Genomic DNA, 288,358 nt, shown 5'->3' with positions numbered 1-288,358 from the left:
CTGTGAATTAATGACCAATTAAGAGATACAACAGTTGTGTTAGAATGATGTGATGCTGTTCATGTTTCTGGCATGTTGCTTGCTAATTGTTCTGATGCTTGCTTGTTCCCTAAAGAAGGGAGTTAATATTATGGGATGAAACATGCTCTATTGTCTAGATCAGTGACTATAATCACTTGAGGAATGGTCAGTGGACAGAGTCCTTGTCCCCAGGTTCAGACAGTCTATGAATAGAGTAGAAGTATGATATGTGTAGAAGCAGTAGTAGATTAAGGGTGTTTTAGTGGTCTGCACTGTGGATCTGGTCTCCACACTGTCCTATAGAAGGAATAAAGGGAGACTCATTCCAAGGGACATTTACAAGTAGTTATAGTCAATCTCCCTGTATTTCCCTGGAGAAAACAAGGTACCCTGGTTAGATACTTCCACAGAGACAGATATTAGAAAGGTATCACCATTGAGAGGAAGTGCGGGTTTCATTTATAATTAAGTTAAATCCAGATGAGAGAGAGATTGTAATTGAAATAAAAACATAATAAAATATCTCGGTGTTGTGGCTGTGAGTCTGTGTAAATATGACCTTTTTACTTGCTTTAAGTACAGCTTACAAGCAGAACACGTTTGAGAGGCTACAAACCGTAGGAGTCAGCTGATTTGGTTTAAATGTGCATCCCTCCTGCTGTGATAATTAGGAAAGATATGGCAGAGAATTGAGAATGAAAGGCTTGTTTCTTAAACATTACCTTTTGGATGAAGCATAAGTAATGAAGTAAAATCTGTCCATAATTAATATTTCATCATTCCTACAGTTCATTGAGGATTAGATCAAACTGCAGGAGCACCACAGTATTCAGTAGTTTGTTCTGTTCTTTAAGGAGATGGTATCAGAATTCTGATCACACTTCATGTGTATGAGAACAATTTAGAAATGTATAAGTAATGAAGATTTCAGCTGCATGTAGTATTGGGAGTTAATTAAAATTATCTGTCCTTCAGAATCAGCCAATTTTAGATTTATCTGGCAGAAATTCAGATTTGATACTTTCTTTCCAGAGTACTAGTGAGGAATATGTCTTCTCTCTTGGCATTTTGAAATACAACTATGGAAATCAAATTGTACATTAAATGGCAGATGGGTGGACTCATTCTCTAATGGTGGAAATTGATACAAATTGTTTTGGTTTGGGTTTTTTTGGAAAAAAAGGATCTGAACTAGCTTTATGAATTTGGAGAATGGTAAATAAAAGCTCTTTGAAGTGTTAACACTCATTGCATGGGAATGCTGTAGATACAGACTAGAAGTATACAAAGACTGAAAAGACTTGTTATGTAGTAGTAGTAGCTCAATTTTAACTCATTTAAGAGCAAATTTTGGAAATTGCCAAGCATTTCAATTTCTAAGTCAAGCATTTTCAATTTATAAGTGCATTTTTTTGCATAAATTCTGCCAGCTCCTGAGGTTCAGTCACTCTCAGTGGCTTTGTTTGGTCACATTCGTTACTTGGTGAAACCTGGATGTTACTTCCTGGTTCATATTGAGGTTATCCTTAGGATGCACAGATCTGTAGCCATATCTGTTCACTAAAAAATTTGGTAGAATATGGAAAAAAAAAAAATCTGATTCAAATTAGTGCAATCTGTCAACTGAGTCAGTGACAACTTTTGAAAGAAGTGCTTGTCAGAACTGTGTTTGAACTTTGTATTTGCCATTTTATCACTCTGTCTACTTATCATACTTGGGCAAGGGATTTAAATAAAATGCATATTCAGTTGTGAGTGGCAGCCCTCAAAAAGGCAGTTGTGAGAGTTTTGCCTGTCTTTAGAAACTGCATGAGGGGAAGGATGTGGGGAGACCTGATTTGAAAGAAGCAAGTTAGGAAGAGAGTGCACTGGAGGGCTGAGGGGGTTGGTTGTTTTTTCTAATCTAAAAGTAGAATTCTTCCCATAGGATTTAATTTCTAAATCCTAGATTTAGAAATCCTATAATCTAGGATCAAGCAAAGAGCCTTGCTGGAACACGAAACCTGTATGTTCTTATACTGGGGCTTCTGCTGCCTCAGCAGCCTCTATAGAGTGCACCTGCCATTTGCAGACAAGAATTAGCAGACTTGGATTTCATTAAACAGGATTAACACACAATTTTGAACATTTTTTTCTGAATTTAGTGCACAAAGAAGATAAAATTCTAATTAGGACAAATTATAACCTCCCACTTTATTCGAAGTCACAAATTAATTTAACTGTAAGGGTATCACATTGGTTCTTGCAAGCCCAGTACTCTACCTGATCAGCTGAAATCCAGATTAACTATACTTCTACACTTAATTTTAAGGATTTTCATTTCCTAGTGACTTTTTTTGGTTGATGAATAAACAGAGGCCATCAAGGGTGTTCTCAGAAATTGATGGTATGTAGATACTCTTCACAGGGGAGGAACTTCATTGTACATGGTTTAAATCAAATCAGAATCAAAGTGGTTTATTGTCTTATTAATAACTGTAAATTCAGAATAAAAATGGTTTATATCAAATCCCTAAACATGTATGCTTTGAAAAACTGCTTCTTAAAATGAGATCAAATCTCCTTGCATCTCATTAAACACCAGAAATATTTCCAATGTTTGAAGTAAAAATATTTAGTGTAAGAGAAGCTGTTCAGGCTAAAACAAAGTCCTCTCAGCCTTCCCCATCCTCAGAGGCAGTAGTGACCCTACAGTCAGAAGTCAGCCAACCCTGCCATTGCTGGTGTCTTCATTCTGTCCTTATAACCTTGTGAATCCTAGTCAAGAAAGAATCAGTCCTTTCTGTAGCCTAGTTACCTAAGGAGAGAGGATCCTCTTTCATCTCTAGCATGGAGAAAGGATGAAACGGAGACTTAGGAGGCTAACTTTTATTATCTAGCTGAAGAAAACAGTATTTGGGAACTGATCAATTCATTTGGGGGGGGAGGGGGGAGGGAGGGGAAGGTGGCACTACAGTGTTTCAGTGACAGCTTAACTGAAAAGTTGTTTTATATTAATGTAAGCAAGATTAAACTCCTTGATAATTACATGGGATCCAGTGCTGATGCAACTGGAATAATCTGGTGATTTATTATAGCAGCAGCCTGTGTTGCTTCATATAATGCTTAATATTTGGCCAGTTCAGGTGATTAAAAGGACATAATGATCTTGGATTCAGATCTTCAGATTCATTTGTAGTAAGCAGGATGCTTTCCTGTAGAGCTTTAGTACTAGGAATTTGTTGTAAGCCAAGAACTTTTAAAGTTGATTTCGTGTCGTGCAGCTTTGTAGATCATAGCTTGCAGTTCTGAAAACAAACTGCATCACACTGAACTGAATCCTTTCTAAGATGATGACAAATTCTATTTCATTTTTATCTTGCATAGTGTGAGGTGGTTGCTTTTTCAACAGTGAACAAAATGAAAGATCAGGAGCTCTCTGTGACTCAAATGATTGAGGTATGGATATGGCTCATTAACCTGCTTCTGAATACTTTGCCTAAGTAAATGCAAGAAATGAGCATTACAGAGAAGAAAGTGAAATTGTTTTATTTCCTAGTTTTCCTTAACTAACCTTTGCATTACTGCACCAGAAGCAGAATGGGTGAAGTGGCAGCTCACCCAGCTGGCTTAATTGGCATATTACAAACAGACATGACTTCAAAGCCTTGCAACCTTTTGTGTTGTATCCTTACAGATTGCATGTAATTAGTTACATGGTGGTAGCACATTCTTGTTCTGACTATGACTGGTTCCTATCAAAGGTGGTGTCAGGGGAAGCTATGTTAGAACACAGCTCTTGTGCAATGTATATGGTACAATCAGGGAAGACATAAGCTGGAGAAAGATGGATATTGCAGCGATGCATCCAAACCCACTTCGCACACCACTGGCTGAGTGGTGGTTGTGTATCATGACTGGTACTTGTTTTGAACTTTTGGAGTAGGGAGCAGTGAGACTGTTTCAAAGTCTTGCTACAGTCTATTACTGATAGGGGAAGGTGGAGAGTTTGCACTGTTAGAGCACTGCTGACTGCCATACACCTCACAGCCAGTCCATTGTATTCCTCAAGTAGTGTGGGCTGTGTCTGCTGCATGATAGCCAGTGTTACACTGCTAGCCATCCAGGCAGCTGATGGCCAGGACATTTTACAGACTCTGACACCTCAAATCAGAGTTAGATCTCTTGGGTATTATAACCTCTGTTAGTTTTATTAATTGTCAATATCATTACACTGACCACTATCTGAGAACAGCATTTCTGATTAAGGGCAGAAATCGTAATTCCAGCTTATGTAATTGTCATTTCTCCTTCAGCTTCAGCTGCTTATTTGGATAAAGCAATATTATAAACGTAGAACTGCACTAATTGTCATTCTGTGTTCTAGATAGTGATAGTATAAAGATAAGACAGGAAAATGCAAAAATTGTGGAGAGCTGAATCTTCAGCTAGATGTGAGAAGGTGGGGCTTGAAGTGAGAGGCCTGATTTTATGGTTACGTGAAAGTTGCAAGGCTTAATTCAGATTATTTGGAGTCCTCTGTGATAACACTGACTTGTGGCATCCTTTAAAGATGCCAGTCCTTTAAAGACTGCAATGGCCACCTGTTAATTGAAAACAAAGGAACTCTCTTCTATCAGTGCTCTCTTTTGTAACAGCATCCCACTGTAGGAGTTGTAGTCTTCTCTTTGGATATGTTGGGTTTATATTTTGTGAAATATAGCCATTCTGAGCAGATGACTGTGACATCAGACATAGAAACTATTCGTGTGCCTGCAGTGTATGGCTAAAGCTGCAGTATGCTAGTTCTGCTACAATGAAGCCAGCACTGTTCTGGATTTGTTCATTGTGATGCATAATTTATGCTCGAAGTTTATACCCTTCACTGTACTTTAAAAATGCAGCATGCATTTTTCTGGTGCTTTGTGTTATTTATTCTTTATCAGCTTTTTAAATTTAGTAGGGTAAGTAGGAAGGCCACCCCACGTACAGGAGGAGTGCCAGAGAGTTGGATTTTTTTGAGGAGGCTTAAAATAGAATGAAGCAGGGTTGAACTGCTGAATTGCTGACTGCAACACAGATCATTTTTCTCTTCCTGAGAACCATACCTTTTATCATCCCTTTGGCCTTCATGCTAGTTTTCTGTAAACCTGCTTCCAGCTGCAATAGAATTTTATTTTCTCTCTAAAGTTCTTTGGTACTCAGATTTGCCATCTGGCTCATTAGTCTTGTTAGAGTGGGATAAAGAGCTGCTGTCTATGCCCTGTGGTTTCCTGCTTTCACTGGATACTAAATATCCTTAAGACTTTTATTTTTTCCAGTGTCTTCACTTACTGCAGAGCTGTTCCTTGGGTTCCTATGTCCCAGCCACATCTTTTCTAGCCAAAAAGACTGTAAGAGAACCTTGTAGAATACTTGCTTCCTTTCCCCACCATTTCAAAGAGAGTTGTTAATTGTTTTGAATAAGGCCAGTTTCATCTTCCTAAGTGCCAACAAAAAAGTGATCATTTACCTTGCTTCTGCCCCCTTAGTAACTATGATGGGATGCACTTTGTGGAAGAAATAATTCACAGGCTGGCTGCCTTTAATTGTGTTGTGGTGATTTGGTGAAATTCCCAGAAGTGCAGTGATGAAGTTATGAGGTATGGGAACATTGTAGGGATGTTGTGTAAATGCATTTTTTGTGAGACATTTCATCCTGTGGTGCTGAAAATCATACTGGATCAAATTAAACATTGGTATTTATCATCACTTATTCTATTTATTCTGACATGTTTACACATAGTTTGTCATATATTAGAATGGTCATGGCCATTAATCAGCTGGGCAGATGTCTAGATTTTGGAGTATTTAAGAAGTGATCTTGAATTTCTGCATTTACTGAGCCTCCTGCATTTGAATTTTGTATTTCTTAAAGGCCTGTATTTCTTAAACCAATGTGAAGCTGAAGTGTGCTATATTTTATTTTTCCTGTTTCATTCTATGTTGTTTTTAGAAGGTCTTTTATTTGCACCATTGATTAGTGTAAACAATGGCAGATTTTTGCATAAGCTTTCCCTGAGATCCAGTTGTTTCACTCTGCAAACAGAAAGCTCCTTGCACTGGTACTGTCTGTTTAGTCTCAGTGAGAATTACGTAAGAGTTAAGTGTCCTCACAAGATGCAATGCCAGACCTTGCTCACAAGTCAGCTCTAACACAATTAAAGGAAGAAACTGTCTGATCCTGTTTTATGAAGAGTTTTGAATGCTCAGTGGAGAAAGCTTCAATCTTTTTCCTATTTATTTACATCATTGTTATATTAGACAAATATTGAAGTTCTTACGCTGAACATTTCAGTTATATACATTCTATTTTATGACTATCTAATGGTTACAAGGTTTTTTTATTCAAATATTCTTTTATATAGAGACATATGTATATACATCTTTATAAAGAGAGACAGAGAACTGCTTGAGAGAGTCCAGTGCAGACACACAGAGATGATTAAGGGAGTGGAACATCTCCCTTATGAGGAAAGGCTGAGGGAGCTGGGTCTCTTTAGCTTGGAGAAGACTGAGGGGTGACCTCATTAATATATTATATGCAAAGGGTCAGTGTCAAAAGGATGGAGTGAGGCTCTTCTTAGTGATGACCAGTGATAGGACAAAGAGTAACAGATGCAAGTTTGAGCATATTATAGAGATCATTAAAGTAAGTCTGAATTCTTCAGTGTTAGAATGGGAAGCTAATGGTAGTAACTTTAGCACTCAACAAGAAAGACTAAGATTTTTACACATACTTGATTTGTTTGGAAAATGGGGGAGAAATCTTAACTTGTTCCAGACATACCAAGAAAAGCATACTTGTCCCTTCTTTTCTTCAGCAGAGAGGAGTCTTAAAGGTCCTTATAATGACCACTTGGAAAGCTTTTTGTCACTTTTACATTAGTAAGAACTGTGTTCTATCCTTGCATCCCAGATTGTCCTCTATGTTGACAAAAAAAGGTCATTTAATTCAAGTGCAGATATTTGTGTGGTGGAACAATGATGTAGGAGAGGAAATTAAGAAAAGCAGTTTCCAATTAAGGCTGCAGAGAGAATTTAGGTAGACAGAATGTAATTACACAGATTGCAATTTGTCCATGTTCTATGTCTAACAGCTCTATAATGAAATAAAAATCTTCTGTTTACAAATATTTTATTCTCATGAGCATATCCTCACTCATTTCCAATTAATTTTAGTATTATCCAAAAGAAACAAAAAATGACAGCTTGATGCAGTGAGTAGAAGTTGAATGGTAAGGGCATTTTTTATTGATTAGTTCTGGGATTTTAACCTCACAGACCGTGAGATCTAATTTGTCAAATTTCATTTTTCTGGTTTTTTTTTTTTCATATTCATCTATAAAGTAGATGAAATTTTACTCCGCTGGTCAAAACCAGTTGGCTCATTAAAAGGCAGACAGACCTGATTTCCACCCTCCCTTACCCCCCATCTTTCATAAAGGGTATTAGAGAGGCAGACATACTAACAGCTTGGTCCTTGATTTCTGGTTTAATAATATAGCCTTCATTTAAATCCATTCCTTGCTGAGTTTCCCCAGAATGAATTCTGAAGGTCACTGTAGCTCTTTTAGCTGTTGAAATATTTCTGGTTTAGTATATGGGTATCTTTATCTTGAAAAGTAAGTGTAGTGTGGGGTTTTGGGCAGAAATAAAAAATTCACTAGGGTAGTCACCGTTATGTATTAATGAGCTTAATCTTTTCTTAAGGGAGATTCTTTCTTGTATATTGTGTGTACACAGCAGTGGGAATGGGAGGTGGAGTGTTTACTGTTGTGAGAGGGTGGTAAGAGTCCTATCACTGTTGATACCCACTGAGTAAATAACTTGATTATCCAGACAGCATTTGTGACTAATATTAACTTGCTCTTGGTGCTTCGGATTAACCCAGTCTGAAGAGTGCTGTGTCCAGATAGATTGTACTTCATGGACCCTTGCACTCAGACTTGAAGAAGGTTATTAGTGTAACCCACCCTTGGAATGATCCAAGCAAGAACACTGTGCCTGCATTATTTTGCACTGTAAACAGTGCATTCAGGCACCATTTTAAAAAAATGCTTTAAATAAGCCAGACACCAGAAATTCATTACCCTTCAGTAGCAAAGAAGCACCTAATTCTTTTAAGCAGACGTAAAAGTCAGTTTACAACAGGCTATTGCAAGAAGGAAATGCATTTCTAACATGAGCAGATAAAACCAAGGCATGAGCCTTAGAATATCAGTGAAAGCTCTAGAAAGCTCTAGATTTGTTTCTTATATCTCATGATTTCCCATATTTTCCTTCCTGCAGATAAGCTGTATGGCATTTTGCCCATATCCAAAGGCAAATATTAGCCAAATTCTACACCTGGTAAAAATTCACAATGACAGAAGTATACAGAGTAACAAATTTTCTTTGCACTTACTTTACTCATGTTGAAAGGTCTCAATTTTCTAGATATAGGTTACCCAAACATGAGTTGCTGTCTTCAGTGCAGATGTTCTTTGAAAAAACATTCATGTACTGTGACATACAGAAGGGAAGGCTCTGTGGTGGCCTCGGAGCCTATCAGTCTGTTACTACCATTATAATCCTGAGCTGTGTTTCTAGCATGATTGATAGGAATCAAGTAATATCCCAAAATAAAACACAAAACCACAATAAAACACAAATGCAGGTTTTTTGTTTTTTTTTTTGTATCTCTAAAAAGAAACTGCAAGCAAACTTGTTTATAATGCTAAAAAATCCATGAGTCTCAGGCATAGCTTTGTCTCCCCAGTTACAAAAAAATTTGCAGCTTACTGAACAACTGCTGCAGAGAGGATCTGAAGTCTATTAAATATTAAAGTACCCAAAAAGAATATTTTGCAGAAAATTATTCCCTGGCTATAAAATGCATCATAATTTTATTTTTCCATAGTAAGAAGCAGTTGTGCAACAAATTCCTCTCAATTTTTTATTGTGGGCACTTGAGATTTTAAGAAAGGTGGCATAGTAGATAAAAAAATATTGGTAACTGGGTTCTGTAGCAATGGTCTGTGGAAAAGAAAGTCCCCATATTTTCCTCAGGTGCAGAATATGCTGGTTTTGTGAGGTCCTGAGAGGCAGAATTCAATAACCAGTTAACTCTTGAAACACTGATGATGACTGGTTGCTTATCTGATGCTGATAGATTAATCTTTTAGAAAATACTTACAGTGGAAAAAAGGTTAATTGTGTCTGGGGGGGTTATTTTCTTTTACAAAATAATGGTGGCATAGCATATCTGCACTTAGGACATGGCCATATCACTGTGTCTGCCTTAATACAGCCTTCACCTTGCCCTCTGTGTCCTCAAAACAGACTTCACAGTAGGACCCCATCATCCATGTATGAGTAGGAATTTGGAAGGAAGCATTGGCTGCTTTGCTTCTGCTCAGGACAGGAACATTCAGGCTAGATCTGGAATTTGGGAGTTGTAACATGTTTTCCATGGCTAATAGGCATACAAAGGGAACAGACCCTGTTACCATGGTCTCACTTTGATAATCCCTCATTTTGCTTGGTTGATTCAGACAAAATTATGTAATTTAAAGCATATGGTTGTTAGCTTCTTGCTCAGTCTTTTGGATATTTCTACTAAATGCAATTAATCATGAGTCTCCTTACCATAATCTTGTATGTTTACTATCAAAAAAGGTGAGGTCTTCATTTATGTGGAGTCTGGGTCTTCACAAATTGTTCATATTGCTGGTACAGGGAGAAAGCAAGTGTGACCCAATAGCACACACTATAAATGCTAAGTCTCCAGTGGTAACTGTTTAGCATGCTTACTGGTTTGCCATGCTCAATTTATGCCTTCAGATTACTGTCAGTAAGACAGTAAATACAGCTACAGGGAAGCAGTGGGCACAGGCAGGCTTCTTATCTATTTCTGTTTGAGGAAATATCTTCCTATGAAGCCCTCTGAGGAAAAAAAAAATTCCCATACATGAATATGCACCTTCATGTCATTGTGCTGTAAATAATTTCCCCAAGCTTCCATGGAATAACTGTAAAATGAAGCTGGTGTTACAGCATCATTATTTTGTATTTCCCTAAACATAAAAATCTATCTGCAGATGGTGACTCAGTTGATTATATCTGGTAATTATTGTATGAGTTTTATATTAGTTAAGAACAGTGTATAATCATGTGGACTAGTAGATTGATGGTCTTGGTTATTTTTCTCATTATTAATTATAGCTGTGGTGGTAGTTTTGTCTGGGGTTTCAGCAGGACATCACTCCCTGTGTGTTCTTTTCTAGTCTCTCTTTTTGTTCATGTTTCCTTCTTTCAGTCCCTCAGTGTAGAAACCAAGTTTAAATGCAGTACTTCTTGATAAGGCCTCTTCTTGAGAGTCTTACCAGGATCACCAGCCCTGCTTTGAAGACTGACACAAAGAGAATTAGTAATGAAGACATCACTGACACGTGAGTGTAATAGGAAGATAGGAATGGAGAGCATTAAGCCTACCTTCAGCCATTCATGGGGTCTCCACAGTATGTGTGCAATTAAATTAATTTTTTTTTTGGCCTCCCAGACAGAAAAATCTGATCAAACTGCATACTTTCTTGTTTATGTCATCCATGGCAACTGCTGCATGAGCAGCCATTATGAGACAGCTTTTGCCCTTATTCAGATGGCTCCAGTGGTTTGAACCATTGCATGTATTCAGAATGAAGCTGCTATGTAAGAAATTACATAGAGCTGGAACTCCTTAGGCTCAGTGGGAGTCTTCAACAGTAATGGCTTTAGTGAATTTAATCTCAAGCTCATAATTAATTTTATAATCCTACTGCATTTTAAATTGTGCTCTGCCCTCTGATCTTTTCATCAGTCTTATTCCTCATCTTTGAAGTAATTTCCTTATTCAAAGTGGGTTTGTCAGCTGAGAATCACTATACAGTTTGTTTAAACTGCTTGAAAAATTTTTAATTAGAAAACTCTAGGACTGCAATCCCTCCAAACATTTTTACTTGGCTTGCTTTTTTCATCTGCTATTTAAGATTATGCAGTTTTCTAGGGAAATACCATTTTGAAAGACAGAATGAGGTTAGCAATACAAACTTTATCGTGGGTTTAGGGAACATTTCCTAAAAAATAGATTTCCAAAAGAGTTGCAAGATAATACTATTATATTCCTTGCAGTATCCATCATAGGTTTCAAATAAGGTAATTTTGACTAGAAAATTCCTGTGATAGTAGAGTGTTACTGAAAATATGATAAAATGTTGGCTTTTTAGTGGGAACATGCACGTATATATAGGTATAGTCAGTCAATATATAAGCTATGAAGTGAACTGAATACATTTTCGGAATTCAATATACAAGTTTGCAGAGCAGAGTGTAATACTGGTTCTTTTACATCTATTTTCCCATGCCCAAAATAGTGATTTTTAAAGAAACCAAAAGCCAGCATCATTACCTTACTTTTTCTGGATTCTACATGCAGACCCCTTCCAGCCTTAGGACTTTTCCTGTCAAAACAGTTTTAATCTGACATATTTGATATAGCTCTACCTCCCTTCTTTTCCAGCTGCCTGGAAAGCTCCAGAAGCAAAACTTCTCAGAAAACTGAAAGAATTTGGGGTCCATAGACAGATGCAGTGTTTTCAGTGAGTTTTGGAGTAAATTCTGAATTCTTTAATGGACCCTGAGGGGAACTTCTGATAAGTTGGAAGCATTTTATGTTTACAAGCTGATAAATTTGAACTGGAAAACAAAAAAATTTTGGAAGGGAATTTTATATCCAAGAAGTTATTGAATTACACTAGTTACAAAATCAAGCTGTTACTGTGCAGTAAATACTACAGGTATGGATACCAGAGGAATATGTTAGATGTTTGCAAAGCATACAAAGCTTGTTCAGAATCATGTAAACAACTTCTGTAAATTATAAAATTATGAATATATTTGTACCTCAGAAATGTTCACTTTATTTTTCTTGTATAAGTAAAATAATAACTATGGTAGGTTTTAAGTTGCCAGGTCACATAGGTAAAAATCTTAAATTGCCAGAACAGAAATCTGTCATTAAGACAGCAATGAAACAAATAGGACTGTAGACAGAATAATAGTGGCTTTTTCAAAGACCTGCTGACTTCACAAGCTGAAGTATTTATCACTGTCTTGTTGATTTAATTCCTGGAGTGGGAGAGAGAGTTGGTTAGGGGACAAGGAGTTCCATAGTAATCTTGACAACCTATGCAAGAAGATGGTCTCCCTTACCTGTTATCTCTGAATCTTAATGCTCAAGATCCTGTAGTTAGGTTTTAAAATCTGTACTGATGTCTTAATCCTGTCCCACAGTTCTTTTACAGTTGAAGTTTTGCCATTAAATTTAGTAGGGGACCCAGCTGTTTTCTCGGAAGGCACAAGGCTAAATATACTAATAGGACTCAGCTAAGTCATAAGAAAAAGTCATAAGAAAATTCCTGCATACAAAGGAGGAAAAGGAGAATTATGGGAGCAGACTGGGTCATACTGTTGTTTAGACTAATGTTTCATCTGAAACTCACCTACTTTCCCAGTCTTTCTTTTAAAATTGCTTTGCAACTTCAGCCCCTAAGCTGCAGGCATGTCTTGTTAGATACAGCCTGTTTGATTGTGCAGTTCTTTTCTGAGAGCTGAATCTGGCATTTCAGGTGCTTCAGTATTAAGAGTGCTTCAAAGATGTTATTACTCCAACAATGACTGTTGGAAGCTGTGAATCATAAAATAATGCACATAATGCAGCTGTAGGTGTGGGCAGAATTTTGAGCACAGTACTAAATTAATGGTTAACATCTAAATAAAATTTGTATGCACATTATAACCTTTGCTATAAATTTTTCATATGTTGACAAAAGACTACATGTTTTAAGTATTTGCTTGATGCTAGTATTTCACATAAGTAGTTCACAGACACTTTGAGGTTAATAACACTGTATTTTTGCCATACTGTTCCACCTTTGTGATGTTTCTGCTGTGTGCCATGTGTGATATTCCACATGGAAATGGTACAGTTGCATCCTTTTTTAATGCACAGTTTGTATTTTAACTCTAAAATATTTCAAAATACTCTCCCCAATCTGCATCCATTCCTGGTGAGTTCAGCTGGCTTCCCCATTTTTTTAGCTGCGTACATTTCTGTTCAGGCATATGTCATTCAGCTTCCAGTAATAAATTACTATCATAAAGATGACTATTTATAATGCAGTAGCATCTGGAAGCAGTCAGTAATGGGTCTCTGCTTAATGTGTTATACTGTATCTCTTCCCTACTTAGTTGCTTTTCCTGTAAACAATGTGCTGAGAGTTAGAGAGCCTTATATCAAGTCAAACTCAATCCCTTTCTTTCCCATGATGGTATAGACAGTCTGGTTTTATTGTGCACATGGCATATTGCATTTGGCTGTTCTTATAAGAGATTAAAAGTGTTTTCCCAGAGAGAAAGTGGGGGGTTTGATAGCCCAGCATCTGTCATTTTAAGTGTAGATGCCAGTTACTTGGGCAGGAAACACAATGAGCTTAAAAATACCACCAGGAACCATTTGAAGGTTACTTACAAGTCTGTGTGCACGTACCAATTGTATCAGGCCATATAAGGGTACAGTTCCTGTGAAGCCACAAGAGGAATAGGAAATACAACAGGTTAGAGGATGGATTGCTATCACACATGGAAAAGAGCTCAACTGTGCTCACTGCAGGACTGTAAGGAGGGACAGAGGGATGTGTATCTCCCCCCAAACCCACCAACACAAGCACTTACACTAATTCTTTACAAACTGATAACAAGTGTTGCTCTGGCCCTGTTGTCTAAGGTCTGGCTATCTTCTCCGTAGCTTGTTGTTCTCATCCTTCCGATTGCTGAGGACTTCTACATCATTCTTCATGTCCCCAGTGAAGTCACTTGTCTTTCCCAATGAGCAGTTCCCCTTTTTCCCATTTGTCAGAGAAAAATATGCTCATTTTCATCTTGATATGCTGGTTTTGTACATAAAGCTTTCCAAATACAGTATGATAGAATATTCTTCATCTGTGTTGACAGTCTTACTAGCTGGAAAGGGAAGAGGAACAACTCTTGGAAAAAGTGTATCTTCTGCCTACACTTTTACATGCAGATTCTTGGCTAGCCTCAAATGGCAATGTGACTCACTTTGCCTGCGTGCAGACTGCCATTTCCATAATCACAACATCTTCATCAGCTTTCTGACTCAGCAAGAGCTCATGCTCTGCTTAGTCACAGAATGGCAGACTGAATCCTCTGCAGTGTGGGGACTGAATATTTACTGCCTTACAGTTTCTTTTGAACTACTCTTGTGATGAAAAATACATCTTGCTTCACCAGCTTCTTTAAATACACCTGTTCTTCTGGCTTTGCAGTCATATATATTGAGTTCTAGATATTCTGTGATTTCATCATCTAAGCTGGAGTAGAGTTTAAAAAAAAAAAATAAATAAGAAACCCCCCAAGCCCTGTAATAATAGTTACACTTTGGACTATAATCCATTGCATTTGCTTATGCTACAAAAATTTTGCAAAGAAAACAGCCTTAGGGCATTGGGGGGGCATCAGGTAACATTAAGGAGGAGGAATTTTCTTAATGTTTCATTTTCTGTCAAGTGAATGGGAAAAGAAATGCTTCTGCTCTCTGTAGAAAAGTAACACAGAGTGTCTGCAGCCTCTTGATGCTCCCTAACACAGATAATTTTTCCAAATCAGTTATGCAGCTCAGGGCATTATAGAAAGAGTATTGAAGTTTCTGTGCTAACTCTTTTGAAGAGAAGGCATCTGCCACCCTCACTGGAGGTGGAGGCCCCTTCTGAAAATTGTCAGTAATGAAAGCTCTTTGACCAAAACCACTGCATACTAATGAGAAAATTAAGACTTGAAAAATGCTCTGTTATATCAAAGACCTGGAGAATAAATTAAGTTGTATTTGAGCCCAAATGATCTAAATTAGGTGTATGTGTCAGAGGTGATGAGTACTGCAATACAGAAAGAGTTCTGGTTTTATGTAAAAAGTCTTGACATTTTTTTTGCTCTTAGAAAACACCTCTTTGTGACTGTTAGTATTCCACCTACTGTGCAGTGACAAGATACCACTATTCTTGGGACTTTTGGAGCAAGGGGCAGAGAGTTTGAACTTGTGGAAGTTAGAAAATGAAGGTGCATTTTATATATAAGAATGGGCCAAATATTCACTCATTACCCCTCATGTAGGGTTTCTTTTTAAATATGGTAAAGCCAATGTCTGGAGATGCAGATCTCAGAATTTGCACTCTGCAGGTTTTATATTGCAGCAAGTAGATAGGAGATTTTTCAGTGCACTAGGGAAAATGCATGGGAAAATAAATGGGCTTTTATTGCTGTATTTAGTGGGCATGTATCCAGTCTTTCAGAACTGAGGCTGGATGCTTTAGATCTCTGCAGTGCTATTCATTATGGGTTGGCCTTGGTTGGGTGCACAGAACAATCCGTTAAATGATCGCAAATGAAAGGTGAGCTTTTTTGAAAGACAGGCTATGTTGTACTCAAAGCAGTGCTGGATGTAGGAGTTTTCACACCCCATTCAACCCACACAGATTGCTTCAAAATTTTACAAGAAGGTTGTTACCCCCATTCTAGTTATAAGCTGGCATACTAAAAGCCATGGCATATTTACTGCAGCTGAAAAACTGCTGGACAGGTATGAATTCCAGTCTACTTTTAGCAACAAAAACCTTACAGCTTTAGAGATACTGTAGACATTTTGTCTGCATATGACATATGCATATTTTTCAGAATATTTAGTGAGTGTTTATTTACATCTTGGTGTGTGTTTTAATTCTGTCTCCCTGAAGAAGCAGTCTTTATAGGTGCACGTATCCTGTTTGATTGCCAGGTTAGATTTGCTCTGATATGCGGATTATGTTGATAGCTTTTTATCATTTACTCATTTTAATATTATGAGATAAGAAAGAAATCTAAGAAATTGCTTAGAAATCGGTTTTGTTGAAGAGAAAATATGTTCCCATTGTTCTTACAGGATTAAAACTCAGTGGCTGATCCTGCCACCCTCTCTAGTCCCAAGTCCCAGTGCTCTGATGGATGTTGCCACCCACAGGGCAATGACACTGGATCTGCTTATGTATTGACTCCTAAGCCATAGGAGCTGTCAGCCTGCAGATTAACCACAGATGCCCGGGAGTGACAGCTGACAGCAGGCTGATTTTCATCCCCATTCACAAACACTTCATAGAGGGAGTATGTGTGACAGCAGGTTACACAGTGCCGATGTGTGCTGAGCCAAACCTGTCTGACCATGTTGCAGTAGTCTGAGTAGGATGTCCCACTCCTCAGCACTCTAGAGGGGAGGGCAGACACGTTGGCTTGGCAGAGGGAGTAGCCATCAACATGAGCCTCCCCTGAGCATCTGACATTGTGACCTCTGGCAGCTCTTATCCAAAGACAGGCTGGATTCTGTAACAGCTGCATGTTTGCATGACTTCATGTGCTGACCTTGACCAAACTGGTCATCTGCAGCTCTTACTTACAAGGGAATAGTCTTGGGTTCAGCAATCCCTTTTTTTTTAACTACTGGCACATGTTCAGCAGGATGTTGTAAAGACAGAGTTTTTCAGGAAGCTGTTTCAGCATAGGGACTGTACAACTCATCTGTTTCCAAAAGAACTATACTGACATGATTTTTCCTTATCTGGGGAATATTCTCTGGATTAGGTATTTTTTCTCCAGTAGCCAACAAACAAAACTTGCAGTTGGCAAATCTGTCAGTTTATTCAGCTGGTATGGATTTGGGTTTTTTCTTGTTTCTTTCTATGTTAAAGATCAAGAAGTAAATAAGTACTGGCATTGAAACCAGTCCAAAACTCATACAGCATTTCAGTCTACTTGGCTAACTTTGATCACTTATTATTGACTGAAGTTATATATGTTGGAGCAGGACTGGTTTGCTAGGACAGAATTGTATTTTTAACTATCAAAAATCTTTGCAATTCCAGATTGCTATATGCAAAGAAATTATTTTTTATGGCTGTTCATGTTTTCTACTACTGGAATTTGTTTTCATCTTGGCAAAATGAGAAAGAATCAAAAGTCTCTTGATCTAAATCTTTTATTTGCACTGGACTGTAAAGGTATTGAATTGCTTATATGACAATCAGTACCTGACAGATGTAACATCTCTTACTAATGCCCTTTATGCGATGTTTCTTTAATGTAAAAAATAGTATAACAAAAGGAAAGGAAATCTGTGACTTTGGTTTACCTTCTTTTCTAGTTAAAGAAGGCGAAAAGTTGAATTGTCACAGGTGAACTGAGATTACATCTTGCAACTAGAGAGAATGTAAAGAGAATTTAAATAAACCTTTAAAAAAAGTCTTACATAGTGTCATCAATTCTCATACAAAATAATTTAATATCTTCAATACTGTTTAAATAATTTATCTGTATTTAAAACTAACCTTTTAAGGTTTTCTATTTGGAACTTTTTTGGCATTAATTCTCAAATATTTTTTTTTTTAATATTAAAAAGTCTTTTAAATATTCAGTACAATTCAATATAAAACCAGAAAGATCTAATATACATTGTTCTCACATAGTATTGTACATGACAGCTGAGCTCTGGAGTGAGCTTTTGAATCTGTCAGACAAGTCATAGCTTAGTTGTGGTGAACCAGTTGCTTATCCTCTATCTGGACTCTTAAGCTTATAACAGATCCTAACTATCAATGTGGAGTTTTTAATGTCACATATACATACTGTATACAGAATTTATTTCCATTTCTATGCCCAGAACTGTAAATAAATATTTCTTTCCCAGCATTTAGATCAAAATATTGTTTAGCACATACACAAATATATTTAAGACACACAATATTACAAGAAACATAGCAATTTTGAACGTTTTTGCTCAACGTAGTTATAGGGCAATGCAACTCATAGATGCAAGATAAAATAATGAGAAGTTGTCACTGTTGTATTTAAAATTTATAATAATCTTATTACCAAATGTTTACAGGTTGTGTTAACATTAGGAAAATTAGGATTCCCTTGTCCTCTGGATGCATTTTCATTAATCCTGCCAATGATAAAGACAGTAGTGTAGGCATGGTGCTGGTGTCTTACAGCTACCTTGTCTACCATCTGATGTTGGCTGAGAGTACTGCAGACTTGGACATTGATAAATGCAGTGTTACAGACTTGGGCAGGACTCACTAAAGGCCAAATACAAGTCTCCAATTTTTAAGCTTAGGCATGTCTGTCATTGATAATGAAGACTACTGTTAAATTGTAAATTGCTTTGTCCTTCTGTATAGAACTCCTGTCTTTAGCAGGATGATTTCTACAGGTAACATATATACAGATGATTCTACAGTAAATGGATTCTAGTAGAAAAAGGGGTTTTCTCATGCTTCCTAGATTGCATGCCTCATTGCATGCCATAGTTGTGTCCCATTGTACAAGGTAGTCCCCCAAGGTCTTCATTTCTTGAAAAATCTTGGAGAGGACCTCAAAACTTTACAAAGACTAAATGGAACACTTCATGTAGCTAGCTAGGGGTACTTGCAGAAGGGAGAAAAAAATACCAATGCAAATAAACATTGGCATCAGGAAGCCTAGTCTAGAACCATCAGAAGAGCAGCACATGCCACATGATATCTGTAGTTATTCAGAAATGAACAAAACATACATTTTAGATTTTGAATTCAGTTTCCTATTCATATGCAATCTACAAGCTAGAAACTACTTGCAGAAGTAAATGCGTGGCTAATTCTTAATACAACACCTTCACAGATAACTCTGAGACACAATTTCAAGATGAGCTTTTCTGAAGAAAGATCTAAAGGCTTTGCTCATGTCTTTGCAGTACAAGATTCTGAATGAACTTTCAGGAAGACAGAATTCACAAACTGAAAAATATCCTGCCTTCCTATTACACCTCCTTCCACTTGGTTGGAAAGTTGCTTGAGCCAGGTGTTCACTCAGGTGATGGACTGTACCTGTGGTGATTCTGGGCTTGGTTTACATGAAATTTGATTCTTCTGCTTTCAGGGGAGCTGACTCTGAAAATGAAATTGTTAGCTAGGGAGAATAAGCATTTCAGTCACTTTATTTCAATCTGCCTCAAGGGGTAAACTGAAGGCTTGAGTTTATTTTACAGTAAAAATGGGGTAAAACAACACACCTCCATTTGCATTTCTGAAGATCTCAGCCAAAAAGTTGACATTCTGAAGGATAAATCAAGCAGTCTGCTAACGTAAACCTCTTCCACATCTTTTACCCCTTGTGTCACTGGTCATGAATACTGGTGTGCCATCAAGAGACTAATCCTCTGCTGGTTTGTACACATGACATTTCAGGTCCTGGTAGTCTCAGCTCAGCCCTTTTCATTAGGACATCAAAGTCACATGAAAATCAAGCATCTTTTGACATGAAAATTTTGTAATCAGAAATAACTCTTAGTTTTACCTTTGCAAATGTCTGTCTAGATTTAAGTGAATTTGTATTTAAGTCTTAACCTTTCCTTGGACATATGTGCAGTGTGTATAAATAAAAATATGTTTATACACTTCATAGTTTACATCAGACCCAGGAAAGCTTTATTATTCATTAGGGCTCTTCAGATGATAAAGTGAGCAGAAAAGGTGCAGTTTTATTGTGAAGACGTGTTAATTGTGACTTAACAGAAAGAGGTTTATAAAAGGCTAAGCATACAATAGATCATACATCTAATTTTTAAATTAAAACCTTGATCTGACTTAATGGCTTCTTTTTGCTTTAGATTCTTCATTTATGCTTAAGAGCCTGTACAGGACAGTGAGTTACTTTTACTCATTGGAATTTGTTTAAGAGTAAATAAACAAGTGTGCCTTGGTTTTTCAAGGGGGGGGATTGTATTGTGTTTGTTTTTTTAAATAAGAGAAGATATAGGCTTCATAAACCCTTAATTATATTTCTGAGAGTTAAAAAGGTTATTGGTTGAATGAAAGAATGTCTTTCTGGGAAGAACAAAGAAGTAGTAAACACTGCAAAATTTACTATTAAGGTTGTTTTAGTATTCAGGCCAAATTTCCAGGCCAAATCCAGAAAGGTACAGAACAATTGGTGTGTCATCTTAAACTGCACATTCCTGGAGTCTCAGACAAAGTCAGAATCCTGTGAAGTTACATATGATCTATGTAAAATGCATGGAGGGAGTTACGAGTCTGATGAGTTATGAGTGAGCTGGAGAGCTATGGTACCCTTACTCAGTAAGAAGCAGTAACTGAAAAGCAAGCTATTTCTCCCTTTTTTCCCTCTGCTGTTTGTGTCCATGTTTTTGGATTTGGTTCTCTCCTAAATGTGTTTATGATCACATTCAAATAGTTAAGATGGACCAGCTTCTATCCTTTATAACAAAGTTTGGAAGAAGTGACATTTCTGGCATTGCCTGTTATTTTGTGATAGCCAGTTTTAAAAGTGTGTAAGAGATGGTAGTGCAATACCTTGTCATTCTGAAGGGACTTACAGCCACTTTGTATCTCCCACAAGGGTGCTGAGAGGAGCTACACACAGGTAGCCCAAGGAGAAATCTTTGGCTTCCCTTCTGAAATGGGAATTCTCTTCTGAATGGGGCTCAGGACCAGAGAGGGGGTGAAAGGAAAGCAGACAATCTGAAGCAGTAGACTCATTAAGAACAAGCAATCAAACAAAAACCACACTCTTATTTGCTACATATCGTACTTCAGAGAATCAGATTGTAGTTAGGAATTAAGCAAAATCTTTAGACACAGCTTCTACAAAGTTTGGCGCAGACATTAAAATACCAATTGTACAAATGATTGTGAAGACTGAGAAAGCCATCAAGCAGAGGCGATCCACAACAGAGGCTGCAAACTTCCATTCATTGCAAATGGCTTCCTCTTCATCCTGGTCTCTGAATCGGTTTGCAATGTACCTGACCTCTTCCAAGATCTTAGCCAAATCTGGGTCACCTTCAGAGGGGTGGCCACTGTGCAGCAGATTTTCTTCATCTGCTGGTGAGCAGGTCATCCTCCCGCAGATCACCCCTGAATCAGTGGTGGGTGTGCAGTGAGCCCCTTCCAGCCCCCTAAACCCAATGTACAGCATATTCCCATTACTGGACTGCTGTCCACTCACAGTGTTCATCTCCACACTTGAAAGGCTGCATCGACGTTGTTTATGTTGACAGGCAGGACGCACTCTGTCTTCCCCAGGTCTTTTCATCCTCAGAAACCAAGCACACCAGTTGAGAAGGATGATTCTTGTCTGAAAGAAAATTATTAAGAACCAGCATCCCTTCCCACAGCCACTCTCTTTGACACTATTGATATTTTTGCAGCCTGAGGGACTGCCGATTGCCTCAGGCTGATTGTCACTATCAAGACACCCCTCTCCTCTGATGGGAGAGTTTTCCTTACACTGTAACAGCAATATGGCAGCCTTTTCCACCTTTAGTAGAAAGCATAAATTTTTAAAAGAACAAAGCATTACTGAAGAAGATTCACTTTTTAATAATCTTAATAGTGATGCTTTGCATTGTAGTCAATAAATTAAAATTCTTTTACTCGTATTTATGCTCTAATATTACATTCACATGACTATAGTTTGGAGGAGGCTGCTAAAAAAGATGCTAGCCACAGAGCTTTACAAAGTATTGGCTCTGCTCTCAAACTGCTTTCATAAAAATTGATTGCAGGTTTCAGAAAACAGATCGGGTTATAGCATGGAAAAAAGGCAAAAAAAATTACTTTGATTTAAAAATAAAATATTTTGCTATTTTCATCAGTATCTATCATTTTATTGTTTTCCACCTTGCCTTAATCCAGCATTACAGGAGGTGCAGGCAAGCCAGAGAGTGTCAGTTCAGATGTAAGCTTCTGCAATTTATGTCAGTCAGATTTTAAGAGATCGTTCCAGTGTTTCTTTTCCAGAACACTAAGAAAATACGGTTATCTCATAGTATGCAATTCTTATGCCATATTTAATATTGGATTTAATATTAGATTTGATCCTTTTATTCTGACTGTGGATTGCTACTCAGAGTAGATGATGTATCCTGGCAAACATCCCAACCAGAGACAGATTTTTGTCTTGTTACTGTGTTTACAGTACCTAGCTTCACCAAGGACAGTATTCCATTAACTGAGGGTGTGATCCAAAATCCACCAGCATGCAAATACTGGACTTCAGCTTCACAGTACTAAAGCTCACTCCTACACCCCAAGAACTGTGATTTTCTGAGGATGTTTGGCTCAGTACTAACCATTTGTCCCCTTTTGGTCATCCAACATGTGTATGAAGATAATGACCTTTTATTTTCTTCATTGACATTTATTTTAAAGTTACTACCCCAGAATAGGCCAGGCAATATCTCATTATCTCTTGTCTGCAGGGCACTACTGTGTGCACACTTGATTTGGTTAAAAATAATTCATTGTTCTAGAGGAAAAAAAAAAAAGAAAAAGAAAAAAAAGGCCTTTCTATATTTAGTAATGTCTGATGCTGCTGTGAGCTGGGTGAAGTCAGGAAGAGAGAACAGATAGCTGATAATACCCATCAATATTTAGCAATCCAATATCAGTGTAATGTTCTCTGTAAAAACAGCCACTCATAGAAGTACATTATGTGCCTAGAAAAATACTTCAGATTTTTTTTTTTGCAACTTTACAGGTGTTCTTGACCAGAGAAGTAAGGATGAGGACTTCCAGAGAAAGTTTCCCATACAGTTTAATAGCCATCTTTACCAAGTGCTTTTTAGGCTATTGATGTTTCTGTAAGCACAGCAGCTAAATATGTAGCAGCTGCACCTTGAGGGTAGTGTAATTCATGCATTTATAATCTCCATCAGCAACTTCTTCTTTCCTTTTACCTGATTCACTTTTGACATCTGCAGGTTTTTAAAAAATCACCTTCATTTATATATTTAGGTTTTAGCAACATCATGAGTTGCTTTTAGCTATTGTGAAGGAGATTGTGAGTATAGAAGCAAGCAATTCATTCTCTCTCACATATAGACACACTCTCTAAAAATCCAACACCAGAAAAGGTATCTGGATATTTACTTTCTGGTGAAACTGCTTTTAAAAACAAAGTATGTTTTGTAACAGTAAGAATGAAACATGAATCACTAGCTACTGTATCGCATCCCTGATCTGGGCATGTGTGCAATGGATAATGAATGAAAAGAAAATCTTACCCATTTAGGCATTTTCCCCCCATCTGGATCATGATGATGATATTGTAGAACAATAACAGTGACAACAACAGAAAGACCAACGATAATCATAGTGCTGGCAAAATACTGAGCTGTAAAATAAACAGATAATTACAGTGATATACTTGGGCTGATACTGCTTTGTAGCCATTATAAAGGGTGTTTGTATACATGCATACATAGAGTGAAGTTCTGTTCCCAATACAGTGATACACGTGCTGCTGTAGATACTTGGGAAAGATTTCTCAGAAACAGAGCAGCCATTGTCCTGTGAGGATAGGCAGCCTTTTGTAATGGTATTTGTGGAACTGAGCACCTCTTTTCTAAACAGCCCTGAAAAAAATGTCCTCTAATTTTCTTTCACCAGTATTTTAGAGACTGGCCAATACTTCTTGTGAAAAGTTTCTCTTTCTGTTAGATCTATTACAATGGGAAGATTTAATTCTGGTTAGCTCTGTGTTCCTAATGTTCAGCTAATTATGGTGAAACATCTTCCATGGAAAACTGACTCCCTTATGATTTCCCAAAACATAGAAAGGTTCTCTATTTTGTTTGAAGCAGAGAAGTTGTATAAGGGATAACACCCACCAGAGCCTCTCATCAGTTGGCAACATATTTCTAATTCAATTGCAGTAGGTCCCTGTACAAGTGGCAATTTGTCTTACTGTTGGCCTTCATACAAAGTCATGGCACCTCATTTGAGAGCAAATAAAAGTGAGTAAAAGCTGTTGCTAGCTTACCAATTAAGGGCACAGAATCAGATGTTGCTGGCATAATTTCAGCCACAAGTAACATGAAGACAGTGAGAGACAATAAAACTGTTATACCTGAAAGATAAACATGAAACGTGAAATTAGATCCGTAGCTTGTAATTAGAAGGTAAAAAAAAAAGTATAAAGCAGAAAAGTGATCTGAAGGAAAGGGCTTTGTGAGAGGCATTCCCACTGTTACCCTTGTGGCACCATGTTAGTGGTACTCATCCTTTCTTGTACAACCTCAAGTTCAGGGCAGCAGTGCTGCCAAACTAGTACCAGTGCTTTCACAGACATACATATTTTTCGATCCTTCTAACTATTCAACTTTTATCACCATTTGCTGATGTGTTGAGGTAAATCAAATTCCTGCTGCTCGTTTACTTTAGAAACACGGTGTGAGTTTGAGTATCTGAGCATATGAACCTGGATTAATTGGCATGGAAGCTACAGGTGGAGTAATGCATAAATTCCTAAAAACCCCCAGATTTGTTATCTTGGACAGACATTGATATCTCCTGATATTAGCTGTAGGGTTTGTATGTGTCTATGCCTCAGAATTTTTGGAGTTTGACTTCTGATTCTTAGTGAGGAGTTCCCATTTTTTCTGGAATAAGAAAGTGGCAAAAACTTTTATTACATATTTAAACTCCATCTTAAGAATCAAGTACTTAAATTCATTGGATTTGTTCCATGAACCAATAATTTAGTTAAAAGTCACTATGAAAATTAGAATATGAGCAGTTAGTATCTCTCTTTCTGATAAGGCACCTTAGGCTCTTAATGCAACTCACTATTAAAAGGAAATATTAACAAGAGTTACATGTGAAAGTGTTTAAATGTATATTTGTAAACTTAAGCTTTATTTATTGAATGTGGGATAGTTCTTCAGCAAATAAAAGTAACAAAATGAAGCTCTAAGGCAGGTAGTCAGGAATTGTCATGCTTCTGCTTGGTTGGTTGGAATTTCATGTCACGACTTCATTGTACCCTAAACTGAGAGCAAGGGTTAAAATAAATATCATCCAGCTTCAGCATCAGTGAAAACAGCTTATCAGCCAGAAAAGGGCACACAAGTTATTGCTTCTTTCCTACTAAAGCTTTTTAAAACTTAAAAAAAACAAAACAAATCTTTCAAAAGGATAACTTCTTTTGGTTTGGTCATGTTTCCAGTATCCTATTAAGGATTTACCTAGTGAGATCTTTTCTCCCGAGTCTGCTGGAAGCAAAAAAACTAACAAAGCAAGTGCTGATATCAGTACACAAGGAATAAGAAGATTGAGTCCATAATACAGAGTCCTACGTCTCATAGTTACAGTGAACGTTACATCTGGGTAGGGTTCTTTACAACATTCATAAAAACTTTCTGTTCTCTTTCCAGGAACTCCTGTGTAAGAGGGAAGAGGAAGAAAATCAGAAATTAATGTGAATAAACTGTGTAGTATGTAGTGATTATTTTTAAAAAGGATTACTGTAGCTACATTTTGCTATAGGTGAAACTACTTCTTTAAGCTTGATTCCCAGTTAAGTAATTCTTGTTGGATAATAAGGGAAAATCAAATAAGAGGTACTGAATTCAAGCAGCAATTTTTTTTTCCTCCTTTTTAATGTTTATTTTCATCTTGCATCTGTTCTCAGAGTTCCAAATGCCACTAGCTAGGTCATTTGCTAATTTAACTTCAGTCCTCATTTCCCAATCATTATTCCATTTATTTCGGCAGAGGAGACAAAAATGCAAGTTCACAGAGTAAATAAGAAATCAAGATCTTACCTACTAAATCCCATTCTCCATTTGAAATATAGCCAGATATATCTGCTTCTTGCATTTGTAAGTCCAAGGACCACCCTCCATAAGTCCAGGAGCCAAACTTCAGGTTACACTTCTGTACATCAAATGGAAACCACCGCACATCTATGTAGCACGAGCTTTTAAATATGCCTAGATTGGTTTTAAAGAAGAAGACCTAATTTAAATGCTTTTTCCACATAATTTCATGTAGCTTTTGCAACCAGACCTTGCTCTGTTTTGCACCCTCTTTTTTTTAATTGTAAGGCATATTTAATCTCTGTTTTGTCATGATGTGTAAATAGCAAAAGTCAGAGAAAAGGGAAAGAACTGCACCACTAATGTGTTGATGTTATAAACTGGTTTTGAACTACATTTCCATTTTGGCACATAGGGGAAGAATATTTAGAGAAGAGCTCAGATTTCTAGATACTATATTTGAGAAAGAAATGAAGCAGAATATGCAATCTTTTCTACTTCTTTTTCTGAATAACATAAAAAATCCTGAAAGATTATTTGCTGTCTTATTAGATTTACATGCTCTTGATTTATTCAGGACAGCTGGCTTCTTATATTTCCACTTACTGAGGCAGGCCCTGTCACTTAGCAGCTCTCAGAATGGAATTGAAAAACCTCCACCAAATGAAACATCCTAATCAAAAGAACATCAGGCATACCCCTGAAATCCTCTGGGGATCCTAGATGGAAAAGCTAATTTGTCTGGAAAGTACTTGGCTCAATTGCTGTAGTTCCTAAAATTCAGAATTTAGGAAGAGTTAATTCTTAGGATTATGCTAATTGAGTTTGAGAACAGAAACTGTACTCCACGGCTATACATCTAGACAGTGATATATTTCTAATATCAAATATGAGACACAGACTACTGTCAGACTAAAAGGTGTTTTGATGAAGCATCCAGTGAATCATTTCAGATAGAAATACTTCCAAGATGTCACTAAGCATCTTACTGTAAAGGTGAAGTATTAATAGAAGAAACAGCCAAATTAATTAAACTTTTATCAAGAGTCATTACCATGACTTTGTAAACAATAGATTTTTAATATAAAAAGCTTTTATTTTTTAATCTTCTTTTATACTTCCAAGATGCTAAAATAGAGCATTATGGCAGAAGAATTTACATAACTGTGATAAAAAAATACATCTTGTATGGTGGTTTTCATACAGAACTGTTACCCTTGTAATTCATGATGCATCTATCCTTAAATCTATCAGAGGATGCTAGCTAGATAAAGAAAATACCAGAGAATTTGTCAAAATGGAAACCACACCATACATAAGTAGTCTGAGTTGTCAAAATTCCAGTCATGAAAGCAGCCTACCTGGTGGCAGATACTGGCAATGTCCTGAAGAATTGACTAAAACATTAGTGTGAAATGTAGCATCAAATCTTTCATCAGCACTAGAATAGGGAAGAAAAAAAATAGGTTGTATGCTTCTTGACTGACTGAAGAATAACTGAGACAAATCCATTCGTCATAAAAGAATTATTTCTCTCCCCAGAATTGAGAGCTTTTCTCCTGTCACCAGTTTTCTCTTGTCTCAGAGTAACTGGCCTGATACTGTTGGATTTGTTCCTGATTAACTGTAAATGAAGGTGACCTACCTCATTCTTCCTGCTTACCTATCCCACTGCATTCATTACAGTGCTTTGGTTCTATTGATTTCCATTTGGAAAGCAAGCACTTTTAAAAAACTTCTCAAGCAGCTTTACAGGGATCTGTTCCTTTGCTTCCTACTCATCCTAACCCTTTGCATGGGTGGATCACAGAATGGTTTGGGTTGGAAGGCACCTTAAAGATCATCTAGTTCCAACCCCCCTGCATGGGCAGGGACAATTTATTTATGTTATTATACATCTTGCATAAGACTGTTTAATACAGCTCCAGCTTTCATTATCTGCTTCATCACTCACAAACTGGGTTCCACAAAACATAGAAACTGTATTAGAGGTGTCAGTGTAGTGGTGCTGGCCAGGACTGCCCTGGTTATGCCATTCTTACAAGTCTTTAGAAAAGAATCAGAATGTTACTTGGAGAGGGCCTCAAATCAAAAACTTAGCAGCTGCTGCCAAGGAGTATCTCAACTGCATCTGAAACCATGACCCAGGAACTTGCTAGGCATTATAATTTTAAGAACTTCTATATGGGAAAAAAAACTATTTTCAAGTATTTAGATAATGAAATAAAGATTCTTTAACTCCTGAAGTTCAGTAAGTTGACTGAATTAAATCACTCTATGAAAGATATTTGGACTACCTAGCACTGCAATGGATATATATGGATATAGTATTGTGTCCTATTTCATAGTTCCTAATTACTACAGTGGAGTTTTTTGGTATTACAGATTCTGATCTATACATCCCTAAAGTTCATGATGTAGGTACAAGAAGTTGTCATCGTTACTGAAATTGGTGCCTAGACTAAAATGCATGGAATGCCCTGAGAAGATACTAGCAGTGAATGATTTTTGCATCCCAAATTCTTTCAGAGATTGTTGTGTTGAGTTCACATAGGATGGCTGTTGGCCCTGCTTGAGAATGTGCACTCAGATACAATGACAGAAAAACATTTCTGCAACATTTCTTCTTCAGGGTATAGGCACTTGAAAGCAGATGGTGTGACTGCAGCACATTCAGATGACAAAGCTCTACCTAGCATGTATAATACCACTGGAATCTATCTGGAGAATCTGAGGTTTATGAAACTGGAGAAATGAAACTGTGAAAATGAGATATAACTACCAGAATTTTTGTTATTTCATGAAGCACTGAATACTAAGTGTCTACCTGGAATATAATACCACCAGAAATGAGAACTTTTCATAAATTAAAGTGGAAGAGAGCCATGCATGACACTAACACAGTCAATCCTAGAATTTGTACATAGGCAAAGGTTTTCTTCCCTCAGAAGATGGATGAACTGGCCCTGCTCTCTTCACAATAGACTGGTTGTAAAATTTAATACAGCTGCCACAACTTTCTCTATACTAGGCTGCAGCAAGATGCATAAGGACTCAAGACATAGTGAGACATGCGTTCATTAAAGTGAAAAATGAATTTATAGTTCATTAATTTCTTTTTAACTGCAGATGCATGTCCCTAGTGAAGTGGATAGAAATTGGAAACATCAATTTCAAAATACCATGTCACTATAAGAGAAGATAATAACATTCCCCATGCAATTTCATGCAGGAACGAGAATTTGGTTTTAAATAGCTTTGCTCTCTAACTAAACTCTAAATAAGATTTTGGGTTAAGTATGTGTTTGAAATAGGAATTCTGTAGAATAATTATTTCATGACCATGCATAGTTACAGTCCCAAGATTCAAAAACCCATAGGAGCATCAAAACAGTGATTTTCAGTTTTTAAGGTTGTTACCCTTCTCATTCTATGATGCACTTTAGCTACATTTAGGATGTATGTGTTAATTTCTTAAAAAGTTACCTTTTAATCTTGGATATACTGATTTAAATATTGAAGCATAAATCTTCAGATACATTGAAGGTCTCTCTCAGGTACACCATATATGTGGGGAAGAATATTTTCATTCTTTTGGAAACCTCTAAACTGCCATCATATAGTGGCAATTCTATGGCATACACTGAGTTAGTGGGTGTTTGGTTTGTTGTAGTCTCCCAAGAATGAGGTCATTTACAGAATCAAGGTTGCTCAGAATAAATGCTCAGGAGAACAAATTTGCATTGACAAATACATTAATCAAGATAAATTTGCAAAAATACCTATTCAGGTTGCAGGCTGCTCCGTTTTGAGTACAGGGCATTTGCAAGATTTTTGCAGCTGGTTTATGGACAACTGGAGTGTGTTAATTGCCATCCTTAAACCAGAAAGAAGTAATCTTGACAGGCAGTTACTCTAAGTATGGTGAACTCTAGTGCAGATCACCTCAAATCAGTATTAATTGTACCTTTGGGAGAAGCACTGCCGCCTGCTGTAAGCAGAGCAGTAATGCAGGCCCTAGGGATGTGCTAAGTGGCTGTCACTGGGGACTGTTACCCAAGAGTACCTCTGACTGTGACACTGGTCATAAAGGTGTTCATCACATAGCAAAAGGAGGGAGCATATCTGCAGCTGACATGTTTTGTTAGGTCTTGTTGTGACACAAAGCAGCTCCTGAAGTGCAGAGGGGAATCAGAGTGAGGAACACAATAGGGCTGTCATCTTAGTAGACATATGGCAGAGACACAGAAGGAAAAAGCATCAGGAAGACAGAAGGTTCATGTCATCTGTATGGGCAAAAAGGTAGCAATACCCCCTGGCTACCAGAAAAGAGACAGTACAACAGGTACAAAGCAGATACAAGGTCTTTCCAATACCTGGGGACACAGGCCCACAACAACTGCAGAAGGCAAGAGGAGAGCTCTCAGTACTTTATCTTTTTAAACTAAATAGATTCCACAGTGGGGAAACTGCCATAAAATGGTGCAGCCAAAGAATGTCTCAGTGTAAGCTGAGGATTCTGCAGTGGATTGATGGCAATCTATCAGACACCAAAATAAGCTCAACTTTGCACAGATAGTTTGAAGGAAAGCAGCAAATATTCTAACTATTTTTTGTAGCAGCAAGAATGACAACAGAAGTGGACATGGGAAAAGGCAAACGTATTTACTGGTATTTACCTCTCCTGCCTCTAGTGAAATCCAAACTAGAGCTAGACAAAGCAGTCAGAACTTAGATTTGAATTAAGCAATAAGCATTTAGTTTAATAATTTAAGAGGAAGTTATCACTAGCTGTGGCATTAAACACAGCCAGAAAAGTTTATTTTTCTAACCATCTCACAAAAGCTAACTAGAACTGGTGCTAGGGAGGATGTAGTTGGTTATGAAGTATTTGCAAAAATAACCTCCTGTTGTGTAAACAGGAGACTGATAATTTTCCGGTATTCCAAAAACCTAGAAAGTTTTGGAAAAATATTTCAAAACCTAAGCATTTTGATGAGAGGATTGTATAATTTGCCTTGCCTTAGCTTTGTGACTGGACAGGCTTCTAGATAATCTCACCTTGGCCCCTTTTCCCACAAAAGGTTGGACCAGTTGGTCTTTTGAGGTCCCTCCCAGCCTGGGCTGTTCTGTGACTCTAGAATTCTACGATCTCTCCTTCCCCATGCAAAAAAATGTGTGTCTACCTGTTATAGAGAAGAATGTCTGGCTTCCAGATCAGTCCATCAGGGAAACGAACATTCTTCACTCCTGGGTATTCAGATACATTCCACTGCAGGTAATGATCTGTCCAGTACTAAGACACACACACAGACAACAAGTAAGTTAGGTCATCTCAGCCACTGGTTCACTCTGTGGACTGGGCAGCCTGAAAAAATGGGTCTTCTCTTGTTAAAGAGATACTGTTCAGCTTCAGGCAGTGAAATATTTGGAACAGGTAGATTTGGCCACCTGGAACTTGATGGAAAGCATAAAAATTTCATTCTTATTTCACACTGCAGTGCATATAATAGCCTATAAAAGAAGATTTGGGGTGCTTTTATTTATTGTTCATGCTGTCTCAGGTGCTAGTTTGGGATGGAACAGGTTTTCTTCCACAATTTGTTCATTGCCTTCTATTATGTTTATCTTCATAGACATCTTTGTTTTCTGTTGTTGGGAATTCTCAGGTATAATAACTTAATTATAGACATGAGACAGAGCAGCCCACAATCACTGCTGACAGGGAAACCAGCTGAAATGGCAGAATGTTTAACACCAGCACAGAAGGTCTCAGCAGCTCCTGTGGCCTGCAGTTCGGCAGCCTGGAGGGCAGGCACTCAGCAGCACAGCCCTGTCCTGTCCCACAGGCTTCCTTCCTGCTGGCTCTTAGTGCGCCAGAGGCATCTGCCCCGGGGGGAGCTGAGCTCTTTTCAACCTGTCCTTCACTACCAGGATAGGCAGAGTCTGTCCCAGTCAAACCAGCAGCCTGTGGTCTGTGTGCAGTGTTCCTAAATGCCAAATGCTGTCAGTGGGTCATAGGGCTGTGCACAGAGGGAAACAAAAGCACTGCCCCAGAGTGCAGGCAGCTGAGTGCTGAGGCACCTCTAGCAAGCCTGGTACCTGCCTTTCTCCTGAGAAATGCTAACATGAACTACTGGGCTTTCCTGAAACTGAGGTTGGACTTGAGTGCCCTTGTTGGCTTAAGGCAATTTCTTTTCAGGAGCTAACAGAACAGGTCACTTCGTGAGTAGTGGTGGCAGGGCTGGGGTGGCAGGCTGCCCACCAACTTGGGTATGTGCTGCAGACTCTCCTGTTCCTTTCCATCTGAATTTCATTATGACAATTTATGCCAATATATCCAGTAATATCTTATTGTAACTTTTCTTAGGAGTTATCATGGTGTATGATGTAGACAGTATCATACACATCCTATGAGGGCAAAACAAACTGGGAAACCAGGAAAAAGTGTACTGTTCCCAGGTGAATATCAGGAAACTGAACTGATGTTCCAGTACCCACTTTAGTCATGTAACAAATACAGAATTTGGAGATAAAAGCCCTCTCGTGTTCACAGTTTACTTATTATGATGATGTATGTTTAAACAACAGCATTTTGAACAACATAGGAATAGCATGGCCATATTAATTAAATTCCTCTTGCAGTTTCTTAGGGAGATAGACATCAAAGCAAGTAAGGTGACAGAAGACATTCAATTAGGACAGTGGCAGCAGCTCTCAGGAGATAATGAATCTCTTCGGAACAATTTTTCCTCTGAAGAATCATGTGGCATTTTTCAGAGTGCTGATCAGAACAGTTAATACAGATTAAATGCATTTCTTCCATGTGTAGTTCTCTTTCACAATCAAATTATTTACCACAGCAAAATGGCTTTGTTGAAATGGGTGATAAGGCACTTGCACCTATATTTACTCTGCTTGGGACTTCTAGGACAAGGGATCTTAGGATGTTCAAGAGTTTAGCATGACTAAATCAACTACAATGGGTTAGTAACTTAAATATATGTAGTGAGTCATTCTTAAAAGTTTTCAGAAATACTTGAAACAATGTCAAGACCTAAAACTCAGTCTTACAGTTTTCCATTTAGCTCATCTTTTTTAGCTATGTAGTGGGATATAGAAGAGAAGCCTGACATTTTCCTAAAATTCAACCCCCCCGCCAGAATAAACTGAAAAATCAAAGGGGAAAAACATACACTTAGTTTCAAAACTCACCATTTGTAGCCAAATGTTTGTTGTTAATACTTGATTTTTTTCATCCTGAGAGGAAAAAAGAAAAAACAATCCACAGCTTAGTACCATATAGTTAAAACAACAACCAACACTACCAAATATATTCTATAGTGGCTATTATAAAATAGCCACTTTTGCTAAGGTACCTTTTAAAGCAAAAGGACTTTTTAGTGTATCTCAGATTAATGCAGTCAATCAAACTGTTTCCTGAGGGTGCTCTCCTGCCAGACTCTTCCCTGGGGTTCTTCCTTTAATGAAGAATCTCAAAAGCCAAAGCAGATGACATGGAGTTGCTTCTTTCACCTTTGTTGGGAGCAGCCCTCTCACTAGGTAACCCTACAGACATAGGCAGGTACTAAGGTGACTAAGCTCAGATGAGGTTTGTTGAGGCCATATTAAGTAGGTTCTTAGCAGGCAAGTAGCACTACTGATACCAGTGGAACTATACAAAAAGTGTGTCAGCTTTACCAAAGAATTTTCAGGGCAGAGTATTATTATTCTGTCTTGAACAGTTCCAATATGAAGACATTCCTCCTTGCCTCCTGTGACTGTATGATGAAAGTTCAGGTCACACAATGGGCATGTTACTGCTGCTGTTAATTAAAGAGCTTAATTCTTCAGTCCTCAGACACAAGAAAATATTAGTGACCTCATTTCTGTGGGGTATGCTATCAGTACCCACCTGAGCTGAGAAAACTGAAGAGCATCTACTATATATATATATATATATACACTGTCAGTATTACACAGGCCCTGAACTGAGTGCACAATCCCTGTCATAACAGCAGTCAAAGCTTCATTTACAGTCTAAGGATGTGTCATAGCAAATTTCAGTCATGTGTACAGCAACAACTGTCAAAGTTGCTCATACATCTGGAATTCTAAGCCTAAATCTGTTGCTTTTGGACTTAAATGCTGTTCCTAAATGCCCCAAAACAGTAAATAACAAACAAACAAACAAAAAGGTTTAATGACATTTCATACAAGAAAAACTTTCTTCTTTTTTCTTTTTTTTTTGATACTCTTTACTAAAGCCAAATACTCTTTACTCTTTTGCTGTTGCTTGGTGGACACCTAACTGAACCAGAGTTCTGAGACACCTTTAACTGGAGCTATTTTAGAACAGCACAACAGTTAGAATTTGCACAGCATGTAAAACCAAATGCAGTGCAAGGGACAAAAGTATTTGTAAATTGAGTGAAGCCTTAGGAGAAGCAGCATCAGTAAATGTATGCCAGTGTTACTAGGTCGTGTATAATCATAACTAGGTATGCAACATACAAAGAAAAAGATTTTAGGTAGGGATTGGTGTTGTGCATTAAAAAAGTCTGTCCTCAAATGCACATTTCTACTTTTCTGTAAAATGAAAAGTTAAATAGAATGTCATAAGGGAGCACAGATCATACAGCTTGTGATTCAGCACTTTTTCTCTCAATTTTCTGCTTCATCACTTCCATGAACCTTACATTTTCAGAACTATCTCAAGTGAAAAAGTCATTTAAATGGCATTGTGGGGAAACAAACAGGTCTCTTTAACCCTTTTTTTCAGGAATACATTATTAAGTAGCATGGAGCAAGCATGCTGAAGGCATTGCTGAAGATGTCAGCCAGGCAAAGCATTAATTTCCAATAGCAGCTGTTATTCTCTAGTCACACAAACATTAACTTGAGGCCTCTTTTAAAACCTACTTACAAAGCACAACAAAGCTGCTTTACCTGGGATCTTGAATTCATAAATTATGAAACAATCCTTAAGAGGTCATTCATATTACCATGGACTAAAGTCTATAGAGAAATGTTGCAAATTAAGGACATGAAAAACCTGTATGTTTTTATTCATCAGATCATTTTTAGGTCAGGTGTAAATCCCACCAATGATGACCTATCATTAAGTTTCATAGCATTTTCTGAAAGCTCTGTGTGCCACATGAGCACACGTTCTTACAGTGCAATGTTCCATCTGTTGCACTTGAGCAAAGCTGAGAGCACCACTGCTGTGTGGTTTCTCTGCAGGGCAGACAGTAGTTGTGTTGCTTTTCACAGGCGTAAGTGGCTACTCAAAGGTGCAGAGCAATTCAGAGCTATTATGTTGTGGGAAACGAATGGCACGTACGCCTGCATGGTTAAATTCTGAGTTTAACTCACATTTTATTCCCAGTGCGATCTCTTTCCACACATAAATGGCCCCAGCCTTAGATAATGCTGTTTCCAAAATTCCCTCTTCAGTAACAGGGAAAGACTGTACGAAAGCTGGAGTGCTGCTGATGCTTAAGCTAATGATACGCCACGGGGATTTGTTTTGAAGCCCCGAGCCCACAAATGAACTATTTCAGGAGTAGCAGAAGGAGCTCTGCTATCAACACATCACGGAACCCCGCTAGAGAGCCATCAATGAGCAGTCACACTAGCAGACCTGAGGGGGTCAGTAAGTGTTTTAATCCAGCTGTGCTGCTGGCAAAATGATTCAGCTGCCTATCACACTGCCAGGCAGCTGGTGCAGGCAGAGCCATTGCAGGTTGCCTGCAGGAGACTCTGCAGGCATATTCTGAAAGCAGGAGTTATTCAGAAGTGTGATCTTTCACTCAAACCTAATTCAAAGAGGATATCTTGGGAGTATTAAATCCTAAGTAGCTTGTACAGTGTTAGTCCAAGTGAAGATGGACCATGTTGTTTTCCTGGTATTTCTTTCTCTTATTTTAAACATTTAGAGCCTGAAAGAATATATTTGAACAAAATAACTCCCACTTGGATTACTATATTCCAGTTTCCATCAGTGTTTGAATTGTAAATCCCATCATTGCTCCTTAGCTATAAAAACTTTGCTGGAAGCTGTGACTTGGTTTATAGTGGTGGTTTATAGCATTCATTGGAGAAAATGGCTTCCAACATTTTGCTCATTATTGAATTGACTCACAAGAGGAAAGGTTCTGGTTTTAGAGGGTTCTGATTTTCCCCCAGGTGAAACTGAGGGAAGGTGGGGCAGGAGACATCCTGCAGTGATTCTCCCAGCTCTCCACTATTTTCAAAGCTCAACTGCAAACTGCATTAACATTGTTTTTCATCAGAACTGTGCAGTACTTCCCCATAAAATGATGTGTGGGCTTAAAATGTGCTGTAGAACTTCACCAGTTTTTGCCACTTTGCAGTATTTTCTAATTACTTACAGGAAAAGTGCTGAACACAGAAGAAAGGCAGGTCATACTGCAGACCCTTTCTACTATTAATACTACAACCCTTTGTCTGTCTTTTCAATTTAAACAGCCTGTTAGCCTGATCATCTCTGGAAATGCAGTATCATATTCCCACCTTATCATTCCCTTACCCTGTGTTCAACAGAATATATAAAAAAGAGATGAGAATTTGACAATACTTTGTGAAGCCTATTAGCCTGGACATTACAGACTTTGTAAGGGATATTATCTGCTCATTATCCAAGGGATGTCAGCACATCCAGTACCCACACTAGAAAAGCCATGCAGCAAAAACCAAGAGGAAAAACAGTAAAATAAGTGTGCATGCCTGTAAGTGTGCAGCATCTATCAAGAATCATGTACTTCCCAGAAGATATATATAAAGTGATGTCCTGACTAAAATCTGTCAGCTGTCATCCTTGTACTTCAAATCCAAGTTCTTTTTTTTTCATTCTTGAATCTCACCTAAATTACACAAAAAAATGTCTCTTTGAGCTGGGCTTCAATTACTATGAACCTGAGAAAGAGAGTTTGTAGAAACATTTTAAGACACTCCTTGTTACAGCAATAATGTAACTTCCTGATTAGTACTTGTAGGAGGACTGAAGTTAGTAATTGAAGTCTGAACTTAAAAATGGGCTGGCAGCCACTGAGAGACATGTAAGGCACTCCCTATGTAGATTTTTACTGCTGTTTGCTTTAATGTCATCCTACTGAAACCAGCATGTTAATCAGTTCATTAGCTCTTACCTCATTGTCTCAGCACTTACTTGCTCATTAAACACTCTCAGCAGCTTCTGATTCACAATGTCAAATTAGTAGCACTGAGTGACATTTTCCCTCCATCATTTAAAACCCTGTTATGTTTAATTTTAGCCTCACACAACTTGGGGCTTTCTTCCTCTTCCTTTTCAGGCACCGAGCTCACTCATCTGTATAAAGTGACAAAGCCTAAATGTTCATAGCATTAGTAGTGAGAGAATGGGCTGGAGGGTGAGTTAAGCACTGACGTAGTGGCCAGTTGACAAAAGATGGGTGCTATGGCCATAGTAAAGTATCAGTCATAGTGACAAAATACATCTGAGCTCCTTGAAATTTATGGAGACCAGGAGAAACCTGGACTTCTTCATTCCTGCCCATCTGCTGCTGCACACCAGCACCCTGTGTGCCCAGCCCCCAGCAGAGGCCAGAGCAGCAAGTGGTGCAGCTTCAGCAACCTGGAGCCCATCTGAAAACACCACACTGACATCGTTTCTTTTTAACTCCAAGTCCACATGGGGCAGCACTGCAATTATTCTCTCCTCACATGGCAAGATTAATGCTGAGCTTTGGTACTAAGGCTGACTTGAGGCTTCTCAGCAGTGCAAGCAAAGTAGCACGAGTCTTGATCTTGAGGAGTGTGGTAGAGGAGGCAGTGTCTTGTAATGGGTGCACATTCATGATTCCTGAAGCCTAAGGCACCACCTACATTGCACCTGCCAAAAGGCGGATTTGTCTGGAATTAAGGAATATTATGGGGTTTTGCACAGGAATAAAATGCTACACATATAGTCAGCGATGTGAAATCAGTTTTTTTGACAAAGTTAGAGTACAGGATATGTGAGATGAAAGAGATCTCAGCTCCTGTTACCTCTTCCTCACCTAACTTCCTTTTTACCACAAAAGGAATAGGCTAGTGTAATTACCCTTCACTTCTGCAGTAGTCAGCAATATACCTTTTTATCATAGTAAAATGTTTTTGACTTGGCTAACAGCATGTATTTGCAATTTTTCAGAGGATTCTGTGCAACCAGGCAGTATCAATTCATAAATAATATTAATAAAATTCCATGATCCCCAGCTCAAGACCAGGGACAGGCCACAGAATTTTTCTGATTTCTTGAAAATAGATGCATGAAGTACAAAATGATTCCATAAAAAGTCATAAGTGGAAAATAGAAATTTTCACTGTTTCACTGTATTTTTGAGACCACTTCAAAATTCAACACATATTTTTATTTGATGTTCTGACTTTTGCCATATCAGTAAAATTTTTATACAAAAATAGAGCTCTGAGATCTGACTTAAATCTTGTAGTGGCACAGCCTACTGCTGGGAAATAAGACTTGTTTAAAATGACAGCAACTGTAGCAGACTGTTTGGACAGAGTTTAAGATGTGTATTTACTACAGAGCCCAGTCAGCATGGTGTGCCAGTTCTGCATGACTTACATCAGCTGCTAACTTGCCCGTATTCTGTTGCTGTTAAAAGCCTCCTGAAAGTTGCCTCTTGAAATCTGCTCTTCATGACTGTCTACTCAGCCACTCCGTGCTGCTAGTGACTTAGGGAAAGCTGAAGATATTTAGGTACATCATGCTTTCTTCTCTTCCATATTCTACTTCACAGCCAAACTCAGCCCCGAGGCACCTTCATTGCTAGGATATCTGATTCTGTGTCTTTTCCCCTTCCAGCTCAAAATCTCTTCTCTGGGTCTTTCAGACATTTAGGCATAGGGTGTTCCACCTGATTGGGATTTAGCTAAGTATCTCCTGGAGCATTAAGATGATTTTTGCAGTCAAATCTCTGAAATCCAGCCTGAAAATTTCTTCTTTACTATGTTTGCTTCTAGCATTTTTTAAATCAAGGAATTAAAATCTTAAGGCAAACCGTAATGTGAGTGGTTGTTAAAGTGAAATTTGAAAGGATAACTTCCTTTCTTATTGAGCTCTTGGGTCTATCAGCTACATGATGGATGGCATATGAATTGCTCTTCATACTCCGTACATGCATCACCGTGTCTATGTGGAATAGAGAACTGCTCTGTAGAATTGCTCCTGACTGGAAAGTTCCTGAGGAAAGCAGAGTTCTGATGCTGAAAATAACGCAGACTGACAAAGATTGCTGCCATATCCATTTATATTTTTTAGGACAGCTGACTCTTGGCTGTAAATTCAGAGAGAAGAAAGGCAATAAATAGCTATTCTGAGACTAACTGAAGTACTTAGAATTATATGAGAAAGAAACAGGTTCCCTGTAGAGAGACTCCCTGCTCACTCCCCCATTGTCAGCCCCTGCTTTCATGTGAGATACAGTCAGTCAAGGTTATTGACATCCCCTAAATCTGTAGCCAGGAACAGTGCAGGGCAACTGTTGGGCATGTTTTCAAACCAACCTGCTATCCTAAACATTTTCCATCATTTTGAAGGACAGAGTGGCAGTGCCAATCCCAGATGCAGTGACAATTCCTCTGTTTCCTATTTGAATTTAAAAATCAGCCTCTTCACACCATGTGGACAGAGCAGCAAAGCTGAATGAGAACCTAAACTAGAATGAACAGACAAAAATGTAGCTGAAGAACATTTGTGAAAGTTGAATCATCCACACAAGGTGTTCGGGCTAATGACTTCAGTATATATTGGACCAGTTTTATGAACAAGTTTAAAAGCATTTGTAGGAGAGGGCCACTGCTAATCCAGTGAATTTTCCTACCTGAGACAGGTGGGATTAAACTCTGACTTTGCAGACTTGTTCTAATTTTTTTTTCTTGTTTTGTTTTAGAGCCATGACCTAGATTGAGTGATTCCTCTGTCTGGCCATGTTTACTAGAACCATCTCTTGTACAAATTAAGAAGAGGGCCACACTTACTAGAAGTCATGCTGGGTAATGCAAACACTCCAGTCCCAGCTTCCTCTCTTTAGCAGATAGTGCTCTGTGACAGCCAACACCTCATCTTGCCATTACTTCAGTTCTGTGCAGCTTCTCACCTCTAAAACATGACCTATCTTCACAAATGCTTACTTAATTAGAGCATAATGTTTAAAGTTCAAGATACAGAAGATTTATTTCAAAGCAATATCTACTTATGTCATCTGCCTTTGAAATGCACACACCCAGGCTGGCAGTGTGTATCAGCAATGCCATTTTCTTTATTAACTGAGCTGTGGAGTGAAACAGAGCCAGCAGCACTCACAGCTGGCCAGCTGTGCTCTACTAGGTCTCACCTTTGGGTGTTACTCTAATGCCATATTAGTATTTGCAGAGCATTTTCCTGTCTTAACAATCTGCAAGTGTGTGGGGAACATGTGAAATTGTTCCTACTGTTTATAATATTTTGGAGGTTTTTTAAACATATTATCATAAAACTGTTTAAATGAGTATCAAATCAACAAATGCTTTTTAAAATTACTTTGTAAATCTTCCCTCTAATGTACAAGCACGTTATTTTCATAAGATTAAATGCACAGAAAGTGGCTTCTAGATACATATAACAATGCAGCAGTGCCAAATGAATATTTTACAGGACTGCTGCAAAACTATTACATAGCATTACAGATTTCAGCACTGCTATAAATATTCTTAGCAGCACAGTGTGTGCACAGTTCTACAGCCTGACATGTAGCAGCTTAAACTGCCACATCTGCTGACATTAGTTCCAGATGCTTGTATGTAGTAACAGGGACAAGCAACAGGGACAGGCTGAGGGACAGAGCAGAAATAACCCAGAGTGTTACCACAGATGCAAACAAGCATCTCCTGCTAGGTGCAGAGGGGTTGTGGGGTAGGGTATGCAGAGGCACAAGCTGTAACCGTATGGTGAGCCCCTGCAACAGGAGGGTCTGCAAGTCACTGGGCAACACTGGTGAGAAATGGCATCCAGCAGCTGGGAAGAAGGGAATGAGAATGAAGGAAAAGAAATCTCCTGGTCTAAGTGGTGGAAATAGAGTAGCTACAGTTCTGGTCTCTGTTTAACACTTGAGCCTCCACATGTTTAATACAAGGTTTCCTATGAGCTTTTTCACAGTTAAAATTCAGACTTAGTGACTGTACAGCTTGATCTCTTTGTAATTCTAAAAACAATGAGAATCTCCAGGTATGTGTTCTGCATGGGAATTGAAGCCTGGAGTTTATCTGTTCATGTGCTCTTCAGGTGCACAAGAAGGAGAGAAACAAGGGTGAGGAAGGAAACCACAATAAAACAGACGAGGATGCTTCTGCTTATAGTTAAAATTCTGTGAAGGTTTTAAAAATGTTGAGAGCTAAAATCCTAGAATGTTACTACAGCATTCTGTGCTGCTGGGATAGCACTAGATATGCATTTTTAGCCTTGTGAATGTTTTAATTTTTTCTTCAAATAAAATGTCATTTGAATTTTACCTGGGTTAAGGTTGATTTTTGAGTAAGAGATGAGGACTCTGTTTTGCTTTGCTTAATTCAGGTAAAATCCTGAAGGAGAAGTTGTTTTGTTTTGTTTTAAATTGTGCTGTGTGTGTTATATTTTGCAAGTCTGACAAATGCCAGTTGTTTCTCCACACCAACTGAATCTTGCACACTTCTGCAAGAACCATTTGCTCTCTCCCCCGCTACTTTAGCTTGCTTTAGAAGAAAGGCTGAGTTTGCTGAAAACATACAGTGGACTTCCCAGATGGATGCAAGTCTTACACAGTGGAAAAGCTGCTGAAGAAAGAGCCTAGAGGAGCTATTTTATCTCTGGGCAGAGCATCTGTGAGAGGAGCCTTCCTAAAATGTGGGAATGTATTTCAGTTCTATATACACTCTTGACAAGGTCTGACAGTCATGCTTGCTATCGACTGTACTGGGGCTTTTTCCTGGCAGTGGGCTTGAGTTTCTTTTCATTGAGTTTCACAGAAAAGAAGTGGAGATGATAAATATGTGTAAGAAGCTCATGGTGTACCATTCCTGTTACCATGGGGACATAATTGCAATAGTATGTAATAGTAGGTTTGTTCTTTTTTTTTTTCTTTTTTTTTGGTACATAATTGTTAACAAGAGCTTGTACTTGCTTTGAATCCATTCATCTCTCAGAAGACAAGCAGAGATTAAACATATGAGATGAGCAGAGTACAGCATAGCTAATAACATACTTCAGCTTATATTGTGTGAAAAAAATATTCTTTTGATGAGCAAGAGGGATAGGATGGCTTTTTTTCAATTTAGCTTGTGAATTCTTGTGATTCATTGATTTCAGCTCAATTATTAAATATAGCATAATTATAAAGTGCAGTTACATTCACTGCAAGTGGACAAAGTAATAACTGTGTTCTGTTCTGGTTTTTTTATAAATAATTCCTGATTCCATTGTATTCCATAGCAGACTCCCATGGAGAGGACTGAACCTTGAATTAGTGATAAATACTTGCTCTAGGTGCTGATTATCATTGTCAGTCTGACACAGGCATCCTATCCCAGGGAACTAGTAACCACTCCAGAGGATAAGATGGAATAAGGGAGCCCCTCTAGCCCCACTCTTTAGACAGTGTCAGAACAGGAGGGAATCAAAGCTTTTCAACTTGAGTTGTTTTCCTTGAGGTTAGCTGCAGAATATAGAAGTTGAGAGGCCAGGTTGTTACACCCAGATGTAATGCCAGGGCAGTATTATATCAAAGGATCTTACTCTATTTTTATTCTTGCTAATCACCTTAAAGTCATATTTGACTTTTATTAAGCCTTTCTCCTCAAAATGTTTGTAAGTCATATGGAAATGCTGTCACAGTATGTCTGTTTAGCAAACGTAAGTGGGAGCAAAGCAGGTGATTTCTGCAACAGGAAGAGGCACACAAGAGCCACAGAGAGGCATCTGACCAGACACAACTCTGAGGAGTAGCTCTGTCCACCACAAATGGACATTATTCAAGTAGCTTCAGAGAACAGATAGCAAAGTGCCATTACTCAGCCCTGACAGTCTTTCCAACTATACTGTCTTATCTCTATCTTTCCAAGTGTAGGAAAATTAAGGAGTAGCTCCAGAATTCCTTTATTATGTAACATAATCTATTATCTTTGGTGTCTTAGGTGTCTGTTCAATCTAGAATAAAGCCAAACATCACCCTGGCAATTATAAAATTCCCTGGAGAAGGGTCTAGTACAAAATACATTGCTTATCATGCTAAACATTTCTGCAGCTCTTGATACAAAACTATTACAAATACACATCAATAACTCAGAGAGAGAGGGTGAATCAGCATTACAGAAATTCTGGTTATTCCTTACTCTAGATCCTCTGAGGGACAGGTTTGAAAGTCCTCTTTTACAGGGTCTTCATTTTCAACTTCCTCGAAAAACTCATAAGGTCCCTGTTATGGTCCCCTCTTTAAAGCCTGTAAAGAATCACTGACAAAGGTACTAAGAAACTGAGTTGGGCTGAAAGGAATATAATGATGAAAACCAGCTGTGTGTACTTGCACAAATGCAAAAAGCATTGTGATGGAAATGTCAGAACACCTACACAGTCCTCTGGCTGCTGCTTTCTGCATCACAAAAGAGCAAACTCCCACCTCTGAGCAGAACCCTTGAGTTTGGTGGGGTCAGAGATGGAGTGAACACTACCAAAGCCATAAAAAAATGGTTATTTGAATTTCTTGAGCTCAATGTGTGGTTCAGTCAACCCTCCAGTGCTCAGTATTTTTTCTGTCTTCATACTTGCATTTCATAGCATTGATGGTAGTGGGTAAAAGGCCTGTTCCTTTCCTCTCAGATACTTAGTTGACACAACTGTGTAGTAATTGAGAGTAATTATGGGAAGCCAGCCACGGAAATGTTAATACTCAGGGCTGGACACAGCAAACAAGCCCAAAACAGCACTGCCATATAACTATAACACATGCAGGGGTCCACCAGCTCTGCACGTGGTTATCACTTGTCTTCCTTTCAGGCTACTCCAGTAGGAGGGTAACATAAGCAAGATGCAGATGTGATTATAGCCCATGCAGATAGGGCTTCACATCACTACCAGAGAATTTGGGAGAAATGAAATGGACAAATTCAGTATTCTTTTATTTCTTCTAGTGAGCAGCAGCATATCTTCATCCCATGCTCTTAGCACTTCCCAGTTAGGTGCTGTTGAAGCCACTTTTAACAGCCTTTCCTTTTCACAGATCAAATTCTAGTTTCAGATAACAGTCATGAACATGCAAGTATAGATGAAGAATAGATCCAAATACAGGTTTACTTTGGGCTTCTTCCAGTTATTCTTGGAAAAGAATTCTTTTAATTTTGAATAAAATTAAAAATTCAGAATAGGTAATAGGTTAAAAATAAACTATATAAATAATTAAAATTCCAAGTTATTTTTAAAAGATTTCACTTTGTGTATAAGCACTGGTACGTATATGCTTTCTGCTGCCAACCAATTGAGATCCTCTTTGCAGTTTTTTAGGGGTTTTTTTTTGCCTTTTTTATAACTCAGAGATATATTTAAATTGGAAACAGTTGGATTGTTTCATAGTCTATTCAGGCAAATATAGTTCAGGAGTTCAGGAGAAACTGAAGAATTCACATCTGTATCATCTAAATTTGAAGCGATTAACATTTGAATGTTTCTTTGTTAATACAGAGTTCATAGATAGAAAAATGTTTGCTTGCAATTCACTGACAATACTTTGTTCAACTGCTGTCAGCACTATTAGATTTATAAATTACTGAAAACTTTTTATAGTGTGTGCTGTTCCGAGAGAAAAGCAGGCACTGTATGTGCACAGATCTGAGAATACAGCCCTAAAATGAGACAAACCACCACCTACACTTCTTTTAAGGGCCATAATTCACCAGGACTACCATTTAAAAATGTTAAACCATGACTGGTTTAACATCTAGTCCCCAGGCTCCTCTGGTAACATAAGTGCTCCCAAGGATGGTGTCAGAGCTCAGGTACATCCCTTAGCAGGACTTACTGACCTCCCTTGCCATCATCCCTGAAATGCCTGCAGCTCCTTTCCTGCCAGCTCATGGGCTCACAGAGGCCACCTTACAGCAGCAGGGCACAGCTGTGATGGGGAGATATGGGTTACTTTCTCCTAGATAATTCTTCCAGCCCACAGAACTTCCAGAAGCTTTCCCAGAAAATAAATGGATATTAAGTGGTGACATGATGTATTGCCTAGTGCTTAAACGTGACAGAAATGTTGTCTTTTGTAACTGTATATTTTCAGGAAAGAGGACCATTTTTGCATATTACAGGGAGGTTATTCATTTCAGTCCCCAAACTTCTGTGCATTAAAAGCACTGTATAAGAACAACTATTAGTTAGCTAGACCTGACTCCCACAAATTATGCCCTGTGCTGTAATTTTGTTTTCTTAGCTAATTACTGAGGACTACTGGTAACTGCTAGATGATGTGATTTGGCAAATTCTGTTGTTCTCATAAAGGTTCTGCATAAAATGTGGAAAGTTCTGTTCTGGTCCCTGTACTCTATAGCAATCCATCACAACAGAAGCTGTTTTCTAGGACCACAATCATACTTTTCACAGTAAGGATGCAAACCTTCCTCACAAGTGGCATACAAGTAGATGTCTACTCACCGTTTAAGTTAATGGGGGGCATCCATACCAATGTGGTAGGGAAACAAAGAAATGAAGTACTTAGATTTTATGATTCATGTGGATTATTCATGTCACAAAGAATGATAAAAATATTAAATATGAGTGAAGCAAAACACTTTCTCTAAAAACCCAAACAGAAAAACCCCAACTGATTTGTATTACAATGCCAAAGACCTCCCCTGTAGAACCAGAAACCAGCAGTTCTGATGTTGACATACAAAGAACATCTCTAATGTCCTCCACTATTATTGGGAAGGTTTTTTTATAACCTTTAGTCACTCTTTTTTTCCTTCCTGCAAAATGCCTTAAATTAACTTTAAATTCATGGCTTCCCATACCATACCACAGAATATACACTGTGTTTAAAATATCTCTCCAGATCTAATACTGTTTGTGAAGACTAGGTAAAAGAAAGATGCTGAAGGAAAAAATAGCAAAAAAGCCAGAAGATATTTAGAAAGATGGAAAACATTTATAAATATCACAGAAATAAAGTTGCAGTTTTCTATCAGTATCTCAACACAATAGGGTAGAGATATTGCCTACTTGTTTAAATAGATCACCTGTTAGAATATTTTAAGTGGTTAGTTGAAAATATCAGTTTTTATATTTCATGGGGAAGCCTTGGTTTGCTGTTATAATGAAGTCACTTTCATAGGTATTAAACTAACAAAAGTGTCAGAAAGCATATCCCAGCACTGTTCCAGTTTTCTAAAGTTGTAGAAATAAATAATGGAAGAATGGAAATGACTGCAAGATGAAAATGAAAATAGCTTCTCCCTTTAGCTTGGAGTGAATCAAGATCAAGCAGCAAAGTGAGAGGAAAATAAGGCTTGGAGAGACTTTTTCTAATGTACACAAATGAATGCTAAAAATTAAAAGAATAATGCAGATTTGATGAAACTCTGCCACAACCATTCTTTGCCAAGAGGCTGCTGAGGTTTGATAAACAGCTTAGGAACTTCTTTAGGGCCATTTCACAACAAGCCTCATGATTTGGTTGTTTTAGTTGTCTTTCCAGATTTAAATTTATTCTTTGGTTTTTGTTCATGTTTTGTTTTGGGGTTTTAGGGGCTTTTTTTGCAGGGAAGATGATTGCTTTATAGTCTGTTTCTTTACTTCTTTGAATGACAGCATATTTTTCTTTTTAGAATTTCAAGATACTTCACATTACTATCTTTCCCAGTGGGTCCAGGGTATTAGACTGCAAACAGTGAGTTGCAGAGGCTTTGATAAGCACTGTGTGTAAGTCATTGAAGTCAACTGTATTACTTGCACTGTGTAAAATGAAACAAGGACAAAAGCCTTTGGATCTATAAATCTAAGTCATACAAGTAACCAAGGGCAATGTAAGATGAGCAAACTTTGACTAAGTTCAGATAAACATAAAAAAGTTTGCATGCTTTCATATTGCCTTTGGTCTGCACAAGAGCATTGAACAGCCTAAAGGAACAGGATTTCTCTTGAGATTCTGCTGCTGCTCACTACATCCAAACAACAATTCAGCACTTTTTCTTAACTAGAAATTTAAAAAAGAAACAGGAGAAACCAGAAAATAAGCAAAAACAGTTGTGCAGTAAATTATTTAATTAGATGGAAAATGTCTAGAGGAACCATGAAAGATCCCAACTAAAACTAAATGGTGTTATGCAGTAGGAACTTGAACATTCATGGAGATAACTTTCTTAACTGTATCATTAAATATTGATTGTTCTAGTTGAAATAAAATAATTTCTGATTAGACTTGACCAAAATGGGCACTTTCATACCCACCAAAATGTTTGACATCACAGGTCTTGCTACAGAAGTTACAAGCTAAGATAGAATTGATCCAGCGTTTTCCCAGGTTTAGTAACTAGACTGAGATAGAGATGGAACTAGTTTGGTTTTCTGCTAAGTATACAACGGATTTAAATTGAAGAACCACCAGAAGTAGAAGTTTGTGAGCAGTTTAAGCTAATCTAAATACAAACTAAGTGCAGGCCATCTGGAAATATGACTACTCAAGGAATTGGTATAGCTGACTCTTCAGTCCCACAGGCACTGGCACAAGCCATGGGGGTTGGAACAGATGGCCAGAAATTGGTGAGATCATCTCTTCCAGCAGCAGAGTGTTGAGATCAGCCTAGGACGCTCACTAAATGTTGCCTTGAGTTCCACATAGAAACATGGTATAAATTCTAGATTCAAACCAGAAAGCCCCAGAACACAGAAATGTTTTCAACAGTTGCTAAGTAAAATTGCTGAAACTCCTTAGGAAAATCTAAGATACAGTAATGAAAACTAATATCAAAAAGTCATTGGTTTTATCCCAGTGCATTAATTCTTCTAATCCTAACCTTAATATTTTTATGCTAAAGCTTTATTTAATACTGTCTTGTATGCTTTAACAGTTATGATATGAATAATTCTGATGTTAAAAGAATCTAGTCCATAAGAATAAAATTAATTTGTAAATGTTTTGGAACAAAGATGATCTTTTCAGCTATGTTTATATATCAGTCATATATATCCTAGCACAAGGAGAGTCTGGACTTTGAATACATTATAGTTGATGGAATTATAAAAATAATACAAATATGTGTCCTCATACAGAGGCAGTACTGACCTGCTCCTGGTTGCAGTTAAGAAAGCACTTGAGTATCAAATTAAAACAGTTTAATCCAACAAAAGCCTCCAGCAGATGGATTATTTTCAGTACATCCAAATATTTCCTAAAATATAGTACCCAAAATTTCATGTAATTTAGGCTTTGAAAAAAATATACATCAAATTAGGTCAAAAGAGTCCTTTATTTTCACAACAGCACAATGTTAAATTCTAGTTATGACTTCAATATTCACTGAGCTCCTCTCAAAGTTATGTCATCTGGAGGTTTAATGCAAATATTAATTATTCTGTCTTGCAGGTGAAATGAAGTGTAAACACTGATTCAGAACAGGTTACTGGGGAATCTCACAATGTAACTGAATCTCACCGTTTGGACAGTGAGCCTCCAGTGCTTATTGCTAAATTTTGCTTTGTTTTCTTAAGTCAGATATTTCCAAACATTTTCTGATTCAGATCCAGAGAGATGTTTAATATCAGCCTATTCATTCCCTATATATTGCTTTCCTGCAAGGAGCTTTGAAACAAGATTTCAGCAAATCTGAGAAGTAGATGTTTTCATTTCTTTAATCAAATTGCTTGGCATCTCTCATTTCAAGAAAATTGAAACTATAAAAACCAAAAGAAACCTCTTATTCCATCATGTTTTATTAAACCAACTCAAATGTCCCTGAAGAACATTTCTGGCCTGTTGGCTGTCTCCACTTTGTTTTCACTTCAGGTTGATCTAATTGCAAGATTGTCTGGGAAGGTTTGAAAGCAGTGACTTTTCTACTAAGGAATATAGGAATAAAGTGAACTGAAAGATACCTGGGATCTCTCTTGAAAGTTCTTACTATCTTGACGTAGAAGATTTTTTCAAATCCACTTCTTCTAAACCTCTTTCTTTCCATTTTGTCCCCCATTCTTTTCCACCTACATTCTACCTTTCTTCCAAACTCCCTTTTTATATCTGAGGTCCAGCATGCACTCCAGCTTCTCTAAGCACTACCCCAGTTTCCTTTTCCTAGCTCTCCTCTTTGTTCATGTGTCCTCAGACTGCATATTTCTCATCCTGCCATTCTTTTCCCTCCCCATTTAGCAATACTTAGTATAACATACCATGCCAGCTTCCATAATGAACAATTAATGGTTCATTAATTGTATTTTCTAGTGGACTAAACTAAGTTGGTGCAGTCAGCTTTACAGGTCCCTCACTATGTAGTCCTGATGCTAGCTTGAATATTAAGCTGCAATACCAATGAACAGAAAAACCTATCTGCAAGCATAGGATAGAAATAATTGCTAGTTTTAGAAGGAAAGGATTAAACTAAAAATGTAAGGTAGGAAACATCCACTGTTTGCAAAAGGTTTCATATGCTTTCTCCACTTTCCTATCAGCAAAGTCAGAGTGGAACGGAGCAAGGAACAGCTCCATCTGTTCTGGCAGGAATTTGACAGATCTGCTCTGGATGGGTCTAACTCCCAGTACAGCTTGCATCAGCTGAGAATCCATTAAAGTGAGCTTATAAACTACAGGAAAGTATGATGGTGACATGTTTTGTTTCTAGCTTGTTAAACCAGTAATTGTTATTGCAAGTAGCTGTCATTCCCACCAGCATTTTGAGTCTTGTTGACAATGAAGAAAACTCATCTGTTTTATAGTGTGAAGCTTAATTTACTTCATGGTTGGTATCTTTCCTGTCAATCCCAGATCTCTGAGAAAGCAATGCAGTCAGTTTTACAGCAAGCAGAATGAGCTGTAACTAAACTGCCAGTACAAAAACTCTGACTTCTTACTGATGATGATGATGATGATGATGATAATAATAATAATAATAACAACAATAATAATAATAGTGGTTACTATTATTGAAGGGGTTTTTTTTGAAAGACACATGAGACCAAAAACTCCCTTTTGAATCACAGTAGCCAAGACTGCTAGTCATTGACTATACCTAGATTGTAGTGATCTGTGAATACTTGTCCTTGAGTTGGTTTGCTTTTTAATTAAACTTGACAACCCTGGAAGAAACCAACCCTGTGAAGCTGACTGCCTGCTGGCCTTCAGCCATTTGTGTCTCCAACAGCCAACTGTTCATACAGTAGTCAAGGACATAATGAGAGCCATGTCAGGAAAATGAGGATGAGAGCATCCCACTATTAACTCTTAGAAATGCAAAGGAAACCTTTATAGTATAGATTCAAGTAGGAAAAAGGTCTCATGGGCATTCAACTTATTCAGTTCAGGAAAATGTTTTTGGTGACATAAAGAGGCCTTCTCTAAGCTCTGTCATCACCAGAAGGGTTTGGCCATACAACAAACCTTTCCCAGGGTGGTTAATATTTAAAACCACATCAGCTTAACATATTCAGGCCAAAAGCATCTATCTAGAATGATACCAGAAGTACAACTTCTGAAAGCCAGGGAAAGAACTGATCTGCTCACGGCCCTGTTTTATTTTGGAACAAAGTGCTTTTTCAAGCTCTCCTGTTCTAAAATGATTCTGAAATGAATTGTATGTAGCATAGTGCTAACAGTAACAAAACCAACTGAACAAAAAAAAACCCTGAGCATCAGGGGTTATATCCTGGTTATCAAAATAAACCAACCACTAAAGAAATGAACACAGAGTTGTACTAAGATTTGTACAACAATCCTTGGAGGGGGACTGTACTGTCCTGTACCAAAGCCAAAGTTCTTCCAGTAGCTGTGAGAATGCAGCAGGTTATTTCCCAAATGGGAGCTACAGAAAGACTTGTAAATTAAGTCTGTGGTTGGGAAGGGGTTTTATTGAATCCCATGTACTGTGCTGAGTTCTGCAGAGATACATTAAAATGTGGAAGTTTTCTCAGGTGCTCAGTTTGAACTGGCTTTGAGCAGACTAGCTAAGCTTTCCCGAAGATACTGGCCTATTGCTACCAAAGATAAAAATCTCACTGAAAACAGCTACGCAGAATGTATAGCTGCAACTGGAGACTCCGGCCAGAAGGAGCTGCTGCTGAGCACTAAAGGGCCTGATGCACTGGAAAGAAGAGCTAGATAAAAGCTCCATCACACAGATGATATGGGAACAGGAGAACCAAGTGGTTATTTCTGCCTGGTCCTTCACATTTCCTGCTGAACGTGGCGAGACACCTGTGAAGGTTTCAGACCAGTGAGAATAGTGGCAGCAGTAGCTCAGGTGGAGACCTTCAGGCATTGACCTTTGAAGCACACAGAATCTTTCCCATACTGCCCTTTGTTCTCTTCAACTTCCTTCCCACTGCCCTTTGAAGACCTCTTTCTTTGTGTTACCTTGACACATTCTAAAGGCACCAAATTAGAAGGTGAAATTCATATACCCCTTACTAATGCAGCATCATTTCTGCCTTTTGTGTTGCTTGACAAGGACAGAGCCAACATACTTTGCCTGTTGGCTTTACTGGCACTGACACTGACACAGCTCACTGCTTATGACTGCCTCCTCTCACTTCGGCAAATAGTAATTATCACACTGATAATACACATCCTAGTTTTCACCTTAGGTCTAATGAATCTAAAACTTGCAAAATATGTACAGAAACTATGAGCATTTAAACCTGTGGAGTTCTGTGTATGCTTGTGGTGACCTTTAAATGGTGTATGAAGTGTCTGGATTTTAGCAAAGAGCAGGTTGTAAAGGAACAGAAAGCAAGCCACGTGCCATGAATAATTCTTTTTTTTTTTTTAATTTTATTGTGCCTCAAACTTTAAGGATGTGATGGAAAGATAATGGCATTTTGAGGCTAACTACCTGTTTTAAGTAATTAACTTTATTGTTTACCTTAGCTGAATTAAAAAAAAAAAAATCAAACAACTTTAAACTCACATGTTGAGTTTGATCTCTGGTCAACTATGACAGAATGAAGCTTAAATTACTCATATGTGAACTCAAAAGAAGATTCTTTGTTGCATTTTAGAAGCCTGCCAAGCACTGCCCAGGAATATCTGTCAATATAGCAAAAAAATGTGGCTGCAAATACTTAAGCAGCTGAAATTTAAATCATACAGAAAGTAGTAATCTTGTCTAAATAAGATAAGAAATAATATAACTTGGATTTTGGTCTGAACACTCCCTTCCTCTCCATCCCCTCATCTCAAAAATAAGTTCTTTAGTGACCACCAGAAATAAACCATTTTGTGTTTGCGTCTCTCCCCCCCCCCCCAACCCCTCGACTAGATTTCTTGTTCTAAGCACTGTTAAGGATTCAAAAGGCAAAGTATGCACTCTGAGCTTTACTTTAAATATTTCATAAGGCTAAGAAGGTTGGAAAATGCTGACAAGATATTTAAGAAAAAGGCAAACTTTACTTTTAAGTTTACATCTTTAAAACTTGGTGTTGTGTCTTGAATTATTTGTGCTTTCCAATATCTTGTAGTCTTCCTTTGGAAATAGAAAATACTTTCCTAGATGGTTAGAGACTCACCACATCCATGATCTGCATGAGGCTGAGGGTGAAATAGACAGTGAGTGGCTGGGAGTCATTTGCAACCGGTCTCTCCAGGGGGTTGTAATTTTTCAGCAGATCTTTGTAAAGCTTCCTTTGGAACTCTCCTTGCAGGGACTCTTTAGGCACAGGAATAGATAGATAAATAATTAGGATTCTATATCAGAAAGTAAAGCTAGAACAGATGCTCTTTTCCTGCTATGAGACATCAGGTATCTCTTATTTTACCTGCTGTGTTCCCAGAAAGATGCCACTGTAATTATAGTGATAGTTCATTAGCTACTACAGCAAAATCTTAACACAAATGTTTCACTCTTTCTTTTCATTCCTGCCTGCAAGGGAGATTCTCTGTTTGATCATTTCTTGGCTGGCCAGGAGTGATGAATTCCAAATACTAATGATGCTCTGTCAGTATATGCACCCTTTGGCCCAGCAGTGAGAAGTGATGAAGAGGAAACACACCACCTGTATTCTGACACCTGTCCTGGCTGAGCTGTAACCAGAAAAGCAGAACACCGATGTGGCAGAGGGCATCAGCAAGTCAATGGGAGAAAAATGGCCACAGATTAGACTGAACCCTGCTCTCAGACTGCTTCATAATGAGAGCTCTTTGGGGAAAGTACTCTCTGTTTTCTTCTCCACTCATGCAGTTACAAATAAAGCAGGGAAGGTCTGGGATTCCTGGCAGGGATGGTAAACGCTGCATTAATATACAGGATAATATTCAGGGATTTATGTCCTTTTTACACCTCTAATCCAGGGAGGGTTTTTATTCTGCCGTTTTTCTAGGGAGAGCCCGTCCACTTGGATGGAGCAGAGTAGACCAGGCAGTTTTAGAAAGAAAGGAAATCTGGGTCAGGGAAGGAACAGGTCCTCTGGATGAGAGACCTCCCTGTCCCCACTCCAAACAGACTTTTCTCTTCCCTCTTATTTTCTAGTCCGGAACTCCCCCTCACAGAAAGCCACAGTCTGCCCTAAAGCAGCCACCATTTAAGTGCCTTGACGGAGTTTGGTCCCCTCCCCATTGCTCTGTCCGTCTCCCGTGTCCCTTCCCGCCAGCTCCCAGCGCTGGCAAGCCCGCCGAGGGGCTCGGGACATCCCCCCGCCGCAGCGTCCAGGTGTGGGGAGAGAGAGGGCTGCGGGGGAAGGGATGGCGAGGGCCGAGGACCCGCCGTGCCGAGGAGCATCCCGCCTGCCCGCACGCAGCCCCGGTTGCCCGCGGAGCTCGGCGTTCACTCACCGCGTACGAGCCCCGCCGTGGCGAGCAGCCACACCGCCAGCTCCTGGAGGCCCATTCCGGGAGACCCAGCGCGGCGAGGCAGGGTGACAGCAGCAGCGGCTTCTCCCGCCGTCCGGCCCCGCCAGCCCCGAGCGGCGCGGGCCGGCGCCGAACCGCTGATCCGGGCCCCTGGGAGCCGCCGGCGCCCCGGGGACCTGCGGCAGCTCGGCCCCTTCCTGCGACCGCACCGGAGCTCGCCCTACGGCGCTGCCGGCTCAGGCGGAGCGGAGGGATGTTGACGGCCCGCCTCCGCGTCCTGCCTCTCCGCTTGATGGATTTCCCTTCCTTCCCTAATCCTTGAGCGTCCACGGGCCGGAGGGGAGGGAGTGGACCCGCTCGCAGGCTGTTACGGCAACCGGAGGGATGCGGTGCGGTGGGCAGAGCGGCCCGGGCATTATAGAGACGAGAGCGGGGGCAGCCCCCTCCCTGCTGGGCAGCCGCCCCCCGCAGCCCTCCCCGAGCCCCGCCAGCTGACGCCCTCCCGCAGCGGTCCCGGTGCGGCGGGGCTCCGGCCCTCCCTGCCCGCGGGACGGAGTCACCAGGAGCCGAGGCAGCTCCGGGCGGGGTGGGCAGCCAGCCCTGCCCGCCCCGGTCCCGGCAGAACAGACGGCGCGCCTGGGTGCTGTGGGGTAAACACCCTACCCGCGGGAACCGGAAAGCCAAAGGGCAGAATGAGCGGCGCGGAGCTGCCCGCCCAGCTCCCTTCTTCAGCCGAGAGCTCGGTCATTCTCCTTTGCCATCATCATCAGCTGCTGCTGTGGAAGGCGTGAATTAGTCTAAGGGCAGCAGTTATCCCCGGGCAGGATAGCCACTGGCTGGGCCGAGAGGGGAAGCTGCAAGGGGGAAAGCAACCAGAGTGGGGATCTAGGGCAGGGCCAGTCCTTTCTGGCCCTAGGCAGGAATTTGGCTTTGGTCACGTTTTTGGGAGAAGGGAGATGGCCAAAATGATGTTGCACACATGGCTATTAAATCCCCAGCAGAGATACAGGGCTAGGAGGCTCAGTTGCTAGATGTTTTTTCTGGATATGGAAAAGCAGCCCTGGCTGAAATGTGTTGTTTAGTGTTGATAAACCCATGACTGAGTAAAATAATGTCTGAGCTCCTGACACGTGTAGGTATAATGCGCCACAAAAATGTTGGAAAACAGGCCTAGAAAATACAGTGCATTTTGTTGATTGTTTGATTCCCATTTGCAACTTTAAGCACCTTTTTGAGACCAAGGGTGGGTTATTTCTTGGACTGCCAAAGCCCTGCCCTTCAAATCTAGCTGCTGCAATAAATGAATGTCCTAGGCAGCTGCATGTAAGGCAGAATGGTATTGAAAAGTGTCCTCATTTGCAAGGGGTAACCGAATGCTTGTTTTTCAAATAGCCCAGCAAACAGCAGATTTGTCCATGTTAATTCTCAGCTTTAAAAATCCAGGAAATCTCTTTCGGCTGAAGTACTGACCTTATTTATGTAGCCACTATTTAAATATTTTTAAGTGTTGAGCACAGAACTGGGTGAAACTGGGGGCAAACTGAGTAGGCCAGCACACTGGTGCATCGTGTTCCAGCTATAATGTACAGGAGTACTGAAACACTCCCCTTTTCAAATGAGCCAGCATGTCCAATGGCTTTTCCAAGGGGTAGTTTTGGAAACCATCAAATGACAATGGTAAGTCTCCAAAAGCCAGGGTTTAGCTGATATAGGGGCATACACTGTCGAAGTTCTCAGGTGTTCCTTTTAATAGTCCATGTAGATTCCATTTATTATTTCTCGTTTGTTTTATGAGATTTTTTTCCTGTGAGATGTTGACCTTTTTGGACCAGCTAGCAGACAGGAGTGAGTTGCTAAGGGAGCTGTGTTACTCACAGAAAATCCAAATATTATTATCCATTTGTACTGCAGCCCTCCCGTGGCAGTGCTCTTAGTATCTGGATTTTTGCCTTGTCTCGTTTTGGGTAGGAAATTTACTTTCTTTCCTCCTGCTCTTGTTATAGACTGCTGTTTTGGCACAGGTGCCCCAGATCTTTCTGGTTGTAAACAGCATAAATTGTTCGGGCAAGAAACCTGGAGAGGAAATCTACAGTTCATGGCTGACCTCTACTGTTGGCTCATTTTTTTCCCTGCACATAGATTTGTTGGCTGCTGCCTCACCTGGGTGGTGAAGACACTGTCAGCAGTGAAAGCACTGTAGATGCATGCACAGCCTGAGGTCCCCAGGGCTCTGTTCTAGGACAGAGGCCCTGAGTGAGTAGGGCCCATGGTAATTTCTATCATGCCAACACCTTTCAAAACTCATTCTTGTCTTTTATTACTGCTAGCATAGACTCACATTAAAGTGTGAGCTTAGTTATTAAACAGTGGTAATACCACTGTGATAATGTGAATGAAGTATCTCAAATGAAGTAACTGTAGTGATTTCTCAGCATATCTACCCCATGGGGGCTTTTCTCTGTCAAAAAGTATTACAGGTTTTCATTTACGTCATGCTTAGCACATTTCCCCTTTGATTTCTCTGTAAGGAATCATTTGTTCCTCTCATTTTAGCCTCTTTCAGATCCTTCTGAGTAATTTTGTAGTTCTGGGGCTTGGCATTCATTCACAGGATTACAGAGTCACTTTGCCATGTTTTTTCATGAGTGTGAACAAAAAAGTTAGCAAAGCTGCTTTTCTTCACCCTGATTAATTTAAAATAACCGCATAATTTAGGGTTCATGGAAGCTAATTAAAGTTGACAAGAAATCTGCATATTAGTCCTGCAGCTTCAACAGATTCTCATCTATAAACATCTGAACATCAACCTTATTTATCTTGTCCTAGAGCAACACACTGGAAATTTTTCTTTGCTGAAGTAATTAGCATCTGCTACAATTTAAATAACTAACAAGAATTTCACAAAAGTGGTCATTTGATCTCTTCTAATAAAGCCTTTCACTATAAAGCTGAGCTCTAATCCTTTCAACCACAGGAATGTTTAAAATGTGACTTTTTTCCTGGCAATGCTAAATAATGATGTATCGAAGCTGAGAGCAAATTCATTTAAGCTTTGGAGTTAAAATTGAGGCAGGGGGTATGAAACAGATCAGTCTTACAAAGGCAAATTTCTACAGATAAGATTTCTAAAATGACAGGTGGTTGGGGTACACTCTTCTTCTGAATACTGAATTTTTTCCTTTAGAATTCTAATGGTAAAGTTTTGCTTCATCAAATATAGACATTTTTAACAAGGCTGAGAGGAGAAAGATTTTTTTTTCAGGTCTCTGCGTTTTATCTTAGAATGCACGGATTGCAAATTTACAACTGTTTCTTCCATTGCATAAAACCGGAATTCTGGGATATTCCTTCCCAGCTTCTTCTGCAAAGTCTCAGTATCACTTCTGAAGTGAATCAGTCCAATCCATGCATGATTTATTTTAACAAATCACAAGTGAAGGTGAGGTTGATAACTTTTGAGCCTATGGAACAATAAACATCATATATCATCTTCTATTTGAAATTAGACCTTGTTCTTTCTCTATAATTGCATCCTTTGTACTGGCACAGCACACTGGTATCTACAGGCTACAGAAGGGCAAACACCATGGTGAGTGGGGAGGAATTCATCGCTCTCGGCTCTGCAGAACTCCCAGTCCTGGCTCAGGTCAAAACCACTGTTTGTTTCCAAACAGCTGGTGACAACTCCTTCAAGGAAAGTGTTGCAAATGGTAGCATGCAGAGAATGGAAACAAGAATGAGTAATTATTTTTGTCAGCATACAGAATATTTGAAGGACATGGATTCTTTGGCAGCAGGGAGATTTTCAAACTGAAGTTCTGCACTGGACTCAAGGGAACTCTCAAAGGAGCTACCAGATTTTTTTACTGAGGATGAGTGAAGACTTCCTCCTGAGGGAGGAACTAAAACTACTCTAAATACACGTTTTGGTGGAAATTTCACTACAAATAATTCCAAGTACTAGATCTATTTTATCTGGATCCCCTAGACAGAGAGATACAGCCTCAGGTACTGTGTGTTCAAAGTGCTGAGGAAGGCCAGTTGCAGGTTTGCCATGTTCAGAACACAGGCCAGGTTTCTCCACACAGGCAGCACAGCCCCGAGCAGCCCATGCTCTGGCTTTCCAAACACAGCAAATGTCAGCAGCAGAAAGAGCCTGCTGGCTCCTGGGCTTGCTGAAACAGCCAAGTGTGGGGGAGCAGTGAATCCCTCTTCCAGCTGAATTTCTGCTCTTACAGTTTGTGACAGAGTGTGTGGGACTTTTCCCTACTCATGCCTGGTGTAAAAGAAGACCAGCCAGGCTGCTCATTACATCAGTTGTGAAGCCAGTGACTACGAGTGGGGGTACTAAGTGTCAGCAGCAAAAATCATGAGCCAGAGGAGTGCACTCTGGCTGCTGTAAATGAAATTGGAAAAGCAAGTTTAAAGCTCTGTGTGTAAGCCCCCTCAAATGAGACCTTTCTGAAGAGCTGGTGCCAGAGAGCTGGGCTCATCACCAGAGTTAAGGTGGCGTAGTTGTATGAATGAGTCTGTTATTGTTGGATATTTAAGCAATACATGGAAATATAGCCCTCAGTCATATGTGATTCATCTCCTCAGCACTGAAAAACCTGACAGAATAAATGCCTGACTAATGGTCCCAGCACAGATATCTGAAGTAAACATTTTATGAGCAAGCTGTGTGGTAGCAATGAAAATAAAATAGGCACATGCACAGAGGAGAGGCATTTCCAGTAATAAATCTGCCTTTGATTTTAGTGATAGTTCTCAAAATAAAACTCCCCTGATTTCTAGTAACATCAAAAGGGTTTTGTTAGGCATGAGTGACTGCAAATTGTTTTCAGTGTGTTTTTTCTTGAACTAGATTTAAAAGACCAGAGTGAGTTCATAAAATTATTATGGACCTTTTTCTCTAAAACTTCATTTTAGTATGACAATGAGGAGGATAAAAAGGAGAATGGAGCCATAAAGTAAAGAGAGGAAGGAACTGCCTGTTTTATTCAGTGATTTTAATTAGGTTGGAGGATTTTTGAAGCTTGGATAGTCTTTCAGGTATCTCATTTGTTTTGCAGGACTACTGGTTATGTTAATGACTAACTGTAAGATAAAAGAGAAGATAAAAATTCAGTAGAAAAGATAAAAATGAAGTAAAAATCTGACCTACAATTTGTCTACCAATTAGATCAACATACTTGGAATGTGTTCTCACATTCAGAGATAATCTTGCTTCACACAGCTCTGGGACTTCCTTCTGTGTGTCTTGCTAGTGCAGATACAAGAGGCCAAATCCCTTCTTTTGTAATTCTATTGGTATTGAATTAGATCCATTTGGTATGTTACTAGAGAAAAAGAAAAATTATCACAGTTACCTAAGCCAGACAAATAAACAAAGAAATTTATGGGACCTAATCTGAATCTTTCTGGTTTTTGTATTTCAAGTTAATTTTTTAACCAGAAGTTCTTGGATACCAACTTCTTTTAATGAAACTAAACTTTCAGAGATTTGTCTGGTTTTGCTCTGTATGAATCTTAATTTTTAACTAAAGCTATTGCTCCCAGTAAACCCTTTAGGATGTCTAAATGAAAATGCTGTGGGTATCTCTAATGGCTGTAGTTCAAGACTACCTTTTTATCACAGTCAAAGTTGTTATTCTGGATTCCTGCTTAATTATGAAGATAATGCAATATGACAGGTCAGAGGCAGCCATGACATTGCTAATGCCAGGCTGCAAGCATAGCTTCTAAGTAACTGGGATGGCTTGAATATTTTAAGGAATAATTTATCAGTTTGCTGATTCATTGCCTGTGGTACTGATTTTTGTAACCCAAACATTTAAATGTTTTCATAAATTCATAGAATGGGACCTTAAAGATCACCTAGTTCCAACCCCCCTGCCATAGATAAGGACACCTCCAACCAGACCAAGTTTCTCCAAGCCCCATCTAACCTGGTCTTGAACACTCCCAGAGATGAGACATCCACAATTTCCCTGTGCAACCTGTGCTAGTGTCTCACCACCCTCCCACTAAAAAATTTCTTCCTAATGTCTAACCTAAAGCTCCCCTTTCACAGTTCAAAGCCATTATCTCTTGATGCCATCAGCAAGCTTGCTGAAGGTGTACTCAGTTCCACTGTCCATATTGCTGAGAACGATGCAAAAAGCACCACGTGATGATGATCAGAAGATAGAATATGTTACCAGCACAGTTTTCAGAAGCACTGCAGTTGATTTGGAGCCCTTGTCATGCTATTTAAAGAGATTCTTATCACCTGAGAGCTTAAGTCTTATGGGAACCCAATGAGTTTATATGCCTGAGAGCAGTTTTCTAAGTAGGCAGCTGCATTTTATTCTTAGTAATAAAATAAATAATAAATCACCAGCATGTTTTTGAAAATTTTACCCTATAATTTGTTGTCATTGTAACATTTAAAGTTTGAACATTGTGTAACAAACTTATTTAAATGGTTGATTTTGAAAGTTCTGAATGTCAAAGCCCAGAAATCCTCATTTCAATGTGTTACAAGAACCCAGTTCTCCCAAATATCTCTAGCAGAATGGAGATCAGCTGAATGTGTCTTATGTAAGCCAAGCACAGGTGCTAAGTTCCTGCTGATGTCTTTAGGGTATTTTCATAGTGACGGAGGACTGGTAACTAACTTGTCAGTGTGATCCTGATAGGTCACTGAGCAGCAGTTTGGTAGTAACACATTTTCCTCACTGTCAACCTGGTTTGAAGTTGAGTCACTCCAGTAAGTTGTTCTGATTCCCTAATGGGTTCTGAGCTGCTTCTAGTTTTCTGCTGCTTCCTGAATCCTGTGTAGCAGATCTCTGCATTATATTGCCAGATTCAGCCCCAAATTCCAGTTTCATTGTAAAATTTTTCTAGTTCTTGGGAGGAAGTGGCAAGCTTCCTTTGAGAAGGAGGAAAGAGTTGTTTTTCCTCTCTCTGAAATACAACATTTTCTTTGTTAAAAAACTGAGTAATTATAAAACTGCTGATCTGGTGGTTTTTTTCACTTTTTAGTGAAGTCTGCAGATTTTTAGAGTATCTTGTTGGTGGTGCAAACACACATTCAGATTAATTATTTGAGAAATGTACTTCTGTAATTTATAACCCAGTGGGGATTGAGATACATTCAGTGCATCCAATTTCTTCAACAGACTGCACAGACCATGAAGAAAACAAGAATGTCATTGTGTAACTCACAAGGCTAAAACACAAAGCAAGGTAGAAGATTATGATAGCCAGGTAAATTTTGAATTTTTGTCTTTGAACATCTTGCTAGAGCCTACAAGAGCTAATTGCATCTTCCTGATGTTATCTTGAGCTATGTAATTGAACTGGAAGTCCATTGCTTTACTGAAGAGGAGCTAACAAAGGGAACCAGATTCACACAAAGCTGCCACACTAACCCACAAGATCCCCAGTTTCACGCAAGTGCCTGGCAGGTACATGTGGAAAAGTTGGAGTGGGCTCTGTGAGGAGAGCAGGAAGCAGGTAGAGAGCCTCCCAAGGCTAAGCCATGAAAAAATACTGGGAATGTATGCAGGGATTAAATGTTATTTCTCTCTCTTCATGTGCCAAAGGCATCAGTCCTATCTGTCTGGACTACCTTATAGAAAATAGTATTAAATTCATGAGGAAAGCTGTGTGATCATGCACATTGATGCCTGTATTACTGGTAGAATTGAGTCTTGGTTCCAAGGCATGTTTATGTGTATGATGTAAGTACACAGTGCTATTACTATGACAGTAGTATATTTGTGTTACTTCAAACTGCAGATTATCCTATGTAGAATAATTTCCCTGACATTTCTGAAGGATCTCTGTGAGGTTTGGGAAACTGGGACAGAAGCATTTTCCTTCTTGAATACTTTGTAAGACAAATCAAAGAACATATTCTTTTCATAAGTAAAAAAAATTATTACTTTCTTTAAAAATGATTCTTTCCCCTGGGAACCAGAAGATTTCCTCATCATAAGGTTTAAGTTTTTTTTGTTTCATTTGGGGCTTGTTTGTCTGTTTGTTTGTTTTGGTTGGTTTTTGTTTGGTTTGATTTTTTTTAGCATAATGCTATTTATAAAATTTCTGGAAGTGTAGCACTGAATTCTGAGCTTTGAAATTCTTTGCAAATAGCCACAATCAAAGTTGCCCAAAGAGCAAAGAAGCAGCAATTAAAATCATAGAATCATAGAATCATAGAATTGGCTGGGTTGGAAGGGACCTCAGAGATCATCGAGTCCAACCCTTGAACCACCGTTGCGGTTGCTAGACCATGGCACTGAGTGCCACATCCAGTCTCTTTTTAAATAGCTCCAGGGATGGAGAATCCACTACTTCCCTGGGCAGCCCATTCCAATGCTTGATCACTCTCTCCGTAAAGAAATTCTTTCTAATATCTAACCTAAATTTCCCCTGGCACAACTTGAGACCATGCCCTCTTGTCTTGTTGAAAGTCATCTGGCAAAAGAGACCAACGTCCACCTGGTTACACCCTCCTTTCAGGGAGTTGTAGACAGCGATGAGGTCTCCCCTGAGCCTCCTCTTCTCCAGGCTGAACAGCCCCAGCTCTCTCAGCCTCTCCTCATAGGGTCTGTGCTTGAGTCCCTTCACCAGCCTGGTTGCCCTCCTTTGGACCTGCTCCAGGACCTTGATATCCTTCCTGAACTGGGGGGCCCAGAACTGGACACAGTACTTGAGGTGTGGCCTCACCAGCGCTGAGTACAGGGGCAGAATCCCTTCCCTGGACCTGCTGGCCACGCTGTTCCTGATACAGGCCAGGATGCCACTGGCCTTCTTGGCCACCTGGGCACACTGCTGGCTCATGTTCAGCTTCCTGTCAATCCAGACTCCCAGATTCCTCTCTGTCTGGCTGCTCTCCAGCCACTCTGTACCCAGCCTGTAGCACTGCATGGGGTTGTTGTGGCCAAAGTGCAGGACCCGGCACTTGGCCGTGTTAAACCTCATCCCATTGGAATCAGCCCAACTCTCCAGTCTGTTCAGGTCCCTCTGCAGAGCCCTCCTGCCTTCCAGTTGATCGACACTTCCCCCCAGCTTAGTGTCATCTGCGAATTTGCTGATGATGGACTCAATCCCCTCATCTAGATCATCAATGAAGATATTGAACAGAACTGGGCCCAACACTGATCGCTGGGGGACACCACTAGTGACCGGCTGCCAACTGAATGCAGCCCCGTTCAGCACCACTCTCTGGGCCTGGCCCTCCAGCCAGTTCTTAACCCAGCACAGGGTGCTCCTGTCCAAGCCACGGGCTGATAGTTTTTTCAGGAGGATGCTGTGGGAGACGGTGTCAAAGGCCTTGCTGAAGTCCAGGTAGACCACATCCACAGCCTTCCCCTCATCCACCAGTCGGGTCACCTGATCATAAAAGGAGATCAGGTTGGTCAATATTAACTATCAGTTGATATTTCATGAGGCTTCCCACATACTCATAAAACTCTCAAGCTGTAAGCTTTGTATAAATAGCATTTATTTACTGCCATGGTATCATTGCAAGTTTGATGTTTGAGGAAGAGTAAGGGGGTACTACTGGTGAGAGGGAACCAGTAATGATTGTTACCTGCTCTCTGTGTCATAGCTTTGCTGTGTAATCTTGAGAGATGATTTAAATTAATGGCATAATAATCCCTGTCTAAAAAGGATGTTGTAAAACTGATCATTATTTTATTACACAACCAAGTGGCATTGGTGTACTAAGATATAACTAATGTGCAACAGGAACATCTATTTACAAAGGGTGCTTCAGCTTCTGGGAGCTCAAAACCATCAAGCTGAGTAGCGGGTGAATTAAATATGATGGATGGACAGACTTCAGCAATATATTAATTTAATTGCCTCGAGTGAAGGAAAAAAAGTCAGCACAGCACAAAAGGTCATTACTTGTCTTGAATGCTATATTGCAATGGTTTTGTTTTCTACTAGTACCAAACTAGGATATCAAATTGGTCTTTGTTTGCCAGAACTAGACCATTTCATTTTAAACTGTAAACAACCACACATGTTCTCTTTTGCACTAACTCCATTAATGCTTCTCTATTTAATTTATTTATTTTTTTGTTCCTTGCAAGAAGATAGTGATTTGGCTGATGGCAGATTGTCACAAGAAGCCTTAGCATGAGCACAAACAGTTATGTGATACTATAGTAGTATTATTGAAACCACACTCACAGAAAGGTGTCTCATACATCCCCGTGAGAGAAGTATCTGAAATATGTCTTACACTCATTGGAAAACCAGGTTCATCACGCATGAAGCTCCAGATTTGTTTAGATGCAAAATACAAGATGTCTTTTAGATGTCACATATAAATATGTGTAAACATTTCAGTATTGACCACACTGTGGTTCTGTGAGCAAGGTTGCAAACAACAACTGAGTTTGTTTATCATTTGCCATTAATCAAACTGCATGACTTTGGGCTGAGAAGACCCTGAAAGCCAGATCCTCTGCCACTGTTCCAACAGGCCTTTCCTTTTTCTCTGACTGTTGATGAAGCAAAAGGCTCTCAAAGGAGCAGAGCTGTGGATTTTATTTAGTTATCATTAAACCTCTAAATGAGGACTAAAATATCTGCTTAGTGAGAATCTTGCTGCTCTCTTGTTAATACCATAAAATTATATTGCTATTAGCAGATGTGAACACAGATGATTACCTTGCTGTAGTATAGATAATTCCATTCTTGTCCCTGTTGTTTAAGTCTTGCCTTGAATACAGTTTTTCCCTGATCAGCTTGATGAAAACTCTTTTAAGGTCCAGTGAAAAGCAGGAGGAGCTTCATCATCATAATGGAATGCATGAGGGTCTCTGGAGTTTTTCTTCCTTTATGATGCTTTGTTGGGAATTAGGCAGTAGTCATGCAGGTGGAGAAGGGCTTTTTTAGTAATGTGGTGGTTGCCACATGGAATTCCTGCACCTTTGTGGGTGCACAAGGGTCAGGCAGTCCCAGCCTACCTCTGGCAGACTCACACTCAGCTGCACCTCTGGTTTTGCCTTGGATAATGGATTTGACTTAACAACTGCTGCCCATAAGGAATGATCTTTTGACATAGCAAAATAATTTGTATGACTCCCCCAAGTCCTTCCTACCTGTTGAAATCCTTTCTAGAGCTGTCAGTTTTTGCAGACATGTGTCCTGCCTGCCTTCACCTAAGAAGAAGAATGACATGAGGCAGCAGTAGAACTTTAAGGAAAGAATAATAATTTCCTCCCCATTTTTCCCCTGTTATTTTTTTGATTTAATGTGGTGTGGGTGTGCTGCAGCCAGGGCAACCAAATGAATGTAAAGAATTGATATACTACTAGGTAGTTTGTTGAAATAAAGGGCATGAGTTTATTGATAATGTGCCCAGAGTAGTCCAAAATCAATCAGGAAGATCCAGTGTCCCACCACTGTGCTCTGTTTCTTGGTAGTACATGCATTTTCTAGTCTCCCTCCACTCTGGATAATGGAGATACATTACTACAAATAAGTGATGATAATATTGCACTAATATTTTTTTGTCTTATTAGTTCATGATAACTAAAAACTCAAACTATTAAGTAATGGTTGAGGTATTGCTAGTAATGTTGCAAGATACCAGAAGGCCATCCCATAGACAAGCAATCTTTTGTTTTGCAACATAAAACATTAGATATGTAAAGAGGTAACCAAGCAGTTTACTACATACTGGGAGCTGCCATGTTCATTTTAGGGAAGTATATGTGGAATTGAATCACAGCACTTCACATATTCAAACTTGTGTAAGATACAAAGATCCCAGAAAGATCTCAGCAAAGTAAATGCTATTTATTATTTTTAATAGTAAACAGATTAACAGTTATCTTTTCAAAGGATGGCAGTAGTATAAAACGTTTTAACTTAGATTGTTTTCAGTTATTTGAATTTTGAAAACTCTACTTTGAGATGTTATACCTTCCTTGAATTTCATGGTTTATGTAACATATTTGCAATACACTGAAATTACATCAGTGAAGAATAGCTTGGTACAGCACGGAAATTCAGCATTATGTATACAGATGTATATATGTTCTAATGTGCAATTACTGAAGCCTTGAAGTTATTAATGGAGATAGAGAGATCACAAAGACCACCCGGTAAAGTATATGCCTGCCTTATAGTCTTGCTATCACTGGGAAATGATAGCACAAGAATGAGACAGCAGAGTCAATAAAATCTGGCTTCATTTATAGTCTGTTTCAACTTCAGTTGAAATGGAAGCCTATTTACTGCAGTGGTGTTTGAAAATGACCCTTTGCAGAAACTGAAGTCAGGTTTAATGAGAGGAAGTGTTTGGAGTATGTGCAGCAATATAAGGGTGTTATTTTCATTCCTCTTACTCCACAAAAAGCAAAGCTCTTTCTCCTCTCTCCTCTCACACCAGCAGTTCCCATTCATACTCTCACACAGTTCAGGTTTTCTGTATTCTGACAGTTACTGCTTCAGTTTTCATCTCAAAGTAGATCCTGGTTTGGTAACATCCCCAGTGCTCTGCTGAGTTTAGAATGTTTTTTTCACTCATCAATGTTAGCAGAAGTTTTGGCAGTCCCACAGATTTTGTTTGTGGTTATTTCACGGGATGATTTATCAAGATAATCCTTGCATGGACTGAAAGCAGCTTTCCGTGCTAGGCCCTGAGCTTTGTCTGGTTTTAACAGTTTGGATTATCCTGTGGTCTTTGAGTCAAAGTCAGTATTGGAGGGGGAAGCAGTGCTGGGGGAGGAACCTCTTCTGCATGTCTACAACAGCTCCTGAGATGATCAGTGTGAAATGCATGTTGCCCTTTTGAGCTTTGCTTGATGTAACATCTTATGCTTTGAAAGAACTGCCCCTGGGGTTTTTTTTCTGGATTTGAGTTTGTCTTATTTTATGCTTTGTGTTGAGAAAAGTTTTGCTGACAGAAAAAGGTAGCCAGGAGCTTTGGTCCACAGTCAGCATTCCTCTCTGTGTCTGAAGGAACAGCACAATTATCCTCAGATATTATTTTCTTGAGTAAACAGATGCCTTTACTGAAATTGTACAGAGGGATGTCTTTAGAATGTTTTGTTTTGTTTTGTTTTGTTTTGTTTTGTTTTGTTTTGTTTTGTTTTGTTTTGTTTTGTTTTGTTGGGAGGTTGTTTTGTTGTCACAGCTCATAATATTGTTAAATACTTCCAGAAGCCACCTCGGTGGTACTGCAGCGTTTATGGAGCACACGGATTTATTTGAGCACCTTCCTTCGTTTACCAAGAGTAACAGTGACACCCTGTGGCCCATTTGCCAGCGGGCTGGCACCGCTGCCACCACCGTTTCCTTGAAAATTCGCCTCTGAATTTCTCGCACGGTGGGGAGTGTCAAGAGGAGGAATCCCTCCTCTACACCTGGGAGAGCTTTATCAGTTTGTCCCGTGTTTCTCCTTTGAACTTTCCGCTATTGGAATGCGTGTCTAATGAGCAGTTCTAAGACACAGAGAATCCTGTTTGACGGCAAAAAATTTGGGAAGGTAGAGCAGGAAACAGGAACACAGCAATGAGGAACAGATTACATTGCACTTTAAATTGGTGTTACAGGAGTATACTGCTGTTCATTGCCTTTTATACCCTTTTTTTGTGTAACATGGACACTGTCCACTGCAATGTGTCAGTACGTAACAACAAAATATCCACAATATGAAACTGTACTACACAAGCTACTAGATACTGACATTAGGATCATCATTCTTTTGGTTTGCTTAGTGAATCTAACACGTTTGCCCTGTAACTTCTAACTTAGTTCTGTTTCCAGTTAAGTCTCTTACTGCACAGGGCTATAGCTCCATTGTGTCTTGACATGCTAGTGTTAAAAAAATAAATAAATGAATGAGTGTATCCTTTGACACTTGCTATTGCATTCAAGCAACGCAGCTGACTGAATACTGTAGTCTCTACCCTGCAGGTGGTTTAAGCCTCATGCATGCTAAATAGCTGACAGAAGATTTTAAAACTTTATGAGATGAAGCTGCCTGCTTTTGGATGCTTTTGATTTTTGTTGCGAGGATATTTTTGGGTGTTATTTTTTTGTTTGTTTTCGGATGTAGGAAAGAGAAAAGAGTTTAAGAAATATTGGGTGAAGATTCCTGTAGAAATTAATCTGAATCCTCTGTAAAATTAAGATTGCTTAAAAAAATTAATAGGCATGGAGAGAGGAATGTAATAAATTAGCTTTTGTATTTTCTCTTAGAATTTAAGCCCATTAAATCTTGTCCTATCAAAGAGCCCATTTAGATTTGGTGTTTGGATGGTGGGATGGTATACTTTAAGCACTGGAACAGACTGCAGTAGTCAAGGGTTTGTTCTTGGAAAGCTTTTGTAAGCAGGGTAGACAAGTGTCTATGATGTATTTAAGGTAGAGTTGACTCTATCTTGAAACAAAGAGATGGAGCAGATGGCTTCTCAAGGCATCTTCCTTCAGGTTCCTCATGGTTATGTCAGTGTACTTTGTATTTTACACAGGTTTTTTGTGCATATACAGTATTATACTTTCACAAATACACTCTCATTCTGTTTCCTTGAGTGTCATCCAGAAAAAACCTGCCTCTTCTCACTACTGTTTTCCATCTGAGGCTCTGGCAGACCTGCGGTGCCTTACAGATAGAGATTTGTGGAGTGAGTACTTAGTTTAACAAGGCAAGCACATTACTTCCATCATCAAAAGCCCTCTATATCCCTGAAGAACACAGGAATGCTACTGGAGAGCAGCATGCAAAGGAAAAATAAAGCTCCATTTCCAAGTACAGCTATCTCCTTCTGTTTGGTTTTAGAAGATCCCTGCAGGTCACTTTCCAGGCTCAGTTTCCACTTTACAAAATCAAGCTTTCACAGATTTTTGTGTCTGTAATTCTGTCCTCCTGCCCTCATATTATTCCCTGAAGACATGTTGTTTCTGAGGAGGGGATTTTGCCATGCAACTTGGAAGAAGATGGAAAGATACAGGGATTCTAAGTCTCCCTTGAACTGAGCTGTTTCTTGTCAGAGCTGAGCAGTCCCTAGCAGACTGTACAGACAAGATATTTGTGACTGATTTAGTACAGAAAACTTAAAAACAAAAAAACAACCAAACAAAACCCCCCACAAAACCAAAAGGAAAGTAACTGAAGGAAAAGCAAAACAAAATAATTTGTTTTTCCAGTTGTTCAAGCAGAATAAAAGGCAGCAGGCAAGTAGGGAGCATTACTTGTGACAAATCAACTAATAGGCCCAGACTTTGGGTTCTGTGGTTTGTATCAAATATATTTTTGTTATTTATATTCAAGCATGTTATTATTTCTTTAATCTCTTTCTGAAATCTTAAAACCTGTCCTGTGCTTCACCAGGAGGTAACTACTGTTCTTGCCTTTGCCCATGCAGCTACTGTTCCACTGCTGGAGGACCTTTCTCTCTGTTACATCTCCAGATTTTTCAATCTTTCTTCACAGTTTTTTTTCCATTCTGGCTTTTTTTTTTTTTTTTTTTTTTTTTCTGCAGAACCCTCTTGGTCTGGAACATATGAGTTCCTTTCACAAGTGGCTAGTCAGAGCACTCTGTGAAAAGGGCAGAATATGGGCAGGCTACACTTCTGTGTGTCCATGTGTCCATGCAGCCCCAGCTCACCCTTCCTGCCTGTCTCTTGGCAGCACACAAGTCCCCATAACCTGTGTCTCCCTCCTCATGGCACTTTGTGTGGTTTGAAGGTGCTGCTTGACAGTAGCTCACACACCAATATTGTTTTATTTGGGCTTTTAGTTATTAGCTTTAGCAGAGATTTAGGAAAAAATATGTTCAAAACAGCAAAAGTAAAACTAGATACGTTTTTATGTGTTGTCATATATTTGGATGAATCACACACGATTTTTACAAGAGAAACATTTTATTAAAGTCCTATATAAATTGCTTCTCTGATTCCTTGTATGCTGTTCATATCATACCAGACTCTTTCATGTACAAATTTCCAATTACAGAAGAAAAATATTGTTATGTTTTCATTCCACCTCCTTTGCTTCTTTCCTTATTCTTTCTGGTTTTTTGTTTTTTAAACACCAGTGATAGCTTTTCCAATGCACATGGCTAAATATTTAAGAATAAAGAATACAGACATGAAGAATTAACTTTTAACTTAGTTCTTAAGAAAATCTGCAAGCATTTCATTGTCTTCCTTTAGTGAATTTAGCTGCCATTGCAAATATATTTCACAGCACATTGATGATACAAAACAGGAATAACAGAGGCAGTTTTGTTATCAGAGAGCGTTGGAAGCCAGAGCTGCAAAAACTTCATGTATCTTTGATACATTAGATTAGTTTCAACTCTATAGGAAGTGAATACAAATTTAGGTGCTAATCCTGCAACGATGCTTTTATTTTCTCAATTTTTACACACTGCACTGTCCTACTGAACCTAATGAGTTCAAGTTTGGTTTTCTTTACTATGATGACTCTGTGGGCCAAAACTTCTGTCATGGAACTTAAGAGAAATTGGCCACTGATTTTCCAAATAGGAATATGGTTTTGCAATTCTGGCTGAAAAAAAGGTCCATAAAAGATAGTGCAGAGAAACCCTTTTAGTTTATTTGTATTAACAGTAATGCTTGTACAAATTAATAGTATTCTTACTGTTAATAGTATAAATTAAAAGAATACAAGGTGAAGTCTTTATTCTTCATAAGTTCTTCATCCCACATGATTTACAAACATGAGCAACATGTGTATATTTTCCTTCTAGATTAAAATGCCAAATGGGTGCTGATTTTTGCTATGTAATCTGTTCTGGGAGTGGAAATAAGCACCATTATTATTTGGAAATACTTCTGGTGCAATCAGCAATTCAAATCTACTAAATTATTGAAGTCTACTTAAATTTGAAGAATCAGTCATTTTACTTCAGTAAAAATTTCTAAGCAGACCATAAGCTGCGTTTGATTTTATTTTACATTCTCTAGACTCTGTTAGGTTATCATCTTTGTTTTCAAATCTTTCAAGGTTTTTGCCAATATACTGAAACACAGGAACACATGACAGTTATAAAATACTCTATATACACCTTTTACTTGGTCTCAGCTCCACTTGGTTGGTAGTTTTAAAAGGTCACAATACATAAGAAACGTGAGTTATGTTTCTTATGTTGTTCATGAATCATCTCAGTCTACAACTGCATTATGTAACACTGTTTAGTTCACACACACAAACACGGAGGATATTTGCAAAACTAGAGTTTTTTCTGACGGGATGTCAGTTTTGAAAACTGGTCTGTTTAGTGCCAATTCCATCTCCCCAGGAAGTCAGAAGTCACTGTTAAATTGTCCATTGACTTCAGTTTATATCAAGATGGAAAATCTTGCCAAATTGATATTAAACAAATTTTACCAACTTTTTTAAGAAAAGGAGGGGAAGATATACAGGTGCTTTTATATATATATTTCATACATATATATATAAACATTTACCTGCCTGAACAGGGCTATGAAAGTGGGGAACACTGAAATACCTCTAGCAAATTAGGTGCCAGCTTCACCGATACGTTACTCCAGTTTTACACAGTGGTTAATCTCCTGAGAGTAACAAGAGTAGTACAGTGGCAAATCAGCACCTTAGCCCATGAAAGCTTCTCAGTAGCTGATGGTTGAAGAGCTTGCATTTATCATTTTGAGTAACCATATGGACCTGTACAACAGCAGCATGTCGGTTGGTCCATGCATTTAATATGGATTAAAGACTGGAACAAGATTACCATCTGCCTCTTTAGCCAGGTAAACATTAATCTTGGCCAAAATCTTGCAGTCATGGTCTAGCCTCTCCCCATGCTGGAACCTCCTGCTTCATCTGGTGGATCTGCTTCTGTAGCTCATCTCTGTCCAGCTTCATTTTTGCTTCTAGGACTTGCCGCAGAGACCCAATGCTCTCATAGATAGCTGCAAATCCTAATTTCAGGGGAGAAATAAATTAGTTCCTAATTTAAAGAGTATCAATAACTACTATCAGAATGCATTTCCTGCCATAGCTCTCCGCTTTACTCTAGGAGGACAGCAAAAGTTCTGAATAAAAACAAGATTGTAATTGCGTGCAAATGGCAAAAGTGCCCCTGATGAAAGCCAAGCTGTGCCTGTGTATGCCCTGGGGCCAGCATTTCTAACCTAGTAAATCCTCACCTCTTATTGCTGGCAGTTTCACACTCAGTGAAAATAATTTTTAATGCCACAGGTGCAGCCATTACATCTGTCTCAGAAGTCTTTTAACTACTTCAATACAAGCAATGGCATTTTGTGTGTTATTATAGGTTAATCATTGGGACCACAATAGAGAATAAAGAGCTTGATAACTTCAATCCTACCAGCATTAACTTCAGCTTTCATTTCTTTTATATCTTCATTAATCTCATTTTGAAGTTTTCCAATGCGAATATTTATCTTTTCTTCAGTCTGTTTTGCTTCATGTGATTCTATTGTTATCTTCTGTATTTCTTCTATTTTATCAATCTTCTCTGCCACTTGGTTGAATTTCACCTCTATAGCTCTTTCACTGATTTCCTGGAGCCAGGAAGAATTTTAATTATTTACTCTACAAATGGAATTACAATAGTTGTTCCAAATATGCAATAGATACTGATTAGTCATCTCTTATGTGGAATTCAAAGGCATAAGGAATTATAATTTTTTATTAAATGGCTTAAACTGACTGGATTACTCTAGGCTAAAATACTGATCTATTAAGAAGCAATCAGATTTATTTTCTAAGACTCTCAGGTTGTGGGGATTTTATACTTGACATCAATTAAAAGAGTTATACAGATATGTGGAGGTCTGAAATTCTCACTCAAATCTCAGTTATGTAACCTTAGTTATTAATAATGGTATTGAATATTTCCAGAGAAGTATTTCTAAGACATTTTAATGAAACTTACAGTGTTTTCCTTAAAAGTCAATGAGAGCTGGTCAATTTTTTGCACAAGCTCTTTTTCAATCCTTTCATGTTCCTGTTCCAGCCAGCTGCGTGCAGACAAAATCTGGCTGCTGAGTTCCTCAATAGCATTTTTTAATCTAAGAGAATAACAGAAATTAGCAGATACAAAAGAGCAGAATTTTTGGTCATTCAGCAGTGACTTTGTTATAATTATGTTAATAAAAACAAGTAATAACAATACATTCTTCACACCATATTAAGGTGAATCTGAACTTTTAGGCTACTAAACTGTATAAGACTGTTACAGAAAACAGCTACAGAAAATAAGGATGAAAGACCACAACGAAATAGCAGTTATTTATATGAAACACATGACAACATTTTGAATTATAGTCAATGCAAATATTTTTTATCTTGGAAAACAATATGGTCATCCATTCAGGTGATCTGTATGTCTTAAATCTGAGCAAAGATTTGGTACCCAGTGCTGGTTCATATAGCCCCACTTGTGTTGCCTATACCCACCTCAGGTTTACACCAACCAGATGTGCCAGTGATTCTGTTTCTTTAGACAGTCTTTCTTCCAGGGAATGTTTGAAGTGTGGGTCTCTTCTTTCATCTGGTTTGCAAATAGTTTTACTGACATAACTGATGGGATTACATGAGGATGGCAATATGCAGTAAGGAGTAAGGATGTGGGTGGCTTAAGCCAGAACTGACACTGAGTGAAATGCCTGGAGAGGAGTTAATATCAGATTTGTGTATATATGTATATATATATATATATAATGTCTAGTAGTAGCACAGTATCTTATAATTAATAAAGTAGGTGTTTGAGTTATGTATTTATTTTTGAAGCCAATTTAAACCACTTTGTGAATGCTGTGCATTGCATCCTGGTGCCTTAAGTTGTACTTTTTGCCCTGCTCTCAACAGCATTTATTGTTCCCTACAGTTCTTGCAGAAAGGTGCCAAGCCACTCAAAAAAATCCTTACTTGTGTTCTGTTACCCATGTTCTACCTGAATACTTAACTAAGGCCTTAAAAGGCTTTTTAAACTTTCCTAACCCCATTAGTAGAAGAATAATTGTTGAAAGCGAGTCCCACCAGACCACTTTGCTTTTGTAATAGCTGTTGAGCATGAGTACTTATTTAAACAGATTCCTGCTTTTGCAGACCTGAAGAATGCAGCAGACTTGGAAAAGTGACGGTGCCTTGGCCAGGCACACGAGAGCAGCAAGGTTTGCCCGGCACTTACTTCGTATCCAGGAGGTGGAGCTGTTGGTTGCTCTCTTTGTAGGCAATCTTCAGCTTTGCTTCTTGTTGCAGTATTGATTGCTCTACTCTGCTCAGAAGATGAGAAATCTGAAACGAAATTCAGAATTTGCTATGTTTCAGCAGCATTTCAACACTGAATCGTTTGGGATGTTTTCATAATGGTAGAGGACCCATTTTTGTTGACATTGCAAAACTTACTGAATTTGCACATTTTACTTTATCATGAAAAATACACAGTCTTGCAAGATGAAAGTATCAACATCTTGAAAACTAATTTTTCAGCCATAAATAGTCTGAGCATCCTTGCCTTGAAAGTGTCTGCCTGCTCCCCCTATTGAGACAGCAGAATTTATAAGATTCAAAGCACTCCACCAAAGATAAATTACATTCTACATCACTGCATGTATAATGGCTACTGCAGTGATAATAGTGCTGGATATAACTGGGAATATGGCATTACTGACAGAATATATTTCTCACCAAAATAATCATCCCAGTTTTATGAAACATACTGTTCTGTTTTGCAAGATTTGTGCCAATATGCTCTTAGCATGCTGGCATGCTGGTATACAATGCTGAGTGTTCTGAGAAAGGTAAAGTGGATTTAAACCATTTACCTGCCACAAAATGGAGATGTAAAACACTTTTGTTGCCCAAAAAAATGGGAGGGCCTTGAAGTGGTGATATGAAGAATCCTTTTCCATAACATCTTAAGTCTTTGCTTGTATCTATTGCTCACTTCCATTCTCATACCCAACAGAAGACAAACATGGAACCCCAAAGCAGTTTTCTGTTGCAAACCTTCAAAACTTGTATTCAAATACATACAAAATCATCCTGGGAAGGCCAAAACATACAGGGATGGAGACACTGATGTTTGCATTGTTACAGCAGCTCTGTAGAACATGCACTGTCATGTTCACATTCCAGCCTCAAGAACCATTCAGGTTGGTATTCACTGACTTTAGTTCATTCCAGGAGTCCTTTTGTGTGCCTTTAAATATTAGCCCCTTCTACACAGAATGCTAAAGCCAGCAAATTAAGAAACTTTTTTCAGTTAGTCCAGTGCAGTAATTCAGCTAGGTACCAACCCTCAGTCTCATAAGGACTGTGAGAAGATGGACCTCTCCATTTGTTAATCCGTGCCCTTCCAGGATAATCATTTATGTAATGGAGTAATGGAGTAATGGAGTCTGTGTGAATTAAACTATAGGTCTTACCTGTACATAGGTAATTTTGGTCCAGATACCATACCTGTATTTCTGCCTCTTTGATTTTAGATTCTAAGATCAGCTTGGAGGTGTGCTGGTCTTTACTTAGGCTCTGAAGTCTTTCATAGGTAATTTTATGCTCTGCAGACAGTCTGGCTAACCCAGCATCACACCTGTTCAAATAAATAAATACCAAAGCAGCAGCTGAATAGACTGTAAGGTCAAAGCTTTTTGAATTATCCATTTTAGACTGGGCATTTCTGGAACTGCTGACTGTCTTCTGAAACAGTGTCTTGTGAGGCTGTAAGAATGGTGATAAATCCCACAGTATTCAGCAAACTGCTCCCAAATGGGCCTGGAGGTCAAGTAGTCTGACACATACCTTCCTGTTTTCTTGCCATTAGCTTAATACATGTAGACTCTGTTGTGATCAGTCAGAAAAATCACATTAGAAATGCAAAGATGCAGAACTTCAATGCCTCATATTTCTTTCATACTACAAAAAACCATCTGTTAAGGTGTGTATGGTTTCACCTACGTGATTAGAAGCCTGAACAATTCAGGACCATTTTTTCATTATTGTAGCTGTGTTCCTCTGGATTCTACATTCTTACTTTTATTTGTGAAATAGTAGTATACAATTAATATCTGTAGTAAACAGTGCGGGGCAAATTTTTGAGTTATTAGTGTTTATTTAGGTGAAACTGGCAGTGAAAGCAATTGCAGTTTTGTCAGACAAATGACTATGAAATTCAGTCCAGGAACATAATAATTATTGTTTCTTCTCTTCATGCTGGAACATTTTTTGATACCGTAACATTTTCACCATAAATATGCTATAGAATTGTGCATTTTCTATCATGTATCAAGAATACTTTGGTCAGGTGGGTTTCATCTACAGTAATACAATAAGGTTATTAACTGAGCTGTGAAAATAGAAGTACTGTAATTTCAGGAATAAGACCTTTGTGTAGTATGAGTCATGTATATTTTTTTACTAAGGGAAACATATAATTGGCAATGTTATCAAATTTGCTCTGTGAAACTGATGAAGAACAGACAGCAGTTACAACTTGAGGGAGAAAAAGGCAGTAAAATGGAACAAGCTAAGGCACATTAAGTCATTACCTAAACCAATGGCACATTTTAACCTCTTTTTAGTCACATTTCAGTTTGAAGGCTTTCATTTCAACATCCATTTTCATCACCTCGGTTACAGGAACTACCATCCTCATTAAACATGAAGGGAATGTAACAGCTAAAATAACAAGCAGAGCATCTGCTCAGTGTTGTGGTACAATTTCAATCTGAAAATAATCAGCAATGCAAAGTAACACAGCAATTAGAAAATCTGTGGAAATTAATTTCTAGTTTAGCAGTTCAGCATTGTGAAACCAATTGGTAGAATCTGTAGGAAGAGCAGCCAAGGTTTCCATAGCAGGGAACTGGACTTGTAGGTCTTACAAACAGGGTTTCCTTAGAAAGACTAGAGGAGCCAGGTTTCTCTCTGCTGTTACCGTTAGAAAATCAGAGGAATGAAATCATCTTGCATTCAGTCACCAAAAGCTTGTGGGCTCAAAAAAACCTGTTAGTTTTGTTTCTTTGAGGCATGGCTGAGACTTATAAAAAGCAACAGCTTTGAAACTACTGTAGTGAATGTAAACAGCAGGCATCTGTAATTGTTTTTAAGGCAAGTTTGTGTTTGGGTTTAAACACAGTGCATCTCTCTTCTTTGTGGAACTCAGTGATGTGATCAAAGAGAAATCTCTTTGCTATACATCCTGTACACACCCACAAACACGTGATTAGTTGTGACCTGGAAGAAAACATTAGTGTGCTTCAGACAAAGAATGAGATTTTTATATATTTATGTAAATTCCTGTCTATAAAATGAAGCCCAGGGGCTACGTTTATGATTACAGAAGTTGAAAACAACTTTAGAGATTAGATCATCTTAAAAGCACAAGGACAGAAACGGGAACTAGATTAAGACTTCTAGGAAAGATACTATTTTAAAAATATAAGAGCTGTGGAAAGAAACATTTTATAAAAAAATGCACATTAAATAATTCTGCTTCACATCTGAAATGCTGAAGTTGGCCGTACGAACACCTCATTGTGTTTTTTCATGTGCAATTGCACACATGCTCTGTTGAGGTTTGGGCCAAAGATGGACTAGAATATGTTCATTTTACAACTCTTTGGCTCTGGAGGACATTACCTGAAGTTCTGATTTCTAACCTGTGTACATATTAGTGAGTGAAGAATAAATGGACAGATGTCATAGTGTTAACTATAATTCTCACTTTTAGAATGCAGTATAATTTTAGAATTCAGTGATGTTTAACATAAACAGTAAAATTGTTAAATAACTGCTTTCTAAGTCATAGTAAGCAGAAGCAGAAGTCATTTTTGTGGCACACCGAAGAGTATTTTTGTTGTCTTTGATTGCTAAGAAATCGAAACAAATTGTTGCTTTATTCAGTATCACCAGGCACTAGGTAAAACTGAGAACTATACCAATATTCTACAACAGGATGCTATAGAAATATGCTATAGTGGTACCCAGAGATTTTTCTATTATCCTCTTTTATTATCAAGGGAGATATTTCAATTAAAATGCCAGTGTTTTGGTGAAAAACAAGGAGTGAAGAGCAAGTTGACAGGGCCAGGGGATCCACTGGGGAAGAACAGCAGAGCTGGTAGATTCTGAAAAGCCAGGATCTGACCCCATTGTATGTGTCTCATATGCAGCAAGCAGCCAGGGTGCAACAGATTTATTGTACTGATGAAGCTCATGACTGCAGAGCATCTCAGATGCATCAGACTCACTTCGTGTGCACTTTAGGAAAATCTGCCCACATGTAGTGAGTCCAGGGTGTCAGAAATGAATCACATCTATAATGTATATAAAAAATCATCTGTATATGCAAAGTAGGCCAAATTTGAACGTGCATAGTTCCCATTTCACTGGATGTTTCAGATATAAGGAAGCTTCTAGAGATAGCTGCTACTATCCTTCTGACCAGCCTGCTGTGTTTAAACTTTACAGAAAAATTGCCATAGTCTACAAGTTACTTTGTAAATAAATTATAAGGTCCTGCTCATGGGTTTTATGATCTAATATCACCAGAAATAGAATTAATAAATATGTACTATGTAAAATTGCCAACATCAGGAACAGGAGGCTGAAGTAATGGATCTATCAGCATCTATCTAATTTTCTGCTGAACGTGTTACTGAACTGAATATAAGTAATATTTTTCTTCAAGTTATTACTAATGCTTATTCTTAGGCAAATGTACATCATTATTCCTAATGTACAGCATTATTCCTGGTAAACACTGTAATGATGATTTACAAATCCATCAATAAATTCTGCTTAATGAAATGGCCCAGAGGCAAGAGCTGTGATGTGTACCCGGCTTTCTGCCAGTGCTATTCATCCTGTGATGCAGGTGAGGTCAGCTGAGAGCTCAGTCTCAATCTCACACCTCCAGAGCTGTGGGCAGCATGGTTGGTTTTGGAGCTGTACTTCAAAAATGCACATGCATGTAGGGATCCCTGTTCTCATCATTAAAAGCAGCAATCCTCAAGTAATAATGTGCCAGTTGTTTGATGATATATTGATGTTACAGAACAGTTGGTGTTAGGAAATAAACACTGCTCTCTCCAATACTGAAGTTGAATGGGATGTTCAGTACACATCCAATTACTGGAAAGTTGGCCAGAATCCTGAGATTGAAACTAAAATTATTACAAGATGAAAAAGTTCAGACTTAGCTGATTTACTGTAACAGGACATCTATCAATTGCTTCACTCTGGTTGTCCATCTGCACACTTTAATCTACAGCAAACATGATGTGCTTGGAGTTCAACTGGCCTGAGCCAGGTTCAACTGAACCTTGCCTGTGGCTGGGACCTGATGCACAGTAAGATGGTAGCCCACGGTAACTTGATAAAGTTTCTAAGGAAAATCTTGGAACTCACCTGAAAGCTACCAGGACTTGATATAAAAGTGAAATAACATGAAGTAAGTTCAGCTTATTTTATATAAGGAACATTGGCTGGAGCCATCAGAAAGTGTCTATCATGGGGAAAGTTTGTGATGGGTATCTGCATAGTGTCAGCAGCATAAACTGCCATCTTCACTGTCATCTCCAGATGTTGCTATAATCATTAGTCACAGTAACATTAACTTTCAAAGTCCAGTATGTCTGTAAATAAAGACAAGGAGCTTACTCCCATGAAACACTGCCTTAGCTTGATTTCTGGCAAAGGGAAGTTAATTTCCTTCCTTTTTCAGAGAAAAATTTTAGGTAGAGAGCATAATGCTGAATAGAAGGTAAGAGTTAAAAGACAATAAACTCTTATGGCAGTGAATACAAATCTCCAACAGTCATTGCACAGTCTGACATGGGCAGACGGATGTAATCTCATACAATTATCAGATAAAGTGCAACCCAGGCACAGTACAAGGGCTTTGCCCTAAATACCCAAAGGAAGAAATCCTGGCACAGGCTGTGCTAGTCCACTGCCAATCCCCAGACCAAGTACTTGGGACAGGCAAGGGCCCCATTGTGCAGCTCTTGCTGGCACCTGTTTATTCACTTGAGTTCTGTTATTGAAAGCAAAGGTGATAAATTGTGCTTCACAACGTTCCTGTAACTGTGTTTGTCCAAATGTGGACCTCTCTCAGGATTTAGTGTGATCTCAAATTGGACTTTTTATATGAAGAAGTGGGAAGATCTAAGCATGTAAATCTGTCAGGGATTTCTAAGTGCGACAGAGATGTGCGTGTATATATTCCTATATATTTTTCAATCATTTTTTGATTTGACAAAATAAACTTGCCTAGTTCATTCCTGTTTACCAAATGATAGTGCCTAACTTGGGGAAAAAAAAGAAAAAAGAAAAGGGAAAGGGAAAGTAAAAGGAAAGGGAAGAGGAAGAGGAAAAGGAAAGGGAAAAGGAAAAGGAAAAGGAAAAGGAAAAGGAAAAGGAAAAGGAAAAGGAAAAGGAAAAGGAAAAGGAAAAGGAAAAGGAAAAGGAAAAGGAAAAGGAAAAGGAAAAGGAAAAGGAAAAGGAAAAGGAAAAGGAAAGAAAAAAAAAGTTTTAAAACCTCCCTAAAGTATCATTTACAGAATGGGCTATGAAAGTTACAATGGGAACCTCAAGCAAATTATTTACAAAAAGAACTTTAGTTCAAGCAAAATCCCTCCCTTAGTATTGTTGTATTGAAGTTTATCACTAAACCAGTTGAAATACAAAACAGAAAAAGAAAAATTATCTGCAGAGTATAAACAATAGACCTAATTGAGCAAGTGTAATTCCACCAAAGTTATCATCCAAGCAACTTTAGGCCAGATTAGGTCCTTTTCTTACAGCTGAACGTATCTTCTGTTTTGAGCAAATGTTGTGCTGTAAATGTGTCACTGATGGCACAACCTGAAGTCTGCACAGTTGCACACTTGTAGCAGTGAGTTTCAAGTAGGTAGAAAAACCTCTGTTATTTTATAGTTGCTTGTTCCCTACAGGAAACAGGTAGCCTGTATGGTTTTTAATATGGCTAACTAATAACTGAACAGATTTTTACCTCCAAAATATAGGCAAAAATGTGAAATGACTGTCTGGCCATAGTACATTTAAATGCCGAATCAAACACAACTTCCTGGGGAAATTGATGTAGTTTATTAAAAACTAATTTCAGGCATTAAGGATAATATTGCAAAGTTTAATATCTAATACTGGACTGCAAAAGATTGTTATTTATTTTCTTGAATTATCCTGGGATTTTTGCCAAAGTTGAGTGCAGCCTGTTATCATTAGCATCTATAGCTCAAGATTTAAGCAACATTAGCCAGTCCCCAAAATATCCTTCTGGTTTGACTTTTACCTTGCAACTCTTCCCCGGAGATCTCCTAAACCAGAAAGCTGCCGCATTTCCAGACTCTTCAGGGTAGAATTTGTTCCATAGCTGAGATTGTCTCTGACACGGATCTGTTCCTGCAGCATCTACAAAGCATTCATATGCAAATAAAAGCTCAGTATGTTGCATTCAATGTACACTTTAAATGTCACTCATTATTTTTCAGTATTTCAGTAACATCAGATACTGTTTTATTATTACTTTATTAGCAGCTTTGTCTTGTGTTGTACTAAACCAGATTTTCGGCAATTTGTTACTTGATGTGCAATCTGCACATGAATACCATAATATGTATAAAGTGTAACTTGACAATGGAATGGAGACATAAATACCCATTTCTATCCTTTCATTTCCCCCACCACACCCCTGTTGCTCATTGCAGCTGAGGCCAGACGTGAGATACCTGCATATGATTAGGTCATAAAAGTGAGCAGTTGGGTTTGGCTACTTCGTGTCATCAGTAAGTGAAAGGAAGTTTATTATAGAGCCAAGTCATTTTCTAGTGTTTATACAGCACAGCCTTTGGACCGAAGTTGAGCTGGGTATTAGTGTTGCATTAATTCATTTTCTCAAGGTTTCCAGTGCAGCTTTTGAAAGGAAGCTTATTAGTACCACAAAGGTTTCTGTGTTTATATGCTAATATCCTGTGCTATTTTCATAGCAAATGAAAGAGTTATGTAATTTGCAAACCTTTTTTCAAGTTATAAAAACAATTTATAAGCTTACAGGATTTTCAGACCTCGTCTGACCTTTAACTATCCTCTGGGCAACTTTCTTATTAAATTAGAAGGACTAAGTAGCTGAGATGCCATTAGTCCTGCAAAAAATTCTTCACATACCTCAATGTCCCGATTCAGCTGCCTCACTATCGCCGTTATGTTTCGGATATGTTCCTCCAAGAGTTGCCTTGCCAACCGGTCACCCCCCCCTTTGTTCTGCATTCTGTGCAGAGTGGAAACAATGTCCTCCTTAATGCGAAAAGCGTGTTCCACAAGAGCTGCTGTTGTTTTCTCATGGCTTAGGATTCTGTCCTCCAGCTGATCCACCAGGCTTGCGGATGCCAAGGGGACCGCTGTCAATGCCTGGCTGTGCAGCGCTATGTTCCGAACCCGTCTAGTGAAGAAGAACATCCAGATATTGTCAACTTCTCACACAAAACTCTGCAGTCTTTCCACTGGAGACAGTGCCATGCTATCTCTAGTAGCTATACTGGGGAGAAGCACCAAAATACTCAGAGAGGGAGGGCCCATTGCTACAAGTAAGTGAGGGCTATGTTGGCTACTGTCTCTGTCTTGTACAAAGGCAGGTCAGGCTCTTTTTCCTGCTCTTTAGGGAAGCTTACAAAACCATAGGATCTTAAGAAAAGGACATTAGCATTGTAAAAGTAGTTACAGTTCAGAGCTATAATTTGATCCAAGTTCAGATTCCTGTGATTGAGTTTCAAAAGCAATGCTTTTTGTCTCTACGGTTTTCAGGTTTAATCAAAGCAGTAACTGTAGAAGGTAGATATTGCAAATTAAATGGAAGCAGACTGAGAATAAAATGGAGTAGCTTGTGTCCAATTCCTTATTTCAGTCTCTACAGCTGTCCTCTGGTGCCATATAGAAGCTTCTTCTCCCAAAATCCCATGAACTGGACAGTATATATGGGTGTAGAAACTGAAGAGAGACCAAAATTCAGACAAGCCTCTCATAGTCTGAGAAGTTAATTTTTCCCCAAAGACAGCATACGTTTTGGTGCCTTAAGTAACTATCTAGATTTTTCAAGAGAGGTTTGTACTTCATAGCTTCCATGGAAAGCAGTGGAGCTCATGGGTGCTCAAAGTTGAAAAGTTAGGCTGCTAACACATGCAGTCTTTTCCTGCTACTACATTCTGTAAAGAATAAAGAAAATTTTCAGAAGCATAAGTGGATGATATAAGTTCATTCTTGCTTTGAAAGAGAATATAATTTTCTTAGAACTCTGTTATTTACTGCATATTCTCCCTGTTGTTTCCTGTTGATGAGCCAAATTAACAGGGTTTTTTTCGCCATGGTGACATTGATAGAGATGTATGAGAACTCCAACTAAGGTTACTTCTGGCTCTGACTTTTCACACTTAGTCTGTGCTATTGGAAGACTGGCTAAAGTATAGTATTCCCAGTCTTCCTTCTACTCAGTTACATTTTAAGCTATTTCATTTATTTTGGAAAAGTGTTGAGAAGAAGCTGAGTAAGCAAATATGATTTGAGTGATGGTTTGAATGAGTTTACAGTATTTTACTTTGCTTTGTGCACAAATGCCAACATCCCAAGTCACAGCACTAGTATATATATGGAACTGAGAGACACATAGAACTCTGCAATATGAAGATTTTATTTTTTTACATTCCAAACTGTACCTTTCAGAAGGGGCAAGAGTTGGGAAGATAGGGCTTCGCTGGGCCATTTTCTGGTCAATAATTTGTGTCTGTTGAAAAAGTACACATTGAATTATTTAATAGTTTATATCTGGCACTGAAATGACTTAATGCCTCTGCTTTAAGTGAACCTTTAGATAAAGTTTAAGATTACACTGACAGCTCTGATCTTGGAGTTCAAATATTGCTTATGAAATAAGTGCAAATAAAAATCAATACAAAAGAATGAAACCTGAAAAATGCTGAGCAGCTTTTTATAGTGAAAATGATACATGAGGTCGACAACCTTGAAATGGAAGTCTGCTGTTGACCCACAGAACAGGTTTGGCAGGACAGAAGCAAACAAACTTTTTGTTCCTGATCTGTCCCCTGGTCTCAGGCATCAGCAATCAATGAATAAAAAAGTAAAATCGACATGATTATCATAAAGCTTAAGAAAGTATTGTCTGGAGAATAAAATAAAAATATTTAGTGACAGAAGATTGTTAGGGATAAGGTATTTTTCAGGTAAAAGCTTTGGCAGTCAGAAACCTAAATGTGAAAGACATCAGCATAGTTTAGAGAAACTGAGGCTTTTTTTAAATTTGGCCTTCAAATCTAAATTACCACCTTTTATGTTGTAAGTAAATTCTTCTGTGGTAAGCATATAGATTCTGGTTTTAATTTTTAGACATAGCCAGACTGTGCCAGACGTTGCAGCAGTGTAGGTCTGCTAAACAACTTCAGAAAGATATTTTAGATTTCTTACTCTGAGTGAGACCAGCACCTGGCTCAATAGCTTTGTCTGCTGAGAGAGAATTACATCAATGAATAAGAGGGTAGCCTCAAACATATCCAGCTATTAACCAAACATTTTTAACTGTAAAGAAAATGAGCGTGGCCTGAGCATGAAGTCCTTGGGAACCTAAAATCCTCACTGAAAATTAAAGGTTGGTGTACGAAAAGGATTTTGCAATTGCTGATGAAATCCATTGACATTTGCTGTACAAACACAAAGGGAGAAATAAGGTTATTGAGACAAAACAGTTGTATATTGATCATAAAGAAGTGATGGAACTATCCTCTGAGATCTCAAAATCCAAGGCATGTTTGTGCTGTAGAAACATACAAAAGCACTGCCTGAAAGCGGCCAGCAAACATTGTCACAGTATGTGTGTTCTATTTATAGCACAGTGCTTCAGAAACTACAAATTAGAAAAAAAATAGTTTTCAGAGAAACTGGGTTGCTGAGCAGCAGTGACACTAGACTGGAATTCAAAAGGTCTGATTTTAAATCCTTGCTCAATCTCTGATCCTGCTGACTTCGGACAAGTTGTTCTGTGTCTGGTGTCTCAATTTCCCTATGTGGAAGACAGAGATAATGATACCAACCTCCTTGTTTAAGTCCTTACAAGCCTACAAGTAAAAAGCAAGGTATAAGAGCTGGGTATCACCATGATGACTTTGCATTCAAGCTTCTGTGCAGACACTGAGTGCCCTGTCATGGAATCTGTTCTGCACACTTGTCATTTCCCAGTTGATGTTTTTAAACACTGCCACAGCTCTGCAGGACAACCCCCTTGCTGTACCATGAGGTTATACAGTAGTTGGGCACTCAGCTCTCAGTAGATCTGAGCTAATTTATTCTTAGTCCTCTGGGCCATAACACATTGTAATGTCTGGTTACAGTGAAGCATTTAAACACAATTTAACTATAAGCATGGGAATATCCCACTGATGTAAGAAGAGCTATGCATATTGCAGCAGCAAAGCACTGGATGCTACCTAGAAAAACACAGAACAAATATTAAAGTCAGTACATCTAGCAGTGTCTTAGTGGAATGCACCTTATAAAAAACAGCCAAACAAAAAAATCCTCAAGTCTTGCAGTCTTATGGCCTTCAAGATTCATTTATTATTGATAAAAAACAAAAAAACAAACAAATAAACAAACAAAAAAACCAGCTTGCTGCAGAGTAAGCATGAGATTGCTTGAAGATTTCACTTTTTCTGCCAGACTGCCATTAGATATGGAAGTGTCTGGAGAAACTGTGCAAGTGAAACAAAAGTTACGCAGATGGAGTTCTTATTCATTTGTTATTGCTAACTTAAGCACATCACTCAGTACATAGTGAATTATCTCATCATTGGTTATCAGATTGCTTGATCTGATCCAGCATCCAGAAAAGATGTAAGATCATGCTCAGCAAACTTTTCTGCAGCTTCGAGGTATTTGTAGTAAACAGTAACAGATAGGAGTCAGAATCGACAAGGTGTCCCTGTCTGAGTCTATGTAATACCAATTTAGATTAACAATGTAGAACAAAGAAAAAAGGTGTTCTGATGCCTACACTGAGAAGAGTATAATTTTACATAGCTCCAATAATAATTGCAGTTAGCTGGGGTCCACTTAGATACCAGTTGAAATACTGGCTTGTATTGTTTTGGGGTTTATTCTTTGGTTTGGTTTCGTTTTTTGGGTTTTATTTAATTATGTTGTCTCCTGATTAATACTGCTATAGCAATTTAAATCATGGTATATTAGCCCAGTAGATTTTGGTTGATTGATTTAGTTTACTGTGAATATTCCAAATACACTTTGTCACATGGATGAGGAAAAGATTTTTCCCCATTGTAACTGATTGCCAAAAACATTTCACTTAACATGCAAGGCAGCTTTTCCATACAAACACGGGGTCCTTCTTTTAATCACTGACACCAGACATGTAAAAGCTTGGAAAAAAATCGTACATGGCACATGCCAAAGAAACACTTGTAGCAATGTGAAGTTTGCTCCTTGCTATTTGTACTGTGTCATCCCTTCCCCACGTCAGCAGACGCCTGGCATGTTTATTTTCTGCAGGTTCTCCATTTCCCCTGTTTTGAAGGGTAATGATATCTGTAGTGTTCAGTTCTCCATCTTCTATTATAACCCATGTCTAATACTTGCTTTAATCTCTGTGTACCCCTGGTCGTTTTTCACAATGATTCTCACAATATGCCGGGAGGTTGGAAAGCATTATTATTCCTGAAACTATCCTTTTCCTTATGTTGCTGGTAGGGAAGTGAAGCACGGGGAGGGGGAGGTAGGAAGGGCCGTGGGACTTGCCACAAGTCACACGGCAATCAAAGCAGACTGAAATACCTGCCTCGGCAAACACTTTAATCACCCTTTTCTTCTTAAAATAGAAATCGCTCACAGGGAGCGTATGACAGCACCACCCCGGGAGCCGCAAGCTCCTGGAGTTACTCCGGAGCACTTTGGGGTAACGTTCTGGAGTACGTCAAAAAGCTCCTGTGTCACAGCTTGGCAGGCAGATGGGTCAGAACCCGACTCTGTCAGTGACTCTTACGAAACTGACCCTGGCAGAACCTTTCTGTTCTGCTGTGACATTTTGCGGAGACGTGTGCGGCGGGGTGCGGGGAGGAGGGGGCTCCCCGCTGGGAGAGAGGGAGCCGTGCTCTGAGCCCAGGCGAAGGGTCCTCTTGAGGAACAGGTCTGATCAGCTCAGGTGCTTGACTACGCCAGTTCGGGACCAGGGCTGCGATTCGTGCCTGCGCAGCGCCCCGCCGCTGCCCCGGCCCGGCCAGCACTCCGCCGGCCCGCAGCTCTGCCGGGCGGGCAGGCCCGGGGCCCCGGCGGCAGGGACCTCAGCGTTCGTCGGCGGAAGGGTCGTCGGGAAACGCGGCGACGGCTGTGGAAGCGCGGGGTGCACAATAGCTGACAGGACACGACACCGCTCTCTGGCCATGCAACACGGAGGGACAGGGCTGGGACAGACGCTGTGCGGGCGCAGGGCGCTCACTCACCGGTGCCGGATCAGGGCGGGACGGGGTTGCCCGGGCTCCAGCAGCCCGGCGCCCGCTCAGCCCCTCTCCTCAGCGCGCTGCCCCCGCCGCCGCTCCCCTTCGCCAGGCGTCGGGGCTGCCTCTACCCAGCCGGGGCATCCGTCTCTCCATCCGTCCGCCCGTCGGTCGGCGACGCGGGGCCCGGCTGCGCGGAGCTGAGCGGAGCGGGGCTGCCGCCGCAGGCCGCGCTGCGGGAGCGGGAGCGGTTGCCAGGACGCCGTCACCATGGGAACGCGGGGGGGCAGCATCCAGCCGCCGGGACAAACCCCTCCTCGTCGTCGCTTCCTCGAAGATATTGCATAGCATGCCCGCTCCTCGAGGAGGGAGGAGAGAGATCCTTCCAAGGGCAGCTGCGTTCCCAGCAGCAGCGAGGACGAGCGGAGGGACGCGGGACGGGGGCCATGCCTGCCGCTCCCCCACCAGCAAATGTCGGCTCCAGGGAGAAAGTTTAGTGGTGGCAAACCAGCAGCTACTCTGAATTTCTGGTGGTGCAAAAGAGCTGAGAGTGTGACCAAAGGCATGGATTTTTCTAGAGCATATAGCAAGCCCCGGCAGAATACAGTATTGTTAAAATCAATGGCGACTAGTTGTTTGTAAGATTTCCAGGTTATGTTTTCAAACAAGATCTGATTTATAGCCTCAGGGAAACTTTATATATTGCAGAAAAGACAATCTGTCTGTCTGCACAGCAGAGGCGTATGAGCTAAGAGAAAGTATTACTGGAAAAACAGAGTCTATAGAGGGTGTGTCTGCCTTCACTTTTGTTTCCTGCTTGTGTCATTATTTGGACTTTGGTACAGCCACCTTGAGTAAACAAAGGGTAAGTGAAACTGGAGACAAACTTACTGCATTAGTTCTCTCTGAAATAGCTGAGAGTCTTTGATTTTGGTTAAAATATACACAAAATACATAAAATAAACACAACTGTTGTACAGGCAATCCATTGCAGGAGTGAATATCTGGCAGATGTGAAGGACAAACATGCTGTAGCATGCACATGTCAATGTGAAAAGCAAGGCGGAGGATGAATTCACACTCTGATTGACCTATTTATTTTAAAGTAATTCTCACATCAGAGGACCAGGCCAGAAACAAAACATGACACAGGTGCTTTCAAAATGGGATAGTAAACAACTGAGAGTCATAGGATTGTGAGGTAATTCATGTTAGAATGGACATTAGGAGGACACTTGGCCAAGCTCCTGCTCCAAGCGAGGCCATTCTTGAGGACAAAATGCAGTTGTTTAGGGGTTTATGCAGCCTGCTCATGAAGTTGTCCAAGGATAGGGACTGCCCAAACTCTCTGGGTGGCCTGGTTACCTGCTTCACTGGACACTGGGGGGAAAACGTTGTCCTTATACATAGAACATCTCTTGTTTACATTTATGTTGTTTTCTTCCCACCATGCACCACTGCTCAGCTTTGCCATCTTGATCCATAGGTACTGGGGGCTCCTGTTAGTGCCTCCAAAGTCTACTTTCATCAGGCTGCTCCCTCAGCATCTCCTCAGGGGCCTGGGCTCCAGACCCCAAGGCCTCTGCTGAACTTGCTCAAGTTCACTGATGTACTCAGCTGTATTCTCTGACCTGGCAAATACTAACTTTATGCCCCTGGTTATTTATGTGCACCTGTCTTGTGATTTTTCTTGTTGAAGGACTCCTTGGATGTGCAGTGTTTTTTGAGTATATATGTCTACAGGAATGGGGCTTGAAATCAAATTGTTATTTAAAGCAAAGTGATTAATAATTTTTTTATTTTAAAACATGTCAGCATTGCTACCTTCTCCTACAAACCTGACACTAACATTAAAAGTTATTAGTTATTAGTCCTTATTAGTTCTCAGTCTGCCCTCTCCCTTTAGCTCTTGTCTGACAGCAGTGTTCAGCATGGTGGGGAAGAGAGATGGGGAGGTGACATGTGAATGCTTGTCTGTTCTTAGGCTCTTCCCTAGCCATCCATACTGCTGAATGATCTTTGGTTTGAACCACACAGCTGTTCTGTTATCAGAGATCATTATCACTTCCATGTTTCTATATAAAGCAGTACTAAAATTGATGTATTTTTTATAATTAGACCTTCAGGGTAATTGATAAGGATTGATAATTGATAATAATTGATAATATCATTCATGAATGAAGCCTCATTTTAAGTAATTGTAGAATTACAGAATGGAGCAATTTAGGTTGGAAGGGACCTTGAAGGGGAGTCTGGTCCAAGTCCCTGCTCCAAGGAGGGTTAATGTTGGTGTTAAATCAGGTTGCTCAGCATAACATAAAGCTTGCACAATATTAAAAAAAATCTCCTTCTGAGGAAGAAAAACACAACAATCCTTGTACCTCTGTTTATGTGAACCTCCATAGCTTAACTGAATTCAGTCACTGGAACACAGGAGGCAAACTTCATCAGTTACTGAGTTCTTTCAGACTTCTTCCAGATTATACCAGCTCTGCAAATAACAACATTTTTCACAAATTTTGGTTTGCAGTTGGAGAAAAATCCAACTCAGTGAATTCTGAGAATCTTTTACATCTGAGGCTTCCCTTAATCAGATCCAGAGAAAAAGAGCCACATGCTGTTTTTCCCAAAAAAAAAAAAAAACAAGACCCAAACCAAAACAAAAACCCCAAAATAGCAATGCTGGGGGGACAAAGGGCTGATGACTTTGTTGCTGTACTTTTTACTGTAGTTGTATTTTAGGTGGAGATGTTGAACATGTTGTTAAGCATGTTTTCTGAACAGGTATGCTCCTCTCAGGCCAACAAAAGAGGAAAGAAGGAAAAATTGTTAGGTACAGAGAAAGGGAGTGAAAGAAAGCTAAAATTATACTAATAGTTGAAGTAATTCCATCACATTTGAAGTCATAAACTTGTGCTTTTGTTTGACACATGCCATTTTGTTTCTCCCTACATTTCAGAAGAAATTTGCTGAGCATAATTGAAGGCAGAACTTAACCATTTGCATTTCAGCAGAAAACCTGAAGATTAAGTGTCTGTTTATTCTTTGAAAAGCAGATGAAGCAAAAATGGCATTGAATTTTGACAGTTTCCCTAATTTTATACTTATTTTCTGTGACACAAATACTTCATCTTTCTAAGAAATACCAGATTGTGTCGTTTTCTAAGAGTATGTCCTTCTGAAGTATTATGCCTTATTTTAGCAGTAACCAGGCATTAATTAATTTATTAATTAAATTATTCTGATCAACAGAAGCATCTTATATGCAGCTTATAAAATTCTAAATATATCCTGTGAGTAAGAGAAAAAGCAGTAATGTTTTTTCCCCTTTGCTGTCAGTTTTAACCAATTAGAAAGCAGTCAGGGCAGTGCCTGTTTCATTAAGATTTCTGATCTCCAGACTCATTGACTTCACATGAGACTTCCTTCTTTCTGAAGACACGATCATGTTTTCAGAGTGGAGGAAAAGGGAAAATTATATTTTGTGGCATTTCCAGAGGTAAATAACTGTTTTTTTCAGGCAGTGTAGTCTTTATACATTTCAGCATCTGCCTGATTCCTCTTTGGTGCCAGCACCCAGCATCCAACAGGCAGTGGGCAGGGGAGACATGTGAGTTACCAGCTGCCCTATGGAGCCAACAGCTTCTCTCCTGTGACAGGTCAGGAGATGGCAAAGAGGCTGTGGCCCTTCTGTCAGTGCTGAGCTTGGACCTGTGTCTAAAACAGTCCAGAACACCAAGTCAGGAAGCCTCCGCAGGCATTGAAGTGAAACTTGTCCTTAAATATTTTCCTGAAGCTTCACTCCAGTGACCAATAACAGGAGGATCAAGTGCCCCAACTGCTTGCAGCAAAAATATATCCTCAAATTATTCTTGATGTTGACACTTCAGTGCCTGAGCTGGTAGGTGTTACTAACCAAACACTGGCAGACAATGCACACACTGAAAAAAACCAGTGAAAAATCTTGATGCGGGGTATTTTTCTAAAATCTTTTCAGGGTTGGTCTTTTAAAGGTAATCTGTACAGAAGAGTTCTATGACAGAAATGTCACCACTTCAAAGTTTTGTGCATAATTTAAAAGTATAGAGGTTCCTTTTTACTCTGCTGGAACTCCTTGAGATGAAGGTGTGGGTTCTGCCTTTCTCAGAGGTGACCATGGCACATTATATACAGATCTCTCGGGCACACCACCTCTGACATCCGAAGGGAAATGCCCTCCCCTGCTTCTGAGCATGGGTATTGAATAAGTGTCATTCACTTAATATAGTCAGCTTGGGAATTAGATGTTTATCATTAAAATAAGCAGAATTAAATGACTGTTTAAAAGCATGAAAAGAGTTTGTTGTGAATTGGACTGTGCTTAGTACACGCAGTGCATAGCAAGGGTTGGTGCAGTGCAGGGTGTTGGTGCCTTAGGTCCTCAAATCTTTGTTGGAAGTCATCTTCTGGTCCATCTAGAGTAGATGGACCAAATAGCACATATAAAATGCAATGAACTCAGGACTAGTTTCACAGTTAACTATGCAGTGCGAATGCACTTTTTTACTCTTCTTCCACGACCCAGTTTCTGTTTTTTTGCAACTTGTCTTAAGAAAATGAACCTGGACACTAAAAAAACCAAAACACATCCAAAGCAAACAGAAAACTCTACAAAGCCTATATGGATTATTTTGTTTGCCCTATATATGCTCTCTGGATTCTTACCGGATTTTTTTCACCCCTTTTTATCACAGTTTCATAAATTATACAGCATTTGCATGTTCAAATTAAATATTAGGTGAACTATTTTTGTCCTCTTTCCATAAAGCTGCTGTTGCTCCCCTTCTGTTGGTAATCAAAGTGTGCAACTCATTTCCTGTGAAGTTCTGCACATGTCTAGCACTATGAGATACATTTTTGCTATAATAGCTATTGCAGTTCATGTTCACCAGCCAGCTACTTCCTCAATTAAAGTATTTCCTACTCCTCATATCGATGTCAGTTCACATCCAAGCAATCAGCTATGGAAATCCCAGGCTTGACAAGGTCAAACCCAGCTGAGCTGTAGAAGTGTTTTGTTCTTCAAAACCAAGGATGAAACATGCCTAAGGGGCTGTTTGGTTTCACCCAAAGCTTGTGGAACCAAAAGAAACAATAAGAATAGATTAACTATTACACCCTATTTTTTCCAGTAACTGCACTTGTTAATCAGAGTTAACTAAAAAAAAAAACCCCAGTAACATCTAACGATGAAACCAGGTACTGTACCTATTGAGAGTGCTTTTCAAGGTAGTTTGGAAGTAGTGTTGACATCTGACTCGGGGTCTGGCTGTTGTGGAGTGCTGGAATGGTTTGTTTCTGTTTTATTTACATTCTGTCTTAGAAGTGGTGGTGAGAAGTCTATTGAAGTCAACAACAGGGCTTCGTGCCTGAGGAGAAACATTTGTTAGCAGGAGGAGAGTGCTCAGTTGTGGTTGGGTTTACTTACTTGATCCCTTAGAAAACACAGTCCTTAGACATGCTATGGGTTCTGTTAAACGGTGCGAGCAACACAGAGGAGATGCCAGCTACCAGGCAAACACCAGACATTTTTATTTTTCATTTGTGGGGTACAGCTAAGACTTGTTTCAGGATCCCGTTGGTGTTAGGATGCTCAGCACTTGGCAGCGCGTTCAGTGATGAGACGCATCTTAGTTCTGTGGGTAGCTTTACACGAGGGAGGCCAGAGGCAGCACCGTGCCGCAAGGCAGCCCCGACGGGGCACTGCCGGGACTGGTTTTGCGGCCGAGGGTCATCCCGGGCGTGGTGGGGAGGCGCTTACCCCGGGCCCGGGGGATGCAGCGGACCGGAGGGGGCTCCGTGCGGGGCGGGGCGGGGCGGGGCGGGCCCGGGAGGCGTTCGGTGGCGGCGGGCGGGCGGAAGCGCGAGGGGGCGCAAACCGCGCGCGCCGCCGCGCCGGGATTCCCTCAGGGAATGACGTCCCGGCGGCGCGCGATTGGCTGTGCCGCGGCGAATTCTCCATTTATGGACACATCGCCCGCCCGGGGCCGCCTGCGCCGCCACCGCCTTTCTCTGCCCTACGCCTTCCCCCTCCTCTCATCCCCCCCCGCCCGCCGCCGCCGTGAGCCCCAGCGCTCGCGGGGCCGCCCCGCCCGCCGGGGGCCACCGCCCCGCCCCGGCGGTGAGCTGCGCGCGCGGGAGGGCGGGCCCGCTCCCTCCTTCCCTCAGTCCTGGGGCGCCGGTGAGTCTGGGCTGAGCCGGCGGCGGAGGAGCTCCGAGGAACCGCGATGGTAGGCGAGGGGCTCGCTGGGGCTGCGGGCAGCTCTGGCGGGCTGAGCTGGGGGCGGCGGGAGGCGGGGAGCACGGCGGCGACTTTTGGTGAGGCGAGAGAGGCTGCGGTGCGCCCGTTCGTTGTGTTCCCTCATGCTTTGCCGGGAAGGGTTGGCGGACAGCGCTCACTGACCCGCGTTGTGGAGGGGCCGCGGCAGCGGGCGGTTCTCTCACCGGCCCCGGCGTGTGGGAAGCGGGGCCCTGCCAGGCACTTGCTGGGGAGCAGCTGGCTGGGAGCCGGGAGCTACCGGCCCTGTCGCCCCCGAGTGAGTGCCGCCGCCGGGCCACAGCGGATTCTCTCTTTACTCCCGTCCAGAGGCAGCCCAGGGCCCTCTGTCCCGTCTGCGGAGGACGAGCCTCGTCTCCTGGCCTCTCTCGCCCCTTGGAATCCGAATAGGTTTTGCGTGTTGGTGTCCTCAAGTAGGAAAAATCTTGTGGGGAGGTAACGCGACGGCGTTGTTGAACAACAGGTGACGCATCTCGGCCTCAGAGGGTGTTTCTGGAGAGGCTGCTGCGAGCGCCTCTCCCCCGAGCTCCTGTTGTCTGGCACCTGTGTCCGAGTATCGGTGTCTGCTCCGGTCCACTTGGGAACGATGGCCTGGTGACAGGCAGCGGGAAAACTGGAGTATATGCAGCAAATGCGGCTCCTGAAGTCAGGGTGTTTGGGCACTGCAGCGAACTTCTGGGTCTGTTGAATGTTTGGTATGATAAGGGGATGTGATATCAGTAGAACATCAATGATAAGCTGAGGCAAAGCTGAGGTTCAGCATCAGAATCAAGTTTATTAATAACTAACTCCTGATGATAGGTAATAGCTTTTATCCTGAAATAATTCAAATAATGTTTGACTACCTGTTGCACAAAAGCTTAAAGTATCCTAGCTAGGATAAAATACATAACCTTTAAACGTTTATTAAAAATTCTCCTACAGTGGGATACTGAGGTTCTGAGACTTACAATACTTGAAAGACCTTTGCATTGTTCCTACTAAAACTTAACTAGGGTTAAGTTTTTAAGACTGACCTGCCTAGTCCTAATGTACTCAGAGCTTTACTGATTACATGCAGTGTTTGCTTGGGCCCTTCACTCCCCGTGTCTTTTAAAGGCTTGCCCCTCTTAGGAGTGGTATCTGTGCTTTGATTTCCTGAGGTAAGTGCAGTTGTGCCTGGTAACACCTTTCAGCACAGGTATTTCCTTTGAAGTGTTACAGAGGCTAGGAAGCTGAAATTTCTGTCACAGGCAGCTCTTCCTGCCTTGTTTTTGGTAAGGAACTTTGAGTAAGACAGGTGCATGTGTTTTATGTGAGTTGATTGTTTAGCCTCTGGTTCAGATCAGCTCTTTAACCCCATAACCTTTGTTCCTCAGTACTTGCTAGGTCACACACACCTGTGGAACCTATGGACTTCCTGGTAAAGGTGGATCATTGCCTAGGCTGCTGACATGCTAAATGGGGTTGGAAATCCTTGGTGCAGCTCCTTCAGAGATGTCTCATTATAAATAATAATACTTTGAGATCAGTGAGTCTGCTAGTTGATCCACGGTGGACCCTTAATTCCTTTCTAATGAAAGGTTTTAATCAAAATATTGTGCTTGTATTTACACCTAACTCGTTGGTAACATACTCAATGAGTCTTACTTTATGCAAATAAGATAACTTCAGAGAATTGTGAATTTTCACAATTTTTCAGGGACCTAACTGTTCAGGTGCTTACTCTTCAGCTTTTAGTGTAGTCCAGTAGTGAAGTAATCTTGAATTAATCTTTCCTTCCCGAGATCTCAAGCTAATGTGAACTGCATTTTTAAGATTATCTGTAAGTGATGTTTACAACAGAACCAGCAAAGTTGTTTCTAAAAGTAATTTATTTTCTAAGAATTATCCCCAAGCAATTGATAATCAATAAAAGGTAGTATTTTGTGACTTAAGCTTGTAGAAGACTTTCTCAGCAGGACTTACAATTGCTGCTTACAAACATGAACCACACTACTAATATCCTGAAACTTTATACTCATTCTGTATAAAAAAAATCACATTTTTAAATTTGTTTTTGTCTTCAGAATTTTGATTCTTCTGGGAGGAGGAAAAAGCAGAATGTTATAGGAGTTCTTTGCGTTCTCTAAATTAAATCTTTTATACTCTATCAGGCCTTAGAGGGAACTTTTCTGACAGGGTGTTGAGTTACTTCTTATGTAAGTTTTAGTTTCTTTAATGCTTCTCAGCCTGATACACCAGAGCGTATGAAGCTGATACTGGTGTAAATGTCTCTCTCTACTCTCTGTGCTGTTGTGCATTACCCTGTGCAGGTCTGCTGGCAAGACTGTGTGGTTCTGTGCAATTTAGCAATATGTATGCTCTTTTTACTTGTTTATTTTTAAATTCAGATCAATGTCTGTTTAACAGTGTGGTTTCAGGATGAGGTCTGCAGACATGAGATGGATGAACTGTTTCAGGATTAGAATGAGCAACAATGGAGCAAAACTGCATGAAAGATGATAGTTTTAAGGAGTATGTGGCAACTGGTAAATTTTTTTTTCTTGAAATACATCTGTTTTGCTAACTGCTTTTCAATTTCTGAAATTCACAGTACATTAGAGCCTCTAATAACTTAGCTGTAACTTGTAGGTATTAAAAAATGTGTATAGTGTAAGTGTAAAGTAGTCCCACTGCAGTGGCAGTGGTGGACTGGATCCTTAAATGTTCAGCAAAATTAAGCCAAACTCTTTCTGAAGTGAAATGTAAGGTCAGGTCAACTTTGTGTGACTTGTTGTGAGTTCTGAACTTCATACTGTCATCAGGTAGTTTATGGAGATGCATTGGTGGATCTTATCTGGATTTGAATAGAGAATCTGTCACTTACTAAAATAATCTTGTCACAATTATGTGACATAGATTGAACTTTGTATTTAAAGTAGCTCTGTACTCTTCAGGGTAAGTTTTTTCCCCTGAGTACTACTGGCTTGCTTGACTCAAGGATAAAACACTGAACATTAATCAACAAGCAGAGTACTGTTTTTGAAGTATAAACTACTGCCATAATTATTTAAAAAATAATACGAAAAACACAGAAGCAAGCATCCCATGGCAACCTGTCAGTGATTGACCTTGTCTCCTTTTGTGTGATCTTTGTCCTCGATTAATCCCGAAGCTTTGTACTACTTTGCTGGGGAGAGGAAGAAGGAGAAGGGAGGGTTCCAAGTGAAAGCAGGTTCAGCAGTATCTCAAGGAACTCATAAATTGTACAGCAAGCCAGGATTGTCTAATTGACTTATGCTAAGGAAAAAAAAGTATTCCCATGTTTACTTGAGTCAGCATTTCAATGCTAAGCAAGCATTTTGTTGTAGTACTGGAGTGACTATGTGCATTTTATCTGGCATATTTGGTGTCCTTGTATTTCTGCCTCTTCAACAAATAGGAAAGGTTGATTCTTAAAGGAACACTTATAGCAGTCCAGCATAGCTTGATATTGGTAGAGTTCAGATATTTATAGTTCGATCCAGTAAGATGCTGGGAATGTCTTGATTACATGTAGTCTACTTAAGTCCAGATATAGGTGGTGCCTGGCTAATAGAATTAAGAGCCATATTAAAAACTTAATTAAAACAGATTTTGTTCTGGGAGTTAACAGTGCAAGATTAGAAAGAGTAAAATCGAAGAGAGGCATCTTGGAACTGGGAGGAGTGTATGTTTTACAGAAATAAGGAGCTGGGGAAAAGTTCAGTTCCTTTGTAAACACAAATCACCAGGCGCAGGCTTTGGCAAGAAAAGGTTGCACTTCTGCTAACTTTTTGAATGAAACCGCTTTGTACTATTGAAAGTCTCACCTTGAATATTAAAAACAAAGGTCTACGTAAGTGTAAAAGCCTAAATCTTTGGGGGGGAACAGTATAAAAGTTCTCTTTGACATTTTCTCATCAGTTGGAGGTCATCAATTTCCTGACTATCCTGCTGTCTGCCAAGGAGTCCTAATGGTCAGTGCAGGTCGCTAGCCAATGACCAACATTCCTCTTCTCCCGTGGAAGTGTAGCTTGGTTGGGTTTTTTTAACTGTTTTTGTCTGGCTAAATATGACAAGTGTATGCGCTGCTAGATATATATATGCTTTTTAAATCACTGTAGCCAAAATACTCTGTTAGCTGTTCTGTGTTCTTTAGCTTTTATTGTTTCTCCTAAATGGGTAAAAGTATTTACAGGTATCAGAGAAATACGGGAAAAGTAAATGGGGATTTTCTCCCTATCTTAAGATCTGAATGGAGAGCTGTCTCTGACAAGTTGTTTAGACATTTGCCTCACCTCATCGTTATCACCTAATCGTTAGGACTCTTGTGCAGCCCTGCCCTCTGTTGCACTCCCGGGGAGCCTGGACGTGAGGAGCGGTGTTTTAGTCACCTTTCTGAGCTCAATTCAGACTTTCCAATCTCCTGCTCTCTTCCCCCACGTTCCTGAGATGCCGATCACCGACCTGCCCAGGAAGTGCGGCTACCGCTCATCTCCTGACTCATCCTCACCTTTCGGCTTTCCTACTCTGCACCTCCCGATTTCCTATCTTCACCTCTTGAATAATGCGGTTGCTCTTGGGAAGAGCAGGTGTGCACTCATGTCCTGGCAGTGCGTGGGATCTGTTCTCTCGGCTTGACTAAGTGATTACTGTGGTAGGAAAAGGATTCTTAGTCTAAAGCTTTTTCACACATTGTACCTTACAGGTCTGTTTTGCCTGTTTCATTGAATATGCTTCATACAAATGTGTAGATGGGTTGGAGTTTGACTGTCTAATGTGCAGCAGCTCTAGTTTATTTAATATAAATAGCCTGAGAGGGGAGGTGTGATCATTTCCTGAAGTCTTAGGGGCATTTAATTGGCATTGGTGGATTTGGTTCATAAATAATAAAATGTATTTCTAAAATTTTCTGAATTGAAACTTTTTAATTGAAAGTGAAAATGCTTTTTTTAAACAAAGCCAAAGATAGAACTGGCAAGGAAAGAAAGCAGCATTGGTAAATAGAGCATGGGCCAGAGTTATCAAAAAAGTGATGCTTTTTGGGGAGCAAATTTTAGAGATGCTTTTAAGGATGAAGAATTACCTACTATAATATCTTACTATAACCAGCAACCAAATGTGAGCTTTAAAGCCAGATGCTAGCAGATGTTGAGCATGCTTCATGATTAACACCATACTGGAAGTGTAAAAAATTAAAACAGGTTCAGTGCTCTGTTCTTCTGGCATCTGGGTGATTCTTTGGCTTCCAGAAGTGCTTGGTGAAAGCTGCTTCTGGATGTCAGGGGAACTGTGCAAAGGGCCACAGCTTCACACTCTTGGGCTGGGATAATGATAGATCTCTTTACCCTGCTTCATCAAAAAAAAAAAAAAAGGAACTTAAATGGTTCGTGCAGAAGCATTTGCTTATAGAAGTTATTTTGATGCTTTGTTCAGCATTCTGAAGTCAAAATAAGAGGTTTTTTGGCAGCCTTTGAACAGGACCAGCAGATGTGTAGTGACTAGCTGCACTTGTCCCTGCAGAGGAAGTCTGAGGGTTTTTTTTCCTTGCCAGCTCAGAACCACTCACTGAATCAACTTCATCAGCTGAGCCTGAGTCTGTAACCAGTCTTTGGTCAGCCTTGTCTAATTTAAGTGCTGAAGTCACATTCAAGTCTGAACAATGCAACCAGCTATTCTTTATAAAACATGTGAAATGTTTGTAACACCCAGGATTTTAAATCTTTCATGCTTGTGTCTTATGAAGTAATATTCTGCCAGATGTTTGATCCTGTGCCTAGGACTTCTGTTTTCAATCTGACTTTCTACAGCACTTGTGAGGCTTTACATTCAAGGCAGTTTACCAGTGCACTTACCTTTTGCTGTGATTTTTATTGTATATTGCTAATAGCAGACATACAGAAAGGCAGAAGCTGGGACCTCTGGACTGTAATTTATTTGCAGTGCCAAACAGTAGTCAGGAATTTGTCTCATCTTGTTTTTGTTGTTTTTTGGTTTGGTTTTTTTTCCTCCTGCCATGAAGGATGCAAGTCTGCACAAATGCCTAAGTGCTTCCAAATTTGCTTTTGCAGCAACTTTTAACCCTGTGCTATTCTCAGCTTTGTGAAGAAGTATGCTGAACAGAGTGTATGTGAATTTCTTTTAACAAAAGGATGTTTAAAGACCTTTGGATTGTGACTCCTGTACACTCATAGAGCTCACTTGGTATGGAAGTACTACTGGTCTGGAGGTTAGTAGGAAAATTCCAAGGACATTTACCTAGGTGTTGTAAACATGTATGTGTACAGTATGAGCACATGCTGTGTTGTACTGTCATGTACTAAATTAATTTTGATCCGTTGGGTTTGGATTCTTGCTGCAAATGTTCTGGTGTATGTACTGCAAAATACTTCATTTGTTAAGTGAAAGCAGTGTGCCTGAGTCATATTGAAAGAGTAATCTAGTCTTAAATACCATTTAATGGTACTCAAAAGCAAGTGCATACTTTTAAATTTGAGTATTTGTTTTTTCTTTCAGTACTGAGGAAGAATTTGTTTTGTCTGTTTATCCATCATGTGAGGTTTGTTTTCCTGTTGTTCTCCCTGACTGTATTGACTACATAACTCAAGAGGAAAATGTGCAAAAGTATTTATAACAGTAACTGAAATATGTCATAGTACAGCTACACTTGAATGAAATGAGGGATTTCAGATTTGGTAAGATTTGTTCCAGAAGGAATATAAAAGTACAAAACCACCCATCCTTTCTTTTTGAGCACAAAGGTACTACCTGTCCAAGTAGTCTGTATTAATAAACATGCAATGTCTTCTGGCAATCTACATGAAACATGGATTTTGTGTATTTCTACTGCCTTGGTATTGGCACTTACAAATTGCTGTCTAAACAGGGATCTGCCTTTGAAGTAACAAGTGATAGGATGCAGGCATCTGTAGAAAAACTTAATTAGTCACTGGAATACAGCATTGTATCGGACTCTTGTATCATATTTAGTTCTGCAGATTGACTCTGGATAGTACAGTTTTTATATGGGCAAGTTGGACTGACAAAGCACTTCTTTCAAGAAACATCTGATCTCTCTCCTGCAATAATTTGAATAAAAAATTTGGTTACTGTGAAAAGTGATGTATTGCAGAGCATGAATTTATTACAGACAGTTTCTGTACCTTGTAGTATCATGCTGACACTGTTCTTGTGTAAACTCGGTTAGTTCCTAAATTCAGAATTGCTTAAATCCATGAAAATAAGAATCTGACTTTTTCAATTAAAATATATTAGTCCTGCTGAGAACAGAATTACTTCAGCTTTTTTCTCTCTGTTTTAAAAACTGCCTTATGCACAGTCATGTTTCTAGAGCTTGATGTGGTGGTGTTGGTAGTCTCAAGTTTTTTTCAGAGTTTCCCCTCAACTTTAAATACATGCTGGGAACTGCTATCTTGGTCAATAATTGCTAGATTCAGCAGACCAAAGATCCCTGCAAAAACATTCAGGTCTTTGCAGTGGAAAAGTCAAAATAACTCCTCTGGGTAAGGAGATTTATGTTTACAGTTTGTGAGGGTATCCTGGCTGTTCTTTGTGTAACTGCAAGCCTTGGATAGACTGGAGTAAGGTGACTTCATGGAGTTGGTTGGCCCTGGTGGAAGGGGAAGTATAGGCCTACTGCAACACAATATTAACTTCTATCTGCTGCAATGCTATTGGTAAAAAAGCTAAAAATGGATAAACTAAACTGTAAACTGTTAGCATTTACTTGATCTGCAGTAGCTGTTGGCTTTGAAGTGCATCTCCTTCCTGCTTCTTTATCTCAACACAGTGGGTGTGCAAGGAGGAGGAGGAAGAGGAGGAGGAGCAGCAGCGTTTTCCTTCTGACTCAGTGAGCCCCTCAGGGATCATACTTGGTGGCTGGGGTGAGATTCCATTTGCCAGTGGTTGAAGGTGAAATCTCTGCAGGAGCAATGTTTCCTTGTAAGGACCCAGGTCCCTTTCTGTTGGTGATCCAGGGTTATAAGAATAGACTTAGCAGCAAATGCACTTTAAAGTTGGAGCTGCAGAAATTTCTAGACTATGTTATATGTTTGGGGCTTTTAAAGTAAAATGAATAAGGTTAACACAGGAAAAAGTGAACTTGGATATTGCTTATTACAAATGGAGGTCTCTTTATGACACTGCATGCCTATAGAGGCCTGATGTGAGATTTGGCATTTAATGGGCAAAAACTTGGCTTCCATTTAAAGCAGATTTGTGTTTGGAGAAGGGCAAATGACTTCATTGTAGGAGAGGTCACTGCTTTAGCTGTCTTGTTGTGTTTCACTTGTTCTTTTGTCTGAGCATTGGGTTACAACTCGAGTTCAAAGCATGTTCATTTTCAGATGAGAAGAGAGGGCTAGGTCATGAGCAAAGGAAATCAGAAGTGTGCCTAACCAAGTGAAGGAGACTTAACAGTGCCTGGGTATCCAATATGTGGAGCTTGAGATATGCATGTTCAGTACCTGTTTCTAGGAACTAAATACATTTTCTTAAGCACCTTTGATATTTGTTTACAACTGTCACTTTTGTCTTACAACACTGTAATAATGTGGATTTGTACAGGAATAAAGGACTAGATCCAATGTGCTGGAAAAAATGTGGACTTGCCTACTTTGATATTTGTTTTAAAAGCAATTAAATCAGCATATGTGATACTGTGTGGTTAAGGAAACTCATGTTACAACCAAAAGGGGTTTTGTTGTGGTTAAAAAAAAATACATACAGTAATGGAGCTGAGCCTCTTCTAGCTTAAAGCTCACTTCAGACACACAGAATATGTATTCTTTATGGAATTTACTGCAGTCTCCTAACCTTGGCCTCAGTATCAGGAATATGTTTATCAAAGTGTGTGAGCCTCTTGGAGACTACAAAATCATTGAAGTTAAGTAGCACTCAGTAGTAGAGAATGGATTAGTTGTTTCATGTAGGTAGTGCTATTGTTAGCTGATAGTTTTAATATTGAAAGGAATACTTAGTTACCTGGTATCCAGCTGACTTCTGAAGTCTTAGGGCTGTTGCCATGAGTACTACTCCTAAAACATCTCAAGTGGTAAATAGGCATTCTGGTTCCTGGGTTCTTAATGCCTGAAATACCAGCACACCCAGTCCACAGAGACCTGATCTCAATATGCAGAATAAGTTCATGACCAGCAGTGGTTTCTTCCTGTAGTTTACTTTGTCCTTATATTCTTGGTTCATTCTAGGAACACTTGAAAGGAAACAGAAGATCAGTGGTTACTTACTTCCATATTTGGTATTGTTCTAGACAAAATTACAATCCTTCAATAAAAAAAAAAATGATCCAGTGTTTCTGGACAGTCCTAACCTTCCTCAAACCACGTGTTAGCCTTGGCAGGATCATATCAGCTCTATTTGCTTTGTAGCTGTATGCAGTGCAGTTTTCCAGATGGAGTTACAGTGGTAGTAAGCATTTAAGTGTAATGAATGTGGTGGATGAAGATAAGCAGATCTGCATCTTCACAATACTAAAAGCTTGTGTTTTCATAGTTAAAAGTCCTGGTTCTACAGCAAAGCTTCCACTGGTCTCTAACTTAGTGTATTTTAAATGGTAAAGAACTGGAATCGGTGGAGGTTACAAATCAGTATTGGTGAAATGAACAGTGGGTCTTCAGTTGCTGGTAGTGGAAAGGGAAAGAATAATTAGAATGCCGATGTCAGTTGCACCTCCTGACTTGCTCTATTGTTTTCTTGAGACCTGTACTTGGATGGGCTCATGTCGTATTCTGTATTCCCAGTACAGATTTGGGGAAGAGGGTAACCTCAAGCCCTGAAACTGGTTTTTTAAACATTGACTAATAAAGCCATATTAAAATAAGCAAATACAGTAATACAGTGTATGCCAGAAAAGCATTGTGATCACTAGAAGTGTACTTTTTCCTGCTGTTACAGCTACCTGCCTTACCCACTCCTAAGCAATTCACCAGTAAAAATACAAATTAATTCTGTGATGGTAGATTTTGATCTTTAGTTTAGGAGTCCTGATTTTGACCTTCTTTATAGGATAAGGATAAGTTTGATTTAACTTCAGTCCTGATAGTTTTTGTTTTTTTAAAAAAAGACTTATTTTGGAAACATTCCTAAATGTGTGAAAGACGTAAGTGCTGAAGCAAGTATATTTGGACTGTATTGACAGTACAGCCTGTACCTTTAGTGTATAGGTAGATACATTATAAACTCTTTACCATCACTAAGGATGTTCTGGTGAATCTGTTCTGAAGGTAATTGTTCAAATGGAATAGAGAAGCATGTTGTTACCCCAGTTAATGAATTACTCATGAACAGCTATTTAGTTTGACACACCTTCAGAGTGCTCACCTGCTGAAATCAGGTTTTCTTTTGTTAAGATAATTTCTTAATGATATAGGCTGAAGCATTTTTGCACCTAAGGCCATCTAGGCAACTTTTTCACTTGTCCAGTATATGGGTCTGTTCTCAGAATACATTTAAAAGTGAGCAAGCAGTTAGGCTTGTTCTGCTGCTCTGTGGTAGCATTTTGTTTTGTGCTGAGTGTGACTGGAGTCCAGCCTGGGACTGCAGAGGACAAAGCAAGCTGAGCTGCTCCCAACAGTTTGTTTATAACCTGCCTATTGAGCTTTGTTCTGCATCTCTGATACTTGAGAATAGTTAAACAGTTTGTAACTTAGTATGGGGAAAAAGCATCAATCACAAATGCTAGTGGTACTTTCTGCTATCCTAGGATGCACTAACAACTTTGGGGAGTTCTTCCTAGTCTGCACTTCAAAACATGTAGCTGTAGAGCCAGTAACAGTTGTGAATTTTACATCTGAAGCAGACAGTATTTTAGAATCATATCCATTTTTTTTTTACCTGGGGGAACTGCAATTAGACCTTAAAGTTGGAAGCCAAGGTTATTGTTTTGTTTGGTTGGTTTTTATTTTCCTCAGGGCTTTGATAGTATTTTGTCATTCTGCACTTTACAGATGTGGAGTAGGAGGCTAACTATGAAATACTAATCCTGTTGCTGTTTGCTCATTGAGAGTGCAGGTGTACAAACAGGAAAAGAAAAAACAAAGGGGAAGTTAGTATCATCTGATTGCCAAAACAAAAAAAGCACCAGTTTGGTAGCTAAAATTATGTTCAAGCTGGTAACAGGATACAGTGAACAATGAAGACTGTTTTTTTACATTCTCTAGCTTAATGTTTCCTTTTAGGGCTTGTTTTGAAATTATTCTTGACCAATTGAAATTCTTGATGTGGATAGAAGTCCACCTCACATAAATAACCCACTTGTTTGGCATGATATCAATGAGATGCCTCAACATTTTTCATTCTTGGTATTTTTGAAGACTTGGCAATATACTCAGGAACTGAAACTACTGTTTTTTAACCTTTTAAGTCAGGGTATGTCAGGATATAGAAGTATTAGAACCGGTAGGTGGGAGACTACTTTGCCATTCTATGCATAGCTGTAAAAAACCATGCTCTTGTCTTCTCTATTCCTGTCTTCCAGTCTCTTGTGTGAGTGTCCTAGAACTTGACTGAACTACCAAAGCTGTGCAGAGCCTCTGTGATTACTCTTTCTGTGGATGTTGTTTTGTTCTGATGCTGTTTTAACAAGGAAGTACTCAGCAAGTTATCTAAGGGCTATATCACTAACAGCTGCCATGGTTTCTGTGTTGGAGAGCAGGGTGACCTAGGAGCCTAAGCCACCTATAGTTGTGTGAGAGAGCTGGAGTGCCCTGCTGGTTTTGACAAACTATGTATCCCAAAGACTTGGTCTGCAACAGGCAAATCCTACTTCTGAAACAGGAAAGAGAAAAGGGGAAATAAATCTAAGAGGGAATGGTAAAATTTAGCAAGATGGTAGGAACCTAGTCTGATCCAGCCAAGCTGCTTCCAGTTTTGATGTGAAGTTCTGCTGCTTTTTTACTTCATTACTCTGTCTGTATAAACCTTCAGTATAGCTTCCAGTGTGATTTGGGGGTTTGTCCCTTAAAAGCCATCTTTAATCGTATGTAATGTGATATTTAAGTTATGCCTTTACTTTTAGTTCTAAAGAGGCTTAACCTTGCCCATACAGTCTTTAAATGGTGTGTGTAAACACTGGAGCATATTTCTGGTACCTTTTAAATTTCTATGGTAGTGCATACTAAGGGAGAACCTGCAAGGAAACATAAAGCAAAGAGGTTCTGTTTTGTACTTTACAATAAGCTGATAGAGATGAATCTGGTTGTATGGTGAAGTCATGGTATTACTTAAATGCCTGTATATGAAACAAGCAGCTTTAACAGTAGATTTTTCTTTGTAGTACTCCTTACAATTACTGCTATGGGGTGTTGGAGAATTTTTAAGAGTGCAATAAAATATATACACTACTCAGTTTGTGCATTAGCACTAATTTGGCAAAACACCACTCAGGATAATTCTAACAGGAATCTATGCAGTAGTTGGTTTTAGATATTTCCTGTATACTACAGACAACAAATGTGTGTTAAAAGATACAGGAAAGCCCTTCTGGCACTCTAGCTATTACTGCATGATTTAAAACTCAAGAGTATTTTTTGGAAGCTGCTGTCAACACTACCTGAAAGCAATACAACTACTTTACAACTGGGCTCCAGAGTTAAAAACCAAACAAAACCACAACAAAAAACCAAACTATTCTTGCAAAATGCTGGTAGCATCCTGAATCACTCCAAGAACCTGCATCCCCTTTCACACCTTATTTGAAAGGTTTTGTTCCTTTTGATAGCCCTTCTGCTGAACCAGTGGGCCAGGAGCCAGTGCCTCATCAGTGCCTGAGCCTGGTGCTCTCCCATGCAAACCCTGCTGACACTTGCTGACAGGAGCAAACTGGAAAGCAAGATAGCTGCAGGGTGTCTCCTGTTCTTTCTGTGTTTCAGGGGAAACAATTATTTTGGCAGTCAGATACTGCACAAGGAGTATGTGGAAGCATATCTGCATATCTAAAGGTCTGATTCTTTAATCTGTGGATTTTAAGAGGTGCTTTCATTAACTGGATGAGGCACACAGCTGCATAAAAGTTTTTCAAACAGTTGTTCTGATAAACATTTTGTAGGGGAAAGAAAAAGGCAGAGGCCACACACTGGAATGGTTAAAGATCACATGCTTGACATGTGATGTATTTTTCCACTATTGCTTCACTAGATGGTAACTAGAACTGTGCATGTTAAAGAAACCTTGTAGAGAACCAGCTTTTCTCAGTTACCACACTTTAAATAAATCCAAGCATGTAATGGCATCAGGTTTAGTGAGTGGGAGTATGAATCCCAAACCAACATCATTAAATGACCAACTTTATAGCTTCGAATCCCACCTCATTTGCCGAACTAGTTAAAGCATTCCATGCCTTGTGCTTTTATCCCCTTTTTCCATCATATGCTTTAAGTCATGTAACAGGATGGAGTAGTGACCTCAATGGGGGGGAATGGCGGTGCTGATGAACACCCAGAAGATTGCAGGGCTGTGAACTCGGTGTACTCTCACCTAACTTCACTCCTGGTCTACAGCTACATCTAAATGCTACAGTAATATGAGGAAATTTTACATCTTATAACCTAGGAGTTTTTCACTGAGTTACACTGAAGTTAAATTGATAATCATCTGAAATTATAGAATGAGGTTTTATAGTACTGAAAATAAACCAAAAATCTATGGAAACTGTAAAGTGGGTTGTTCATCTACATACTAAAAAATTACCAGATGAGGCATTCTAGTGCACACGGGCTTTAAAATAAATGTTTCTGCATTAAAATGAAATGGAATATACAGGAAAGGCATTTTGTATTGCCTATTCTAAACAGTGTCCAAATTTTACTAAAGAGCAGTTTCTCGTAATGTGTTTTTTTTTATCTTGAAAAACTTAACACACCCCCCCACTCCCTGAGGCTTTCCTTAAATTAAGTTATTCTAATAGCTTTCATTATTGGATGTACTAACAATAAAATTAGTCTGAAATACTAAAAATTATATTCTCAATAGCAATATAGCAGACTTGCAGATTTGTTCAGTGGCTGGCAGCCATTTTAATGTGCTTTTTGAAAAAACAAAACATTGTGTAGTGAGTTACTCCTGTCTTGTTGGATTTTGTCTTATTGGATTTAGTTTTGGGGCTTTTTTGTGTGTGTGGTTGTGAAAGGTTACCTTGGAAGATGTCTGAAGCTCTAGTGATATAAGCAATGAAACCTGTTCTTCATTTCCAAGTGGCAGACTAGATGGAGTCTGTAATTTAAGGTTTTAGGCTTCCAAAATGTGCAGGCAAGGGGTAAAACTAAAGATGTGTGAATTTATTATTTTTTTTCAGTTAGGAAAATGATACCTATTAAAATGGATAGGCTGCTTCAGAATTGTCTTTCCTTCCCGTTCTGAAGGGTCAGACATTCATAATTGGCCTGGGTAACGTTTAGCAGAAGCAAGGGGAGGATGGTTTTCTTTTCACCAAACCCTAACTAGGCATAAATATAACTGTCAGAATAGATTGACAAATAGGTTACTAGAAATATGTAGATATTTCTTGCAGATTATTCTTTTTAAAATTGTGTTCATGATTAGAAGCATTATGTTTGTGAAAGCTTCAATGAGTTTCAATAATTTAGGTGTTGAATAATTAATTCTAAACTTTGTTTACTCATTGTTTATGGTACCAAAGGACCTCAAGCAACTGATTTAACAAAACTTACCCCCTTCCTTTATTCACAATTAACCTCTAATTAACAACATCTAAACTCGAGTATCTTGGCAAAATCTTAGTTATTTGTATATAAAGACCAGTACTGTGCTGAGCCTCAACATTGTATTATGAGGGCTGCCCTATTTTTTCCCCATTCTTGGATTACCTTTTCCTTAATTCAATGTAAAAATGTTTCAACACAGTTTGTTTCCAGGTTGGCTTTTTCTGGTTTTGTAAAGGCCATTTTAGTTATTCTCAGGTTTGTGTGGATGCTATGGCAAAGTATAAACAGCTTGACTAAAAAATGAGCTATGCTGGAGTGTTTGGTTCAGTTTATTCATAGGTGTTATTTTGTCCTTAGGAACATTCCTTAGCATGGACTTCTTAAGCCTTTGAAGCTGAAGTTGCATGGCAGTAGCAAGGAATAGTTTTGTTCTCAGTAAATAATCAAAGCTGGTAACTGACACTTGTCACAAGGAATTCTCTGGGGTTGCATAGGGGAAAAAATGTTTGGAAGAATGTGCCTGTACATTGATAAGTAAACCTTTTTTTCAAAGAAAGAAAACAGATTTTTATGAAAATTTTGTAAGTGTAGAAACAGGAACTGCCTGCATCAGTGCCTTGACATAATCTTCCATGTATTCAAACATTGTAGGTCAATGCTACAAAAGTTTATGGCATTGACTTAATTCTTGGTTGTCTTTATCACATAATCAAACTGTTGTGAAACTTAGGGAAAACACCAAATATGCAGGAGTAAAGAAAGGGCAGAGTGCACTTTTACTGACCTGGTCCAGGCTAAAGGCTCAGCTACAGTAAGGCTCAGCTCAGTAGTGCATTTGGGTCACGTTTTTATTGTAGTGTTTTAAACTGTATTTGTTTTCATCAAGGTGAGAGTCAAAGATGGCATTGCTAGCATGGCTGAATCACCTTGAGCCAGGCCTGTGGTCCTGCTGGGGCCGTAAGGAATGCACTGCTTAGCAAGCTGACATGCAAGTTTAGAGAAAAGCTACTTGAGCCCAAGCTGGGCTTTGGGCCAGAACTTAATTTTTAAAGGACCACAAATCCTGGCTTTAATATGGATTGCAGAAAAAACAAAAGCTACTAAGGGCTTCAATGATGTACTGAATTGCAGCAGCTAGATAAAGGATATTGATCAGCTGAGCACCTGGTTTGTGTACAGATTCTTCAGAGGTGGAGAGGAAGAAACAGTGTCCACCTAGCAACTGTTCCTTCTGAATCAGAATGTTATCCTTAGAGAAGTAAACCATTAAATAGTTTGAGTGTACATTTGAAGTTATTTTTGTAGTTTGAGAGTTTCTCTCAGGAGCTCAGAGATTTGAATGAGCCCAGGAGTTGAGAGCAAGGTACATCATAAGCACATTTAATATATTGTGCTTTTGTGTTGAAGCCCTGAAAACCAAATTCTTCAGCCGCAGTTTAATACCTGAAATGTTAGTTTATTTTCTTGATTCCCACCCCTCAAATTTTGAAATCTAGTGTTTTAGCTTGAATTTTACCTGTTCTTAGTTTTCATTATGACGTATAGTATTTTTCTTATGGTAAAAGCTAGCTCGCCTTCTCTCCTGCTGTTTTACTGCAAAGGAACCTAAACAAGGAGCTGGATTAACCATGTTTGAAGTTGTCTGATAGAGAAGTTATTTTTATACTAAAATAAGATCTACAACTTGATAGGGATACAGACAGTGGTGATGAAGGGAACCTGATGTAGAATATAAAATCATGCTAAACATAGATTTGCATGAGTACAGATTGAGGGGGCAGAGAAACACTTGGATTGGCCTTCATTTTTTTGGTAGTTGGCATCATTTCACTAAACTTGGGTTTTCATATGAGAAAGACCTTTAATTAATGAGATGTCTTCAACAGAGAAAAATGGTAATTTTCTGACAGAGAGCCAGGATCAGACATAGAAATGGAAAATTAAAGGGCAAAGAAAATGCAGTGTTGCACTGCACCACTGCAAAGATTCCTTAGGGTACCTTATCTGCAGTGGTATGCAGCATGTTTTTTTCAAGCTGATACTTCTCCCTTTTCCTTTTAACAGAAATAGTTTGTCACCTATATATTTATGAACCTGATACCCAGGTGTAACAGGTATTTAAATTTGGTTGTTTTTGTTATTCTGTAAAACCAGTGATAAAGTTGAGAGTTTTGTGGAACAGCAGCAATGTATCCCTATTGGGGTGCATTCAGAGCTGCTTTGGCTGTCCTCTCTGCTCAAAGCATGATTGTGCCAACACGGACATGGAATGTAGCATTATCCAGGTTGCTCAAAGCACTACAAATCTGTATCCTGATGGTATCCATTTCCCACAGCAAATGTATGAAGAATGATGGTTTGCAAATGAACTCACTTGTTCACACATCTGATAAAAGCCTATAGTTAGGAAGGTAGCTAGACATCTAAATTAGTTTCTTGCTTCACTAATCATTTGGATGCTAGATATTAACATTAACCATTCTATCATGATATAAACTGGGGGGAAAATGGCTCTTTCTAAAATAAAACTGGTCTTCTGTAAACTAATAGGAGCTCTCACTTAACCTGTTAAGTGGATCTGTCCACAGTTATTAAAGATACTGCACATGCAGGAATGGTGCACATGCATTGGTGCAGCCTACATTTTTTACTTCTGTTGGGTGCCTTATGAATTTTCATAGAAATATGAAAGTCTGCAGAGCCAAGATACAACCAAATACAAACTAGAGAAAATAATATGAAGCATGGGATCTGACAGGAAGATCTGATAACCTTATGAAAACTATTAACAAATGCTTAAAGAACAGCATTCTCATTGACTAGGAAAATACTGTAATAAAAGCCAATGAAGTAAAGCTAACATTTAATGAATGAAAATAAACCAGATACTTTATACAACCGAAGTGTTATGTGCTGTATTTTTAATGTAGTTTCTTCTCAAAGCTGCTGTGGACTGAATAATAGAAAACATTTTAGAAAATTGCTGTGGTGGCAAATATTAACTTTACTCATAATGTGAATGTAGTGGATGATCTGGTTATCAAAGTGTCTGCTATGGACATTCCATGGGAACTACTTGCCCTGGTGTGATGCAGTTTTTGGTTAAAGTAAAAATCAAAACCTGACAAAGGATGAATGAACCTGTGCTTGAAATTGTCTCCTGACTGTTAAGCACTTTCTTTATACATTCACTAAGTTCCCACTTCCATACCCACTTTTGAGTAACTTAGACTTTTCCTGCTCTCACCATGTACTTTGCTGAAGATAGATCTCTTTGCCCCTGGATGTTCAGATTTGGCCTTCACATGCGTAACTGAAAACCTGGAGTGGTCTGCAAAGTTTTCTGTATTGGGCCTTTCCACCCTTGATGTAGGATGAGAGGAGGAATTGGGACTGTCAGGGGAATGTGCTTTCTGATGTGACTCCTGTGACCTCCACAGAACGTGTGCTGCTCAGTTAACCATACTCAACGGGGATGCTGGAAGCAGATGGTGAACACTTTGCACATCAGGCCAGAGATTAATGTAGAGCTGAGAAAGTTAAGTAGTACCTATTTGAGTCTCCTACACAGTTTATGAGTTTTTTTAGGTCTGATGTATACTGTTTTTCCCAAGGTTTTGCTTCCTAATGCTTTTTGTTAATAGCAACATTTTGGGAATTGATGTGATTTTGCCAGTTTTGTTTGTTGGAAAGATGTGTAACTCCTGAGGTGGAATGCTCAAAGGAATTCTTGTATTCGTTTGTGATAATTGAGGAAGTGTTTTTATCTGCATTAGTATTACAGTTGAATTTTTGTAAAGAGTTAAGTTAAAGGTTTAATCAGTATGTCCAATAGTTTCTCTACCACGATGTCTGAAGTCAAATGTGTTTCTTGTATTCATAGCAAAGCACAAAAGCAAATAAAAAGGAACTTGTGGGTTGATCCACTTGTGTCTTACCACCCAGGTGCCAGCCCCAGATAGATGAGCAAGCACCAGTCCCTAAGCCTTTCCCCTAATGCTCTTGAGTTGGTCCTGCCCAGGTAAACAGGAAACTGCTGCAGTCCTGGAGCTTCTACTCCGTTTAATCAGCACTCTGTGAAATTAAAATAAACATAGAAAGCAATTTTTACATTGAACCTCCCCCCCAGAACAAAACAAAACAACCAAGCTCTTCCAGCTGTTGTCACTAGTGACAGGAGTTGACATGGGGATATTGGTGGCAGGGGGGCAGCTCTCTTGCTTCTCCTTAGTGAATATTAAAAACTTTTCAGCTCTCAGTGCATCTCCCCCTTTCTGATGCCACAGCTCTCTGGTGCTACAGGACTGAGTTTCCTCAGTCTCTCCTTCAGGTGGTTCCTTCCAATACGGTGACCTCTATGGAAATCAAGTGACCTGAGCTCCACATATTAACACAGCTAGACAGATTATGCAGCTCTTTAATTATAGAATTTCCAGGATTGGAGGGGATGTTTTAGGATCATCTATTTCCAGCCATGGGCAGGGATACCTCCCCCTAGGTTGCTCAGAGACCTGTCCAGCCTGGCCTTAAAAACATCCAGGGATGGGGTTTTTACCACCTCTGGGCAACCTGTTCCAGTGTCTCACCACCCTTATGGTGAAAAACTTCTTCCTAACATCAAATCTAAATCTTCCCACCTCTAGTTTGAATCCATTCCCCCTTGTCCTATCACTACCTGACATCCTAAAAAGTCCCTCACCAGCTTTCTTGTAGGCCTTGTTCAGGTATTGGAAGGCTAAAATAAGGTCTTGGAGCCTTCTCCTCTCCAGACTGAATAATCCAACATGAAAGTAGATATTCTTGAAGCCATCTAACTGAAAAAATCCCATCTAAACCTAACAGTATACCTAGAAATTCAGCAAGCAGGACTTTGGGAAATGAACTCTTTATCATGAGGCACCACCCTAGTACAACACAACAGTGATTAGCTTAACTTTACTGCCCTGCGCATCCCTGTTGAAACAGCACCGTGCTTCCAGGAGGGCAGGTCCCAGTATCAACAGTTGGGGAGATTAAAGTAAATATCTCAAAATGAGGTTAATTTGAAACGAATGATCATTCCATAGTCCATGTTAAGAAACGAGCAGTCAACTGGATGTCTTATACTTGGCATTAGAGCAGTTAAATGTTGTAACTCTGAGCAGTACATTACACTAACAAAGTTTTGTGGTGTCAGCACAAAGGTGATTCTTTGGTATACAGCATTAAAAAAACCCTAATCTTGGCTGCAGTTATCTGCTGTGTTGCAGCTCTTGCTGTTTCATCATGCTTAGTACAATAAGCAGTGTTTTTCTTTAACCTGAACTACCACAAGCACATGACTGTATGACAATCTCCACTTTAAAAAAAAAAGTTTACATTCTTCTGGTTTGTAAATAAATTCAGAAAAGGGGTCTGTATTTTTACCTAAGAGGGAAAAAACCCAAAAAAACCCCAAGACACAGCTGTAGTTTTTCAAAATTATTTTAAATTCAGCTGTGATTCAGGGTCATGATTTAGCTATTTTGCTAATGTTATAAATCAATCTTTTTTTTAGAATTGCTACACACTTAACTAGATGAAGCTGTTGGCATAAAAACATACGCTTTGATATTCTTAGTTAAAAGCAACATTAATAAAATAAGGGTCACACCAGTTTTTGTCATCTGTCCAAGCTGTTGTGTTTTTACTCACAGACAAATGAGATGAGGGCAAGTACGCCCAACAAAACTGTAGTTGTTCAGTAATTTAAGAAAATAGTTTCATGTGTAGAATATAATACTCCTTATTCTTGCTAGAGTGTTTTAGTGCATCACATTAGAATTAAATTGGGGTTTTTTAAGAGATCTTATGAATATGTGCCAAGCAAATAAAGGAGGTTTGGAGTAATTAGCAAGTAAGAGCATCTGTGTAGGCTGTGTATTATTAAGTCAATGAAATGGGCATGTTAGGGCATAGATATTTTTAATTTTTTAATTAAATCTCTAAGGCAGCAAAACCCAATCCATTTGTTGAGGTTGCTTCAGTTTCTTTACGTATTTGGGAAGGATATATTTTGTTCTAAATTAATTTAATTGAAAGAGTTCACCATGTCATCTGTGTATGAGAGCTGGTACACTGTATACAGCTATTTTTTGAAGCACTTTTTTACTGAATTGTTCAGGCAATAAAAAATGTTGTTTATAGATCAGCATTCAGTACCCATGAGCCTTAAAAAAAAGCATATAGGAGGTAGAATTTTAGAATGCATTAAAAAGGTAGACAAATAATGCTTGAGGTTGCTGTACTGTAAAGCTCATCCTTCTGCTGGGCATGGTCTGAAGAGAGGCTGGGTACAAACAGCCTTGTGTTAAGCAGCAAAGGTCATTGCAGGGTGAGAAAGGAGGCCGTGAATAGGTGGTGGCATTTGGGATCGGGGTTCAGAAGGGGCTCCTTCCCGAAAGCAGGGAGTGCAGCAGAGCTCAGGCAATCCCAGTGGGGAGGAGGAGGATGCCTGGGGCTGAGTTCAGATTAGAGGACCCTGAGGAGTTTTTGGATGAACTTTTTTGCTCTTTATTAACCAGGTAACAAAGTTACTACTTCTGCATCTTTTAAAAGTAGTGGACTACAGATTTTTAATGGGAAAAATAGAGCTATGTGTGTGGACTGATGCAGACCAGAAGAAACTAACAACCATACCTGAAAGCCTTGCAGTCTAGGAAGATGGCTTATGATCCAAGGTTAACATGGCTGGTGTGCTACAATGTGTACAAATACATTATGATCTCAATGAAAAATCAAAGCAAATGTGGTAGACAGAATAGTGTGTCTAGACAGAATAATGTCTCTATACAAATAATGCTTCTGTGCAGTACAATACAGAATAAGACATTTACTATCATTTTACTATGCTTTCTTTTGGCAATGTTTTTTCAGTAAAATCTGTTGCTGAAAAGAAAATATGACCAGATTCAAGTAAAGATCAAAAACTGTAGCAGTTTGGCATCTTCTCACGGTCATGCTCTGGAATTGCTGGCTGTATTGCTATTGAGCATGTTTTTCAAAGATAAGTCATGGTTTATTTGGGTGTAACTAAAAATACAAGTTATAACATTTTCTTTTAGAGAGCAGTATCAGGCTGCTTATAATCCAAACACTGAATTGATTATCTAAACATCTGTAGTTGGGAATGAGTTATTTTCAGTCATTTGAAAGTGCTAAGTGACATTGAAATTGATTCAGTAGGTGCAGATAGAGTGGATTTGTAACTGATACTCTTCACTTACAATTGAGTAGTAACCAAATGGTGTTTTAACAGGAGCAGTTTCATTCCCTGGAACTCCTGCCAACACTATAATGATTTCTATGGCTTTAGTACTTGTAAAAATTTATTGATTTAACCTTTCATCCTTCAGTGTTGTCTTGATGATTTATCAATTTAAATAGTAGGCAATCAATTCAGAAATCTTGCCATCCTCTTCACTTTCTATTCTGCATAGATAAAAAGAAGCAAAACCTGCAGCTAAAAGTAAGGTGAAAATAATTATTTTTATTCTCTTGGTATTTGCTGGTACAGCTGGATACAGTAATCTGTGAGAGGACTGGATGTCTGCAGAAAAGGAAACCTCTGTCTTTGCTGGGTCTTCAGTAACCCAGGGCTGAGCTGGCTTGCTTCACTTCTTGAGCACAGGGGCAGCCTGTGGCAAATTGATCCTTATCCCCCACCCCTTGTCCCCCTGTGCCCCTGAGGAGGAGGCAGCACTGCTTGATGCAGGGTCTGACAGAACAGTGACCTGGGACACTACTGACCAAGGGTTATCAGTAAAGGCCACTGCCAAAGTCTGAGGGGAGCTCATACTTGGGGTATAAATCCCACACCTGCATCTGTGCCTACTGATAAGAAACCACCCTTGCAACACATGAAGCATAATTAACGTATAGAAACAAGGACAGAAATTTTCAAAATCTCCAAACTCTGATGGGGTCAACTTGGTATGAAGAGAAGGTGTGTCATTTCTCATAAAAAGATCAAAAATATAATGTATAGTACAGTTCATTAGAAATTGTCCAAGGTACCCAGGCAGAGGCACAGCTTATTGCAGAGTAGACTGGTGGTGTCAGACACAACGAAAAACAAATGCCCTTTGCCAAACACCCCCCACCAAGAAGAAAAAAACCACATAGTTCAGAGGTTTAAATAACAAGATATCATATATGGCAAGTTGGGCAAGTGTTGATAAACTGTTACTTGCAAGGAAAGAGCACAGAGTATCAGTGAGTGACATGTTAATCACTATTCAGAATTCCAGCCTTTCAGAGCAAAAGATAATATGGAAATATTGAAGTATAGACCTACAAATTTATTCAAGCCCTATATGCAGTGGCTACCAATATATCCATCATGGCTTTAGGCAGTAACTAGAGTGTGACAGATGCTCCCTGTTACTTCCCAGTATCCTCCCAGAGGAAGATGAAGAGAGAGACTTTAAGGCTGGTAGAAAAAAGACTTGGATAGGGTTAATGAGGTAGAATGAGGTAGTAGTAGCAGATTACTAATAGCTACACAGATATGTAAATAGGGAGCTTGCCCTCCTCGGTTGATAGTTACTTTCACCACCAGAAAAGTCCTACACTGGGCTGGGCAGTAGATGGAGGTGCCCAAGTCGCAGGGGCAGCTCACAGCAGTCTTACAGGACCCAAGTTGGTCCTTACCTGGGAAGGTAGAAGGTGACTGGCTTGGTGAATGAGGTTCTTCTCCAGGGAGGAAATGAGGAGAAGGAGCAGATAGGCTTCAACCCAGCTAGCACACCAGCCAAAGAAGCCCCCAGAAGCCTCTCTTGGGAGCTGTTTTATGCTGAGCACTATAAGAAGGAATTCTGTGGTTGGTCCATTTGGGTCACTTGAGCCATCCTCTCCTCCCACAGGCTCAGCTGCTCCCCATCATAACTTACACATCAGCAGACTGGCAGGTGCTGGTGGTGTCCCAGGCAGTTTTTTTCTAGCCAGATCCTCTTGAACCAGGACAAAATGTGACACACAGAGCAAGACTCAGAATACATTCCCTATAGACAAATTATTTTCTGTTCTAAAAACCAAACCAAAACCCTAATCAAATTAATTCTAATACTCAATGGAACTGTGACAGTGAGTTTGGGTTAAAATGTGCAGTATTTTGTAGTATTACTTGTAAGATCTATGATTGCACAAACCCCATGGAAACCTGTTTTTAATGGAGAAGAGTGGCACCTATAAAGCTTTATTATACATGAAGAACTGCTAAACAGCCAAGGGGAAGCTTGTTTGTTGTAATTGTCTTGCATTTCCTTAACTTGCATGGTAAGTATATGCAGATGCAAACTGTATATATAATTTACAGATCAAGAGTTAATGTGCAGGGATGCTGCTCATGACAAGATTTGAATGTGTGTGTATATAAATACGGACACACACACAAAATAAATATTGCTTTTGCAAGGCCTGTCCTTACTCTATGACAGGAAACATTGCTACTGGTGCCATGAGGAACAAGTCAAACTTAGAGCAGCTCTGGTTACTGCTCAGTAAGTCAAGTAAGACAGTTAGTGTCTGAGAGCAAGTCAACCATACTAAGCAGCTGACAGTATTGCATTTCCTTGAGAAGATTATTTCTTGGAACATTAGGCCACAGCCACTCAGAAAGCTGTGGGGTAAGCAGTCATGAATTTACAGTTCATTAACTAGCTTCTGGTTTCTGCCCACTGTCTCTGTAAGTCATGTCAAAAACTTGTGCACATTAGCATGATCTACTCTTAAACTCATTCCCATCTTAAATTTTGTTCTGAGTCTTTTTAAAAAATAACCTTTTAAAAATAGTGAAAAGTAATAGCCATACGGTACATCATCCTCATAGTTAAACACTGAAGTCACATTTATTTTGGTAGTGTTCTGTCATTTATCTTACAAGAATGCTGATGTCTTTCTTGACTCCTGAAAACAAGCATAATGTGTATCCCCTGCAGACATCTCGCGTTTCCATAACTTGTATTGCATTACAAGTGTGAATTTCCTGCTCAGGTCAGCAGGCTCTGGTGTCTGGCTCTTCCCCTCCAGCCAGCCCTGGCTGCTCCCTGCTGTGGAGCCCCGAGCAGGAGGTGATGGTGGGAGCAGCCTGGGGCCGGGCCCTGGGGCTGGGCCCTCGGGCCAGCAGTAGCCACAGGAGCTGGTGGGAGCATTGGGCAACTCGGATCTCCTGCAGCTTATAGAGTCAGTCCTTCTAGGCACATTGGGATGAATCCAGCCCTGTCCAAGACCAAACTGTGAGAGCTGATGACTTTTTCCCCCAGAAATCTTGTTCTCAGTATTTTATTTCCCTAGCAGTGGTTTTTGGGATAGTAACCTGCTAGTAGTTTCCATCCCTCAATATATGCTTGGTATTTTTAATTCTCTGTATAAAATGTCTTGCTGCTAAATGCTCAATATTTTTACTTTGCTGTTTCCTCAAATCCTAAAGGACTGCTTTTCGTCTCCCTTAATATCTACCTCATGTTAAATTTAAATAATTTGCCTTTTATCTTTGTCCATCTAGCTGATTCTGCTGTCTTCTTTTAATTTTCTTTCTGTAACATGGTCACATCACATCGCTTCAGGCAATATCTTTTTTTTCTTTCTTTCTTTTTTCTGTATTTTGCTTTTCTTGTTAGGTGAGCAGCTGGTGCACATTATGCATGTATGAGACTAGGGATGTGCCTCCATTGGTAGAACCTCTGATGTCAGGTGCAGAGTAAATGGTGTGCAGCTTTTTCAGTTTTGTGACATCTTTGGTTAAAATGATGGCTGTGTATCTTTCAGGATTGTATTCACAATACTAATCCGAGTGGATGGACATGTGCCTCCAAAACCATCAGGATTTAATGCAAGAGTGCTTTGTCGTAGCTGGAAAGTGATGGGAGAAGTTGTGCTTGTGATCATTTGACACTCTTACTCCCTCGTGGGGGGCTGAGAATCTCTTTTGCACTGTGATAAAGGATTGATGTTTGCTAATAAGAAAACTCTGTCAGATTCCTGATGGTAATTTATGTGGGAAGCAAGGAAGGTTATTTATGGCATGTAGGTTGTAGTTTAGAGTTCTGGTGGAGAAAGAGAAATAAGGCTCTTTCTCAGCAGCAGAATATAGTCTCATCCCTTGTTTTTAGTGCTTTATTTTTAGACATACTATTTTTAAAAACTTGAAATACAAAAATATTTGCTTTTTTTTTCCAGTTAAAAGAAAGCCCTGTTGTGACACAGCATGACTCAATCTTTTTATAGCCACATCAAATACGTGTTGCTTCGGATAATGTAAAAATACACAAACAATAATAAAGGCAAAAATAAGAAACCAGCAGTTGCTCTTTTAATACAAGGTGAAAGGCAGCAAAATAATTTTTATGTAAATAAATGTTTCATCAATATTTATTTTTCATTCCAAGCAAAACAATTATATGCTTTAACAATATTATAGCAAAAATAGTAGTGCAGGTAGACAGTATTTAGTACAGAGAGAGTATTTCATATCACCTGTCAGTGTTAGTGTAGCAGTTTTTCTCTTTAAACGAGTGGGTTTTAAGGGAGATGTACAAAGGGAGAACAGAAATAATTTTTTAGATTCTTGAGAGTCTTGATTGTTTTGAAGCTGAAAATAATGAAGCTGCTGAGGTGGAGAGCACAGTGCTGGCCAGGCTGTATCCAGCTGGTAGCTGTGGATGTGCTCCCAGAGCAGTGGGGCTTGGAAACAGTAGGCTCCCAGCTCACAGGGTCATCCTGTGACTCATAAATATTATTCTTGTCAGTGCAAAGCAGATCTGATTTTGAGCCTAAAACAGCAGCCAAATGACTAAATAGCAGCTGACAGCAATGCAGTACACGCCTTTAATTCCAGCTTTGCCAGCCCAGCCTCCCTTCCCTGTGCAGGGGGTGCTGGGTTTGAGGCTGAGGGGGAGCCCAAAGGAGGCCTGGCAGCCACGTTCAGCACTCGTGTTGCTGTTTCTGTGGCTTTCAGAAGGCTGGTGATGTTGTTTGGGGTTTTTTGTATTTTTCCTGATCTGCCAAGCTCATCTTTTTTCAGATGCTTAGGCATTGTTACTGCTGACACAGACTTTAATTTGCTTATTTATTGTACAGTTAGGTAACATCTTTCACTGAGAAAACCTAAGAGAAGCTGAGTTGCTGTTTGCTGATATGCAGGCTGCATGGCTAGGCACAGGAATGGACCACACTAAGCCTCTGTTTGCTCAGATCTGACCATGCCACAGGGCAGCTCTGTGTAGGTCATTGAGACCTCACTGTGGCTGTGCTGATGTGGGGGTGTGGGGCATCTCTACTGGGCCTTGTTCTGCTGGCTCTGTAGTTCCTGGTCAATCCCAGGAGACCTGACCTGTCCCTGGGACAGGTGGAGAGGGAGGGAAAAGCCTGTTGCATCAGTGGCAGCAGAGGACATTAGCAGCTGAGTGGAATAGTCTGAGTCCTCCCTGCAAATCAAGTTCAGATTATGGACACCAGGTAGCTAACTCAGGTGTAAGCTGTCACCAGGTTAAGGTACTGCATTTTTATGTGGGTGGTAGAAAGCTCTAGCAAAAATAAAGGTTAAATGCTCAAGAAATATGTAATAAGAACAAATCATTAGTGTTTGCAATATGGAAAATTGAAAAGCATTGTTACTTTAAGTATATATCCTTGAACTTCAGGAAGTGCACAGCTTGGAGAAATAGGAATTGCTTGTGCAACTAGTATGAAGTGGAGTTTTTTCAGATGTTTTGTGTTGCTTTTTTAAAATTTCAAAACTATATAAAAAACCAACTGTTAGCCTGACACAGATAGGTAGTTGGAAGTGACTGAACTGATAAGTTCAGGTTAGACTCTGTAGTCATCATTATCACTTGGAAAAACAGCAGCTTGGGGTGACTGGTGTCATGTAGAAACATCATGCCTTGCTTTGCCTAGGTCAAGGAGGTGCTGGCCACCATGCATGGCCAGCCTACCAGTTTTTAGGTTTTTAGGCACTGCTAAAGCTTGGGCTGATTACTGTATCCTAGTGAGAAGTCTGATAACAATCTAGTGGTGATTTGCTGCTGCTCAGTGTATTTGCATGCAAGGCCATGCTTTAGTGGAAAAAAAGTAGTCCCAAACTACTGATAGAAATTGCCATTTAAAATACGATGTCAACTGCTTAGTACTACTCCCAGCTGCTTTCTGTGCCACTGCTTGGATATTTAGGCTGCTCCCTTTCTATTAAATCTGTCTGCATCCTTTTCCATGTGACTGGACATGGTACTGCAGTGGTCAGGTTTGGTTCCAGCTGCAGGCTGCAGCAGTGTGTGTGCTGGGCAGAGCTGCTCTTTGCACAAGCTGAGCCTCCCTGGCACTGCTCTGCTTCTTGTGAGCTGGTTTGCATTGCTTTTGGGAAAGAACCCTTTGCCCTGGTTGTCTGTGTGTTTTAATCACAGTCAACAGCAGGCACTGACTTTTACAAAGCCTGCTGTTTAGCATACTGTGTGCTCATTTTCCAAGTATCCCATGGCTTTGTGAGCTTTGGCCTTTTTAAATTGAGTTTCCTGGGTCTGATGCCATAGCCTCCAATGGGAAGTTTGATTGTTTCCCCACTTTATTTCTTACACATTCTCTGTAGCTTACTCTATTAGTTGATACTAATCCACAGTCTGTATCCTTGTGACAAATGTAATTCTCTATTTATCTTGATACCTTATCTTTTCATGCATCCTGCCAGTTCTTTTTTTCCGAGTGTAGTATCACAAATGAGTACAGTGAGAAAAATTATGCTTCTCTATTAGACTTTATTTTTCCCTAATAACCCAACCTTCAACTGATTTTTTTCAGACACACATAACAGTTTCCAAAGATCTATTGGTTTCTTAATTTTCTCAGTGGTTTTAGATGACTGCTTCTATTGTGCAAATGTAAAATTGACAAGGTTCACACAAATTAAGCTAGTTTAAGATTCTTATTTTATTTAAGCTCATATAAGTTGTGGGTGTTCAAGAAAATTGCTGAGATTGTGTGTTTTAGACATACTCACTTCTGCTATATTATATTAAGCAGCATTTTTTAAAATTCAGATTTGCAGCTCTTCTTCAGTGTTGTTGACAGTGACAGAGCTGCATCAGTGGTAGCAAATTCTCTTATAATAATAAATTGCTTGTATTCACATGAATATGACTTGATCCCATAGCATATATGGGAACTGTGCAGCTAAATCCCATAGTTTGAAATTGTGGTATTAAAAAATGAGGGGGAATCCACAAAACTGCCATTTTGTTGGTCACATCTTCCTTGACAGCATGCTTGATCACTTCTCAGTGTAAAATGTGCTAACGCCAGCATCACTAATTTAAGGATTGTGTAAACAGAAATTAAAGTATAAAAAGGCAAGAGAGCAAAACTTCACCAGCATTATCTGCCAGGCTACGGAAAATAGGTTTGGGTTTGGAGAGGAGATTTATAGCTGTATAAATAGCATTGATCTAGAATTTGTGGGTGTATCCATAGAACCTAACTACTGTTCAAATAAGCTGGAAAAAAACAGATTTTGATTTCAAGTGTTAGAGCTTTTGAAATGTCAAAAGTTTTCAGTAGCATCCTGAAATAGTATTCTTTGAGTGTGGGTGGAGAATATCTGTTTAGGTGTCAGTTTAGCACAGTGACTAACAGCTCAGAAGGGGCTGTTAAGACACGAAGCCCATAAGCTGTGTAACAGTCTGCAGAGCATCACCGAGTACTCACTGCATCAGGCTCACAGATTCCCTTTGAGTAACAGCAGATGTGGAGGTTTGACTTAAAAGACTGTAAAAGATGGAGAATCCCCTGTACTCAGTTTTAATAGTTCAGGTGGTTGTCTTCATTATTGACTGTTGTACTGGAGGTGTCTAATTTTTGCATCCTTAGCTTCCAATAACTGCATCTCAGTTGGAATAATTGTTTTTTTCTCCTAGATTTAGAAATGTCTGTCATCTGAAATCCCTTCTATGTGCAGACATCCATAAAACTCCATGGAATAACCTTCTCATTTGAGAGGGCAGTGCAATTCTTTAGTAGTTACGAGGCAAGCCAGTTGACATTTATGTGTGCTTTCATATAATGCCTGGATCAAGGAATAGAATTCAGTGAAAGGAAAATACTTGGGGAATTGGAATTTGAATAGGTAGTTCTAAGATATTTAATGTTAATGAGAAATGTAGTAACCTTCTTGATGCTTCTTGTGCTTTCCTACAGGGCAGCAAAGGACACTACAGATACCACTGGCAGAGCCACAATGTCAAGCACAGTGGAGTGGATGATATGGTCCTTCTCTCCAAAATCACAGAGGATTCCATAGTGGAGAACCTAAAGAAACGATACATGGATGATTATATTTTTGTATCCTTTGTAGTGTTGGTTGTTGTGGGGCCCTGTAGATTTGCTGAGCCAGTGTGAAACCTGTTATATGTGTGTATTCTATTTAAGCAGATTAATCAAAGATGCTGAGCATCGTATGTGACAGCTCACTTGAGATCACACAAATTGCTTTGTAAGATGAGCTAATTATGAGCGTCACAATTAAGATCTGAAAAACCACTTTAGTTATTCCTTTAGATATTTGGAATTGTTTTTATCATTGTTGAAGATAGGCCTGTAGTTCCCTATATATCTATATATCCATCTGACCCCTAAAGCCACTGCAGCAGTGCTTCTTGTAAGAGTAAGAATTAATAGATTTAGTGTCTGTGTATGTCTTGATACCATGTTGTCTTCTATACCTCCCAAATTCTAATGCTTTCAAAATACCTTTTCTGCTGTGACATAGCTTAGTTTGTAACTTGTCCTAGAGTTGTTCATGGTGTGAGTCGTGGGCTGATGGAAGCAGGTGAACATGTGAACAGTTCTAAATATAGTGTTCTCACTTAAAAGGTTTTTTTCTGTGGTTAGGGAAAACATTAAAATCTTAAATACCTGAACATACAATCTAACAAGAAAAACGGATGTCAGCACCAAAGGTTTGCTTTTTTTTAATGAAGGGAATTCCTTGAGACAAGAATAGTCACTGCTTCATGTTTAGCTTTCTCAATTTTATATGAGCTGCAAGAATGAATCTGGTAAATACTGATCAATATGGTTAATTCCAAAATGTGGCACCTTCTTCTTCTCCAGTAGCCAAGTTTTCATACTTTTTGGTTACACTGGATAATAGTTTCCTTGAAGAGTGTAATTTTTTGTAGCAGAAAGAGAAGGAAATAAAATTTTTCCTGGCTATTTCCATATATTCAGTTGGTCAGGAGCAGCTCAATTTAATAAAGACCAAAAAAGGAAAATTAATGTTACAATTGCATGCATTTCAATCCCACAGTGCACAGGTTTTTATTACATGTATGCACATGGGTTTACACATGATCATCTGTTCAGTAAAGTACAGCACCATTATTAAATTTATCTGATAGAACTGTGATAAAGTTGTACAGTATTTGTCAAACTCTAGTATTGAGACAAACTTCTGTTAGTACCAGGAGCACTTCTGTCCTTGTGGACTGTTGTATCTTCCATGCTGTACATTCACAAAGTCTTGAGTAGTCTGTGCTAAATAAATGGTTTTATGCTTTTTTTTTGTTTTTTCTGAGAAAAATAAGTGAGATTAACCTGGTCTTTCTGCTTAAGCAGGGGTAACTCTTTTCCATGTGGTCACATGAGGGGTCAGTCTTCTTTTAAAGCATTATAATTCCTTTTTCTAGGGAGAAAAGACTCCTTTTGCAGGACGGTGAAGGCTTTTCAATCTAAGTTAGATCTCATCTCTTGAATCTTTTAATTGTTTGTATGTTCACCCGTAATGAACATCTCTCTGTGGTTTCTTGCACAGATTACCAAATCATCCCAGAAAAGGCTGGTATTGTTTACCAACAGAAAACTCTCACTTTGGATGTTTATACTGACACAATGAATGCTTGATTTATTATATTTGAGATCTAGATGTTATCACTCTTCTTGGAATTAAATTAAAAAATATATGAAGAAACACTGCAAATTAGCAATATGGAAATTGTGTTCAGTGAGTTACACACCTTCTCTAGCAGGTTACCATCCTGTGCTCTGGCACCACAATGATAAATTTTTATGTAGGATAATCCAGTAGCGTAAATTTGTTTATTTTCCTACTTCTGTAATGGAAGTTTAGATGGTAGCTTTCCTTATGGACAATTCTAGATTGCTAAATGAAGCTTGCTGCACGGTGTTTTGGAGTCATTGGCATGGGTACACTGCTAACTCCTGGCTCAGTGAACTAAAAGAGTAGTGTCAGTTGCTTCATACATGTATGCTGCAATTCTGATTCCAAAAGCTGAGATCAGGATTTTTTAAATGTAGGTACATGGGCAGCTGAATGCAGGAGGGTGGAATACTAACATTTAAAATGTTGAAAAAAAACTTTTCTGGCAGTAATATTAGCTTGAAACTGAGTGTCCTCTTATTGGGCAGCCTGGAGGATAAAACTCCTAAGGATTGTTACTAGTTACACTCATAAAATAACACCACATATTGAATTACCTAATTCCCCCACATGCAGCTGAGTAATTGTCCAGTGTAGCTCAATAGTGGCTGTTTGCATCTGTGCATGCTCAGCACTATCTCTGTGAGATCAGAACATGTCACAATACTGCAAAGGTCAAAATAATCTTTTTTATTATTGACAATATGACCTCCTCAGTTATAAAAGAATAAAGCAGTTTCCTGCTTCTCTGTTTCTGTTCAAGGTGTGTTGTGTTTGGGCCTCTAATACATTTTTCTGTACTTAGCTTCTCCAGAATAAATATTTTGATAATATGAAAGTATCCCATTGAATGATACGTTTATATTCCTGTAATCCTGCTGATTTTTTTTTTTTTATTAGCAGTTGTTGCAAGCTAGTGACGGGCAGTCACTAGTGGTAAATTAATGCTTAATGAAACTGCAGTTACCTTAACTTCTTTTGAATACAGACATATATTGGCTCTGTATTAATCTCTGTGAACCCTTTTAAGCAAATGCCGTATTTTGGGGAAAAGGAAATTGAAATGTACCAAGGAGCAGTAAGTAAAGCAGTCTAAAATGTACTGCAGTGTTCAGGGGCATGTAAATATTATTCTACAGGGTTAAACTCTTGGAAGCATTAGTTTCTGGGTTTTGACAGCATTGTACTAGCCTGGGAGAACTTGGCTGATATCCATTACCATCTATTGAGTCTTCAGTGGAATTCCCTGGAACATTAGATTAGTATTTCAAAAAATTGCTTGTATAGATTAACTCTAATCCTTATCAGGTTTCTCTCCTTGACACGTCCTCCTCCTGCAAAGGCAGTTTTTAAGCTCTTGTACACTTTAAGTGTGGTGCACAATATAAAATGGCCATTAGTGGATTTGGAGACTAACGGGACAAGCAAAATAAAAAAAATTACATGCCAAAATCAGACACCACTTTTGAAAGTATAGCCTGAAGAGTGAGTCAGCACAGGGCTGTTAAAAGGCTTAAAATTCAGTTTCCCACTCTGCTTGTTGAGTTGGACACAGCCATAGATTTGGAAACCATTTGGTTTGAATGGGCTCAGTGGAGGAAAATGAGACACAGCACTGGGCTCTGTGTGGTGGTTTAGGTAGTTTATTGTTAGTGTATGACAACTGGTGGGATAGGCTTAAATTATGTGAGTTTCTCTTGGACAAGTAATGTATTTCAGGCACAGACTGTTTTTAGAACAGGGTGTTTACGACAGTTTAAGAGAAAATTATGGATGGGAGAAAGATCAGTAACAAAACCCAGAGACTCTGGTTTGTTTTTATTAAATGAACAAAAAAATTCCTGGGGGAAGTTCAGCATAAAGTGGTATTCAGAATTGTTTTTCCAGGAAAATAATTCTTCCAATTTAAATAAAAAATTATATTGGTCTTTTTGTGCTGTTTAATACTGTGTTGATTCTCTATTTTCCCTTCTAGGCACAATATGAAAACCCACCACATATCTATGCTCTTGCAGACAGCATGTACAGAAACATGATTATTGACAGAGAAAACCAGTGTGTCATTATTAGGTAAGGAAAAATCTGTAAAAAAAAAAAATTCGGTGTTTTACCTTAAATAATCCAAAAAGTTTATTTCCTACCGCATGAAATAAAAAGTTTCAGTGTCTACTAAACTTTTGGGGGATTTCTAGGATAGCCAAGTACTTTCCAACCCTCCCTTTTGTTTTCCAGTGAAATCCCAATGCTAGCTTAACCACAAGAAATCTCTTCCCCTCACAGCCAGCTTCATGCCTGATACAAAACTCCAATAGCTTGAATGACTGACTATGTGTGAGAGGTGGTTTAACAACTATAAAAACCACAGATACTATTAAATCCAACATTCTCTCTGCATTTACCATTCTCTATTTTTAGTACTGTATCTTTTTTTCCCCCTCCTGTTAAAAATAGATGTAATTTTGTTTCTTTTGGAATTGTGATTGCATTCAGTCACAGACAAAAGGAGGAGAGAGATACTGAATAGTGAATTTTTAGTATTTCTTTATTTTAATTGTTAGACTGAGGAAATTCACTGTAGAACTTTTAGAGAACTTTTTCTGACAGGCAAAAATTTTAGTTAAATCACAATCAAAGTGAATTTTGGGTCCAGAGGTGTGCTTTGTTCTCATCTGAATATGTTTATAGGATTTATAGATGGTGTATGATAAAAGAAAGTGTGCAGAGAGCAAGAACTGTGGGGTGTTTGAGCTGGTACACTACCCCTCTTTTGACTTTCCTTCTTACGTAGAAAACATTGGGGGTTCATTGCAGTGCACCTGGAACTGTACTTTACCTGTGGCAGTGATTTCCAAAGTGGAGTTCAGGCATCACAGGAGCTGTGAAAACTGTTGGGATGTGGGAAAGAAATATTAGACCTTCAGTAGTAGATGTGTGTAAGGTATGAATGGATAAATTATATACATACATGGAGAGTATGTGCTCAAGCATTTTTTTGATGGTGGTGTGTATGATCAAAAGACTACTGGCCTATGAGACTTTCCCAAGAACTAGGGAAAAGAAAGATGAGAAAAAGAAAAAAATATTTTAAGGGAAACTGAAATTATTTTAATAGTAACAGCTTTTCTTAAGCTTTTTACTGTTTTTGTGTGGATCATCCTGAGTAAAACATTCACAGACTAGGAATTTAACTGCTGTTGAATCAACAAATGAGAGATTTTGTTGAATTTAACAAAAAAGAGAACATTCCCTTTGTCTGAGTGCCCTACCTAGTAATCTCCCTGGGGTGGCTGCATGCTCAGCGTGTCTCAGCCCCAAGGAGGCAGGATATCAGGTGACAGATGAGATGCCATCTAACTTAATGCCCTCAATCTCTTAGGCTGGAGCCTGCCAAGGAATGGTAGGTGGTCACTGAAGTTTAGGCTTAAATCCCCTTGCACCAGCCACTTGCTCATTTAATGTTGTCACAAGAAAGTTATAAAGAACTGGGCTCATTATGTGGGTCTTGAATGTGGAGGTGCTCCATGTGCAGGTGTTCCTGTACCCTACGGGATGATCCAGTGTGAAAATTGATTTTATGTTGATGTATCTCACTGAGCAGCTGACATGAAAGCTTGTGAGGAATAATTGAAAGTTATATTCACTTTCATTTCTTTGAATCTATGCCTCAGAGCCAACGAGGCAGAACTTTTCTGGGTAACATGTTACATTGGGAAAGTGCCCAGGTGTATCCCTCTTGGTATCAGCAGAGTGTGTGTGGGTATCTGGAAACTGTTGACTTTACACGTAGGAAGTCAACGAGGCAGTAACAGTTTGCTGTGCTGAGCTGTACTCTGTAAGGGCCTCCCTACTGCTGGGTCCCTGGCTACAGCTCATTTTCCTGTCTCTGGTATGTCTGAATGGTTCCCTGAACTCAGTCTTCTTTTTTGGAAAATAATGCCTCTTGCCATGCTGAAGTTTATTCCTTTTTAGTCTAATTCAGACTTGTTAAGAATGGTTGAAATTAGGATTTCTTTTACTTTTTAAACAAAGTAAAATCCCAGAGCCTGTGACATTTCACTTGAAGCTAATTTTGTAATGAAAACCTTCAAACTGTGGTGAATTGGGGCTGAAATCTTATTTTATTTATCCCATTTTAATGTCTGGCAGTACAATGAATGCAGAGGGTTGCATTTTCAGAGAGGTGATACTCATATCTTAAAGGCAGACTTAGAGATTTATATTCACATGAGAATTACTGTGTTTGAATGATGGATTACATGCTCTGTGGAGTGTCTGTGTCTTGTATGTGTAGATTGAATTTTCTCTCAGTGTGTGCACAGCCTATTCAATATCTGCTGTAGGTAATTGAAATCTACTGCAAAACTAAAACAAGAAAAATCATGTTTGCCACTAACATTTCAGAGACCTCCTCTTCCTTTCTACAGATCTGTTTTTCCTATGATAACTGTGTAGACTGACAGGTAGTAGTTTTCAAGATGGTATTTGATTTTTGGGGGACCCATAGAAATTATTTTTATGAAATTGAGTAACTCAGTCATTCACAAAATTGACTTTGTTGGTGGGTATTTTAATCCTTCTGACAATATTTCATTTAAAGTGTTTTGATACATGCTGTGTTTTTTGATTTTGATGTTATCTGTATTTCTAAAACTAGAGCTGGCTTAAGAATCAAGTTTCTTGAAGTTTGGAATTTGTTATCTTATATTTCATTTCATAGACCAGAAGGCACTGAAATAGCTGCTGGACTGGGAGCTCTCAAGATGCTGCAGCTTGCAGTGCAAACAAATGTTTTATCTCACTTCATGCCTGGTACCAGACCATTTCTGTTGCTAAACTCTATAGTGATTCTCAAAAAATGGAGGTATCATTCTGCCTGTCTGCAGTTCCACAGATGTCTGCTGAACCTAAGCAGTTCCAAATGGAACCTTGGTGTTTCAGTGAACCATAGTTTTTGCCATAAAAAACTGTGTGGTAAATGCATGATAATGATATGGTTATTATGAGGTGCCTGTTTGCTTCTCTACCTCAAAACTAGTCTGAATTTGGAGTGACTTCTCTGGAAGTCCCTGGTGGAACGTAAGGAACAGAGCAAGCTAGAACAGAAACAAATCCAGGTTCTTCCTTCTTTCCCCCCCTCAAGACAGCAAATTTCCCTCTTACAGAAAGGTTTGCAAAGAGAGAAGTTAAGAAATAAAGTGTAGACTGGATTGATACACAGTCAGATCAAAAAGCTTGGGTCTGGCTTATGATGCACATGGAGTCTCAGGAGTGGAGACCCAAGGATGTGGGGAATGCATTGGTGCAGACCTGTGTCTTCCTACAGCAAGTGTCTGGGCACATGCTGGACCTGGGAGGGGACATACATTCCTGGAGACCAGGTATAGATTTCTGGGCAGGTGAAGGGAAGGTCTCTGAGGTGCAGTGCTGTAGGCAGGACCCTGTATGTGTGTGTATCATACATACATCCTCTTGCCAGGACACTTTATTCTAGAGTTTCAAACAGTACATTTAAACACTGATAGAAGCAGCTCATCCCTGTCAGAAAGTCAGTGAATGAACTAGGAAAGCAGATCTGAAAGAAAATACAGTTCTCTGAAAGGCTGACAAGATAGCAAGCAAAAAAAAAGTTTTCATGTGATAATACTAATTTTAAAAAGAAATACTGTTAAAAAACAACCTTTTCAGGGCCAGGGAAGCCTGTTCATTACTAGAGTAATTGCAGCACGCATACATACGCATTAAGAAAATTAGATTTGCTCATGTCTAATTATAGCTGAGGAGCCAGAAGTTTGGAGTGGCTGTCCCAGTGTCAGCAGTGGGGTTATTCATGGGCTGGACTCTGGCTGGGCTGAAGCAGGTGCAGAGTGTGTGCTCAGGTGGGATGGGGGAGCAGCACCCACAGTCATCTTCCTACATTTTGTATACACTGAGCAGAATGACAAAGGAAGTCTGCTCCTGTGAGTAACGTGGTTACACTGGAGCTTGATTTCTCATTAAGTTTGTGTTTTCCTGAGGCACAGTATTTAATTTAAGCCTCTCTTGAGCCAAGCCCATAGATGTCTGTTACAGCAGACTGTTTGCATTTCTTCCGTGCTTGAAACCACAGCCCTTCCAATCAACAAGGAGTTGTCCAATAAAAAAATTTAATTACAAAGGATTGTTTGTTGTGGCTTTTAATTCCTTCTGGACTATTATTGTCCTTTAATTAAGAGAGTGGAGGTTATGATTAGTATTTTTCTATTCTGTAGCAATAAATAAGTTTCTTCAGAGTCTTCTCAAGGTTTTACCTTTCTATATAGTTGAGAACTTTATTTTCACTTCCTTTCTGTGATCTCAGCCAGAAGATGTTGCAGTTACTTTAAAACCATTTCTCAAACCTTGTTTGTAATTTTAGGTTACCTTTTACATCTCTGTGGCAATGTTTAAGTACACTAAAGCTTTGTATGATGGCTTAAAAGACAAGAAGCTTTAAATACTACAAATACATGTTAATGGAAGAATCATTTATCACCCCAACTGACTGGTTTTAGTGAACACGTCTGAAGTCTATTAAGTTCAAAATTTGAGATTTTTAGTCAGCTTCTGTATCTCAAGCTTTCCAGAAGACTCCACTGACTGTTCTAAAATCTCTGTATAGAGCCTAACTGGATACATGGTTCTATTTTAATGATGAAGTGGTGGAAACATAAGTCTAACAACACAGTAAGAGAAGTTAGGTAAAAGCTTTGATTCAGAAGGAAAAAATATTCCCCTGAAGTTATGCTGCTGAGGTTTCTGTGAACATAATTATAAAAAGTAGATTTTCTATGTAAACAAACTAGAAAATTTAGCCAAGCAAATCAAGGTATTTTATATACTCAGTGTTCTTTACTGGTAGATCCAAGACTTATTTATAAATATTTATTATTTAAATTTCTACATTGTCCTGGCAATGTAGATAAGTATTGTACTACTCTACAGCCAGGGATACTGTATTAAATGGTAGTCAGCAAATTAATTGTTGAGAGAAGGATGAGGCTCTGTACTGAATATTCCTTCTCTAATCCCTGATTATATTTCCTCTGAGAAGGAAGGAGCAAAAAATTTTCCCTCTGCATTTGTAATCCTACTTTGATTTCAGTTAAGTGCTCACTTTGCAGAACAAAATGTCACTTTTTTGAAGTAGCAAATGGTGGTACTAAAAACAGTGTCTTTCAAAGCATTATCTTTTTTGTGAGTGATTGAGACTATGTAGTGTTTTTATTCTTAGTAACAAATGTCTCTGAGAAAATTGTTGCTATTGCAATCCATTTACTTTCAAGCATTACTATAATTTTTTCAACCTTTAAAAACCTCTGTACTTCCAGCATACTTACTAGTACCAAGTTAGAAAATTACTCTTACATGTTCTTAAAATAGTTTTAATAGCAGCAGAGCAGTAAGATATGTAGAAAAGCTTCTGTATGATATTAATGTGGCAGGAATGCCACAATTTCCCTGTTGCAATCAACTGCCTGAGCTTTACTGGGGGCAAGGTACCATTCCATCACGTAAAGATACTTTGGTTCATAAACAATGCATCATCCTGTGTTATTCTAGTTTACTTGGAGCACTTCACTGGTTTCTGATCAATAAAAGCATAAAACTGAAAAATAAAAGTGTATGCATGCATAAATCTAAAGCAAACTGAAAGGCAGGCTTACTGCCTAGTTCATTTAATAGAGAGGACTACTAATATAGAAACAGACTTCACAGTAAAATGGAACTATATTCCTCCGTGTCCATTTCTGTGGCAGACACGATGGAGTAAGAAGTATAGGCCACTCTTCAGTTTTTACAGAAGGAGGAGAAGGATAATGTATGCATCAAAGAAAATCTTATAGAACTATATTACCTCTTTCTTGTATTTGATCAGATCCATTCATTGTTTGGCCCCAGGTTCTCTTCTGTATTCAGTTGAAAACAGAATATGATTCAGTTTGGGTTGGTTTGTCTGTCTTGTTTTACATGATGAACAATTTATCTGTGAGAAAATTTGAAGAAATGTTATTTTAATTATCAAACCACTGCTGATTTGAACTTCTGAATATGCTTTGTCATCCAGTGAGCTCTGTTCCTGTAAATGTAGTGGATACCAACAACGCAGGCTTTCTTCTTGTTGCTTAGGAGAAGATGACTCAGAATAACAAAAATCATGGTCCGCACTTCACAGATGAGATTATCAAGAAGTGTTTTTCCACCTTTTCAAGTTTCCTGCTTCATCTGTAAAATTGCAGTAGGAGAAAACCATGAAGCTTTTCTGGGGAAATAATTTAAAAACAAAAAGAAAAAAGAAAAAAAAAGACTTTCAGTATTTCTGTACTGCTGGAAATCTTTAAAGACGTAAAATGATATTTGCATCTTAGCAGCTTGGGGAGCTTTTTCAGAATTAAACCTTTGGAAATGTCTCCATTACTCATGCTGATAAGCAGCTATGAGTTGACATTCTCAGCAAGTCCTTTTCCTGTGCAGGACATGCTGATGTTTCTCTGGCAAGATTTGTGCAGGAAGAGATGTGTATTTGATCCATGTCCAGAAACAAGCAGGCACAGGATAGAATAATCAACAGCATTCACTGAAAGTATTCAGGAGTTTAAAGATAGCACAGATTTTCCCTCCAAAAAAATAATGTTTCTGATATCTTTATAACATTGAACCAGCATCCGTGTGTTGTTCAGGCCAGGGCAAATTCATTAAGGCTGAAGCTGGTTTGCACCAAGATTTATGTAAGTCTGGAGGAATTCTGTTGAGATGAAGTTAGCTTTAAGGCATAGCATAAAGGATGAGGTTGGATGTTTGGCATACCAGTCTTCTTTCTCTCTTGGAAAGCTTACTAATCACAAGAAGGCAAATCTACTGATATAAACATTATTTAGCATTGAAGTGGAACATTATAATGGAAGGAAGGAATTGTGAAAGCAAATACAGAAGATTAAGACTGCTTTCTTGTGCCCTGTGTCAAGAGGCATAGGAACAGGAAGGTAGTTCTTCCATCATTCAGGATGTGATTAATAATGTCTCATTATTTTATTCAGGAACACCTAAAACAAAAGACTCCTGAATTGCAGTAGGTATCTGGTGTGGTGCTTAAAGCTTGCAATTTCAAATAAGTTTTTGTGCTGAGATTTGAAATCCCACTAAATGCACATGGGAATCTTAACACTCTCTCCTTTGAGCAGCTTCTTATAAGTGTATTTATTTCTCACTTTAGTTTTCTGACCTTGAAGTCCCATAGGTATTCTGGTGTCCAAGCAAGATGACATCTTCAGTGTTATTTATTCACAAACATACCCAAGTACTCTGCTACAATACTGTGTCACAGTCTATATGTAACCAGCTTACCTGATGTAACTATGGTATATGCTTATTATTATTCATTGTTAAGGTCCCTAGTCTTGGTTGAATGAGATAAGCCTCCAAGTGCTCCATTTTAGATTTACTTGAAAACTAACAATTACATTTTTGTGTTTCTTCATTTGTAGTGGGGAAAGTGGTGCTGGAAAGACTGTAGCTGCTAAATATATCATGAGTTATATCTCCAAAATTTCAGGAGGTGGCCCTAAAGTACAGGTGAGTTGATGTACAGTAATGCTGAAGCATGAACATGTTACACAGATTTTCCTCAGAGGTTGAAGGGCAGGAGTCTGTCTTGAGCAGCAGAGAGACAACTGAAGTGAACAGTGAACTGCTTGCTTGCAGATAGCTGGGCTGCCTGTGTGATGGGAGCCATGTGAGGGAAATCTACAGACCCAGAATAATCTCTGCTAAAAAGTCTTGTAGTGCTCATGCTGAGTTACATCTACAACCATTTATTTTTTTTTTTTAGCTAAGGTGTACTTCAGTTCTTAATCAGATTAAGAACAACAACTGATTTCCTTTTAGTAGACATGTGGTTTTATTCCCTTCTGTCTTGGCATTCTATTGAAAACTGAATTGGATTTTTGTGTTATTATTACTTCCATAAATCTCTGATTTGTCTGCATATGTCAGAGAGCCAATATCAGGAACACGATCTTGTTTTATCCGGTTATACATTCAAAATTAGAGTAGCTGAAAGCTAGCTGAAACAACTAATAGTTGCTTTTGTTAATAACTGTACTATCATTAACTGCATTTATCTATCACAACCAATTAACTAAAGCTAATTGAATGATTTAGCTGTAAAAATTCCCTTAAGCACATTAAAGTGTTATTCACTGACTGACAGGCAGTGGTAGGGAGATAGTAGCTCCTTTAGTAGTCCACCCCTTTTGGGTGCTTACTGTTATTTTTTGCTTTATTGCAGTCTCTGATGTTAAGAATTTTCTTTCTGCTTAGTTCTGCACAGCAGTGATACTGAGAACACTGCAGAGAATAATTCAATAACCAAGAAAGAAATTCAGAGAAAATATGCATTGTGGGATTTTTTGAATAAATATAATGATACTTCATAAGCAAGTATTTTCTTCTATTTAAAAGATTCCATCTTTTTGTACAAAACTAAGAAATATTTTTAGTTATGGCAGAGTAACACTTGATGAAGTTGATAAGCTGTCTGAACCACCCAGCATGCAATAGGTCTGTTCCAGAGTTAGTATCTTGGCCATGCTTTCCAACTCCAGGGGTCAGATAAAGGGACAATAGTAACACATTTTATTGCTTTCTAGGGCAGGTAGATAGCAGCAGCATGCAGATTCCTGAATTTCATGCTGCTCTGACTTCATTGGTTGAGGTTCTAGACCCCAAAAAAGGTTTAAATGCTCATGTAAGAAGGGCATTGTTTAAAATTAAGATGAAGGAAGAAAACATCAGTTTATTGGTTATTTTGCTTGGCAGAACAGTGAACAGAAGGACCAGTTTTTAGCTGTAGGCATTTTGTTCAGTGTCTTAAAAAAATAGGAACTAGAAGCTCTGAAAAATACCATCATTAGATTCTTTTCCCTATCTGAGCCAAGAGGATTTCTTACAGATGCAGTGTTTCTTGCTTGTTTAGTATATAATTTAAATGTCACGGTGTTCTAGAAAATCTGTAAGAACTGAAAGTTCTATTTCTGAATCTCTGTTTCTCCTGTTTTCTAAAATTTTAGCATGTTAAAGATATTATTCTACAGTCCAACCCTTTACTGGAGGCCTTTGGGAATGCAAAAACTGTACGGAACAACAACTCCAGCAGATTTGTGAGTCCTTCTACCCTGGAGATTATTCTTCCAACTTCTATTCAGGAGTGGAATATAAACTGATTACAATTTATTCTTTATAGGTTGCACATTTGTTTCTCTTACAGTATGCATTGGTTACATTTATTTATAAAATGTTCAGTCTGCAAGCAAAGAACTTATCAGCCAACAAACTGGCCAGTGTTCCAGATCAGTAAAATATGTGCAATAATATTCTAAAAGAAGATATAACTGATAGGTTTTTAAGAATGGTTTAATCTATTTCTTAGAGTTATTTGATGAGAAATGCCTTTACTAAAATGTACAGAAAATTGGAATTATTTTCAGTCTGTCATTATAAAGTATGCAAGATAGTATTGTGAAATGGCTCTTGGGTAGATAATGTGCTGTAGGTTCTGTTTTTTAAATTTACATAGGCTTTACAAATTTAAGATTTGTTCCTCAGCCAATGTGTGTGTTAATGCAATTAATGCCTCCATGAAATAAAAAGATAATTGCTTCACCTTCCTTCTAAACAGAATACTATGCTTGCCATTTGCTCTTAAATCTGTTAGTTTTACTTCCCATATAGGTGAACCTTATGGTTTTCTTTATGCTATGCGAGAGTTTCAGCAGTGAAAGGAAGCCACTGGCTTTCTCTCTACATTTGCATTAACACATGACATATTATCCTGAGTATACCACTGTGTGAACACAGAAAGAAAGAAATGCAGTAGTTCAAGAATCTAAGCTTTGGGTATAACTTGAGGAAGCTGTGTCACAGCATCCAGAGCTGAATATCCTGATGACCTTCCCTGAGACAGGGTACAAGTGCATGATTTCACATCTGTATTTACTAATCACTCAACAGCTTTAATTATTTGTTGTAGGGGAAATACTTTGAAATCCAGTTCAGTCCAGGTGGAGAACCAGATGGAGGGAAAATCTCCAACTTCCTACTGGAAAAATCTCGAGTTGTTATGAGGAATCCTGGAGAGAGGAGTTTTCACATTTTTTATCAGGTCAGAAGTGTGTAGATCCTTTCTGAGTTCCTCAGAATAACCAGGACCAGCTTTTTCTTTTCACTGCAAATGCATTCTCAACACAGTGAGATTACTGAGTGTGTAGTCTGGATATCAATGGGAACCCTGATAGCATGTTAAGACACCATCTAAAGCAGACCTACCTAGCTGCTGGTTGGCTCCAGAGCAAAAGTACTTCAGTATTTCAAAGGACTTGCCTGGAAATGCACTGTGAAGTCCCAAATGGAAAAATCCAGTAGAATATAAAAGAAAATGAAAAACTTTTCCAGCAGAATTATTTTTAAACTGGGCCATATAATAATACATTTTCTTCCGGAATTCTGTGGCACAGCTGTGAAATAGGTTTGTTTTTCAGTTAAGCTTTCTAGATTATTTGGGTTAATATCTCTTTGTGGCATCCTCCAAGCGAATATTCTCACTCCTTCACTGTTTCACAAGGCTGTGCATTCTCCTCTTCTGAGGTATATGAACAGTTTGCACTGTAGTGCGTATTTTTCTCTGTGGCTTGGAGAGGTTTTTTGACACAGGAGTTAAAAGAGGATGGGGTTTTGACTCTTCTTTTGTCTGAGGTTAGTTCATTCCTTCTTATTTCAGCCATGTCTGTGCACAGTGGTCTGTAAATAGGTCTGAGAGGTCTCCCCAGGCATCAGAGAGTACAGGAACCTTTTAACTTTGCTGTTATTTATTCTTGCCCGTTAGCCTAAATTTTGCAGAGAGATGTGACTTGAGCCGTGCTTCAGATCAACATTGTATCGGAGCCACTCAAAACTTGCTTAACATATGCCATAGTGGTAAAAAGGATACTTGGCCTCACAGTTAAACTTACAAATAATGCTTTCTTAGTATGTTCTTCCAGCCCTGCCTTTCAGTAGGCATGGACAACACGTTGCTCCTGAAGATTTAGATAATAGATTGCAGTGCCTTATCTTTATGAGGTAAGAACAATGGAAGGCATTCAAGTCAGTCACAGGTTTTGCTTTTTATTAGATGTGTAAATTAGAACTAAACCATTTGTAGGAGTGGGAATGAGAATTTTGGTCTTCTGGGTTAAAATGAAACACAGTAAGGACACATACCTGGAACACCACTATCCATATCTCTGCCAGCAATGTCTGGTTCAGTCACCTGTTTTTATATCTGCCTCATCTCTTCTGAAGATGCTTGTGGGATGCCTAATTTGGGGATTTTTAATCTGCAGCTAATTGAAGGGGCCTCCTCAGAACAAAAAAGCAGCCTTGGCATCACCAGTATGGACTACTATTACTATCTGAGTCTCTCTGGATCCTACAAAGTCGATGACATTAATGACAGATCAGATTTCCAAGAAACACTGGTGAGTTTTTTACTCTGTGATTTGCAGAGTGGTGGCTGAATGTTCATTTCGGTATCCATTTAAATCAGATACTGATATATTAATGTGGAAATGAGAAATAAATGTAGATGTAACTTACTTTAATTATATTTAACCCTGAGAAGGAGGTCTCTTACCCTGGAGAGATCCTATGTTGCAGCCTAAGAATCCTGAGAATAGAAAAGGTAGATACTTTTCATAGAAGGGCAGTGTTTTCTGTTTGTTCTTTTTCAGAAGGGTGCAAATTTAATGAATTTTAATTGCAGTATGAAAAATATGAAAATGCCATCACAGGGAGGAACTTCATTAGAGGAAAGTATAAAAGATCACCAAGTTTAAGCTGAATTCTTAGTGGTGACTGATCTACCATGTCTATTTAAAAAATGCAACTGAAAGGCTGGAGAAGGGGACTCAGAGAGTTGCCAGTTCAGTGTGTGATACCTTGTAGGTCTCCTGTTACTACAAATTTACTTTTTAAAACAAACATATTAACACATCTTACTTATACACCTAGTATATATAAAAGCCTAACAAAATTTGCTACTGTTGCATTCCAGCTAATTTAGTATTTTAGAAAATCAGTCAGTTGAGAAGATACTCTGTAATTACCATCTGCTCAAGACTCCAAAACCCACTGTTGTTTTGGATTATTTTCTAGTGAGCTGCTGAACTTTACAGCCTAGGACAGAGAGACTGTGCTGAATTTTAGAGTCACTCAGTGCAGATTCACAGTTCTTGGTCTCAGTGACTAAACTGTCTGTGTAGAAGGAAAAATTGTTGTCTCTAAAGTTCATCCTGTTCTGCAATGAAGCAAGCAGGTGCTTGTTCTTTAGTAACTTTAATTTTTCCAGAATTTCATTTGCTAACGTCTTCTAAATGGTGTAGATGCTTCTGTATTTTATTTTAAAAGTATTAAAATGCTGATGCAGGTGGGACATTGGTACTTTTGAAACTTGAGTGCAAGCTGTAACAGAATTTGGTTGCCTTGGGTTTTTGAAATATTTTGAAAACTTCAAATTTGTAACATCAAAATTTCAAGAGGACTTCTATGACAAGAGTCATTGAACAGATTCTTTGACTGTTTTGTTTCTTTTTTCTTCCCAGCATGCAATGAGTGTGATTGGGATCTTTGCAGAGGAGCAGGCCTTGGTGCTGCAGATAGTGGCAGGAATACTACATTTGGGAAATATAAGCTTCAAAGAAGTTGGCAACTATGCAGCAGTGGAGAGTGAGGAGTGTAAGTACTTCTGGAAACTGTCACAGAATTAGCAGTGGGCTGAAACCCAGATGGCATAAGGTGAACTGCAGTCTGAGTTCCTTATCCAGACACACTGCATTGTTTCTTACAGTCTGAGGCTGCTAATTTAAATTCTCTTCCAAACACAGCAGTGTTGAGGCCCCTGTTTTTATCTTGTACAATGCCACCATCTAAACAGGAGGGCAGTTTTGCATTTTGGATTTAAGAAATCTTTTTCCAGCATTTGAGTATGAAATAATATAAATTGTGAGAAATGCTTTTAAACAAACTTGAACTCTGCTCCTTTTGGTGCATCAGCACGTGTCTATAAAAACACCTGTGTATTTTTATGTATACACATCATCATCCATACACACATCATATATGTGTACATGTATGTGCATCCAGAAAAGGTGCCTTCAAAACAAAAATTCAGAATGTAATTTAAATGCAGGATATACATACTACAGTTATCTTCTGTCACAAATTTCTCAACCCATACCTCATTAGGTACCTCTCCTGTGTAAGTATTTCTTTTTCCTTATGCACTGTCCTGCATGCTGCTCTGCCCTATCAGCTGAGCCCACATCAGCAAAGTGTTGAAAGGCCACAGAATCATAGATTTGTTTTGGTTGGAAAATTTATAATTGGGAAATAAAACTTACTAATTTTTAACCTTAATTTCCTAATTTGAGAGAATACTAAATGAACCTGAAGCAAAGTATTTTGTGGCATTTTACACATCCAAGGAAAAGTATAGAATTTTTTGTAGGCCTTACTTTTCCAAAGGAGCAACTGTACTTCCATTTAAATCACAGCATTAAATCTTCCAATGAAACCAAAACATTTAATTGCCAGATGAGATAGATACAGAGTGTGTTGCATCAAAAAGTAACAAACTGAAAAGACATGAGTTGAAAATAAGTTGGTAAATGTGATTGTATTTCTGTAATGAGCCATGTACACTGTATTTTCTCTTGCTCACTGGGAAGTAAATGCAGAAGTTGTGTATGAATAATATGTAGAAAAATTAGCAGTTAGAATGAATACAGAATGTATTCATAAACAATACTGCATTTTAAGGAAGACAGAGAAGAAATAGCAATGTCTAATACAATTTCTGCATTATGGAAACGGAAGTTGTGTTCATTTCTCTTTCTGTTAACCCTCCCTCCAGTTTACTTTTTGTCCTAGCCAACTAAATAGTAAAGCATTTATGGTCTGGATAGACACAAGAAGATAAAACACAATGAAAGACCTCTGATAAGTCATGCTTTGCAGAAGTCTGAAATTGTAAAAAACTTTAAGAATTTAGTCAGTGTTGTTCTTGTTATTATATACCCAATTCCAGGAAAACGTGCAAAGGGCATTCTTCAGGACACCAGAGCCTCTAGTTTCTTACTCTGAGACTGATTCAAATCTATACATACCATTCTTGACAGATATGAGACACACTAATTTAAAACTTCCAGTGATTTTTATCTGTTACAGTGCTTGATTATATTAGAAGTTGAATTTGTTTTTTGAAGTGTTGTTTTTTTTCCCCCTAAATCTTCCATATTGCAAATCATGCCAAATACTACTCCCCTGGATGCAGAAAACAGTTTAAACCATCTATCTTTACACTAGCATTGTATTAAAAATACTGTTTTACACTTTCTGAAAACCAGTAAAGTGAACCTAGGCTTTTTCAGGTTTTCTTCATAGATTGTATTTAAAACTATTCCACAGAATGCTATTAATTACTCTTTTGAGGATAATTTTTTTCAATTACATACATATCCTGCTTTATAGTACTATCTACACAGTAATTCTATGGTTCCTAAATAGGGAAAGTTGTTGGGCAACTTAAGAATGTGAAGTTACATCGTGTCATGTCCAGCTCTTCTTCCTGTACAGCAGTAAATCTCCAGCACTATGAAGGGAGGGTTTCTGAGGTGTGCATGGTGGCTTGTACCATTATACTATCTTCGTATATTCTTACAGTAGTGTTGCCTTAATACTTATTCTGGCATCTCTGCAGTATATGTAAGCATATTTCATATGTAATTTCCTACATTCTTTTCTATTTAAAGCATGTGATTTAGACCTTTTCATGTGCTCTTCAATGTGAGCTCTCAGAGAGTTAGCAGAGATGTTGCCAGTGACTCAGCTTTGGTTAGTTGTGTGGTTCCTAGCACCCTAGGGTAAAATTAATCAGCTTGCTAATGTAATACATCAAATCTCAGAAAGCTGGAGGTTAGTTGCAGTTTTAAAAATACTTTGGGATTAATGTACTGAAAGGTTTAATAAAATTGTGCTGTGACATAACAGATGTGTAAAGCACAAGTGGCTGCCTGGTGATTATTTTACATCCTCCTCACACCAGTAAAATAGATCTGAAAACAATGAAACATGGAGGAAACACTGTTAGAGGATTATATGGCTTAACAGAGGTGCAATACCACCTCCAGGAGCTGCCTCTGGGAGCTGTTTCCATGTGCTTTCAAGCTGTTTCTTCTTTTCTGTTCATTAAGGTGGATGACACCTGCAGCTAACAGCTGTGCCATGTGCTAAGAGTGCAAAGAATGCTAGACTTGTGCTTCAGACTAGACACTTACTGCACAGATGCATTTTTCTGCTTTACTTCTAAACAAAGGAAAGCAGAATTTGCAAAATATTTCCAGGCAAAAAGGGATTAAGAAACCAAAACCAAATAAATGGCAAGGCAAATTAAAACTTTTTGCAATATCCCATCTTAGAAGAAAGGGAAACAATATTAGGAAGCAGATAACATATTCCATGTTTTTCCAAAGAAATGTCAATAGCGTCAATTTTATTCAATGTATGAGCTCTGTGTTTCATTTCCATATCCAAGAGTGATTTCTTTGAACCACATAGTTCAAAACTATGACCTAAGCCAGTTTACATGTTTGAAGAACTGAAGGTACAGAAATAGCTGATTGTTTTACTATAGGGTGCTTTATCTTAATTGAAATCCATGTAAATAAAGAGTTGAAAATATCCTTTGAGCTTAGGGAAATATTGAAGACATAAATTGCTCCTCCTTTTCTTTTTAAGCTGCATGCCCCATGAGGTTCATTATTGCTGATTGTTATTAGAGATACAGATAATCCTTTTTCCTTCAATATCAGTCCAGTCATAATTTCCAGTCATAAACCAGGAACTCTGATCTTTCTTGCAGTTTTGGCTTTCCCTGCTTTTCTCCTGGGAATTAACCAGGACCGTCTAAAGGAAAAACTGACCAGCAGACAGATGGACAGCAAGTGGGGAGGCAAATCTGAGTCCATTAATGTCACACTAAACGTGGAACAAGCCTGCTACACCAGGGATGCACTGGCCAAGGCCCTTCATTCCCGTGTTTTTGATTACTTGGTGGATGTAAGTTGGATTTGCTTGACTCTATTGAAAGTATCAAAACAACTACAAGTACACTAGGAATGTTCCTTGCAGTACTTTGCATGTCTATTATGTCATTATATATGACATTATATATATATATATATATGTCATTTCTTTCACCCAGTACATTTCTTTGCCTAAGATTTAGTAGTGGCTCAGAGCAGTGCAGTGGGAGCAGTGCAGCGATCAGTGATCAGAACTCAGATCCAAGGTGCTGATTATATGACAAACACTACACTTCCTTTGAAGCAAATGAGCTGTGCTTGCAGCACTGTATCTGCTCAGTCTCCTGCCACAACTGTCCCACATGATACTCTGACATCTCCCTGTCAGCATCCACACTTCTCTGAGTCTTACTTCCTAGTAAGACTTTAGTATGTTGAGCTACATTGAGCAGGTACTGGAGAGATTCCAGATGAGCAGAGTTAGTGAGTTATGGTCCCCTGCTCTCTTACCTCACTCTCCCACAAAGAACCCCTTCAGCATCACAGTGTTGTGGCATGTGAACAACCAGCTGAACTCCATTCTCCATGCTACAGTTTTCTGTTGTTCAGAATGAGATCCTGGGCTGGATTTGTGGGGGAGAATCCTTACCTGTGCACACAGATGCTGGCTAGATGAAGCCGAAGTCTCCTCTGTGGTGACACTGCTTGGGTCTCAGAAGTGTTTCTCATCATGGCTGCTCTGTAATTCCCCACTATGTGCCTGTACCAGCACTGACACTGCAAAGTAGGGAAATTCAGAAATAGGTGAAAAGATTCATTATAAGATTTGCTAAAGGAATCAACTATTAGACTTAAAGCTGTTCTTTTTCTGTTGGCTGCTTTTTGTTATTTTTCAACTAAGACAGTTATAGCACCAAAGGGAAAAGATTATTACAAACATTAGATCCAAAGCCTGGTAAACAGGATAGTACACTGTTAATTTCCTAACCGTTAATAATTAAAAAATGAAAGTAAAATACCCTATTACATATATTTGCTTTCCATTCAAATAAGTTCTTTTTAAAGGAACCAATATTTTCATATAAATAGTTAAGAGTATTGATCTCTTTTAAATATATTAGCTACACTTTGTTTTACATTTTGTTTCTGTTTTATTAGTCCATTAATAAAGCTATGGAGAAGGACCATGAAGAGTATAACATTGGTGTCCTTGATATTTATGGCTTTGAAATATTCCAGGTAAGGCAATACAATACTCTGCATTGGATCTGATCTGACCTGTGAGTTTTTTTGATATTGATATACACACACAAACACACACACATGCATAACATACATATGTAAATATAAAACATGCATATGTATATATAGATATATAGATAACATTGATAACTCACACATATATATGTGTTATGCATATGTATAGAAGGTACAAGATCCAAACCAGAAAAAAAAAAAAAAAAAAGTCCTGTGGCCAGAATCCCCAACCCAACTTCCTGAACACTGAGTTCTCACTGGTAATGTCTCACTTAATAAACATGAAGTATTGAAGAAACTTCAAAGAAATTGGGTCATCAAAAGAAAGATCTGAGATTACACAGAATGTCTATAAAGTCAGCAACCCATCCATCATTGGCAGTGTGTCTTTGAAGCTTATTGCCTGTGTAAAAGCTAAGAATTTTTGTATATAAACCACAAGACTAATTTTTGAATTGTTTCCTTTTCTGTAGAAAAATGGTTTTGAACAGTTCTGCATCAACTTTGTTAATGAAAAACTACAGCAGATTTTTATTGAACTGACACTGAAGGCAGAACAGGTAACCAGACATTTACTATCTTGAGTTAATAACTATTGCTTTTTCAAGTGGTGGAAAAAAAGAGATTTCATCATCTGCTAACAATAAAATCTACCTTGTTAAGCAAGACAAAGAAAAAAACCTTTGCTGTTGGCTAACACTAAAACTGTAACCCACATCAGCTACAAACGTTTGTTCTCTAACAGAGTCCCTCATACACTGTACTGATGCAGTCATATGACTCTGCCCAGACTTGCTGCAAATTCTGACTCACTGTCAGGAATGGAAAACACAAGCTTGGTTTCAGCCCTGTGCTTTAATTGGACATGACACACAGTTAAATGGGAAACCTTTTCTTAGATGTCCTCTACACGCTTGCTTTTTTTTTCTTTTTAAAAATACGTATACGAATGAAGTAGGTTCCTGAAACAAATGCAAAACCACTTCTGAAAGTATTTGCAGTTCTGTGCTCACAGCCTTGCTACCAAATCTCACTTTACATGAATGTCTGCTTCTGCATGGGAGGGCAGACAGAATGCAGCTGAGACAGAAGCATTGTGTACAGCATGAGCTCAGGCCTGGCACCGACTTCGGGACAGTGTTTTCAAGAAGGCAGATGCACAATTGCCTTTTTATAAAAGTAACTGATCATTGCAGTTGAGCACACAGCCTGCTAAGTGTCTAGCTGAACTTGTATATGTATGCAATTGAGTGGGTCAATTTCATAGAATTTTAGTATGAGGATTTTTAGCGTTTCTAAATGTGTTGTTCCTGTCAGAATCTTCCCTTTTAAAATAGATAGGATATGGATGGCTTGGGTGCTCTGTCAAGATACTACAAAAGCCACTTTGTTACTATTTCCGAATTGCTTTGGCACTAAACAAATATTCCTGTTCTTCTCAGTAACTGCTCAAGGTCTGTGAATGACAAAACAACATGTGGAGAGAACAGAGGATTCTGATTCATCTCTTAGACAGTGGAGAGATAGATTTAACTTATCACTAGGGTCCTTTCTCCCACCTCAGTCATACATTTGACAAGTCTTTCTGCATGTGAGCAGTGCAGTGTTGAATGTGGAGTGCATTGTAAGTCTGGTGCTAGTTCCATGGTGCAAAGGAATATTTGCATCTTTCTTTTTTTTTTTTTTTTTTTTTTTACTTAACAGGAAGAATATGTGCAAGAAGGAATCAGATGGACACCAATAGATTACTTTAACAACAAAATAGTGTGTGACCTTATAGAGAACAAAGTGGTAAGTATCCAGAACATACAGAACAAGGTTTTTCACTAAAATATTTGGTCAACTGCATTGCTGTCAAGAATGTTCATAGGAAAAATGCAAATACTGTTGTTCAGTTACTGAGTCATACCAAGCCTATATATAAATCTTACATAACATGCCTTATAAGAGCTCTATGTTATCTAAGATACCAACCAAAAAGAGAACCATAAGATAGCTTGATTGATGTGTGACAAAAAAAAAATACAATGATCAAAATCAAAATTTTATCCACCTAAATTTATCATTAACTTCATGGCATACTCTGCTGTACCTCACATGAAGCTCTCTGTGTCCCTGGGAGATGTATTTCAGTCTGGAGGGGCTACAGTGCTAACTCCTTTGAGGTACTGTCTCAAATTAAGCAGAAACAAGTGAAGAGGAAGTATTGGGAAGTGATGTAGGTAAAATAAATTTTGTGTCTTTGCTCCACAGAATGTTCTGCAGTTTAAAATCTTTGTTCTGCTTTGGAGTGACAACAAATGTTGAGTTGTCCTTTAGGACAGAAGTAGGCTGTTCTGCAGCTAGTTCTTTGTCCTCATGTAAGCTGGATAACTTTAACAGTAGTTTGAGTGCTGTAGTGAGCAACAGATTTTGCTCATCTCTTGTCTGTTGTCATTGTAACCAGGAAGAGGATAAGATTTCTGTTGGAATCTTAGACATTAAGCTCTAAGTTTGTCAAACTACAGCATATGAGTTTAAGAAATTACATCAGACATGGGTTAATTTTTTTGTGGAATGAGAAGAAGACTTCTTTGTGAAGGAACTAAAAATAAAGCAGATGTTGGGTGTTTTGGGGTTTTTGTTCTGTTTTGGTTTTTTTTGTTTTTTTTAACAGCCATCATTGTTTTCCCCATTATTTACCCCTTGTCACTATGATTACACAAAGTGATGTCTCTTCAAACTATTTCAATGCTTGTATGAGAATAAATCTTTAATTTGAAGTGCACTGACTGGGAGGAATTCTTCCTTCTGTGACTGTGCCCTAGAGTTTTTGCAGTAAAGGTAATCCTCTGCTTCAGGGGAAAATCTGGCATCATATTTCCACCCCTCTCACTTCTTTGGTTGTTTTTGTTACTCTTCTCCAATGCACTAGAATCCCCCAGGGATTATGAGCATTTTAGATGATGTGTGTGCCACAATGCATGCAGTGGGAGAAGGAGCTGACCAAACACTGCTTCAGAAACTCCAGATGCAGATTGGGACTCATGAACATTTCAACAGCTGGAACCAGGGATTTATCATTCACCATTATGCTGGAAAGGTATTGTGGGAAGTCATCACTGAATTCTGCATAACATAATCCTAAAGAAAGGAAGGGGGAAGCCTGTAGAGAGCTGTTCTGATGCTGAGCAGCCAGACTCTCAGGAGACAGGATCCTCCTTCTCCAGTGTAGGGGGCTTAGAACAAATACACCCTAACATTGTGTCCCTTTTATAGGAGAGATGAGTTTGGGCCTTGCTGCTATCAAACATGCTAACTAGAACTTAGTAGTAAATGTCATAAATAGTCTTATATTAATTCTAATCTTAATTGTTGGTTACAGCAGCAATAAATACAAAGAATTCAGATATAAAAATGATCCTTAGATGATGATATACCAATAAAACTGGGAACAAAATGTACAGATCTGTCTTCTTTGGGTGTATTTCACAAACTATTAATGATTTCCTGTTGTAATAGTTAATAATAACAGAAAACCTTTTTATGCAAAAAATTTCTCGAGTAAAGTTCAGCATTAAATTAATTTGTGTCAGATTCCATTCACTAGCTCTGTAACAGTCCTTTTCACTGACTTTAAATATAAGGATAAAATTCCTTGATGTTTGTTGTGAAAGAGTTAACTAATAACATATGCAAGTACTCAGTGATCATTGTAGTCTCTTTTAACTTGCACCAGACTAACCTAAAAGTTCAGAATAGCTACTGATGAGGACAGAATTTAAATTTTCTTTAATTATTGGGTTCTCAACTTACCACAAACAATCAATTTCCACCTTGGCCCAGGTATCTTATGATATGGATGGATTCTGCGAGAGAAATCGGGATGTTCTTTTCATGGACTTGATTGAACTCATGCAGAGCAGTGATTTGTACGTAAGCAAAACTTGCTTAAAGCTAGGAATAACATCTTAGTTCAGATGGAGAGGGCCTGACTTCTCTACTGTGCAACTTGTGAACTCTTTTGTATGAGAGTGGAAACAAAACATCACTGCAGTAGAACAGTATCACTTGAATTCTATTGACCTTCATTTCCTAGTAGTCTGAATAAGTAAGGTACTGCAGTGTCAGAATCAGATGGCCTGATGGCAGCCATTTGTTTCAGCCTCCAACAAGGCCATCAAGTAACTTGGCATTCTCTCAGAACAGGCAGTTTAGCAAAAAAATACTGCTTGATATGATATGTATTTAAATTATTCAATGCTTACTTTAAGAAGTGCACGTTTCTTGAAGTCTGGTATCATGTCTCCCAAGGCTCACTAAAATAGCAAGGGGTCTCTATGAGGAAAGAAGCTCATGGAAAATACTGATCTTAATATAACTTCAATCTTGATATAACTTCAGAGAAGAGAAATAGCTATTTATATTCTGCTCAACTATCAACTTTCACAGCATATTCCTTGACATTCCTGCACTGAATTGTCTTTTGATGTTAACACTATTTTTAATTATTCTTTCCTAGGCCTTTTATAAAGTCTCTGTTTCCTGAAAATCTTCAAGTGGACAAGAAGGGCCGCCCTACCACTGCAGGCAGTAAAATCAAAGTATGTCTTGTTTTGCTGTGTTAGTATGTCTACCTGTGGGGGTGTGTTTTTGTGTGGATACCTAAATATACATTAAAAAAGTAGTCTCTGCTGTTTTTTGCTGGATACCTAAATATACATTTAAAAAGTATGTATAAAAAAATCAGTAAGTATAAAAAAAATGCTGTTTTTTACTGTCCAGACATTTTCAAAGATAGGCATCAGGAGTATCTTGAGTACCAAGTGATGCATTGTTTCAGCTGTTAGAATCATGTTTTGCCCACCAACACTGTTGATTGAATGTTTTGTTCAGCTTCATTCTACAGCAGTGAATTTTCCAAATGAGCAATTGATGGTAGTGATTATAGTACTTGCATGTGCATAATGAATGAGCCCCTTCACTCAACCACTTGGTGTCCTACAATTAACTACAGATAATTGGTCTCTTTATAGTGCAGAAATGCAGCAGGGCCTGATCCAAGCCCACTGAACTGAAGGGAAGTCTTTCTACTGACCATAATGTGCCTTGAATAAGGCAGCAAGTGTTAAAAAGCAAGCATCTTTTTTGGAGACCAGTTGTAAAATATGTTTAGACTACACATTTGCAGACTTCAGAAATCAAGATTTTAGGAACCTCTTTCCTCTGATTTCACCCTCACACTCAAGCTCACCTGATACATTCCTTGTCACTTTGTATTTTTATGTAACAGTTTAATTATATTACACAACTAGAGATAACTGTGCCTTCTACTTACTGATAAATTTTTCATGAAGTGCATATTATGTCAAGACCCTTTGCTCATTCCAGACAAAGATCAAAGTCAACTGGATCCAGTCAACTGAATCATCGTCAAACGGTAGATAAGTTTTTGAATTCTCTCACAGGATGTTCAGCTCAGATCCTCTGTTTTGTTCCCCTCAATTTTCCAGAAACAAGCTAATGACCTTGTTGGCACCCTGATGAAGTGTACACCCCATTACATCCGCTGCATCAAACCCAATGAAACAAAGAAGTCACGAGACTGGGAGGAGAGCAGGTATGTGCAATCAGTGTGGGATGAGCAACAGTGCTAATAGTAAAGAAATCATCAAAAATTTGTACTTTGTAATCATACAGCCTACAAACAGAACTAGATAGTCTACAGCCTTCAGAAATTAAACCTGGTGTGAGTTCTCCTAAGCCTTGAAGATAAACTGTGGTCACTGAGTGTGAATCAGCAGTTGGTATATGCAGTTCTTAGCTTTATTCAGAACAGTTTGGAATAATCAACATTTGTGTAACAGTAACTCAGTCAGGCTGTTAAAGACTCAGTCTTCCATGGAGGATTTGCATATCAAATACATTAAGTCTAAATTTTCCTTTATGCTTTTAAAAAAGCTTCTATTAGGTAGCTAAAAAGCCAGCAGCATGTCTGTATCTGTTTTTATGTTTCAAATTTACCAAAAAGCCTCTGTAGCCAAGAGTGCAGAAGGTTCCTTTTTACTTATGATTTAAAATCATAAGTTTCACTAGCCAGCTCCTCAAAGAGAAGTCACTAGAATATCATATTGGGTGGTTATGTGGACATTAAATAGATGTCTAAATGGTAAGCTGGGTTTCTTACATCTCTTTAAAGGCATCTTTATCTATATGATGGTTTATAGCATCACCCTATTCTTTGAAAAAAGATACTCTTCTTGCTTGCACTCAGGTGGGTGATCAGTACATGTATACAATGTGAGGTCCATATATAGATGTTTATTACCATATACTGATTACTTTTTGTATTGGTAGAAGTGCTGATAAAGCAAGTGGTTATTTTTATCACAGTGAAACAACTGATAAAAAGATTGATAAAAAGCATTCTTGACCATATCAACAACGTGCCAGAACTCACTTCCTGCCATTTGGCATGCAGACCAGCACAATCACAAGCAGATGTAGAGCAGTTACAGAAGCCACAATTGGGACTGCACATGAAAGTGTCATTTAGGTCTTGAAAGTAAATATAGATCCTCTTTCTTTAGCTTTTCCACCCCTGAAAATCCTATTATGTAGCACATAACTTTGCTAGGACATTAGGGACCAAAGGAGGAAAGTAAGTGATCCTGGGAAAAGTATGTCTAAAACTTTTTACTCTAAGTTGAGGGGCTTTTAAAATCAATCATTTACATATTGGAAAACAGGCCTGTTATTGTGGAAGGTGTTGCTAGGAAACCAGTGAAATAGCCAAACAAAAACCTAGTCCTGAGAAAAGGCCAGCTTTCAGGAAGCTGTTTTTTGAGAAAAAATGGGCAAGATTTCTTCTTGTTTTCCCATAATGGGGATGATATTTGGCAAATCCAGCAGCTACTGACAACAAATGAAGTACAAATGATCATATACTATCAAAATCAGACACAAATCAAAGTAGATTTTATAATGGTAATCTTTCATCCCTCTTCAAAAATCCTAACATTCTCTCCCATTTCAAACTCTGATTTCCCATCTGTTGTACTAGTAACTCAAAGAGGATACATATGCTGTGGGATATGTGGCAGAAGACAAATTTTTATGCATATGACAACTCAAACTTAGGTTCAGTTTTGTTATTTCATGATTCTACTGTGAGAATGTTCTGTGATGAAGGAAATAGAAAATATAACTGAGTTTATGAGATATTGTGCTAAATGTTGGTTTAGGGTTTTGTTCTTCTGCAATCCCATAATGCTGTATCATACATATACTGCCATAGACAGTGTGATGGCAATAATATGTTTAATCTGCTTATTAGCAGTATGTTACTGATGTCACTTGGAAAGGGAAAAACCCTTCACAAAACCTGTCTGTCTGTCTTCACACTTGCAGAAGCCATGTCACTCCAGCTTTGTAGTGCTGTTGAATAATTCCACAGAATCACAGAATCCTAGGGGTTGGAAGGGACCTCGAAAGATCATCTAGTCCAACCCCCCCTGCCAGAGCAGGGCCACCTAGAGTACATCACATAGGAACGTGTCCAGGCGGGTTTTGAATGTCTCCAGTGAAGGAGACTCCACGACCCCCCTGGGCAGCCTGTTCCAGGGCTCTGTCACCCTTACAGGAAAAAAATTTTTTCGAATATTCAACTTGAACCTCCTGTGCTCCAATTTACACCCATTACCCCTTGTCCTATCACTGGTCACCACTGAGAAGAGCCTAACTCCATCTCCCTGACACTCACCCCTTACATATTTGAAAACATTGATGAGGTCACCCCTCAGTCTCCTTTTCTCCAAACTAAAGAGACCCAGCTCCCTCAGCCTTTCCTCATAAGGGAGATGTTCCACTCCCTTAATCATCTTAGTAGCTCTGCGCTGGACTCTTTCAAGCACTTCCCTGTCCTTCTTGAACTGAGGGGCCCAGAACTGGACACAATACTCCAGGTGTGGCCTCACCAATGCAGAACAGAGGGGGAGGAGAACCTCTCTTGACCTACTAACCACACCCTTTCTAATGCACCCCAGGATGCCATTGGCCTTCTTGGCCACAAGGGCACATTGCTGGCTCATGGTCATCTTCTTGTCAACCAGGACCCCCAGGTCTCTTTCACCTACACTGCTCCCCAGCAGGTCAGCCCCCAACGTATACTGGGACATCTTGTTGTTCTTCCCCAAATGCAAAACTCTACACTTCCCCTTGTTGAATTTCATCATGTTTCTCCCTGCCCAACTCTCCAACCTGTCCAAGTCTCTCTGAATGGCAGCACAGCCTTCTGGTGTGTCAGCCACTCCTCCCAGCTTAGTGTCATCAGCAAACTTGCTGAGGGTACATTCTATACCCTCATCCAAGTCGTTGATGAAGATCTTGAACAACACCGGTCCCAGTACCGACCCCTGAGGGACTCCACTGGTCACACACCTCCAACCAGATTCTGCCCCATTGACTACAACTCTCTGACTCCTTCCTTTCAACCAGTTCCTGATCCACCTCACTACCTGATCACCAAACCCATATTTGATCAACTTATCTACAAGGATGCTGTGAGAGACGGTGTCAAATGCTTTACTGAAATCAAGATAAACCACATCTACTGCTATTTTCCACAATACTGCTATATTCCACAATATTTAGCACTGAAACAGAGACCTTGTGTAATATTTAAACCTAGGATAATGCCTTAGTTATTCCAAAAATTGGGGTGTTCTTGAAATGTGTTTTTATTCAAGTCCTGGCACAGCCACTTGGAATTGTATTCAAAATTGCTGCATTAGCTGAATTCCTAGACCCTGACCTGCTTGAGGTTGATGCCTGGAGGGAGATTTTCAGTATGCCTTTTCTCAGAAAGAAAAGGAAAAACAGAAAAATGTCTCAAATTCTCTGTTGCTGGACACTAATACTGGCAGGACAGTAAGAAATTGGGAGTAATACTGTTGCTCCAGTGCATTATTCCAGATGTGAACAGGAGGGAAAGCTATAAACAGGAAAATGTACTTTTGTCCACCAGCTTTCTACTGTACCAGAATTCTTGGAGTGGGTACAAAATATGCCTTATTCCTTGAACACAGCAAGATTAAAATTTTAGTGCAGTATTCTTTAATACAAGCTATAAGAGCAGTATCACTCATCATTCAGTAAAACACCTCTCACAAGTGTTCTTTAAAAAGAAGAAACAACTAAAGGCCTTTAGTCATTCGTAGCATGGGATTTCAAAAGTTTTTTCCCTTTATACTGTGAGTCATGTGAAAAGAATGTCTCAACCAAAAAAAGGAAAAAAAAAAGTATCAGTGGGCAATGCACTGTATCCTGAAATGTAACGTTTCAAAATAACCAGAGAAAAAACACTGAAATAACCAGGACTTTTTGTGGATTTAAAAAATACTTTGTAGAATCAAACAAATAACAAGCAAAACAAAATTAAATGGCTCCTTACATGCTAACTGATGAAATGCTATCTTATGTACTGTCTGTTAGACTTGGAGGATTAAAATCTCAACAGCTCTTACATTTCTGACTGAAAGCTAAAGCTGCTATAATTTGCCTTATAAAACAACAGCAACAGAAGCCCATGAACACCACATTTCAGAGTTAAAATCTGACATTGCTTCTTCCAGCCATGTCTCCAATGAGGAATTAAAGGGAATGCAAAGGAAAACTGCAGGAGTCATACATTGTTAAGGAAGCTAAGTGAAATTCTTCAAATAAATCTCCAAGTATCAAACAGCAGACTAGCAGGATATATAAGAAGGAACATAAAATAATATACTAGAGCTCCAGTAAGAGTAAAGATGGCAAAAGGAAGCTTTTTTTTTCCTTTTGCTGTTTTTCTGTGTTGAGATTCATGTGGTCATATTTGCTCCCTGTTTAGAACTGAAATGAATGTATTTTGCATGAGGGAGCTATAATGGTCGTGAGTGGGTTAATGATGTTCCAGTTCACTTCTGCAGCAGAGTCCCTCCACAGCCATTAACACTTCATATGAGACTGGTACAGGCTCAGTTTTTGTTTGTAATTAAAGTATGCCAAGAACAAGCTTATGAGTCATGCTTCAGCCAGTCATGTGCCTACACTCAAATTCTTCTTTTACAACATGGTAAAATTAGGAGGAATGCTGGCTTTTCATGAATATACTGACCTGGCTTTCCTCTTTGTGATTACATGTCTAATTGTCAGTGTGGCAGCTGGGGCTTTCTCCAGACTTAGTTCTTTCTCCAGAACAACCAAAAAAGAGCTTTGTGCTACTGTTGATGTTTCAGCTGTGCAAAATACAGGTGAAACCTAGAATAAAAGAACACAAAACAGCTTCTCAATCCTTTGGACACCAGCTATGTAGTTGTATATGTAATAGTTGCTTGGTCTTTTATGGGTAATAATACTACTTAAGAAATTCGTGTGTCAATTAGGTAGGAGATGAGAAGTCAAACTAAAAAATAAAAAAAAAAATTAAAAGCAATGGTAAACTTGCTACATACATTTCAGTAATGCAGTCTACCTGCCCTGATTATTTTTCCTGCCATGCAGTGCCCATGGCTTAATGTGCAAGAATAGGTTCATGTACCTGGGCTTTAATTTTAGAAGTCAGGATCTTTAAATATGATAGAGATTATATTAAAATGCCTCAGTCCACAAATATACTGAAATGGATTGTACATCTTGTATTGTTTTTGTCCACAGGGTAAAGCATCAAGTGGAATACTTAGGTCTGAAAGAAAATATTCGAGTAAGAAGAGCTGGCTATGCCTACAGGCGGATTTTCAAGAAGTTTTTGCAGAGGTAGGGAAATATTCATCTTGAAGTATTACATCACAGTTGTTTTCATGAGGAGGAGGAAAAGAAGTTGCAAGATTTGAAAGCTGCTCATTTCTTAGAACCTTTTCTTCTTCCCCATTCACTTTGCTTAGATCCAGATTGCACAGAAATTTGAAGGAGTCTTACGGCTTTGTGGTTTTGACAGTCTTTTAGTTTTTCTGCAAACTTGCCTAAAGCTTCAGGTTTTTTTAAAGCTTCAGTTCTTTTTGTAGTGCTAGGAGAGGGTTCCTCAAAGTTAAAAAGAGTTAGGGGAGCTTTGAGCTGAGAGCCTGTAATCTGAGTGTCTTCACTGCTAGCTTTACTTAAAATGTTGCTTCTCTAGCTCTCTGAGCTCTTCTTCCCCAATGATGGAAGAGAGGACGTGCCTGCCATACAAGTGTTGAGTGTTTTTAACTTAAATTGCTCATTATATCCTTCTACTGGCGTGCAAACAGCTGCCAGTGGCTACATCTCAAAGCACTGCAGCTGTTAACTGAATGAAAGCAAGTCAGACCAATCCTTTTTTCAGAGTTGTAGGACCAGCTGTTAAAATGATTAACTACCTCCACCGGCTAGTGAAATCTTATTAAATCATGTCAGTTTCAAAATCTATACAACATTCAACTTCCTTTTTTTATAAATTTGAGACATGCCACCATTAAATCCCCAAACTGGGGCATTACACAACAAGTATGCTTTTCTTGGAAGTTTCTTTATGTTGCCTTTGAGAATACAAAACAAAAATCCAAATCACTTGTTGCAAGAAATGGGACTATAATTGTCAGACAGCATAGGACAAAGCCACTGGCATCACTTCATGGTAATACAGAGAACGTTCTAATCATCTAGTAATAGGCAGGCCTAAAATACCTTGAAGTCTGGACTCAGTTTCCATTATGGAGCCACATATTAAATCTCTTTTCTTCATGATCTTCAAGCTCAGATGTATAAACATGAATATGCTTCAGGATGCATTACTTAACACAGACTGTGGCCAGGACAGAATAAAAGATCAATAATGTGTATTAAATCAGTCTCCAAAGTTGTTGAACACTGATTGTGATGGCCATGCAGGCCTAGAAATCCTGAGAGCTATGAACAAAGGCAAGCTGCATGGTACTTCTGGATGGTGAATAGATGTCTACATTTCACTTTATATGTAGAGCTCCACAGCCAACTGAAACCATTCCTTATGGAATTCATCCATTTGTTTCAAAGTAGTCTTGTTAAATTTAAAGTTTTGTTATGAGTAAAACTCTTCCTGCAACCTTTCCATTCACAGTTCCATAACATCCAGAACAAGCTCTGTTCTGACACCCTGAGTCAGTGTGAGTAAAAGTGGGCTGAGGCATGGGATGGAAAGGAAATGCATGCTTGTACACTTGTTTTCATTGGGAGTTCCTTGGCAGCTCCGTATAAGTGGAGATTTCTGGGCTGAATAGACTTTTATGTGCAAAATTTACATTTGCATGCAAAAAGCCACAGGCACTGAAAAGGCTTATGTGTTTCAAAGCATAACCAGTCTGAATGCTGAACTCCATGCTCCATATTTAGACATAGGACCTAACTGCTTACTGTGCATTTGTAGTAGGTATCTGGGGGGAGTAGTTGTGATTTGAAATTATTTCAGAAGCATTTTAAGAACACACTCGGTACTTGTGCCAAAATCCTCTGCAAGAGCAAATTACACAAGCTTGAAAAACCCAGTTTCGTGGTTATTGACATGACTGGTTTGATGGGAAGCGTCCACAAGTGTGCTGGAGGAAAGTGCTATTTCTAAACAGCAGTGAGCAGTGACAGAATTGTCACATTACAAAACTCCAGAATGCTTAATTTGTTCATGTTACAGATTAATCTGTTTCGTCTGCCCTGTGGACATGTCACACCAGTATGAATTTTATGAAAAAGGAGAATTTTCAAATACATTCTTATTTTGTACCTAACAGCTTTACATAAGAACTTTTAGCATAAGTAATTTTTTCCCCTGTGCCCTCAATTACAGTTCTGAAGATGTAGGACAGAATTTGTAATTTGCTGAAATGTTGTGTCAAATTCTTTTGTGTGGAAGTTAGTGGTTTCAAATACCTTTATTAACTTCACCTCCATTAAATTCAGACTTGCTTAGACCCACCTATACAACTGCACTGTTGGTGGAACATAATGACCCAGCAAAAAAGGCTGTTCATTAAATATTCTAGGAGTTACTTTAACTTACAACTCCTTACTAGGTTGCATCTATTTATCCCACAATACTGATAAATTACACCAGTATGTAAGTGTACACATTGTCTGTAAACAACAATTATACTTCTATATTTAAGAGTGTATAAGAGCTACTTTCATACACCATCATGCATAGTACCTGAGCATTTAACTAATAATGGATCTGAACAGAACATTAACAGACCCTTTGGAGTCATATTGAATTCTTCATAAATTACCTTTCTCTTTTCATATATTTGCTATTCAGAGGTGTTTGGGTTTTGTGGTATGTTCCTTCTTAATTGTTTGGGTTTTTTCTCCATGTGGTACTGTTATTTCAGTTGCATGACACTGGTTCCTTGCTGAATGACATTTTAGATATGACAGGAATGAGTAATGAACATTCCCTTAATGAATTTTCTAACAGTTCCTGGTGTGATTTTAATAGGAGATGCCTAGGTGTGATTTTGATAGATGTTTCTTCTTAAGAAACAAGAACTTGGGAATGACAACAAACGGAACTCCATACTTACCTCTGTTTTATTAGTTGAATAATTAATTGAATTTTACTAATGAGCATGATTTAGTTTATATAACTTGAGTACATTTAAGGCATTAAAAAATTTTCAAGAGTAAAGAACATAAAAGATTTGAGGGGGAAATGAGTTCTCCAACCTCATTGTCAAAGCAGTCTAAATAGTGGCTGCTAGAGAAGTTTCTTACCCATAGACACACTGAGGCAGCTAAAGCCTGTAAGTGCTCCCCTTGTAATCAATGGAACAAAGAAGCTTTGTAATTCCATCCTGGCAGTTCCATAAGCCCAAGTTAAGCCTGAAAAAATGGACAGGAGCTGCAACACTGCATCCACCTCCTTTTCAAGGCTTAAAAGAATACCATGGGACAGACCACTACTCAACTCACTTGTCAAAGACATGGTATTACTGCACTTACAGCCTCCTTCCCTAGTCCTTTCTGTGGTCAGTTCCCAGTACAGCTCCAGGTAGCACCAACACCACTGTATCTTCCCTCTCGTAGCAGAGGCCAAGCCAAAGGTTTTCAGGGATAAAGCCAAGAATGGCTCCTTGCTAAATGCAGACCAGCTGTTGAACAGGTGGGTTAGAAGCATGAGCTGGCCACTTGCTTAGAAACACAAAAGGCCTTTTGTAAGAATAAAACTGACAGGGAAGGCTTGAGTGGGAGATTGGCCACGTGCTTGGGAATGACTCCAGAATCTCAAGGTTGTAGGTACTTAAATCTGGATCACAAGTCATTGCTAGTAACTAACCTTGCCCTGGACTTACTGAGATTGCAGAACTTCCTTTAATTAGCTACTGCTAGTAACTCAGCATCTGGAAATGGGAGAGTGCAGTCGTTTGGTCTTGCTGAACAAGTAACTTTCTAATACTGTGCATCTTCCCACAATCCAAGTTTCTGTTAAGTCCTGCTGAAATTGTCAACCCTTCCCCCAGGGTAATACTGACTAAGAGTCAGTGGTATGCAACTGCTGCTGTTTCATGTCAGGTTTTAACCTCTTTTCCTTGGTGGTTAAGGTATGCTATCCTAACCAAACAAACCTGGCCTTCATGGAGGGGAGAAGAGAAACAAGGAGTTCTCCACTTGCTTCAGTCAGTCAACATGGATCCAGACCAATACCAGCTTGGGAAATCCAAAGTCTTCATCAAAGCTCCAGAGTCTGTAAGTGTGGCAGAACATGAGTCTTTAAATATGAAACTATTTTGCTGAAGTAAAAGGCCTGGCCACTCAGAAGCTGAGCTTGATAACTGCTCAGGTGGGAGAAGTGTAAGAATATAAATGAAGCTGTGTAGGTCACAGCTGCCTCAAGGCTGTGCAGGGATATACATAGGAGCATTTCATGCACCAAGAGGAGGAGATGGGATATGAAGATGCTTTGGTGTCAGGTTGTACATGGTGACATTCCTTCAGAGAATCTGTCATATGAAGGAATATCATGGCATGACAACATCTCTATGACTGTTAGCCCAAGAAAATAGGTCCTCCTCTTAGTGTAAGAACTACTGATGAAAGTGGAACAGCCCCCAAGTAAAGAATATGTTACACATCAATGAGTATATCAGTGCAATGACTGCAACTTGAAATCCCATTGAAAGAAAACATTGTAGGGGGCATCATAAAGCTGTTTTATTCCTGCAGCTGCTTAACTGCACAAAACCTGTTGGAAAAAAGGTATTTTACATCACTGTCCAGTGATATGAAAGTTGTGAAGGAAAAAATTGTGCTGTAGTTAGCTATTATATTTTCCTTATTTATCAGAATCAACTGGGCTTAGTTTGTATAGCATATCTGGCAGCTGAGGATTAGGTTGCATTTTTGCTGCATTTACCTGAAGTTACACGTCCAAATAAAAGCAGAATTCTTCTATTGTTATAATTTTGCTTTCCTGAAACATACTTCTTGCTCCATAGAGCAGCAGTAATTCAAGCTTTGATGCTGCTGTGTCCAGTCACATGGGAAGATCTGTTAAGGGGAAAAAGATAACACTTTTCAAGTTCAAGAAATGGGGTAGAATAGTATCATCTCTATTCAGGACTTCACATTCCTGCCATCTGAGAGGCATACCATAAAGCATATAGCATTCAAGTTGTACATTACTAGAATACTTGAGTATGTTGGCAGACCAGGAGATTCTAGTATAGGATTAATCCTACTTGATCATTGCAAGCAACACCTTAGCTAGCAAGTTACAAGGAACTGAAAGCTTGTCTGTCTTCCTCTGTAGCACAGGCCATGATCCTAAAATTCCTGTGGAGTTCTGTCTCACGAAGTTATTGCGATAGCCTTGGACATCACTGGATGTTTTGGTTATCTCATGACATTACAGTTGTGACTTTTAATCCTTTCCTGTTGACCTTGTTGAATTTATTATAGGGTGGTTGCAAGTACACATTCTGGTCAAGTATATATTTAAATTAATACAGACAATTCAGTTCTTTGTAATTAAAGGAATTAGTAATTTAAGGAACATCTTCCAGCCTGCATTAATTATCTTTCACTGGAGCAAACCTTGTCTTGTTTTCACCCTGAAATTATTTTGCACCTGTGTCGTTCATTGCAGTTTGTTACAAGCCAAATACGTTCTCAGTATGGGAGATAAACAATCAAGGGAAGAAACCCAGAGAATTTTTGTGTGGTGGCTGTCTTCTCAAATTATGCTACTTTATGGATAAATCAGTCAAAAATGTCAAGGTTCTTTTGTTTTCAGTTTTCTGTAATAAATTATATAAGGAACTGTCTTTCTATCCTGGCTGCTGAAATACCTTGAGCTTGGTATGTTTGCCCCATAAAAGAGCACAGTTTTTCAGCAGCAATACTTTCATAAATGGGGTGAGTCTCTTACTCCTGGTTTGCTGGGTTTTTTTCAAATACTTGTTGGTGTCTGTCTTCTGTTTAATAGCCATGTGGGCAAGTGCTCACATAAGTACTGATGGATCCAGTTCCTCTTCACTCTGAAGTGGCCAAAACATTAATATTCTGTACAGCAACATGATACGCTACCAGGTTGTTTCCAAGAGGAAGAAACTGTTTTCCAGTGGATGGATCTTTCCATTCTAGTGCATTTTTTTAGTACGAAGTCCTGATTGCATGTATATGCCATTTATTGGCATTTCTGTGAGTTTTACTGAAGGTTCTGCAGGTTAAGTCAACATGAAGATAACTGGAAAAGGTAGTAAGACTTTTTTTGATTGCATTGTCTTTTAATTTAAATTAATGATTTCAGTTACTGTATACATATTCTTTATTGTCGGGCAAAGCCATGAAAGCCACTTTTAAGCAAGCACCAGAAATAGTCTGTGACTTTTCAAGTTGAAAAATTTCTATGAGCAAAATAATCAGGAGCTTGATTTGTATCTTCTAAGTAGCAAAGACAGTGATTTCTCATCTTAGTTAAGTATTGGCTAAAGTTAAATTACTTTTGAGAAAAATAATCTTTTAGATAACAAGTGACAATTTTCTACCTCCAAAGATAGCATCTTCTGTGGTGAATCCCATGGAAAATACTTCATTTGCTGAAAAGTGTGAGGGGAGGCTTTATAATACATATTTTAGCAAAAAAATCATACAGTATTTTTATTTTATAACTTATGAACCATATTTTAACAGGATGTTTTCATTGAACATCCCTAATTGTCACCCTTGGCTGCAGATGACAGACTGTTTTGCATTGAGACCTTGCAATTAGCATTATTATTAGAGAAATAAATGGTGAGTGTTCACAGGAGACAACATCAATATTGTTATAGTAACGTGAATTGCACAAGGGCTTCATCCTGCCCCTGCTGAAGCTGAAGGAGTTTTTGCCTGAGTGCTGAAACCTTATCTAGTGCTTGTGTGTTTGTGAAGATATTTTCTTTTAGTAAGTTTGCTGTAGATGGGGAGTTGCCAGCTGTAAAATAAGGGTTGTATGGGTGGCAGAAAGGAGGCTTCGTTATTTACATTTCCATCAAACACCTGAATAAATAACTATACAAGAGCAAGTGAGGTGCTGTGGAAATGATTTTCACTAGATCAGGTTTCCTTTTTAAGATCAGTATGAACAACATTATTTTTCTAGATTTGCACAGTTTAGAGCATCAAATTTAAAAATCAATTCCTAAAGCCCAGGTCTGCCTCTTGATAAAGCAGATTTACTAATTTTGTCTCTTTTGGAAGAAGAAAAGTCCTTATGAATATGTAACACACAGCAGAGGTAAATAATAAGCCACAGTCATGTCAGTGGACTGATTTAGTGCTGTAACTGTTAGCCAAATGGTTGCTCTTCTGATGAGACAAGAAAAAATTTAACTGCATTTAAAGTATGCAGAAGTTTATATTGCAATATGCTGTATCCTACAATAATTATGAAGTTTTTATAGTGCATTTAATATACTTATATTTTAGTGGGACCTGGGAAATTCTCAAAAAAGATGTTGCACCTGCTATTTCTGTTTTGATAAATCATGTTTTCCACTTGAATTCTGATAACATTTACTATTTCATACTTAAGTAAAAGATCATACTTGTACGAGCAGCTGACAAACTGGGAAAGAATGGAGCCAGTGGGAATGAGTATGAAATTAAGATAGAGAAGAAAGTTGCATGTGAACAGAGTGTTATGTTACACATTGCAGACATGCCCATGGTAACATTCTGACAACAGAAATGTGAATTTTTGCAAATGTGAAGATGGAGTCTGGATGGATGCACAGTGGAAAAAGTTGCATTGCACCAGTAGAATATTTCAGGGAAAATCTGTATCCCTCTTCCTTCATCATTAGCTATCAGGATTAATGGATAGACTGTTAAGAGCCAGAACCACTCAAGCATCAGTGATTTCTTCCAGGACAGCTTACCTTGCCATTCTGATCTCAGAACCCATAGTTCTGGTAGAGGCACCAGCTTGGATCTAAAATGAAATGCACAGGAAAGTTGTTGAAAGTAAAATATGGCTTTTTCTTGAACTTTTCATGCAAACTATTTGACCCACCCTACTATCTCTTTGCACAGCTGTTTTTGTTAGAAGAGATGAGAGAGAGGAAGTATGATGGGTATGCCAGGGCCATCCAGAAGGCATGGAGGAAGTATGTGGCCAGGAAAAAATATGTACAGATGAGAGAAGAAGGTAAGTTGTAACTTTTGCTGACAGGTATTTCACACATGGTTCCAGGAGCAGAAAAAGTGCCACAAGAGATGAAGGAAATATTTCCCTCTCTGTAGAGCAAACATTGAATTGCTGATGACTGTCTAGGAGTGAATGCAAACTGTTGGACCCTTAAGGTACCACTGATGAGGTTGGCTGCTCTGCATGCGTGGATTTCTTGGACTAACCCAGTGTTTTGCTCTCCAAATAAAGCCAGACTGAGTAGGACAGAGATCAGGAATGTTCCAGGGGAAGGGAAAAAGGAAAAGCTGTGTGACCTGGGTTTATGTGAATAAACAGCATTTTCAGTTTGAAAGTTTTATCTTTAATTTCCAGCAATGAGTGAGAAATTCCTTAGTTACAGAAGTGCTCCAAGTTCATCAGAACTGCTGAGCTTTCTATCAATGTATTTCCTTAGGAATGGATTTAATACTCACCTGGATCCTTATATGAAGCATTAGTGTCAGTGCTCTGCTATTTTTTCCATATTAAACCAATATGGTTATCACTTCTCCAAAAGTCTGCTTGAAGCAGTTAGTTCTTACAGTAATGAGTTTTTAAAATTTAGTAAATACTAATCAATCTCTGGTTTTGGTATTTAAGCATCAGATCTATTGCTGAACAAGAAAGAGAGGAGACGGAACAGCATTAACAGGAATTTTGTGGGAGATTACATAGGCATGGAGGACCATCCAGAGCTACGCCAGTTTGTGGGCAAGCGAGAGAAGATTGATTTTGCAGACACTGTGACTAAATATGATCGACGGTTTAAGGTAGGTTTAGGAGGAACAGCCACTAATGATTACCTCTGCAAGGCACTTAAAGATGTCTTCACCATCCTTCAACAGAAATTCCACCATGTTAGTGTCATCCCATCTAAGATAGCAGCTGGAAAAATATATCTTCAACCTAGAAGACAGGGAAGCAGTTACACTCTTGTGATCAGCACATTCCTATTGTCCAAGCTCAGGATGAAGGCTTTAGGGGGCTTGCTGAGCAGAAAGCTGCATGAGTTGGGATATGGGGAACAAAGCTCCTTTCCTGTGCTGTGCAGAATGACTCCGAGGTTGTGGTTTTTTCACTTGAACCAAAGACTGAAAGTATTGCCCCAAATCATAGTACACTATATACCTTTTTTTTTATATATAATCACAACATTAATGCATTGATCTCCATGTAGCTGTGTATTTTCAAGCAATTTTGTGTTTCAGACTGTCAAGAGGGATCTTGTCCTCACCCCAAAGTGCATATATCTGATTGGGCGTGAGAAGATAAAGCAGGGGCCAGAGAAAGGCCAAGTGAAGGAAGTCCTAAAGCGGAGGATGGAAGTGGAGAGAATTCTGTCTGTTTCCCTAAGGTCAGTACCTTGCAAAAAACTTTCCACTGACACAGAAATCTGTGTAGGACAGGGAGGAAATAAGTTGATTGATGAATGGTGAATTTCTTAAGCTGTGTTCGTTTCCTCATGTAAAGAAGCCTTATTTTCACTCTCAGCCCTAGTTACTGTGTTACAGCAATAGATGTTTGTTTATAGCCAACACCAGCTGGCTGATTAGTTGTTCCAGTGTTTCACTTGCACTGGGTGTTACCTACCTGGTGTGTGTTTCCCAAATGTATTCTGAGGTGTATATTTTCACCATGCACAAGCAGGTTCTAGTTAGTTTTTGCTCAAGCTTGTATTCTAGAAATGTTTAATCTTCAAGGTCTTTCCCAACCAGAACAGTTCTATGATTCTGTGAATTCTAGTTGGAGTTAATATCACTTCCATTGCCTGACTGTCATGTTCCAGGAAATACCCACAGAGAGCTGAGAAACCCGGTCAGGTGAGCAAAACCAGAAAGAATCTGCCCATGAGACCAGTGGATTCTTGCCTAAATAATTTCATCCTGTTGAATTGAGTGAACTAAGTCTCTGGGTACCTCTGCATTTGTTATTGCAGTTTATCAGAGCTGGTAGCTGAATGCAGTTTAATACCACAGAATATTGATCCAGGGCAACAAGTGTACTTTAAATATTGAATCTGTCTTAATAGATTACAAGTCTTGAGTCCTGTGTATTGATAGCTGCTACAAAGATGTTTTATACATGCCTATAGAATGTTACCATTAGCCTAGCCAGAAATCCTCTCACAGACTTAATCCAGTACTTAAAACCAGCAGACTTCACATTTTTACAGAATTCTTCAAAGCCATTTCAAGATGAGGGAAATGTCTGTAAGATCTGTCTGCTCACAGTACCATTTTCAAAACCTGTGGTTTATTTATCATACATCTTGGTAGCAAAAGCTGCAACAAAACTGTAGTAGATCTAGATTAAAAATAAGAGTGGAACCTGTCTTTAGTGCCTCAGACCAGGACTGTGTGCTGTGCAAACCTTGAACAGATTGCAGCCAGGCACTTGAATGGGGCCTGTGGTGTTCCAGAGGCACAGTCACACTGAGTCAGCTCAGAGGGTGGCTGCCTGCTGAGTCAGTGAAAGCTGTTACACTCCTCTTACATGTAAATAACAGTTCCACAGAACCCTCTGAAACAAAACCAAATGTGCTTAATTGAGGGGAAATATGTGTGTTAGATTCTGCTTAATAATGTTTTGGGTGTAGCTAATTGATTTTATTTTGGGGTAAAAAAACATCGGGTTTTGTATATGCTAAAAGCAGATTCAGAATTGCAAGCTATCAAATTGCCAGGTATTCCTCCAAGCCCTGGGAAAGCTACAGGGGCAAGAGGGCTTTTCCCTCTTGCCATGTTAGTATGACCTGAGTTAAAAATGGGTCTTAATCCTAACTATGTATTGATGCAGCTTAGTAGCAATACAATGCTCTGGCTGCAGAAGCTGTAATGTTACTGCTTCTCTTAAATCTGAGGTAATGTTGTCTTGTAATATTTAACAGGTTTCAATTAGTAAAATTAGAGTGAAACCTTTATTTGGTACATGTATGACTTTCTGTGTATTATGGGGGTTGGGAAAAAACAAACAAAAAACCCCAACCACACACAACAGCAAACCCCAAATATAACATTCTTCATGGGCTTATCCAGGATGGATTTAGTTCTGTGCTGTATTGCAGCCTGAAAATTTTGTAAGTTTCAATTCTTATTTGTTCTATTTTTCATACAGTATTAAATTTTAACTAATTCAATACAAAATAAGATGTATGTATGTTGAAGAGAGGGAGAGTAACCGGATTCTTGCAAAAAAAATAAGAAAAGCTGTGGCTTCAAACTTCTTGGAGTGGACAGAACAGGCATGAAAAGGAGCCACACATCTGCCAGGAATATGTAACAATATCCAACTGATGCTCCTTTATTTATTGGTTGTATTCTGTGAAATACCATGCTGGTGATGTGGTGATTGTTTTGTGACAGGCATAAGCAATTTTCAGCTCTGCACAGCTATCAAAGGTCCTGTGCTGCCTTTTCTCCTAGCCACACATTTCCCTACATTAGCTAGCACTCAGGTGGCTCCACAGGAATAGGGATGAGACATTGAAAAGCAAGGGAAGCAGAAAATTAATCTACCAGAATGAGGGAAGGAACAGAAATACACATGAATAAAAAGGGTGGGCAGCAGAGGGAAGGCTGCCCCTTCTGACAGCTCAACAATGTTAACTCACACTGCTTATGAAATCACAGTAGTCCCCTCCCTCTGTCACTGTGCTCCCACTGTTCTCTTGTGCCTGTTCTAGCACAGTGCTCCCATGCAGTGACCTGTTTTTATAAGCACACCCAGTGGGATGCTAACCAGCTTCAAAATACAGCTTACTGTTGGAACAGCAATTTGAACCACAGTTGCTTCTATGCTAATTCTAGTCAGGATGTAAGGTGAGACCCACAGCCTCCATTTTCTGGTCTTGCAGTTTTACTTGGAAAGTTTTGCTTATGACTGTTGAGAGGACATGGAAGCAGACAGGCACCAGTGTAGGTGTAGCTGGGAGGTACCTCAACATGCTGTTAAAAGGAAGAACCATATACACATAAACAAATTACAAGCATGCTGGAACACTAAGAATCCTGGGCAGGACACGACAGAACTGTTTTACTGTGGGGGAGTCTGGAAGGGCAGAAACCAGCTTTGCAAATTGCTGTTTTGAGTATCATTTTCTGTAGTTTGCAGCACCTCCTGGAGGTGTAAATAGGAGCTGACCAGAAGGTGCCAATGGGGCCAGGTGTGTTTTTCATACTGTGCTAAGACAGCCCAAGCTAAAGCCCATGGCAAGTTGAAAGCTTTCTTTCCAAAGCTGCTTTGGGTTTCAGTAGTAACCAGTTCACCTCTAATCATGAGTTTTGCCATTATTGAAGAGCTGGATTTTAACTGTAACTTTAATAACACATATTCTTTTCATAACAGTAGTTACTGTAAAATGACCAAGTAGTATTCCTGTCTCTCAAAAAAGTTTGTTTCAGATTCTCTATTTTTTTCAAGTCTTGAAAAAAAACAAACCACCAAACCTGTTCTCAGAAAGTAAGATTCCTTAATTAATGCTGCATGGACTTTCTTCAGTTTTGAAAAATGAACCACGAGTGCTCTGCAAATGTCATTATAGTGCTGTCTGTATTTGCTGATGAAGTTCTAATCTGAATGGTATGTTTTTTGTTTTGTTTTTTTTCAGCACAATGCAGGATGACATTTTCATTCTACACGAACAGGAATATGATAGTTTGCTTGAATCAGTCTTCAAAACTGAGTTTTTAAGCCTCTTATCAAAACGATATGAAGAGAAAACACAAAGAAAGCTACCTCTGAAATTTAGCAATACGTGAGTTATGGTTTTTTTCAATGGGCTTTTAAGAATATTTAATCTCTGTCCATGTTGCCAAGGAAAATGAGGGGAAGTTGTTGAGCTCCTGACACTAGTGCTTTATTTTAAAATCTTAAGAGGCAGCACAATGCAAAAATCTATACATGCAAGGAGATCAGGCTTTCTGATTAGCTCAGAGTTATAGTTTAGGATTTACCTGTGCCACTTTCCACTGTCAGAGTTGCCTTCATTGTACTGAACAAGGGTCAGTTCTGTGCCAGCAAAGCAGTGGCCCCACAGCCAGGGTCAGGACAGTCACTGCACAGTTAATGTGCAGCCACAGTGTAAGCTTTCCACCTTCATGCTGGCTGCTGTTTCCTCTCATGAGAAGGGAGCATCCTCCTCCAACTCCTTAACATTGCCCTGTGAGCGGAAACATCATGATGAAGAGTTTGAAAGAAAATTCTAGAGACATCCTGTAACACACTGAAATTCTGAAGTTTGTTGTGGGGACAGAGGAACACAGAGTGAGAGGATAATTCCAAGAGGACCCTCACTAAGGAAATTATATTTGGAATGTTTTTTGAGAAATAAGCATGAAAAGCTACAGCATGTTTGATGTGCATTTTAGCTGTAAATGCAAGCTATCCCAATAAATGGATGCTTTTGTTAATACAACCCATTAAGGAAATCAGCAACAGCAGGCCTTAGAATTATGTATTTCTATCCTTCAAAAAGGTGGAATAACCACTAAAGGAAATATGAGATTATTGTTTTAGTTTGGATAGGGTGTAGGAGGACATTTGAAGTGTGGAACATTCCTGTACTGTATACTCCTGTACACTGGGAATTCAAAGCCAACACCAGGAGTAAATTTTTTGTTCATGCAAGAAGTACTGTGTTGTACTTCTGGGGTCTTGCCTAAAACCAAACTATAACTTGCTCAGCTCATAACTGATTACAGTTCAGAGCAGATGGGTAGGGCAGAAATGCTGGGAAAGAACAAATGTGTGTGTGAGAGTGGGAAAAAATTGAAATGGCGAGTACTGAAGTCTGTGTGCAGAAATACCCACTGCCAGAACTACACAAGGCCCCCTCCTATAGCAGCTGTTGGCAACTACATGCCCCTTTATACACATATATATGCATCTAACTTATATGTACAGCTAATGCTATATACATAATGTTTAAGGATGAAGCACTCTAGCTTGCTCCTCCAGAGTCAGCGATGATTGGTAGCAGAAATCTCTCTTACTCAGACTTTTGCACATTTTTTTCCTTAATGCTCAATCTACTCTTCATCATCTTCAGGGCATCCTAAACTTAACCTTTGAGTAGCTCTACTAAGAAGGTTAAAACATCAATTAAGAACACTTTAAATAGCATGAAAAAGATATTTAATGAGGTGCTTTATGTCAGTTAAGTCACTCAGGGAATATAGATTCTCAGTCTAAGCTTTTTGCTACTGTATTTCTAAGTTACCTGCTGCCAAGTGATAGTGTCCTGCTTTGACACAGAAATGCTTTCTGGTTTTTTATCCATGTGCTCATGTGCTTGTATTAGACTTGAAGTGAAGCTGAAGAAGGAGAGTTGGGGGCCCTGGAGCAGTAGTGGTTCTCGACAAGTGCAGTTTATGCAAGGCCAAGGAGATGTAGCCATTCTGAAGCCAAGCAATAAAGTGCTGCAGATCAGCATTGGACCAGGGCTACCAAAGAATTCCCGTAAGTATGAATTTCATTTAGAAATTAGTGAGTAGTTCAGAAATTTTAAAAATGGTTGGTGCTTTCTGTCCTTGCTTGCCTCCAGCCTCAGCATGTTCTTCATTATTTCTCTGCAACACTTCAAAGAATATCAAAGTTACAGATCCTAATGATACAGCAGAATTCCCTGCTGCTCTGCACTCATGCTGGAATTGTGTTACTTTCACTAAATACCCACTGTTTCCAAAATGTCTTGGAATTCTTTTCCCTGTGTGAAAATAAATGAAGGCATTTATTGTGTGACATAGTACAAATGGCACTATTAGCCAAGCATTCTGGGGAAGAGTCTTTCACTCTCTTCTGAGCTCCTGCAGTTTTGTTGATGAAGAAAGGACAGGACAGGTTGCCATGTGAGGAAAGGCTGAGCTGCAATACACCATCCTCACAGGTTTCATGTTCCACCCTTTTCTCCTACTAATTGCAGAACAGAAGCAATAAAGTCAAAAGTACTGCTGTGCCAGCTGTTCATGGATTTTAGACACATTTGTAAAGCTGATGGTCCTCTTTTATTGTAGTTGTGAGACAGCTTTACTTTATATCCTGTGGCTGAACTGCATCACAAATGGAAGAAGTCATCCTTGTTGCACCTAATGCTTTAGCACAACCTGGCCAGCACAGTAGGAGTCAGATTTGTTATTTGTAAAGATGAGCTCTTTTTCATCACAGGATGGGTGTCTGGCAGCCAGAAGGACTTCCTGTAATTAAAGTACTTGTGAAAAGGTAACAGAATGTTGCTGATTTCTTTTAGGTCCTACCAGACGGAACCTTACCCAGAGCAGAGGGCATTCCAGCAGGCCTCAGAGTCAGACTTACCCTATGAGAGCTGCACCACCCCCTCCTGGTAAGTCCTTTAACCTCAGGCAAAAACAGACTTCCAGATGAAGGCTTTCACTTTACACTTATCTGGTAATTTTTACCTATTAAAATGCATAGTAAAGGTTTAAAATCATCTTTCACTAACCCCAGAGCCTTCTCCACTTTCCTTCCTAAGCTTAAAGCTGTACACCAACCAACCCACAGGCACTGCTTTGCCATGAAACTGCTCAGTGCCAATAAACAATAGAATGCAATTTATGGCTCATTGTCCTGCCCTGTTCCTTAACAACTTTTGTGTTGTCTGAGATGTATGGGCTGTGCCAGTAAGCAGCATGGTTTTTTCTGTAGGGGATTGATGTCATTAGGGTGTTTCACTTCTGCCCTTGAGAGATACGATTAATTTAGCCTGTGAACTCAGAAAGGAGAACAATATTCCATTGATCAAACATTTCCCAAGTTTTACTTACACTCCCAGGGTATTTTTTTTTTAACAAAGGGTTCTCTTTCAGTCAGCTGCTGTGTATTGAGAAGTACAATGCTACTGGTGTGAGCTGGGTGTGCAGCCAGTGTGGGTCTCCAAATTAATTAGACAATTCCCAACCGTAGTAAAACCCCATAGCCATGTGTGTTAAACAAAGACTGCATGACCTGCAAGAAATGCTTGTAGTAAAGTGGGAAATTATTGTAGCTGAACCTGTCTGCAAGCAGACAGTAAATATTCATACAGGATGAGTTAAAGCAGAGAATGTCTGTTTTAATGTTTTCAGAAACTCTTTTAGCAGTTTTATAGCTACACAAAAAGAAATACCTTTGTTCAAGAAGCCTTGTCCTGCAAGCCAACTCAAACTTGTTTCATGTAGGTAAGGTAGTTTGGATGTAGACTGGCACTCAGGTCCAAGGCACCAGGAAGATGCCCATATCTGCAGTATGGTCTTCTGAAATCATATATCCCCCAGTGCCTGTGACAGCTCCTGAACAAATATGTCTAATCAGAGAGTCCAGATTAGAATAACTTGCTTCTGAGTGCAGCAAGATACTGGGCTAACTTTCTGCATGGGATTGATGTCATCAGGGTGTTCACCTCTGCCCTAGAGAGAAAAAGTTGAGGCTATGAACTCTGAGAACACTGTTATTGACACACCATTTCCCACATGGTCAGCTCTGGAGTTGAACCAGATGTTTATGGACCACTAAAACCACAGTGTAGCACCTAGGATAGGATAGGGAGGATAACTGTAACTACAGAATTAAATGCTGTGTTGCATTAAGGTATCATGTTTAAAAAAGTAAGGGAAGTTCTTCATATGGACCTCAAATAAGTCATTGCAACATGTTTTCATGGTTTGTTTGTGCTTGTTTTATTTTTTTAGTTCAAGCTCTTTTGTAAAGTAGCCAATTATAGCTGCAAAAAGTAAGATTGAAGACAGCTGTTACAAGAGTTCCAATTAGACTGTTCAGACCTGCAATGAGTCTGAGACAATTGCATGATTTGGGCACATTCCTCCTGGAAAGGCACAGTTGTCTCCATCCCACTCTGACAATATGGAGAGGAATCACTGTGGGCCTTGATAATTGAAATTTATTCAACTATTTCACACCTGTTTTGGAACTAATTGTCCAGTAGCTGAACAGACTGTTATGTAAATGTTCAAAGTAGGAACATGTTTTTTGTAGGGGTTTATTTTATTTTAATTTTTTTTTTTAATTAAAGCAAATGGGAAAAAACCCACATGCTTAAAAAAAATATCTATAGCAACTTCTTAAGAAAACATCAACCCTGTTTTCAGGGAGTGGGGTGGAAAAGAGACCCCGAACAATTTTAGCTAACTTGGGATCAACCCATATCTAGATAAAATTCTATGCAGTGTTTTAAACAGAGGTGTGGTGGTTTCACACTAACATTACTAAGACTGAATTCAGCTGAGAGCTAATCCTCTTGCTTCCATGTAACAGTCAAGGCACAGATCTTTAAGGAGCACAATTTCATAATGACATGAAGGCAAAAAAGATCACTGGTAGACCTGATAATTGTATCAGTCACATTTCAGTATTTTTTTTTTTTTAAAGAGCCATCAACACAAGGAAAAGGCTACCTGTACTGAGCTGTAGTATGGACTGTTCACATTATTTACTTCTAGGTCAGCAGCAAAATGGAGTAATAAATCCCTCACAGTTTGTACCACTTCCCCACGGCCCAGGAAACCAACGGGCCAATCAGAAGAACCTGTATACAAGTATGACACGACCAGCTTTACCACGGCAACTGTCAGGAGGATCTGGCAAGATTTCACAGCAACTAGAAAGCCTGGATTTCCTGAAAGTACCTGACCAAGGAGCAGCTGGGTAAGATTTTACATTAAATCTGAGAAAACAGTGTTAATTTATATAAAGAGCTTCACATACTCACTGTTCATGACTGATAAGCTTACACTGTGTACAGCAGATCACCAGATTCTGCTATAGAACTGTACTCAAAGGTCTCATCATCTTCCATATAATTTCCTAACACAATCTGTTGTAGGCCTTTAGGAATGAAGGTGAACCAGTTCTAGTTCATCATCTTTAATTTGCATGGTGCCTTCTACTTAAAGCTGTTTGGACACTTGACAGACTTTAACTGGGCCTCCTTTCCCTTCTGTTTTACAGATCATAAACAGTAGGTGTGGTTATTTTATGGCAACTGTCACGCCCTGGCTAATTGTCCTTTTGTTTCAGCTTTCACTCCCAACTCAGGTACCAGACTTGTACTTCTTAGAGGAAGGCTGGGCAGTGTGATGTTCAATATTATTTCAGCATCATTTGGATTTCTAAGCTGCAGTCTGCTAAAAGATGTTACGCTGACAATCCTATAAGCTTTGGGGATGGGTGGGTCTGATTGTTGTAATTGGGTATTTCCCAATAGCCAAGAGTTAAAAGCATCAAAACAACCACCAGAAGTAGCAGAAAGACAGAACCAAGAAATCAGGGGTTTAGTAGAGGGAAGCAGAACAAGTTGTTCTCAAGCCTAAAACCAGCTGCTCCAGATCCTGACTGAAAATTCCCAGAAGCAAAACCTCAGATTTGTGGAGGTCATGATGACAAAAGTCCTCTGTCCAATATTTATGGGACTTCTGCACTCCAGAACATTAGAGGAGGCCTTAAAAACATTTAAGTTTTTCAATGACTGAAGCAGAATCCCATGTAAATCAGTAGTGAAGCTTTTCTGTAGTGGAAATTTTGCGTAACCACTTAATTGTCCAAGTCTGCTGCCTATTCAGCAGTTCTAGTGAAAAACAGAAATAATCTGGTTTTAAATAAGCAGTTTGCATTTCTCCTTGCTGATGACTTCCTGTTTATGTGATTTAATTTTGAGGTAACCAGATCTCAAAGAAATTACTATTAGTAACAGGTGGCTATCAAGATATAAATCAAATCAGGAAAGTTACTAGCAGATATAATAAAAACTTACACTACCAGATAGAACAAAAACCCCTTGTGGCAAGGTGTAGTTTGCATAGTAATGGTTAGTACAGGTTTGTACTTTTCCAGGTATCAGTTTGACTAGAGGTTTGGCATAGTATGACCAAGCACTAAGTGTCTAGCTGCAAACAAGCCCAAAAGTCATCTTAATTCCCAACAGCCTTCCCTTTTTTTTAATCCAGTACACCTGCAATATTTTAGCTAACAGTCTTGAAGTATTTCAGCATGCCTAATCATGATTAATAGTTTCACATATGATTGTTAGTGATAAACTTAACAGAATTAAAACCAGAATTACCACTGGGTGGAGCATGCAATTAAAAGCTCCTATTGCTGTTGCTGAGCACTCAATAAGGGCACCTTACCAATTATGTTGGATTGGAGTGCCTTACGGAGGGATCAGAGGCAAAGATTTATACAGGGATAGTGGAGACTGAGTCAGGATCAGACTGGAGTGATTTGCACAAGGATCAGGGAGAAAAATAAGGAAAACTCTCTTCAGAGTGGAACCCCTTGCTTTCTGAACTGCTTCTCAGAGAGGAGTCTGGTTGCCTTCCTAGTCCCAGACTCAGACAGTGATTTAAAACCAAAGGATTTAGGTGTAGGGATTCTAGTGTAGTGCTTTATCATGCAATTATGGGTCTGGTGTGACTTGGAATAGCAGCAAATCAAAGTTAATTGACAGCATTATAACAGACCACTAAAATGGATGATAGGATGCTCTATCATGTTCTGTCTATTGAACAATAATCAAACAATCTGTTACATCAATTACAGAGGTTCAATTAAAGATCCAAAGTTTCCAAACTATATTACTCATATGAAGACACAGATACAGAGATCGACCTATGTTAAGATGCTACATTTTGTTACATAATACTTATTCAACTGCAGGAAAAGAAGTAGCAGTGAAACATCTCTCTGATACATGCACAAGACAGAATTCTAGTAAATAAATTACATCTGTTTGCTACGAAACTAAAAGTAATGTAATATAATGGATAACTTACTCTGTTCCATCAGATAAATAACCATCCTTTGTGAGACACAGGGTGGCAGCCTGCTGCAATCCCAGAGAACTCCAAAGGCATTAATTTCAGTGTCAGTATTTGAAGGGTCACAAGATGCTTGACTCTGATCAGTATTTTTCCATGGTAGCCACAGTTTGAGTCAGAGTGGACTTGTTATCCCAGCAGGATGGGTCTCTGTTATGTTTCCCAGGCAGGAGCATTCCAGGTGCAGTTAGAGAGTGCCTGCTCACCCCAAATCACTGTAGTTATGCACTAGGACTAGAAGGTACCCAGCTGTTCCCACTCTCTGCTCCAGGAGTCAAGAGGCAAGGGTAGAAGTGCCAGATTGTCTCAGCCCACTGCACTTAGTATTGAAATAAGAAAAAAGGGGCTACCACTACTTAATTTCAAAACTGTCAGCACATGCCAGTGCTTTCTGACACATTTGTCTTTGTGAACTGATACCTTCCATGCCTTTAAGTGGTGAAATTCTCATTGCATGGCAGCTTATCCTGGTAAAGCTGTTTCACTAATATTAGAATTCTACTTTGTCTTGAGACTACAGTTCATCCTACAACAAAAAAGCCCATAAGCCACTGGATAAAGTTGTTGTGGCTCACCCAGGCACTACTGTAAAATGTAATGAGATAGACATAGTGATGATGTTGGATTACAAGGATCAGTTGCATCATACCACAGTTCCCAACATTATACACACCAACAACCCCAACTGTTTCACTCTTACAAGTTTACAAGAATACCATTTTAAATGGCAGTTATGGTTGATATATTCCAAGGGAAGAAAAACGAACAACCAAACAATAAAACGAATGAAAAAGCAACAACAAAAAAACCCCAACCATGTTGGAATGACATCTACACTGTCTGCCCCATTTTTCACCGATATATTTCTCTATACTGAAGTAGTATATAAAAAAAAAGACAAAAAAACCCACACACATTGAACAGCCACAGCAGTAATTGCAACCTGAACAAGTAGGGAACAGGCAGCCAGTTAAGCTTCTCCATAGGAAGCCACAAGTAAGACAAAGGAGCACTCAGTAACACAGCTTCTGATTCTGAGGCAAGAAGTAAGAATGGAAGAGGATGTTAGGGAGAGAGGGCTGTTTTGCTTTGTTTTGTTTTCATTTTGCTGTGGCTTGTTGGGCTTGTTGTTTTTTTCTTTTCCTTCAAGCCACAGCAGTAGGCAACATGCAGTAGCACGAGAGATGCTACTGTACAAGGTAAGGGAATATTAAAAAGGGCCTGGCAAAGTTCTTAGACCTTACTCTTGCAATATATGAGTTGCTGGCTGTCCAGTACACCCTGCACATTCACTGAACTGTGTTTCCTGAAGGATAAGGTAGTGTTTTGCTCAGAAGTGGTGGCAAGTGCCCACTCTGAGAAGAACAGACTGCAGCCCAGTGAGCATAACATCTGGTAAAGAGTGAAACAAGTAGGTATTAATTTGAAGCCATACATCTGTGTGACTGCAGAAAGTGCTGAGCTAGTCTATGACAACAGCATAGTCAGTGCTGTGTTAACACTGATACCACCATATTGTAAGCAGGCAGTCAAAAAGACAATTTCTAATTGCTGCAGTAGTAGTACAAGTTCCTGACTGGGCTAAGTTCTACCCATTACTAAGGTGTATGGCAGCAGGTGCTTGCAGGGCCGTTTTACCTCCAACAGGAGAGGAGGGTGCAGCTGTCAGCACGGACACTTTGTAAGCAGAGCTTTGCCGGCTGCTCTCCCAAGCGCGGGTCTAGGACGATTTTCTCGGGCTGACCGGGGTGGGGGGAAATAAAACAAAAAAGCCAACTACAACCCACCCCAAGACACGGAAGCGAAGGGCCGCGGAATCTCGCTGTAGCCCGAGCGGGGCGCTGGTTCTGGTCCCGGTTCTAGTCCCGGTCCCCGCCCTGTCCCGCGTAAGCAGCGCGCAGCGCGGCCCCTGGCGGCGGCCCCGGGCATGGCAGCACCAAACCTCGCGTGCGGTGTGCGGGACCCGACCCGAGGAGCCGCCGGGTCTGACACCGAGTGGGCCCAGGGGTCCCGAACTGATCAACCCCCAGAGCACGGGGGGCAGGGCCTGTGACCCCGGCAGTGCCATCCCCAGTGCGGCTCTCGTTCTGCCAATGCTCCCGGCCCCCGGAAAGCAAACATCCCACAGGAGCCTCTGACAGCAGTAACAGAGCAAAGGGAAAAAAAAAAATGAAGTTCCTATACTCAGCAGTGGGTTTCAGCTAAGATTTACTGTGACTGTACTTTCTCAGAAGGGAAAGGTCTTGTGTTCCCTCACCAGGAGTGAGCTAGAAGAGCTGCAAATTCAGTATTTCAGGACCACAGCCTCTATAGATGTATTTTTCATAGGCTACCATGAGAATGAGTTTTAGCAAAGCTGCTGAGAAGGATGCACTGCTACTGCCCCAGCTTCAGCTTCTGGCTATCACTAACCATCCAGTACCAACCTGAGTTTCAGAACACTGTGCTCTCACTGCCAACAACTCATTTAAGAGTTGTTCTACTATGGGTGCTGTAAAAAATGAGCTACTTTTCTAGGACTTGCTCCAGACTCTTTCATTGCCATACCTAGGTCTAGGTTTGGCAGTCTGTCCTATCCCAAAGTCAACAGATGCTGAACACCAGAAGTCCTCTCTCTCTCCCAGTAGCTAAATTTAGAACTGAAATAATGTTAACCCATACTTCAAAACTCATTGTTATGCACTGCACAACACAAACTTAAAAATTAGACCAAGACATGTTGACAGGAGGAGATCTAAATGAAAATTACATTCTTTTTAAATTATAAAACTTACATCTGCCATGAGAATTACTCTGGGGAGCAAATTTGGAACATCAGAGCTTCTATCTCCCAGACTTACAAGCACCTTCCAACAGTAATCACAAAGACCAAGACATCACAGAAGCAAGTATAAACCTTCTTCACGACCCATCTCAGTCCTCCACATCACTGCAACAGTTTTAGTCATTCAGCATATTTATTTTTTATTTGAAACTGACACATTGCATCTAATACCTGTTCTCTCTTACAGCCTTTATGAGCTGATGAGCTCTCAAAATGCATTTCTTCCCTCTTTTCCCCTTCCTAATCTTTGGAGTGGTCACAGCTGTGACAGTTTGTGCAGCATCTCCCCTGCTGCTTCAGAGTTGACTGTAACACAACAAGTCCATAGACGGCCCTGGAGTCTGAGGCAACTTAAAAGAGATGCAGTCTCTCTAACAGCTTAGTCACAACAATGGTAAAGTAGCAAGCCTCTGAGCTAGAACTTTGTTTGTAATACTGAAAACCAAGTCCTGGTGAAGTTGAGGCACGGGGAGAGACAGACTGAGCCGGGTAGATGCCAAAATATGCATGAACTGCATGTGCACATTTGTTTACATTCCATCCTGAGCACTAAACTGTCTTGTGTGCATTTGAACTGCTGTGTACAAGTTCCTGTTCATCCCTTTCAGTAGGAAAGAAATGGCAACTCTGTCTTCCATTATTATTTTTAATTGCTGTGACATCTCAGAGAATCCCTTTTCCCTTGTTTGTTCTTTATAATCAATTTGTTAGGAGAGGTTGACAAAGTCATAAGCTTTGGCACACATTAACATTCTTTCCTCCCGTTAGTGTTCGCAGGCAGACAACAAACCGACCCCCCCCAGCTGGAGGAAGGCCTAAACCACAGCCCAAACCCAAGCCTCAGGTCCCACAGTGCAGGGCACTGTATGCATATGATGCTCAAGACACAGATGAACTCAGCTTTAATGCCAACGACATAATTGATATAATTAAAGAAGGTATGTAGAGATGAAAGGCTGAATAACTCAAGTACAAACCTTGAAGGGATACATCACAATAGTTAATACCTGACTTTCAGAGCCACCTTATTGTTTCTCCCTCCTCAGGCTCTCACATTTCTGATAGTTCAGAGAGAACCTATCCCAGTCAAACCCATTCACTTTAAAGCATGTCAGAAACAGATCAGTGTATGACAGATCTGTATGACAATACTTGGTACTGCAAACTGCAAATTTAAAGAGTAATTGTATCACAGCCAGACTAAACCACAGCTACTGCACAAGAATCAAGAAGTGGTATAGCAATTCCAACTCCCTGGGTCTCCAAAGCAACCTCATAAAGCTCAAAAGTACACAAAAAGTTACAGAACCTCACTACTTACTCTTCTTTGTCATAGATCCTTCTGGGTGGTGGACAGGAAGACTACGAGGAAAACAAGGTCTGTTTCCCAACAACTATGTCACCAAAATATAAAGACTGTCATACAAACACTTGCCTGAAGTTACCCGTGGTTGAAGATGATTTTCCTTGACTTCAGGACACTGTTCTTCTGAGATCTGCCATTCTCAGCAGCATTTTCACCAGTAAAGCTGTGTTTGAGCAGGAAAAATATTGCCCACAGCAGACTGATCTTTTGCCTCAGAAGCAAACAGCAGTGGACATACTGACCAATTATTTATTAATATTTAAACCTGATTTTAACACCTAGTAAGTGAAGAATGCTCAAATCTATCATCTTACTGAAACAGAAAGGTGCTTTGCAGTCTGGGACCAGGGACTTTGAATTAGGGGTGTATTTAATAAGTGCCTTCAGATCAGTATCAGTAACTTTTTAAAAATATCTACTGAACATAATGTTAAATGCACATTTCCTCTAATGCAGATCATTCTGGGGAACATGTTAAGTATGCTGCTAGATGTCAAGAAGATTTAGGCTCATTTGGGATATTACCATCTAAGAACCTACTGTAATGGTATATTTAAGTAATTCTGTACAGAGTTGTAATGGAACCAGGTTGTGTTTGCTGATGTTTAGGGACTCCAACAACAGGCACCACAAGAAGTTTAAACTGAAAACTACACAGTACTGTATGCTAAACAATGTTGCCTTCTTTAAGATATATATTATAATATGGCTGGCCCATGTTGGATTTATGTTTTAATGCTCTACCTGTTACAAGAAGTGTGTTTATGCAGAGCTGTACATTTATAGAAACAGATCATATACTGTATATAAAAACTGAGTAAGATAGAAACATGTATGAATGTATAATGTAGTATTCCACTGTTCTTATTCATGAAGTACTTTTACTAGAATTTTTATGCCAGGTACTTACAGATATGCACTACTCCTTTTAAATGGCAAAATCAGAAGTGTTATTGCTTAAGTTTGATTGCCTCCCACATCAGAGTGGCTGTTGCTTGCCATACAGTTATCAGCATCCATGCTTTGCCTTCTGGACCTCCATAAAATAAAACACAAGAAGCAGTCAACTGACCAGGTCTGTTTTCTGTGTGGTTTTGTGTTCAGTTACTTATACAAACAGATCCCTTCACAGTGTCTGTTGGATTTTACTGCACTGATGTCTACAGAAAAAAAAAAAAATCCCTTTGCTTCAAACCATTTCCAACTATGCCCAACTAAGGAGCTGTGCATTGTCACTTTTCTAGGTAAGAGCAATTAAAAAAAAAATGGAGATGTTAATATAAAGAAGCTATGTAAGCTTTAAACTAGAAATCCACTCCCTCATAAGCCCTCGCCTAAGCCTAATTTGGGCACACTTAAAATTCATTACCATTAATTAAGAGCTGACTGACTGTAGAGGCTTTCTGGAAGAAACTAGGGCCTCAGTCCAGGGGAAAGTCACACACATAAGTGATCAAGCATGTTTTTTGAAAAAAATAAACAAACCAACCCACTTGCAGCAAGTAGTAGGCTTTCTTATCCTATCAGAGAGAAAAATTTCCTACTCGAAAAGATAAAACCCAGTCAGCTTAAACAGCTTTCCTGCATGGAGTGCACTGAGGTCTAGGGAATTCTGTAATATTTTTGTAGTAGGGCTGTTTCCTTCTGTATGACAGCATGACAATATGAGAAGCAGACACTGGGAGAACAGAGACAAGTTCACTATAATTTAAAGAATACTTACGAGTAACTTAATGTAGTTCTAAGTAACGTAAACAAATAGGCTTACATGAGATACAGGCAGCAGAGTTGACTTACATGCTTGTGTTCCTTGAGCCTACAGGTACCAATGCTTGTTAGATACAAAGACAAAAGAGTAAAATGTCAGGTGATGAGGAACAATCTACAGTGGGTTTGCATTCTCCCAGGTATAGAGGTTTATCAGAGGAGGAGGAAGGGAGGAGGGACAGACAATTAAAAGTCCAAGTGGTTTTTTTGTCCAAGAAGTAAGGCAGGTTTCAAACTTGAGCTGGTTCAAGAGGTCTCATACCCCTATAGTTCCACACTTACAGCCCCTACACGCAGTGGTTGGCATTACAGGAATTACTGAGGATTTTCCTGCTTTGACTCCCTTTATTTAGGTACACAGAGAACACACTGACTTGTGTTCCCCTAAATGTAAAGCTTTACAAGGCTAATAGCTGTTACAGCCAGCCTGCTGCTTTCCCCGAATAGAAGGCAATAGCTATATTTGAGACAAGATACCAAATTAAAATAGATATTTAATATTCTTTACAGTACACCAAGAAAATATGAACTGTCTTCCTGCTCTTTCTTACCTTGAGTGAAAACAAGTTACGAGCGTAACCCGCTGTAAAGCCTGGAGATTCTCATCAGACACAACCACGGAGAGCAACTATCCACATCTACCTGCAAGTTGTATCAATCACCTATTTGGTCATAAACATCCTGCTTGGACACAAGATTGCAGATGTGTCTAGTTAGTACCTTAAACATTCAGTCACAATGCTTTAGTTTTTTTTTTTTTAAGAGTAGCTTTATTTCTAACTAGAGAGTATTACAATGCAAGTTTAAAATTTCACCTTCCGAGCGAGTCTTAAAACATCTGTGGTGAGGCTGGAACACTATGTACAGAGAGGAGCAGTTTTGCCAACAGGCAGGTAAGGACAAAGTGCATGTACCACCAGGACTTGGCTGCCCAGGGTTATCACAAGAGTGATGAAGCCAGGTCCTTGATTATCGCGCTGTTCAGTTGAGGGATTGTGCTGATGGCCAGTAGTTTGCTACTTGCATACTTGTTCTTTATAGCCTGCAGAGGTAGAGGAACAGCATTTACACATCAGGTCACTAAGCCTGACTGCTTGGAAAACAAGAAGTGAACCAGCCTGCAAAGTAGCAAGAGCACAGTTTGTCTAAAATGATTTGAAATTAGTAGTATCCTCTCTCAGGCTAGTCAGAATAGCATACATTTTAAGTAACATACAGAACATTGACCTATGGAGTCAAAACATGCAGCAAAGGTTTCTAAAACAGAAGATAATTAAGTTGCTATACTTACAGCGTATTTTGTTAACTTCTCATTTACTTTGACCACATTCTTCGCCATATGTTTCATAGTCATCACAAGGTTGTCTTCTGCATAGCCAGTGTAGTATTGCTGCTTGGGACCCTGCAGAGGAACAGTCAGAAGCATCAGGGGTATGCAGCAGGGATCACTGCCCAAGGCACAACCACTTCAGTCAGCAAATGCCCAAGCTTCATGTGTGAGCCTTGAGTGGGAGGAACTGCAGTACTGCAAGTTCTGGTGACAGATCCAGAATAACTCCTGCCATGCAATAGGAATCAGGACACATCACTGCCAGTAACCACATTTCTACACTGCACCAAGGATAAAAGCAGCAACTCGTGCAATTCAACATGTGATTCCTCTTGCAATTTGCTGTTCATGGTCCATGATTTCATTGTTCTACCTTTACCTACCACGTGGCCTTCTGCAAGTCAGTACTTACAAAGAAAATACTTTGATACCACAGTATTCACACAAAAAAGAGCAGTGTTTTTTATTGGTATATTCCTTTTTCTACGCATCAGGTTGCTTACTTGTCATTTGATCACCAACATTATTACTGACCTAAGTGTGATTTTCTGAAGTAATTGTTAAAATGGTTCAGTTCACTCAACTGAAGGAAAAAATGAGTTTGCTGAGAGTACTTACCCATTTGCTGTGCCCCAGAACCTTCTGGGATAAGCACAATGCAGCAGCTGCGATCTCTGAAGGACGTTGGTGAACCATGTCATAGTCTATCAGTGTCAGCTCCATTAGGTATTTTGCCAGTGTATGTTGCTTAGCATCAGCCTACCAGATCAAGAGTTTGTTAATCCACAGCTTCACTTCACCTTACCATAGTAATTCAGGATTATTGTACTAATAAAAATAAAAAATAACCAACAAAATCTGCATTAAGGTCTAGGGGCCAAGTGCTCTAACAAGCACTCATCTCAAAATGGAGAACCAAGTCCAAGCCAGTCAAGTGTAGCAGCTGTTTGGAATTCACACACAAAGTCAAGTGAGGGACTTTTAAAAGAAAACTGCAGCACCAGGCACTGCTGTGCCCAACTAGGAATACAGGTGCTCCCTCTGTAATACACTAAGGCAAAATAAAAACTGTAAGAGCTGTGTATAAAGTGATCCTTTACTAAAGTAGCCAGCTAACTTCAGGAGCCACCTAGTGGTCTTTTGAGGTAACTGAAGCCCACTTCAAGTGTGGGCAGTTCATCCGACTTTTTAACTGCTGAGGTGGGGAAAAAAAAGGGCCAGGTCAAAGAGAAAGCTTACCTTTTGATTCTTAAATAATACAAATGTTTGCATCCAAAAATTATGAACACTGGTAATATGAGTATTACCTAGTAGAAAGGAGCAGAGGAAATTGCTCTTAAAGCAATGTTCTGCTTTAAGGCACGTTTAGTTTAACAGTAGAATTACTGCCAGAGATTGAATGCAAGGCCCTGTAAATACAAACGTGAACACTACTTGGCTGCCACGGGGATATTATCACATTTCTCCACACGGTGGAGTTTCATAACAGAGTATTTCTTGACTCAGCATATAAGCAGAAAGCAAGTAAGATCATGTGCTAAAAACACTATAAGCAACCCTGATAAGACTTCATACATACTGGGAAGGCTCTTGGTAATGAGCACAAGTGCAAGTCCTCACCTCCCCAGCTTTTGATGCTCTTCTTAAGAAGTGAATCGGAAGAGGCCGTCCCAAGTCAAACTTTAACTCTTGAAGAATTGTAATCTCCATCTCTCTAACTTCAGCACTGGTGTAGGCATTGTCAGTAATGTAAACAATGTCTGCTACATCAGGAGCATACATCTCTTCATATTTTGAGGCTAAGAGCAGCGCTGTTACGCCCACCAGCTGGAGCCTCTTACGAGCTACTGGATGACCCTGCAAAACAGGAATTTAAAAAGCAGGCCACAAAAATGTCAAACTCTATATGAACAGATTTATCAGTTTAAAAAACTAAAAACAACCCAATATGGCACAACCCCTTCGGTGAGATTTTTCCCCTTTGAATAAGAAACACCCCTATAACTACAGGCCTCCGAGTTAAGCTGCTATATAGAGCTCTTACAAAAAAGTAGGTTCTTAGATTTATAAAGGATAAATCCTAAACTCCTTCAAAAGCATGGTCATTGCACCCCCCTTATCCACGAGTTGAAAAAAGCCTTACTTGTAAGAAGCGATCCATAATTGCAACGCACATGTACAATGTTTCCTGCAAAAGCTGGAATCTGGAGTGGACCTGAACAAGCCAGTCAACTAAAATTGCACGCATACGCCCATTGATCGTCTTCCCATCAAGGTAACCGGGGTGGACTGATTGCTGCAGCTGTGGGAGGAAGAGCTGTGTGAGCTACAGGAGGAACACACACTGCAGAAGTACAGCCGTGCTGTCTCATACCTCCAGCTCTCTCAGGTACAGGTAGATATCTTTCACGTAGTCACTGCACAGCTGAGGATTCTCCCAGTCCTCAGCATCGATGTCTTCTACATTGCTGAGCAACACATCAGAGAAGGCTTGGCATAAATCCTCCTCGTGCATAGATACATCCATAGGCACAGGAGACACAACCTAAGGGACAGACCACAGTGCTAACATGCTGCTTAGGTTGCAATGTTCCTTTTTTTCTCCCCATGTTTTTCAAGTTAGTAATACAATTCCTTGAAGGTTGAAACTGAGCTTGCATTCAAACTCAGCAAGCTTTCATCAAGATGCCATACAGACAGAGTCACAAGGCCCTCTGGTAACTGCCAGCTAAAGCAGCAACTTCATCTTGCACTTTAGCAGCCAGCTTTGCCACTTTACTGTTAGCCTTTACACACAACATGCACTAAGCCAAAATGTCAGTACAGAGGCTTTGCTTTTACAGCAGGGAAACAGCACATCCAGAAAAACTATTTTGAAAAGTTGCAAACCAAATTAATTAATTCCTACCTTTGGAGCAACAGTTTCTTTTGATGTTTGCTTCACAACACCTGGGGGTTTAGATGGTATTTTTGCACTTGTCACCTTACTAGGTCCTTTCGTAGGTTTTATAAATGCTTTGGAACATTCTGTTTTCTGTAGTGAAAAAAATTACTATTAGTACAGAGCTGGGAATCCATCTTTTTTTCCCCGATAGGGTTCCAATCTTCTTTTACCTTAGCTATACACGCTCCTCTTGTTCTAACTTTATTTCCTATTTCTTCCAAAGCAGCCCTTTTGCCAGGAAGCTGAGGTTTGGCTTTACTTTTATGGTCAGTAACAGCATTCTCCACCTCTCTAGCGACCTAGAACAATAAAATTGCAGTTTAAGGGGTAGAACAGAGCTCGATATAATTTTCAGATGCCTATATCTGCTATAGACTTACCTACATTGTACCTCTATGCACACTATCCATTGAAAACTGGTTTTTATTTCCTACCCATTCACAAACCTATACTGAGGGGATTTCTTCTTTTGAGTGTCACAGAGCACTGTACTCTTTGAAGATGTGCTGCAGGATTACAGCAATACACTCCCCAGTGTTCCTCCTCACTGACAAGTTTTCAACAACTCAACTTTAAAGTGCTTACCTGCTACTTTGCTATTTACAGTATTCACACATTTTGTAACTATAGCAGTATTAGCACAAAGACAAAGCAATTTTTTGTTACAGTCACCGAGCAAGTAAATTGTAAAGGTATGCTATGAATATCTTTTGTTACATAAAGCAAAGAAACCCGCAGTCTTCAGGAGTTCCTTGTGCAGTTTAGTTTTAAAGTCATTCAACAGTCACGGACCGTAAGGAAAAAAAAAAAAAAAAAAAAAAAAAAAAAAAAAAAAAAGAAAGAATATTATTGTATTCCCCTCCTGAAGCTTCCCGTTACGTAGCTTTAATTTTCTCCCTATCTCGCACACACCGGCGCCTCATTTTGAGGGGGAGGAGCAGGCGGCCAAGGTCAGGTGCAGCTCCCGTACGCTGCAACCCGGGGGGAGGAGGAGGGGAGGGAAGGGCAGAGCGCGCTCCCCACCGCCCCTCACCACCCCTCCCCTCAAAGCTGATTCTCAGCCTTCTCCCCCTCCTCCCCCCGCCCCACCGCTCTCCAGCCGCTGCCCATCCCCGCTACAGTACAAGACGAGCCCGGACAGACGGAGCGCCGAGAGCCGCCGTCACCACCACCTCCCCCCCCCCCCGCCTCACTCCGGGGCAGAACCTTCACCAGACCGCTCGCGAAGCGCCTCGCCCGTTTGCCCCCCGTTCGCCCCCTCCTCTGCCCGCTCCTTCCCTCCCTCGCCCGCTCCATCCTTCACCCCCTGCCTCACTCGGCTCCTCCATCCCCCGCCTTCTCCCCTCACTCCCTCAGGCGCTCTCCCCTTCCTCGCGCCGCGGCCCCCTCGTCTTCCCCTCACTCACTCGCCCGCTCCCTCTCTCCCCTCGCCCCTTCTCTCCCCTCGCCAGCCCTGTCCCCCCGGCACTCACAGCGGCCCTTCGCGTCAGCGCCATGGGGAATGAGGTGAGGTGGAAGCAGAGGTGGGTGCAAAGGCGAAGGCAGAGGTGGAGGCGACGCCGCTGCCGCTCCTCACAGACCCGCTCGTGCCTCGAGCCGACCCGGTGACTGCTGCCTCGCGGGGCCGCAGCTCAGGTTAAAGCCCCCGCCGCGCTCCCATTGGGCAGCTTCGTACGATGCACGCGCTCCATTGGTCCGCCGCCCGAGGCCCCGCCCAAACAGGAAACGGTTGTAGCAACATCCGGCAGGCCGGCCCCCGCGGGAGGGTGGGCGTGCGGGCGGTGCTGGTGCCGGTATCGGTGTTTGGCTGGACCCAAGGTCACAGAACTGAGATTCTGCCTTGGGAAGTGCGGGCAGGCGGGGCCCCTGTCAGGAAAAACACCTGATAGCGAGAGCACGGGTAATTAACAGCCGCGCCAGCTCCGACAGCGCCTGAGGCCGCCGGTACCCGGTCCTGCCGGAGCTGCGCGAACCGACCCGGTTGGCCGCCTTTGTTCTAATGTCACACGCGTGGTCGGGAAGGCAGCGAGCAGCGAGCCCTGCCAGCCAGTGCAGTACCAAGTCCTGAGATGATGGAACTGAACTGCAGTAGGGTTTAACCTAATCTGACAGGAAAGCGCAACTCCAACTCTCCCCACGCTGACTTGGTGCACTGCATCCCTTCTGCAAGTCAGTGTTCCTATTTCCCTCACAAGAGCAGTTTTCCTGAACTCCCAAGTTCTAGATCTGTTTATCAAAATATTTAACTGTAGCTAAATGTTGATCCTTCCACTGAGAACTTTTCCTTCTGCAAGACCTGTTGGGAACACATGAACACAAAATTTTTACAGATCAAGACTTAAAAAAGGCAGAAGGGAAAAAAAACCCAAACAAAACCACCCCAAAAACAAAACTTGCATAAGAAACAGATTTTGAATGATACCAGTCTAACATTTTATTTATTGCATACAAAAGGATTTTTTTGACAATGGAATTTTATATGAAAAGTAATTTGATGCATACTGTTGAAACTCTTGTCTTCAAAGATGCTGCAGAAAACTTAAGGCAATGCATCTAAGCATGTAAAGCACAGTAAGTGGTGGAACTTTTCAAGATCAAAAGCCTATTTTTTCCTTCCCTTAAGTTATGGTTAAGTCACAGCTTTCTGGAACAGAAACAGGCTGCAGCTTTATTAGCCCCTGCAATAGCATGTAAGATCAGAACACTGTTATTCCTGACAAATACCTAATAAGTGTTCAACATCACATTATAATGTTATGCATATATATAAAAGCAAGACAGTATCAGTAGCAGTTATAAAACAAGTCAATCCACTAAAATATCTCTAAAATCAGGCACCTAAACCAGGTCCATAAAACATTTCCTAAAAACCAAACCAAAACAAAACAGACAAACCAAACCAAACAAAAAAACCCCCACTCTTGTCAGGAAGCCAAAATAATTTCTATCACATATCCAAGGTCTCAATAATTTCAGAGGCCCCCTTTTCAATTTTTTTCCTATGTCTCTCAGGTACCTTCTTAGGAACTTTTCAGAGTGAGTATCACCAGACCAAGCATCAGTGCTCAACTAACTTCCCTCCTTTTCAAAAGTCACTGAAGTACAGAGTGTCTGTCCAGTTACTTTTATTAGTTTTTCCTAATGCAGCTCCATACTCACTTCCAGTTTCCTATAACCATAATGTTCAAAAAGCTTTAGCATAAAATCATGTCAGGTTTTGAAGCAGTCAAATTATGTGCTGCTTCTTCCTATATCCCCCATCATATCAGCACAAAGTGGTTTTAAATTAAGCTTTAGCAATGCAGTTAAGCTTGAAAATGTCAATTTAACAAACATGCTGGCATAAAATTTCCCTCCACTTAAAGCCTCACGCCAGAGGTGTTAAGTTAGTTGCCAGCAATAGACACTGCACTGGCAAACACCACTCCTAACATACTAAAAAGAAATTAAAGGGAGCAGACTAAACCAGGCATCAAATTAGGTCATATTCATAAATGGATCGCTTTTGAGTGTAAACAGTTCATCTTGTAGGTGTACTGTAAACCATTTTACACTTAATCTGATTATGAAAGACAAAGACAAGAGAAACTGAAGGTATTTATTATTTGATCCACTTACAAAGCAGGTGGCTTAATGCAAGCTTACTGACATGTTCATATATGATCCCCGAGGAACATCTTTTCCAAAGTGACAGTGACACTGTCTCAATGGTTTTGCACATTTGTATTTTCCAATGTTGAGCACATTTAAATAAACTATATTCTATCATATGTGAAAGAATGTCTATGAGCAACTTGAATCCTGAAGCGGATTAAAACCTCCTCCAAAGGCAAAATGTTAGTACATTATAACTTAATTCTATATACTATATTATGCAGCAAATCTTAACTATAGAAAATATTTCAATCAGTGATGGACTGTTGGTAATTTATAAAGAGGGTATCTATGATCAAGGCAAAAACTAGGTAACCACATCATTTTTGTCTCAGTTTCTACAGAAATTTACAGGCTTTCAATTTACTAATGCAAAAGAAAACAAGAGACAAGTGGATTTAGCTAACTTTATTAACTTCAAAACTAGTAAAAATCCCAAGACAAGCCTGGAATCCTTAGAAGTTTTATGAATGCATGTATATCTGCCAAAAAAAAAAAAAAAAAAAAAAAATTCACCCAAACCCAAAAACCCTGCAGCTCTAAGTCCTTACTGAATGATTTTATAAAAAAAAAAAGAAAAACATAGAAACAAACACCCCCCCAAAAAAAACCAAAACCAAAACAAACAAAAAAAACCAAAAAAAAAAACCAACCCCCCCTCAATGTGCACAGATACTTCAACTTAAGTTAGCAGAATACCAAACAGATTCTAAGCTCTTTTTCCTTTCCCTAATAATTCTTTCAATCTGCAAGTATCTACAACCCAGCTAACTGATACCCACATTTAGTGTTCACTAGAGCTGTTTCACAGCAGCAAATATTTAAGTTAGGGATTCAAATTTCTAGACATAGGAAGAAAATGATAAATACAATCTGAACAGCAGTCTAAATGTTTAATATTGACATTCAAATATATCTGCATTGTGCTGAAATTTTAAAAACACAAAAATCTGATCAGACTAAAACTCTGGTGATGAGTTTGCTATATGTATCAGTCAAACTTAATATATTTCATATCCTGTTCCCAGTATTAAGGATGTTATTTGACTCAGAACTGATATTGTAAATATACAGCAGCCATTTTTTCCTAATTAAGGAATGTCTCAATACATAATATTATCCTTTTCTAGATGATCTTTATACATTTAAACTAAAATATGTGATTGATTAAATTAAGGAGTTTGAGGTTAGTAATGAGTGAAATCATACTTTCAAAGCTCGATACTATGTAAAACAAACAAACAAACAAAAATTTAAAAAAATGAGACCACACAATTCTACTTACTAAAGCAGCTAATCTTGCCTGCAAGTTTGGGGTCACAAAGCCCATAATATGTGCAAACAACTGCAATACAAGGAACCATGCAAAAATACAGTAATGAATTAAAAGAAAAAATGTAAAACCTAAAAAAAAGTCTTATAAATACACTGAAACTCAACTGTTCTTCTACATAAACTGTAAGTCTAGCACTAGTTGTACCATATAGCAGAGCCAGCACTCTAGGTTCAATGCTTCCAAATCTGCTCAGGTAAGTCATGCCATCTTTGGTTGACTGCAGTACCAGGAAGGATGAGAGGGAGCAAGAGGGAGGACGAGAGTTCTGGAAAGTGGTGTCAACTTTCACTAGGCAGCTGAGCCTCAATGTCCACTCTGCAAATGGGGCACTTCTTGTTAGTGATCAGCCACTGGTCTACACATACTTGGTGGAAAAGGTGCATACATGGAAGGCGCCTGTCATCAGAACAGAAAAACACTGGTGTTAAAAAAGCATTAGCTAGTTCTGAGACAAAAAGGATGTGGGCAATGAAGCATCAGCTTCTGTATTACACCAATTTAAACTTGTTATAGCTCAGAGTAGTATTACTCCAGAAAAACTAAAACTAACAGCCCCGATTAATAAAGGTTATCACCTTGAGTTCATGTTGTAAGACAGACAGTCATCTCAGGGAAGACTGTAAGAAAATAATCTACATTCTCCCCAAAAGACAATACAGACTGAACAATGTGTTTTGAATTGCAACTTTTCTTTTTTTAACTGGTTCAATTGCAGATAGTCTTTAATTGTAACTGTTAACCTATGGAGTACTGCAGAGATTAGCATGCCATATTCAAGTATGACCTCAAAGCCAGAACACTGACATTATATTCTGATGTTCAGTGGTACTACTTACCTGACATCTTCACCTTCCTCCAATATAGACAAACAGATGGTACACTTCTCCTCTGTATCTTCTTCTGTTCCTTCCTCCCCATCTTGTTTGCAGTGCAGTTTCCTCTGTGAGAACCAATCAGTTGTTACCTTGTTAGTAGAGATGACATTATTGACAAACTGAGTAAAATCTGTTTTTAATACACATTCAACACATACTTCTTTGAAAACATTTAATGATATTTCTTCAAATGTATCTGAACCAAAATTAATCAAGAACTAGCACTTGGGAAAAAAGCACATAACATTTCAAATTTATTTAACTATTGTTTATTAGAAAAGTCTGGGTTGTGAATATATTTACTTCATATTGTTGCAACTAGTCCTTTTACTGGTGATCTATGTATAAATACCTTCATTTCCTTCATGAATAGACAAAAAAATCCTTTTCAAACCTGGTATCCTAGGTCACTATCTATCAAGTATGAAAGAAGACTATGCAATGTGGATGGGATTTTATATTGTGGTATAATAAACTCTGAGAGGCAATGCAAGTTTTCAAAATTCTATACCAGGCCCAAAAATTCCTAGTGTACCACGGGCTTCCTAATGTGATTTAAGTAAAGAATAAAATGATACATACCAAGCAGGTAAGCATCACGGACAATTTATTGTAAAAATAAAGTCTTACTTTATTTGATGAGTTCTCACTGAAGTCCATTGACAATTCATCTATTGAGAAGTTACTTCATTGCTCACTAGGCAAATCATAGCTACTGGACAAGTTCTTAAATCTTATCAAAAAACCTTAGTTTATCCCCTTACAGTGACATTAGCTCTTTATCTAGAGACCAAAATTCTAATTTAGTTTTCTTCATGAAAAAAGTGGCATTGTAAGCTTTGATTTCATTGTAAGCTTTGCTTACAATCCTTGAAACAGCAAGATACAGAAAATGCACATCCTTTGAAGCTGACATTTCTACAGAATGCATACATTTCTTTGAAGCAGACATTTCTACTAAACATATTACTACATTTTCATATTAACATTAAAGACAGTTAGAAATCCTCACCTTTTTGTATTTATGTGGGTATGTGCATCTTTCTATAGTTCCCTGTGTTGCTCCACGATTAACGTTGCCTAATCGTTCCTCCAAGTGAATCAGCTCCTAAAAAATTATCATGGAATAAACAGTGTGAGAACTGTTATTTCATCTACATTGAGAATATTTTTATTTATTCTAACCCTTATGCAGAATGACAAACTCAATTCCCAACTTTCTCAAATATAGGCAAAGCAAAAATAAAAAAAGCTGGGTGCAAAACATGATTGATTCCTGTAGAAAAATCTACAGAGCACAGCCTGGTATTTTAAGTTACAGGGAAACACTGTTTTACTACTAAAAAAATCAGACATTGTTTGCCAGCTAGGAATGTTTATCAGTATATTTACATGTACTCACAGGTCAAATGAGGAAAATGAAATTTAAATGCACTATGTAAATATTTGCTTTTTAACAGTCAGTAAGGCTTAGAATTAAAAATAAAAGTTACTAAAATTGTAATACAGTGAGTGATGTATTTTTCTCCAGCAATGAGTTTATCAGAACAATGAGATGTTACTGAAGATGTTTTCAGTGGACTAGGTCATTAACTCTCTGCATCTGATACCTTTTATTTTCTCCTTTTTTATTGTTCTCTCAATTTCAATTTGTGAACAGGACAGCACTGTTAAAGCTGCCAAGTTTCACCCTCATTAGGAGGATCCTGGCACAGTTATTCAGAGACACCACTGCCTTTTACCAGTGTATCATGTGAATACTACATCCTAGTAACTAGACAAGCGTGCAGAGCAAGATGTACTGTCAGTGTATAACCACTTAAGCTTACAGTGTCCAGGGCACCTTCTACTGGCTGACTTTTCATTATACTTTTTATCCCAATTCACAATAGTAAGGGTTCATTCTATAAATGAAGGGTATTTTCTTTATGATTCTTTTACATCTATATATAGAACTAGCTCTATCATACACCCTCCCCATATTCCCTCATCACACATTTTGACATATAGCTAGTTTTATTCTATTACAAACCTCAAAATTGCCCCTGAAAGGGCCTCTGAATGATGTTCCATCCAATCCCGATGAAATGTAGCGGATGTGAGGGTAGCCCGCCATGTCTGGTACCTATTCAAACAGCAGATGTTAAGTTAAACCTATTCAGAACAGCTTCAGTATTTTACTGTTCATTTTGTAAAGCTTAAGATCCTTTTGCTTTTATTGAATCACTTATTATTTACACTCCTCAGCTTGAGCATACAGTTCAACTGATGGCATGAACACACCTCTTCTCTGAGCTCTCTAAGCATAACCAGAAGTAAACCAGGAGTGAGACTGTATCTTATATACCAATCTCTCCACATCTACATTATCCTTTGTTTGGTCTCACTTCCCAAGTCTCAAAATCTCAATCTACAGTATATAAACTGCCATAAATATCTACCTTATTAAAAATAATTAAAAAAAAAAACCAAACCTAAAAGTAATGCAAAAAGTTATGAAAAGGACTTGCCATAGATTCTCAAATCCAAATTTCTGGTGCCACAGGAGAAAAAAGGCTCATACTCAGAAAACTGACAAAACCTAGTCCAAGTCTCAGGAGTGACTTTTGCTGCTTTTTGTTTTGATTCACCAGGTTCTGAAAGGAGTCTGTTGGAAAACAATGCATCTAGTAGCACAGCTACTGCATCACTGTAAGATCTGTAAAGTCACAGGTGTGAGGCTGCAATGCAGTAGCTACAGTTCCAATTGCATGAAAGCTCAGAGTTTACCAGCTGCAGCGAAATGTACCCAGACAGGCTTCCTATTTGGAATAAATGCTGCAACTGGACACTATTTAAGAACCCTATTAAATTTAATTTTAACACTATAAAACCAACCAAGAACTTCTCAGTCTACATACCAGAATGAACTACTGAACTTTAGACTACAGAAATATTAGGTGGAACAATACATTCTCACTCAAATGTGAGAAGCCTTCATATTATCCTGATAGGGAACAGCACAACACCAGCAAAATTGTCTGACATACATTATGTACCAGTGTCTTTTATAAATTATTGTGAGTGAAGCCTAGAGTGTTTTACTTGGCCAGAAACATATTTTGAAAAACATCTCTAAGAACAAAACAGCACTTTCTCATCTACAGAATAAGCAGTCTGGGAATGTAGCAAGATTTTAACTAACTGCATTTGTTACTACAAGCTGGAGGAAGGATGGGCATGAGAAAAGTATCACTAATGCTCAGCTAAGAAAAGCCAGCTAAAAGCCCTGTGACAGTTACCATGAAGCTTCAAATGCAAAAAGCAGCTCTCTTGAAACAACTTCACACACAAATGGAAGTGTATTTTCAGTAAGTTTTCCTATTGTTTGGATGAAAAAAGAAAAAAGGAAAAGCTTAAAGCTAATGGAGAAAATAAAGAGTTAAAGGTAATGGCAGTCTGCACGAAGTGCTTCTGTATATTCCTTTGGATACAGTGAAATTATAATTTATACTTGAAAGCAATGTACTCTGGACCTACAAATTCCAGTACAAGTTTGCCAAGTGTTTGTTTCCCATAGAACAGGTATCATCTGTTTCTGGTTTTGCCCTCTCTATTGACACTTCACACTACCATAACAAATTCAAGGCTAATTTGGAGCCACTTACAAAGCAAACATTTTGAAACAACTTGCAGGAAAGATTTTTCTTCCTTGATACCTTCCCTTAAACATCTTCCATCTTCCCAGGGTCTTTCTGCCTTTCAGGTGCCACAATCACTAAAGAGATTCTCTCATTGTATAATACTGTTTATCTTGTCCATCACAACCTTTTATTCACCAGTTCAAATGAAGTGTGAAATTCATACTTACTAAAAAAAGAATACCAACATTGAACTTATCCAGCTAACTGCTTCAGTTCACTTCAGTAATTAGAAAGAAGTAAAGCCAACCAATTAATATCTTAGTAAGCCAAATTCAAACAAGAAAAAGTTGCCATTTTCACAGGCACTGTTTAAGTAATGAGAAATGCATGCTACATAACTAAAACATGACTGAGAGGCACACAAAATGAGTGCTCTTCAACAGCCTATGTTCTACAAAAAATGGAGAACAGTAATTCATGTTTACATTAAGAAAAAAGCAGCACCTATAGTACAAAAGTCCATTTTCTTATTTGAAAACAGTTAAAATTTGATGCAGGTAATCAAGTCAATTTCAAACCTAAAGTTCACCTTGAGCTACTACACACAGATGAAGTCAAAGCCTTAAACAAACGTTCAGATCTTTTACAGGAAGTTTGTTAGGGTTTTTTTTGTAAAAAACAGTTGCATCTCCTAGAGCTGTGCCACCCATATGACTACACTCAGAGATATTATTCTGACCAGCACACATCTACCACAATGTACTGGGACCTACTGGCCTCCCTCCCAGTTTTTACAGCTAAGTGTAAAGATGGCCTCAAACACTGAATCATTCTGCAGTTAAAAGAGCAAAACATTAATCCATCAACTCTATAGAGATGTATTACACCACAGCTACCAAACTGTGAATTCCAGTTATTTTCCTGCCTGAAACTCAAAATGAAGAAGGCATTATCCAAAAGACAGAAGCTAGAGTCAAGAAACTGGAACAGAGTCTCACAAGAATTATTCTGATTAACAGGTAGCTCAAACTATTTGAAAGGCATGTAGATAGCCTCCATTATTGAAGACATATTTTATAAAATAAACTGAAAAAAACCCAACACATCCTGATGTAAAACAACCCACAAAAATCCACCCACCACCAAATCCCCCTACTATGCATAATATGACCTAAAAACTGTACCAAAGACAGCTTTGCATGATTTAAAAACCATCTGAACAGAATATTCAGGTAGGCTGAACAGGCAGGTTCAATTCCATTTAATCCATTCAATTACTGAATTACTATTAGGAGGATTAGATATCCCCACACAAACACATGCACAAGTTTCTGTAGAATTAAGGACCACTATTTCATCTGACACTTTAATCACTTAGTAACAGCAGATAATGAACAGAAGGGCAAGACCTAAAGTATTTGATCATAAATTCAGTAAATACTTTGGCAGATTTCCTATTACAGCTTTCTTCTAAAAAGATGATCAACAGTGAGGTGCCAACTGTTGGCTTGTATAACATTTTAGCTGTAGGAATATCCCTATAAAAGTTAAAACACAGAAGTTTCTCATCCCACTGTAATATAGGGATCAGTTGAACTCTGAAGTTTCTAGAAATTTCACAGCAATTACAGAAATAAATCCCATAAACTACTTACTAGCCCTGATAGAAAGAGATAAAATAGGCATGTTTTAACTTGCTATCTGCTAATGCAATTGCAGTTCCCTGAACTACGAGGGCCTTTTCTCTTTGAGAATCTAAAGCCACTGGTATTACCTCTTACACTGCAACACATGAAATAAATGTGAGCCCCTTTACATCCACTTGAAAAAAAAAGCCACCTAACTGAAGAAGCATATAGAAAATCCTAATGTGATTGGATGATACACAGGAATTAAGGCAGCAAAAATCTTCTGGCTACACTAAAACAGCAAATTCTACAGACTGCTCTAGAAAACCTGTGGTAAGTGTGTAAGCTGTGCACTAATGAATTCTGAGCCCTGATACATCAGAGAAGTACTTGAGGATTATTTTAAAATTTTTAGTCAAATAGCAAAGAAAAAGCAATATAAAACCAGACTATGAAGAGATGGCTATTACAGCATTGGTTGTAATTTACAGTTCAGTCCCTCTGTGTCAACTCTTGCTACTAAGAGAGTAGTTTTGGATGGTCAAGATTTCCAGGTTGATTTTTAATTAGAATTCTAGCATTCTCTTACAGATGATCCCACAATGTTGATTAAATTACCTAGCTTTGAGAGGGCTAACTAATGTGTTAGTAACACAAAATACCACGCAGAAACACAGAACACAGTCATTAAACTGAATTTGTGCCTCTGTGAATTTTCATTAACAAAATTATTTTAAATAAAGCTACAAATATTATTTAAAATGTAATATTCTCTACAAGTCAAAGTTATGCTGATTTTTCTTGTTTTCTACTGTAGATTTTAAAAAGTCATGTGCAACAAGGGACTAGTTTACCCTCACATTTCCTGCTACAAAATAATATACTTTATCACACAGAATCAGGGTGATAAACACCAAATAATACCTGAAAACAACAAAATCTCTAGCTGGGCTGTAAATACACCTTGAAAATGAAGCACCAATGCTAATCCTCATGCACTGGGTGGAAAGTTGGTACCTTTAACAATCCAAAACTCATTAACAAAGAATCTAAACTTTAAAAATCAGATGCAGAGGGTCAATGCATTGCAATGCAAGTGACAATTTAATTCAGGTATGTTTCATTTTACAAGAGCTGAAGTTAGAAATGTTAAGTGTCCTAAACTGTTTTTTCCTATTAGATATGAGCCTGTTCTAGCTCCCTACTGGGGAGCAACACACAGGAACACTGGAGTATTTTCTTCTTCAGTTGAACCATTAACTTTTGGAGCACTGTGTACATGTCCCATTACATGCAGCAAACATTATAATAATTTTCCTGAAAAACAAATTATTACAATCAACAGTGATCTATTTTTTCATAAGCTATCTCCTTACCATTAGAGGAAGAGCCCCTATCTGCAAGTGATGAAGTCGAGGAGGTGCATGATAGTGGGCCAAGTGAGGATGCAAGGGCCCTGGAGGGTAGGTAGCTGCAGTCACACCAGCTTCAATTCCTAGTTCCCTGTCACATGAATGAAAGTTGCATTACAATAAAGGTAAAAGTGACTCCTAGATACAATTCCACTGCTTTGGAAGCATATAACACATCTCAGCTACAGTAATACTTTCGTATGAGTTGTGTTGTTTTTTTTTTAAACTTATTTTAACTTTGCTAAAGAATGATCTTAATCCTAGTATAACTAGAAGCTGTTTTTAAATCAGCTGTGAAGATTTAGTATAACAGATCAGTAGAGGCAACATCTATTTTATTGTGCACAGGAATATTATCAATGCAGAGTCTTCTCTGTAGCTCAAGCTCTGAGAAGAGCAGCTGTGACACATACACCTTTTGGTCAAAAATATCTTTTTTTAAATTGAAAAATACACTGCAGAACTTTAAATTTAAGCTTCGTGAGTGGGCCTGATGCAACTTTAAATAGGCCCGAAGGAGAGACTGAATAAATTAGTCTGTAACTCAAATCTAAACCTCTGTTGTACAAAGAACATAAATAAAATTATAGTCTTAAGACATGTCTTACTTGTCTTTTTAAAAGTTAGTTCTTGAAATAACTACCTAGAGTCAGTAACACTCAGTCTCATTTTAAAAGCAGAAGATAAAACTCCATAAAAATCTATTTAAGATACTGAGTACTCAAAGCAGTATTTGAAAGACATACCAGCACTGACAAATTTAAATTATAGGTGCATGCTGTGCTTTTTAACATCACAGCCAGCGTGACCAGCACTATGACCAGCACATTATGGTCTTCTGTCCTGAGTCCCAAAGAACTAAAGCAGTGTCTGATTACCCACCAGGCAGATCTCTCCGGAGCCTGTCGTGGATGGGAAGACATTGTCTGAGGCACGTGAATGTGATGCCCATGACCATAATTGGGATGCATCCTGTGAGGATGTGGAGGAGGCCGTTCATGGGCACGTCTGAAAAACATAAAACAGCATCAGTTAATTTCAGATTCTTGCTAGTATCAAGAAAGCAACATACATAATCAAAACATTACAGAATGAATTGCTGGAATGTATTCAAAATAAAAAAATTCCCATAAACTCTTTTGATATCAACTTTAGATACATTAGAAACTAACTGCAATACAGATTTCCTACTCAAAGATAAAGCCAGCTTCAGCTTCACTTGGCAGATGTGACTGCAGAAAGACTAACAAAAACATTTAATCCTAACTTCAGACTGCAAGTAGGAAAGCAAAGGCCACACAGCAGTCATGTTCAGATTCACAGTGATTCACAGCTAAACTGTGGTTTATTTCTAGTAAAACTATACCAACAAAAGCCATTAGGGGAAACTTAAAATACTGTTCAGAGGACATTTTCCTTGAAACATGCTTGCATCATAGCTTAAGTAATAAGAACACACAGTTTTTTCCATGCCAGCTGGTACAGAACAATTACAGTTTTGGAAAAATTTGTTAAAAAAATTCTCTGTTGGCTGACTTCTGCCACTTTTCAGATACAGGAAGAAATTCATTGCTGTTTTTCTTTCCATTGTTTTCAATGCTGGAAGTATGTAGGACCAAGAACTAGAGAGCTCATTCTTGAAATTCTGTTGGATATTTGAAAGCATTATCTCCAGAATTAAAATAACTTAAGCCACATTGTGATTGAAGACCAAGCCAATACTGACCTGATTTCTGTTGACACCATTGTCATTAATCTAGTTTACAACAACAGCACCATCTTTTAAGCACATCACCAAAGCTACCCCTCAACAATTATCACATTCTCATACAGATAGCATTCATTCTCTTCCTTCTCTTTTAAAGAAATAAAGGCACAGTGAAGCTATGTATCTAAGGTTAAGTCTGAATTAAACTCTTAAGATAAACTGTTCATTTTATTTTAGGTAAATTAATAAGATAAAAAGAATCTTGAAAGCATCAATAAGACAAAACACACTGTCAAGGAACAAATTTGAAAATAACTTGTGCTTTGCAGCCTGAAAAGGAATTCCTGCCTGTTATCTAGACAAGTAACAGGCAAGAGAAACGTAAGTCTCCCTTCTCTTCCACTGCCCATTCATGCCTTACCTGAAGACACCATCAAGAGATGTAATTAACAAGTTCAGTCTTAACACTCACACAACTGTGCTGGTATGAACTGACACTGCTTACCATGGTTTAATACTAACAGCTCCTAACCATGCAATTAACAGTTTAAGATTCACATGCAACATTTTACAAACCTGAGGGAAATGAATTATATGTTTAGATATTGCTCTGAGTACATTTGTGACATACGTTGGGTGTTGCATCATTCTTCTTCTCTGGACCTCCATCCTCTGGATCACTTCATGAGGATGTAGCCTCTGTGCTGGAGGTGCTGTTGCAGGGATGTGATGGGATATAGGCTGGTGTGTTGCAGGAAGATGCTGTGGTATTGGAGCAGCTGCGTTGGCTAAAGGATGAGTTGGTGGTGGAGGTGGAACAGGATGAGAAGATGCATGAGAGGAGATTGAAGGATGGAAGGGATGCACGGGATGAGGGATAACATAATCTACTTGAGGTGGAGGTTGTGGCTGTGGAGGAGGATTTCCATGAGAGTGAGGACATGCAGAAGTTTGATGGTGAAGAGGTCTGGTCAAAGAAGCATCTGCAATGAAAACATCAGGTGCTTTTAATTTGGTCAGCAGCAGGTTTTGACTTGAATTTATTTTAAGAAGTATCTTCACACAGGTGCTTCAATATTATTACAACATGGATTATATGTTTATGCAATTTTTAAATAAAGTGATTCCAGCAATATACCCTACAAGAAACCCACACTTTCTGCAGCCAAACATATTCCACTTGCCAATGTTTGTTAAAAGAAAGAAAAAGTATCTGTGAGATGCATGCCAAAAAAGGTACATATGGTGAGAAATTTTACTTTTTTTGTTTAAATTTTAAAAAATTCCCTCCCACTGGTCTGCAGAGACATAAAATCCAAAAAAGGAAATCACAATCAAAAGAGCTGACTCCCTGAGCTTGCTGAAAGTAGAACTCATTGCTAGTACTGGTTTAAGGATCAAAGAGAAAGAAATAAAAAAGCATTACTAAAATATAAAGGAGATGAAAACTAGAGTAAATACAGTTTTTGAAGTCTGTAATGAAGGTCATTCAAAATACTTTAATTTAACCTTGCTCCTGTTCAAACCTCTAGACAAGCTGAACTGTTTAAATACATTTCTTAATATGTGTTTTGCTAGGCCAGTTCTAAGATCAAAGCAAGCAGACAGTACAAGTTTTCATACCTTGTCATGGAAGCTGTTTTCTAGTTTGTTTGCCCCCCTCCCCCAGTCCCCAGTACTTCTCAGTACTTACAAGGAGAATGCATATAATGCCGACAGGAAGAGAGTGATGCCTGAGGAGGAGGTTGGGGCTGTGGCTGTGCAACCATACTGGATCCATATCCATCTATTGTTATTGACTGGCTGGGGCCAGCACCAGCCTGATGCCCATAAATTGCAGTTCGAGATGAAGAACCAGGACAGCAGGGGTCAAAAGCAGATGTTCCATGAAAAGCACCACTTCCATGACTTCTTATACCACTGCTGCTTAAGTCTACTGGCAATGCCTGCTGCATAAACAAACCACCTTTTTTCAAGCAATTCTTCAGATACGGAAAACAAAATCACCCTCAAACATAATATGATAAAAAATGAATACTGTCACAAGCAACTGAGATGAAAATTTTCAAGTTTCAAGGCTTGACTCTGGAACATTCTTTAGATGTGGTTAAAAATTCTTATTCCTAAGTTCTTGAATCTGGCGAGAAAGACAATTAATTACACCAGATGCATAAAAAAACCCAATGAACCCTAAGATGGATAAATCAGTGAGTATGTTGGAGGCAAAAAAAATCATTAAATATTTTCAGTTTGCCTAATGTATTACACTTAAAAGAGAAACCAGTGATACTTCTGCCTGTTGTAAATTGTTTTCACAGCATTATTCTTGCTTATAGCCATAGTTTTAGAGCTGTGATTTTTAGTTACTTAAAGTCTTCAAAAGCAATGCTTTTAGAAGAGGAACTGGTTTACAACTTTTATAACTAGAATATTAGACTTGATTTTTTATTCCCTCTAAGCAGCTCAATTACATGCATTGCAAACCTGTTATGACTGGAAGTTTATTTAAGGTATTTGTTTGGTTTGCTTTAAGAGCCACTTATGTCTTCGAGTCACCAAGCACATGTCAGCTGTCAATGATTACTTGTTGGATTATGATTTTTCTGTAAAGTTTAGATTTTTTTGAGTAAATATATTATAGCTCCAACTTTCCTTTTAGTTCCCTTCCATAAGGCCTGCTACAGAACAAAAGGATAATTCACAATTCAGTATACTATTCCATTCTCTCATATCTGTAACAACTTGAAATCACAAAGGGAGAGTCACAAGAATTAGACATGCCTGGTCATGGTAACTGGTGCCAGAACTGCTGCTTGATCCACAAGGTGCAGGCACTGGAGGAGGAGGCCTTTCAACAGGGCAGCTGGAGTCACTGAATGAAGGAGATAGTGGAACAGCTGGGTGAGGGTTGTGGTGGTGGTGGTGGTGATGCTGAAAGTGGTGACCATGCTGCTGAAAGCAGCTTGTATGTGGGTGCCCCAATGCATGATGAGTCTGTGAAGGTCCTCCACAAGGAGAATGCTGAGGGCAGCATGATGGCAACCTTGGCATGGCTGGAGGGCCAGTTTCCAGTGTTGTGTTAGATGCAGTTCTTCTTACATCATCTTGAAGATAAAAAAAGAGAATAATGAAGTCAAAGAAGTTAGTAAAGCTGACCACCATAAAGCAGTGTCTTGAATAGAAATATAAATGGTACTTCAGGATTAAATAATAAAACAACTGAAAAATAGATCTAGACTAAAACAAAACAAACTGGATAAAAATGAAGAAAATTTACTGCCAAATGAACCACAATTGAATGGTTGATGTGGATGCACTCATAGGAACCACTAGAGAGTGTGAACTGGCACTTGCTTTATTTGACTAATTTAAGACATTTTATCAGTAGGGAAAGGAGAAAAGATTGTGGTTCTTGTGCAGGAACATCAGACCCTTCTGTGGTCAGCTCAGGCTGTACCTCACCTGACTTACAGATTGGGGCACAGCATCCATGTTTCAGAAATGTTATGAGTGCCCACCTGTACATACAGCTCTGTTGTAGGGCAGTATCTATACAGATCTGTACAAATACACTTCCAGTGGAGTAATCTACAGTGTGAGGTTCAAGGTATCTATATACATTTTTCTCTTCCTTACAATACATGTTAAAAAACCCACCACTGTAACACACTGCAATGGATTATTTCATTCCCTATGAACTACATTCTACCTCCTTAAAAAGCAAGGATGCAATTCACTAGGTATAACCAAATCATTCCAGTAGGCAAAAAGCTGAAGGCTCCAGCACAACTTCCTTTATCTTTGGGGAGAAATCAATGATATTTTTCAGTTTCCTGTCCCCTCAACTTATTACTGTTATAGTCAACACTAGAAGTTCACATGCCTAGAAGATGCCAATTAACTTCCTCTACCTCCTTTGTACTAGAAGGCACCAACACCCCAGTTTAAAAAGCTCTCTCATTCTGTACCTCCAGCTGGAGTACCAGCAGTGCTGCTGCTGGGAAGACTGGAAGTTGTCTCTGGAGCTGCAGGGGGCTGGCTGTTGGAGACATCTGGAGCTGCATCAGAGGCCTGCTCTGAGGTAGAGGTACTTGAACCGTTGCTGGAAGCAGAACTCACGACCTGTGGCTCCACCCTGGCTGATGTTGTTGGCACAACTGTGGGCTCTAAGCAAAACAAAAACGGTTTCACGTTATATAAACTTTAAAAGCTGCTGGGCTTTTTTACTGTAAAATAATTAAAAAACAGCAACAACAAGAAATTTTTGATTCAGGTGTTACCAGATGCTAGAAAGTTGGAACACAAAAGCTTGACAGGTGTAAAAGACAGGTAATTCTGTTTCACTTGTGTGTGGAAAAAAATTTAGAATTATCTTATTATTTTTTCTTTTAACCAACACAAATTTTAAGAATTAGTAAAAAAAAGAATCAATTCCCAATCAAATCTGACATATCAATTTTTACTTGATGAATACAATACTTGAAAGATGATTAAATTACTTTGGTGCTTTATACTGAAGACATTTGCTGTAATATTTTGTAACTCTACAAGCAAATTACTCTATGACTGACTATTACCTTTACAATTTTTAATGCCTACAAAGCACAGATAAACTTTTAGATAACTAACCCAGAACAGCACAGTAACATCTAAACTAGTACTACTTTACAAACTTCAGTCATTCTATACGTATAGGACCAAAAATTACAGCAACAAAAACTCAGTTTCTAGTTTCAAAGAAGATCCATTAATTTGGTATTAGATCTTCTGTTAAAAGATGTCATGCATGTCATTTTGCATAAAGCTAATAGTTGACAATATATTTAATTTGATGCCAGGAGATACACCAAACATTTTATAAACTTGTTCTCTACCATACAACTGCAAACAGATTAACATTTAAAAAATATATATCTCCTTGATGGTGTAATTCAAATTCCACTTTGAAAGTCTGCCTTTGACTGTAAGTGTGAAATTTTTAATTAGTGACAAGGCAATGAGGTGACAGTAATATGAGGCACCATAAAAGGCAATATCATCAGGAACAGCTCACAAGTTTTGTAAAAATTCCTGCATGGATATTAAAAAAAACACCAACAAAATCCAAACATCAAGACACTTAAAAGACTTCTTACACAAAGTCTCAATTAAAATATGAATAGTTTTTAGTATTTTCTCCGTATCTAGCAGTTATATCAGCAATTCAGTGAGCAAGCAAATAAACGTATCTCTCTTCTTGCAAATTAATACATTAAAAACCATGACCTGATACCTACATTTAAATTCCTTTGGATTCGAATGTGGCATTCCAGTATACTAATTTTATAAACATTTTGGGAGAAATATGTTAGTTATTAAACTCAGGAAAAAACAGCATGTATACAACACTCATTTAGCTTAATGTTGATATGCAATCACAGTGCTCACAACTGGATGCTAACACATTCTGAAAGCAATCCTGCAATCACACAATCCTGTTCTATCAGACTCAATCACCCTGCTGGCCTGTTACTGTTTTGACTCACTCTCAGCAATACAGACAGTTATCATTCTCCCCCTCAAAACAGTAAAAGGCAGTGGGCTTGGTCAACCTCAAACTACCACCTAAGAGAAACTTGATTTCAATATACTTCACAGACATTAATCCAAGAAGAAAAGATGGAGATACAATTTTTATGCTCAGGGAAGTAAGCTAGCAAAGCTTTAAGAACAGCATATCTGAATAAATCAATAAAGTTATGATAAAGTGCATAGTTGCCTTGTAGCAGTGTTAATTCAGAATTATCATTTTACACTAGTTCATGTGTGAAATTTGATGTCTAAACCCCAAAATAGTATCCCTGGTATTCTGAAAGACTCATCTTAAAAGGGTATTTCCTCTGCAGGGTGAGAAATGGCTAGTCTTAAATATATGCATTACAGAAGAGTTCACTCAGCAATAATATTTTTTAAAATATTCTGGTTCTTCAACTTAAGACTAAATTCTATAATTTGACCTTAAAGAATAAATACTGTAATAGATGTCTGTTCCACTTCAGTGACAGAGCAGTTGGGCTATTTTACTGTAGACTTTAAAAGGCTTTAAAAGGAAGGCCACAAGAAAATTTTTTAACAGGCTTGGAAATTAGTTTGTTTAGAATTAAAATTTTTTCATAGAATACTTTATAACTGACACAGGCAATTCCATTCTCCTTAAACTGATCATTCTGCTTCTGAAAAAAGGAAGAGACTTCTCTGACCAATGCAACTTACCATCTTCATCCACAGTGAGGTCCACCACTTCTGCTGCATTCTGTCTCAGTGGCTGTATGACTGTGGAAATCCTGCTGCGGTTCCTCTGCTCTTGAGGTCGTGCAGCATGAGAACTAGAGCTCTGCCCCCAGTGTGATCTTGTGTGTCCAAGAGCTGAACGAGACCTTAAAAAGGTAACACATTAAGTACTGACCTAAATTTTGCTATTATTACATTTTTTCCTCACTGAGAAGCTATTTGAAATATTTTTTATTATTATTAGAAAAGCATTTCCTTATGTTGAAACACCCCATTAGTCTGTGTTCAGTAGCTGCAGACATTACAGACATTACTGCAGCCTTTATCAAATCATAGAATGGCAAAAAAACAACAGGTGGAGTTTGAAGGTCTTTAAACCACATTCATATGAAACACATACAGGTAAATTATTTAAAAATTTACTGTGAAATGCTACAACCACAGTCAGGCAGCAATTATATCTGCTGTTATGTTCTAACTCTGTTAACAGTAAATGAAGAATCTCCCAGTCCTATGCTATTCCTATACAGTCTGAAACAGCAGATCTGTGAATCATGACAGAACTGTGAAGACAGTACAAATTTGTAAACTTTATTCTGTCATAAATTAGCATGCAGAAGAGCCTATTTTCAGAGGATAATTTCTATAACATAGTTCATATTTCCAAAATATAGAAGTGCAAAATCTCTGGACTTTTCTTTCTTGAACACTATTTGTGCCCTTCTCCTCTAGGAACAAACACAGCTTTGTGTAACACTTACACTTAAATGAGAGGTTGCTTAAGGAGAGGAAATCATAAGCCTGTAACTATACCTAGGGAAAGGGATGGTTTTCTCTCTGAAGTATAACACTTAGCACACATTCTACAATCAATGATGCTTTGCAGTTTAAGTTAAGTGGATATGGTCTTTAATTAAGGGAAGAATATTTTTACAATTCACATTCAAAAACCTTTGACTTACTGGTATTTACAGAAATCCAGTGGCTCTTGTTTTCAAATTGAAAAGCCATGCTCTCAGACTTCAGAAATTCACAAGAGGAAATGTGAATAAAATGGAATGTCTTCACCAAAACCAAAACGCACTGCACAAATCACCATGGAGTTCAGTCTACATTTCTCTTCTGCCTACTCCCTTCATCCCTATCTGTGTAACTCAGTAACACAGATCACTATATTTTCCTGTAGTGTAAAAAGCATACTTGCTGCAGCCTTCTCAATTGGCTTTCATTTCTATTACACTCCAGTAGTCATAGCAATTTAAAGATGGGGTTAGCTCAAAAAGGTACTTATTTAAAGACTGGATTTACATAATGCCCGAACAGATTCGTGTGTGTCCTACTAATAATATTCCAGAATGAAATTTACCTCCCACAAACCTCATTAAAAATTTTGCTATTATCCTCTGGTGACCCAAGATGCACTTTGGTAACACAAGGAGAGGTAAACATCTCACCTCCTACTTCATCTTTCCTTTCCCTTCAGTTAACTAAGAGTTAAGGTTCATGGAAGCACTCCAAGTTTTGTAGGAAAGAAGAGAAGAATTTAACTGTGTAGGGGGACACAGGACTGTCAATGTTTACTTCTCTTACAGCTTCAAATCAAAACCAGTGCAGCGCCTATTAAATTGGTATTTTTTTAATTCATCAAGACATTTTAGATTTCTTCTTGCACAAAAGAGCAAGCAGACATGACAGAGACACAAACTAGATCTAAGTTTACTCTTAGCATACAACTGTACAGTGAGCTAATAATATTCAGGAGTTGTTTAAACAGGAATGATTTCAAGCAAAGATGGAGGTGGTAACAAAAGAATACTGAACTGAAACAACTCTGAAGTTAAGAGTTCTGGGTTTTTATTTCCCTGTTATGATTAAATAGGATATTTTTCTGAATGACTAAAGAATATGTTAGCTATATGGTACTGTGTATAATCAGTCTGTGGCCGAGTCCATGGAATTTCAAAATGAGTAGGTTAGTTCACCTCTGAAGTATGTATGAGCAAACTGTTTCAACCATCTCATGCAAAGACAAGTCTCAACCAGATCTTAATAGCTTTTGACTCTACACATTACAATTTCAAGTTTTCCTCTTCAAGGGAATTAACTTTAGTAGATTCAGCAAAATCTGGCAAATATGGAATAAAACCTCCAGAGACACAGAGAAGAACAGGAAACCATACGAGGCAGCCACTTTGAAAAAGTAGGATGCTTTCCTGAGGGACTGCCCACCAGTCAAACTAACTACAGCCACCCCTACAATTACAGATTAATTAAACTGGCAAGCTTTGACAAAGCTGTGATTTGGTGGTTTTGGTTTTTGGTTTGGTGGGGGTTTTTGTGGGTTTTTTGGTATTTTTAATTAATTAATTTATTTTTTATTATTTCTTTGAGGTTTTCACTTGCTCAGGTTTTGTTTTTTTGTTTGGGGATTGGTTTTTTGAGATTTTTTTGTTTACTTTGGTTTTGTGGTTTTTTGTTTTGTTTTGGGTTGGAGTTGTTTTGCTTTTTTGAATTTCTGCTTGTTTGTTTATTTGGATTTTTTTTTTTTAAATAAAAAGTGCATATTATGAATCCTGGTTTGAATCTCTGTGACATTACCTCATGGGCTTTTGGGGGTTGGAACTAGATGACCTTAAAGGTTTCTTTCAACCCTGAAAATTCTGTGACTATGTGACAAACCTGGAGTCCAGCTAAACTGTATCAATACAAAGAGATGCAAGTCTCACCTATAGCTTTCACCAACTGTGACAATCTCCACTTCACTATCTGTTGAGGTAACATTTATTTCTTCATTAGCAGTGACCTGGGGAGTGGAGGATGCTTCAATCACCACAACATCTTCATCAATACTTCCTGATGAGGAAAAAAGAAGAAAGTTTGTATACTTCCTCTATCTCAGAAGATGTCATTATCAGAGCCTACTTTTCCCTAGACTGAAAATACATGTAAGGACAGAATTTCACTGTATACATCAAAACTTCAGGTGCACCTTCCAAATACATGACCAGATTATTAAAGGCAGAAATACTGCTGTAAAAATTGAAGTGAAAAAAAAGGAAGGAGACAGAAAATGGGGGGACTGATATGCAAACTTTCATTCTGTGTATTGGAAGCAATTATGGTTAATTTTATTAGCTGTAACACCAAAAAAATTCAGAATTCAGTTTTCAAGTTTATTCAATTAGAAGCACACCAAGGAGAAAAGTACACATATCTGAATTTAGCTTAGTTTAAGAATATTGCAGTAGTCTGGAGAACAGTATATACAAATCTGACAATCAGCCAATACAAACTTGTTTCATTACATTTATCTGAACAACAAAAACAACAACAACAAAAAAAAATCAGCTGAATAGCAATACTTCAGTGACATAAGCAGTGCTGAAGTCATGTTCATTATCTTCATTAAGTAGCTCTTCCACATCAAAACACCAGCCCTAGAGCTGGCAGTACTAAGAGGTATGAAAATGAGATCTTTCACTGTCAACAGGATTTACTGTTTCTTCTTTGCCTTTCTTCATACAGGGAACAGAATACAGTTTTTGAAACATCACAAAACCACACCAGTTTATTCCAATTTAGACAAGCTCCTACAAAGCAGATGAAAGGATAGTGTTAAAACAAAGAAAAGCATGAAATAATGTCAAAAAAGGGTTCAGAGCACAGTTTCTGTGATAGGCCAACGGGAATACAGGGTGCCTGCATCCAGCTATCAAGGAGAGCCCCATGAAACTCCAGCAAGACCATATACAAGGGATTTATCCCAGCATTACAGCATTTCATTGACAAGGCAGTCAAGAATACAAACTGTACCAATACTCAAAAACTAGTGAAATTTAATGTGTCTTTCTGAGTATTCTGTACTATCAAAGCTGAGAACGAATAAATAAATCTAAGTTCTCTGCCAAGTGCACTTAATATTTATGTCTGCTGCCTCTCAAGACTCCAAGCCTCATCCTGAGAATGATGTTTTGCAGTTCCACCCAATGTCACCCTGCAGATTAAGTCAGTGTCTGAAGGTGAACTTTACTGGTATGTCAGCTGGAGCAGTTCAAGGTGGCTGACAATTTAGTGCACAACCCTGTAAAGCAGAAGGAAGGGTTCTTTAGTGAAGTGACTGCCATCTAGGAATATACAAATGGTTTTTCAGAAGTTTGTTTCTAAAAATATTCAGTTAAGAGAATTCTGAGGCACTTGCATACCTTAAATATTTACTGCTTAAATTACTCTTAAGAGCCATCTGGTGAATCTAAGGCTACATTCTAGCAGAAAAAAGGTGAATATATTTGTAAGGTGTCTATATGGGAATATCCGTGGTATATACGCACACATCTAAATATTTTAGAAAGGGCATAAAACCAACAAATGTGGTATTTTAGTAAATCCCTGATCTAATGCACTACATTTTACTATTTATAATGCAATGTAGTACATTTGTATACCTAGTACATTTAAGAATTTACAAAGCATACTAACAGTCAAGGAAAAAAACCCACACCAAAACAAAAAATCCAAATCCAGAAATATTCTGGATGGCAAAATACTTGCATATCTTCCTCAGTATTACTTTTCACCTGCACTCTACTACACAGTATGTTTTGTATAGTCAAGGTATACTTAATTTATTTGCTTTAATTTAATGCACATAACAGTCGCTGTCTTCTGTCTGGAATGAGCTTCAAGCAAAATTCATCTTACTTAAAAGTATACATATGAATACCTTACTCATCTATGTATTATCTAAATAACTGATCTTGTAAGAGAACAGCTAAATCTGTGTAATAAGTGTTACTATACTAATCCTGTACTCCTTGAAGGTAATCTCCCTTCAAGTAGAGTCACTGAACTGCTGGCAGCAAAACAGCAGATATAGGATAGGCATTCTTTACTCCTTTCAGCATAGTACCTATAACTATGAAACAGAAAATTATCCTCCCGCAGGTATACACTACTTTTCCCTGTCATCTCCTGAACAACAAAATGCAGCAAGCAAGTTATTCTCCAGTTGTTTGTGACTAAAATAACCTTTCAGTTACCACTTATTCTACATTCTAAATGAGTTGGTTAAAAATAAAATTTCTGGTGAAATTGCTTTCCACTGAATTTTGGGATTTTTTTCCTACTCACATCCATAAATAATATTTTATACTGCATGAAACACAAAAAAATTAAGTTTGCAAGTTTGCATATCCCAACAATTCAGACACATCAACAGTAGTTAAGTCATTTTTTGTACATGAGTAATACTCAGTAACTTCTATACAGATATTCTTCCTCTTTTAAAAGCCTGTTTTATGTTAGAAACCTTGTACTCAGCCAGCCTAGGCAAAGGCATGAACTTGCAGTTTGGTTTGACTCCCAATTTGCCCATGCTCAAAATTATAATCATCCTTTAAAAACCAAATAATTCCCTCTTTCAGGTCCTACATCACAAAGTCAGTAAATCTGTAAGAATGAAGTACTGTATGAAGCAGAACAGAACTTCTAAAATAATACAATAACATACAGTCCAATATTTAGATTAGTAAATGAGAATATCTGAACATCAGAAAGCTATAAGATTATTTCAGAAGTGTAACTGCTAGGTGCCCCTGACAGACCACATGCAGTTCATGGAAGCAAGTTTTAGAATCAAATACTTCAGTAATTCAAAGTTAAAAGCAAAAGACTAAGCTTTGCACAGCATTGTGTGTGTAGTATGTGCAATTATACTCTGTATAAAATATGTAATTATACTATTCTTAGCTCTGAAAGACCATGGCATAACTCAAAAATCAATCAATCATAATTAACACAAGTACCCCACTGAGGACATAAATAAAACTGACATAATATCCACATTTCTATTTGGCTGATGTATGTCCTTCCTGGATGGTATTTTACATCTATTTTGCAATTAACATGGGGTTTAGCTAGCTTAAATTTACAAGTATGATAGTGAAGGACTTTTGCAATATACAATTTCAAATGAGATGGTTTGACTGACCAAGCCATAAGTTAAAACAGGAGAGATTTGAAATAAGCAATCAAGTTCCAGTGGCCTGAGATGACTTATTTTGAGTTCCAGCCTTTCACTGGATCAGACCAAGGGCTTCTTGAGACCAGCTTTCTCTCTGACAGCAGCAGCAAGTAAAACAGCATCAGAGTAGAAAATCTCCACAACAGTCTTTAACTGAAACCTCTCACAACACCGAGTATCCACAACAGTGTTACAGATGTCATAAAAGCACTTTCTTGCTTATTCATAGCTGATGGACAGCTGTCAGTAAGTGTGCCTTACCCCTTTCTGAACTTGCTGGCACTATGTGCTTCCTCTACGGCACCTTATGCTGCGGTGAGGTCAAGATAATTACCTAGATAGTAATTGAGCCTGAAATGGATAAAGTAATAATATCCTGCTACTGTCAAAGAGTACTTGAACTTTCAGACCTCTTGAACAAGGTGTGAGCATTAAGCTCTGCCTGCTCCAGAGCCCTGCTAAAATGGTTAGCACAACTAATGCCATTTTATCAGGCAAGCAGCCATTTTCTCAATCAAGTGGGTGCAACAGTCATTCCCTTTCTCCTCATTCTCAGGCTCTGAAGGTCCTGAGAACAAGCAGACAAACCAAACAAATCAAATCTCGTCCTCCCTTCCCTATCAGTCTCCAGATTCCTGGGTGCCAGGATGATTACTCCCCTCCTTGCTGGCCTTGAATGTCCCAGGCATGCAGCCAACCAGGTGGTGTTGACAACTCCACCACAGAACAGAGAGGTGTACCAGTAGACAGAGCACTGTCTATAAAATCAAGACGTTTTAAGTCCTAAGTGAGAACCTGGAGCAGAATTGCTTCTGGACAGTGAGCCCGTGACCCCCTGGTGGCCAGGGATGCCCCCACAATCGTCTGCTTCCTCTGAGGACTGAGTGAGTGATTTGTATTCTTTTATGTGATTTTCAAGTCTAGATTATGATTGTTACATAGATACAAAAAACGCATATGAAGATTAGACCTGATCTCCAGAGAGTCGGGGTGGTTAAATATTGCAGTCTGTATTAGAAATTCTGGTTTGCACTACTTAGAAATTGCACTATGCTGACTTGTAGAAATCCTGTGCAATTCTAGTTATAAATCTTGTGCTATACTAATCATAATATCCTGCTAAGAAAATAAAGCTTTAATTGTAACTAAGATTTAGTGCCATTTTAATTCTGCCAAGGATCATTAAAAGAACCTGACTGTCCCTTTTATGTCAAATTCTAACACTAGGTTAGAAAACAACAGCTTTTCTGTACCCTAAGACTTACTTGAAATTTACTTCCCAATAGCTGTGCAGGATAGGAGAAATTTTTTAAACCGCACAAATTGCTTACGAGTCTGCACCCTGGTGGAAAAGACAGTTAATGACCAGACTTCTGGGGATCTTGTCCAACTGTGACCCGTGCTAATTAGAGCTAACCCAAAACCCTACTGACTGTACTTAACCAAGAACATAGATCTTAAGCCCTGTCAGCAATGCCAACTCTAGAAATAGCATGTGTTCAGCACAGAAAGCTGCAGCAGCTACAGGGAAGTGTAGAACTGAATTTTACACTAACTTTTACCACTCTACCTATTTAAAGCTCAGATATAGCAGCAATGGTTAACACACACTGCTCACAAGGGCAGGCACTTCTTTCCTCATCACTTCCCACTTCTTCTCCAACCTCTCTCTCGTAAGAGGCATGGTAGAAAGCATTGGTATTCACTTCCTTGTCTACTAATACTATTGAGAGACAAACTCTGAATTATGAGCTGCAGCAGTTACTGTGAGAAAAGAAGCACATGCTGTAGTTTTTCAGTTTAAAACTGAAAAATAATCCATGCTAACAACAGGCAGCTCATTTACACTTAATACATGTTTATCTTGAACCTGTTAAAAATAATCTGAACATGAAGTGGTGCATGTTTAACATTTTCACCAGCCTCTGGGTTTTAAAATATCAAGTCTGTACTCCACATTTTTGTAGACAGACAATTATGCTAGTGGAATCAAGAGGGCAGCAGTGAATAAACTCAGTCTCACCACTCCAAGTGGCTTTGAACAAAAACTGGAGAAGATTCTCAGCAGTATTACACTTTAAAGAAAAGAGGCAAGGCCTCATTAAAATACACAGAGTTGGTTTTATATTGTCCTGATGCCCCCAATTCTCCTCCATCTTCTGAATGAGCTTGAACTGGTCATCTCAGATTTAATGAGGATGACTGCCTTTTATAGCAAATACCTAGTAAAACAATATCCTCTATTCTCAGGTATCATGATTTCATATTTGTTCAATAGTCTCCCACTCCCAAAGCATGAAGTTCCACAAAAAGAATAGCTGAAGCCCTAATAGCCAAGGAAAAGGAGGAAAAACCTTTTGTAGTATTATTTGAGGGGTTTTTGGTAAGGGTTTTATAAAAGCTTTTGTTAAAAAACACAAACACCTCCACATCTCCACTTCTGTTATTTAAAAAAAATAGCCAAGTTAATAAAACTAACACCTACAAGAAGTAACCTACTAAGAACTTATTTTGTTAAAAAGATCTTTTTCTTTATTTTCCTTCAATAATCAGAAGAAAACATTTTCCAGAACAGTGTACACTAATTTCATTTACTGATTCTTTAAATGCACTGTATCTGTAGATAAACAACACTGAAAGAAAATATTTTGTGACATACCCTTAATACAAATTGTATTAAGTAAGCTACAAGACTAATCACATCACTTTGATGCCTGCTTATTAAAAATTCAGTTATTACTGTATCTTTTAAAATTCTATTTTCTTTTCTGATTATTATTATTACTCTCCATTGTTAAGTCTATCCTCTAAAATGTTGAGATATATGCTGCAGGCCTTATATTCTTAGCAAGATGTTCTTTGTCCTTCAGTGTACTTCATAATTTCAGCAGATGCATACATAATCTTCACACACCAATTGAGAGAAAAAAAATTCTTCCCTAACATTAACAGGCTTGTATAGCATTACTAGCAATACAAGCCTTTCCTCATATAGAAACCATCATGCTTGCTCACATAGAGAAGGTGCACAGCTATTTTCCCAGCTGGTCCCATTTCTGTCCCAATTAATGCAATAACTAGAAATGTCTTATATAACAGCAGAAAGCTACAGAAAGCGTTAATCACAGTTTTATCTTACTAAAAATAGGACACTTTTATACAGGAAGTCTGCTCAACTTCCCATTTTATCTGCAATGCAAATAAAATGCTCAAAAACCTTCCCATCACATATTTCTACTGGAAAAAATCTACAGCGTTCACATACTGAGCTCACTTCAAGTGTCAGTCCTGAAGCACAGATACCATAATGCACATACGTTAAAGCACACCCTAATTCAGTTAAAACTGTACCCATATTTAAATCTAAAATTAACTGGTGCAGAGTGAATTGATTTTTTAATTCATTACATGAGAAGAAACATGATTTCATAAATTAAGTGTTCTTTTTAGGGAGTATAAAAATTACGCCATCGGTCAATGCTCTAACTTTTGTATTTAAATGAAACAAATTCCAAATTCCAGTCACCCTATCATCAAAATAACATCACACTGAATCACTGAATAAAACAGAAGTAACCTGAACATCTTAAATATTCACTTATCACTACATCAATTTCTAAAGATATCTCCCTCCAAAAACATTCTTTTGAAATACCTGGTGTTGAGGGAAAATAAAAGCATAGAAATGGAATTAACTGAATTGGTTTTAAAATTTCAAGTAGACTAAAAAAATTAAATTAAAATTCTCTCTTTAAATAAATTTATCAGTGTTAGAAATAGATGGTTGCCTAAGAAGCCATAATGTATTTTCTCATCTGTATACCAGTTTCATTATTGCATTCTGCTCTGTGTGGAAAGAGATTTGTTAATAGTCCTACATGATTTTACAGTTATATAAAACTCTATCCTCTCTGAAAATGAAAAGAAACCATTAGCTTGAAACAGAAGTGTTAACATAGTAGTTTCCCAAATTTTAAATAGGAATGTATGCATACCCCCATACATTATTTACAAATCATACCTTCTAATATGCTTGAACATGCATGTCAAATCTAACTTTTTTAAGCTTAAAAAATTACATTTCTGTTCTCTCAAATATGCATGAAGATAATTAAACTTGTGCAATAATTCTTTTGTTTCAGTTATTTATGCAGCCCTAGAGCTGCATATGTCACATTTTTGCCCTACAAATTTTACTTCTTATATTTAAACATTGCATTAAAAAACAACTCACAAATTACTTCCTGCTGCAATGGATAACAACCAATAATCTAGGTTTTAGTACCTCAGTTCTGCTCAAGCATAAATCCTGCCTCAGCATGAACATACACACTTTTAAAAAAATGTGTCCTATTCTTAATAATTTTTTCTTAGAGGAATTAAGTGCACAGTCTTGAGATAAGGTTTCACTTTCTAAAACATATTTGTCACTATGCTAAAAAACATGGTTGCACAGATTAACTCTGTTCTGTGTCATACACATCTATTTCTCCATGCTCTCCAAAAAGCTGCGATGATGAACAGAAGGCACAGCCACAACACTGTGAACATTACTGGTCCCAGTTTTGGGGCTGCCTTTCATATGGCAAAGTGCAAGATAATGGGTAGATGGAAAAAAACAAGACCAAACCAACTCCCTCACCCCCCCCCCCCCCTGCGAAAAAAAACCAACCCACCACCCCAAAAAACCCTACTCAGGGCATTCAAGCATGCCCTCAAATACTGTGTCAAGACATACTAGAGAAACATCTATATAAACTGCAAGATTACTGCATTGAATTTATATAGGTAAACCACTTGGTATATATGCAATATTCTGCTTTCCACAACTTCATGAATTAATGTTAAAGATTCTAGATTTGTTGCAATTTTAATGGAAGCTCTGAATGTACTTTTCCCTTCAAGAATTTCTGGTATAACGTTCACATTACTTGCATTAAGTCTATTTGTATTGTAACTTCCATAAAAATACAGAAACAACTGCTCCAAAGCACTTACCAAAAAGACCCCAAAACACGTATCATACCTGATGGAAGCTCATTAATAACAAGAACCTCAGGAATTTAGTTTTACCTGAAGGAACAGCTGTATTGTTCTGGTGGTTTTCACTAGGTGACACAAATAAGTCTTCCTCCCCTTCTGTAGATGAACTGGAAGAAGATTCACTACTGAGATCATTCTCACTGGAACTGCTCGAGCTGGGTAGCAAGGCGTATTTTCTCCGAGCTAACACTTCTCGCTTTTTCCTCTGCATTAATATTCGTTCCTTTTGGTTCTGTGTTCGCTGTGACGAACCTGTTTTCACAAATCTCTTCCTATATGGGAGCCTCCTTAAAGAACTGTTGTGATAACAGGGCCTTTTCATTAACAATCCAGGTACAGACTCTGCCTCAGTCCGAGGCCACTTTTGTGACCTTGCACTGTGAGTCCTACTTGTACTATTCAACACTGCCTGAGGGTGTCTTACAGAAGCATCTTTTTCTTCATCAGATGTTACTGTGTCAGAGTCTCCAAAATGTAGGCTAGATGAAGGCGAAGAGATACAGTCACTAAAAGAAGAATCATTGTCTTCACTCTGTGTTTCTAGATGCTGTCTTAGTCCTAAGATATCTTGGTTTTCTTTATCAGGACAATTCTGAGTGTAGGAAGGACCAGCCTGCTGGCTCTTGCGTTTTTTTCGCACCACGATGCTTTTGTCTTGGTCTGTACGGTTGCCATTCACATCATTCTGCTTTTGAGAGTCGCCACACAAGTGAGAGAACTCATTCCCAACTTTACTGGCAATCATCTCAACTTCTGCAGTGAAGCTTTTGGCTGCCCCAATAGGCTCAGGGTTCAAGAGGATCCCCTTCAGACTCTCCTGTCTCTTTGGTGCATCAGAAGGAACTTCAGTCTTCATATCCGCTTTTAGAGTATAAACAATATTACATTCAGGAGTCCATTCAGACATGGAAAGGTTTAAGAATGGCCTGGAAAAAAAAAAAAAAAAGATAAGCATCAAGAAAAAGAGGCATCATACTCTTCAAAAGAAAAACCAAAATAAGATTAACACCTTTTATTGCTAAGACTAACACTCAAGTGGGAAAAGCAAAACAGCAGTAACTGCAATACAACTGCTTCATAATATTAAGAATACTGCTTGACAACATAATCTTTAAGGCATAACTCTTAGAATCATAGAAAGCCAGGGGTTGGAAGAGACCTCAAAAGATCATATAGTCCAACCCCCTCTGCCAAAGCAGGGTCACCTACAGCAGGTCACACAGTAACACGTCCAGGTGGTCTTTGAATGTCTCCTGGGAATGACACTCCACAACCTCCCTGGGCAGCCTGACAGTGCCCTGTCACCTTCACAGTGAAAAAATTCTTCCTAGTATTTATACAGAACTGCCTATGCTCCAGTTTATAACCATTGCCCCTTGTCCTATTGTTAGTCACCCCTGAGAAAAGTTTTACTCCATCCTCTTGGCACTTGCCCCTTACATATTTATAAAGACTGATGAGGTCACCCCTCAGTCTCCTCCAAGCTGAACAGACCCAGCTCCCTCAGCCTTTCCTCATAAGGGAAATCTTCCATTCCCTTGATCATCTTGGTTGCTCTGCATTGAAATTTTTCAAGCAGTTCCTGGTCCTTCTGGGACTAAGGGCCCAGAACTGGATACAATACTCCAGATGTGGCCTCACCAGGGCAGAGCACAGGGGGAGGAGAGCCTCTCTTGAGCGACACCCCTTCTAATGCACCCCAGGATGCCACTGGCCTTCTTGGCCACAAGGGCACATTGCTGGCTCATGGTCATCCTTCCATCCACCAGCACCCCCAGGTCCCTTTCACCTAAGCTGCTCTCCAACAGCTCAGTCCGCAGCCTATACTGGTACCTGGGGTTGTCCTTTCCCAGATATAAGACTTTACATTTGGCCTTGTAATACATTAAATTTCTCCCTGCCCAACTCTCCAGCCTGTCTAGGTCTCTCTGAATGGCAGCACAACCTTCTGGGGTGTCAGCCACTCCACCCAGTTTTGTGTCATCAGCAGACTTGCTGCTAGTATACTCTGCTCCCTCATCCAGGTCATCAATAGTACTAGTACACAGTACACTGAACAGTACTGGTCCCTGTACTGACCCTTGAGGGACTCCACTAGAAACAGACTCCCAACTAGACTCCATCCCACTGACTACAACTCTCTGGCTTCCATCCTTCAACCAGCTCCCAAACCACCTCACTACCCCATCATCCAGGCCACACTTCTTCAGTTTAGCTCCAAGGACGCTGTGGGAGACAGTGCCAAATGACTTGATCTGAAACCAAGATAAACTACGTCTACTCCTCTGCCATCACCCATCCACCTAATTATAACCTCACAGAAGGCTATCATGTTGGTCAGATGTGGCTTCCCCTTAGTAAAGCCATGTTGACCTGGTAAGCCTTTTTTCTTGATGTCCCTAGAGACAGCATCAAGAATTATTTGTTCCATTACCTTACCAGGGATGGAGGTGAGGCTGACCGCTCTGTAGTTACCTGGGTTCTTTTTCTTGCCTTCTTTGAAGACTGGAGTCACATTTGCTTTCCTCCAGTCCTCAGGCACCTCTCCTGTTCCCAGCAACTTACCAAAGATGATGGAGAGCAGCCTAGCAATGACATCTGCCTGTTCCCTCAGCACCAGTGGGTGCATCCGATCAGGACCCATGGATTTATGGATGTCCAGCCTCATTAATTGATCCTTAGCCCAGGCCTCATGAACCAAGACAAATTTGTCCTTTACCCTGACTTCCCCAGCAGCCCTATGGGCCTGGGGCTCCTGAGGACATCCTCCAGCAATGTGTCACCTCCAGAGACAAAGGTGTTTAGCAATTCTGTCTTCTTTGTATCCTCTGTGACGAGGGCACCCATCCCATTCAGCAGTGCCTACATTGCCTCTAGTGCTGGTTTTATCTGCAATGTATTTGAAGAAGACTTCCTGTTGTCCTTAACTTCTCTCACAAGGTTTAATTCCAAGGAGGCTTTAGTTTTCCTAGTTGCCTCTGCATTCTCAGACAACAGTCTTATATTCCTCCCAAGTGGCCAGCCCTTCCTTCCAAAATCTATAGCTTTTCTTCTTCCATTTGAGCTTCCCTAGGAGTTCCCTGTTCAACCATACAGGTCTCCTAGTTCCTTTTCTTGATTTCCTTCCCATTGGGATGCATCGGTCTAGAGCTCAGAAGTGGTCCTTGAATATTAACCAACCAAAAGTTGACTCATAACTTGTATTGAACAGAAGTTCTCTCACAGTATGTGAAAACATTGTAACTTTCAATTATTCACAAATATTAATGTATGATGCCTGAAAAATGTATAGACAGTATGTGTTTTCCTGATGCTTAAGCATGACAGTTTTACAGACTACTGCTTATAGAAGCTGTACAAGTTTCAGGTAAATAGTTCCAATAAACATCAAATAAACTGCACATTTAAATAAGGCCTACATCTTCCACCATAACAGTATATATGGATAGCAAATACCTTTAACATATTCCATGGTACAGTATGGTGACAACTGAGCTACAAAAATCAGTTGCTTAGAATTCATGGTTCTTTTCTGACATAAAAAGGGAGAACAGGACATTATTACTTTGGGGTAAAGTAATAGAAATCCATTGTTTACCTATAGTTTCTTAAAAAAAACACTATACATTAATAGTGTAGTCTACAAAGCTATTTTCAGCCCATGTACCTTTGACACTATCCTACCACAGAAACTGGGAATATCATATTACATGTTTCCTTAATAGCTGGTACCAGGCAGGTTCCCCTCTCTGTCAAAATATTAAGCTGTCAATGTACAACAATGCAACATTAGCCTCAAAGAGTATTACAAAGAAAAATTTTTGAACTGGAAGACTAGTGAAAGACACAGGTAACAGGAACCTCAGTAGTAGTTTCACCTTCAACTTACTTCATCTGGCATTTCTGCCTTTAATTCAAATTCCCAGAAGGAAGTGACAAAAGACTTTGGTTCCTACAGAAACACTTAAGCATTCTTTACTGTAACTAGTATAGCTTTTTTGTGCCTCAGATGAATAAGGCTATAGTATAAATTTAATACTTGTGCTACTTAAACAGTTAAGTTTTCCCTCTTTACTCCCTCCCTCACCACTTCTTTAAAGGAACATCTCTAATGCTCTTCTAGAAATGTTTATGCACTGAACCAGAATGTAGAGCTCATCCATCTGAAAAATAAATTTCCCAGCCAGATTAGACACCGATCCAACTCATTACATATGCACACAAATATGTAATAATATCTGAAAATGTATTTGGAATTAGATCTTAAAATACAGTCAACTCCCTTCACCATCAAGAAAATATTTCCTTTTTAAGTTGTCAAAAAGCACCTTGATCCATTCTCTTGAGCTTGGCTGCAGTAAGTACACAGCACTTTTGACACACGACCAGATGACCACTTTGCAGAAAATGCCTATCTCAAGCAAGGCTTCTCACAGAACCCCACATTACTGGTCTCTATCCTGTTACTGCAATACACACACATAAGCCAGCTAGCCAAACACTTTATTCAGCAACTAACTCAACTTCTAGCCAACAGCACAAAAAGCAGCCAACAAAAAGCTTCACTTACAAAGCAGTTAGTCTATGTCCTCATTTTCCCCACCTTCAGTTTCCTGCTCCTCTCTCATTACAGACACGGTGATTTCTTTCTCTTTTGTCTGGTGCACAATCCACTTCTCAGACCCTGAACACACAGGCAGCTCGGGTATCCAGTGGGGTTGAGCTTAAAGGCCAGTGCAGACAGACATTCTCTCAGCACTGACAGGTCTCAGAACTACCAAGAGCTTGTGGAACCTAAGCTCAGAAAGAACCCAGCAATTCCACTTCCATAGAAATTCCATGCTAGCTTAGACCTGTTACGTAATCACCCCAAGTGACCACTTCTGGAATGATACCGGGCAAGAGAATACTGAAGATTATCTCAGAAAGGAAATTTCAGTTGCATTTGTAGTTCCTTTATTCTGCCCTCTTACTTTCTCTGCATATGTTCATTGAACTCACAATTTATTCTTAAAACTACATCCATTGCCTAATATATGACTTTTATTAGATGTAACTTTTAACAGTATTTTTACTCTGACAAGCTACTATTTGTACTCTTTTCTTCATGAGATAATCCTCATTGTTGAGGTTTGCTATGCACAAAGAAATCTTGCGTTGGGTATACTTGGTCCTACCACTGGACTCTTTTTGACCTGGCCAATATGGCTATCAAGAGCTCAAAGAATGCACCAGTGAATGGAACTATTGCACAAGCTGTATTTTGGAACACCAATGGTAATTTTCTTCCTCCAATTAAAACAACTTTATTCTTTTGGCAAGGCTCTTCCATCAGATTAATTAAGAAACCAAGAAACAAGATAATGAAAAAGCTTGTGAAATTCACATAAGACCTTCAGTAGCAGTGAGATAATTTAAGTACTATTACTTCCCTTTCTCAAGGGCAGAGAGCCAAACAAGACTTATTCTATGACCCTGATGCAGAGGAGGTTAACAGAAGACTTGAAGCCATTTGAGAAGCTGCACCCCAAACATAATGCCATGAAGTGCTCTCCTCCAACAAAAATTAAGAACTTGCTGAGCAGCAATGAACCCCCAACACATCCAGTTGTTAGTCTACAAGAGGCTGTCATGCCCCATTCATTTCATTCCTATCAAGTAGGGACAACCTGTACCATGCAGGGTAAGGAGTAAGAAAACTATTCTCTAATATTTAGTTCCACTATCAGCAAAAAAACTGCAATCAGATTTTTAAACCTTGTTGCACTGTTCTTCACTTTCAGTTGTTCTTCATTTTCACCACTTCATGAGACAAACTGTGCTCTTGGTCTTCTAAAGTTTGCCAGAAAATAAAACAATTGATAGTAAAATATCTATGCAACTTTATAAAACAGCAACAATGAGAAGGTAATCCAAAACTCTTATTATGTCTGCTTCGATATCATATAGCACCAAGCACATCTTAATTTACAGGAAAACGTGAAATATACCAATAAACCACTCTTAATTTCCTTTGTTTGCTTTACTGCAGCCACAGTGATGACAGATACTCCAATTTTTTAGTAACAAAACTACCTGAGAATAATACTTATCTTTTGCCCTACAGAAAGGGTACAGTAACGTGCCTAGTACTAGTTACTAACTGCATGGTAACATTCTAGAGACAGCCTCTTGCCTATGTTCTCCCAAAGACACTCCATTATATCCAGCCCAGACAAGACTTTTTCTGTGCTTTGCAGAGGAGTGCTACGGTTAAATGAGCCACAGCAATGCAGACAGGCTTACTCCTTGCAGTTAATTCCAAGACCATCACTGATTTGGAAAGTGCTATTAAACTATGTCATTTCAAGTACAATACTACTCTCACTAACCTTTGCAAAGCCATCTCAAAGATAAGTCAGATCACAGTAACTGCATTGTAAAGTATTATAACCAACATTATCCATCCTCTGGACCAGCAAAGCCACCTTAATTTTATCTCTGAAAAAAATTCTGAGACCTTCAAGGTTGGTTTCCTCATGCATAAGTCAACTCATATTAGTAAAGTCATTATCCTGCAATAGAAATGTCAGGTCGCCTAAAGAATAGTTATAGAATGCCTCTGTTAAGCCACGTTATCATTCACCTCTGAGACTAACCATCATGGTATTCTTATGGAGAGACTATTCAAAGTTTCTTGTCTCTCATTTCTAATTTAATCCAAGACAGGACAGCTACAAACAGATGAGCTCTTCTCCAGGACTGAATCTATGTCCTGCCAGATGGAACAGATGAATTGCAAAGAGCATGTGCAACTGTAAGTGCCTCAGCTAGATGAGCTAGCAGGCTAAGAGCAACTCTGCATAGAGTCCTACAAGCAACAACTTAGTTCTTCCACATTACACCCTGGATCAGCCCACAACCATAAGGCACCCATAGAAACCCGAGAATCAATCAAGCATCATGAAGCATTAGCATGCACAGGCCCACTTGGGCAAGAAATATGTTTGGCTTTGCACAATGGATGCAAGCAGGTGGACCTGAGACACAAAATGGTGTTCAAAAGCACATTCTTCAGTCTAGACCTTTCTTTGCTCTGCCCTATGCTCAAACTCAGCCTATTAACACTATGTAAATCATGAACTTAAAACATAAGGATTATGTCTTGGAAATCAGGAATGCTTTGGCTTCAGTGAACTCCAAGACAAACATAACAGCAACAAACTTGGGAATAAGGAGTTGTAGCTTTACAGAAGAATGACAAAATACACTTTTTTATTGGAGCTTAAGATCTTAACTAGGAATTTTGCTTCAACCAACTTTAAGAGTATTGTTTCCAGAGACAGCTAGAGATGTTCCAAGTTAAAAATCCAACAAAAATGTATTAAATTTTTTATTTGTCCCCTTGGCAGTTTTGACTTTCAAGGTAAATGTAACTTATTAATGCTGCATGGTTCTGCAGACACTTCTTGATAAAGTTTTGAGGAACAAAGATGTCTTTTAGACAACTACTTTAGAAAGCTCCAACTGCTATCAAGAACCTTGCCAACGAGAACTACGAAATAACCATTAAGACAGTTCTGTGATGTTCAGGAAACCTATGAGAAGCAGAGGATTTTTCAGATACTGAACAGAGCAGACCCACCAGTTCAAGTGGGAAGGACTGCATAGCAAACTTCTCCACTCCTTACCCAGTAGAGCCAAGTGGCAGTGGGTAAAAGCAAACATCTTACTTGATAGCATCCAAGTATTAGGGTTGTGCTTTATGAGAAGCAAGTGTCTTGCTAGTAAAGCCATGAACCAGCCTTCTCAGATTTCACTTAATAAGGAGGACATCACTTCACAGTAAGTACTTTTCCAAATAGCACAAGCTATACAAAACAGCAAGATAATCTTGTTAGCAAAATTTTGGGTTATTGAAAGAAATGTTTTCCTTCTTTTCCCTCTGCTCCATTCGGGGTCTCTGTTAGGTCTGACATCAGCCCACCAAGAAAAACACTGAAGGAAGGTCACTAGTCTAACACTTCCAAGAATAAATTTCACATTTCTTTTGAGAACACTGTAGACTTTGGAAGCAGCAGATCACTGTCACTTACTCTGATAAAACTTCGAGAGACTATGACTGGGAGTAATTATCCTACCCCAATGCTGTATAAGTGCTGTGTGTATGTGCTAAGTATCTTCTCATATTTCTAAGTTTCTTCTTAATCACACTCAGAAGCAAACAGCTAAAGTACTAAATATCTGATGATAAAACTGACCTAATGGAGGTTGCACATTAGTAAAGCAGGGAAATCTGTACACAACATCTGCCTACAGCAAATCCATCTCTCTGCACTATCCCCATTGTTTACATGTGAATTAAAACCTCCTTCATCCCATCCCCCCAGCATTTTTTCCCCATTTATTCAACTGTCTGACATCTAAGCCTCCACAGTTCATCAGCTGGGGAGGGGGACACTATTACCTGTATCTTCCCAAAAGAATGTTGTCATCATTAGAGGAAATATAAACAACTGAGACTGAAGACTCTTCATCTTGGGGAAAAAAAGGCAGTAACTGCTGGCAGCTAGATGTTACTGCAATATGGCCATCTCCACTGAAAGAGGAGACTGTTATAACTGATCTGGTTACATAGGTCTACAAAGTTATTAACTGGAAGACAAAGCACCCCTCAAAAATATATTAAGATACATTCTTAACACACTTTTACAAAAGCCACTGCTTCATAAATGACACATTTCTGAAAGGTCAGAACATTCCCACCCATATCTTGAAAGAAAACACGAAATACGGCCAAATACTAAGGGCTGTTGTTCACCCCTGGCCTCCTAATATTAGATATAACCACAACTATAGCTGCCAGAGCTTTAACCATCAATAAAAATGAAAGATCTTTAAATATGCAAGACTTCAGGAGTCTTAAAATTGGAACCCTGGTATCTTCTACATTTTTATTTAGCTAAAGTAAAAAGCAAAACGTGCACACAGCCTTTCCCATCTCTGAATTCCATAGGTCATTTTATACTGTGGATGACAGCATGAGACAGATGTTCACTTGATCAAACTAATCAAGATTATAATTTTCCCTATCTACCTCAGCAAGAGGACACAACTGAATGAGTGACCATCTTTGTTAACAGTTTTCTTGATCTTTATTTTTTTATGTTTGTTGTTTTTTCCTCAGGTAATCCCTTAACCCAACAAAAAGATAAATAAAAGCATTTAAACTGGTGGAAAACTACTTTGATACCAAGGATGACAGGTATGTGAATTGTAAGAAGCTTTAATTTGTTTTTAAGAATGACAAAATATTCCAATTCTTTTCATATTAATTTTCTTTAAAAATATTTCTACTAGGTGTTAAACTATTTTTGGAATTTTCTACTGGTTACAACAAGATGTAAGGACTTATTTCACTACCTGAAAACCTACTTTTCCTTTATTAAGTTTATAATACAGATATTGCCCTCTGATAAATGCTACATAGGCCTCCATGCCAAGTAATCAATTCTTGTATTTCAATTCTGAAGTAATTCCATTAAAATAAAGTTCTTGCCTCCTGCATTATACCTTGCTTTGGAGGAGTACTTGAGTACTGGGAACTCAGGCTATCATTTAATCAACTAAAGCAATCAGGACTTGCTTATGTTTTCACAAAATCACTTCAAGCCATGGCAGAGCTTGCTTAAACAAAACAAAAATTCCACGAATGTAGGCTTAGCTCTAACCACTGAAACACAGACACTTAAAAACAGATCCTTAACATTTGTCCATTTCAAGAACTGCTACAAACCTGGCTACCTCTGAAGATCCTGGCCTACATTTCTGAATGAGCGTTGCTTCCTTGTTTATCAGGCAAAAAGCAATCGACAATGATTTTTTTGTTAATATGGGTTAAGAAACAGAATACCAACTTTGCAAGCAAAACAAATGACGTTATGACAAACCCTATTACGCACACAAATAAAACTCGTTTCCGTAAGGGAGAACTTGTGACAAATTTTGAAGGAGACCAAACCCAGCAGAGTGCTGCGGATTCCCGCAGTGATGATACTGCTTTGTGCGTCAACGAGGCACTGAAAATAAATAAATAAATACATACATACATACATACATACATAAATACAAACGGCGTGAAGTTCCCGACCGCCGAACTGCCCCCGCTCCCCCCGGACAGCTCCGTCGCCAGGGGCAGCCCGGCCCGGCCCGCCCCGGGCCCACAACGGCTGCCCCACCGGTGCGGGGCAGGGCGGGGCGGGGCGGGGCTGGGGAGAGGAGGGGAGCCGGCCGCCCCCCTCCCAGCCCCGGCAGGCCCCACCCGCCAGGAGATAACGCCCCGCGGGGCAGGACCGCGGCGCCCGCCGCCCCCCGTACCTGAGACAGCAAGGCCGAGGGGGGAAAGGCGGGCGCCGCCGGCGCCCTACCTCAGGGCCAGAGGGGAGGAAGCGGCCCCGGCGGGCACCGGAGGGACCTCGCGTCTCTGCCTGGCGCAGCCCGAGACGCCACCGCCTCCTCCTCGGTGCCTTGCTGCCCCTCGGCCGGTCCGCAGCCGCCCGGGCCCCGGTGACACGCCGCGAGGCGGGCGACGTTTTGTTGTTGCGCAGCCCCCGCCGCCGCCGCTCCCTCCCAGCGCAGCGCGACACTCGGCGCTGCTTTACAGCAGCCCGCAAAGCGCAGCCGCGGCGGCTCGCGCCCCTCCTCCCGCCCGCCGCCGCTGCCGGGGCCGCGCCCCCTGCCGGGCGGAAGCGGCGTCGCGCAGCGGGGCTGCAGCGCCCGGGCCGGTCTGCGGAACGGTGCCGGTTCGGCGTCCGCTTGTCCGGAACGGAGAGGGAAGATCCGAGCAGACGTCGGGGAACGTAGCCTAGGCGGGTCGGCAGCAGGCAACTACCACTGTCCCGGCCCGCCTCGCTGTCACTAGTGCTGCATTTCTCGCCCCAGCTCCTGTACGGACCCGTTGGTTCTGTAGCTGTACCGGAGATGTCCGGTCCGTCGCACGGCCGTGTCTGCGGGATGCTGCGCTGGAGCTCGGCTGTCAGAGCTGAGCCCGCGGCTGTCAGCCCTCTCTGGGCCCCCTCACCGAGCCCGGTGTTCGGACAGCTGCACCAGCAGTGGATCCCGCTGCCTTCCCCGGAGCCGAACCCGAGGTGCGGCTGGCAGGCAATGCAGACAAATCGCGTTTACCCCCTCCAGAAACAGGGATTTAATTTGCATTTACTGCAGCAATGCACTTACTGACTTGGCAGGAGGTGAGCCCGCCCGCTCTCCTTACCCCGGTACGCCGGTTCCGCGGGGCACCCGGCGGCACAACGCGGGGAAACCTCCCTGAGCAGAGCCAGGGATAAATTCCGAACTGCCCAGCTCGCTAAAGGCCACGGGATCTTTCTACACGAGCTGACCTCCCCTCCGAGCATACACAAAACACTTCCAGCTCAAAACACCGGAGAGAAAAGGGCTCTGTGGAGTCAGTGACGAACAGAAACAAAAACCTCAGGGTTTTGGAGCAGAAAGGTGCAGTCTGATCTAAAAGATCTTCCTCCGAATGCACTGCCAGCACAGGCATCGGTGTACAAGCGTTCCTACATTTTTTCAAGGAGCTAAACGGCCTTCATGCATCATCACAAAAGAGGTGGCCATCAGGAAAACATGCATTTTGAGACTATTCATGAGTTACTGAAGGAATTTCCTTAAAGCAAAAAAATTGGGTATAACAACATGGGGAATATTTCTCAAACAAGGAAAAAAGGCTTTAAGGAAAGATTCTGCTTCAATAAATGCCTGGTTTCTAGAGACATTACTAAGCAAAGGAATATCCAAGTACAGCAAAAGTGTAGAAACAAAATGCAAAAGGTGTGAAACCGCAAAAATGATGTGAAAATTAAAAATGTTTTTGTTTTATCCATAATGTGAGAGCACAGGAAAAAGTGTGACTCGCAGGGAAGGCAGAGAAAAGGATCACAGGTCAATGTGTGGTTCCAGAAGAAAAATACTAAATCATTTCAGTTTGCAATAAAGACAAAATACAGGTCACCCAGCATCAATGTGATACCTTTTTCTACATAGTTTTTACTGTGTATTTGGTTTTTATTTTTTAAATCCAGAATATGCAGCACGTCGCATTCAGCCAGACCAGCAAAGACACTGGGCCACGTATCAGCTACTGAGGCTGGGGAGAATGGAGTGCTGTGAAAAAATGAAAAACACAAGTAAAACACTAAATAGAAAACAACAGACATTGGAAAGAAGGTTGTATCTTATTCAACAGAGGTCAGTAATGGCTTTGTTGTGTAAGCAATTTTAATATTTTTCATTAATGATTGGAACCAAAGGAGAAAAAAAAGACAATATATGGGAAGAACGGAATGACCCTGATGACTACAGTAATTGAAGAAACGTGAGAAAAAGTTGAGTAAAATATATAGAACGTGCACTTGAATACTAAGAGTTTTGGTAAACAGTAAGTATTTGTCAGGTAGAAGGTGGCAGGATGAGAATTCAATAAAATATGCAATTAAGAAAATGACCAAGAGCCAGCTTGATGTACACATAAAAGAAGCAAATATGACTGTGCAATATTTTAGTCTAAATATTTTTATCAGAGAGGTTTCTGTGCAGTTATAAAAATTATCCCTCATGAGGTCTTAAAACTACTTTATCTTTTTTATATGTATTCAGGGAACATATGCTGTAATCTTAACCAGGCACTCAAGGGATCATAGCAGACATGAGAGGAAGCAAATGAAATCTGGAAGGTTTACCTAAGGAATGAGGCAGAGGAGTGTTTTGTTTAAGCTGATTGGAGGCTACTACCTGTAAAAATAAAAAAAAAAAAACTAACAACTAGCTAGGTATTCACCTATTTACTGAATAACTGTTTTGAATGCTCATAACAAATATGACAGCAAGGTATCTTTTGGCAGAGAAAACAGAGTTGCTCTAAGCTCACCAATTGAAAGAGACACAAAGATTATTTTAAAAACAAAATTAAAGGAGCTACAGAGTAGCTAGACAGTTCACAAATTAAAAAACAGTGCAGGGTAAGTATAGATAATCTTGACTTTCTCCCAGAGCAGAGTGACCAGATGAAATGCTGTAACTGTCTCAGATATGGTAGAGCTTGGGTAAATTAAAATAAAGGCACAATTCCTAGGATCTTTACTATGATTTCCTAATTCCTGTTACACTATAGGCTGCCTGCTGACAAAAATCTAGTAACTTGTAGGCCAGTTCATCCTTACATGTGACAGAAATCAGTTTGTCAATTACTGACTAGCCAGTTTATAATTTAAAGTGACAGAAAATGAGCTTCCATTCACAGAATTATTCACCATTAATTTAAAATAGTTTTTAATATTTTTTAACTTCTACCTATGTCCTTTGATACATATTTTTAGAGTTAGTTTGGCCATTGTTTTAGAATCTTGTGGAGCTTGACAACTGTCTTGAAAATATATTATTGAATTCTTGGACAAAACCAAAAGGCTCTCCTTTTAATACTTCCTCCCTACAGAAAACTAAAAGGTTAAATCGATTCAATCTAAATGCAAGTTTCAGAATAGCTTTCTGGCTACTGTGTCATCAATTCATAATGAACTCTTCGACCACTAACTAGTGCTAAACAAACCCATTTATATGCACACCCCAGGGCCTGGCAGAGCTAAAGACAAAGAAGAAACCAATCTTATCTAAGATCAAACTATGCCAACCAGCAGGAGATTGCACTTCACATTTTTGGCAAAAGGACAAAAATCAAACCAAACCCCTATCCTGAGGTACCTTCAGCAGCTCAGCTAAATAGCTCTGTGCAGGGGTGCTGTTCCAGTTTGCCTGCTCAAGGATGAAAGCAAAGCACTGCTTTTTCCAGATGCAATCACCAGCTTCTGGAACCCACAGCACGGGCCAAGCTGCAAGCTCCACACCTTCAGATGGAGAGGGCTTTGCTCAGAGCTGTCAAGTGCAAACCTCCTAGTGCTTAGGACAGGATGCACAATATACACCTACAAATCTCCTGCCTATATGCAGGAGCATCTATCTTGTCACACATCCTGCTGCTGGTGGAGCTCAAAATCACTTGCAGTCAGTGATTTAAACGAGACATGAACATAGGTAGTTGTGTAGAAGTAAAATGGAACATACTCAGATATATATTTAGAAGTTCATATTAAATCAATTTGCATTTAATAGTAATATAAACTATAAAGCTTCTTGTCATAGTGTGTTCTGAGTTTAATACAGAAAAAATATCACAAAAATGGTGGTATTGGTATTCAGGTGATACAAATAGTCACAGCTTCAGTCAGCCCAGATAAAGATCATACAGTGAAACCTGGTGAAATAAGAAAGCCAAAAAACGCTGCAAGATTTGTGTTGTGAAAAACTGCTAGTAGGAAACAAAGGAAGACTGATGCATTTGAAGTAAAAAAAGAACCAAACAAACCACTTGATTGAACCATTAAGGTAACTATAGATTTTTAAGACTGAAAGAAGAACACAATACCCTACATTACAGGAAAACAGTGATACTAGTCACTCATTTAATTTCATATTGTACAGCCTGGTCAGGCTTTAAAATGTTAGAAAAAGCATTCTCACAACATGTACTTAAGAAATTACGCACATTTTTACTAAGGTCTCAAGCAGTTATGGTATTTTAAGTAGCTGTCATACTATTAAGAAGGCGTAGTATAAATAATTATTTAGAAATAGCTACTTTGTTGATGGCATTTTTAATAGTCTTTTTCTTATCAGAAACAAATATGCCACCAATCTGTTAACAGAAGGATCATGAGCTATTCCTGTATATTCTTTCAGTGCTTGTATAATAGGAGCAAATAAATTTTTTCATTTGAAGGATGAATCAGCAGCTATTTTTGGAGCAATTAGGTTTAAAACAAACAAAAGGATTCTGCATTTAATGATCTCATTTTACACTAAGAAATTCAATTGCCATTTCCTAGGATATACATATACTTCCAGTAGTAAAAATGTATTTTACTTACAAGTAGATTATGCTCTTCTTGCTGTTCTGTAGAATTGAAACAAGCTACTTAGAGATCAGAAACTCATTTTTATAACTTTCTTCTGACTGCTCATGAGTGTATATCAATACATGAAAAAGAAACCTACATCTGGAGTGAAAAAAAAATTATTTTTATAGCAGTGATGCATAATAAATTACCAGTAATTCTTAATCTTACAATGGATCTTTTGTCAGACATTGGCTGAAAATGGCTTTATTCATCCTGCTTTGTCTGCAGGAGAACTAGTGCAGGAAACATACCAGCTATTCGTTTTTATAGGTAAGCTTGGTCAGAAGTTTGAATGCAGTCCGACTGGTATCACTAATTGCTAAAAGCAAAGTTTGAAACTGTAGCAACCAGGCAAAGCAAGGTGAGAACCGGGGCAAGACACAGTCCCTTTCAAAGCAAAGGGACTCTTCCGTTGATTTCAATTAATCTAGCAGCAGCCCAAAGTCTCATTCTTTTTTAAGGAGTTAGATCCAAAAAGGTCATTGCACCATTCACTGCTGTAATAGCTGGCTTTGATGCCGTCAGCACTTAAAGTGGAATCCAAAATACTGTATTTGAAACTTGGATTTCTGAAGCAAACAAGCAAATGCTTAAGAGTGAGCACACACATTGCACCAATCAGTTTTAAAAACACCAGTATATTATGCAAAAATAATACGAGCCAGGATCCTGTTTACTTGTAGGTACTTTATTTGGAAGTGACCTTTATTTGGAAGCACCCCCAATACCACACCTTGCCTTAAACAAACTTCTTTGTAGAGGTTTTTTAGCAGGGGATATGGACAAATGAGTGGCCGTGTGAAGAGGAAAAAAGCCTGTTCAATGAATGCTCTAGCCAGGAGATTTCCCTACACAAGTAGTTCCTGCCTTTATTTGTATGTTCCAAAGATGCTGAGTATGCCTATACTTTTACAGAGCCAAATCATGTTAAAATTGCAGAGCATACAGACTGCATTAATCTGTAAAAGATTAAATAGCTGCTGTTTGTGTTTGGTCCTCCACAGTTTCAGTGCAAGGTTAGTGAAAGACTGGTCAGCACTGTTGACATTGGGATAATCATCTATGCAGGAAAAAAGCAAAATTACAGAGCCCAGGGAAAACACTAAAAATCTAAGGGTGTTCACAATTTTCAGGGTCTCATATACAAGAGAGAAAAGTATTCACAGGAGCACCATTCTGCACAATTTTGGACTTGTCTTTATTGCTGCTTAATATCTGGGCCAAACATTTCCTTTTTGAAAGTCTATTACCATTTCCTCATCAAACTTTACCACAAATTTCAGCACTTAATGATATAAAACAATCTTCTCTTTGAAAGCTGGTAGATATTTCAAGAGACTACAAAAGGACAAATAGCCTTTTTCTTTAAGAAAACAATCAGTGAATTAGAAACCAGCCAGGTTAATTAAAATCCGTAGATAAATTTAAAATACGTGTAGATACCTGAAAAATAAGTGATGCATAGCAATCAACATGATTTGTACACAAGCTTTTCAAACCAAGGAAATCTGCATTTATCTTTCCACAGACATGAATAAATTTAAGATCTTCAGCAAGGCTTTTGACACTCCATTCCACTGACACTATGTTAAGGAAGATTAGAAATTTGATCTGGACAGAAGCTGCATAAATCTAGTGCAAAACCGGTTGCACTCAGAGGCTCACTATTAATAGTTTACAATCAAACTTTAAGTTTATATCCTTATTCCTCATACATTTCAATATTGTAATGTCTTGGGTAAAGGCTCAGAGATTATGCAAGTGACACCTAATTAAGAGGTACTACAAAGAGCAAAAGTGAAGAGCTGAGTTTGGAATTAATTGTGGGGAGAGGGGATTCTATAAACATAAAAGAAATAGCTGTACAGAAAAGAAACATCTTAACTTGCAGAAAAGAAACCCATAGGTAGACTGGATCACAAGCTTAACATATCAAGAGTTTCCTAAGGCTGAAGAAGGCCTACATCCCACTAAGATGCACAACCAGAAGTGGTGTCACCAAGGTAACTTTGAAAAGTAGTGGAAAGATTGGACAGGTAGTACAGGGGTGCAACAGCAAAAGGTCCTGTTTTAGAAGTCTGATTTAAAAAAAGGAAATAATCCATGATTCAAGTAAAAAGATAAAAGACTGAACAAAAATATAGTATGAGTCTTTAGCTCATGTAAGAAGGATGCTGCAAAAGGAAAAGGACTTTGGTCCTTTATATTCACTTTGAATAAGAAATCTCTTGCTGCAATTTAGCTTTAATCTAGACACTCAAAAAAAGGTTAAGAACTAGACTAAGGCTGTCTGAGGAATGTGTGCAATCTGTGTTTAAAGTTTTAAGAACAGGTTAGGCAATCATCCATCGAGGTCATTTTCATAATAGCTTATTGTGCCTTGAGGCAGGAGGATGACTGAGAACACATCTTGAGGACACTTTCAGCTCTGTTGGTCATTCTTCATTTGGGGGCTGGGAGGGTGAGTTAGGTGTACAGCTACATGACCATGCAGCAAGGTTTAGGCAGGTCAAGCAACCCCTCTATGCAGCCCAAGTGCTGTATTTGTCATCCCTTTCATCTTCTTTCCTGAAACTGGGACACAGAACACTTGGCTTCATCGCTACTAGAAGATAATCAGAGGGTTTTATATGTATTCATACAACAGTTTCCCGCAGTAAAACTGACAGCCCTGATTATGACTTTGTTGCACTGCTGATTTCAAAGTAATATGTAAATTAAATAAATTTAGAACTTTTGAATGCACTGTTTAGATATATACAAACAAAATCTGTTTCAGTCTAAAGTTAAAACGTTCATTTATTAACCTCAGACTCAATCCTAACGTATTTGATGTCAATACAATTATTGCAGAAGATTGCATAAGCAAGAATATATGCTAATTTCTTATTTAAGATTGTTCTTTTTATAAAAATCTGGTAACCAAGTTCAATAGCAGCATTATATATATGAAACTTACATACAATGATCAGTCCAAAGTCTGTTTTCTCTTAGACTTCAGTGCATACTTTACTTTAAGTATATGGGTATTAGTCTTCATTAACAGGTAACACATTAAACAAAGTATTATTTAAATACTTCAAGTGCAGTTTGAAAAGAAAGGATAGTGTTAGAAATCTTTGCACAATTCAGGACTTGATTTGTACAAAACATTAAATGAAACAAATCCTCACTAATTTATTCTTTTTATATACACATTTAAAATATATAATATACACATTTTTAATAAAATTTCTGAGTGAAGAAACAGAACGAGGATTTTTTTGGCTGAAACTGGTTTAGACGTACTTCAATTCACCGTTTCTGCCTCACGAAGATTCAGAAGCAGCTAGAACAGCTCGTATTGGCAAAATAACTTCAAGCGTTCCCTACAGAAAGTGAATTAAATGTTATCTAAGAGGTTGCATTACCTTGTAGAAATACAGCCTAGTAAAACATAACAAATGGTACTGGAACTACCCTTTCACCTGAGTAAAACCATCATTAAATACTTAAGCATATTTCCTAAACTCTGAGAATTGTGTGACCAGAGCAAGCAAGAAGGTACAACCCACCTTGTTAATGTGTTAATAACATGTAAACAGGTATTTTGCTTTTATTTAGAAAACAAATAAGTAATCTAATCGGATAATTATTCTCACTCGAATCCAATGAACACTCCATTACAAGAACTCACAAACCCACACAGCAGGTAACAGATGTTCTTCAGCAAAGCTTTCAAAGCCCACGAAACCTGCAGCAGATTCCGGCCCCGGGCGGGCAGCGGCTGCTCCCAGCTCCATGCGGGAGCCTCGCTCCGTTCCCTCCCGCTCAGACTCACTGCACCCCCGCACACGCACCGCACACTTATCACGCGTTGTTCCTCCCCGAACAAGCCCACAGCTGCATGAAGGGCAGCGTTCACACGCCAGCTCTCAAGAGAAACCAGCGAAACAAATACCAGCCCACACATTCACGGCAAGCACGGTGCTTTCTCAGGCCGGTTCTAGCCCAGAAGCCGTCACCAGCTCCCCCGCCTCATCGCAGGACCCCGGCCCCACGCCTCCCGCCAGGCCCGGCCCGGCCCAGCCCAGCCCCGCCGCTGCCGCTCGCACCGCCCCGGGGCACCTCATGGCTCTCGGCGCCGCTCCCTGCAGAAGGGAGAGCCCAGCCCTCAGCCGCGCCGAGCGCCGGCCCGTCCTTCCTGGGCGGGCTCGGCCGAGCAGTCCGGCACCCTCCCCGCCCGGCCCGGCCCGCCCGCCGACAACCTCTCGCGGGGAGGTCCCGGGGCCAGGTGAGCGGTACCGCGCCTGCGCCGCGCCCGCAGGTCGGCCCCGGCCTCCATCCGGGTACTGCGCGGCCCGGCCGGGCGGGGGGGTTTCATTGTGCGTGCAGCTGCCGCGCTCAGTCGCTCTAAAATGGCCGCCGCCGCTTCGTCTCCCGCCGCCGCGGGGGCTCCCGCGGCACCCACCGCTCCGGCGGCGGTAGCGCTGCCTCCCACGGAGAGCAAGAAGATCACTGACCTGCGGGTCATCGACCTCAAGTCAGAACTGAAGCGGCGCAACCTGGACATCACCGGAGTGAAGACCGTGCTCATCTCCCGGCTGAAGCAGGTGAGAGGCCGGCACAGGCCGCGGGGGATAGCCCTGTCCGACCTGGGCCACCGACGGGCCGGGCCCAACGCCTCTGACCGCCGGGCTCCGGGGGCGGGGCCGTCGCGGCCCTGCCGGAGGCCCCCGGTGTAGGGGGCGGTACCTCTCCCGGTGCTGTCGCCGGTGTCGGTGTCGGGGGGAGGGTCCGCCGTGACCGGGCAGCCGCGGTGGTGGCGGGGCCCCGTCAGCGGCTGCCGGGCGGCACGCCCCTCTCGGCCAGGCCGGCCTGGGTGTCCGAGCCGGTGCAGCCCGGCCTGGCTGGCGGAGCTCGCCCCGCGGCCTTGAGGCCCGGCCGCCGCCCCGGGTGCCGAAGCTCGTCGGGCGGCCACCAGGGCGAGTCCCGGGCATGGTTGTTGCTGTAGGGCTTCTGTACTTCCCTCACTCCTGTTGTGGAGCTGCCCTTAATGTCATCACGGATGTCTCTGTGGCCTTCTAGTGTTATGTTTCCAAAGAGAAATGTGCTGATCCTTGATAAGCTGTCCTTTGAAAATGTCATTTTAACACCTTAAACTCTAGCCATTTTCGTTAGCTTTCCTTCCTAATTTTCTAGTTTCAAGTGGTTTAACCTGAAATGTTTTATAAAATAAGATTTGAGAGGGGGGACAAAAGTAGTAGTTTGGCTCACAGACCTCTGCTGTTGTCAGATTGTCTAGCTTCTTGCTGAAACACATTAAGAAAATTATTTTCTATCTCATTTAGGCTATTGAAGAGGAAGGAGGCGATCCAGATAATATTGAACTAACTGTTTCGGCTGACACACCCACCAAGAAACCAACTAAAGGCAAAGGTTAAAAATCTGTTGATATACATTACGTTCTGTAGCAGTTTTTGTTTCATATATCACTTTAAAGAATGTGGAACCGCATTGTGTGGCTTGGTACAGTTATGACTTTACTGTTCATGACTTCTGCCATGTAAGACATCTTTTGCCTTACTCAACTGTTGTCAGTCACTGCACAGGCAATGTGTAGGAATGCTGGATATATATAGAAAATGGGTGGATTAATAGGTGTATTATGAGGTGGTGGCTGTACTGCTTGCATATCTTGGAGACTTGTTCTGTGTTTGCTGAGACTGTGTAGATGATCTGTGAGATTTTTGGAATGTGCTGTGTTAACAGAGATCCTGAACATACAGGTGCAAAGTGAGCATAGGAACTGCTGTGCAGCTCTAGTGCTGGGAATTATCTCTGTAGTGCCTGAGAATGTCTGTTATCAGCAAAGGGAGGACTAAGAAAACTAGTTTTTTAACTATGAAAAGGTTCTGGACCTAGGCTAGCGATGAGTGTACCATAATAAGTGATAAGGAGTCACTGCCTGAAGAGGAAGACTCTGTTGTGTGGGCTTATCACCTTTTTTACTGAAGGCAGGATTTATGAATTTCCTCAGTGGGCTCTGAAGATTCACTGTGAACTACCCAAATAAGAGATTCTAGCTTTTCTGTTATGAAAAATAATTACTTAGATTCTAAACAGATTTATTTGGCAGTTACTGTGTTGCCTCTTTCCTTTTGTGTGTTTAAATATTTTTGTGTGAGTTTCAGTTCTGGGAAATTTTTGTTTGGGTTTTTGTTATCTGTTGGTTCGTGAGCATCCATGTTCAAGTAATACTGCAAAAGGAAAAGTCTGTTTTATGTGTAGCATTCTTCACTGAACATACATGTGAAGAATGTTCATACATGTGTTACAAATAACTGTTCTGGAAATGATCAGCCTTATTCCACTGCCACTTAGGCTGAGTTTTGTAGCAGAATTGATTATCGCTGCTTTTGTCTGGCGCTGTGAATGGGGAATTTAATAATAAAATGTCTGCTGAGAAAGTTAGAATAACTTACCTGTACTTCTGACACACTAGAAAAGTGGAAGGAAACTGTTTCACAATATGGTTTCAATTTTATTCTGTGACATTGCTTTGGTCCCTATTCTGGAAAGGCAACTGATGCTTAAGAAAACTACATGGAAGCTAAATAAATACTTCTCTAGTGTTTTGTGTAGATATCTAAATGGCTGCTTGTTCTGCTGTGATGAACACTTGTCTGCTGCTTTCTATCCTCCTGTTCTCCAAACTGGTATCATGATGTACGTGCATAATGTTCTTGAACTGGCTTCTTGTATAGTTACACTACTTGGCTTCTGCAAAGGTGGTTTGCCTACTACTGCTGCCTGAGGCAGGGCTTCAGTAGCTGTTCCCTGCATGACATGTGTGTTCTTGGTAGGCCTCAAAGTAAAACATAACCTTCATAAAGTTCTTACCTGCTCACTTTGCAGGCTCACGAGTTTTTCCTCATTACTTCTTGGATTACAAGTCTTATGAGCAGTTTTTGTGCCAAAAACGAGAGGTTCATGCTGTAGTAATCTTCAAATGTGGAACAATAAAAGCTCACTAAGTCACATAGGGAAAATATTTTCTGATCTTAGTTATTTACCTCTAATTGTAAGAAAGAGTTGGTTTTGGTTTTTTTAACTACTTGTTTGTGTTAGCAGCTGGTTCTGATGTTTTCTCCCTCCCTAGTGCTTTCTGCTGAAGTATGTTACTAGTAGCCAGAAAATATCCCTCAAAACTTGGAGATCTAGCAGTCCATACCCTAATGTGTCAGTAGGAAACTTTCAGAGATATGTGGGTAATGCATGCCCATCAACTGAATTCAGGTGGACTTGAGTTTTCGTTTAAAATTAACTATCTTGATCCTCCTTGTGCCTGTACGTGCTCTTCTATGAGAAATGCTGCCTCCCTCACTGATTTTGTCAATAGATTGCTCCAGGCCTTTTGCTCCTCTCCACAGCTTCAGACTAATACCAGTGGGTCTTTAATTATTTTGCTGCTGCCCAGCAATAAAGTTAGCAGCACTGCTAGTACTACTATTTTTCAGTATATTTCCCCATGCTTTAGAAAAGAGGGTAGGAATATTAAATCCTTGTTGGAGTTACAGAGACAGGGCCAGGGAGTAGAAGTAATGGAGAAGCCTCATAGCAGACAGAAGTGAGGGGGACGGTGAAAGGAGGTTTCCCTTCAGAAAAATTGCAAATTATATTAGATGGCTATCAGTTTTAGATTTGGAGTAACTTTTGTAGCCAATTTTACTGCAGCTCTTAAGGTCTGTAGGAAAAAAGTGAGATGTCAAATTCCCTAGCATTCTGTTAGAAAAACTTGATCTGGAATATTGATGCATGGGGGGGGGGGAAAATGTGTGTGTGAGTGAGAGATTTCTTTTCCCTCTCAGTGCTTTTTCTGTGTCGATGTTGAAAAAAATGGTGAAGAATAGGAATGGGGTAAAGAGTGAGACTTAACTTCCATAGAACAGGATTTTGTCATGGCCCTGTAAATTATTAGTCAACTGAGTATATGCTGCAGACTTTTATCTGCAGTGAGAAATACTGTAGCATATTGATCCATCATCACTTGGTGATTGGAAGTTACTTTTCTGCCAAGTTTGGAATCAGCATGGAGAAAGGACAGATATTAGGCTAATACATTTTAGCATCAGAGTATTAATGTAAGCAAAGATACTTGTTTTCTGATCTTCCAAGTTTCCAAGGCCAGTTAGACACAACTATTACTGTGAGTCTTCAGTACCCGTCTAGTTTCCTATTGACACTCCAATTTGATAATATTGTTTCTTAGATCAAATGCTGGCTTATATTATGTCCAAATAATTTAGGCTTCTTGGTTTAGTTACTTAAATACCAAGCCTAAGTTGTACACTGTTGGCCTTCAAAAGGAGGGCAATGGGGGAAATAATCTGTCATGATATCATCTGTTATTCAGGAATACTAAAATATTTTAACAAACTCTTTATTTCTTCATTTCTTCTTCTGAGTTGTTAACATCTGTCATTATAGTTCTGTGATTTGATTCCTGAAACTCTGTGCTGTGCTGCTTCCCAGAGGTAGATCAGAGTTCACCTACCCAGTGAATCATCACTGAAGAAATATAGGGATTCTCAGCTGGACTGAAAATAGGTGTTTTGTGGCCCTGTTGCAGACATCATGTAACCTGTGGGGTGCTAGTACAAATGCATTGATTTAAATATTGAAAAGGTGTTTGTTTGTTTTTTCCTAAACAAATATTTTTCAGAATAAGTTTTCTAAATTAATCATCCTGACCTTTGCTGACCTGCTTTTTAAAATTCTGTTTTTTTTTTTAAGGTGAGCGGATAGCTTCTTTGTTGCTTCTTAGTGGCTGATTCTGCTTTGCAGTTGCTGAATAAAATAGTAAAGACTGAAAAGTGACTTCTCCAAATATTCTTGAGGGAGGTGTGTACTTGCACACAGTGCTGCCACACAGATAGGGCTCTTAACATTACAAGAAATGACTGCCTTGAATGTCTCATAAAATAGATCTGTTAATTTATTACAAAATTTGGTAATTTTGTATTTGACCAGAGGTATTCAATCACTCTCTATATACCTGCAAAATTATAAATATTTCTGTCAAGATAAAACCAATACTCTATTATGAGGAAATTAATACACTCTTCTCTTCTGAGAAAAGATTTGTGTAAATTATTTGTAAAGAGAACATTCCTTTTAAACAAGACTTTTTGGTTTTTTTCATGTCAATGATTTGTAGAAAAGAATCTCTGGATGGATGGAGGGAGATCCTAAGCTAAAGTACCCAAACTCAGTATTGATGATAGAAATTTAAGATACTGTGGGTTTTAGTTGACACTTGAAAAATAATATGCAGACTGAGCCTTGGAAACACTTTGCATAGATGGTTCCAGTATTTGAAAATTTGTTTCATTATTTAAGTTATAATATATCAGGCCTTATTGAAGTGAGATATGAATGATGTACAGCAAACTATAGGTAAAGCTTCTATGTGCCTTCAGATAAGAAGTAATCTTGCCACATACTTGCTGAGTAATTTCATTAAGGTGGGAGTGAGTGTTGTGTCTAATTTTTAATTATATGATTGAAAATTATCACAAATCTTATGGGGTGATCACAGCAAATCAGTGATTCTCTGCGTCTGACTTTGCAAAGTAGATGCTTTAAACCATAAATAAGAACAGTATCCAGCAGACACTTCAGGAGACAAATTTTCTTGTTACCCTATGATACCATTTAAGAATACAGAAATGTAACAGGTTAATTTACTTTTGTTAATATTGTGACATTGCAGCAGACTTCTCCTCCCCCGTGTTTTTGATGGATCTTTAGCATCAGGTCTAACAGAACCCTGTTTGGGGTTTCAGTAGCAATGCCAGAAGAATTGCAAGCACCAATTATTCCAGAATTTTATGATGAGTGTGTCACTCTGATTCTGCCTGGGATGCAGATGTCTAGTTTGTTTAAGGCTTGTCTAAAATAATCTTCTGTAATTAATTCTCTATACACTCAAGTAGCCAGACTTTCGCATGTAGAGAACCATGAATAGGTAAAACAAGCTTATGACACTGTAAGGCTTGTAAATGAGATGAAAGCTATAGCTGCATGGTGTTAATCCAACATTTGAAAGATGTTCTAAATCTTCTACTTACTTCTAAGGAGAACGTTCATTTGCAGTGTAAATACTCTGTTGAAATTCTGTGGTGTGTAGCAATTGCCATTGCCAGAGAAGAGTTTGAGCATAGCCTATAGGAGGGTGCCATCATTCCAAGGCAGATCAGTATTTGTGGTGTTAGGCACCCTGATTTCTGGTTAGTGCTGCTTAGACCAATAGCCACTGTGTGCCTGTGCATAAATTTTATTGTATTACAACTTGTGTGACCTGAGACCTGCTATGCCTGTTGTCTGCAGAAGGTCCAGCTTTTCTGACTGGAACTGTTAACATGCCTTATGATCCTCATTATTTTCCTCAAAGTGATAGCAGTCTTGAATAAGTTCACAGAAGCTGTCAGTTTCTGACATGTTTGTTGCAATCTGACTTTAGTTCAGTGAAATTAGGAACTGAGTGTGTGTCCCAGAAGCCCTTTATGGATGAGTATCACTGTGGAAAAGTTTTCAGTTTTTGTGGACACCCCCTTTTTAGCAAGTTACTGTACTCACATCTGAAAACTACCTGTACTAGGACCTTGAAGTGCTACTTCTGAGATCAGAGTAACCCAGAACAGAGAACTGACAGAGAAGGCAAACTTCCCACCACTCTCTGGCTTGAATTGGAAAAGTGAAGGTCACTGCTCAGGTCTCCTATGCCTTGGAATACCCCTGGTGCTCAGAGAAAATGGGACTTACTGCAGATACAGACAGACAGATTAAAATAAGGCCAATGAAAACATGCATTCCTGTCTGGGTTAATATAGCAGCAAACAAACGATAGGAGCAGCTTCATTTCTGGTGGTTATAACTGCCTCTTAATAAGGACAGGCCAATAAAATATAGTTAGGTCTCTAGCTTCTTTTGCAGCTTTGTAATTTACTTTTCTGTTCCTTACCAAGTCTGGGCTCTAGTTTACTTGCCAGATTTCCTCAGGCAAAATAAGTAAATAGCTTTCACTATAGTACGTTAGGTAGTTGCTAAATACACCTGGCATCTGCTGTGCATGTTTTCCTGTCTCTCTGTATGCTGCCTGGATATGGGATGCAGGAAAAAATTGGACTTTGTGGTTTAACAAACTAAAAAACTGAAATGTGAGAGAGGGTAGCAGAAAACCAGTAAATGTGTTTAGAAATCCTTGCAATCTCATTGCTTTTTAATGTAGCAATGAAAATTATTAAAAATATCCGTGCCTGTAGATTCTGTCACAAAATGCTAAAATACTAGTGTAAAATACAGGTCACTCCTGCTTCCAGACATCAGCTGTGAAGCACATTAAAAAAAAAAAAAGTATGTCCTTTCCAGTGTAAGTGCATTCCTCTTTCTGGGGAAAGCCAGCTGCCATGATTATACTTGTGCTGCTGACTTTTTGCACCAAAATCTCACAAACCTGTTGCATTACAAATATAAACCAGGAATGTTTTGTTTGTTTTAAATGAAGTAAAATCAGCAGCAAAATCTCTCAGTGCACTTAGGTCTGAATGTTTAGATAGATCTCCCAGTCACAGAAATAACTTCTGCTGTGTGTCTTTTCCTGGAGGCTCATGTGCATCTGATCTCAAAACAGCAATATGCTCTATATAGGAGAACTGGCAGTGCCACCTTTCTTTCAGTGAAAGGAGTAAAACCAGTTGTAATCCAAATCAAACTGGAACAGAAGTCTCTCTTTTTGCTTCTAGCTGAGAATTTTCCAGCTTTGAAGTGCAATTAAAAACTGTCTATGAAAGATTATGGAAATTAAGTGCTGACAGAAATTGGATATTCCAGGTAGCAGAAATATCCATGCTCTATCAAACTTTGGTTTATGTTTTCTTTTCTATTTTTTTTAATACCTACAGAATTGATTTAGCCATTCATTAGAGGATAAAGGGGTAAGGGAAAATGTGATGTCAAAAACAAGTGTTAAGTGCTCATCGTTCATGCTCGTGACATTTTTTCTCCTTACCTTAAAAATCCTCAGTTTTGTGAGGGTTATATTAAAGCAACCAGTTCAGATAAACTGAGAATTTATTATTCAGAGAATAATAAACTAAGCCCAACACATATTGGTATTGAAAGGAAGTTTGCTCTATGTAGCAGTTGTACTCATTAATGTTTCCTGTCATTCCAGGTAAAAAGCAGGAAGCTGATGAATTAACTGGTGATGCATCAGTTGAAGATGATTCCTTTGTCAAGGTAATAAAAGTATGTAATTTTTTTTCTTAGTTTATATTTAAGTTCAATGCTTGGCCTCTTCTTTTTCAAAAAATAAAAAAAAAAAGCTTCCTTTATGCTAATACATGTGGCAATTTTAAGCATTTGTTTTCCTGTGATCACAGCTATGATGCCTCAGGGGAAAGTGGGTGTTTTAAACATGGCATGAATTTTTATTACAAATGTGATACAGTATTTTGCAGTGCATTTTTTCAGAATACAGCAAACACCCTTACTTATGCCAAATACTTTTTGTTCACACCAAAAGGAAAGTGAATTGGAGACTCAAGATGCAAGTGATCAAGATGGAAATGATGAATTAAAAGACTTCAAAGAATTTGTTGAAGATGAGCACTTGAATTCTAAAGACCTATCATCTGCAGAAAAGAAAAGGTACCATGACCTGGAAGCAGCAGAGACAACAGAAGATGCAGAAAAGGACTCTGAAAGTCAGGTACTTTGTTTTATTTTACATGTACATTTTTCTTCTTGTGTCTGTATTACTAGGCAGTCAGAACTAGCTTTTCAATTTGTCTTGCATGATTATCTCAAAAAGATAATTTGGTACTCTTTTCTTTCTGTTCTCCTTGACTTGTTTTTGAATAGCCCTGAAACAAATGTGGCATTGATAAAATACTGCCACAGTCTGTACAGAGTTCCCAAGTGGTCCTTTTCCTTGTTACTAGTAGTGACATGCATAATCTGAACACTGAACTGAACTGAAAGATGTGAGTAATGAGAACTACTCATTGATGTTCACCTTATTGTGTATCCCCTTAACTAAAATGTTTTCCGAGGTAACTGAATCTCTTGATTCAGAATGCTTAAGTGTATCACAAATAGTTTGCTGAGCAAGTCTCTTTTATGTTTTTACAGGAAAATGAAGGTCAAGACATAGAAGATTACACTTTTCCAGCTGTCCATGTAAGTTCTAAATCAATTCTGTTAAGCTGGTTGTCATGTCTGTGCAGTTGGAAAAGATGACTTTAAATTGGCTTTTTGTTCCAGCATGCGTCTTAGAGAGTCAGATGATGTAATACAGTAAAGGTAAAGAGTATTGGAAGATTCCATTCTTTTTTTTTTTATAATGCACATACTTGTGATTTCCAAAAAAGATGTCCTATTTAAATGAAAATTTCTATCTATAAATTGGGGGTATTCAATACATAGACTTAGCAAGGAATATTTTTCGAACTCTCTTAAGCACTTCAGGGGGCTGTGCCAAACACTACCAGTATACACAGCCTGTGTGGGAGCTGAGAACTCGTGTTTTAATGTATAAATTAGCCATTGGAGAGTGTTTTCCTCTTTTTTTGTTAATACTAATATCTGTAACATCTTTAAGTTCATAAATTAATTCTGAATTACATTAGTTGATATCTGAAAAGGGACATCTCATACGGCATGTCTTGCTCAGCAAACTTAATGATAACTAAGTAAATACCTATTGAAAATCACTGTTTCATTTTTAAGCAACTAGTGGAGGAAGCCTACGTGGTTTCTGACTTCTGTCTTAAACTTTTAAAGCTGGTGATGGATTGCTTGCATTTCACTGAATTTAGTAATCAGCAGTGTGATATCCATCCTCAAGGCTTTAGCAAGACATGGTCGATATTCTGTGGAAAATACAAACTGTTCTGCTTAAAGTTTTAAAGTAGGAGACATTGAGTTTTGAATCCTTTTCTTGCAGGATGGTGAAGATGAAGAAAATGAGAAAGGTATGTTTAAAGTTTATAGAGTTCAGAGGTCTTTAGTCTGGTAGAGCAGTTGGCTTTCTCTTGTAATATTAAATCTCCTTACTAATATTAGGCTTGTCTCCAGTACTAAGAATCAGCTGTCTCCTTATTAAGCTCAGCACCTGGAATCATTGCAGTCAGTGGGTTTATTTCACTCCTAAGAGTTATTTTACTCTTAAGAGTTGGTTACAGTATTTAATCAGTTACTATGGTGGATGCATAATACAGTTGTAATACTGATTCCTAAAGAAAAGCATAGTATTTAAGGACTCTGATTTTAATACACGGTAAGTTTTGATGCTAAAACTTCCAACTTGCACTGCAGTGACTGATGTTTAATTGAGTGAAATTACACCCTTACACTGGACTTGAGCACCCAACAAATATATGGACCATCACCTGCTTGGCTTATTGTCACTTAGAAATAGCATTGTATATAGGATGGTAAAACAAGTATTTGGAAACCTGTGGAGTGGCTACCTTTTTTTAAGCTGTGCTCATTAGTCAAACTATAGATGGAATGTAATGCATTTTGGGCAGACAGACTTCCTGGGTGGAAGTCATAAGGATTCTGCACATTGTGGACTGGAAAGGACATGGAACGCCATCACTTTACACAAGATGGAATAAACACATTACTGAAGTTACAGGACAAAACTGCAGACTCCATGTTTACGAGGGACCCCATGGCTGAAGTGTCTCATCTGCACAAATCCAAGGATACCGTTGGAGATGCCTGTGCGGGACTGAGATGGAAAATCTGCCTGGTGGATGAAGACTGAGAGCCCTTTGCCTGCGGACTCTGGATTAAACCTCGCGCCTCCGCTTTCTGCAGCAGCCTTGTACGGCTCACTTGACTTCCAAACAACTGCTTAGAAAGGAAAAGCACAAGAGCACTCCAGTGTGTGGAAGACAGACTGTAAATCCTTATGGATATGGAAGAAGTCCTAAAATCGGGAAGATTCAAAGATGGATTAAATCAAACTGTGAGCGTCCAAAGCAACCGTTTTCTTCTGGAATGCTAAATGCTAAACTGGAAAATGGATACTTCTTATGAGGAACGGGTATCTCCAGGATGGAACCATATTCCCCCTCCTAATGTTTTGGTATTTGTCTCTAGAAAATGTGTGTTGCCATGAAGAATAAGTGATCCCGGGTAAAGGATTTATATTTGTGTTAATACACCTTGTGTTTTTTTCTAACCTTCCATCAGTGCTAATAACTGGCTTTGTATTTTCTAGGTCCTATTCTAGCTTATGCATATGAAATTGTTTAAACTTCTTCTTTTGCCATATTTATTCCTGTTAAATCCTCTTAGATAAAGCAGGTTCTGGTGATGGTACACAAGAAGTATCTAAACCTCTTCCTTCAGAAGAAAGCCTAGCTGAGGCTGATCACACGGCTCATGAAGAGATGGAAGCTAACACCTCTGTGAAAGAAGCTGAGGATGATAACATATCGGTTACAATCCAGGCTGAAGATGCCATCACTCTGGATTTTGATGGTGATGACCTCCTAGAAACAGGTAAAAATGTGAAAATTACAGATTCTGAAGCAAGTAAGCCAAAGGATGGGCAGGATACCATTTCACAGAGCCTGGAGAAGGAAGGCAAGGACTATGAGATGACTGAGAACCATAAAGATGGTAAGAAGGAAGACTGCCTGAAGGGTGATCCTGTCAAGAAGGAAGCCAGAGAAAGTTCAAAGAAAGAATCTGGAGACAAAGAAAAGGATACTTTGAAGAAAGGTCCCTCGTCTACTGGGGCCTCTGGTCAAGCAAAGAGGTTTGTTTTTCTATGTCAGTTCTTTACGATACTGAGTACCAGCATTCAATAAGATCACTCTGCATTAAGGGGGTAGCAGCAAGAATCTTATAATTAGTATCCTATGCTCCTGCCTATAGATTTTTTTTTGACCGCCATAAGTTATTTTTTAAAATCCAAGATCTTCGTATAGACACTATGTCCTTCTGATTGCATTGTCGAATTGTCAGCATTTATTTATTTTTTTCAAATTGATGATTTTTAAATGTCCTTGTGATGATGGTAATGAACAGCTATCAGTTCTAAGAACACAAAATGAAGTCAAGTCCCCGTCCTGAAATCTGGAGAAGATTGCCATATATCCACTGAATAGAGTTGTCAGAAAATCTAGATCTTCAGGCATCTTGGGGAAAATCAGTGCAAGAATCCATAAGGGAATCATTTGTTCAAATATACAGTCTAGCCCTTTTTTATTTTTTGAAATGTTAACTTGTCTGTTAGTATTAGCAGTATAAAATGCAACACTTGCCAAGTTCTGTGTTTTCAATTTTCTTCTGATTTTTAATTTGCTTCTCTAGCTCTGCTAAGGAATCTAAAGAAAGCAAGACAACATCAAAGGATGATAAAGGTAACTATTGCAAATTAGGGTAATACTGTTTTGAACTAAATGATTTCCTGTTTGAGAAGTTGCACACCATTTATTAAAATGTCTTACATGATTGAATTCATCCATCTGTAGTAAATAGTGCTAGAGGTACAATAGTCTCAGTAGTTGTTAGCTTTATATATGTCTGTCTGTCTTCTGTTTTTTTTTCTCCCTATGCCACATTCTTGTTAGGATTGAAAATACTTATTCTAAGGACTCAATGAAAATACATTCTCCTATTTCAAAACACTGTTAGGAGCAAATTCCACTTAACACTTACCAAGTTTTTGTTTTGATAAGAAGGTGTAATTTAAAGATATGCTTACCTTAAGTTACATGCTTTGGGTTGGTGTTACATGCAGAACAAGTGAAAAATTACAATTACTTCAACATAATACCAATAATTTTTTTGTCTTAATTTTAGCTCATTTTTAAAGAAAATGAACTCTCAAACAAGTGTAACAGCTAAGATGCCAGCTAGCAAAATTGTACTTGTGGCTGTGTAGTGCATTAAAGTCAGACCTATTTGTCTGTCTTGGAGTTTCAGTCTGTTACCATAACCTCTGTATTATGATTACAAACACACAGTGGAGATGAAGAGCATGTTAATGTCACGAGTGTACTGATGCTTCATTGTTGAACAAATGCATTTGTATAAGCTCCTGTATCTCCTTTTGGCTTCCTAGCTCTCTGCCAGAAACCTTAGTCCCAGAATCTCTTGCTTATCACTAATGGAAGAACAGACCTTCACCTGATAAATAAATTTCTGAGGAGAAATTTTCTTGGCAGATATCTCAGTCTTTCTGTAGATATTTGTCTATTCATGATAGCTACATGCTAACAATGAAATGAAGGTACAGCAAATCACACTTTGATCTGCTGTCATAACTGACAGTAATAACTGACATCAGCCTGTCTTAAAATACACAGCCAAAGCCAGTATGGTGGCTCTTTAATGATAGTCTAAATGTAGCATGGTTTATCAAGTGTATCACAGTTTATCAAGGTATCTGGGATTATCAAGATAAATCCTAGTTTGATAGTAACTGACATTTGTTGCCTTTTTCACTTGATGCATTTAGAAAGAAAACAACACTTTTTCTGCACAGTGGTTAAAATAACTTTTAAAACTCTGCATACCAGCAGGTTTTTCCAACTGTTTAGCTGGAGATGCAGTTCTGGTCTTGCCTGTATGGCTGCATTTTAACACACACAGCAAACCAAACTAAATAATGTAAGACTAAAAGATGCTGGGAGTAAGATTACACGAATCTCTTGAGTTTTTAACTCTGTGCTGTTGCATATATGAGGAAGGGGGTGGTTTGCCTTGAAGGCACTGGAAGTTTTTTCTAGCTTTTCTTTAGTATTTTTTGTTTTGATAGATTGCATCCAGTTCTACATCCAGTGGCATTTTTAAAAAGCAGCTCTGGACAGAGGGCAGATATTTCAAGAAGTTGTGGAAATTAACCATATTGTTCTGGAGGCTAGGATTAACTAAGTCTCCTCTGTTTACCTTTCTGCCATCTCTTTGGTACTTCAAGTCGTGTAAAGACGTAGTGATGAACAAATGTTGGATGCTAAAAAAGTTTTTCTGGGATGGAAATTATTGATGAGAACCAGAAGGTGAAGCTGGATATACATACCCAAATGAGGGTGAAGCATGCACTTAACATTTGTCATTTTTTTTCTAGCTCTGTCATTAGAGTATGGGTTAGCCAGGATGTTGGTCTCAATGCATGGGTAAATGAATGAAATCTTATGGTATATATTTTTTTTATATAGAATTCTTTTCAAGAAAGGTAACCGGATAAACAGTTACTTAAAGGTAACAGGCTAAGTTTCTCTTTTCAGCAACAGTTTAGTTAAATATTCATGGTACCTTGTTTCCTTAATTTTTTGGCTTTTTTGTAAAACTTGTTTCAGGAAGTGCAAGCAGTGTTAGTGGTAGCAGTGGAAGTTCAACTAGGAACCTGTGGGTTAGCGGACTGTCTTCCAACACAAAAGCTGCTGACTTGAAAAATCTCTTTGGCAAATATGGAAAGGTATTTCATGGGGTGTATTGCCATGTGTGTTGTGTGTGTCTCTTCCCTCCTCTATTCAGTTAGAGAAATTGAGAAATACTTGATTTAAATAAATCCTGAGATAAAATGTCTGACCAGGGTAATCTAAACAAACCCTATTGTTGCCTCCGACAAGGCGTGGCGACCTGGTTCAAGAACGACTCAGCAACCAACCCCAGGTTGCCCGGGCCATCAGCTCACAGACATCAATATGATGGACAGCAAATGGCCTTTATTGTTTATGTTACACCGCATTTTATAGCCTAGGTTTACATCGTCATTTCCGTCTGCTTGCGTTAGGGACCCGTCCCTATTGGTTGTCAGGAGGGAAGCCCTATCTTAACTTTCCGTACAGCACGATATCTTCCGGCTGCCAAACCTTAACTGCCACATTTCAAACCTAAACTACCACACTGCAAACCTTAACTACCACACCCTATACTTTCAGCATCTAAACTAAGAGTGCATGCTTACAGGGAGAACCCATATGTGGATTTTATAAGAATTTTTCTTCCACTGAGATAAGATAAATACAAAAGAAGTGTAACAAATACGACTGTTCAGGACCAGATTTAATTTTTTAATTTTTTAAATTTTTTATATAATGATGTTCTTTTGGAGAAACATTATTTAAGATAATGTGCTCAATAGTAAAAATACTATGTAAACTGTCTTCAGCTGCTTTGGCTGACTCTTTTATAACGTGTTCTCAGGGCTTGTGAATGGGAAAATAGGTAAAATATGTAACAGTTGATGTCTCTTCCTGTAGGGGCTCTTTTAATGTCTTAATTTTTTACAGGCTGCTTAAAGTAAGTCTGTTTTCTTGGATTATGGTTTAATTTAAAATACAGATTCCACAGAGCAGAGCAGAATCAATACCAGCTAGGCAGCCTTCTGAAAACTGTTGCAGTTGTTTTCATTTGTTTCAAGGGAGTTACACATAACTATGTGAATTCATGTCCACAGCCTGTGCAGTTGTGACATTATTGCAGCCTGGAAACTACTTAGAACCTTAGCACTGTGCATATCAAGTATGTGTACAGATTTTTGGTTATTCTTTTCCTAATAAATGAAGTAGGTGATTTTATTTGTTGCCTTCACAAATGTTGAAACCTGAGAGTGTATTTTCTTAAGACTTCCAATTAACTTGCTCTTTTTGCTGTAAAGGTGCTTGGTACCTGTATTTATTTAGCTTCCCAGTTTTAAATTAATTGAGAAACACTTAATTTATAAGGAACTGTACTATTACAGGCTGCTAGAAAGGTAAAATTGTTGCATTAGAGCATGACTACACCAGAAGACTGGCTCCAGCAGCTATATAATTCCAGCAAGGACCAGGAACATGAAGCTTTATGCTTTCTCAGTAGCAAGTGTCAAAGAGCTGGTTGCTAAAATTGCTTAATCTGCAAATGGGCCAGATGCCTTTGAAGAACTGGATACTTTACTACTTAATTCTGTTTATACCTCCCTGCCTTAAATTGGCAGCTACTGCCTTGTTGTTGGGGTTCATCTGTTGGAGATATGCCATCAAATTCAGAACAGTGGTGTTTCCATGAATGCATTTTAATGGTGACTGTCAAAAGAAGCATTTAGATAATATGCATGAGGGTGTAACTGGTCAAAACAGCACATAAGCATTAATATGGCTTGATGTGAAAGTTGGGATAATGTTCTCAAAGCTGCAGCTTCCTTTGGAATTCTATCCAAGTGTCAGGCTTTCCAGTGAGGACAGCTTTTTATTCTTGTTGGGGTGCTTTTGTCTTTTAAATACTAGGAGCAAAATATTATTGGAATACTATTGCTTCTGTACTAGAAATGTCTCCCTCAAAACCTAAATTTTACCTCTTTATGTAGGTGCTTGGTGCCAAGGTGGTCACAAATGCACGAAGCCCAGGGGCAAAATGTTATGGCATAGTCACAATGTCTTCTAGTACAGAAGTGGCCAGATGTATTGCACACCTCCACCGAACAGAGCTGCATGGACAACAAATTTCTGTTGAAAAAGTAGGTTTAATAAGATGAAAACTTCTTCCAAAACAGACTAGCTTATACAGGAATCTGTATTAACCTATTTGCTTTTTGGAAAAAAATATATAGGTGAAAGGTGATCCCTCCAAAAAGGAGATGAAGAAGGAAAGTGATGAGAAATCTAGTTCGGGTAGAAGCACAGGAGATAAGAAGAGTACATCAAGTGATAAAGCTAGCAAGTAAGAAATTTCATGTGTTGTTTCAAGTTATGAAAATCCTTTAAGTTGAATTTTCCTCACTGTATTTGTCTTTCTTTCCTAACAAGAACTCCATCAACCAAAAAAGAAGAAAAGAAGTCTGAGAAATCTGAAAAAAAAGAAAGTAAAGAAGCCAAGAAAACAGAAGGTAAAGATGAGAAGAGTGATAATGGAGCAAGTGGCCCTAATCAAGAATCCACTAAAAAAACTGAAGAAAAGAAAAGAATAAGTATGCAATATAGCCATGTTTCCTCCTGTTGAATCTGTGTGTCTGACTTGTTTTGGGGGCATGTTCTTGCTCTTACCAGAAACCAGACAATGAAACACCTGTTTGTTTTTTTTTTAGACTCCAATAACATTTATTACTTAAGAGCTGATGTTAAAGCTTCCATATTTTATGTTACTACTTAATTACAGACATGTGCTGGTATGCTTTTCCTACCAGTAACAGTTCAACATAGAGATGCAGAAATTTCTCCAAGGATAATCTGTAATAGGCAAATACGGATGTGTGCGTGTGTTAAACTTCTTTTTTCTTTTTTCTTTCTCTTTTTTTTTTTTTTTTTTTTTTTCTTCGTTCTTCTCTAGGTGGTAAAAGCCCAGGTCAAGTTGTAGTTTTAGACCAAACAAAAGGAGACCCAGGCCACACTAGGACAGTTAGAAGGGGAAGGTTTGATAAAGTAAGTACATAGATTTGATGCCATCCTTAACTGATTTGATACTACCTTAGAGTTGATATTTTCCCTGAAGAGTCAATAAATTATCACAAACTGTTAAGCTCAGATAGAAGCTTCATCTGTTTTGGGATAGCTAAGTAGTTAATGATACTTGAACACAGCATCCAGAAATCTCCCTAAATGAATGAGACTTCTGAAATAACCATTGTGATCTCTATCTATAGCCACAGATATTGAGGAACAAAGATCGTATTATTCAAGATAAAGTGAAATTCAGGGAATACAGGGGTAGAAAGGATATCTTGCCTTTTGAAAAGATGAAGGAACAGAGATTGCGAGAACACATGGTTCGGTTGGAAAGAATACGACGAGCTGTTGAACTCCGAAGGTAGTAATTCAACTTTTTGCTAAAGGCTATTTTATACATGAATTGATCACATATCTTATTAAGAAAACTAATTAGAATGCATTCTGTGAAGTGTTCTACTCGGATGTTAAAGTCTGGGACTCTATCTAACAATACCTTTGTATGAACTAATGGACCCCAAAACTTTTGTGTTATTTTTGGAGTAGCCAAAACATGTACTCACGTAGCATAGCGTTTGTGGTAGAGGTTCTGTGTAATCCAAGTCTTACTGCATGCCAGTTTTTGGTTTTTGTTTCTAAAGATGAGTTGACTGGGAGATGTGTAAGTAGTGTTTGGAGGTTTTTTGTTTTTCTTTTTAAACAAAGAATTTTTGCATACCTAAATGACCAATCAAGCATAAGACATCCTTGTCCCTTTATATTTAAAGGGACTGACTACACTCCTCTGTTCTGCTCTTTTTATGTGTACAAAACTTTGCAAAGGATAGTTTGAATTACTTGTGTTGTTAGTTGCATTTTCCTAAGCATAGGAATTATCAGCAGGCATAAAACTTAAAAAGAAGAAATGTCTTTCCTGCTTTTTGTAAGCTCTATACTATAAGAGATTGGAAAAGGAAAGAAAAGTGAAGTTGTTGACAAGTAAACCTAACCTGTGCAAGTCAGAGTGGTCATGTTATTCTGTCTAATTTTTGGATGGAAAACAATAAGTAAATTTTTCATTAGATTGAAGAGAGAGCAGGAGCTAAAATAGCAAGTATTTTAAGATCCAAATCTCATTGTATGCTAAGCAGTTGTCTGCAAGATGGCAATGTTCAGTTTTGAGTCTAGCATAAAATGCACCATGTGTGATGATTCCTGATAAAATTTTTCCAAGTATCTGCTGGCTGCTTAAATGTTTCTGTAGACTCTGTTAAAACCAGTTTGGCTCTTTGAGGCTAAAATCAGTAGACTTCTGATACCAGGACCTCTGTCAAGAGCTTACTCTCAAAGTTTCTTTAATGTCTGTGCATAAGTTGATGTTCTCTTTGGATGAAAACTTTTTTCAGATGAGTCTGTTACCTCTTTTTATTATTTACCCTTTTCTTTAGGCGAAGAGAAATTGCTGAGAGGGAGCGACGGGAGAGAGAGCGCATCCGGATAATGCATGAGCGGGAAGAATGCTTGCAGAGAGAAAGGGAACGGTTAGAAATTGAGAGGCAAAAACTAGAGAGGGAAAGGATGGAAAGGGAGCGTTTGGAAAGAGAGCGTGTTCGTATTGAACAGGTATGCATATTATATTTTGGACTGTAGTGGAATATAGTTTTGGATTACAATGCTGTTTGCACTTTCAGTGGATTTTTTTTCTTCACCCTTCCACCCAAGCCATAAAAAGCAGCCAAACATTACAATATCCACAGTGTACGATAACAGTAATCTTTATCTTGCTTGACTTGTGAGTAATTTGCTGGCAGATTCTTGCTGCTGGTTTATGCAGTGGCTGTACCTGTCTTGCTCATACTAGTCTCCCATAACTTTAGTAGATTTTCCTAGAGAATGTTACTGGAAACTTAATGTGTTTCTGGACAACAAATACAGTACAACAACAAATACAAGATGTTACCTGGAGGTATTTCTGTCTAACAGCCAATAGCTTCTCCAGATCTGTTGTCTACTTCTAGAGAAGTATTCCTTAAGCTTTTTAATCCTAGATGCTATCCAGGGATTAATTGTATCAGATAGGCTGATGCTATCAAGTATTAATTCTGTATGTTCAGTGGGGATCTCTGATAAAGAGCTGTTTTGTGATGTGTGTTCACCCTTCCCTTTCACGGCAGGAACGTCGAAAAGAAGCAGAGCGCATTGCTCGTGAAAGGGAGGAGCTTCGACGGCAACAGCAGCAACTTCGTTATGAACAGGAAAAGAGGAATTCTTTGAAACGTCCACGTGACGTAGATCACAGGTAACTCATTCTCAAGCCATTGTTTTACAGTGCTAAGTTAAAAAGAAGCAGCTAGCAGCCTTATGTCAGTCTTGAAAATGCATTTGTACCTGAAGTAATTCTTTACAGAACTGGATTTCTCCTATTTGGTTTTGACATCAGTTTGTGCCAAGTGTGAAACGTACCTTATCTGTAGGAGAGTTTTGAAATAAGAGAAGCATCCTTTGAATTAGTTACTGTATGAAAAGCACAACTGTCCTGGTTGGGCTAACAGTCTCTCTCCTTTATTCATTCTCCTTCCTTTATCAGGGAGGAGAGGATGCAGTCTTTTGCATCTGTCATTAAACTATGACAGTAACGAATTTCAGTGCATTTGCTTAGAAAAGCAGCCTTCATGATTGACATTTCTGTTTTGTTAAGAATTCACATTTCTGGTAAATGGATGGTTCAAGAAATCAGTGTGATGGCTTTTAGTTTTTACTGAAGCTAATGACATGTATCATGTGCTGTCTGAGCCACATGAATTAAACTGACTTTAGTTTTTGTTTGGTGGTAAGAATAGGACCAAGGGTCTGAGCCATAGAATTGACATAACAGTGGTACAGTGGAAGTAAGTGTAAGTCATCATGGTAGATACAGGAGCAGAACACTAATATTTCTCCACCAGAGGAATAAAGACAGCTTCATTTTTCAAGGCTACTGATCATATACTTAAATATCTCATACACATATCATAGAGACTCTGTGCCTGAATGTTTCTAGTGAGCAAGGTTGTGACATTTCCTACACTATTCTTTGCTGAGAAAGCTGTTCTGACTTGAGGGTGTTTTGCTTTGTTTGATTATTTCAAGACAAAATTTTGTTTCAGTAATGTTTCTGTTGGTGTCTGTTCTGTTTACTAAACTTCATTTTACACTTCAGAAGGGGGGTGAATTTTTTCCCTTCAATTTCTTTGGTCAGAGTGCCTTTGTAAGTGGCATTTCAGAGGTCAAAAGATTATTTGTAAAACACACAACTGACTAAATAACTTTCTGCATATTAGGCCTTGATTTGGATACGTGTAACTGATGAGGGTTCATTTGTTTTGCTTGAAGGAGAGATGACCCTTACTGGAATGAGAGTAAGAAGATGGCTCTTGATACAGATGCACGTTTTAGTCATGGTTCAGATTACAGTCGCCAGCAGAACAGGTTTAATGATTTTGATCACAGAGAACGGGGACGGTACCCAGAAGGTTCTTCTGTTCCATCATCTTCTTTTGATAGGTAAGTTGAAATAATAGGGCTGGTGTTTGCTTGCCAACATCCCTATGGCTTCCACTATCAACTGTTCAAAATTTTAAATGGTTCTAAAGGCATTATACACTTCTGATGCAATAGAATTGCAGTAATTGCAGTAGTGTCCTGACATTTTTTGTGTCCCTAGCACTGACTATTTACGTCATGGAATCCAGTCTGTGTTTCTGTGAGGATGAAAATTAGCTGCCTAGTATTCTTTCTTGGGTAACATTTCAAAAGAATTTTTGCCCTTATTCCCCCAGTAAGTAGATTCCAATAGATTGGATTTCTCCTACTTGGTAACTCATCTCCTTAAGAAAAGAGGCTAAAAGCAACTGATATAATGAGAGTTAAAAGCATCACTTGCTTGAGTCACATTTGTCTGGGTCCATGCAACTGTGCAGTAAATGCAAGTTCCAGACTCAGCTGCATTTTTCCATTAAACATTTCCAATAGCCATTAAGACTGTATAGTTATAACTTACGGACTTCTGCTTTTATGCTGCAGTGAAGTAGAATTCCATTTTCTAGCTGACTTGAGAATCTAGCGTTCCCTATGCTTCATACTAGCCAAAAAGTATAATTAGCAACTTTGATTAAAGTTGCTAATTAATTGATTAAATTACACTAACCAAAATAGGAACAGATAAATGCATAAAGAGTTAAACTGGCTATAAGACCTTGAGTTTTTACAGAGAGAACTATTGATCTTTGAGATCTATATCACAGATACAGTAATAAACATATAAATGTAGTACTTTTGTATATTCACACGTGGGCTCACATGTGCAGAGAAATGGCAAAGCAGGAAACAAGCAAATGACTTTCTTTCTACTTCAACAACTTAGGAGAGAACGTTTTGTAAATCAAGGTGACGTGAAAAAGACTCGCCCAACAGCACGAAGAGAAGATCCAGGGTTTGAGAGATATCCAAAGAATTTCAGTGAGTCCAGAAGAAATGAACCACCCCAACCAAGAAGTGAACTTCGAGATACAGACAGACGAGAAGTGCGAGGAGACAGAGATGACAGAAGAACGGTGATAATTCATGACCGGCCTGAAATACCACACGGGCGACATCCAAGAGAGACTGGTTCAAATCCACCTAGGCAAACAAATTGGAAGAGTGAGGGAAGCATAAGCACAGACAAACGGGATGGCAGGTAAGTTTGCTGGCTAACTAACAAACTAGTGAAAGTACTGATTGTTGTAGCATTTATCTACTATATATCTACTATAGAGTAGTAATTCCTAAAGGATTGTCTGTAAAGGAGAACAGACCCCTCCTAGAGGATAGCAAAATCACTTCCCAAAAAAACTGTGTAGGTTGTTGCATGTGCTAAACTTCATCTGTAAATTTGATGCTGACTCCCAGCAATCTTTTCTTAATCATCTGTAGCAACATATAATAAGGAGGGTTTTGTGCAAGAATGCTGATGTAAGCAAATTACATGAAAGCTAATTATTTAGAGACACACAGATCGAGAAGAATGTTTCAAAGTTGCTAACTGTAAATTGCTAAGAACCTTAAAAGCAAAAGGGAATCTTTGAAGTTTACATGTGCTGTGATCTAATACTGATTCTATTATACTGAACCCCAAATCTTGATAAAAGCAATTTTTACAGAGGTGAGAGGCCGGATCGATCAGGAAGAGAAGTGTCTGGACACGTGAGAGGGGCACCTCCTGGCAGCCGCAGCAGTGCCTCTGGGTATGGCAGCAGGGAAGGAGAACGAGGAGTGATGGGAGAAAGAGGTGGAGGACAAGTGAGTCAGCTTTTTGTGTTTGTGCATATAGCATCACATAAAGCATTACCAAGCACTCTGGCTATTTTCGGGTTACTTTGTTATAAAGGTTCTCTTTTGTCAGGTTTTTTAACAAGTCAAGAAATTGCAGAAAACATACCCAGTTCAGGTTGGTCAGAACAAAATCCTGAACAAGGTGCTGATTAGGTTTTTAAGAAGTTGTTTTCATCTGCTATTTTTAGGGTCTTTCCCTTTCACTGCCTGCTGCTTCCAGTGCAGTTTGTAATTGTGAACTGTAACATGCTACCAAGAGAAAAACTTTCTCTTTAAAGTCTATAGGCTAAATGCTCCATGCTGCAAGATCCTAAACATTTTTAAAATATGTTTCTGTGGCTAATGGAACATGCTTGTCAGTGCAGAATTGAAAGTAAAACTTGAGTGAATGGAATTTCACTCTGGTGTACCCAGACAGTCACTGCAAATTGGTTGGTTTGTTTTTGTTATCTGGAGCTATTTTTAAGCTAACTCTTGTAAACATGGGTTAGCTGCCTGTGGACTGAAAACTTGAGATGCTTGACTTTTTTGTGCATATATAAGCAGTAAGCTTGAAAAGCTTGGGTTTTGCTGGAGACAAAAGATGCCTTTCAGTCTGAGACTGAGGATCACTTTCTCCCCAGCACTATAATGAGGACAGACACGTTGTTGAACGGCACAGTCGGGAAACTGGACCAAGAAAAGAATGGCATGGACCTGGTTCTCAAGGAAGTGGGTATCATGACACAAGGAGAATGGGAGATGGCCGTGGAGGAGGTGGCATGATGTCTCCACATACAAGGTACAAAAACTATTCCTTCCTCTTAATTTCCTGCTGAGCTCTCAAAGCTGTGGTTGTGCTTAGGAAATCCAATAGCCTCAGTGCAAGCAGCATTAACTTTCTGTGGATGGGTTGCTGTGACACAATATAGAAACCATCTTTCCATTGGTTCTACAATTGTCCTACTGCTAGTGGCAGTATTGTTCACCTGCACAAAGCAAGTGACTTCTTGCAAAGTTTCTTTGCAAGGTTTCAAGTCTCTTTAACATTTGGTAAGAGTGGTATGAGAAATAACAATGTTCTTCTTACCTGTACACCAAGAGTTTAGATACTTAATACTTTCTTTAAAACCTTTGTTTCCAGTAACTCTTCACCAATTAATAGAGTTGTACAGATCACAGGCAATTCCATGCCGAGGGGGAGTGGCTCAGGATTTAAGCCATTTAAAGGTGGACCTCCACGAAGATTCTAAGATCTACAGCTGCTTGGTTTCAAGATAACTTATTGAAATCTCTTGTAAACTTTCTCTGATTAAAAACAGGAAATCTTGTCTGGAAGTCCTGGTTAAATTTTTTTAATTTAACATGATTACTTTCCTCTCAATTTTGGAGGCATTTTAATAGTTATGTTGTAATTTTTGGATAGTTTTTGTGTATCTTTGATAAGCATTTTCCCTGAGGCACTAGAGCTGTGTAAAAAAAAAAAAAAATTGGAACCAAAATATTTGTTAATCCTGTATAAAAGAATAGTTTGCAGCTGTGTGCTAGTAGTTTGATTTACCAACATTAGCTCTGTGGTGTCATGCTTTAAAGTTAGCTACTTATCACAACATACACAACTATAACCTCCATTTTGAAGGTTGTCCAGGCTCTTATCTCTGCTTTCTAATTTGTAGAGAAATACAATTGTTCTTTCATTACTGGGTATTATGTAACCTATTTTTGCAGAAGGTACTGTTACATTGAGTGCATTTATGTGTATTCTTGCAAATGTATTCTTTTGAAATAAACCTTCATATTCTGTATAGTTTCTAGTCAAGTCTTTGAAAGAGTCTTTGGGGAAGGAAGACAGAATGAAACACATGTTGGTATAATGAATCAAAACACAGGTGCCATTAGCTTCCACTTAAAGCTTCTTTAATTGTCTCCTTTGCTATTACTGAATTGAAAATCAAGGAAGGTCAGTACCAGCAGATACAGGAACTGAAGGGATGCCTAAAAAAATAATTTTACAATTTATTCTTTGTGTATAGCAGAGCTCTAGCAGAATTTCAATACAGCTTATTTTAAACCAGACTCTCACAAAGGAACTTCGCTTGTAGTTTTTGGGGAAACCTAAATCAGTGCACTCTTGTTCAGATGTAACTACAAGGTATTTGCTACTGTGGCACAGATCTTTTTAAACCTTTTGGTTGTATTTGATGCTGAAGGGCCTGCTTAACCTTTCTTGACCAGGCTCAGTTGGAAGTGTTAGATGAGTCTTTGGACTGACTATTACCCAGTCAGCATAAATACATAATTACAATACAGTGTTTCAGGAAGTAAAAAAAAGGTCACCTTATCCACTACACAGCTTTACCACATTGGAGAGTTAAATATGAAAATACAACTTGAGTAAAAGCTGAAATTTCTACTGGTTCAGATGACTTAAGTTAAAAATCTGTAAGACATGAGGCAGTAAGAATAGAATGATGCTGCACATGGATATTTGCCACCCTCAGTTACAGTCTGCTATGTTGAACTGCCACAAATCTGCAGCGTTTCAGAGGAATTAAGTAACAGAAAATGAGTTACACTAAGTTGGGTTTGAGTAGGTAGCCTTTCAAGAGAGAAATCTGGTATAACAGCATTTTCTGTAATTTAACCTTTGTGAATAATCACAACTGACAAATATTTAGGTGTAAACAAAATAACTGTTGTATCAGCCAATGTTTCAAGATGAGTTTATCCAGTAATTTACCTTGATGATTTAATGTATCTTCTCTGTTCAATCCTTAGAAGAAAAAGCTAAGTTCAATTTACTGCAAAAGCTTTTTGCAAAAGTTTCCAAGAAAAAGTACAAGTTACCAAGAGTGCCAATCTATTTGGCTGCACTTCATTAGGTGCAAGAACACATACAAAGCAAGTATTTGCTCTAAGGTGAACTTGTAGTGACTTTAAAAGATCAAATGGAAAACAGGGACACTTTACCTTAAAAGAGAAAGCTTTAGAGAGGTACAAAATAAAACTTGAGGTATGACTTTATCTTGCTGACAGTAAAGAGGTCCAGATGTGTGGCAAGGGTATAAATAATATTTCCTGACTTTTTTTCCTTAATTAAATGAAAATGTAATTGTGCAGAGTATTTCACTTGGATTAAAATACTGAAAAGGATGATGAGGGGGATGGTGAAGAAAATCTGATAGAAAAAGTTGCCAAAAACATTGAATTTTGAAAATACATGGATCAACAAGAGTCTAACCTTTCTTATTCCAGAGCAAGAATTTTTTTTCTTCCTTTTTAGGTTTCATCCCACCTTTATTATTAGGAAAGAACTGAACATACCTAAATGAAATGTTTATTGAAGTTTGTTCACTTGAATGTTTTTACATACAATGAAATTCAGAAGACTGTTAACCTAAATAAATCCCAATAGTGTAAATATCTTAAACTACAGAGAGGCTGATAACTGGAGACACTTTAAAAAAAACAAAACCAGAATTAAACAGTTTCCTTTGTGGTACACAAATAAAAAAAGGGTCATTAAGACACAGAACTGGACTTCTCTGAAAACTGTGTTCAAAAAGTATTTTAACAATTTACAAGGAATATGTTGCTTCCTTATAGTATTTAAAAACACAATAATACAATATAAACAAATTAAGGCTTTTTAAAATGCAAAACATTTAGTAGTTAAACATGTAAATGCTATTACAATGTTCAATAATGGTGCAACATGATGCAAGAGATCTCAGTCACATACATGGGTACAAACAGCACTGCATGACTAGATTTAATCATGTCATGCACTTTCAAAATACGGTTTCTTAAAACTTCTCCCCTCTCTTGGTAATTCTGTAGTAACTTGCATTAGCTTTTATTTTTGCATTTCCTTTTAGAACTAGAGTTAGAGCCCAAGGTAAGCATTAGGTGAGAAAGGTTCACGGCAATAACTGCTGATTTTAACATGGCAACTGCACAATTGTGGTCAGTCTAGGCATGGCACATTAAAGACATTATTAATCTCTTAAGTCTTTTGGAACTTTCCTAAATTACATAGGTTTGGTTTGGGTCATTTTGGTTTTTTTAATAAATAATTTCATTGTTAAAAGACCCAGTGAAAACAGTTGATGTGTTAGTAAATATTTAATTTAACCCTGGAGAAGTGAGAGCAACTTCTGTAGGACTCAAGGTTGTATGTTTCACCTGTAGTATTTTTTAATAGGGTTACATGTATATGTAAAAGATTACCAAAAAGTTGTACAAATAACAGCTACACATCTATTCACCAGATGAAAGAATAATCAATGATTATGAAAGTCTGAGAAGTTCTTTCACTGAAAGCTGTAAGATGAAAGATAAACCAAACCTTCTGTCATTTAACTCCAAATCTCTATCAGGTTATTGCAGGGGAACTCATGAGTTATTTTTAAATCCCTTATAAAGGAAGTAGTAGTAAGGTATTCACATTCTCTGGTTTACTATGGAGGAACAAGTACTGAACAAGTAGCAACAGATTGAGAATTTATTTCTGTGGGCCAGGACAAGACATTTGATACTTTCTTTAGCTCTGAAGTACCACCATGAAATTTCCTGAGGCTTGACCTGTAAACAGGGATTATACACTACAAAAACATAGGAGAAAAACCCATGAGTGACAGAACTTGTCCAATACAATCTGACAGCAAACTGGGGGGAAGCATTAACTGCTGTCCTTTGCCAGTACAAACTGCACCAAACCAAAGTCCTGCTTATGAACTGTATGACCAGTCACACTCTTTCACATAATGTTACACACACTATTGATTTCAGGAGTTACCAAAATGCAGGGGAAGAAATCCTAGCAACAAATTTTTCTTTGGAAATCATTGTACTCATTGGTCACTTTTTAATGGGTTCTTGAAAGTTATTTTTGTTTGCAAGCCTCAAACAGAAGGCATATAAGAAACCCAGAACTGCAAGCAGACTGCTGTAAACTGAGTATATGAAATGCAAGCAGGCAATTATTGCAGCTATTCATGGTAAAAAATGCAAATGCTTAATTACAAGTCCTTTAAAAATTCAGAAGCAGGTTCATTGCTTCACTGGATCTATCTGGAGTGTTCTTGAAGACAGCAAATTACTCTGCTTCTCCAAACAAAAGGAGGATTTTATTTCCACAGCAGAGGAACAACTTGATTGTACAGTTCCCAAGGGCTGCAGTTGCCTAAAAAACCCCATACTGTTATTTACTCACCACTCACAGAACTTGTTTTCAAACTTTCAGTCTGAGGGACTTCAGTAAAACTCAATTATGAATAAAACCAGTAATCTAATAAAAAATAGCTCCTTTTGGCTCTGGTTAATCTGCAATAACAAAAGCCATAAAATTAAAAGACCAGTTAATGCCTTGACACCAAAATACCTAAAAGAAAATAAATTTGCACTGAAAAAAGGTATAAAAACCAAACAGGCAACATGCTGAAAAGCTAGCAAAGCTGAAGACACAGTCACATTCGAAACTAAGTTGTTTTTTTCTCCCTAAAAAATGCACAGGATAGTCTTAACACTAGTTTTCATCTTAAATACAAAACAACAGAAAAAAAGTATAAACAGTTTAGCTTAAGCTGTCTTATTTGGTCTGAGATTTTTCCAAAGAACAGTTTTGGTCACCAGCTTCCTCCCTCTGCAGCCTTTGGGAGATGCAACTCAAGTTGGAAGCACAGGCCTTTATTTCAGGTGTTTCTCCCAGCTCTCTGCTTGCAGAGCTGATACCTGTTGGTAATTAACTGTGAAAGGTTTAGATAAATTATGAACTGAAAAGTATGAAAATTATGAACTGACCCTCCTCATGGCAGTATTGGCTAGTAAGAAGTTGGACTGGAGAGAAAGTTAATATAAAAATATTTAGGACAAGCATTAAGCATTGCAGTACTGGTCTGGAAGTTTAAAAGGATCCTGAGAGTTACTCAGCCACCATTAATTACTGTGACCATAAGATAGCCCTGAACTGTCAGATATTGCAATTTACAAGCAATCATACTAAAACCACAAAAATGTTGCTTTTTCTTTTTTTTAAAGAATTATTTTCCTAATATTTATTAAATCCTAGTAAAATTTCTACAGCATAGGTTTGCTACTGATGAAGCAGTTTGTTAGGTTTGAAAGGCTGACTGCAGAATATGTAGCTAAATACAACATTCTCTTAGAAAATCAAATGGTATGGGTTTTTGTAACAACCTCCATATAGATATATTACAAGACAATAAAATAATTGTGTTAGATCATTACAGTTCTCCAGAAACTAAATGCATTCTTTAATTTTGCAGAGCTGCAAAAGACAGTAGTACAAAGAACAATTAAAGGTAGTTTCAGAATCTGTCAGGAAAGCAGTCATCTAATTGTCTGTATTTCTTTCACAGAAAGGATGTGCATTGATAGCACAGGCAGAAATAATCATACTAGCTTTATTACAGCTGGCACTTAGTAAGTTGTAATATGGACTTAATGACAATATATACTCAGAATTTCTACATTACATGGAGAAGTCTGTAGCATCTTGTCCTAGAATCAGAGTGGAAGGAACCTTAAACATCATCTAATTCCAGCCTCCTGCATGGCTATGTATGTACAACAGCACTGATATTCTTATACCTGATTTTATAATTTCCATTAAATTTCATAATTTATCACTGCCAAAAAGAATAATCTGGCGATGGTGAGAAGTTTAATTTTCCTTTAACTATTCTAAACATCTGTTGTATTTAAAAGCATCAGTAAATGTAAATACTGATTTTGTCAGTGTTATTTCTGTGTCTGAAAGCAGACATGTCTGTAGGCTTGGCAGGGTTTCCTAGAGTACAAGCATAAACATAATTCATTAGCTTCACAGACTGGACCACTTAAGCAAGCCTTAAGAGAAAGTATTCAGTGAAAATATTAATGATTAGATACAGCCAGTTCATATAAAGGGGAAAAATACATCTGTTTTCACCTTCTTATTTTGGAGTTCTCCAAACCTAGAGATGATGAAACCTAAAGGATGTACCCATTACTCTGCTGATTTAAGTGTACTGACACTGGTGGTGCTTCTAACTGCTATTTTGACCCTTTCCTTGTTGTGTGAGTGAACCAGAACAAAAGTTAAAAGCGGGTGTCAGACAGAAATACCAATTATCCCAGCTTTTTCTGAAGAAGAAATCTAAAAATAATAAATTATGTCAAGACTGCTTGGCATAATCTTAACTTTGAAACATTACATCTGGTCTTAGAAAGTCTGTGGAAGTTTTACTAAGGCTTTTGATGAAAACGAGAGTACGTGAATTTCAAATCATGACTGAGTATCCCATACTTCACCCAGCTCTGGGACAGAGAATCTAGGTTTATATGAGGTAAAGCCATCATCTTACACAACACTGGTAGACCACTTCCTATGAGTTGTTTGTATGTCTGAAATAACAGCAAATTAAGGACAAATTGCTAAACAATCTCCAGAGGTGATGTAGGGACTTAGGTTCTAGCCTGCCTTTCCTCCTCAGCACTGCTTCCCCATCACAGCAAGTGACAGTTCAGCTAAAATCCATTGCTTTTCTACTGGACAACTCTAAGAAGAAGCTGGAAACCAGGAGCTCCATGGAAACACTACGGAATTTCACATCAAATACACTTCTGTATAAACCACTTTCTACAAGTGTGCCTCATCTCACCAGACTTCCCCACGCAAAGCAACACTGCCCACGGTGCATTATTGGTTAAGCTTAAAAAAAAAAAAAGTAACTCCACTGAATCACAGGAGAAAACGTTTGTCTGTGCTATTCCTGGGCTATATGAACATTTTTCCGTGGCAGATTTTCCTTGCAGCCAAGGTCTTGTTACTGTAGCACGGATAGAAAAGATGCCAGAATTATATTGCAACCAAACCAAGGTGTTATTTTTGCTTTCCTCCAATATGCTTTCTCATGTGTCAATTAACTTGCATTTCCTGAGCCTACTTTTATAAAATAAACAACAGCTCTTGATGCAGGATGTTAAGGACATACTTTGTATAAACTTCAGCAATTGATTACAATAAGCATGCTAAGGGTAAGAATACATCTATTGCAGCAAGAAAGAAGTTTCATTAAAAGTGCACCATCTTCACCTTTTCTCCAGTACCTCCTGCTCAATACACCAGAAGATTCATTTTCAAGAACTCAAAATCCTTTTATTACATTTGGAAAATGTTTTCAAGAACTTGTGTATACAAGTTGGAAGAAACATTTGACAATAATATGAAATATCAGGTGAGTGTAGAGATTGACTGGCAATCCAATGCAAATGTACACAGAAAAGCATATGTTGAATTTTCAGCTTGTGTGTCTGTGATCCACAAGAAGAGCTCTGTAAAGACAATCTGAACACATACTTTATTCTATTAACTAGATGGCTAGCTACAAAATATATTTTTTGCATTGTGTTTAAGTGACTTCTCAGGAATGCTAATTTCATCCTCTGGTGTTACAATCTTCCTTTTCATCTGCTTTGTTTGGTCTCAGATTCCCTATGAATGTCACAAAAATGTGGTGGTTTAGAGCATTTACAAAGTGCCTTTAAAAAAAACATCACTGGCAGTGCTCAATTTTTTTATGATTTTAAGAATACTTGTATTTAGCTTTTTATTTCACAATTACAATGCAACAACAAGAATTCTGAGTCTGGGTTTTTTTGTGCTAGCTTTTGTCTAGTGGGAAACCAAGTTCTACTCTACTTTTCTGGACACTTTCATATATATGATGTATGTAAATTGGAGCATGGGCATGCTAAGTTGTATAAACAGATTTATACTTTAAATCTGTAGCCTTTTGCCAGACATTGACCATCAAGAAGAGGCAAATGAAGTAAATAGTCAGAAGTTGACATTGTCTTTCTAGTACTCCATGAATATTTTGTAATATTGTTTTCCAAGCTCGCTATTAGAGATAAAAGCAATTCTGGTTTTATTTCTTTTTTAATCATCAGATACTATCATATATACCAACCATGACAGCTGCTTTTGGAATGGTTAATCACAGCAGGATATAAATAAAGCCTCCAGCTGCATTACATTTTTTTGGATATTAAGAAGCTTGTAACTTTCTCCACTAAAACTCAACTCATGCAGAACAGTGCTCTAGATTTCAGGAATTCTTTACCTTTTTCCAAAGCTTCAAGACCTGTGAAGAAAGGAGGATATTAACAAGATAACTGCTCAGACAGCATGCCTGCCATCTCAAAGAATCTCAAATCCTTTACTCATTATTTAAGAGAAACTGAATTATGTGGGCGTTCAGACTGCACGATGAGCATTGACATTTGACTCTTCTTCCTTTATGACTAAATAACAACATTACCATAACTGCAGTATACTGGGTTTCAACCTGTCTGAAACTGCAAATGTGACATGAATTTTTCTAATACAAGCAAGAATCTCAGGCCAGAAGGTAGACTGATTAGCTGCAATGCCTGCTCCTGATAAATTTGTGCAAAAAGGAATTTAAAGTGGCAATTCTGTTACTGAAAATAATTAGATAACAAACACTTTGCTTGACATATTTATTTTTCAAGGTCAATAAATAAATGTAAATACACAAATTTGGGAAAATCTTAGTAACAGAATGTTTTTAAATAACATTCTGGCTTAGAGTCTTTGTTATTGACACTACTGGAATATTTTCTGATCTGCTTAAAGTAGGTAAGTCATGTTGGTGATCCTCCATATTAATTTGTTTGAAGAAGTTAGGCTGCTGCAAAGGAGAAAAGGCAGCAACCTTTACTCTGACATAGAAAATGATCTGAACTGCATACATTAGGTATTAAAATTACTGTTCTGGGGATGACTTTTCTAGAGAACAGAAATTTTTAAATTTACAGTTTGCATATTAGATACCTCCTACCATTTATTACTTCATTATTATAAAAGGGATATTGTAACAAAAGTTGAAAAAAACGAGACAAAGCAATGGAAGAAAAAAGTGGTACAAACTGGCCCTTTTGTTAATAAGACATTCTTTTTTTGATCTGTCTAATTTTCATTCTAGGTATTCCTGTGATGACAGGTGCCCATCTCTGCAGCAAGTCTGCTTGAAATAATTTTAAAGCAGCCTTTTACTGGTGAACTTGTGTTTTAGATACCCTCTCCTTTATTGACATTCCCCAAGCACCTGAAACCAAGACTGTCCTATTCCACCTGGCTGCCTCAGCTTTACCAGCTTATTGTACACTAATGCACTTACCCAGGCTTAGAGCATGAATACATAAGATGTCCAGGAGAAGCAGCCTTTTTTAAAAGTATCTACAAATTGCTAAATATAAATTTTTATAAAAAAAGGTTCCACAAGAAGGTAATTGTTATTGACTTAGTGGAAGTGGAGGAAGATTTGTGGTTCCCTCAAAATTCAGCAAGTATTCTGTTTCTGTATTCTATAAATACTACAAGACACAACATGTTTATTTGGTTCCCATAAATTAGAAAAATCTGGTTTCCAAAAATTCTAAATTAGTGATTTAAATAACAAAATATTACACCTGACCACCTTTGCAAACAATCTCGGAGAGCAGCCTAGCTTCTCTCTCTCACCCTTCAGAAGTGTGCTTTTTAAGAATAAATGATTTATAAAAGAAACAAGAAAGTGTTTTTAACTAGAGTACACTTGCTTAAATATACAAGTGGACACATTAACGTCACTGTAAAGTTCAAGGTACTTCTGGAAAAAAGGCAGATAGTTAGTTATTTTAACTCTGCATTCTTATATAGAATAATGACTATAATAGACCTTAGTTTCCTCTCATCATTCACCTAGCATATGGAGAGGTCAATAAATAAGAATTTACCTGGTCCAGTTTACCTACAAGAGAGAACATACTAAAAGAAAAAAAAAGTTACCTATAAAATTATTTGTTTAACCCTGATAACATCTGAGTTGCCAAACCCAGTTTGTAATTGCAAGAAAAGCAAACAATATTAATCTTGCTCATTAATAAATGCCCCGTTTTCTGTGACAATTTTCTGTACGATGACTGTCAAGTCACCTACTCGTGGGGCAAGAAAGCTGGCCAGGAGGTGCTATGAGGAACACTATAAATCTGGGTTAAAAAAAAACAAATATGCCAGATCCAGAAGCAAAGAAATCTGGACACAATGAGGAGGCAGTGCCCAGCTGTTACTTGGGCTCTTGCATCTTGAAGACGATTCCCAGCCTATGATACAGTTTCATACCATGTTAATAACACAGAATTCTGTTGTGCTAGTGTACAGACTTCAGGAAAAAGTCTTACACAAAATTAATTACCTCCTTTGTTTAGAGTAGAAGATAAAATAGCTTACTAACTGACGTCATGAGTAATGGATGTCACTATGACACAAAACTTGCCATGATTTGTGTGTTCAGCTACAAGGTGCAGTATTTCTTATGACTAACTCAAAGCACAGCCACATCCAGCTGAGATGTGGAATTCCATCTTGAGCAGCACGCACTATGACTTTGAAGAAAGTTTGTATGATTGTAACAAAGTCACCCATCCTCTCTTGAAATGTGAACATAATCTATGGGGTAATCAGGCACAGGCGGCATGTAACGGGTTTGTCTTCCTTTTTTTTTTTTTTTCTCCTTGTTTTTTGCTTCTGATGACATGCACTTGGCTCCAGACTGAATCCATTTTCTATTACAAGAGAACACAGCTGTTCTTCTCTTTCTCTCTCTCTTTCTCTCGAGGTTCTTTACGTTTGCGTTCGTTACTCCCAGATTGTCTTCCACTTGCTGGAGAAGCAGCACCTTGCACCTGCTATGGGGTAAAAATAAAATCTTGAGTAAAATAAACATTATTGCAGATGCAGTCTGAAGTATTCCTCTATGTTCACATTCATAAACACAAGTTTAACTGTTATGCAAATAGAAGAATTCAGGTTGGGTGTTTCCATATGAATACTCCAGAACTACCACAAAACTTCTAAAACGCAAAACAAAACAAACCCCAAAAAACCCTGAAGTCAGCAGAAAATACATTTTCAAGTCCTGTGTGTCCCTTCCATTGTGTCCACATATTCAGATAAGTTTTTTCAATACTAAAACACGACTTGAAGCTTTTTCTGGCACTTGTCAATTGGTGCCCTGGCATTTTTTCCTAGTTTCTTTTCCAAGAACAATCCACATGTCATCCAGGAGGTTGGTATACAAGGGCAACATAAGTTTTGTTAATTCATCATCTGTTCCTGTTATTCATAGCTGGAAATAAGCATACTGTTAAGTCCTGTTACGCAGGTTCTTCAATTCTTTCTACCTTTTTTGCATCCAGCAGTAACAAAGTTTTGTCTTAAAAGTAGCTACTGATTATTCTGTTAAAGCAATAAGCAGTGTAAATAACTTGTCAAAATTCTTCTTCCATGCTTAACAAGCAGATCAGTTAGTTGTTTTAAATTGCTTCAGGCCAAAGATATAGCCTTGATACAGATTATTTTTTACATATTTGTAAATAAAACTGGTTTTAAATCTTTGGTGGCTCATCAGTGGTTAGAACTCCTTGGATCCAGAATGCCAACTGAAACACTGCCTCTTGCAAACAATAATCAGGTATATGGCAATTCTTAACACATGTGCATGTATCTTTTTCCAAGCAAATTGAATGCAACTGCTTATGGGGACAAAAAAAGCACATTTGGAGAAACTTAATTTCCTAATTTGAAACAGGACTCAATAGATTCACATAATACCATAGATTGAAACACCTAGAAGTTTAAAGCAACAAACTTCTGGAAGACAAAGACAAAACTTTGATTACTGTCAAAAAGCTCTTTAATGTTGTTTTGCAAGTAATGTAAAATATTAACTAATCTTTGTAAAATTATGTAATAAACTCATTCCCACTTAAATAGTATGAATGAAACTAACTCAGAAGGCTAGGCTTGCTCTCAGAGATTTAAGTGGCAGCACCCAGTGTATCTGCATGCATACTCTTAACAATTACAACATTTTTCTTAAGATTCCTATATTCATCTTGTCACTTGCTACACAGAATGTAAATGGCAGTCTTATCAGTCTGAAACACAAACGTATCTGTGTCTATATAAATATCAATACTCTCCAAAACTCATGATCATATCCTGTAATAATGGTTTCTTACCTGGACCTGAGCAGCTGCTTGTTCTTGTTCCTGATAGTATTGAGAAGCTCTCCTGTCCTCCTCTTCCTGGAGCTTCTTTGCTAGCTCAAGATCACTGATTCCTTCTGGGATCTGTTCCCAGTTAATTTCTTGATTTTGCTGCTCTTGTTGTAGAGACAATGCCATCAGGTAATCCTAAACAGCAAACTTGTTTATTAATGCTCTTTCATATAGAAAAGAGCTAAGCCATCTCTTGTGAATTCTGCAGCATGTGCAGCTACACAGTAGCACCCATCCCTTTTCTCCAGCCTCATCTTCACATGCATTTACCTCTTGGAGAACAGGCATTTGTTTCAGAACATGTTCATAATCTGAGCTGCAGAAAGGCTGAACACAACTACATTCCTCTTTCCACAGTATCACAGCACACAAAACACAAAAACTAGTTTGTTTTTTTTTAAATTGCTTTCAGGTTTAAATTCCATTACCTGGGCAGCAGCAGAAGACAGACAGGGTTGGTTCATCCCAGTTCTGGGTAAAAGTACAGATTTTAAAGCTGTCTTTTTGTAATGTGCCTGATAGAATAATCTACTTGATAGAATAATCTGCTAATCATGCTTGGTCCTACTCTTCATCTCTAGAAGCCATGCTGATACTTCAAAGTAGTACTTTTGAGAACCCCAACCCAAGTATCTAAAGAAATCTTACAGTCCTATATGTGCATGAGTACACATCCATACACACCTCTGTAAGTATATGACTAAAAATAAGCAGTAATTGTTATATATAGTCACAAGCAAACAAAAATATAATAGAAAAGCAGAAATCTAGTACTTGATCTATTTGATCCTGCTGCCCTCTGTAGACAGTTTCAGGGTCTGATGGAGGCCGTAGGTGGAATTCAGAATCACAGAAATTTCCATCACCATCCACATTGTGTAAGCTTTCCCAGACAACTTTCTCTTCTGTAAGAAAGCCCTGGTCTGTCACCAGCAGGTAAAGCTGACCCTATGCAGAAGAATAAAGAAAATCACCTATCTGGTAAGCATGTTTCAGAGAGAATGTATGTTTTCTGTTTTTAATGTATTATATATGCATTGAAGGATTAATCTGTTCAACCAAGTACCACAAATATTAAAAACTGGCTCAACTGCAATCATATGATTGTTATGTGGTATCAATACAGACCAGAATTAAAGCTATTAGGGTTCATCTGTTTAGCTGTAAAAACCGATGTTAAACTTTACAGAGTCTCAGATTCATGAATTTTGCTCTTTGAATTCTTTCAATATCACCAAGTATTTCTTTTTCTTAAATTAGTCACACTTGTTCCTCAATTCTAAAGCCAATTATAGAAAAGAAAAGCATAAAAGAACTTGGAAAGTTCTTGATTTTCCTTTTAAAAAGCTAAGTTATCTCTTTTTTCGTTTCTCCAATAAGTGCAGCTAAGACCAATCTTATTCTACTTTCTTCAAACTAAAAATCCAAGTCTCTTCATCAAAATATTTGCCCCCCAAAAAACCCAGAACATAAGTATCCTCAGCATACAGATCACTGTGTCAGCTGCACTCAAAAGATTCCCAAAGAAAATGTTGAGGTTTAGCTTCATTAGAGAAATACTGCAACAGCCAACATACACAAGGTATTTTTAAAATTCTTGATAATTGCTCCAACTGGCAATATTTCTAAAAAAAAACACAGGTTTTATCGTATCTACTTAACTTTCATAATATGCTTAATTCCCTTTTGTTTAATTTCCATCGCTGTTCAGTTTGTACCTTTCCATACAGTGATTTGGAGGGGGACAAGGGAAGGGCAATATTAGAGAAAGACAAATGGCAAAGTTCTTGCCCTTAAAGTTCTAAACTTTCATTTTCTCTGGCATGTGTGCACCTTCTGTTTTTCTAATTGCCTGACTCTCTATAATCCAGCTACTGCTGACTACTGCTCAAATATTAAGGTGAAAGAAACTCCAATAAAAATCTGCAGAGCTAGCATTAAACCTAGTAGAAGCAAAATAAAGCACTTGAAAAAGTCTCAACTCTGTGCCAGCAATGCATTTGGCACTCATGAGTATCGTGGAGGTCCAAAGATTTTTGAATAGCTGATCCTGGCTAAAAGCCCAAGTCAAGTCTATTCCTGACTTCCTTGATATGCAAGAATACTCAGTCATAACTATTGCAAATAGCCAGGTAGCTTAGAAACAGACAGAAATGTTACAGCTGATTTAAAAAAAAAACAAGTATTAAGAATTTGTGTTCATTATGAGTTTCTTGATATCTAATTCTGTACCACTCACCAGGAATTCAAGGTAAAACAAACACTGTAAAACTGACAATCCCAGGAACTAAAAGCCTGTAGATAACACAGAAATGGAACTCTAGCTGCAAGTGAAAGTGATCATAACAACTATGGAACACAAGAATAAAGGTCCATATTCCAAAACTCAGCACATCAGAAGTCTAAGGGACAAAATTAAAACCACAGAGATTTTAAAGACTTAAACCTTAAACACTCAATCCATCTTATTCTTCAAATATTTTACCTTGGTATTTCTTAGAACTTGGATTTAGTTCTTACAGTTAAAATTCAGACAGATTTTTACTCCTTTCCTCAAACTGTTATGTATTATTAATACTGGTTAAGAACATCTAACTCATTGAAGTGTTGCATTCTGTTTCTTTAAAGAAAAACTATCTCAAGAGGGAAGTGTATGTTTACAAGTATGAAGTTCATAAAACACTGACAAACACACCAGGTTTTGGCCTTTCATCTAAATACTGGGCTGCAGAAGAGGACAGTCTACGTTCTACAAACAAATTTTAGTAATGAAAATTAAGGCCAAAGTGATAGTAATTGACTGTATTTAATACAAAGAATATTTTATATTTTGAAGGTTTTAATTATAGCATAAAATTGTGATTTCCAGGAGGATTTAAGGCTTTCATCTGAAGTAATCTTTTAAATGAAGTAAAGTTTTATTGCACCTCTAGGTACTATTTGTACTCAGAAAGTACTTGAACTTAGTATCCTCTTTTTAAACCAAACAGTTTGAGGTTGGGCTCTTTCTTCCCCATACTGAGAAACCATAAAATAAAGCACAGGCTTACATGACAAACTACTACCAATTACTAGAAGTGGTAAATTTAGAAAAATTGAGAGAAGCAAAAATATACCTGATAAAACTTGGACGTAAGTGAGCTTCATCAGGAAAGATAATTATAGTTTTGACCATAAAGAGATATTCCATAGCTTTTCTTTTTTTTTTTTTTTTTTTTAAACAGAGGGAAGATAATCTTTTACCTGCCCTGCTGCTTGTAGATAATACCATTCTACACAGATGTAAAATTGATCTTAGATGTGCTCTAAGAAGCTACTGGAAAACTAAATGTGTCACCTGTTTGTAGAGTTAATCATTAGGAATATTCAGAGCTTTAGCTCAGCTTATAAGTATTCAGAATGCTAAAAGGTAAGCACTGACAGCCAAGATTAACAAATGGAAAAAAAAGGAACAGGACTGCCAAATGGAAAAGTTAATGTCATTCACATGTTGTACATGACATAACCATTATTCATAAATGCAGGTGTACATGAAATTGAAGTCATAGTTAATAACAGATAACCAAAATATAATTTCAAGAATTCTATACAAAGCCAAAAACTCGTATGTATGTTTGAGAGAAATGTCTAGCTAAGCATGTTTTGGCATTGCAAGCTGATGAAAATTTTACTTCAAAATATTCACATTTATTACTGCAGAGAAGGGAATGATTAAATCTTAGGAGACAATTTGACCATGCCCCTTCCTACTGAAGTCAGAACCATAAAAATACACCATCATCTTAGTAAAGGAAAAGTTGTGTTACAACAAAAATGCTTCATAAATAACTGGAAACTTGCTGAGCCATGTTCTCTGTTCCACAGAGGAAGGAGTCTCAGAAGCATTAACCAAGTTGTCACTTGATTTTTGTACCTTGGAGAACCCCTTTTACAATTTTCACCATATTGCTTCCCTAGTTTGAGATTTTAAGTAATCTGTTCCCCAACAAAGGGAACCAATATTGTAGCTCACCTCTCAACTTCCTAAAACATTTGGTATTTTGACCGCCAGGAAGGAGCTTCTTATCTACTGACCCAAATGTAAAAGAGCTTTACATCATCAGAAACAAGCAATTAAATGCATTTATTAACCTTATAGCCAATCACAAACTGCAAGTTAAACCACGTAGGAAATGTATGTCATCATACATTAACACAAAGGGGTTAATAAAGGGAACAAACTGAACATAAAGGGAAGAGCTACAAAAAAAGTGATAATGGCTCTTGATATCCTAACACTGATGTGTAATTCACCAGTAATACTTGCTTCAGATACTACATTCACATATATACACCCAAAAAAATGGAGTTTATTTCTATTTCAAGACAAGGGAAAAACAAGACTTGCTTTGAAATGAGAAAGCAAACCACAACAGTAAAGACAAAAATGTTGAACATACCTTGTATTTGGTCATGGTGCTAAAGTGGTTGTTCCTGAAGAACACACAAAGCTCTCCCTCCTGGACAGCTGAAGTCAATTCACACAGTCCATGGTATGTCAACTGTGTAGCTGTGTTATTTAGAAATTGCTCAGCTACAAATCCTACAAAAGCAATACATACTGTTATGTTTGTCTACAACATACTTCCTAATATATAAAACCTGCTTACAATGGTCAATTTTTACTATCTTCTCCCTACTAACATGGCCCCCTACTACCACAAATGTAAGGAAGCATTCAGAGAGAGGAAAATGAGTTCAAAGCTCTAAAAACTCATCACTGTAGATAACCCTCTCACATTCTGAAGTGGTACAGGCACTCAAATATTGCTGATTTTTTCCATATCATATAGTACTTAATTCATGTTCTAATCATAAAAAATTATACATAGTTGAAACGTGAACTTTGCCCATAATACGTTTTCATAAATGGACATTCTCTCCAGCTTTTTAAAAAGTATATTTAATAGAACAAGATAATGGGACTAGCCCTTGAAAATTGTCTAAAAGACAAGCACAGTGCTGTCTGCCTGCCCAGACAGAATGGAGCTCTTCACACTTTACATACTGAGACCCACATAAAAAATATGTAACTAAGATTTAAAAGGGTACATACTTTGATACAGATACACAGAAGAAAGTTACCCACCTTCACTAACCAGTTCACTGTTGTCCGACTGTTTACAAGAAATTATCTTCTCCACCAGCTGATTGTAACTGCAGTTACCAACTGCTTTTACTATGTCAGCAACCTGGAGCAGGAATGAACAGCATACAAAACAGAGAACTTACCTTTGTGCAGAACAGAACACAACTGTAAGCCTATAGCACTTAACTCATTAGAAAATAAGAAGAATTTCAACAAAGAGAGGATGTTATCCCCCTAAAAATCCTAAGCCACAAAGTTCCAGCCCAGACAGTTACATATTTTGCAGTCTTGGATGCCATTTTAAATCCTTAAGTTAATGCTTAATGCCAAAAGCTGTTGCTGAAGTGGATGGAGGGGAGAATGGGGCATCAGTTACCTCAGCTGGATAGGAGGGGGAAGTCCAAGGGGCTAAGAGAACAGTGATTTTCATGAACAAGGCATGAAAAGAAAGAAAACTGAGGCAGATTATTCCAGCCAAAGTGATCAGTTTCTACCAAAGTAAACAGTACCAGCTTACCGTTTATTAAATAATACCATTAAAAATAAATTATGTTTGTCAAAGATTGTTTCTTTCTGATGGGTTCTAAAATCCTCAGTTCTCAAAAGCAGCTGATCCTAAACCAGAATTAAAGACAGGTGGAAAGCAACGCTGTACTCCTTCCAAGTGTTCTCTAATGAGCTTTCAAAAGCAATGAGTGGGACACTGTATCTAGCAACCTACTGCTTCCCTCACAACAACAATTCTTACATGGTCACAGAGATTGAGTGCAGAAAGTTTTCAGAGTTAGCTTAGCTATAGACCTAGTCTCTGCAAAGCTAGCACATCAAAGAACATGTACAAGTTCACTCTTCTCTGAAGAAAATCTTAAGTTTCTGAGTAGATTTTTTTAAAAATCAATTTGTGTCATCATTATTACTGACTCCAGTTAAAATGCTGAAACATCTCTTCTTCCCCAGTAAAATTCATAACAATTTATATTCTGTTTGAACTACAGATAAAGGTCTTACCTGAGGGTCCACTAACCATCCGTGGTACAAAGGGATATCAAGAAGATCAAACACTATGCACTCAGGTGTGTATTCAAACACTCGTACACCTGTAAACTTCACGTTGACATCCAGACCTGTCTGTAACTTGTGTAGGATTGCCATTGCATCACTCATGTTCTGACAGGAAAAAAAAAGCAAACAAAACCCAACCAATTACCAAATAAGAGTTTTATACACTTGGGGGTTACTCTTGTAACCCTCCATCATTTAGAAATCAATTTTTAAAACATAGCTAATTTTGTTATTACAGAATTAATTTATATACTTTGATACAGGTACTATTTTGGATTCTTATAACAATCTACAGTCTTCACTGTAATTCCAACTGTGTCCAGATACTCTATTTGGTTTTCAACATTGAGTAAGAGCCAGAAAAGACGACCTAATAATAAACAGAAGCAGCCTGAAACCTGACATCCTCAATAAATTCAAAACACTTTTCAATGAGTAATCAAAAAAAACCCGTTCTCTCAGAGCTTGAAAAATGTGCTCAAAAATATGTACTACATCAGTATTTTTAAAACTAATAGCATTGAAAGACGTCTATGATGACAAAAATAGTAGTCTGTGAAAATAATACTGCCTTTCATAATATAAAATCAATCTTTTTGGTCCATCACAACTTAAAATGGGGATCTATTTCTTGCTCAGTTTACATACTCAGAGCAAGTCTAGCAGGGATCACAGAACAGAGCACGCTAAAGGGCACATAGAAGTAGAACCTTTTCCATATTTCCATCTGTAGTTCCATGCTATAATTCCTCAATAAAACCACAATTGTTTCATTACACTTGATGCTGGCAAAAAAAGTATAATTTATTGTGCTAATAGCTACTGAGTTTTTCTTCACTAATAGGAAGTATTTATAGATCATAACTCTACACCAAGCCTAGAAAACAACTTCTAAAAGAGAAACTACAAACAACAGTTTCTATCCTTCCTCACCTGCTCGTAATTCAGACGCTGAATTTCAGATATCTCCTTAGGCTTTGCATCAAGAATATAGTCTCCTAAGAAAATGAAAAAATGAAGTGAGGTTTATTCCATTCTCAAAGCTTCAATATTTCTACAATCATTTCTGCCTGAAGCTCACTGACCACACACAATTACCCCCCCCGAAGTTTTCTATCAAAAACTTGTATTGTTTTATAACCTGAATTATAATTATGGAGTACAATCTGAGGATGAAAAAACAAAGTAAGATCATAATCAGAAATAAAATTCAAATGGACAATATTGTTACTAAAGCAGCATTTCAGAACCTCTTTGGGTATCATATTATCTTAATGTTACAGAAGTTTACCTCCTTCTTTGCCTCAACTTAAAATTACAAAAGGTCAGACTGGACACTCTAAGATATGTAATTACATAATACAATATGAAAATGCAACCACTTATCCTAATGGATACTATAAATATTTTGGCATAAGCATCCATACACCAATACTTCTTCAAGACTTGCATGCTATCTAGGTCTACAACACAAGGTTACTGAATCGTTTTCAGTGACTGGTAATCACAAACTGCCTCTCCAAAGTTTTCATGGTTTATTTCACTGTTTTTTGTATGATCCATTCTCTTGCTCCATTCTTTAAAAAAAAACAGTCTCCATTACAGGCTTCCTCATTATAAATCTTTCAAGATTGTACCAAGTGGTTGAAGGGCGTCTCCATTTTTTTTAAGCTGCAGAAGAACCTCCAGCTGCCAATCCTGTTGCCTGAATAGGAACCTAAGTAATTTTGTTATTCAATTTAATATAATTCTGAAGTTAATATATGCCTTCAAGAAAGAATACAAGCATTATGCAAGTGATTATGCAGTGACTTCTAACAGTATTAATCTGTCAATAGAATTAGAAGAAATGTTTAGACACAAGCCACAAGATTTCTTAAGGGTTTTTTTTTAAATAATTACATAATTAACTTCTTCCTTCCACTGAAAGATTCAGCAATACGCTTCTGAGAAGAAAAAGCTACATTTTTTACAAGCAAGAATTTAAGGTCTTATTTAAGACCTTACTGTATTTATTTTTTTTTTATCCTGCCTAAGAAAAAAACAAACCTACATTTTTAAGATCAAATGTTTTATATTTGTTAAACTACAAAGGGACAGAACCGAGGTACATATAGCTTAAGTACTATCACAACTGCATTTAAAACACCTGAATCATTCTGGGCTACTGAAGTTAAGACTTGTCAGATGGAAACAGCTGCAGTTTTGCTGCACACTAAAGCTGAAAATAGAGTAGTGGCTGCAAACGAGGCCTGAATCACTGTGATAACTGAATACATTTTTCTTGTTATTTTAACTATGTTGTACTATCAAGGATTTGTGTTACTGCAGAGAACTAATGGCACAGTTGACTTAATATGTTCTGCAACATTACCAAAATAGCACTGTTGGAGAAATGAAGAAGTTAAGATCTACCAATGTGTTGGTGTGCCAAGCAGTACCACGTCCATCAGTAGATTAACCACTTAGGGAAGCAGCACAGAAAACTTCTAGAAGCAGGTAAGGAAAAGCATGAATACCAGAAGTAGTTTTCCTGAAGCATGCAATCAAGTAAAGTTGAATAAGATAGTAAATAAATAAAACAGTTTTCTTATATGACTATTCACTAGTTAAGTGTAATACATAATTGAAAACCCTTTATTTTGATTACTAACCTAAGTATTCCATGAGCTGTTCAGCTGTTATTATTTCCATCATTGGTGGCAGCTTAATCTGTGGAAACAAAAAAGTATATTAACATGTCAAAACAATACAATTTACAAAGTATCAATAGGTATTATAGGTATTATAGGTAGTATCTAGACAAATTTCTTCTGATCACATTTACCTCACCAATTTACAAGAGCATTGGTGCTGGGACCAAGCACATTTATGTAACAGTTACAAGGAGAGATTAAAAAAAAGGCTTTTTTTTTAGAGAAATCACATGCATGCAGCAGTTCCTCTCCCACCAGAACATTTCACTAGCATTCCCCCTTGACTTCACAGAGGTTCACTTGCTGCACTCGCTCAGCTACAAGTATCTGGGATGAGCAGGATGGGGAAATGAAGCCAGACCTGGATAAGAAAACTTCACCTAACCCTGAAAAGACTTTGACTCTCTGCCTTTATGACAACTCTTAACTGAGACTTAATGCAGAGAGCTCCTGCAGACTGACAAGAGGCTGTAGAGAATCTGGTGGCAGCAGCTGCTGGGACAGCAAAGCCAAGACTCACGCAGATCAGAGGAAACAACCTCCCAGCTTCATCTGCTGCTCGCATTTCAAGGGTTTGGTACGGAGGAGATGGGACACAGAGAACTTGGTGGTGAAGATTCCACTCCCCTCTCCCATGTGACCTATTCCTGTCATCATCACCTGCTAAAACCAACCACCCCAGCAGCAGCCAGAGCCAAAGCTGCTGGGATACTCATCTCTGCTCAACAGCATCTTGGGTGAACACTTCGAGTGCTTCCTTTCACCCACCCACCAACGCACAGTCACACACAGAGGTATGGTTTTGGCAGCCTGAAGGAACACCATAGCAGTATATTTAACCATAGCAGGTTCAATTTTCCTCTGCAGAAAGATTAAATTTTCCTATGGTTTGAGTGGGTTTTTTGGTTGGATTTTAAAAACGGAGAGGGAACTTCATCTTTTCATCCTCTTTCTCTTCAACATTTTATCACAAAGTCTAGAAAGTCTACTGTCTCTTTTTTTTAGGAATTTTTGAATCAAGTTCCTCAACACTGATCACTGTTCTCCTTGACAAAAATACATGATGGGCAATTGTTCTCTCATGCTTAAGACTTCATAGGCTCCAACTACTTTGCTGGTTGTGGAGAGGAAGTAGAAAGCCATGAGATTGAAGAACAATATATATAAAGCCTTTAAGGCACCATCTCAGACTCAGAAATACAGTACAGCAACACACAGTACTATTCATACTGTGATGGAGAGGGCTTCCTCCCCAGTCTGAAAAGTAATCTACTTAAATAACTTTCCAGAGAAAATGAGGTGTGATTGGACAATCTCTCTCACTACCAATTTTAATCATATTTGACAGAAGGCAAATGTGTTAAAATATACAGATTTACAGGATGCTTCATTAAAAATACTTATACTAGCTACACCTGAAGTGGTTTGCAGTGTACAAACAGTAGAGATGAGCCAGTATAATATGAAGGAAAATCAGCATTGCTCCGTCAACTATTAGTAGGAGTACTGTGATAATTCTTTCAGGACTGAAGCTAGCTCTTCATTCAAGTATTTATTTAAAACCATTCATATAAGCTCAGCCAGCACTACCTGGAGGTTTCTGCTCTGTGCCACATCTGGGAATGCACACTACCCTACAAATGGCATCTGTAAAGCATACTTAGATGGGTTACCCATATTTGAGTCTATGTACTTTTGGTATTAACATATTAAAAAAAGCAGATGTTAAGGATTAAGGGAAGTATTATTTGTATTATAGGTTAACCTGAATTTTGTCCAAGAACTGTAATCCTAAGCAATTATTTTTTAATGCAGAACCAAAGTATCTCAGGTATTCTCACATCTGCAAAATCTTTCATAATTAACTTCTTAGTTAAATGCTAAGCAAAGTTAATGGATTACTTCACACCATAATTTTAGAGCTGGCCTGTTTTGTAGGACTTTGATCACACCACTGAGGTAGGCTAATGGGGTTTCAACAGAGTCATAAGTACTTCCATAAGATAACTTTTGGAAAAAAAGAGGGAACATGATATTTCCTAATTGCTCAGAGCTTCAACATGAGGACTTAAGACACAGGAAACATAAAAATAATAAATAAAAAGAAAGGTGAGAGGTTCTATCAAAAATAATTTTTTTTGTGAGCAGCCCCAATGGGTTCTGCTATTTTGTAATTTCCAAGTGAGAGAAATCATACAGAACCAGTGTCATTCTCCACATAAATCAACAGAAGAAAACAATGTAAGCAGTGATAGCCATTATTTTGAAGGCCAAGTTTTCTCAATAGGTTTAACTGCTTAGTTTCTACATTTTACCTGATTTTTACATTTTAGGAAAAACCTGTTTCCTCGACTCTCATCCATTTCCTGTACCTCTCTATTGCAGTTTCCTGATCTTTTGCCCTGATGTCTCTTCTCCCTAACTCTAGTTTTCATGATTCACACTCAGAAGTGGCAAACTAAATCCTTCTCACCTGACTACAATGTGAGGTACAGTTGAGCCACCTTTGTAATTAAAAGACAAGATCAGTAAGCAGATTTTCAAAGTGAACAGTTTGTCTAGTGTAATTTAGGCCGTTTCTATGCATTAGGGTACAAACTGAAAAACTACATAATAATTTTAAATATCTTCCACTGTATTCTCTCATTCTTCACAAGGCCTTAAAAAAAAAAAATATTTAGTCATGCACCAAACCCAACACTTTGAAAAATACTATGCATATAGAAAGGGGGCATGCAAATTTCTTATGGCTTCTCAACTGTAGTCTCAAAATATTTTCATCTAAAATATGCAACAACCCTGAAATCAGTGTTCTGGAAGAGGTGAGGATAGCTTCAGTCTGCCTTGACAAAAAAGCAATTAATACTCCCAAAACAGACCTGCAGATAAGCTTCATAAACTTATCACATGATAGCCTCATAGTGCTGCTACCCAGTACCTTAACATCTCCCTCGAGCAGGTTTCCTTCAGCCCCCAAAACATGCAGATACAGGTGGTCTACGGATCTGTAAACAGAGCTCATCCCAGGGATGCAGGGAGGAGAGCTGCCAAGGCCTCTGCTGAGCATTCATCAGAAGCTCACCAGTAGCACCTTTGGAGGCTGAGCAAGTTCCCCCGAGCAATCTGTGCAAATTCTGGCCATACGGAGGTTTAGCTCAGTAACAAGAAAAAGCAAATCACATGCAAAGAGCCAGTGCCAGACCTCAGACCAACCACTGCCACTGCAGACTCCCACAAATCAAATGGATGTCAGTGTGAGCATACTGTACTCAGCTCCTCTGAAAAACAGGTTATTTTAATGATAATCCAAAACTCAAAATCTTTAGCTACAATTTTTTAACAATCCCTCTTCTCTGTACCTCCGTTTGGATAAATCTAAGCAAAATTACCATTTAATTCAATGCTAGAAGTTATCAGAAAGTGGTGCATGGACTATACCTAACAAAGATCACAAAAAGTACTTAGAGAAGCAAGTTTTGCATTGCTAAGCTTAACTACATAATGAGCCACAGGTCTGAGGAAAAACTGAGCAGTCTTCAGACATAAACAAGCTGAAACACAGCATCCTAAACAACTCTAGATCTGAAGAGACAACCCATGCCTGTACTTACCTTTTCAAGTGCTTGTTTCCATACTCTACTGCTTTTGCTGCCTTCATAGAATCCTAAATGGTTACTGTTTACACTGTTCAGCACAATGATTACCTTGTCCAGTTGGTACCATACTGGTTTGTTTTTTTTTCACTTTGAAGAACATTGCTGTAACACTTTAGTAAGCAAAACTCCTCGACTCTGTCTCCTAAAGGCTAAACTGAAAACTAAGCTTATACAGGCAGTCTGCAAAAACACATCATTGTAGAAAATTCCATAACTGCAACATTTAAAAGTACAGCTTCTAGTAGTCTGAAACCTCAAAGCTGTATGCCCAGACTCCTCTGAAAGTAGTGAATAAGAGAGGTAGCAGTTTTATGAGAAATTTAGTGCCAAAACTTGGTTTTATCAAAAATAATTTTTTTTGTGAGCAGTCCCAATGGGTTCTGCTATTTTGTAATTTCCAAAAACTGCCAAACCAGTATCTCACAGATAAGAACATACAGACAGCACTCTCAAATAATCACTTTAAAATAATCTTTACACCTGTATCCAAAAGGATCTTAATTCTGACATCAAAAACACCTCTAAAATGGCATAATAAAAACTGAATAATGCCTAGCAACAGAGAGTAACTTTGCTTTGTGTATAAACAAGACATACATAACCGCTAAGTAGAAATATTTTTAATATTCGGCACGTTTACCCAAGATACAGTACACCTTAAGTCTTCCTGTTATTGAAATCCTTTAAGCAAATTAACAAACTACCTATCTCTCTTTACTCAGTGAAGGCTATCTCAGAAAATCTTTTTAATTAGGGCAACTCACACACAAAAACAGGTCACAAAACTGCTAGTATATTAAAACAGTACACCAGCATGGGTGTAAAGAAGTTTGCATTCTAAGGAGCTGATATACCTGGAAAGGTGAGTTCTCCTTAATATATACAAATGTTAACCTGAGTTTTTCCTGATTATGGCCCACATGCCCACTACATAGATTTAGTAAATTAAGAATTATATTCTAAGCAAACTGATCATGTGTCACTTATCAAAAACAGGGATGAGAATTCAACTTTCACTGCTGCACAAGCCCAGCTGACACACAGGATTGGATCTCAAGGTGATCGCTCCCATTCTGGAACATCAAAAGCATCTAACTGGGCATGGAAAGGGAAGTGTCAGTGGAAACTAGAATGAGTATTGTAACTATTGCTTATCAACTCTGAACACTTGCCTCTATCATCTAAAGTTGTTTGATACCGTATCTACCTACAGGATGACCAAAACTCTCAGCCATGTCAGGACAGAGTTCTGAGAAGGAAAGTTGGTGGCCTATTTATATGCTTTTGTTAAGTGAAAGGTTAAAAAGGAAAATACCGTAGTCAGGCATTTCTTTTAAATTCTTTTAAAACAGCACTACACAAAATGATGAGGAATTATAAGTGGTGTCACACACAACTTCCCTATGCTGGTTTTACCAACAGCTAAGTACTTGTATCGCTGTATTCAGAGCTTACCTCATGAGCTATGAGCTATCCTGGAAAAGGTACAGAAACTATAACTGAAAAAACAAACAATTTTCTGGAAAGTTACCTCACTATAAATAAGTTTATATTTTCATTCTGACATTTCCTATGTCGCCTAATACACCTGTGAAAAACCTTCTACTCCTCCAATATCGAAATTCTTTCCCTTGATGCTACAACATAATAATTATTCTCATGAAGCTTTCCTGTTCTATAACTCCATCCTATCAGCTTCACAATCTTTTGGTACTAAATTGTCAGAATTTTCTACAAACTACTCCCTTTGCTTGCTCTGCAATGCACATAACTTTATACCTCTTCTCCAATAGATAACTCTTTTTGCTTACCAATTTTTATTAATTACATTGTGCTGTACATTTTAGTTGCTTATAAAGAATTATTTCAAGAAAGAGGAAGGTTTGTATCCAGAACACAAGAACTCTCAGGTCTCAAAGCTGCACTGGATCACAACCTGATTTACCAGTTCACATAAATAAAACCTATGCTGCATAACTACACTAGTGTATCACTATTACTCGGATGGTTACTTGTACAAGTCTCTTCTATTGTACAATTCTGAATATATGTTGTTACACAAAAAAAGTTGTTATTCCAAAATACTGCCTATGTTTTCGGTGCTATAAATAGTAACGTATACTTACTAGAAACCTGCACACAGCTGCAAACCACATATTACTCAATTGAATAAAACAACAACTAGATTTTGATTTCTGTTTTAAGACAAAAACGCAGTAATCCTGTATGTGACAGCAGGACCTAAGCAGTACGCCAGCCATACACTTGCAAACCATTATTTATTTCCCAAGTTCTCTACGCAAGAATGTGCTAAACAGCAGAACTAAGCCCGCGAATTAATCAGCGCAAGCCCCCGGCGCTGCGTTAACGTGGTTTTGGCACAGGTGTCCCCGCACACGAACCGCCCCGCCAGCCCCGGCGCCGCCCGGACGGCACCGCCCGCTTCCCCTCCACCCCGGCCATGGCGGCGCACAGACGGTACCTTCCAAGCCAGGAGCAGGACGTTCATAATGGCCAGCAACGGGCAGGGGCCGTTCTCGTTCTGGGTGATGACGGGCGTGTTCTCCTCCTTCCAGCGGACCCACTTGATGTGGTAGACGGACTGGCCCGGGAAGCGCTCCTTGGAGGCGGAGAGGAGCTGGGAGCCCGCCGAGGGCCTATCCCCGTCAGGCTGCGGGGCCGGGCCCCCCGAGGCGGCCCCCGCCACTACCGCCTCCTCGGCGTCGCTGTTGAGCTCGGAACTGCTCGGGCAGCAGGAGTGCAGGTTGGAGAAGGACTCCAGCGAGTCCAGGCTCCGGGACTCTTCCCCCGGCGGGCTAGCGGCTTCGCTGCTCCCGGAACCGACCCCCGCGGCACCGCTCTCCGAGGTAGGCGCCGCTCCGGGGCTCTCCGGCACGGCCAGAGCCGCGCCGTCCGCCGCCGGCGAACTGTCCTCCGCCGGCGAGCTGTCCTCCGCGGCCTGTGAAGGAGACGCCGTCCGAGGGGCTGCGACGGGAGCGGGGACCGGCTGAGGGGAAGGGCTGCGCCGCCCGCCGCCCTCCTCAGCCGCTGCGGGCCCGTCCCTGCAGCCGCCCTCGCCTGCCACCGCCTCTTCCAGGAGGAGCTGGCTGGCAGCGCCCCCGCCGCCCCTCTTCAGCGACCCCGGAGGCGGCGGGGGCTGCGCCAGGCTCTCCATGCCCGGCCCGCCGGCCGCCCGGCTCCTTCGTTCTCTATTGGCACCGCAGCGGCTGATCCTTCGCCAACAGCGCCCAAGACGCCATCATAGCAGCGACGGCTCCGCCCCGCCGGGGACGTGTGGGCGGGAGGGGGAAGCAGCTGCGGGTCACAGAGGGCCCCAGGCAGAGGGGGGGGCGCCCCGGGGGCGGGGCCGGTGCCGGCGGGCGGGGGAACCCTCCGTGGGGGCGGGAGCGCGGAGCCGGCAGCGGGGGAGCGGGCTGGTGGGGAAGGGGAGGGAAACAGGAGGAGACTGTGAGCGCCAGAGAGCCGCGCGAGGCCGGAAGGGGCGGCACGAAGCGTAGCAGCCGCGAGACAGAGCCGGGCCCCCAGCCGAACCGGTCCCGGGACCAGCGGTGCCTTCTCCCCTGTCCCCGGTAGTACAGCCCTCCTCTTGCTCCGACACGGTACTACCGTGAGCGGAGGCACAGCTCCCCGCCCCTCCGTCCGGGTGTGGAGGAACCGGGCGGGGCCGCAGCTGCGCGCAGGGGCGGTGGGCGAGGCCCCCGCTGAGGTAAAGCGCGGCGGGAGGAGCGGCAGTGCGGGTGCTGAGGAGTGGTGTTTCCCCAGTGAGTTCGGCTTCCCTCAAGGTTTTCGGTGCTTTTTGTTGTATTTTGTTGTTACGTATCTGTATCAAAAAAATATTACTGTGGCGAGTGTAACAAATGTCTTGGGAGTTGACACGGTGGTGTTACTCAGGCTTCACCCTAAGGAACCTGTAACGTCTATAGCAACCTTCAGCTGCTCATCACGTATTTTAAATACAGTTTTGGAAAGATTTTTTTTTCCTGTTAGTAGTACT

At 38.9% G+C, this 288,358-nt stretch overlaps 7 protein-coding genes and 1 long non-coding RNA gene across 19 annotated transcripts; 2 read left to right on the top strand and 6 right to left on the bottom strand.

Annotated features, from left to right (window-relative positions):
• Window positions 1–20,386: 20,386 nt before the first annotated feature.
• Window positions 20,387–53,868, bottom strand: LOC103528550 (neuronal acetylcholine receptor subunit alpha-7). Its single transcript, XM_030457055.1, has 10 exons — window positions 53,797–53,868; window positions 52,536–52,675; window positions 32,975–33,019; window positions 30,946–31,055; window positions 27,121–27,200; window positions 25,766–25,933; window positions 25,187–25,381; window positions 23,983–24,069; window positions 23,225–23,334; window positions 20,387–21,294 (listed from the first exon to the last, which is right to left on the bottom strand). The coding sequence occupies exons 1-10, from the start codon at window positions 53,849–53,851 to the stop codon at window positions 20,776–20,778; spliced, it is 1,509 nt and encodes a 502-aa protein (XP_030312915.1). The 5' UTR covers window positions 53,852–53,868; the 3' UTR covers window positions 20,387–20,775.
• Window positions 53,869–71,499: 17,631 nt separating this feature from the next.
• Window positions 71,500–87,558, bottom strand: FAM81A (family with sequence similarity 81 member A). Its single transcript, XM_030457436.1, has 9 exons — window positions 87,328–87,558; window positions 83,521–83,588; window positions 81,980–82,253; window positions 81,108–81,226; window positions 75,254–75,383; window positions 73,980–74,086; window positions 72,723–72,858; window positions 72,153–72,348; window positions 71,500–71,742 (listed from the first exon to the last, which is right to left on the bottom strand). Exons 2-9 carry the CDS (start codon window positions 83,565–83,567, stop codon window positions 71,603–71,605), a joined length of 1,149 nt encoding a protein of 382 aa, XP_030313296.1. The 5' UTR covers window positions 83,568–83,588; window positions 87,328–87,558; the 3' UTR covers window positions 71,500–71,602.
• Window positions 87,559–93,472: 5,914 nt separating this feature from the next.
• MYO1E (myosin IE) lies at window positions 93,473–180,377 on the top strand. 2 transcript variants are annotated; one of them, XM_030457281.1, is made up of 28 exons: window positions 93,473–93,590; window positions 123,520–123,663; window positions 126,249–126,338; window positions 127,236–127,330; window positions 134,761–134,848; window positions 136,345–136,434; window positions 137,304–137,435; window positions 138,655–138,789; window positions 139,912–140,044; window positions 143,229–143,425; window positions 144,550–144,630; window positions 145,122–145,208; window positions 146,353–146,439; window positions 147,563–147,730; window positions 148,474–148,559; window positions 149,150–149,231; window positions 150,141–150,247; window positions 155,320–155,418; window positions 159,186–159,330; window positions 163,159–163,273; window positions 163,895–164,064; window positions 164,503–164,648; window positions 167,901–168,047; window positions 169,593–169,750; window positions 170,538–170,630; window positions 172,804–172,948; window positions 178,712–178,881; window positions 179,280–180,377. In XM_030457281.1, the coding sequence occupies exons 1-28, from the start codon at window positions 93,588–93,590 to the stop codon at window positions 179,354–179,356; spliced, it is 3,270 nt and encodes a 1,089-aa protein (XP_030313141.1). In that variant the 5' UTR covers window positions 93,473–93,587; the 3' UTR covers window positions 179,357–180,377. The 2 variants fall into 2 exon arrangements, with proteins under 2 accessions (XP_030313141.1, XP_030313140.1); XM_030457280.1 differs by having other exon boundaries at window positions 172,744–172,948.
• Window positions 180,378–181,838: 1,461 nt separating this feature from the next.
• CCNB2 (cyclin B2) lies at window positions 181,839–186,969 on the bottom strand. Its single transcript, XM_030456918.1, has 9 exons — window positions 186,823–186,969; window positions 185,521–185,649; window positions 185,315–185,440; window positions 184,781–184,951; window positions 184,550–184,708; window positions 184,027–184,263; window positions 183,025–183,165; window positions 182,368–182,478; window positions 181,839–182,118 (listed from the first exon to the last, which is right to left on the bottom strand). Exons 1-9 carry the CDS (start codon window positions 186,844–186,846, stop codon window positions 182,017–182,019), a joined length of 1,200 nt encoding a protein of 399 aa, XP_030312778.1. The 5' UTR covers window positions 186,847–186,969; the 3' UTR covers window positions 181,839–182,016.
• Window positions 186,970–189,641: 2,672 nt separating this feature from the next.
• RNF111 (ring finger protein 111) lies at window positions 189,642–227,479 on the bottom strand. Of its 4 annotated transcripts, none has more exons than XM_030457365.1 (14): window positions 227,275–227,479; window positions 216,949–217,844; window positions 208,583–208,709; window positions 205,839–206,002; window positions 203,555–203,752; window positions 202,368–202,690; window positions 201,280–201,535; window positions 200,218–200,569; window positions 198,761–198,886; window positions 197,843–197,969; window positions 193,248–193,340; window positions 192,228–192,323; window positions 191,177–191,304; window positions 189,642–190,736 (listed from the first exon to the last, which is right to left on the bottom strand). In XM_030457365.1, the coding sequence occupies exons 2-14, from the start codon at window positions 217,823–217,825 to the stop codon at window positions 190,619–190,621; spliced, it is 2,985 nt and encodes a 994-aa protein (XP_030313225.1). In that variant the 5' UTR covers window positions 217,826–217,844; window positions 227,275–227,479; the 3' UTR covers window positions 189,642–190,618. The 4 variants fall into 4 exon arrangements, with proteins under 4 accessions (XP_030313225.1, XP_030313224.1, XP_030313223.1 ...); XM_030457364.1 differs by having other exon boundaries at window positions 227,325–227,354; XM_030457363.1 differs by lacking the exon at window positions 227,275–227,479 and adding an exon at window positions 227,019–227,092.
• A 1,463-nt stretch (window positions 227,480–228,942) lies between these two features.
• Window positions 228,943–236,616, bottom strand: LOC115598823. 3 transcript variants are annotated; one of them, XR_003987953.1, is made up of 4 exons: window positions 236,174–236,269; window positions 235,215–235,294; window positions 229,656–229,707; window positions 228,943–229,080 (listed from the first exon to the last, which is right to left on the bottom strand). It is a non-coding gene; the product is annotated as an uncharacterized LOC115598823 (long non-coding RNA). The 3 variants fall into 3 exon arrangements; XR_003987954.1 differs by lacking the exons at window positions 228,943–229,080; window positions 229,656–229,707; window positions 236,174–236,269 and adding exons at window positions 234,371–234,500; window positions 236,429–236,616; XR_003987952.1 differs by lacking the exons at window positions 228,943–229,080; window positions 229,656–229,707 and adding an exon at window positions 234,371–234,500.
• On the top strand, window positions 236,242–260,473 carry SLTM (SAFB like transcription modulator). Of its 6 annotated transcripts, none has more exons than XM_030456873.1 (21): window positions 236,242–236,518; window positions 237,257–237,344; window positions 244,144–244,208; window positions 244,495–244,680; window positions 245,103–245,150; window positions 245,917–245,944; window positions 247,281–247,746; window positions 248,304–248,353; window positions 250,295–250,413; window positions 252,286–252,435; window positions 252,529–252,638; window positions 252,725–252,804; window positions 253,245–253,336; window positions 253,558–253,721; window positions 254,788–254,962; window positions 255,514–255,638; window positions 256,712–256,882; window positions 257,742–258,056; window positions 258,520–258,658; window positions 259,315–259,472; window positions 259,815–260,473. In XM_030456873.1, exons 1-21 carry the CDS (start codon window positions 236,324–236,326, stop codon window positions 259,921–259,923), a joined length of 3,033 nt encoding a protein of 1,010 aa, XP_030312733.1. In that variant the 5' UTR covers window positions 236,242–236,323; the 3' UTR covers window positions 259,924–260,473. The 6 variants fall into 6 exon arrangements, with proteins under 6 accessions (XP_030312733.1, XP_030312734.1, XP_030312730.1 ...); XM_030456874.1 differs by having other exon boundaries at window positions 252,725–252,885; XM_030456870.1 differs by having other exon boundaries at window positions 252,725–252,885; window positions 258,508–258,658.
• Window positions 260,474–267,246: 6,773 nt separating this feature from the next.
• MINDY2 (MINDY lysine 48 deubiquitinase 2) lies at window positions 267,247–287,662 on the bottom strand. Its single transcript, XM_030456719.1, has 9 exons — window positions 286,826–287,662; window positions 280,646–280,703; window positions 278,925–278,989; window positions 277,938–278,096; window positions 276,930–277,032; window positions 276,241–276,383; window positions 272,576–272,749; window positions 271,763–271,936; window positions 267,247–270,427 (listed from the first exon to the last, which is right to left on the bottom strand). The coding sequence occupies exons 1-9, from the start codon at window positions 287,516–287,518 to the stop codon at window positions 270,308–270,310; spliced, it is 1,689 nt and encodes a 562-aa protein (XP_030312579.1). The 5' UTR covers window positions 287,519–287,662; the 3' UTR covers window positions 267,247–270,307.
• Between the last annotated feature and the right edge of the window lie 696 nt (window positions 287,663–288,358).

Source organism: Calypte anna, chromosome 10 (genome assembly GCF_003957555.1).
Source record: "Calypte anna isolate BGI_N300 chromosome 10, bCalAnn1_v1.p, whole genome shotgun sequence".
In the NCBI taxonomy this organism is placed as follows: domain Eukaryota; kingdom Metazoa; phylum Chordata; class Aves; order Apodiformes; family Trochilidae; genus Calypte; species Calypte anna.
The sequence above is the reverse complement of the archived record's forward strand: the minus strand, read 5'-3'. Positions and strand labels throughout refer to the sequence as shown.

Coding starts and splice junctions, on each gene's coding strand:
- LOC103528550 (XM_030457055.1), bottom strand. CDS start 53,851: ATGGGCCTCCAGGAGCTGGCGGTGTGGCTGCTCGCCACGGCGGGGCTC. Junction 33,020..52,535: donor TCATGCAGATCATGGATGTG/GTGAGTCTCTAA, acceptor TTTTCCTCTCAG/GATGAAAAAAATCAAGTATT. Junction 21,295..23,224: donor GGGGGAAAATGCCTAAATGG/GTAAGATTTTCT, acceptor ATTTTCTTTCAG/ACAAGAATCATCCTTCTCAA.
- SLTM (XM_030456869.1), top strand. CDS start 236,324: ATGGCCGCCGCCGCTTCGTCTCCCGCCGCCGCGGGGGCTCCCGCGGCA. Junction 247,747..248,303: donor GCCTCTGGTCAAGCAAAGAG/GTTTGTTTTTCT, acceptor TTGCTTCTCTAG/CTCTGCTAAGGAATCTAAAG. Junction 250,414..252,285: donor TCTTTGGCAAATATGGAAAG/GTATTTCATGGG, acceptor CTCTTTATGTAG/GTGCTTGGTGCCAAGGTGGT.
- MYO1E (XM_030457280.1), top strand. Junction 127,331..134,760: donor AACCAGTGTGTCATTATTAG/GTAAGGAAAAAT, acceptor CTTCATTTGTAG/TGGGGAAAGTGGTGCTGGAA. Junction 145,209..146,352: donor TGACACTGAAGGCAGAACAG/GTAACCAGACAT, acceptor TTTACTTAACAG/GAAGAATATGTGCAAGAAGG.
- MINDY2 (XM_030456719.1), bottom strand. CDS start 287,518: ATGGAGAGCCTGGCGCAGCCCCCGCCGCCTCCGGGGTCGCTGAAGAGG. Junction 272,750..276,240: donor GCACCATGACCAAATACAAG/GTATGTTCAACA, acceptor TCTTCTGCATAG/GGTCAGCTTTACCTGCTGGT. Junction 270,428..271,762: donor AAGCAGCTGCTCAGGTCCAG/GTAAGAAACCAT, acceptor TTTACCCCATAG/CAGGTGCAAGGTGCTGCTTC.
- FAM81A (XM_030457436.1), bottom strand. CDS start 83,567: ATGGCCCAGCGAAGCCCTATCTTCCCAACTCTTGCCCCTTCTGAAAG. Junction 82,254..83,520: donor ACTCTTGCCCCTTCTGAAAG/GTACAGTTTGGA, acceptor CTTCTTCACTAG/ACGGGTTCGGAACATAGCGC. Junction 71,743..72,152: donor GAAAGCTGAAGTTAATGCTG/GTAGGATTGAAG, acceptor CCCTGAAATTAG/GATTTGCAGCTATCTATGAG.
- CCNB2 (XM_030456918.1), bottom strand. CDS start 186,846: ATGGCGCTGACGCGAAGGGCCGCT. Junction 185,441..185,520: donor GAGGAGCGTGTATAGCTAAG/GTAAAAGAAGAT, acceptor TTTTCACTACAG/AAAACAGAATGTTCCAAAGC. Junction 184,709..184,780: donor TGTACCTGAGAGAGCTGGAG/GTATGAGACAGC, acceptor TTCCTCCCACAG/CTGCAGCAATCAGTCCACCC.
- RNF111 (XM_030457363.1), bottom strand. Junction 203,753..205,838: donor CCTCACTGTGGATGAAGATG/GTAAGTTGCATT, acceptor TGTTTTGCTTAG/AGCCCACAGTTGTGCCAACA. Junction 198,887..200,217: donor AGAATGATGCAACACCCAAC/GTATGTCACAAA, acceptor TATGTTTTTCAG/ACGTGCCCATGAACGGCCTC.